At 46.6% G+C, this 267,761-nt stretch overlaps 6 protein-coding genes and 1 long non-coding RNA gene across 25 annotated transcripts; 3 read left to right on the top strand and 4 right to left on the bottom strand.

The window, feature by feature from the left end:
- The first annotated feature begins 370 nt into the window (after positions 1-370).
- On the top strand, positions 371-25,306 carry LOC310696693 (dynamin-1-like protein). Of its 3 annotated transcripts, none has more exons than XR_014520689.1 (17): positions 371-899; positions 2,406-2,556; positions 3,598-3,644; positions 7,050-7,121; positions 7,224-7,310; positions 10,523-10,685; positions 10,965-11,085; positions 11,301-11,432; positions 11,733-11,939; positions 12,047-12,167; positions 17,080-17,235; positions 22,179-22,268; positions 22,368-22,466; positions 22,559-22,749; positions 23,240-23,349; positions 23,902-24,061; positions 24,399-25,306. XR_014520689.1 is itself a non-coding variant. In XM_083482515.1 (17 exons), the coding sequence occupies exons 1-17, from the start codon at positions 798-800 to the stop codon at positions 24,453-24,455; spliced, it is 2,019 nt and encodes a 672-aa protein (XP_083338641.1). In that variant the 5' UTR covers positions 376-797; the 3' UTR covers positions 24,456-25,306. The 3 variants fall into 3 exon arrangements, 2 of the variants coding, with proteins under 2 accessions (XP_083338642.1, XP_083338641.1); XM_083482515.1 differs by having other exon boundaries at positions 376-899; positions 22,559-22,702; XM_083482516.1 differs by lacking the exon at positions 22,559-22,749 and having other exon boundaries at positions 372-899.
- Positions 25,307-25,775: 469 nt separating this feature from the next.
- IQSEC2 (IQ motif and Sec7 domain ArfGEF 2) lies at positions 25,776-187,612 on the bottom strand. 12 transcript variants are annotated; one of them, XM_083482414.1, is made up of 16 exons: positions 186,929-187,576; positions 159,469-159,498; positions 109,059-109,154; positions 53,070-53,364; positions 52,059-52,457; positions 49,461-50,335; positions 44,201-44,362; positions 43,782-43,904; positions 41,224-41,390; positions 39,123-39,262; positions 38,890-39,015; positions 38,114-38,213; positions 37,588-37,749; positions 32,845-33,018; positions 31,261-31,310; positions 25,776-30,805 (listed from the first exon to the last, which is right to left on the bottom strand). In XM_083482414.1, exons 1-16 carry the CDS (start codon positions 187,540-187,542, stop codon positions 29,741-29,743), a joined length of 4,578 nt encoding a protein of 1,525 aa, XP_083338540.1. In that variant the 5' UTR covers positions 187,543-187,576; the 3' UTR covers positions 25,776-29,740. The 12 variants fall into 12 exon arrangements, with proteins under 12 accessions (XP_083338540.1, XP_083338541.1, XP_083338544.1 ...); XM_083482415.1 differs by having other exon boundaries at positions 25,776-29,565; positions 186,929-187,571; XM_083482418.1 differs by lacking the exon at positions 109,059-109,154 and having other exon boundaries at positions 186,929-187,575.
- Positions 146,574-151,740, top strand: LOC310696757. The gene is made up of 3 exons (XR_014520714.1): positions 146,574-147,688; positions 147,747-148,001; positions 151,508-151,740. It is a non-coding gene; the product is annotated as an uncharacterized lncRNA (long non-coding RNA).
- Positions 187,613-199,840: 12,228 nt separating the features above from the next.
- Positions 199,841-233,704, bottom strand: SMC1A (structural maintenance of chromosomes 1A). 2 transcript variants are annotated; one of them, XR_014520683.1, is made up of 25 exons: positions 233,404-233,681; positions 232,456-232,644; positions 231,884-231,996; positions 230,478-230,681; positions 228,976-229,214; positions 227,936-228,194; positions 226,078-226,218; positions 214,461-214,543; positions 214,047-214,254; positions 213,738-213,923; positions 213,142-213,321; positions 212,493-212,639; positions 210,229-210,366; positions 209,791-209,907; positions 207,863-207,969; positions 207,603-207,744; positions 207,324-207,469; positions 206,790-206,943; positions 205,916-206,698; positions 205,281-205,437; positions 205,015-205,169; positions 203,241-203,392; positions 202,966-203,035; positions 202,731-202,841; positions 199,841-200,425 (listed from the first exon to the last, which is right to left on the bottom strand). XR_014520683.1 is itself a non-coding variant. In XM_083482433.1 (25 exons), exons 1-25 carry the CDS (start codon positions 233,510-233,512, stop codon positions 200,342-200,344), a joined length of 3,693 nt encoding a protein of 1,230 aa, XP_083338559.1. In that variant the 5' UTR covers positions 233,513-233,704; the 3' UTR covers positions 199,841-200,341. The 2 variants fall into 2 exon arrangements, 1 of the variants encoding a protein (XP_083338559.1); XM_083482433.1 differs by having other exon boundaries at positions 205,281-205,428; positions 206,588-206,698; positions 233,404-233,704.
- Positions 233,705-233,834: 130 nt separating this feature from the next.
- Positions 233,835-242,508, top strand: RIBC1 (RIB43A domain with coiled-coils 1). Of its 4 annotated transcripts, XM_083482602.1 has the most exons (8): positions 233,835-233,891; positions 235,559-235,689; positions 237,154-237,235; positions 237,971-238,315; positions 240,156-240,274; positions 240,505-240,771; positions 241,648-241,814; positions 242,152-242,508. In XM_083482602.1, exons 2-8 carry the CDS (start codon positions 235,573-235,575, stop codon positions 242,231-242,233), a joined length of 1,179 nt encoding a protein of 392 aa, XP_083338728.1. In that variant the 5' UTR covers positions 233,835-233,891; positions 235,559-235,572; the 3' UTR covers positions 242,234-242,508. The 4 variants fall into 4 exon arrangements, with proteins under 4 accessions (XP_083338728.1, XP_083338729.1, XP_083338727.1 ...); XM_083482603.1 differs by lacking the exon at positions 233,835-233,891 and having other exon boundaries at positions 237,898-238,315; XM_083482601.1 differs by lacking the exon at positions 233,835-233,891 and having other exon boundaries at positions 240,505-240,732.
- A 1,191-nt stretch (positions 242,509-243,699) lies between these two features.
- On the bottom strand, positions 243,700-250,533 carry HSD17B10 (hydroxysteroid 17-beta dehydrogenase 10). Of its 2 annotated transcripts, none has more exons than XM_083482653.1 (6): positions 250,392-250,533; positions 249,835-249,999; positions 249,585-249,749; positions 247,310-247,438; positions 244,588-244,696; positions 243,700-244,094 (listed from the first exon to the last, which is right to left on the bottom strand). In XM_083482653.1, the coding sequence occupies exons 1-6, from the start codon at positions 250,416-250,418 to the stop codon at positions 243,904-243,906; spliced, it is 786 nt and encodes a 261-aa protein (XP_083338779.1). In that variant the 5' UTR covers positions 250,419-250,533; the 3' UTR covers positions 243,700-243,903. The 2 variants fall into 2 exon arrangements, with proteins under 2 accessions (XP_083338779.1, XP_083338780.1); XM_083482654.1 differs by having other exon boundaries at positions 243,848-244,094; positions 244,557-244,696; positions 250,392-250,476.
- Positions 250,534-252,774: 2,241 nt separating this feature from the next.
- Positions 252,775-257,829, bottom strand: TSPYL2 (TSPY like 2). The gene is made up of 7 exons (XM_083482568.1): positions 257,140-257,829; positions 256,234-256,311; positions 255,954-256,065; positions 255,721-255,860; positions 255,561-255,640; positions 254,231-254,337; positions 252,775-253,946 (listed from the first exon to the last, which is right to left on the bottom strand). Exons 1-7 carry the CDS (start codon positions 257,812-257,814, stop codon positions 253,834-253,836), a joined length of 1,305 nt encoding a protein of 434 aa, XP_083338694.1. The 5' UTR covers positions 257,815-257,829; the 3' UTR covers positions 252,775-253,833.
- Between the last annotated feature and the right edge of the window lie 9,932 nt (positions 257,830-267,761).

The raw sequence follows: 267,761 nt of genomic DNA on the forward strand, positions 1-267,761 counted from the left end.
GAAAGGGAAACTGAGAGGACCGAGGGGCTGGAGCGCATCTCCTGCGCATCGCAGGGCTTAAGACATGCCGGGACTTTTCGGTTTAGAAACGAGGTGAGAGCCGACGGGGCAGAAGCGAGAAGCGAGTGAAGAAAACGACGGAGAAAGGATTTTCTCTCCCACGTCATAGGACAGCTCAGGACCGTCTAAGGAAGCGGAACGTGGCCCGCCTCGGAGTTTGGCGGGCGCCTCTTCCCCCCCGCCTTGAGCTTCTGCGGGGAAAGGGGCTCGGGGAGAGGCGCCCCCCCCCCCCCCCGCGGCTCGGGCGGAGGGAATCCGCCACAGCAGCGGCTCCGCCGGGCGCGTTTCCGGGCGAGGCGTCGGGCCCCGCCTTCCGGAAGGTCCTCCTCCGGTTGCCGGAGGCCGGTCTGCCCCGCTGAAGCTTTCTCCATGGTCGGGCTTTTGAAAACCCCTCTCAGTCGATTGGTGCTCAAGCCGGCCAATGAAGCTGTAGTCCCGCCCCGCCGTCAATCTCGCCGCCAATGGAGCCGGCCTCTCGCTTGAGAGACACGTAGGTAGCCTGTAGAGAGAAGCGGTGCTAAGAATGCCGGCCAATCGAGGCAAAGGTCGGGCGACGCGGGGGCCGCGCTTCCTGGGGAAGAGGGAGGGGGGCCGCCGGGCGCAGAGGGTCTCCCCGCGGGGCGAGGGAGCGAGGGGCGCCCGGGAAGGAGCGGAGCTGGAGCCCTGCCTCCTGCGCGGGTCGGGTGGCGGGGAGTTCCGCCGGGGAGGAGCCCCTTTCCCTCGGCGCCTCCGTCGCCATGGAGACGCTCATCCCCGTCATCAACAAGCTGCAAGAGATCTTCAACACGGTGGGAGCCGAAGTCATCCAGCTGCCCCAGATCGCGGTAGTCGGTTCCCAGGTGAGAAGCCGCGCAGCCCCGCCGCCTCCTGACCCTGCTGCTGGGCTCTAATGGGCGGGGCAGGGAAAAGGGGGAGGCAATTATGGATGAAAAGTGTGGAGAATAACAAACAAATGTATTCTACCCCCCCCCCCCAAATCTGGCTGGGTTTCCCCAGTGAAATCAATAGGCAGTAGGAACAGATAAAAGAAAGCATTGCTTCATGGAATGCATAAGCCCTGTTACAAGGCAATGGTAAAGGCTCATTGTCATGATAGTCAAGCTCAACTTCCAGGCTCTGAGCCGTTCTGTCTTTGAGGACCCTGGAAGGGGTGGGTGGGGGGGTATTACATGTGTGACCAGCTAGTGGACTTGCTAGAAACACAGTTGACAGTGTTGGAAATCAAGCTACTGCATTATATGGATTTTTGGCAGGGCTGTTTTCATTCTTGATGCAGTGGCTTTCCCAGTGTAGTGTGGAAGCCTCCAGTTCTACTGACAGCAAATTAATCCCTAGGAATTTTTGTAGAGTGCGTGTCTGATGAAAATGGAAGGATCTGCTAATGATACCATTCCACATTTAACTCACTTGTGGGCTTTCTTAAAATGGGCGGATCCGCTAGGGCCAGCCCAAGGTGGAGAAATCTATTTGGCAATTTCCTCCCCTTCATCTCTCAGTAACAAAATGATAAGAATAACTAACTGATCATTTATTAATGTTTCCCAAACTGCCAACTCACTGTAAGGCTTGCCTTGTCAATCCTGGGAGAGAGGGATGGATAGATACAGAAAAGTACAGAGTTAAAAATAGCCTATCATTTCAGCAGTGTCATGAAAGCAGTGTCTCCTTCTATGGGATGTAATAGATGCAACTCGGTTGATCTCTATCTCAGTTTTCTTTATATTATCTCTTGATTTTGAAATAAAAAGCCACCCCATTATAGTGGTAGCTATACTACAAGCTAATATTGGTTTTATTATCCTTGTTTAATTGCCATGGCTTCTCTTAGAATTCTGGCAACTTTTGTTGGATGAAGAATTCTTCTAAGAATCTCAAATGTTCACCCTGCCGCAACTGCACTGTTTTCAGGGGTCCCAAGATAAGTGTTAATTAGGGTTACCATCTTACCTTAAAAAGTGGTCTGTCCTGTTCCTTTCACGGAATAAGTTGTTGTTTAAACTAGTAGGCTGGTGTTTTCAAGGGATGGAAACAAACATTTTTACCTGCTAATGTCTGTAGTTCAAGCTGCCATTCGGTACAAGAGCAAGAGCTGAAGAAAATGTTGGTTGGAACTGTGTCCCCTCCACCTGTTCTATTCATATAAGATGGATACAGTACCTTGAGGTGATCTATGTGGTAGCTTTCAAGAACACCAGGAATGCTTTATGTTATGCAGTACAGTCTTCTTTCTCTGTACCAGTACACAGGCTAGAACTCCCTAGAGTGAAACTGCTTCCCTCTTAGGACAACATTGCATCTTCTTACTACTTTGCACCCTCTGCTTCTAACACTGCCTGTCTCCACAGAGCAGTGGGAAGAGCTCTGTGCTGGAGAGCATTGTGGGCCGGGACTTCTTGCCTCGTGGCTCTGGCATTGTCACACGCCGGCCTCTCATCCTGCAACTGGTGCATGTCCCAACACTAGAGGAGAGAAGGCGGACAGCCAGTGGAGAAAGCGGTAAGACAAGAGCTGGGGATTTGGGTCCTCATCCCAGCAGGGGATTCCTGGGGCTTGGCTTTGGTTCTGAGAGGGGAGTGTTGGATCGTGCATGTGGCTAGTGGGTCCAGTCCTACTGAAAGTTATCCAAACTGTTATTTTCCTCCAGTCTAGAGGAGAACTTGTTCTTTTTCCTTGAAAACTATTGAAACTTAGGGATTCCACTAAAGGGTTGAGAAGGTCAGTTCCTGGCAATGCTGCAATGCTCGTCACTGCTTACACTTCATAGACTGTTTTCTGGGGATAGCTGCTGGAGATGTTGGCTTTTGCTAAAGGCAGGACGTCTAAGATGTGTGGATTGGGGGTGGTCTCTGACAGAGACCCAAACAAAGGCTCAATTTGAGCCATAGCTCAACTCCGTTGTGACTATTAGGAGTTGACCATGGCAAAAAATTAGTGGAAATTAAACAAAGCACATAACTGAGAAAGAGCAGGTTGCTATCCCCTCCCTGGGTAGCCCCAGCCATCAAGTCCACACCTGGGAGTTCGGGGGCAAGGCTTCTAAGTGGAGAGTTTTAGGCCAGAATGTCCTGAGTGGGAGAGAAGATGGATGCAAGAGGAACTGGGCATGAGTGCCCTATGTTTGAGACAACCATTTGCAAGATTGATCATTGGAATGGGAATTGGGAGAAGAACTAGGGTTGGTTTGGATTTGTTTCTTCTAGAAGGCAATGGCTTGTCTGTTTCACAAAGCCAGCATGCTGGGTGGAGTAGCCTGCCTTTGACTGTTGGGAAGCATTTTTGCAATGTAGTATTCCATCTCATGAGCATAGGAGCCAACTCCTAGGGGCTGAGGTCCCTTCACACCCCCAATAAAATATTTGAGCCCCCCTCGTTAATAGCCATTGCCATTCAAATGGTCTGTGTTTTCGCTGTCTTGTGATTATGTGGGGTGGGGCTTATATGCCCCCCATATTTTATTTCAGTTGGCATCCTTCCATGAGAGGGATGGATACCAAAGAGGTTCCCTGGCATATTTTTTCTGGTTTTCTTTGTTTGCAGGTGTCCAGGCTGATGAGTGGGCCACCTTCCTGCACTGCAAGCACAAGGTACAGCATGAGTGGTGTAAAGGGCTGCAGCGGTGGTCAGAGCAGGTCCAGTCCCCTAGGCAGGACAGACAGCTGCCTTGTGACAAAAGTGCAAATGCTTCAGGCTAACAGAGGACTCTCCTCCCAGGGGCAAACTCAATTGTTTCTCCCCTCCCCCAAATCACGGGGGAACAGGGTTTGAGGCATGGGGGCAATCACTGTGAAAAAGACACAGGTGATTTCTAATGGCAGGTCCTCTTCTCTCATGCTCTGCAAGTGAATGACACAAGACTCTTCATTCCATGAAGTGCAGACAAGATGCAGCAATTGGGACAACTCTCAAGGAGGAAGAGCAGTTCCTCCTGCAGCATGCCACAAGGAAAATGAACTTCCACCTGGAATGAAACATAGGGTGGGGAAGGAAAAGAGGATGTTGCAGCCCTTCAGACAGACTTGCCTTGCTCCACCACCTTGTTTCCTCCTTATTTTAAACCAGGGATGGGGAATTCCTGGCACTCCAGGTAGATGCAACTCCCTTCATCCCTGACCATTGGCCATGTGGACTGGGACTGATGGGAGTTGGAGTCCAGCAACATCTGGAGGGACATAGGTTCCTCATTCGTATTTTAAATGGAGCTGTAATGTCCCTGTTGAGGGAAAGAGGCAGCTTTGCCTACCAGCCTGTCAACTTTACTCATCCAGTGTTTCCTTCTCTGTTTTTTGTCCAAAGAGTTCAGGACTTCAGAGTGCCTCAAAAGGGAAAGGACTGGAGGCTGTTAAGCTGGAGACTGAGCTTGCAGCTAGTCTCTTAGAAATGGGAGAATTTAACACACACACACACACACACACACACACGATGTGTATTTTTTGTCTAAGTTTGAAGCAGTAAGGAATGGCAGGATCTTTCCATTTCTGACCTAGTTTAAAATCTTGTTTGTTAGTATTGACTTCCCTTTTTGCATGCAGTTCTTGAATGACTCTTCTACATGTTGCATCCTATTTTTTTTAAAAAAAAACCTTAATTTTTTTTATTTGCTATTCTTTCTCTTCCAGAGTAAATAATAATTTGTAAATAATAAACCACAATAAAGAATTCTAGAAATGATCTTAAGAAGGGCCATTTTCCGAATGTTGTGATTTTCTGCTCAGTGACGTATTGAGCAAAGAGCCCAATTTCTTCTTTTTCTTTTTCCTCTCCATTCTCACTTCCTTTCTGTTTTTTATATTTGTTTATTTGCTTTTCTGTTTTATCATATCATCAATGCGTAGTATTTTACAGCGAAACACATGATAGTAAGATGATAATTATTCTGCCCATATATCTAAATCTTTTATTAAATTTTTCCCCAGGTTTTCATATAGTTATTCTTATAGATGTTATGATGGTTTGTTGATACCCACACTCCTAAATACTTCACTTTTTATCTATTTTCCAGCCAGTAATTTCCTCTAATTTCATTTTAACTTGGTTATCCATGTTTTTAACTAACATTTTGGTTTTAAAACTCACCTATTTTCCAAATTCAGTTATCTCCTTTAATAATTCTAGTATAACTTCTAGAGGTTGTTCCAGGGTTGAGACAATATCATCCACAAAAGCTATTGTTTTGTCATTTTGTTTGCCCACTTCCATTCCCCTAATTTTATCATTACAGTGGAACCTCAATTTTTGAACGTAATCCGTTCTGGAGGTCCATTTGACTTCTGACACATTTGAAAACCGAGGATCAAAGGGCTGTTAGCAAGTTCAGTGGGGGAAATGGAGAAATGCAACTCAGAAGCCATTGGACTTCTGAGGCGCGTTCAAAAAGGGAAGCATTCACTTTTGGGTTTTCAGCGTTTGGCTTCCGAAATGTTTGGCAGCCAATACCTTCGAAAACTGAGGTTTGACTTTATTCCTAATATTTTACAATAAAATTTCAAAGGTAAGGATAAATAATAACGGAGAGAATGGACACCCTTGTCTTGGTCCTTTTTTGATGTTGCATTTCTCTGAGATGATATTGTTTATTATAATCTTTGCCCATCGTTCATTATATAATTCCTCTTAAGAAGGTGTCACCTTCCATTCTTTTTAAACACTTCTTTCATAAATGCCTAGGAGATACTGTCAAATGCTTTTCTGTGTTGAGGAAGATCAGGGAAGCCTGTTTTTCATTATGTACTTCCAAATATTCTATTATATTTCTAATGTTCCTTACGTTATTTTTCAATTGCCTATCTGGTGGAAATCCTGCTTGATCCTGGATCAACTCGCTCAACACTTTTGAAAGCCTATTTGCTAATATAGTCGTAAATAATTTATTGCTCCTCTCCATCTGTACCTGTCTTCTCTCCTTCGTCTACTTCCTTTTGTTGATGTTCTGCTAGTTCTCCAAAGTCTTTTTTATATTTTCTCATAAATGATTTGGCTTCCTGCGATGTTAACTTCTCCTTCCTGCAAGGACCCTCTTTACGCTTGTCCTGGGGGGGGGGTGTTTTTTCTGTGTCGTCATCTCACTTGCCTTTTCCTTCTTTCTATTAAGTCTACCGTAGCTTCATTATCCCCTGGTGTTAGTCACCAGTCACCTTTGATTTTTGTCTAAGTTGTTGTAGATTTTTACTCCTAACTTTCTCCTTAGGTGAAGTTTGGGGCACTCCAACATGAATAAAACCACCGTTTATTAGGATATTATTGTTCTTTTTAAAGTCCAGTTTGTAAATTATTTACTGTCCTCCCTTTCCCCCTGTTTTCCTGCTTGCATGCAAGTATTTTCCAGATTCTGTAATTCCCCCTTTATATATGAATGGAGAGGGGAGATAGGGGGTTGTCTTGCCCCTGAAAACACAGGGTAGCAAATAAATAATAAATATTAGGCCTTCTCTTCTTTTTTTAAAAAAAATACTGTTATATTTCCTCCTTGACACAAGTCTATCTTCTGAGTTTTGTGTGTCCTCTTTAGACATAAAAAACAGAAACATGCATAGGAGGGGAGAAGGTTCTAGCAGTTATCTTTCCTTTCTCCTATCTTTTTAAATATTTGTTACTCTTATTGCTGGATTTTCCACATTATTATAGGGGGTTGGGGGTGTCTTCTCTATCAGCCTTTTACTTGGAATTAATGATATTTAAGCCCCAGTTTCATTGCTGTTGTCTAGTATTATTTAGTACTGTCTGTCTCTGTTTTCTGCCCTCCCCCCTATTTTACACGTTCATAGCAGGCTCTTCGTTATTTTCCTTTGCCCTCCTCAGTCAGATTCCTCCCACTAGTTTTAACTAGTTCTGGAATGGATTCCCCTTTTTCACTCTGAAATTTGTAGCCAAATTTCCTTTTTACCAATGTTCCAGATTCTATCTTTTGGATTTGGCCTTGTTCTTTTTGTTGGAAGCTTACCGGGTTGAGACTGGCAACAGCCAACTCTCTTGGTCCCTGTCTTTCCCCCCAGACTTTCACTGACTTCAGCGAGATTCGGCAGGAGATTGAAATTGAGACGGAGCGGACCACTGGGACCAACAAGGTACTGGCATTTCTAAGCTCCTCCCCACTCTGGTGAGAACCCTGTTCTTTGAGCTGCCATATGATCTTTCTTTAACTGATTTTTTCCCCCTAATTCATGCAGGGAATCAGCCCAGAGCCCCTGTACTTGAAGATCTACTCCCCACATGTACTCAACTTGACACTAGTTGACCTTCCAGGAATCACCAAGGTGAGAGGCGTTGGAGAAAGTGGGCAATTGGCTTCCAGAGAAAGCGAGGAGGTGCTGGCCACTTCCTCAGCAACGCTAACAGTGGAAATTGCAATTGGCAGTGAGTGTGGCATTTCTCGCCTTAGAATCAAGTGTGCAGACTTGATGAGGCGGTTGCATCTGCAGGGAGAAATTTTGATAGGGTGCTTCCCCTTTACATCAGCCACTCCTTCCCCTTGCAACCCCTCTGCCCAGCCACTTGCTCCCAGTTGACTGACAAACAGCTGAGAGTGGGAGGGGAGAAGAGTGAGAGCAGGCCTGAGGCATTTTGACACCTGACACGAATTAGACAATTGCATCCTGAGAATTGTTGTACACACACGGAAGAGTCATCCCTATTTCTTATAGCAAAGACTCCTGCAGAAACTGCATTGCGGTTGTATATGGTATACAGTTCAAAACAATAAACAGGTCCGGAAGGGGAAAAGAGGTGAGGCTGGCTTCCCCAGCAATCTTAGTTTTCTGTGTTTTGAGCAGTAGTGGCAGCCTGCACAGAGGGGCTTTCTGCTCCCTGTACAAGCTACCACTTCTGGGCAAAACACAGAAAATTAAAGTGGTTGGGGAAAGGGGAGCAGCCAGCAATTGGCACAGTGAGCTGCGAACGCTCCACATCTGGGAAAGAAATACATGCTGCACTTGAAAGTAACTCAGTTGAAATGCAGGAGGTTTATTTACAAGTGAGAGGGGATCAAGAGCGGGAGAGAAGGGGGAAGCAGAAGACCAATGCAAGGAAATAGGTGAAAATGAAGGCTACAGTTGGTGCACACACTTAACTTCATAGAATCCACTGTTGAACAGCTCTTACTTTCAGAAAGTTCTTCCTGATGAATCCATTGGTTCGAGTCCTACCCTCCACAGCAGGAGAAAGCAAGCTTGCTCCAGCTTACTTGTGACAACCCTTTAGATATTGGAAGATGGCTATCATATCTCCTCTCAGTCTCCTTTTACCAAGCATACCCAATTCCCTCAACTGTTCTTCATAAGGCTTGGTTTCCAGGCCCTTGATCATCTTGGTTGCCCTCCTCCACACTAGTTCCCGCTTGTCAGTATCCTTAAACTGTGGTGTCCAGAACTGGATACAGGATTCCAGGTGTGATCTGACCAAGGCAGAATAGAGCAAGACTATGACTTCCCTTGAGCTGGACATTATACTTCTGTTAATGCAGCCCAGAATAGCATTCACTTTTCTTGCTACTGCATCACTCTGTTGACTCATGTATGGTCTATTAAGACCCCTAGATCCTTTTCACATGTACCACTGGCAAGCTAGGTCCCCCCCCCCAATCTTATATTTGTGCAGCTGGTTCTTTCTGTCTTGGTGCAGAACATGACAGTTGTGAAATTCATTGTGTTAGTTTGGGCCTAATTCTCCAACCTGTTAAGCTCATCTCAAATCCCAATTCTGTCTTCTGTGGCATTAGCTACCCCTCCCAGTTTCATGTTATCTACAAATTTGATTAGCACCCCCCTCACATGAGCTCCAAGATGGCGTCGTTAGTGGTAGCATCGACTTGAACTCCGCATCAGTTGATGTGGTTTTTATTATTTTTATCAGTCTTTTATCAGCTTTTATCAGCTGCAGTATTTTATCTCTGTCATTTGGCAGCTATTATATTCACAAGGGAAGGGGCATGGGTGGTGCTGTGGGTTAAACCACAGAGCCTAGGACTTGCTGAACAGAAGGTCGGCGGTTCGAATCCCCGCGATGGTGTGAGCTCCCGTTGCTCGGTCCCTGCTCCTGACAACCTAGCAGTTCGAAAACATGTCAAAATGCAAGTAGATAAATAGGTACCGCTCCGGCGGGAAGGTGAACGGCTTTTCCGTGCGCTGCTTTGGTTCGCCAGAAGCGGCTTAGTCATGCTGGCCACATGACCCGGAAGCTGTACGCCGGCTCCCTCGGCCAATAAAGCGAGATGAGCGCCGCAACCCCAGAGTCGGCCACGACTGGACCTAATGGTCAGGGGTCCCTTTAACTTTACCTATATTCACAAAGCTTGAGTTAAGGGCTTGAGTTAAAAGTCTTAGAGAAAGTCTTGGAGAAAGCCTTAATTAGCTCCAGCTCAACTGAATCTACCAGCTACTTATCAGCAGGATGGAGATTAAACACCCAACCGTGGGAGGACACCGACCCCTCAATTCTTTCGTCTCAAGTCATTTAAACAACAGGCCCAGGACAGAATGCTGTGGCAGCACCGCACTTGTCCATGTTTTCCAGGAACTAACTATTCATGAGCACTCTTTGGGTTTGGTCAGCTACAAATCTACCTAATGGTTATCTCATGCAGTCTACATTTCACCAGCTTCTGTGGAAGAATATAACGGGGGTCTTTGTCAAAAGCCTTACTGAAATTAAGACACACTAAGTTAGGGCTGCCACACGCCTGGATTTTCCTGGACGTTACTGGGATTTCAAAGGTGGAATTGATGTCTGGGGAGAATTTCCGAAATGTCATGCTTTGTCCTGTATCTTAGACAAGTCTATCAAAAATGATGTTTTTGGGGCTCAACAACTTTGGGTTTTTTTCTAAAAACAGCTCTTTTGGGGTGTCCTGGTTTTTACTTCTTGAAATATGGCAACCCTACGCTAAGTCCACAGCATTCCTTGATCCACCAAGCTTGTAATGCTTATGAAAATGTGAAATGAGATTTGTCTGGCATGTTGGACCATCTTTCTTGTTGGAATTGTTTGCATTTGGACCTTCAATATTTCACATTTAAGAAACTCTCATCCACCTTGGACTCCCTTCTCTTTGAGTATATTTGACCATGGGTTCTCATCCAGTGGCTCCTTAAGCTTTTTAAATTGGCTTTCTTAAAGTCAAGAGTACATGCCCAACTACATTCAGCTTTATGTTGCCTCTGTGTCATCATTTGTGTATGTAATTGTGAATGTAATGGGCTAGCTTCATGGGGCCATGGGTAGGTGAGCCCAGGCCTTCTTTCTCTGATTTCTTTCTCCTATGAGGCTTGGCTTCCTTTCTTCCAGTAAGAAATCTTTGATCTGGCTTTCCCTCTCTCAGGGTGGAAACACAGTTGGAGGCAACTGTGTAAACTTCACTCCAGTGCTTGTTGCATTATGATACCAAGCTGGAAAGAGAACCTGGAGTGTGACCTTTTGTGGGTGTCTTCCTTAGTCTTGTAGCAATTTCTAGTCTTTCCTTTGTATACTGCAGGTGCCCGTTGGGGATCAGCCCGACGATATTGAGGTTCAAGTACGGGACATGATCCTGTCCTACATCTCCAACCCAAACTGCTTGATCCTGGCTGTGACAGCTGCCAATACAGATATGGCCACGTCAGAGGCACTAAAGCTGGCACGTGATGTTGACCCTGACGGTATGGCATGTGTTGTCGTGTGCCTCAGTTTAATAGGAGCATGTTTTGGTGGTCAGGAGGTCAGTGCTTGGTCCCCATGAAGAGCAACAGGATGATGGAGCTAAGTTGCTGCACATGTTGGAATGGGGTGAGAGAACTGGGGCAGACCAATAGTGATGGAAACTGAGAGGCTGCATGTGTAGGGAAAGGAGGGGGGTGGAGCAAGGAATGTGCAGACTAGGGTGGGGCAGAGGGAATAAAGGAAGGAGCAAGCTTTCATCCTGTGCTGATCCTGTGCAGGGCGAAGGACACTGGCTGTGATCACCAAGCTGGACCTGATGGATGCTGGGACAGATGCCATGGATGTGCTAATGGGTCGGGTTATTCCTGTCAAGCTGGGCATCATTGGGGTGGTCAACAGGTCAGTAGTGCTGGATAACAGGGAATATGGGATCTGGCTCAGATTTGGAGTGTCTGATGGCAGAACCCCACTTCCAGTAGGGCAGGACATTCTTGAAGGATGTATTCTCTATTGTCTTGGGTGGCATGGTTGGGGGAATAGACGCTTGCTGCAAGACATCACTCCAACTTGTGTAGGTTAGTTTGTTGCCGTGATCTCCCTGCTTCCTCTCCTAGGAGTCAACATGATATCAACAGCAACAAGAGCATCAGTGAGTCCCTCCAAGATGAGCAGGGCTTCTTGCAGAAGAAGTACCCATCGCTTGCCAACCGAAATGGCACACGTCACCTGGCTAAGACTCTCAATAGGTGAGGGGGTGCCAAGGCACAGCGGTTATTGGTGAATAAAGGAGCTGGATGTTGGGAGGGACTGAGTGAGCAGGAAGGGGCTGGCCAGGATCTGGTGCAGGTATCTGGCTTATCTGTTTTGCGTACAGAAGGCTCCATGCTCTGAACACTGGAACCTTTTGTTGATGCATCTGGTGCTTCAGAAAGTCAGTTTCTACAACCTTGAGGTCTAGAAACCTTGAAAGTCTAGGCCAGACTGGTCATCCGTGTCAGCAACTACTGAGAACGCTGCTTTATTTCCTTCTCCTCCCTGCCTTCAAGGCTGCTGATGCACCATATTCGTGACTGCCTGCCTGAATTAAAGACCCGGGTGAATGTGCTGACAGCCCAGTACCAGTCTGTGCTACAGAGCTACGGGCAGCCCATTGAGGACAAGAACGCCACTTTGCTTCAGATCATCACCAAATTTGCCACCGAGTACTGCAACACAATTGAGGGCACAGCACGCAACATTGAGACATCCGAGTTGTGAGTGACCTCTCTTGGCAGGGCTGGGACTGGGGAGGAGCCTCACAGTGTGGATCAATAAGGGGGATTGTGCACTCTGAAGCTGACCTACTCTCCCTCCCTGTCAGGTGCGGAGGGGCCCGGATGTGCTACATTTTCCATGAGACGTTTGGTCGCACCCTGGAGTCCATTGATCCTCTGGCTGGACTTACAATGCTGGATATCTTGACAGCCATCCGAAATGCCACCGTAAGCCACCATTGTGGAGCTGGGATGCCTCTGAGGCCATTCACCCATTGGCCTCTGCTTTCAGCCTGTTCTCTCTCTCCCATCATCCTATGCCATCTAGAACTCCCAAAATAAATTGGGAGGCACGTTGCCTAAGAGAGCTTGCATTGCATAGTGGCCGAATGACAAACTGGGGGTCGGGAGAGGGCAGTCATTCTCATACTCTGCTTGTGGGGCTCCCAGCACAGGAATCTGGTTGGTCACAGAACAGGGTGCTGGAAAAGCTGGGCCTTTACTGGGATACACCAGGGCTCTTCTTATGTACTCGAGTTCATTTCAAATCTCACCTCTGCCGTTAACTTAGTAGGTGGCCTGAGGCAAGCCACTCTCTCAGCCTTGCTACACACATGCCCTCGGGCAGTCTCTAAGAAAGGGGTGATGATATCGGCCCAGGCTGCAGCCTTCTCAGGAGGAGTGAGGCACAGCAAGACTTTGCCTAAAGCGCTATGTGCATGCTACATGTCTGTGATTTGGGATGACTCCCCATTCGTGTGTAGAGGGGAAGGCAAAGAGACCCCCAGGCTCTCTTGCTAGTTTGATTTCGGGTGGGGGCAGTCTTGAGCCAGCCAAAATGTGTTGTCTAAGTATGCTGAGGGGGTGGAGGCGGCATCATCCTGTGGTAGATGTTCCTGATATTCCAGAGGTAAATGATGAGGTGTGTGTCTCAATTTGGCACTTCTGATACAGAGCTGGGATCCCAGAATAAAGCAACAGTTATGGGGGTTTTTTTTAATTCAACCCTTTTAGTCTAGCAATCTTGTTGCAATATGTCCATGCCATTCTTACTTCTACAGCATCTACTCTCTTCTTTGTGCTTCAGCTAAGGGATCCAGACTTGTAGAAAATCCCTCTTTTTCTTGTAGTCATTCATTTGCAGAGCAACCCCTCTTCCGTACTTGATAGTGCCATGACAAACCTGTCTTCCCAGAAGTTGCTGTAGTAACCGCCTGTCCAAATTGCAGAGTAACTCCTTGCTGTAATGATACGTATCCTCTCCAGACAATGCTGTAATGATACTTTGACCTGTTCGTGCAAGAACCTATGCTCTTTCTAAAGGTAAAGGTAAAGGGACCCCTGACAGTTAAGTCCAGTCGCAAATGACTCTGGGGTTGCGATGCTCATCTTGCTTTACAGGCCGAGGGAGCCAGCATTTGTCTGCTCCACAGTTTTTCTGGGTCATGTGGCCAGCATGACTAAGCCACTTCTGGTGCAATGGAACACCAACACCAGAGCAGTGCACGGAAACACCAGTTACCTTCCCGCTGGAGCGGTACCTATTAATCTACTTGCACTTTTGGGCATGCTTTTGAACTGCTAGGTTGGCAGGAACTGAGACAGAGCAATGGGAGCTCACCCCGTCGCAGGGATTCAAACCACCAACCTTCTGATCGGCAAGCCCAAGGCTCAGTGGTTTAGACCACAGCGCTACCCGCGTCCCTATGCTCTTTCTCCTACCCCCCAAATCTATAGTAATGTAATAACTGGAGCATTTCCTCTTTCTTTCGGCATGCCTATAAAAACCCAGTCTTTTGCCCATGTCAAGGTGGCCTTCTGCTCCTCCTGTTAACTCGGGTCATAAGTGTTGGTGGTTTTGCAGCCAAAATAGAGCCTCTGAGAAACAAGGGGGGGGTGTAACCACTTTCCTGAGGTTTGCATATATAGAGAAAGAGACACAGACATGAATATAAACTTTTTTAATAAAAAGAATGGGTGGTGAGGGCAGATGCCTGGAACGCTGAACAAGAGCACTTATATGGATACATGGCAACATTTTCTTACAATCCCCACTTATAGAATCATATAATTGTTGAGGTGGAAGGGACCCTGAGGGTCATCTAGTCCAACCCCTGCAATGCTGGAATCTTTTGCCCAAAGTGGAGCTCGAACCCACAACCCTGAGATTCCAAGTCTCATGCTCTACGGACTTGTATGATTCTAATAAATAAGGCTTTGTAAACCTGAATGTATACTTCTGGCTCCTACTGGAAGCCACGCCTCTTCTAACCAAAGCCTGATTTTTATGTTTGAGTGATCCATCACCCTTCCACTATTTATTTATTTCATAGGCCAAGCCCCCTTGGCTTCTGCCCATGGGCAATTCTAGGACTAGTGCCGTGTCCTGCAAATGGCTGCACTGATTGAGAGTTCATTTCTGGGCCCAATTCAAGTGCTCGTGTTAGTTCTTATAATGTTGAACAACTTAGGCCCCCAATACTTGAAAGACCGCCTCCTTCCTTACAGACCCTCTTCAGTGTCAAGATTGCTGGAGCATCTGTTTGACCCTGTTTCTCCTTCAGAAGGCAGAATGGGGGTGGTGCTGGGCGTGAGCCCGCTGCCAAAGAACAAGCCTCTGCTACCAACATGATTTTTGGAAAGATTCCTCCCTAATCTGGCTAATTGGACAAACTATGAAGCACTCTCTGTGCAAGATATGCAAATAAGCTGAGACTAAATCAGCCGCCTAAAAAAATGGAACATTTAAAGGTATTTGAATGGCATTTTGATGTTTTTGCAGAAGTTGTGAACGGAAAAGGAGGAGAGATGACTTCATGTTTTGTTACGATTTTTGCATCTGGCTCTCTCTGCCCTCTTCTGAATAATGAGAAAAAGAGGCATGTGATGTTTGATAAAAGACTGCATTGCAGAGGAAAACAGGAGAATTGGATAAAGTATTGGAAAAGGTATTGTCATGAGGAAGCCAATGGTCAGCTCACATGGTTAACTGCTGGGTGAAACCAGACACACAGGAAAGCTTCTTAGAATTTACAGAAGTATATGGAGATCATGGAATGTGCTCCCTCAAAGCTGAGCTCAGAGTGCCCGCTCCTCCCCCGGCAGCTACTATCTGCCCTGACTGGAAGCTTCCTGGGATGGGGGTCTCCACCACTCCTCCCTGACAGGTGCTCCTATGCCTGCCCCTCGTCTACCAAGGAGTGGCTGGGTGATATTGATGACCATCTTTTGACGGTGTTCGGTGTTGCAGGAGGAAGAAATGCAACTACTGCGATTTACAACTCTTTAGACTAAGAAAATTCACACCTGGCCTTGCTATGCTGGAAGGTATGGAGGCAACGAAGAGACTGAATCAAATGGGACGCAGCTTGACATAGTGGCACATATCATAATAGGTACATCTGTACAGAAAAAGAATATGTTTATATGGCATCGCAATATAGTGGTCCCTCAGTTTAAGAACAGTCTTATTTACGAACAATTCGGTTTACAAATTCCGCAAAACCAGAAGTAGTGTTCTGGTTTGCGAACTTTACCTTGGTCTACAAATGGAAACCAGATGGTGGAAGGGCACCAGTGGCGGGAGGCCTCATTAGGGAAAGCGCACCTCGATTTAAGAACGGTTTCGGTTTAAGAACAGACTTCTGGAACGGATTAAGTTTGTAAACCAAGGTACCACTGTATTGGAAATCAATGGCCAGGCTGCTTCCAGAACGTTTTTCTCAAGAGCTACTTCATGCTGCAGTTTGACTCTGTTATCTGTGCGAAGAAAACGTTTGACCTTCAGTGGTGTGAGCAGAGCCAGAGGAGCTGCAGTTAATCAGCTAAGCAGGGAAAGAACTGATTTGAACAAGGATGAGAGAAGATCCAAGCTGAAAAACCACACTGAAATCTGGAAATAAGAACTTACTGAAATACCACTCATGCCATTATTGAATATATATACACTAAGGTTTATTTGATCTATTTGCTGTTTGCAGGGTTGTAAAGGGGCAGCTGATGGAAAATATTATTGGCAGCTACGGAGTGATATCAACTAGAGATAGAGAACACAGCAATGGGGGTCTATCTTAGACATATTTTGTAAGGAGAGCGGGAAACTGGTTTTGGAAATAGTATTAAATTGAATCAATTTGGTAACGGTTTGTAATAATTTGGAAAACCAATAAAAACAATTGCCCCCCCCCAAAAAAATGATTGGTGGAACAGTTGGTAGTTAACAGCTTGTGTGTTTGTGGCCTGGGAGAGGGCCTTCTCTGTGGCAGCCCCTATGTTGTGGAACTCCCTGCCCCACAGAGGGCAGCATCTGGCATCTTCATTCTACAGCTGCTGGCAAATGCTGGAGATGGAGCTCTTTACCCTGGCATTTGACACCTGAACTGTATATTTTCAGGACCCACCCTTTTGTGATTGCATTCTTTTTTTGTAACTGTTAAGCTTTTAAACTGTTTTCAGTGTTGTATTTTAAATTGTTATAACACACCCTGGGACATTAGGGCGAAGGGAGAGATGGTGATGATGATGATGATGATAATGATAAAGTAAAACCAGCTTTATTAGTCCCGACCAAAAATCTTGAAGCAATGTGTAACCTTTTAAGTTGACCAGAGCTCTCTTCAGGCTGGATGTTAAGAAGAGGGAGGAAGAGAGACCAATGTTGCTGTGGATGCTGGAAGTCCCGTCTGCCATTTGTAATGTCTGAAAATGAAATGAAGGGGAGTTTTTGCAGAACTGAGCTGTGATTCTTCTGCAAATTTATTTTGGGCTGACCCCGCTTGAATGCAGTGAGAGTCGTTTCTGAGTAAAAGTTCTTGGGTTCTTGGTGCAAAAAAAGGTTTCTGGTTGCAGCAAGGCATGCTGGGACAAAGAAGCCAGTGATTACAATTCCTTTGGAAAATATAAATGCCAGGATTTATTCATATCTTGTCTCTGGTACTAACTGCAACTAGCAGAGCCCTTGTAAGGCAGAAATACCCTTCAGCTGAATATGACTTTTTGGGAGATGCTGCCTGTGGCAACCCATAACTAGGCATTGGTGGGCTCAAATCATGGCCCCTTCTAGCCTCTCGTGCCTTAGTTGGTCAGCTTCCTGCCGAACCTGGGTAGCAGCTTATACTGATGGGGTTTCTCCACCCTGCAGGGACCCCGCCCAGCCCTCTTTGTCCCGGAAGTCTCCTTTGAGCTACTTGTGAAGCGTCAGATCAAGCGCCTGGAGGAGCCAAGCCTTCGCTGTGTGGAGCTGGTGCATGAGGAGCTGCAGCGCATCATCCAGCACTGCTCCACCTACAACACGCAGGTATGGCTTTCCTGACACTAGGGCCATTCCCAGTAGCATGGGTGGGTAGAAGGGTTTCAGAACTCCATTTGTTTGGCCTTTTGAACCATCAGAGGTTTATTGCAGGCATTTGTGATTCTACAGATTAAAACAGGGCCTGTGCATGCATTACGTGAAAGTAAACACCATTAACTCCATGGGGCGTCTGTGTAAAACATTTGCTTCACAAAGGCTCTCCTGCCAACTGTAAGTGACCTTTGCATTTCCAAAGGGCTTGATGATCTCACAAAGAACTGTGCTCATTTCCAAATACTTTTGGCCTTCTAAAGCAGCACTGAAAAATTTCTAGCCAGCAGGTCCTAATTTTCCAGAGGCTGTCTTCCCCTAAACCACAGCCACCTGCCCCACGCCTCATGTGTGGACATCATGTGTGAGGCAGGTAATTACAACTGCAAAGGAACAACTGAGAACTCTAAAGTGCACTCCCTATTGCTGCTTGGCACGCAGTCATGACTGGCGCTTGCAGAAAGCCCCACTGGGATCAACTTCGAAGTTGGGTCACCTGGTGTCCTGATGATATCAGGTGATAGACAGGTAGCAGCCCCACCACCTGTCAAGATGTCCTACTGTGTAATAGTGGAGCAGTTCAGGAGCTGCCCTGTTGGCTAAATCTTGCTCTGCAGCTTTAAATTGCTGCACTTCAAACAGAAGAAACAGAGCCTTGCCCTACATGACTCGTTAGAATTGGAAATATTTTGCTCAATCCCATTCTGTAACTGGAATGGTTTGTATATATTGCAAAGAAAGAGAAAATTGCAGCCTGCATCTCCTTTCTCCACACCCTTCCTTACTCTGGAAGCCCTGCTGAGCTTCAGTTCAGAAAGATCATTGGCTGAGCCCACTCCCAGGTGCCCCTTTTGAGCAACTTGCCCCAATTTCCTTCCTCTACCTCCACACCTTAGGATTCCTGCTTTGTCTTTTATTACCCTGCTGACTGAGCTGAAGAGGAGGGAAGAGGTGCTTGCCAGAGCCAGGCCAGTTGCTATGGCAATCATTGCTTTTTTGTAGGTTGCTGCCTGGGTGGTAGTGCCCAAGGCCTAAGCAGCCTTCAGGAGTTGCCTTCCAGGAGAGGCCTTCGTAGCCTGCTGATGACCTTATTTCAACTGGTCAATTGTAGACAAATACAATGGTAGCTCTACTTACATTCACCTCCGGTTATGTATCCTTAGGGATACGTACGCGGCAAACCCAGAAGTATTTTTATGGGTTTTGCCATGCATGCATGTGCAGAAGCATTCTACTGCATCACATGCATGCGCAGAAGCGGTCCCTCTGGTTGTAGAAACCTCGGGATCCGACCGGAGCTCCGGAACAGATCCCATCTGCAACTGGAGGTACCACTGTACAATGAAGTGCATTAAGAAGGCGCCAGTAATAACATCTTAAGAAGAGGTGGGGGGGGGAAGCCTCTCATACTTTGAAATCTCTATGGGTACATGACTATCTCAAAATCACTTTGAGTCTTACCTCACAAGGAGAATAATACCCCCCCTTAAAATTATTATTATTATTATTATTATTATTATTATTATTATTATTATTATTATTAATACCCTGCCCATCTAGCTGGGTTTTCCCAGCCACGCTGGACAACTTCCAGCAAAATATTAAAAACACATCAGTCATTAAAAACTTCCCTAAACAGGGCTGCCTTCAGATGTCTTCTAAACATCAGATACAGTAGTTGTTTATTTCTTTGACATCCGATGGGAGGGCGTTCCACAGGGCGGGCGCCACAACCAAGAAGGCCCTCTGCCTGGTTCCCTGTAACTTCGCTTCTTGCAGTGAGGGAACCGCCAGAAGACCCTCGGAGCTGGACCTCAGTGTCCTGGCAGGTCGATGGGGGTGGAGACGCTCCTTCAGGTATACTGGGCTGCGGCTGTAAAAGTAAACACCTCCACCATCCCTAATATATTATCACTTTATGTGTGGATTGTAATCATGAGCAACTTTGGAGTGACAACTTTGGTTCAAAGGTACAGTATAAGTAAATCTTCTAATGATTTGTTTAGAAGTTTACCCAGAGTAATGCAGCAAGTCCTGCTTTGAACACACATTTTCAGACATGTGACTGGTAAGTGGCTCCCACTTGGTTACATTCCAGGTCTTAACAATATTTTGTGGGGTTTAGAGACCTTTAGCATTTTCATTCTTTGTAAATGCTCAAACTGGGTGCATATCAATCAACTTGGGAGGACTGGATCATGTCCTTATGGGTTTCACGATACAGAGGAAAGGAAAGCTAGGTGTAGTCAGACATGCACTCTGGACTTTAAGAAAACCAATTTCAAAAAACTGAAGGAACAATTGAGTGAGATTCCTTGGCCAGAAATACACAAAGAGAAGGGAGTCCAAGTTGCATGTGAGTTTCTAAATGGAGAGATGAGCTTGGGAGTTAAAAAGGCCATGTATAGGAAATGGAAGAAAGGGGAAATCACAAAGGAGAAGTATACATGAGTAGCCAACAGTTGCAGGGTGCAGGCCAGGCTGGCTAAAGCTCTGATGAACTCAGGCTTGCAAGAGAGGTTAAAAAATAATAAAGGTTTCTTTAGCTGTGTCTGAAGCAGAGGAAGAACAAGCAAGTGGAAGGTCCTCTACATGGAGTACCGAAGGCGGAGTAATGCTATTAGGTGACAAAGCGAAGGCAGAACTAACTATTTGACACCTACTCTGCCTCTGTCTTCACCCAAAAGGAAAGTGATGCCAAACCTGGTGTTAAGAGAATAAATAATGTAAGGGGAGGGCTATGGTCCAAGATAGGAAAAGAGGTAGCAAGTGAACACCTAGCTACTTTAAATGAATTTGAATCTCCAGGGCCTGATGAGCTGCATCCAAGGGTACTAAAGGAGCTCGTGGGTGTAATCTCAGAGCCTCAGAGAATTTGTGGAGAACAGGTGAGGTCCCTGCAGACTGGAGGTGGGCAAATGTTGTCCCCATCTTCAAAAGGGAAGAAAAGAAGACCTAGGTAACTACCAACTGGTGAGCTTGACATCAATACCAGGACAGGTCCTAGAACAGATAATTCAACATTTGGTCTGTGAGCACTTAGAAAAAGATGCTGTGATTACTAAGACCCAGCACGGATTTTTCAAAAAATAAGTCATGTCACAGTCAGACAAACCTCTTTTTTTTTTTTTTTTTTTTTGATGGAGTAAGCTTGGTCGATCAGAGGAATGTTATGGACACAGTGTATATTGATTTCAGTAAGACTTTTTACAAAGTTCCCCCATGATATTCTTGCAAGCAAGCTGGTAGAATGTGAAGTGAATGAGGTAACTGGTGGATTTGTAGCTGGTTGGCAGACCGAACCCAAAGAGTACTCATTAATGGTTCCTCTTCATCCTGGGGGGAAAAGACGAGTGGGGTGCCACAGGGTTCTGTCCTGGGCCCATCGTTGTTCTATATCTTTTTTAATGACTTGAGTGAAGGAATTGAGGGGACGCTTATCAAATCTTCAGATGACACCAAACTGGGAGAGGTAGCTAATTCTGTAGAAAACACAGTAAGAATTTAAGATGACCTTAACAGATTGGAGAACTCGGCCCAAGCTAACAATGAATTTCAACAGGGACAAATGTAAGGTTCTTCACTCACGCAGGAAGAACCAGCTACACAAATATAAGATAGGGGACACTTGGCTTGCCAGAAGTACATGTGAAAGGATCTATGGGTCTTGGTGGACCACAAGCTAACATGAGTCAACAGTGTGATGCAGCAGGGAAAAAAGCTAATGCTATTCTAGAACGCATCATAGAATGATAGAACTGTGGAGCTGGAAGGGACCCTTAGGGTCATCCAGTACAACTCTGCAATGTGGGAATATGCAGTTGTCTCATTTGGGGCTCAAACCTGCAACCTTGACATTATCAGCACCATGCTCTAACCAATTCCAGGCTGTATAGTGTCAATATCAAGGGAAGTAATAGTACTACTCTATTCTGCCTTAGTCAGACCACACCTGGAATTCTGTGTCCAATTCTGGGCACCACAATTTAAGGAGGATGTTGACAAGCTTCTTGGATGGCAACCAAGATGATCAAGGGTCTGGAAACCAAGCCTTATGAGGAACAGTTGAAGGAGCTGGGTATGTTTAGCCTGGAAAAGAAGAGACTGAGAGGAAATATGATAGCCATCTTCAAATAGCTTAAGGGCTGTCACATGGAAGAAGGAACAAGCTTGTTTTTTCCTGCTCTGGAAGGTAGGACTGGAACCACTGGCTTCAAGTTACTAGAAAGGAGATTCCGGCTAAACATAAGGAAGAACTTTGTGACAGCAAGAGCTGTTTGACGGTGGAACAGTCTCATTTGGGAGGTTGTGGACTCTCCTTCCTTGGTGGATGGCCGTCTGCCATGGATGCTTTAGCTGTGATTTCTGCATTGCAGGGGGTTGGACTAGATGACCCTTGGGTCCCTTCTGGCTCTATGATTCTGGATTATGCTGGAAATACTGAAATAAGTGAGAAGCTGGCCTCATAACATTGTCTTTCTTCCCATATTGTTGATGGTTTTGCCATAAAATCATTCTTTCAGCATACAATGATGCAAATAAGCAATGCAGTTTTTTAAAACTTTTCCTACAAGTTGTTGTTGGTTCATGTTGCTTCGCATAAGCTGATGGTGCAAAATAAACAAAAGTCAGGTTCCTGCCTTCCATAAGCTTACAGTCTGAATTCCAATGGCTGGGGAGCGAACAAAGTTTGACTATTTATGGAAAATGCTTTTTATAAAGATTTTTCCTTATTATATCCTGTGCTGTGCTTGTTTTTTTTTTAATGTATCTTTTGTGTGTATTAGCAGTACAATGGTATTTCAATTGGCAAACAAATTGTAGAGCCAAAAGGTAGGTCTTTAAAAAATAAATAATGTCCACATGCTTCTCTCAATTCCTCCTCACCCCTTTTTCAGGAGCTGTTGCGTTTCCCTAAGTTGCACGAGGCGATTGTGGAGGTGGTGACGGGAGTCCTTCGCAGGAGGCTGCCCATCACAAATGAGATGGTAATGATGGTTGTTTCTTCAGAGAATGGAGGAGTGGGAGCTGGTTCCTGTTCCACATTTGGGGCCAAATGTTCCAACAGCCAATGCCTTTTCTCCTAGGTGCACAATCTGGTTGCAATTGAACTGGCCTACATTAACACCAAGCACCCAGACTTCATTGACACAGCTCTCGTTTCTGCCTCAGTGAGCAGTTCTAAGGTATGACCCAACCACTACCACCCTTTCTACTGCCTTGACGCCTGCCCTAAGAATAACCCCATAGCCCACTCTCACATTTATTCCCTTCTCAGACTGAATCTGTTCCAGATGGTGCCCGGCGATGGAAAAGTGAAAAAGCGGAAGAACCTAGTGCAGATGACAGACCCAAGGGGTCCTCACAGACCTCAGTCTATTCCAGCCCTAGTCGGTCCCATGCAGTCAACCTGCTAGACACGGTCAGCTGTGCGGGAACCTGGAAGTACAGGGTTGGTGAGGTGGAGAGGTGGGTTGGTGACCTAGAGGCAAGAACATTAATTGAAAAGAGGACATTACTGGCTTGAGGACATCCTATTTGGGTTCTGGGGAGGGTCCAGTGGGGCCTTGTTGAGGTCGTCTGGCCTAACAGCTGATGTGTGGGGTAGCACAGCAGCTGCTTACCCGCATGTCAGCTAAGCAAGCCCCGCTGCCCCCCCAAGCTCTTGCGAACTGGAGGGACAGTGGGGCTTGTTGAGCAGCTCAGCTGCCCCCACTGCTCCTCCAGGGTGTTCCCAATATACACAGTTTCGGTTACATGCAGGGAGGCCTGTAATGTAACCCTCACATAATTTGGGAGTTGCCTGTACAGATTACCTGTTCTCTGCCCACCCCATGCAATATGCTATATCTTGTCTCACTGATCTTGGCCAAGTGCGTAGAAACTGTTCCACCAGCTCTGCTATCACCACCACGTCTGGCAATTTCCTCTCACAGTAGTCTTCCCTGACTTTCCCTAGCCCATGCCTGCTACACGCAAACTGAGCCAACGTGAACAGCGAGACTGCGAGGTCATCCGCCGTCTTATCAAGTCCTATTTCCTCATTGTGCGCAAAAGCATACAAGACAGGTAACTTCAAGTTGGCGAGGGATTTAGCATGGGCACATATGGGCCAGATGTGTCCAGTTGTGAGAGCATCTGGGTTTGGGATTCTTTTGTACAAAGTGAATGTTCCCTACTTGGGGGAGGGGGAAGATTCCTTAGGAGTTGAGAAAGGAGCATGTAAAGTACTGGGAGATAGCACAAGATGTCTGTGTCCTTCATATTATGTACACTGTAGATTTGGATTTCTTCATGATCTTTGTGTCTGTGGGTAAATTAAAGATTCCCATCCTCTTCGTTACTCAGAATTACTAAAATATTCCGACTTCTACAGAAGTGAATATTGCAACCAGTTCACAGCTCAATACTTTTTGAATAAGAAATGATGTAATTGGGTAAGTAGCAGCTGTTGGTCCAGGGTGTCACCTAAAGAGGTGATGGATCTACCTAGCCCTGTAGGGCCAGCAGGGGAGGTAAGGTTGGGGCAAGAAGGGAATTGTGGCCTCACAAGGTAAGCCTCGGGTGTCTGCAAGATCTCACAAGCTGTATAAGAAAATATATCTTCTTTCCCCCCTGTAGTGTCCCCAAAACAGTGATGCACTTCCTGGTGAACTACGTCAAAGACCACCTTCAGAGTGAACTCGTGGGCCAGCTGTACAAGCCACAGCTCCTCGACACGTTGCTGACAGAGTCCGAGGACATGGCTCAGCAGCGCAATGAGGCTGCCAATATGCTCAAGGTGAGGGGAGGAGGGCAAGGCTCCTTGGACAGACTTTAGGAGCTACTGACAGGAGATGGGGAAAGTTCTCTCTGGCTCAGCAGCAGTTTCTTACTTTTAGGTTTCCCAAATGCTGAAAGAACCGCACTGCTTCTCTGACTTTTGAAAACTTCTAAAAGCCTATATCCAGGATAACTGACTCTTCACAAATGAAACCCTGCGGCAAGTCCCCTTGCCTTCAGAGTCAGACTAGCGTCCATGCTCTGGCACCACTACCTTGAAAGCCCAGCCCGTTTGGTTGAAAGATGGCATTAGAACATCTATTAATCACTCAGCAAGGTCTTTTCTTCTCTTATAGGCATTGCAAAAAGCCAGCCAAACTATCTCAGAAATCCGTGAGACTCAGCTCTGGTGAGGGGAACCCACTGCTTCTGATGGCTCCAACCCACTGAGCACCATTCACCCAGAGCCACGCCAGCCTTCATTTCTGAGCCTTCTGGTGCTGTTTCCCAGTTGGAGCGGAGAGGTCTTGAGCCCTCTTTGGTTCTGGCCCAGAGCAAGAGCCTGTCTAGTTTAGCATTTGGCTGGTAACACTATGGAGCCAGCATCTCTGTGCTGAACTGAAGCCTGGTCCTCATCCACTGCCTCGTTGGTCATTCATGCATTTCCAGCCTTGCTAGTCCAGTCGGTATTAAATTACTGTTTTTGTCCACATTTTGAATTCCTTCTCTCCACAGCTGTATCCTTGAGTCATTGCTGGTTTGGCCAGTCGACATTCTTGGCAGCTTTTGTCCTAAGTGCAGGAGAGCTTTCTTCCATCCCCAAATGTTGGTGCATTTGCTAAAAATATGAAGTGAAGCAATTTGTTTATGTGTGTCTGCCTGAGCACTAAGCAGGCAGTGGTGTGTATGTGGATCTGCTGCTGAATGTCTTTATTCTTCATTACTGCCCTGAAAGTGGTTGGTGCTGGCTAGGCAGAGAAATGGGCACAGGTAGCTTTGAAGAAGCTCACAACTATAGAGGTGGGACATCAACTGTTGCAGAGCAGATGATAAGAGAGTTGCTGCTGGGGAGATCTAGCCTTACCTTTCCCCAGGAGTTGTGTGCAATAGTGCCACATATTTGGGGGCACTATCCCAGTCCTAGTTGGCAGGAAAGGGGAGGCACAACTTCTACACAACCCCAAGCTTGCATGCACCTCTGAGCCACGTAGGACCCAGGCTTCACCTGCTAGTTTCCTGGAATAAACTTGTGTACTGTTACAAATGTGCTGATGGTTTTTATTTGTATGTATGGTGTGCAAAGAGGCTGAGAAGAAAGAGCTTGATTAAAAATGAGTTCTAAATTAAGACAAAAGACTGAAAGTCTCAACACTCACATAGCTTATTTCTAGTCACAAGGATTAGAAAGGTTAAACAAAAGGTGACTTGCCCTCTAGCAGTAGTCAGTACTCTATGGCTACCTGTCATACTGAGTTTATGGTAAACGTACAGCTTTGGAGAAAGCCTGCTGTTTCTGTGGTGCTCCTGCTGCCCTGGCAGGCTCTTGTGAATTATGCACATCTCCTCTACACTCTGAAACGGCATACGCCAGGTGGGAAAACACTACCAGCTCCAGAGAGCACTAGGCTGCTTTATGGAACAAGGAGGAACTCTGCTGCAGGACCAACACTCTGTTTCCCATCCGTCCCCCCAAAGTGCCCAGTAATCTTAAAATAACACACAAGACATCTTCCTTCACACAGCAAGGACATTTGGTCAATTTATGAAGCATCAAATATACAGTTTCTTATGTACAAAGTGGACCAGAGGTGAGGGGGTGGGAGACAGCAAGAAACAAAAAGAAAAAAAATGCAGTCAGTTTGGAGTTTTCCAGCCATGAATTCTGGGAGAAAGGGCAGAGAGTGGCCCATGCTGCAGAAAATACATGGGCTGGAGCCCACCCACCCCCTCCTCTCTTAAGAGGTTGCTATTTATAATATATAGTATATACACAGGAATCTCTGTACAGCAACAAACCCAACACAGGAAGTGCAGTGCAGGGTAGGGATAAAGTGCATGCTGGGGGGAGGGCAAAGGGTGGGAAGATCTGATATGGAGAATGGGGGGAGGGAGGGAAGGAAGGAGAAGGGAGCCCAGACCCCGCAGGCTGGAACTGGGAGCAACCACAGCAGGGCGAAAACCACCACCACCTACTCGCGGTACAGGCAGGACTCCTGAGTTCCTTCAAGGCTGTGGAGTCAATTAGCGGAGGATGGAGAAGCTGAGGAATGGAGGCTGAGAGTCAGTGAGCCTCCTAAAACCCTCCATTAACTGGTCCTCTGATTATTTTCCCCCATCCTCCAAAGAGCTAGAGGCCAGAAATCCTGCCTGCTTTTGTTGAGCAGTTATTCCTAAAACTGGTTGATGTGACCCACTGGCATGACTTGAGGAAACTCACGTGTAGAGTGCAGCAACAATTAGGTTTATTAAATAATTCTGGTTCCTGTAAGGTTCCAGCTTTTGCTGCCTCTGAAGCCGGGTCCTTCTGCTCACACACTGCAGAAAGAAGAGCCTGCCTTCAGAGAGGGTCAGCCATTGCCCGTCACTACTCTGGCTGGGCCTCCACTTTTCTATTTAGAAAAATAGTGTGCTTCTACTATCAGAAGCACCACTTTAAAATGTAAAATAATTTCTTCCACCAACATTCATAGCATCTCCTTAAAAATATACAGACGAGGCACTGTAACTTTTGTTTTGAAATCATCCTCTGGCACCCTTGAGCCTCCCTCCATCTCCCTTTGCCCGGAGTCCTGTTTCCACACGGACTAGACTGGGGAGGGTAGTGGCTCAAGGTAATGTCTTTGGGGAAGGGAGAGTGAGAGGAAAGGTTAGGCATGAATGGGCACCATTAGCTTGGTTTGGGACAGGAAAAACCGGATCCCACCTTTTTCTAGAAGCAAAGGAATGAGGCAGTAGGGGGTTAAAGTGCATCTAAGCTCCCAAGGAACCAGTGTGTGGCAGGGGGTAGTCTCTCTCCCCTATTGGTAGGCAGAGAAACACTCTAGGATAAAAGAACAAACTGGGTGGGGGGAGACAATTACACCCCGCCCTCCACTCCTATATTCCTCTCTATGCAGTTCAGTGAGGGAATACATCCAGAGAATATATAACACCCCCCCACCCTTTTAAAATGTTTTCAGTGCAAACCCCTTGATAGGGGTGGGAAGGGAGTAAGAATAGCCCTTTGTGAATAAGAACTGAGAGGGCAAGACAGATTCCTTCCCAAGTTCCCCCAAAATACTGATGATCTGCCCTGCTCTACATATTATCTTCCTTCCTTCCTTCCTTCCTTCCTTCCTTCCTTCCTTCCTTCCTTCCTTCCTTCCTTGTAAACAGCAGAAACTCATAAACTCTGTGCAAACTAAAAAGGAGAGCCTCCTTTCTGCAAAATGCCAAGGAGCACCAAGCCCCCGTCTCCATTCCCTCCTACAGAACAAGCCAACAGGCAGAGAAGTGGAAAAAGCTACTTTATAAAACTATGAAAAGCTATCCTTCAGAAAGATAAAACCCCTGGCGACCACCACAGATGCCACCAAGCAGGGGTGGGGAGAAAGCATGCTGGAAGCACCCAGGCAGCAAAACATGGAAAGGCTTGGGGAGGGGGAGGGGGGAGAAGCAACCTGCAGGCCCCGTGCCAGGACACACTGGGCCACAGAGCGCAACGAGGCGCTTGCAGTGCCTTTCACTGGGAAGCAAGGGATCTGCCTGCAGCTGCCCTGCCTTGCTGACTCTTCTCTCCGCCCCCCACCCCCGCCGCTTGGTAGGCAGGGGGGACACAAACAGGAACACCTGGGCAAGGGAGACATTGCTCCCACCTGCAAAAAAAGAAAAAAGTGCCAGACCCTGTTGGCATAGAGTAAGGCTTCTCTTCCATGCAACTACTACATGCTTAAGTCAAGCCCAGGAGCCCACACAGCTCAAAAAAAGAGAGACTGGTAACTATTTTTGCCCCTCTTTGTATAGCTGAGTTACTACATTCCCATCTTCAATTGACTGGGGATGTTCAGGGCTGAGCCCAGAGAAACTAATGGAAATAGTGCTTTAGATGGACTGAACATTGCTTTTTAAAAAGTAAGTCATGCTAGAGACAGCTTTCAGAACTGCTGTTGGGGTAGAAGAACCATTGGCCTGGCTGCGTGTGTATGGCCCACCTAAGGGTGGTTGGGAGTAGCGCAGTAGCAGCTTCTCCAGCAGACTCATCATCACAATGCTTATCAGGGCAGCCTGAAAGAAGGGGCAGAGAAGCAGTTCCTAGGTTGTGTGAACTGGGCCTCAGCCAATCGAGAGTTCAATACAGTAGCAAAGCTTGCTTAGCCTTTTGTGGCATCAAATCCCACGTGGGGAATTGGCTGCAAACAGAACTGTTGGTCTAGAACAGGGTTTCCCAAACTTGGGTTGCCAGCCATTATTGGACTACAACTCCCATCATCCCTATTTTCTGGGCCTGCTAGCTAGGAATGATGGAAGTTGTGGTCCAACAACACCTGGAGACCCAAGTTTGGGAAACCCTGCTCTGGAACATACCCACCTTTAATTTGCTGCTCTGGCCATCTGCTGCCGCTCATTCACAGCTGCTATTAAAAACTGGAGCAGACAGATATTTCAAGTTAGGCGGAGAGTGGGGAGAGAGAGGCTCTCCTTCGGTCATCCTTCTGAGCTGAAAGCAATGCTCTTTGGGCAGGTCTGATAAATGGCCACCTGCTATGTAAACAAGACACACGGAAGGCAGCCATGGGGACTGCCTGCTACTTGGCTAACATTTCACTTGGTGCAGGTGGGCAAATGCTGGTGCACAGTCCAACGCCAGGAGCAAAAGAACTATCAATCATTCGAGAGAGTGGGATCGTGCAAAAGTGCAAGTTCCACTCTACAGCTTATTCGTATGCCTTCAAAACTGCCACACTGCACAAGTTGTTCCTGGCACTAGCATGTCTGACTTGCTTTGCACAAAAACAGCAGATGGTGCAATTAAACTGTTCCTGGACTGTTCCACTTTGAACTGCAAGGGGAAACTGCACTGTCAAATCCCCCCCCCCGCCCCCCTGCACACACAGCTAGCGTATCAGGGAAGAGAGGCTGGAATCCCCCCGGCACCTGGTTTTTTAGACCACCCAGAAACAGTTTTACTGCTTCGCATGCTGTTTGCATGAATGAGGTATACATACACCATACCATCTCCATCTGTAGCACATTTAGGGAAGAGTCCAAGGGGAAACACTCTGCGTGGCAACAGATCACAATGGCTGCACAAATGCAGAAGAGTTTTCCCCTCTCGCACCTCATGTTTTCCACGTCTCTGAAAAGTTGCCGCATAGTCCTCAGACACCCCATTTTCTGACCAGAAAGGGGGAGGGGTGACACGAAGGGAACAGAGAAGCCCAAATGCTAAGTGGCGCCACCCTCAGGCCGCAAGTGGGGTTGCAGATCCCAATTTCTTCCTTTCCGAGGCATTGGTTGGAAGGATGCCCTCTCTCAGTTCTGATCCTAGGAAAAAGAGGGAGGGGGTATGGAGTGGGGAGGAAGAAGGGGAATGGCCAAAAAGGTCTAGACACCCACTGGCCCCCACCCCTCCTGACCACTTCACAGCTGTGATGGGAGAAGCCCCGAGCTCCATTATTTATATATTTATAATCTATCAACTCCGTGGTGGTGGTGTTCCTCACACGACGGTGCTGATTCTGTTCACCGGCTTCTGTTTCGGGTTGGGGGGCCCTTGGGAGGGCATGGCTTGAGGGCCCCCCTGGTGCATGGAGATGTGCTGGGGCAGGGGGGAGGTAGGGGCAGCTGGAGAGTGGGGACTGAGGGGCGTGTGAGGGGACGGAGGCGGGAGGGGTGGGTAGGAAGGGTGTGGGGGGATGGGGGAATGGGGAGGGGGCATGGGAGGCTGGCCGTGGTGCTGCTGAGCCGGGTGCGCAGGGTGGCCGTGGTGTCCAGGGTAGGGCCCCATGCTGGGGGGCGGAGGCGGCCGCTGCATGAGCTGGGCAGGGTGGTGGCTGAAGATAAAGTGCTTTGGGGCCTGGGGCCTATGCAGGGTGTGCTGCCCACTGACCCCCGACTGATGCAGCTGCTGGGGGTAAGTGTGGGCCAGGGCATGCTGGGGGGCAGGGCTGTAAAGGGGCAGTGGCGAGGTGGGCTGGCGCCCATGGAGGAAAGGGGGGTGCTGGGAGGCGGCAGCAGCAGCAGCCATCTGGTGGGCGCGTTTCTGCTGGACGGGCCGGCCGAGGGTGTAGTGGTGGTGAGGCTGTGGGGTGGGGAAAGCGGGGACGGCCTGCTTCTGTGGTGGGGCGGAGAGCGGGGGCTGCTGGGAGTGGTGGTAGCGCTGGATGTGGGGAGGCAGGGGGTTGGAGGGCAGGGCTAGTGGGGGCGGGGGTGGGGGCGGCTGCTGGGGAGGAGGGGGCTGCTGGGGGTAGGGAGGAGGGGGCTGGGCCGAGGGGGGGCCGTGGCAGTACTGGGCGTGGAGCGCCTGCAGCTTGGACTGGCTGCCATCCGGGAGGGAGGGGTGGCTGTGATGAGGGTGGTGGTGGTGGGAGGAGGAGGCCGAGGAGGAGGAGGCGGAGGCCTGGCCAGGGGGCGTCTGAAAGGGGCCTTTCCCACGCTTGCTGCCGAAAAGGGAGCCCAGGAAAGACGAGGAGTTTGAGGGGGGCCGAGGCTGGGGCTTGTACTCCTCGGGAGGGGGAGGCGGTGGCACTCTCTGGTGGGGGCGTGGGCTGCTAATAATAGACCCCTGAAGGGATGTAGGTGGGTGGAGAAACAGGAAGAAAGAGGGAAAGGAAGGAGAAAGGAGAAAGAGAGACACACACACAGAGAGAAAGATGGGGTATTAGACAACTGGCTCCTATAATTCCCCCACACCTATGGGGCTAGGACTTGATACTCAAAGATGGCCATACTTTTCTGCCTGCCTGAAGAAGGGTTGGCTTTAACTAAAAGTAATTCAGACTGGGGCGAGTCCGCCAACTCTTCTGCACCAAAGAAATGACTTCCCACATCCCTTAAACCTCTGTGTCTTCCTCTGCTAAGAGTGGAAGTAAATGCGAAAGAGAGAGAGAAAGAGAGAACAGAGAGGCTGCAAGGCAGAGAGTGGGAAGGCTTGGGGAAACTCCACCTGTGTCCCTCCCCACCCTCAATCTCTGGCTCCCTTTCCTCCTCCTCCTCCTCCTCCTCCTTCAGCCCACTTACTTCAATTGTGCTGTCCAAGGATCCCACGCTGTTACGGCGGCCCCGCTTGCCTGCAACAGAGCAGGGGTTAGCGAGACCTGAACTCCACCCTGCCCCTCCCTTACAGCCAACACTCCCACTTTGGAGGGGAGGGAAAAAGGGGAGCCCAGGCCAAGAGCCCCCAGCCATCCCGCAACCCAATCCCACAAAGCACAGCAACAGAGCAGAGGAAGAGTTAGCAGAAGACAGGACCTAAAATACAGAGAGAGTCTCCTCCCCTCTCCCACTTCCGTCAGGTGCAGGGGGGCCACGGTCTTACGGCCCTATAGGAAGCAGGGGGCCTCTTCTGCTCTTGTGTCATTATCTGTGTCAAAGTATGCCCTCGGCAGTGTCCTGCCCCCTTTTTAAAACACACACACACACACACTGGGTTTCTTCAGGCACTTCCAAGCTGTTATTTTAGGTGGGATTCAGTCACAGACCACTGCATTTGAGCTGCGCGATTATGGCTGAGTGAGAGGTCTTATGTAACAAACCCATTTCCTGAAAAGTTCAGACTTTAGCAGTAAGGGAAGTGATAGGAAAATGTGTGGGGTAGCACTTTGCTTTGATGCAATGTCATCTAACCTCTCAAGATGGGATAGGCAGCATTAAGCAATAATCTCCCTGTGAACAAGTCAGAATGCTCAATAAGCACCCTTCCTCACAATCAGGTTGGCTCCAAAAAGCAAGAGAGACACACATCCATCCACCAAAAGCACTGAGTCACCAGCAAACAGCAGCCACCCAACCAACACTACGAATCCCAAATCCCAGGGCTCAATGTTTTTTAGTCAGATTTGTGGATTAGAATTAAAATCATGGTGGATGAAACATTATCCATACGTTACATGTTCTTTTTAGCCAGTAGAGGGAGCCACAATAGTTACATTCTAGAGATGGGCTGATTTCTGGAGTGGAACCAAAATCAAGCAAAGTTTGAGAAGAACTAAGCTTTTTAAAAAAAATCTGGATGCCACCAAAACATCCATGTGAAAGACAGTGAGTCTTCAGTGGCATCAAGTGTCAGAGGCTTTTCTGGCAACCCCCTGCTCCAGTGCACTGCAAGTGGCTCTGTGCGGTCGACATCAGCAAATAAAAACTAGCATGCCAAGGAGAAGGTTCAGCCCGGACTTCTCCACGGCCTGCCATTTTCCTGCATGTAGGGATTTTACTTCTTCATTCAAATAAGCAACTGCCACATCTAAACCCTGAAGTGGTAGTCTCGAAAAATGCCCTACCAGAAAACTGGTATGAAGTGGCCCAAAGTCTGGAATCTACAAAAAAGGAACCCAAAATGGCTCACGAAGCTTTACTAGAGGCATGCAAAGGCCTCTAACACTCTGGGGGGCGGGGGTCCCTCAAGGATGCCTGGCAAAGCCTGGCATGCTAGAAAAATCCCAAGACCTGTCACAAATTTAATTTCCTGTGGAATCTAGTGATGTTTCTTTTAAAGTTCTCATCAGCATAGACCCAGAAATTCCTTCCTTATCTTCATCCCAGCCTGAAGCCCGCTAGGCTCTCCCCTCCTGGAGCCATGGAAGGTCCTGACCCCCAGCCCCTCACCAGCGTCAGAGAGGTCCCGAAGGGAGCTGCTGAGGGCACTCCGCTTCAGCCCTTCTCCCACCGTGTAGGCATCCTCCAGGCTACTGCGAGTCAGGGTCCCATTCACTGCATCCTTGGGCCCAGATGAGGGGGAGGCATTGGGGCGCATCACTCCTTTTTGCTTCTCTAGCTCCGCTGTGTGTAGAAAAAAAAGAGAGAGGCAGTGAGATTTGGGGGCCATTCTGCTGGATGCTTCTCAGCCCTCCCCGACAAACAGGACTTGCTTCCAGTTTACACCAAAGGAGTTTACAAGTGATGCTTGGAAATAATAAACAAAAATCATGAAACATTTGCAGGGTTTTATCTGAAACAGGGGAAGAGAACCAGCAGCCCTTGAAATGTTGTTGAACTACAATACCCATCATCCCTGAACAGTGGGAGGCATCTAAAGAAACTGGTGTGGCTGCATAAGCAGCTTACAGATGGGCTGAGATGTAAGAAGAGCATGTATAAGAAATGGAAAATCACAAAGGTGGCGCCTTCCCTGTGGAAAACCCTCCCTTCAGATGTCAAGGAGATAAAGAACGATACAACTTTTAGAAGGCATCTGAAGGCAGCCCTGTATTGGGAGGTTTTTAATGTTTGATGCTTTTTATGTTTTATATATTCTGTAAGCTGCCCAGAGTGGCTGGGGAAAGCCAGCCAAATGGGTGGGGTATTAATTATTATTATTATTATTATTATTATTACCCATTTTCATATCCATTTCCATAGCAATGAGGACTAGAATCACTTAAGTATTGTGTAATGCACACAGTTCTGCTCTCAAACCCTCTTCTCACCCCCCCTTGGCTTATTAGAAACCTCAATTCAGGCTAGCCTAGCAGCCTCACAATTATTTGAGTCAGGGCTTCTTTTCAAAAAATGGAAAGTGGTGCTTCCCATGAATTTCTGTTTGAAGAATGGATTGAAGGGTATTCAGTGAGTAAGATGACTCTTTCCACTGGACTGGATAGGCAGGGCCTTTCAAATCTTTTGCCTCCTCTTCCAGGGGAGGAGCCATCCTGCCCCCCAGAACTAACTGGCAGAGTTGATAATGTCATCCCACCCCCCGCAAGATAAGCACAGCCATGGTGACGATGCCCAGCACAAAAACCTGTGCCAAAACACAGTTTGCATTTGGAAATTACATAGCACAACACTTATACTCTCATTCAAACCAAGACAGCAAAAATATGTGAATTCACACTCCAAAAGAGAATGAAGGGGATATAAGGAATGAAGCACCACTTCTTGGTTTCTCTGAAAATTTGAATTAAATTTGGACATGGAAAAAGAGTCTGGACATAACACAAATTATTGTGATGAAAAATGCTGAGCTGTGGATCAGAGAACAAGGCCCCCAACTCTGAAACCCAATGAGCCAAAGTAATGGCTACTAGGAAAACAATTTTCAATGTTAAAAAAATTGGATTAGGAACTAAGGGGTCAAAAGGCACACTCATGAAAGCTGTAAGAACCCAATTTAAATTCCAAGAAAGGAATCGATATATGACCAGGTTGCAGGACAAATAACCCCCCTGAGGAAACATTTAAACATCAGATGGGAAGACAACAGATCCCTATCCAGACAAGAAAAAAACACTGCTAAGGGAGGCCACTTGTCTTTTGATGGTGATGGTGCTAAGTCCCTTATTTATCCCTTCCTGAAGAAATGGAAGAAAATCATGAATGTCATGCGAGAGAGGACCCACCCCAGACCAGGAACACCAAGACAGGTAGTGCAGTAAATACATTTGCAAGCAGTCAGGTGGAAGAGGTCTGGGTGAGGATGGAACACTGGACCCTAACTGAGAAGATCCATGTACCAACAGATTCAGCAGATCTGGAAACCTTGGAGACCTGAGCTAAAATGGAGCTATAAAAATCACCTCTGCCCAAAAGGACTGAATCCTGATAAGAGGAGAAATAACTTGCCTAATATACACCAGTACATTCAGCTAACAATACTCCTGAATGTTTTAGTACCAGCTTCTCTAGCTAGATAAGCTTCTCAACCTCTGTACAGTGGCAGGATCCTGCCATGCCATGGGGGCCAATGCAATGCCAGCCATCCCCATACTTGAACTACCATTTGAAAGGATGTCATGGACTACTAGAAAGCTTGGGGGTTGCTGTTCCTCTTAATTAGGCAACAGAAGGAGGAAAGCATCTTCTTGTCCTTCATTCTATTTAAAAAATCTTCAAAACTCTCCAAAGGAACTAGCTGTCAAAGAAAGGAATGAGGAAAATTTATTTTGCATTAATAATGTACACTTTATTTAAGTGAACTGTCAACATGTAGGCAGAAAAAACAGACTAGCATATTGAGGTTGTATCTACCCTCATGCATAAGCCATAGCCAAGTTACACATACTGTACAGAAAACTACATGGAGTGTATTTCAGGGGTTGCTTAAGACAATGAGTTGAAAACTGTGAAAAGAGAGGCAACTATATATATTTAATAGTTTAGGAAGAAGCCTCTTGAAACTCGAAAAATGACAAGCTCATCTTGTCATTTCATCCAGCAGGGTAATTCCTCTAGGGAACTCCTAAATATCCTCATGAGGTAATTAAATAAATATCATCATTTCAGACTAGCTATTTAGAAGGACCAATTGTGCTTGTAAATGCCTCCACACAGAACAGGGGCCTCCCCTTCATTTTGTAAACTGCTTTGAGCTTTTTTGTTCTTACACTCAAGTCATACATAAATTTTACAAAACAAACAAGTTACCCAATTGGGGGGGGGGGGCTTTTGAATCTCATTAAAAAAAAACCTGAGGGAATGAAGTGATGAGGGGAATAATGAAAAGGAAAGCTAGAACAACTTACTGGGAAAATCCCACTCAGTCTTGCAAAACACAACTGAAGGCTTATAGAAAAAGCACTGTAGCTGTTTTGGCAGAAGGAAAAAATATTTAACACCCGTAGCCAGGGAGCAGGCTGAGGGTTCAACAGGCTGTTCCACAGTAAGCTGAAAAATCTGGCTGGCTTTTGCCAAGAAAAGGCTGTGAGTGGGGGGGGGGTTCAGGTGCAGATTCCAACTCCTTCTTTGACAGTTTTGGCAGAAGCAGCCTTGAGAAAAACTCCTGGAGGAGGATAAAAGAGGAGATAGGCTATTTGATGGTAATCTGTGGAATCTCCTCATTTTATGACTTTTAGATCTCCCTCCTGTGTTTGCTCTGAGGAAGGGAGTCTTTAATCCCTTTGTCAATGCAGGAGTGTACCCAGGAGAGGAAAAACCCCATGGCAGAAAACATGGGCTTTGAGACCTGTGAGATCTGCCCCCTTCATGTCTCTTAGGTAAGGACCCCTGACCATTAGGTCCAGTCGTGTTCGACTCTGGGGTTGCGGCACTCATCTCGCTTTATTGGCCAAGGGAGCCAGCGTACAGCTTCCGGGTCATGTGGCCAGCAGGACTAAGCCGCTTCTGGCGAACCAGAGCAGCACACGGAAATGCCGTTTACCTTCCCGCCGGAGTGGTACCTATTTATCTATTTGCACTTGGACGTGCTTTCGAACTGCTAGGTTGGCAGGAGCAGGGACCGAGGAACAGGAGCTCACCCCATTGCGGGGATTCGTACCGCCAACCTTCTGATCGGCAAGCCCTAGGCTCTGTGGTTTAACCCACAGCGCCACCCGCGTCCCTCTGTCTCTTAGGTAGGTGCTTGCATTTGTACTTATGTGTAGAATGCCTTCTAGATTGGGATCTGGTTCTCTTATGACCCCTAGACCTGTGTATAGAGCCTTTAATTTCCTTAGAAATATACTGTATTTTTTGCTCTATAAGACTCACTTTTCCGCCTCCTAAAAAGTAAGGGGAAATGTGTGTGCGTCTTATGGAGCGAATGCCGGCTGCGCAGCTATCACAGAAGCCAGAACATAGAATCATAGAATCATAGAGTTGGAATAGACCACAAGGGCCATCGAGTCCAACCCCCCTGCCAAGCAGAAAACACCATCAGAGCACTCCTTTCACCACACAGCGATCCCTCTTGCTGTTCTGGCCTCTGAGATTCAGAATATTTTTTTTCTTGTTTTCCTCCTCCAAAAACTAGGTGTGTCTTGTGGTCTGGTGCGTCTTATAGAGCGAAAAATACGGTATATTGTTATCCATGACATAAATTTAGGAAATTCCCTTTTCCTGGGGAAAACCTCAGAGAGGTGTGTGGACTGAGCACTGCTGAGGACCCCACTCATGACACCTGGAGAAGGCAATATGAAATATTCCCTGTGTCTGGGGACTTTCAAAAGAGAACCCTCAGGATCCTGCCCCTCACCCATAAGGGGCTGCAGTGGGAGTGGCAGAATATCAATGAAACGTGGCTCAGCAGCCATGACACCAAAAATAAAACAAAACAAAACCTGGTCTCAGCCAACTCCTACAGACAATAAACAACACAGAAGAAGCAAGAATTAAGGCAAAAGAGAAACAACAAAGGAATTGTTTTCCTCACAGAGAAAAAAAGAACCTGCTAACTTGACCAGAAGTAGGGAAGAACTGGAAGAGGCAAAAGACTCAAAAGGCCCTGCCTATCTAGCCCAGTGGGAGAAGTCACCCTATTCCCTGAATGTCTTCCAGTCCACTCTGGCAAACCTGGGCTGCTGGATGCTGCCCCAACGATGCCATCAGCAACCCTCATCCATTATCCCACCCGCTGCCTCCCTTCCTATCCATGTCCCCCCTCCTGTCCTTCAGCAATCCCCACCCATCACTCACATTCCACACGGTACTTCTCCATCTCTTGCACTTCAGCAATGGATTCCCGCAAGTCACTGGTGAAGCGCAACCGATCCTGCAGGCTGGGGGCATTGAAGATGATCAGGACTTTCCTCTCCCCACCAGGAACAGCTGAGAGCAGTTTAATCCCGAACTGGTAATCTGGGTGGCAAAGAGTGAGATGCTGGGTGACTGTGGGCCCCACTACTCACCCTCCCCTTCAATGCGGGTAACTGGCAACATAGAGCTGAGCCCAGACAAAGGGTTTGCTCCAAGATGGGGAACCAAAACGTCTCCAGCTACAGACAAAGGCATGAGGCATGAGGTCCACAATAGGTATGGGGCTGAAGGCACAACATCCATGTGGATCACTGAGAAGAGCTCAGGGGACTAATCACAGAGAGAATGGAGAAAAGATGCGGATCTGGGAGAGCAGATAGTATGTTGTGCTGGTTGAGCCTTGGGTTCGCGCAACAACCAGGCTTCTAGGCTCCTGTATCATGACCTCTGGTTAAGAGAAACTCACATGAATTCTGGAAGAGCTGCAACTGCATCTCAACAAGAGGGAAGCTCTGGCGGAAACTGTAGGTCACAAGGATCTTCTTCTTCTGGAATATCTTTGTCACCTAAATGGTGTGAGGAGATGCGGTGGGAAAGCAAAGGATCGATGAGGAGTAGAGAGAGCAGTGAGCTAACTGTTCACTAACCCAAGCACAGTGCTCAGAATTACAGTCACCCAATTGGCTGAAACCTGCTTCTTTCCTGAGTTGCAACAGTCTAACCTACAAGTTAAGAACTTATTTGCTCTTATTGTCTGTTCAACCCGTAAGGTATTTTCATCTATGGATGTTTTCAGAGCAGAGTGGGAGCTCAGAAGAAGCTTGGATGGAATGCGGCATGGATGTTTAAAACAGATTCATTAATTAAATTTATCCACAGAGTCCTTTTCTTTACTATGTGGTGCTACTGACAAAAACATTTTTTTTTAAATTAGTCAGTCTCCTGCATTGAGACAGCCTATTACCTCATGGCAATGGCCATGTGGCATCGCAAAAGCACTGCGGGAGAGAACCAGGAGGCAGCAGACAGACAGGCAAGTATATACAGCACAGCTCAGCAGTCATAGCTTCTTCCAAGAAATCTTGAAGATTTTTATGACAATGTCCACAAGGTCCAACTTCACCCAGGCATGTCAAGCAGGTGCATGGTGAGGCAGCCAAATCTGCTCAAAACAAGCAGCTCCATCATCTAACCCTCCCTCCACCACCAAAACCTGGCCTTAGCTCCCTGCCCTGACCTTACCACTAACAAATCGTTGAACAGGAAGACCTCCCGCTGGTGCAGCCCAAGCCTCTGGGGCCGGTTGGGATCAGGGACCTCATACAGCTGGCAGCAGCAGACCAGGCGCCTGTGGGGCAAAGAGAGAACCTGGGTGGGACAGACAGACAGAAAATGTTAGGAGTGGAGCTAAAAAGAGGGGCAGAAACCTTCAGTAAACCCAAATCCATCTCCTCAGACAGCCTCTTCCCACTCACCGGCTTTTTGCCTACAATCATTCGCTCCACTGCTTGGACCTGAGATACGTGGTCATCATTGGTGCGCAGCTCCCGACTCTGAATTCTCTGGTAAATCCCTACCAGCAGGTCACGGGGAATGTCCTCGCCGTTATCTACCCCTGGTGAAGCAACACCAAAAGAGCAAGTCCATAGGCTGCAGGGAAAGACTAGGCCAGATTCAGTCACTCTCAAAAGCAAAAGCAGCTCATAGGTTATTCCCATGAGTCTTTGCAACAAAGTAAGCTAATAATATTATTTCATTACTGAAGACAGAGGTTGGAGGAATGAATGACTTATCCAATGCTACTACTAGCCAGGCTTACATCTGCTGGTGCACACAGCCTGATCACTACTGCTTTGGTCTTTCATTTGCACAAGGGGCGTAAACAAACCAGGAAGGTTAGCATTATGACTGAATAAAGGATTGTGGTTTATTTCACCCTAACATGCCAGGTTTAATAAGCCAACAGCAAACCTTGGATCTCTTTTGAGTAAAAGCAATATGGAATGCTTGTGAAACACATATGATCTCTCCCAGAGGCTTCATATAGATGTTGAAAAGCATTAGGGCGAGGATGGAGCCCTGAAGCACCTTGCAAGCGACAGCCCAGGGGTCTGAACAGTCATCCCCCAACACCACTTTCTGGACATGGCCCCAGAGGATGGAATGAAACTACTGCATAATTGTGTCCCCAGCTCCCAAATCCCCTAGATGGTCCAGAAGGATACCATGGTCACTGGTATCAAAAGCTGCTAAGAGATCCAGCAGAACCAGGAAACAGCTTTCAGCTCTGTCCCTAGGCCACAGGAGATCATCGACCAGCAGGACCAAGGCAGTTTCAGTTCCATGATGGGGTCTGCTACTATTAATGATTTATTAATCGTTTTCTAAACCATATCATGGTAATGTACAATAAATGAAATTAAGAACAATTAAAAACACAAAAACAGCAAATACATTTAAAATGAAAACAAAACCATAGAAAGCTGACATCCATGGTAAAGACCCATTTATCCAGCTAAGGAAAGCACGTTAGAACAAAAGTCTCTTCAGTTGTTTTCAGAAAGTGCAGCTAACTGGGCCTTTGTTGTCTCTCAACAGGAATGCTCTTCCACAGAACAGGAACAGCCACACTAAAAACCCTGCTTTGAGTTACTGGGCACTATCACTTTTAGCCATAGAAACCACTTGAGACTTCAGTGACAAGGGCTGGATTCAGTTAAGTTGTTGCGCTAGCAGAAGCCAGCACAAGGACTCCCGCTAGTGCAATGGCACTTTGCCCCTCTCCTCCCTCCTCAGAGAACCCCCAGAACAGTGTGCAGGGGGAGTAGAGGGGAGACATTTTGCCTGGCAAGCAAACATCCTTGTGCTGGTGGAATGATCTCCTTAGCATGCTGCTGAATTCCACCTGAGGAGGACTCCCAGACTACGAACGTCTTCCTTTGTGGGAAGTGCAAGCCCTCCCAGTACAGATCATATACCTAATTCCTGGACATTTGCATCACAAGTAGCAATCCTTTCCAATTGCTTTCAGGACTCTGAAAAAACAATTATTTGTCTTCAGCCTTAATTAACGATCTTCCAGATCCTGGGTCCTTTCTGATATACTAATGAAGACTTTTTGTTACAATTATAAAGCTGATGAGTGGAATCAAGTGGGGGAACTGTGTTTACCTGAGACTAACATATTAGTAAAGAGTTTTCACTCATGAGGAAATGAATTGAATACCCAGATAACCAACATAATTAGGTCAGTATTGGCTTAGAAAGCCACAGGGCTTGTGAGGGTGCCCACCTGTCCCAAGCGTGGCCTACTCTACTGAAAATGAAGGGTAGAAATGGAATTATAGAAAACATCTATGCCATTATTTTTGTAGCCCATCACTGTCAGTCTAGGGAGAGAAGAGTCAGGAACAGCAGGTGCAGCGGATTGCAGAGTTCCCCTCCTGACAGTAGCATGAGGGGATGGATGGAGTCTGAGAGGGAAGGAGAGGGGTCAGCCCTCCTTCTCTTCTCCTGTGCATCTGGCCATGTGATCATGAGGAGCCAAGCGTAAGAGACAACGCTGTTCTTGCTTACCTCGCAAATTTTTGATGAAGTCATCCAGCTTCATCTTCCTCTCCGCCTTGACACTGGGGCTGTACATATCGGTATTAAGGAGGATGATGGCAAAAGCCAAGATGAAGATAGTGTCTGGATTCCGGAACTGGCGCACCAAGGGGGCATTGCACACACAGTAGCGCTGGCTGAAACGAAATGCGGTGGAAGTCAAGGCGAAAAGAAAGCAACCATCAGCACAAAAGGCCAGAGGAAGAGAAGAGTCAGAAGCAGCTCAAGAGATTTTGCTGCTGAAGGTGAGTGGTTTCCTCGGGGTTTACCGTCAATCCCTCTTCCCAGTGAACTCTGGAAACTGAGCTCTGTGAGGGATATGAAGGTCCCAGGAACCTACAAGGGGGGTTTTAGAGGACTGAAAGTAAAAGCCATTATCTAACCATTCTGGGTTCTAAATTAAAAATAGTACCCCCCCCCAAAATGTATAATTCATACTGAGGCAGGAAGTTCTAAAATTAAAGGGGTTCATTGGCTCTCTTATTCTATTTTCAAATTATAAATATGTATGAAAATTCCACATCCCATTATGGAAGAATACAACTCACTGCTACTACATTCATTTACAGGCAGCCTTCTAGTCATATAAATAGCAGGGTTGCACACTCAAAGCTGGATTAATCAACAGATTCATTACCAAAGGATTAAGCTGATTTACTGGTGGAGCCCAATTTTAAAATCGATGAAGCTGAAAATTAAAAGACATTCTTTCTTTTTTGAGGTTGTTTTGGTGCTGGTGCATATAATATGGATCAAAAAAAGAAAAATATGGTCTTTTCTTCTAACAATTAACAGTAGCTTTTCTTTATTAAAACACAAGTTCTCTCATATTCTCTTCAATATCACAATTCAAAAACTCATATTACAAATGTTTTGTAACAGGCTAATGTATGTAAGTATGAGCAGGTAATTCACTGATTAATCTATTTAGAGACATAGGTTGGATCCAGACTGAGTTAGTTGCACTTGGTTTCCAATGAAATAAATGGGGCTTAAGTCACAACTAATTTGTCCCATTTTTCAATGGGTACCAAATTCAATTACTTAGGGCTTATCCACGTTTCAGTTTGTGTTGTGATTACTAGGGACAGGTCCGTGATTTGCAAAGATGCTATTTCTATTTCAGGCAGTCCCTATAGTCAATGATACATGAAACTTTAAGGAATGGCAGGAAGATCTATCTAAGTTTATTTGGCAGGAGAGAAAAACATAAGATTATGATTGATAGCAAAGAGAGAGGTGGTTTCGCCCTCCCTGACTTACAATTGTATTTTGACACTTCATGTTTATGTTGGTTGAAATAATGGATTTTGCTAAAGGACAGTTATTTGCTGGGTCTGGAAGGGCATGGCCTAAAATTGGGAGGGCATGAGGAGTGCCTGTGGGACAGGAAGGCTAGAATATATAAGAGCTTCTCAAATCATATAATCAGAAAAAAATCTTTATAGGGTACGGGGAAAATACAAAAATCTATTAGAAAGAAAAACACCAGTGTGGTTGTCACCAATGGAAGCTCTGGCACGGGAAAAAATTAACACAGAGACAAATTGGAGTACATATAGAGACTTGCTAACTGTTACCAGGGAGGAATATAAATTGAAACAGTAAGGAGAGGTAAAAGATCAAGTGACAGATTGGTTAAGTTACCATCAGTTGGCATGCAACTTTTAAGTTAGACAAAAAATATGGATTTGCAGGACAGAGTTCCCAGTTTGAAAAGGTGGTATTAGGATCCAGGGTCAAGTCCTTAAATACTACTCAGTCAGATTTACAGCCTACCCACTTTGGCCAGTGCTCTGCCGTCTTAACAGACAATGGGGTGAAAGAGGGCACCTCCTGCTGGTGCCTGCCCACCACGCACTGCTTTGCCAGGCTCATAGACGCATGTACAGCCACACACATATTCCCTGTCCGCTCTTTCTTGCAGCAGATGGATGGAGTGGGTGGGATACATGCAAACGGAGATGTATGCGCATATATGACCAATCAAAACAACAGCTTTTAAACGCTGTAGAAAGGGATCTAATTAAGCTAGAAACTTACTCCAGCTCCACATAAGTCAAAATTTATACACCAGAGTCAGCACATAAACCTGCCCATTTAAGTGTTGAATGGTTTATTTAGCTATCCTTCAAACTCTAGTGTTTTTCCTCTTGCTCATAGTTTATTTCAACAAAAACAAATTCAGTGTTCCATCTAAATATATATAGGAATCGCTGCTAACAGTAAAAAAATTATTTACATGCCCCTTGGTCCAGGATAATTCAGGCACTATATGTTGTAGCATCACAGTACAACCTCACTCTTACTGCAGTGATTAACCAAAGATATTCTGGGACAGAACCACATGCTCCTCATTGCCCATAGCTCGATCCCTAGACCAGGCTTCCTCAACCTGGTGCTCACCAGGTGGGGTGTTGGACTCCCAGTAGCCAACATGGTGAGAGCCAAAGGATGATAGGGAGTTGTACTGCTCTAGACTAGGTCAAGAAGGAAACCTTGGAAAGATGGCAGCACCTCCAACTTACCTGAAGGCCTCAACGAGGCGCTCCACTTTCTGTGCCTCGCCTTGCACCCGAATGTGAGACTGGAACTTTCGCAAAGCATCATCCAAGTCCATGTTGGAGAAGTCCATCTCGTCTACCACACAACTGTAAGGCAAGAGAAGACAGACAGTGACACACAGCAACAAGGGGGGTGGGAGATATGCTGGCCTGACATGTGTCAATCCCCAGCATCTAGGGATTCCTGTCCCAAACCCTGGAGCACCATTGCTAGAGAGATGGCTTATGACTTTGTGTAAGGTAGCTTACGGTGTTTCTACTACTTCTCTCTCTTTTAAAAATGCAACAACAGTAAGTACTGTGAGCCTTGGGGAACAGGATGAGCTATAAAAGTTAAAACCGTGGGGAGGGGGAGGGGGAAGGAATCAAGCAGAACTCCTTACTCCAGTACGTCCCGGTTGAACTGCTTTTGCCGGTTGCCAAGAAATTCACCAATCATCTGCCGGCTCAGCCCTTTCCGCTCCAGGATAAAGCGCGCCACGCCAACCGGTGTGTCTGACAGGAAGCCTCTCTCAATCAAATACTGGATTCCCTTCTCTGGTTTCCTGCCGGTGGGATGAGAAGGAGCCTTTATGCACACCTGGAACCATTTTCACCTGGAGCCCACTTCCCCCAGCTCAGTTATACAGGGCAGAACACCTATTTCATCATCATCACCATCATAGTTTATATAGCGCCCTATACCTGAAGGTCTCAGGGCAGTTCACAGAAAATATCACAACATATATAATCAGACTAAAAGCAACAACCCAATACCCCCCCCCCCGAAAAGAGCCACATTTTAAAAAGGTATAGGATGTCAAACAGATCAACCAGAGGCCTGGTTAAAAAGGAACATTTTTGCCTGGTGCCTAAAGGTGTGTAATGAAGGAGCCAGGCGAACTTCCCTGGGGAGAGCATTCCACAGACGGGGAACCACTACAGAGCAGGCCCCGTTCTCATGTTGCCACCCTCTGGACCTCTTGAAGAAGAGGCACACAAAGGAGAGCCTCAGAAGAAGATATCCGGGTCCGGGTGGGGTGGGGGAGCTTTCCCAGGGGACCTAAACCCACATGTTCCAGGCAGAGGACAGGACTGCAGAAAGGACCCGGCCTGGTATGGTTTCTATAAGCGCTTATCTGGAGTGGGGTGAGGACAGAAACAGGTGAGGGAAGACGACTAAATTACCTAATGTGTCTGCTTTTAGTCAACGGCTTTTGCAGACTACTTCACGGCTCTTTTCTCCATTTGATTCCATTTCAGCCTTCACATTGCCATTTGGTTATGTGCACAAGCCCAAGGCTGGTATAAGTTAAACGATGGCTATTATAAATGACCCAGTAAATACCGTACATCTGCAAACTAGGCTGGCGCAAGCTGTTTCCTTGTTCCAAGAGACAGCACCACAAAATCTGAGAGATGCAGCCCAGGGTTCTTACTGATGTTGCAAAAAATCATGGGAAGCAACTCTCAGGTGGTCTTCTGCTTCACTAGCACTCTTAAATACATCTCGCCCTGCTCCCAAGGATAAGGACAGAATGCATGGTGTTAACTAGGTTTTATTCAGAGTAGACATATGGAAATTGACAGACCTAAATGAGTTATCTTCTTTAATTTCAGTGGGTCTATGCTGAATGAAACTTAGTTGAATACCAGGAAATGTGTTCTCGCTTAATTCAACAGCTGATACGCAAGTATCAGGGAAACCACATCGTGAAGACAATGGTTACATTTGCACTCCCTTGACAGGAGCTGTTTGTTCCAGGGTCAATGCAGGTAAGAAACATTTGCAGCAGCAGACACCCCAGATTGCTGGAAGAGGCTAACATCACATTCCTACAGCAAGTTGCCCCATGGCCAAGACATTCTAATGGATAATCACCGTGGGGACCACTTAGCTCAAACAGTGCAGCATGCAGCTTTGAACACCACTTGGCTTGGTGGAAAACTATGCCCCTTTTCCTTCCACCTTGCATAGACCAAGAGGCTCCAAGTTTGAGTCCTTGCTGATCCTGATAGCTGGGCTGCCATTTCTACAGACCATGGCTAACTCCTACCATGGAGTCACATAATGCTCCCCTTTTCCTTAATGAAAATGTTCAACCCAATCCCACACAGGGGAGGAAGGAGACTGAATGTAATTTAGTTGATTTGGGGCACTAACTTTGCCTCTGGCAGCAAAAGGGTGAAAAGGCTAAGGCCATGAATTTGCTGAACTAAATTTTTAAAAAAGGGATACAAAAAAGGGAGGCGTGAGGAAGTCAGGAAAATAAGTTAACTAAAGAGAAATTTAAAAAGAGGGAGTTTTGTTTTCTTTTTTATGTGCTTCTTTTTTTTCTTGTCTTTTTTGTGTTTAATGTTTGTATTTTTGTATTTTGTAACTTTGTATTTTTCTGTTTCTGTATTCTTTTGAATCTCCTTATTGATAAAACCTAATAAAATATTATAAAAAAAGAAAAGGCTAAGGCCAACTTTGGTGCAGGGGTGGGTGCAAATTAAGTAAGTCACAAAATTGGTCTTAAAAACTCTCAACTGGCTGGGACCTGGTCTACAGATGCAGCAGAATGAGGCGATAGACTAGACTGTACTACATACAGTCTTTAGGAGGTATATATAGGAGGTACCATTTTTGAATGTTTCCTCATGAAACACACATAATTTCTCTTTAAGTAAACAAGAACCATTTTCAGGGAGTTTTAACAGAGAATTGGATGTAGGCAATACTGTTCCCCATCAACCATGTCTCCCCACACCCCAATAAATATGGAAAAGAGGCAAAAAGAGGTCATGGGGCCTGTTTGTGTTTGTGTGTTGGGATACAACTTAACATCTGGGTCCCAAAGAGAAAAGTTTTTCTCAGCCTCATTTTGGTTTACCAGTATTTCCCAAATAGCATAAGCAATGAGGGAAGTGTTAATTATGAGGTATTGATACGGCACAAAAGTTGCTCTAGGTGTGCTGGAGAGCAGATGCCCCCGCTGGATGATATTGGACCACGGTGCAGATCTCTCCAGAAATGAGCACCTGCAATGGCAAGTCCCATGAAGCAAGCTCTGGCACTCATGCCAACGCAGCAAATTCTGAGCCATGATTAAAAGCCGCCAAGTGGGAGGCGGCAACTGGATTTGACTTGACAGGGCAGTCACATGAGAAGTTCCTGCTCATTACAATGGGGCTCCCAGCAGAGAACGCCCTGATGGACAGCAATCTACCTCGACTAATGGGGGAGGGGGTGTTACCGTTCTGGGTTTTCTGTTCCCAGTACCAAAACATATTGAGTGGGTCTCATTCTAATCCCTCTTCTGCCAGGCAAACCATCTGCAAATGAGCAGGGTTTGTCTCCCAGGGAGGGAGGGTACGCAGCTCCCTCAGCTTGGCACTTTGCCCCAAGGATTCAACGTGAGTCATGACTCCAGCTGGTTAATATGTTGTGATGGCTGCCTCCCAGCCCTCAAGAGCCTGCCTCCTGCCAGTGGAACAGATGCTGTCTTGCTCAGTAGCAATTAAATTACCAAGAGCAACAGGAAGCCAAGATCTGAGCCTTCCCCGCCCCCTTCCTTGGCCCAGAAGACCAGTGTGAACTGCAGGGAGTTATCAACCAGTTGGGATAGGTGGAAGGGAAGTGGGCTAGGACCAAGGGGGCCACAGGCAGGCTATTAGGCTGCCCCCTTGCTACTGGCTGTCTTACAAGTGCCTTTAATAACAGCCTGACATGCAGAAATTTAAGCATGTGGAAGTTTCCCCCATCACTTAGTTCCATGACAAGAGGTGGGGAAAGTTTCACCTGCTTTCATTTCTGCATGTCAGCCTGTTATTTGGTGCAGCACCTCTGCCCAGCACTGTGAGATCAACAGGAGGGGTCCCTGCTTGCAGCTCCACCACGGAGTGCAGTTCAGTGTGGAGACCTGCAGCAAGGCCTTCTCTATGGTGGCACCTCAGTTATGGAACTCCCTCCCAACCTTAGAAGCAACAATGGCTCCAGCCTTTCTTGTGCCTTTGAAGGCAATGTTTACTTTTATTCTTTCTTCCACATTAATTGTCATCATTTAATTACTGGTGTTTAAACTGCATTATTATGATGGGGCATTTTAAAAATATTGTTTTGTTAATAAATGGAAACCAATTTGTGAGGAAAACCAGTATATGAAAGCTTTAAGGTGAATAAATAAAGGCACAGAAACATGGCCAATAAAAAAGGAGGGTAATGCTAGGCAGAAATAGACAAAATGGAGCAAAAGCTGTAGCCTTCCTGAGGGATGAGGTGTCACGGGGAGGTGGCTCATAGTTACAATGTAAGATTTTTGCAAAACGGGAATTTCAACCGGATTTCAGCACCTGAACTTCCCAGTCTCTAAACTGACCCCAAATTTTCTGCCTGGGCCTCTCTACCAATATCCAAGCACCTGGCCTGGCAGTCCAAAAGTCAGCAGCAACTAATCAGTCTCTCTCCTCCTCCAACTGCCTGTCTCTGCCAAATATTGTTTGGGTTCAGCCTGTTAGCTGAGCCTGGAAGGAGAGGAGACAGCACACAAAGAGAAACCGTCCTCCGTTAGAGGAACTGTGCCATCTTGATGCTTGTACATTGTGGTTGCCCAGCAATTTCATCGAAGTTATTATTGTCAAGTCCATGCACACTGTTCTCCTCAAATTCTGCAAGCAGGAAACCCCAAACCACATGACCAATAGGAGTTATTCAGTGTGAGCCTATCTGTTCACATTTGCATCTTAAGTTTCTTCCGATTATTATTTTGGCAAAACACAAAAAGGGGAAGCCAGAGGGGAAGGGGTGGAACAAAAACCATGGCAACTAGGAAGTACTGAGAAATTGTTGATGCCCCACAGTAAATGATGTGCTTGAGCAACCCCACAACCCCCCCCCCCGGGTGAAACAGAATATCCAGAGATCTGGCCATTTCCCCTGCTGCCTGGCTGTATGCCCTGCTTGCTCAGGGGAAGAGATGCTCAGAGGGAAAGGGCTATCAATGGCTACTAGCCACGGTGGCTTTGTTCTACCTCAACTGTCAGAGGCAACAAGCCTCCGAATATCAGTTGCTGGGAATCACAAGTGGGGAGAAAGCACTGCTGACGACAGGTCCTGCTTGCAAGCTGACCACAGGCCACTTTGGGTACAGGCATCATCCCTCCACTTGCACGCATTCTACTCGTGTTTGACTGCATATACCTGCAGCACCGGGGGGGGGGGGGGATAAATAGAAAAATACCAGGAATGGCGGGAAAGAGCTGGAGAGTCCTCGTGGCTCATGAGGAGACCCTCCCAGGAGCCTGAAGAGGATGTCTGTGAAGGCAGAGGAAGCCCCAGAGAGACCGGAGGCACAGAAGGGTTTTGTTTAGGCTGCTCCGCCTGCCCGCCTAACAGCTGGCGTGCGGAGTAGTACCACCGCCGCCGCCGCCGCTTTCCCTCATGCTTTCTCTCATGTCCTCCAGCTGGCCTCAGACCTTCAACTCTAGTTGAAGAGAGAGTTGTGTGGAAAGAGTGTGGGAGACAGAGCTGTACAGCAGGGGGAAATAGGCCCAACAGAGCCTTCTCCATAATAAGCCCACTGCTTCCTTGTAAGGCCCAACGCTTCCCTCCAAAATGGCTACCCTTCTACTACTGAAACTTCCATGGGCAGCTCCCCATGACTCCGCCCAAGCATCTCATACTTGTTGAAGAGATTGAGGCCGATGCGGTATTGGCGACGCTGCACAACATCGTTGTTGAAGGCAGGAGAGTCCCAGCTGTGCCGCGTCTCCCGCTGGTAGGTCTGTTTGCAGGGCCCCCCGGGAGCCGAGGAGGCAGCTGGGGCTGGCGGGGGAGGGTCGCGCAGGCTGTCGCGGGAGGAGGAGCCCGAGCTGCAGTTGATGGTCTCATTGGAGTTGGTGGTGCTGTTGAGGCTGTCGTTGTCCCCATCAGAGTTGTCTGGCGGTGGAGGTGGGGGCAGGCGCCCAGGGACTTGAGGGGGCGGTATTGGCAGAGGTGGGGGTGGCTGGTTTTGTTCCGGGTGATAATGCCGGTGTGGGTGTGGGGAACGGGTGGGTCCACCAGCGTGCTTGAGGGTGCCATGGGGACTGCAACCATCTTGCTCAAATATGAGACCCCTATTGAGAGAACCTCGATCGGAGCGGTCGCTTAGATCCACTGAGCTGTCGCTGGGAGGCTCGATGGTCAGCAACGGGAGATGGGCCCCGCGTAGTCGATAGTCCCTGCATTCCATACAAGGCGTGCTGCGTCGGCTGCCACCGTTCTCGCGGCTGTCCTCTCGCTGTGGCCCACCCCAGTACTCTGGCCGTGGTGGTGGTGGGATTGGCACAGTGGTGGGCTCAGGTGGGTCAGTGCTGGGTGGGCGCTCCAGAGAGATGGGCGACGTGGGAGCTCCTTCATCCAGGTACAGCGTTACATCGCTGAACGAGGTGGCAGCACTGTCCCCCTGCTGCTCCTTGGACTCACTCTTTTCCAAGGAAGGTCCGCCAGCCCCTCCCTCCTGTCCCAGTGGATGGCAGTTCAACGCTTCGTCAATCGACTCTGCCAAAGACTTCACCTGTTGGAAGGCACAGAAGGAAGTTAGCCAGGAGGGATTATACTCAGGGCTTTGTAAGAAGAAAATGGGGAAGGGGAAGGAACGGAACCAAAAATTATTGCATCAAGGAAACCCACCTTCTGTGCACTATACAAATTAAGAATCTTTTCAAAAATCAAATCACACTTTGAATAATCTTTTACAAAGCATGCTACAATTGCAGGAGGCCAAGTGCAGTATTCTATCATCGCACGGGACATGTAGTATTGTAGAAAAATAGAAGTTTATCCATTTACCAAAATCAGTTAAAGACGACAAAGGAAACACAATACACAATTTCATATGCAGGCTGCAGTTTGGGGCTCTACCACGCCAGAACCTTTGAGCACGGTTGAGGGACTGCTTTCTATGCCATGGGAGGGAAAAGGAATTAAAATGTGAGTTCTACGGAAGTGTTTAATACAGCATCATATTATCCAGCAATGCTGGATAATGGCTTTGGCCATGAACCTACTATAATGTATAAAAGAAAAACAATATGAAAAGAAACCAATAATTAAAGTCCCTTCCCTTTTTCAGGGAACAGAAGCTAACTAACTAAGAGGAAATTCTTCGCTAATTCCCCCAGCTGTACTGAGATGCAAAAAGTGCAAGGAGGAGAGTTTTAATCGAAGGCAAATAGACCTGAACATCCTTAATAGTTCTGTTCCATAGTGAACAGGCAAATGGTTAAATCATCCTCCAATACCAACACCACACCGCAAATCAGATCTAAAAAAAAATGAAGGATATTGCAGAAAACATTGGGAAGCAACAGTATTACAGCAGAAAGAAAACACCAGCACAGAAAATGTAAGCGTTTAAATATGAGTTGCATCCTCTACCGATTTTGCATTGGGGTTTTTTCTTAGGATACCTTTTTGGAGTCAAAAGCAGGATAGAAGACTTCCTAATAAAATTAACCCAAACTAGCAAGCGACCAAAGCCTGCTTTCAGAGTTACAATCCAAGAGAACCCAAGAAGTTCAGAGCAGCTTCACTCCTTACACTCCCAGAATCCTCTTTTACCCCAAACATGCATTTGGGGACCCATTTCTTAATCTCTGCAGGGTGGCGGTTGTGACCAACCTTAGGTCAGGCCACGACACCTTAGTGGGTCCCGACCCAACAGTTGAAGACCAGTGGCTATACCACCTGCATGTCTTTCCTTGTATCTCTCTTTTTCCTTTCAGTGAAATCTGAGAAGAGCTTCGGCTATGCCCTGATAAAAAACAGGTACCCCCAGTGCTGGCACTCAGTGCGTTTGGAATTGTAGAGTTGGAAGGGACCCCAAGGGCCATCTAGTCCAGCCCCTGCAATGCAGGAAACTGAACTAAACCATCAATGGCCACCTCTGCACAAAAACCTCCAGTGAAGGAGAACCCACCACCTTCCAAGGGAGCCTGTCTCGCTGTCAAACAGAAAGTTTTCCCTGATGTTTAGTTAGAATCACCTTTCACGTAAATGGAAGCCACCAGATTTGTTTAAAACTTGCTATTATTGGATCCCGGGGAGCTGAATTCACAATGGTGGTAGGGCAACAGAGGGGATTTGTGAAGGGCTGAAGCAAGTCCATGGGGCAGGGAGGGGGGAGCTTGAGGTCATGACTAAGCAAAGGAACCAAGAGAACAGCCAAAGGGGTTGTTGAAAGGTCTTCGCTGGGCAAAGGAAAAGGCAAGGGTGGCGTACAGTTTGGCATAGCCTACCTGCTTGGAGAAGGAGTCCTCTAGCTCAGTGATGTCATTGCAAAAGCCTCCAGAAGAGGAATGCAGGGAGCTGCCATCCAAGCCAGCCCGACAGGAGCCACCATAGGGTAGGCCACGGTCCAGCAGATGAGGTCGAGCACCGGCCATGGTCCCCTCATCCAGTGAGGCTGGCTTGCCTTCAAAGTAAGGGGCATTCTGGGCCTTGTCGAACTCCTCAAAGGAGTACTGCATTCGCATGTTGGAGAGGATAATGCGCCGGGACATGCGGCTCTCAGACGCCGAGCTTCGCAGACGCTCAAACTTCTTGTTCATGCGATACTGGCGAAAGGCTGTTTGGATGGTGCGAGCTGCTCGTCGGCTCAGGAAATAGCCCCCATACTTCCGCTCCAGCATCTCCACCTGCAGTAGGCAACAGAAGAACAGTGGTGGTGGTGAGGGCAGGGATTTAGGCAAGGGAGTGGGGGAAATAATTTGGATTAAACAACGAGTTCTATGGAAAAGAGAGATGGGCAGCTTGGGAGAGACCTCATCAGCAAAGGAGGGGGCAGGATTCTAGCGGACTATGGGCAAGATGCCACAGCAAAGGACAGCGCTTTCACTTTCACCCCTGGAACATATGAATCAGCCTCCTGCTGAGTCAGACTACTGGGCCATCTCTTGTCTAGGGATGGGGAACCTGTGGCCCTCCAGATATTGTTGGACTCCAAATCCAGCTGGCCCCAGCCAGCATGCCAATGGCCAGGGATAATGGGCGATATATTCCAGCAACACCTGGAGGCCTACGAGAAGAGCAAAGGCTTGCAATGGCCTCAACTTTCCTGACTGCCCTGTGCCAAGTGAGAATGGCAGTAGAAGCTGGTCTAGTTGGCCTCAGTAGGCCTCTGGCTCTCATTTCTGAAATCATTGGCCCTAATCATGGAGACAAGTGGCACACATTAGATTGCCTTGGGCTTCTTGCTATAGATGGGGTTCCTGGCCTTATAAAATGTGCACGCTGAAGACACCGATTACCTTTTTGTCCTGGAGGTCTGTCGAGAGCTCATAGCTGTCTGACAGTGCCTTGGAACGCTTGCTCTCTTCCTCTTCCTGCTTTCTCAGCGCCACACTGGCTGGCTGCAGCCGAGCACGCTGAGCCCATGGAATGCCTGGTGATGGAGTGTGACAGACAGAGGAGGACGATGAAGAGGGTGCCAAATCGTAGTGCTCAATCTTGGTCACCTCAGGGGCACAACGATATGGAGGCTGACTGCCCAGGCTGTCCACTATAATAGTGCCTGCCTCACTTCCAGGCGGGTCTCCTTCCACGCTGAAGAAAAAAGGAAGAGAGATTCAACAAACACTGGGGAAGAAGAGAAGGGCCTAGGTAGGTTTCATCCGGGCCTCTGGATGCCTTGCTTTCTTCCTATATCCAAGGCCGACCTCACCAGGAGGCAGAGTGAGGCACCTGCTCAGACGGCAAATGCTGAGCCACCTAAGCTCGCTTGCTGCCTCCAGGTGAGGGAGAACGCTGCCCCACTGGCAGCATCCAAGTCAGATGCAATTGCTAGTCTGGTTTTCTTTATATGCAGTGGTTGTTGGAGGGCAGGCAGGGCAGGGATGCCGCCTTGTCTTTTGCCTCAGGCAGCCACATTTATCTGGCTGGCCCTGACCCATCTCTGAAATGGCGACCTCTGTGGTGCCAGCCTGCAGCCCCAGCACTGTCAGAGAGAAAGAGGGAAGGTGGCAGTAGGAGTCCTGGCTGGCAGCTAGCTGCCCATTTAAAAAGGGAGCAGAGGAAGCAGAAAGGGAACTGTGCCATGGAATCGTGTAATATAGTTCCTTTCCTATTTTGCCTCAGATCCTTTTTTAAAATGGCATTATTTAAATGCTGTTGGCCGATCTGGTCTCTTATCAAAACCACCAAGTTGGATTTTAAAATGCATTTCCCCCCCTCTGATTGCCCTTTAAAATCTGAACAGTAGCTCTGCACAGCAGTTTCACTGAGAGAGAGAGAGCCGGCAGCTCCAGGAGCCAACAAAGGCTCATCCCTGAGCTGCGGGGGGCGGGCGGGGGGGGCGGGGGGGGGGCTTGACACACCAAGGTCAAGACTTGGCAGCTCCACTGACAAAGATTGGGGGGAAACACACCATAGTCACTGCACCCCATCTGTGGTTCTTTTGTCCCATTATCCTAAACTAGCCAATTCAATCAGCTGCCAATATTATCACCACTGTAGAAGTGCTGGTGGTGAAAGGGATGAACCTTTGCCTGCCAGCCACACAGTCATGTAATTTCCCTGATTGACAGAAAACATGCACCACGAAGCTGCTATTATCTCTGCTGGGGCACCAGGCCTATATTCTTTTCCTAGTGGGGCTAACAGCAGCTTCAGGGTGATTTAGATCCAGGAAGCAACATAAGGGGAAAGGGTTAAACACCCGCAGCATCAAAGATCCAATCAAAGCTAGAGCCCCTCTACTACCCCAGGCTGCTTCTGACCTAAAGCGGGGGGGGGGGGGAATAGTCAGGTGATGCAATGTCTGATCTCCCATGTTGCATCTGTTCTGAGAAGCAGAAGTTGGCCATTTGGCTCCCAAGCAGTCTTCTTAAATGTTGGGATCCTGATATATAAACTTTTATGGGATGGGTGAGTTCCCATTCTGAATTCTCCTGACACTGACCTTCTGCAGGAACTTAATCATAGGCACTACCCACTAGGTGCCCATAATGACATTTGTACAATCACATTCTAATAAATTTTTAAAATAGCATTGTTACCTGTGTTGCGTTGCAATAATCAAGATGGGTTGCTAACTCTAGTTCTGGGGAAGCTCATGGACCCATCAGCTCACAATATAATCTTAGCTGTAGGCAAATGTTCCAATGTGCTGCCTTGCCTGCTATTTGGATGAAGGAGCTGGGATTTCCATAGACACCTGCATGTGTCTGTTCCATGCAGCACAGGCTGCCTTGAGTGTGCCATTTCCACAAGTGTGAAGCTCCACATGGGACGGGCCAAGTGCTCATGGCAGAGGCTTGACAACCATATGTCAGGAGTGCTCTGATGGTGTTTCCTGCTTGGCAGGGGGTTGGACTCGATGGCCCTTGTGGTCTCTTCCCACTCTATGATTCTATGATTCTATGATTCTATGGTACCTCTAATATACAAATGGTAGGCAAGGCCAGGAAAGGGTGAGCACAGCAAGGGTGCCTAGCTCAATTTGGATCTCCCATCAAATAGTGATTTTGATAAGGCCACCTGCAGAGAGTGTGAGTGTGTGTGTACACACACACACACACACACACACACACATTCACACAGTATATCTATATAGCCACAATGAGAAAACAAGTACAAATGCTTTGAGTACTTTTTTTAAAAAAAATAGTACTTTGAGTACTACTACTTTTTAAATCCTTCCATTCCTTTAAAAAGGACTTTAGTTGGGTTGTTTGTTTTACATTGCAGAGCTTACACACATATTCTGTTTTAGAAGCAGGCATCCGTCTGCTGAAACTGCTCCTGCTCTAACATTGCATCTGCATTTTTAATTAACAAAGACTTGGGTGGTAAGGCACACACATCTACATCCCGTTTAAGAAGCCATACCTGATCTAATAAAAAGCACACTTACTCAATTCTAAAACTCACGAACCACCAAACTGAGCACAGCCCATCAGCCACAAACAGTGACTTGTGAGGTTCTTATCAACTTATATGCGCTGCCATATAAGGCAATGGCTCACAGGTTATGTAGACCTCTCCAACACAGAGAAGATGCAAGAAGCATACTTGGTTCTTAGAAGATGCAGGAACATGTTGCAGTATCTTAGATGTGGCATCCTCTTCTGTGAGTAAGAAAGAAGGCGGAATGCCTCTTAACTTCGGCAAATGCAGAACTCTGTCGTGCTCTACGGCAATGATTTCAAACTTTTCACTGTTCAGGAACCCTGGAATCCTACTCCAGAATTCCAGCACACAGTAAAGGATTCTGGGAACAGCTATACCAATGGCTATACCAATACCCACACAAAGAAAGATGATGAGCATATCTCAGAAATCAAGCAAGCAATCTTTATTAAAAACCAGGTCAAAAACCAGACAGCAAAGTTAACAACAACAGCAGCAGCAGCATCATATACCACACTCACATGAAGAAGTGGATATAATTAACTATTCCCTATAAGCTTATTTACACTAAAAATAACACTCCTTCAGCTAAAATCTGTATTCCATAGATTAAAATCAGCACTCACTCGCCAGTCATGACTGCCACCGCAGCCTGTCTTGTCCTCGTTGCCATAAAACAGAATTTCGCAACAGGCCTAATGATATCCAGATATTTATCGACAAGAAGGTATTTAAGTTTCCTCTGAGCAGCCAGGTAATTTCCTTAACAATGGTAAAATTAGCTCTCTTCAGGTATCACAGTACAATGGGCAGTATAGAAGAACGTGAGAGCAAAACCAAAGTCACAAGAGATTTTGAGAGAAATAAAGTTATATCAAGTACAATATATGAAAATGATGAATCAGGAAATAGAATGGAAAATTAAACAGATGAGACAAAAGACATTTGAGTCGGCTAATAAATGTGGGAAATTGCTGGCCTGGCAAATGAAAAAAAGACAAAAACTCAACACTACTATAAATTTGGAAGTGGAAGGAAAGAATATACAGAACCCAGTGGAGATTAGAAATTGTTTCCAGAGGTATTTTAAACAACTATATACACAAGGATAACAGAAAGAAATTGAAATAGATTGATTCTTGAAAATAAATGGACTACAAAAAATCTCTCAAGAAAACAAGCTAATGCTGAATTATAAAATAACTGAACAGGAGGTAGAAGGTGCCATCCAGAATATGCAATTGGGTAAATCTCCAGGGCCGGACGGTTTAACTTCAAGATACTATAGATCCTTGAAAAATTGGATAATACAACCACTAAAGGAAGTTTGTAATGAAATTTTGGAAGGGAAAAAAGCACCAGAGTCGTGGAAAGAAGCTTACATTTCACTTATACCGAAAACTGAGTCTGAGAAGACACAGCTTAAGAATTACCGCCCCATATCTCTGCTTAATGTGGATTATAATTTTTTTTCAGATATTTTGGCTAAAAGATTAAAAAAAGTACTAGTGGAAGAGATACATAAAGATCAAGCAGGCTTTCTCCCGGGCAGACACTTGTCTGACAATACGAGAAATATAATTAATATTTTAGAAAAATTACAAGTGAACATTAATACTAAGGCAGTTTTGATATTTGTGGACGCGGAGAAAGCTTTTGACAATATTTCCTGGAGTTTTATGAAGAAGAACCTACAGGGGATGGGGGTTGGTCAAGGTTTTAGAAATGGTATAAGTGCAATATATTCTGAACAAAAGGCCAAACTAATTGCTAACAATGTGGTGACGGAAGAATTTAAGATAGAGAAAGGGACACGACAAGGTTGCCCAATTTCCCAATTGCTTTTTATATCGGTCCTGGAGGTCCTCTTAAATATGATTAGAAGGGACCAATTGGTTAAGAGTATACAAGTCGGAGCCAAACAGTACAAATTGAAAGCATTTGCAGATGACTTAGTATTGACATTACAGGAGCCAGAATCTAGTACTAAAAGAGTATTGGAACTGATTCAAGAATTTGGTCAGGTCGCAGGATTTAAGCTGAATAAGTCAAAAACCAAGGTTTTAGAGAAAAATCTAACAGTGATTGAGAGAGAGAGGTTTCAGAAGGAGACAGGTTTAACATTGGTTAAGAAAGTGAAATACCTGGGGGTTAATATGACAGCTAAGAATGTGAATTTATTTTAACTATGAAAAATGCTGGACGGAAGTGAAAAAAGATTTAGAAATATGGTCAAATTTGAAGCTTTCATTGCTAGGCCATATTCAGGAGAAAGGCCGTAAAAGGACAGTTTTCTTGTAATGCCCTTCCACTATTTTGCTCGATAGTCATCACCCAGCATCAAAGGGAGCAGCCCAGTTGGGGTCCTATTAAGTCCTAGCCATAAAGGGTGGGCAGCCCACAGCCGCTATGATAACTACCCTGGGACCTGAGGGGCCGCAAACTGGCACACACTCACCAAGCGCCCCTTTCACCCACAACTGCTTTCTGCCACACACAGGCATGACTATATCTGCCAGGTCTCCAGCTCATATGAGAATAATGGGTTAGCTGATTCCACAGAGAGAGGGAGAGAGAAAATACATAAGAAGAGGCCAAATTGCTCCCTGAGGTCTTCTTAAGTCTTGAGAGGCTAGAAAGCATAAAGAATATACGTGCCAGATGGGGGGTGGAGAAAAGCAGAGACGGAGAGATTACCAGAGAATGAATTTAGTCCAGCTTTTGCATTCACTAACTGAACCCTGGTGAATGAGGTGTGGATTGAGGAGAGAGAGAGAGAGATTCACAGGAAATATGCACAACTGTCATTGTGAAAACCCTGTGAAGCATGCAGTATGCTATCAGAAAGCTCAGCAGCAAGCATCATATGCAATAAATAATTATAAGCATGATGTGCCAGTATTATCAAGCAAAGCTTCCCTGGATACGCAACAGACTGGGGGGGGGGCGGGTTAGAGAAAGTGTTGCACAAGATTCATTGACCACTGTGAGGAAAAAGGACAATGAACATGTAGCACACTGTAGAAAATCACAAGAGTGTGGGTTAACAGTCCAATGTTGCTCAAAAGAAAAAAACCGTGTTCCTGTGGTTGGTGTGCTACACACAGTGGCACCTTGGTTCTCAAATGGCTTAGCTAATGAACAAATCGGCTCCTGAATGCCCAAAACCCAGAAGGAACAGCAGGTTTCGCTTGAGTGCAGGAAGCTTTTGCAGCCAATCAGAAGCTGTGCTTTGGTTTTCGAATGGTTTCAGGAGTCGAACCGACTTCCGGAATGGATTAAGTTCAAGAACTAAGGTTCCACTGTACATCATTTTGATAAGCACACACACAGAGAGAGAATGCTTTTAAAAACAAAATGATTTAAGTTTTGCAATATGAACAATATTACTTTGTTTCGTAAAAATAACGCACACATACTAAAAAAAAAAGCCCCACAAACTCCCAAGAAATCTAGAGGAATGATAGTGAGTGTCCAACAAAGAGAGTACTGTACAGAGCAAAATATACTACAGAGAAGCTAAAAACACATACCATCGTGGAAACCAAAGAAAATGGACAAGGTGCCAGCAGGCAATGTAACATCACAGCCTCCATCCTGACCCTCAAACAATGGTGAGTTTGGACTGTGCCAGAGACCAAGGAACAGAACAGAAAGCGGTAGAGACAAGGGCTCACAAACAGAAGCTTGGACCTCTGGTACGCTGGGCAGCTGCAAGTTCAAATCTCAGCAGAGCCCTTTTCTGTCTTCTCCAGGTCAAAGCCGGAGAAAGAAAAGACACTTCCTTGTCATCAGCACCAGGGTCCAGCACATCCTGCCTCAATACACCTTCACATTTCAACATATTCAAGCCACACTCTTTTCTACCAGATTTCCGGGCTGCATCCCAGCTAAAGGGATTTCCATTCTCCGGTCCTTTAAATGTGCTTCCTTTTCTCTCCCCGCCCCCGCCCCGCAAAGGTTCCCAACCAGTAACGGAACGTTCCTTTACTTCCTTGTCTTCAAATGTTATGGGGCTGAGAGACATCAGCTGCTGCAGCTGCCCACCCTGGAAGCGGCTGCATCTTGCTGAGAGTGGAAATTCCATATGGCTGGGCTCCAGGCATGACAATTCCCCTTGGAGATGAGATGGAATGCCATTTGTCAGGTCGACTTCCTTGTTCTATTGCTAAGGGATGCAGCGGAGGGAGGGGGGGCCCAGCATCTTGGCTCCCTTTGCTGCCCCTCCTTGAGCTTCCGATCACACCTGCTAATAGGGTGCCATGCTGGAATTTATAAACTCTTGCCAGTGCTGCCCTTCCCAAACCACATGGTCTCTCTTAGAGCCTTTCCAGACAGCAATAAAACCCCTATTTTATTTTGCCACCCCAAATCCAGAACCAACTTTACCCCAAATAGTGTATGGTTTGGGGGGGGGAGGCATACTTTTGATCAGTGGGACAACTGAATGTTTGCTGCTATTTGAAAACATGATAATGAAGAACTCTACCAAAATACGGGCCCCTCTGCTGCAGGGGCACAGCCAGAATTTCTGTGGGGAGGGGGCAGGACTTTTGTTGGAGGAGGTGGGACTTTTGCTAGGGGGGCAGAAGTGATGTGATTGGTCAGTTAGTTTAGTATTTCTATTGCTTTACTTGATCTAGTGGGGCAGCTGCCCCCTGCCCCCCCCCCCTGGCTACACCCATGCTCTGCTACAAGGCAGCCTTGTGGGGTTCACCTTTTTCGTTATATTGCATGAGATATCCATTATAAAACAGGAAACATTCAAACTTCCCAAGACTTTTAAAAATGATGTTGGGAAACAAAATGATGCAATAGGACATTGGGTCTTTAAGCAAAGTAATAAGAAATGCAAGGTGACATTTAAACAATCAAATTCCACATTGCATTCTACACCCGCTACAGGTGCATTTGCTGGGGATAGATAAAATTGCATTTCCCCAGAATTGTGGCTTGCATGCTGGGAAAAGGTGGTCTTCTTGCAACAGGTGTACTGTCAGTGGATGCCTGGATTGCATTCTGTAACTGTGAAACAGCTGCCTCAGACAAATAGAGTGAAAAACTAATGACCACAAAGACAACCTCCTCTCCTCTGAAGTCAGGCACAACTGCTGAAGAGGGGCAAAAGCGGAGCTAGGTTAAAACCGCTCAGAGGCTTTGCCAAAACAATTCCCCACTAGAGTTTTTATTTATTTTGCATATATAATCTCAATTTCCAATATTTTATTTGAATTTCTTGTAGAACACTAGGTTTATTTTTCATTTATTTAAAAATATAATTAAAAGAAACAAGCAAAGTTTGTTAGAAAGAAAGAAAGAAAGAAAGAAAGAAAGAAAGAAAGAAAGAAAGAAAGAAAGAAAGAGAGAGAGAGAAAAAAAGTTTGCCTTCCATCCGCTTTGGCTGGTGGCCCAGCTGTGCCCCTATCTGGGCAGGGAGAGCCTAACTTTTGTTGTCTATGCTCTGGTAACCTCTAGGCTGAATTACTGCAATGAATTAGACGTAGCTCAGTCCCCTGGAGATGATTTGGAAGCTTCAGCTGGTGCAGAATTCGGCGGTTAGGTTGCTCCCTGGGGGCAAAATGGTTTGAACATATTACACCAATCCTGGCCCAACTGCACTGGATATCAATTAGCTTGTGGGCCCAATTCAAAGTTCTGGTTATGACCTATAAATCAGCTTGGGGCTGCTATACCTCAACGACTGCCTCTCTCCATATGAACTGACCTGGACCTTGTGATCATTACCTGAGGCCCTTCTTGGTGTGCCTCCTCCATCCAGAGGGTGGCAACATGAGAACGGGGCCTTTTCTGCGGTGGCTCCCCATTCGTGGAAGGCTCTCCCCAGGGAGGCTCGTCTGGCGCCTTCATTACATATCTTTAGGCACCAGGAAAAACGTTTCTCTATAACCAGGCCTTTAGCTGTGATTAACATTCTATGGCTTTTAAAATGTGTTTCTAAGAGGGCAGTTATTTGGTTTGTTTTTGTTCGATTACATATTATGTATTTTGTGTTCTCATTTTGTATTTTTATGTTGAGATCTTAGGATGAAGGACAGTATACAAATTTAATAAATAATAATAATACTTATGAGAAGGGCTACACATATTCTTTGCCAATATAACTCAAACTCTTGAACATCAAAAGCTGAATTCTGTAATTTTACTGCTGTGTCTAAATTTATACTGTTTTTGCTAGGGGAGGGGCAAAGGACTATATAGGAGCTGTAATGTCACTCCTGGGATTTATATTCAACCACGCCTCTGGTTTCTGATTTCAGCAAGCACTGCCAACACGCTTTAAGGATGCCATTATTATTATTATTATTATTATTATTATTATTATTATTATTATTATTATTATTATACTGCCCTATACCTGCAGGTCTCAGGGAGGATCAAAATATAAAATTACAATATAAAAACACAAAATACATAGTCAAAATATAAACAGAAACTGCCAAATCTTCACAAACATGAGGACTAGATTGTTTTCCCACCCCCTTATGAAGCTTAGGATTCTTACGAAGCCACACCCAAACCCAAATCCTGATTTTCCCCACTGCATTTCTGCTAAATTTTGGCATACTTGTACATGCACTCTTCTTACAAGTATGACCACCACATTTGTCACCAGATTAAGGGTGGGGGGTTACACTGCAACCATGAGGAAAGTCTGTAGTCGGCAAAGTTCAGTCTTGTGGACAGGGACATTTTAAAATGTCCCCACTACTCAGTGCTTTTTTTCTACACAAAAGGGGTCTGGAACGCAACTCCCTCGGAAGGCCCACCCCAGAGCCCCAAGAGGGAACCAGAGGCCGCCTCTGTCGGGGGGCTGGTGGCACGCAGCTGCCCCCCACTTCAGCTGAGCAGTTTGCCCCTCTCAGGTGACCTGGAGCAACCAGGGGGCTTCCTCAGCGGAGGTGAGGCTCCCCTGCATGTCAGCTGTTAGCAGGGAGGCTGAAGAGCCTGAGCAAAGCCCTGCTGCCCCTCTCTGGAGCCCAGGGGGGTCTCCTCACCTGCCGGAGGGGCAGCTGGGCTTTGCTCAGGCTGGTCAGGTCCCTCCCCCAGTTCTGGGGCCCAGCAGAGAGATGCCAGATTGCAGTTCTGGCGAGTTCCACCTGAAATAAGCGCTGCCACTACTGGCTGCAAAATGGAAGGATTCACACCACCACATGGGCAGATGCCATGTTGAGTTTAGAAGCGGAAAGTTGTCTACAAGCAGAGACATGCCAAAATGTTATCCCTGTAAAGTAAGGGACCCAAATCCATGTTGGCGATTGTGCGTACAGAGGAAGGCACAGCTGTCATTCCAGATTAATTAATGCATAGTAAGAGGTTGTGACGGTAGGTGGTACCATGGCTGTGAAGGTGGGGGACTCAATTGGGACAAAGATGAAACCTATTTCATGACTGCTGTAGTGCCTTAGAATTTAACTTCTCCACCCAAATCTGTTTCTCCCTTCACGGTCCAAGCTGGGATCTCATCCAGGTGTGAGGTCTTCAAAAATTCTTCCTTATATCTTGGAACCCAGAGTGAGGACCAATTCGCTCATACAATTAATATTAGCTAACTAAAAGGAGGGAGGCCCACATCACAACCTCGCCTGAGCGCAAGCCCTGAAGGCCAAGCCCAGCAATGGAGCTAAAAAGAAAGGGATATTTGCAAAAGGCATTCAAAGACCTGACCTGTGGAGAGTTGGGGGACCGACTGATGTTCTTGTTATTACTTTTATACCCCACCTTTCCTCCAAGCAGCTCAAGGGGGCACAAGTGGTCCTCCCCCTCTTCATTTCATCTTCACAGTAGCCTTGTGAGGTAGGCTAGACTGAGAGGCAGCGTCTTGGCTCCAGACACACCCAGTGAACTTCATGCCTGGGTAAGGATTTGAACCCTAGCGCTCACTGTTTCCGCTGGGATTGCCAAGGCAGAAGGCAAGGAGAGGGATCCAGGAGCCAATTCAGTGTGGGTCTGTCCCCATCCACCCTCCTGCGGAGTTCGACCAGAGTGACACAGAGACCAAGGAAGGGGGGGAGCAACCAGGCCTGATGGCAGAGGGGCAGGCAGGTGGGGGCTGGCCAAGGTTGTGGGGCAGCCCCCCAGCAATAGTCTCAAGGTTCCTTTGTCTGCTCAGGAACCCAAGGGAAATCCGGAGGAAAGAAGGAAGGCTGTTCCAAACAGGTGATGGGCACAGCGGTGGGGGGGGGTCAGCCACTGAGTGCGGGGGGGGGGGGCAAGGGACATTCCTGCCCAAGGGGCATCTTTGGGGCGCGTGGCTCCAGGAGGGGATAAGGGGATTCCTGCAGAATAAATGGAGGGGGGATGGTAAGGAAACTACTCAGGAGAAATTATGTGGGAGACCCGTATGAGACATCAGAAAGGTTTCCTTCTAAGATAATTTAAGAAATTTTAAAATCTGACAAATTGTAAGGAGGGGGGGGGGGATGTGAGAGGCTACGAAAGGGGTATTTCCTGGATGGGGGGGCATCACCCAGGGGGGTCTCGGAGAAAACTCCCCCCCCCCGCGCGCGCAACATTTAATCCGCTGAAGGCAAAAGCAGATGGGGAGCGGGGAGTTCCCTGGCGAAGAGGACTGATATGGGGGGGGGGGAGGGAGGCGGCGGCATTTCTCTGCCGGCTGCAATATTCCCCGCGCTACTTCAGCACCCGCGCAGCCCGGGCGAGGCGGAGGCCGGGGGGCGGGGGGGGCGCACTCACCCGCGCAGGAGCTTGTGCTGCAGCTGCCCCGGGCGGCGCTCGGACGAGCATTGCAGGCACCACATGGCCGGGCCGGCGGGCGGGCGGGCGGGGAAGCGCCGCGGGGTCTCAGCCGCCGCCGCCGCGGTTCCTCGGAGCCCCCGAGCAGCGCCGCCACCGCCGCCGCCGCCCCTCCATCCCTGCCTGCCTGCCTGCCTGCGTGCGGCGCGCCAAGGCGAGGAGGAGCCTGCGCCGCCAGGCCCGCCCTCCTTGCCTCCCCGGACCCCCTTCCGCCCGGCGCGCCGGCTCCGCGCTGGGGGGCGAAGGAAGCCCCTTCAGCTCCGCGCTTCTCCGGCGGGGGGGGGGGGAGGGAGGAGCCAGGCTTCGGGATTTTGCTTCTCTCTCTCTTTCCTCGGGAAGAGGATTTCGGCGAGGACAAAGTTTCTAAGAAAGAATAAATGCCCGCCTGTCTAGCTGGGGGCTGCCAGGTCCCTGAACCCGCTATGCCACCCCTGCAGTTCTGGAAAGCTCTGGCTGGGGGATTATTATGATTAATTAATTAAATTTGTATACCGTCCTTCATCCATAGATCTCAGGGAGGTTCACAGCATAAAAGTACAAGATTAAAATGCACAAAATATATAACAAAAGCAAGAACAAAAACAAACCAATAACCCCACCCCCTCCCACAAGACATTTAAGGGGTACTGGATGTTAATCAGCCTGGTGGTTTAAAAATTCACTTTGCACATCCACAGGGACATCTTCCAGAAATATAGGCTTCTTCCCTGTAATAGCTTAAGAAAGCTGCACTGGATCAGACCAGCGGCCTTTCTAGCATAGATAGCATCCTGTTTACCACAATGGCTAACCAGTACCACAAGCCAGACAAGAGCCCACAGCACACTCTTCTGCTTCCCACCTCACCTGCATACTGCCGCTTTGTTACCAGAAATAATGCGTAGCCATCATACCTAGTAGCCACTGACAGCCTTATCCTTCAACAATGTGTCTAAATTCCTTCAAGGTCCTCACTACATCTTCTGGTAGCCAGTTGCACAGTTGTGCAATGGATGATGAGAAGAAGCACATCCTTTGGTCTCCCTAAATCTGGCAACAGCCAGTTCCACTGGATGACTCTAGTCTCTACTTTCTCCACTAGATTTAATATACTTCTATCATGCTTCCCTTTACTCAGCTTTCAAACTAAAATGCCCCTAAACCGCTTCCTTTGTATTGAGACAGAACAGGCACCAATATTATTAAGGAAGTCAGTATGTGAATTTGACATACATGTCTAATTTATTGATCTAGTCAGCTGTTTGTAACAACTGTCATTCAGCCCACCCTCTCTTCTCAAACCTGGAAATGGGTTGTCCCATCTTTTCAGTTTTTGAATGGCCCCTCTTTTGACAGAAGCTTAAAGCACAGAAAAGCAGCAGATTGATGTTTTCTCCTAGTGCAGGAAAAGCTCTGCATGCTAAATTTTTACCTGTCAGGCTGCTACAAAAGGGAGAAGCACAAAAAAGATGGCAATCTTACCAAGGAAAAGTATAGCCCAAGCATCCCAAACTGCAGCTCTCTTTAGCAGTCTTAAGCTTTGTTTTGTTACATCTTGTTTCATTGGGAGACACTGCACCTGCTGAATTTCTGTGGTATTCAGGCCTTAAACTGCTGTCCTATTGCCAACTGTAGAAAGCAAGTGGTGATGGGAGGGGGAAGGTACATGAGCAGCTAATTAGGGGGGAGATATGGTCAACAGCGGTCTCAGGGGGCAAATTTTGAGACCCCCAAAAAGCAGCAGGCAGATAGATCTGACCACGGGGCACATCCCCTGCAGGAAGCCCCTGACAGTGCATTTGCACAACACTTGTTCTTGTGCGGGGAAAATGGAGAATGCACTCCCTGTGAATGAGTGTGTGTTTGTGTGTGTGTGAAGGGGAAGTTGCCATTTAGGCTGTCTTCCTCAAGCACCAAAATGTCTGGGGTGAGGGAGCTCCCTCAGATAGGGCACGGTTTAATTCTCAAATCATGCTAACATTTTTGGCAAAATGGTAAGTTGGAGGTCATAGGTCATATACACTTCAACAGGTAACCTTCCAAGCCAAGCCAAAATGCTGAGCTCATTTTCCCTGGATTCATTTAAGGCCACCTTATTCACACCAGGGAGATGATGGGGGAGAGGGTTGAAAAGGTAGCCTGACAAGCTTCAATTTTGGGGTGGGGAAAAGAAATAATCTGGAACACTATACCAAGGAAACCATCCTGCAGAGAACAGCCTAGGCTAATCCAGACCACGGAGCCAACTGGACCAGCATCCTTGTTTTCAGCAGCAGCAGCAGCAGCCAGCCCATTTGCCTCTGCAGAAAGTCCACAAGCAGGAAATGAACAGGGTAACTGCCCTCCCCTGACTCACGGCTTCCAGCTGCTGAAATAACAAACATTCTGCTAACTGTGGTGGGGCTTAGAATCATAGAATCATAGAATCATAGAGTTGGAATAGACCACAAGGGCCATCGAGTCCAACCCCCTGCCAAGCAGGAAACACCATCAGAGCACTCCTGACATATGGTTGTCAAGCCTCTGCTTAAAGACCTCCAAAGGAGGAGACTCCACCACACTCCTTGGCAGCAAATTCCACTGTCAAACAGCTCTTACTGTCAGGAAGTTCTTCCTAATGTTTAGGTGGAATCTTCTTTCTTGTAGTTTGGATCCATTGCTCCGTGCCCGCTTCTCTGGAGCAGCAGAAAACAACCTTTCTCCCTCCTCTATGTGACATCCTTTTATATATTTGAACATGGCTATCATATCACCCCTTAACCTCCTCTTCTCCAGGCTAAACATGCCCAGCTCCCTTAGCCGTTCCTCATAAGGCATCGTTTCCAGGCCTTTGACCATTTTGGTTGCCCTCCTCTGGACACGTTCCAGTTTGTCAGTGTCCTTCTTGAATTGTGGTGCCCAGAACTGGACACAGTACTCCAGGTGAGGTCTGACCAGAGCAGAATACAGTGGCACTATTACTTCCCTTGATCTAGATGCTATACTCCTATTGATGCAGCCCAGAATTGCATTGGCTTTTTTAGCTGCCGCGTCACACTGTTGGCTCATGTCAAGTTTGTGGTCAACCAAGACTCCTAGATCCTTTTCACATGTACTGCTCTCAAGCCAGGTGTCACCCATCTTGTATTTGTGCCTCTCAATTTTTTTGCCCGAGTGCAATACTTTACATTTCTCCCTGTTAAAATTCATCTTGCTTGAGGAGGGTTGTGTCAGGGAGTGTTGTGTAGTGTAAACAGGCGGCAGAGCCCTACAGAAATGCTATCTAGTCATCTACAGTGCACAAATTTTATTGTTTTTATTTTCAAGGCTTAGATAAAGGGGGGGTGGCCATGCTCCTTCCTTCCTCAGCAACTGGCTCAAAAGCAAAATAAAATAAAAGTAAAATGTTCCATGACTAAAATGTCCCCACCCGCCCACCCGGTCAGGTGGCAAGTACACTTCATTTGTTTAACTCAACATGTAATATTAAATATTCCAGGATATTGGAGGTTCCATGTACCCTTCGTGGCTTATTGTCATTGACAGATCTAATCTCCATATATTCCCAAGACAGGCTGATAAGTCCTAGTGCTGCCCAATCATCACTCTCCTGCTGTAAGTTACATGAGGAATTGCAATCCCACATTTTATGGGGGTGTAACATTCTTTTACATTTCTACATCCTGTTATTGTCAATCCACCTAAGCAGACATGACATAGCTGCATAAGCAGGGAAGGGTCAAATCATCTGAACACATGTCTTTTAGGATCTTCTTAAAAAAATTAAAAATCCATTAAAATATGCACATACAGAGATTTACAATTTGATGTCAATGTTGCCCCGTAAGTGAATGAACAAAGTATAGCTATTACAGTGGGGAAGAAACATAAGCTACTAACCATCACCATGTCTTGTAACAATAATTTCCACAAGCTGGTTAAGTGTCACATGAAGAAATACTGTCCTCTGTTTGTCCTGAATAAACTGCCTAATCACACAGTTAACATGCACTTATTTATGTGGTTACATGAGATGAACTCAAAATACTGGGGGGAAATGAACAAACCTGATACTCTATGTATGTACTCTTTAGCTGTGTGGGTGCTAGTATAAAAGACACTCACATAGGTCCACTCCTGGCCCAAATCTTGTGTGCCTTTGTGAGCATGGAAACTTACCTCCCTACATACACAATGAGGAAGCAGCACGAAAACAACTCAGAAAACTCTCTAAGACTCACAAGCCTTCAATCATTCCCATGCACACACACAGAAGCATGAACACGAGCAAGACTGCATACTGTTCATACATGTGAGCAAAGAAACACTGGCAGGCAGCTACAAGTATCAGGGGTGGGTCAAATAGTTGGGTCAAATAGGGCCTATATAATTGTTTATGTACATACATATACAAAGTGATAAAAACATTCAGATCAATATTGCCTTTACCCATGTTTACAACACAAACACCTAAGCTATCACTCCTACAACCCTCAGACCATATTATTAATCATTGACAATATACAGTTTATCAGATGGAAGCTGCAATCCTATACATACTTACTTGGGAGCAAGTCCCATTGAGTTCAGTGGGACTTACTTCTCAGAAGACATAGATAGGATTGGGTTGTTGAAAAACATATTTTCCTGTTGTGAGCCCCTTTTGAGCATTGCCCCATCTATCCAGTCTTACAAGGCTATAAATAAATCCTGGAACGTGCAAGTGTGCCATAACACACATCCAACACACAAATTTCAAAAACAAAAACTGTAAAATAACCTGCAAAGATAAAATGTTCATGTACAAGCAATGCTCTCTCCATCTTATGCAAATATATAAACACTGGGCAGAGTTAACCCTCAAACTACTGCAATCCCCTCTGTCTTCACACACCCCTTGCACCCCATTTGCATGTAATACAGACAGACTATATCTTTCCTTCTTTTCTGTGGCTGAACTGGCTGAACTGCAACTGCCCTCCCACCTTGTTCCCCATCCTCAAACAACTGACAACAACAGCAACACAGCTAGGAAATTATTGATGAAGCAGAGCAGGCCTTGGATGTGGTTGCCATGGGGATGAGCGGAGGGGCTGAGATGCTAGGTTGCTATGGCTGCTGCAAGGAAGAGGATGGGTACCATCATCACCATAGTGATGTTATGGGAGTCGAGATGCTCAAAAGCTTTAAAAGGGAGGGTATGCAGCCTGGATTTGTGGAAGAGTGGCCCAGAAGTACAGAGACACCCCTCCCACTTGGGGCTGGACTATGGGAGGATAAGCATGTTTCTGTGAGCAAAGGGAGAGAATTCTCTCTGAACAAATGGAATTCTTCATTTATTTCTGCAATACAGATGAGGCTGTAGCTTCTCCATGAAATAGACACTTTATGTCTTACACCCCCCCCCCATTCCTGCACACACAAAGCAGTTGACATATGAGAAGGGAGGTTGGGAAACCCTGGATTTGCGGCCAGTGCAGAGGCTGCAGATTCAATTGCCCCTTGAGAAAAGCAGGAGGTGAAGGGAACTCCCACTCCCACCCACAGTTTCCCAGCATGTGTGAGCAGAAAGCAGTTGAGTGGAAACTGGGAGCCAAGACTCCTGCTTTTTATGCCTAAGCTCAAGGCCGACCACCTTAAGAAGGGGATCCTGGAGTCAAAACACAGGGGGGTGGTTTTTTTTTATTTCTCTGTTTTAGCAGACGTTACCTGGCTGTAGAGCCCCCTCCCAAATGTCACCCCTAAATAGAACAGCAATTTGGAGTCGCCATAATTGTTGCATGCCTGCCCATTGTCATGGCAACAGCTCCAAAATAGCTATCTCACAGAAAGGCTCCAGAAAAGAGAGGGGGGTGTTATGCTGCTCAATAAATAACATTTCAATGCCAATTAACTCTTCTTGCCATTCCAATTGCTGCTGGAGTCGAGATTATAATCACTACTCCTCTCAAGTCACATTGGCTATGGGAGTGAGCACATGTTGGGGATAGTCAGTCCTGGTGTGTCTAGGGATATTATCCTCACCCCCCAATACAAACACTGACACATGTTCACGAGCATAGGCAGGCACATGCCTTCTGACAGACACATGGTAACATTAAAAAAACGCACACATTGACTCAACCATCAGCAGAGTCTTACTAACAAACCACACACACAAATATCTAAAGCTGCATATTTCACTGATGCATCAACAATATGTGCAACAAAATATAAAAGTCACAAACTGTGCTATTGTCAGGAGAGTCAATGCAAAGACACCTCACTGAATGTACTCCACTGTATATTCCAATAAAGCATCAAAATCTATATCAGTGGTTCTCAAAGGATGTGGCACGTCACACTGGTGTGGTAGGAGAGGATGACAAGTGTGGCAGGAAGATTCAAGGACAAATTGTTTGTTTGTTTGTTTGTTTGTTTGTTTGTTTGTTTCTCTGTCACCCATCTGACTGAGTTGTCTCAACCATTCTGGGCAGCTTCCAACAAATTAAAACATTGAACACATAGTATCAAAATACATATTTTTTAGAATATGGATTTATATTTTTTTCAAAATGAGAGCAAAAGCATCAAGTGATACTGAGGACAATCCTAGTTGTGACCCAGAATCACCGTTTGAAGAGAGGGCTTTGTCTGTTCTTCTACAGTTCACCATGACATACTGTTGCAAACAGGAATTTTCAACTCTGACAAATATGAAAGATCAGAAAAGAAAAGGGCTTATTTGTGTTCATGAGGAGATGAGAGTTTGTTTGTCTCAAATTAGACCGAATATATTTACCCAGCAAAAGCAGAGTACCTCCAGAAAAAAGCACTGCTTAAGTAAGAGGCTCCTTTATACCTTTACCTTTACCTTATTATATACCTTTACCTTATTATGTGAATGATTCATGTTCTGACGTAGCTGCGTTGGTTTATACTTTCTAGATGTCCCATGATCATATAACAAAGTACGGTAGTTGTGTTCTATGTTATAAATCAAGCCCTGCCAGGAGTTTCCCAATGTATTTCCCTTATCAATAAAAAATGGTGTAATGCAAGCAAATTTTTATCCTGAAAGTGTGGCCAAGAGAAAACAGTTTGAGAACCACAGGCATATATTCAAGGTGCAGAACCAGAAACATAACCACTTGCAATTTATTAAATAATGCACAGATCTGACAGAAACATGGAATACATTTATGGCAGTTGGGCATATCAACCTCTACTAAATACAGAATACCCAACGCTTAAGGCAGTGCACCTCCAGGTTGCTGGGTGACAAACAATGAGAGAGAGATGCCTCCCTCGTGTCCTGTTTATGGACTTCCTAAAGGGATTGGGCTGGACATGTTAGAAAAAGGATTACTAGATGGACCTCTGGTTTGATCCAACAAGGGCTTTATGCTCTTCCATGCTGAGCTCTGTGACTTACCATTAATTTCACACTGATCAAATACTTTGAGAATTCAAAATGCTTTGCATATGCAGTACTGACCTGGTTCTCTCATCACATTAATGATAGTTTAATGGTTTGATGTGCTCAAAATGCTGCTCAAAAGTTATTCCGATTTCCGCCATGCCACAAATGAACAAGACAGAGTCTGGCTTGTTGTGTCACTGAACCTCAACTTATGCTTTTTTTCCTCTGTAAAGTCACATAGCTAAACCACAAGCAATAACTAATATTTTCATATACCAATAATCCTAGGGGACATCCTTACACTGAACTAAGACAGGCTAGAGAAGGACATTAATTTCTTCGCATCAAACTGCAGGTCAACTGAAATCCCACCAAAACCTTGGGATTAAGCCAAGTTGTTAAAGTCAATATAAACATGTGTGAAAAGAGAGGTAGACTCACTAGAGAGATAAGAACCGACCCCACCCCACCCCCCCCGGCAGGACCTGCCGCATCTTCCAAAAAGTCACTTTAAACCACCTTTGGTTGCAACTCTTAATTTATACCTCTCTTCCTGCCACCTTCAGCTTGGTGTGTTCAAAAGGAACTCCTTTTGCTTACCCAACAGAATCCTTGTGTTATAATCCACATAAGGCAGCAGCTACAGATCAGGTCACAAGGTTAGGGGGTGGTCCTTTTCCTCCTTGCTGATCAGGATACAGAACAGGAAGGGCTATTGGTCAGTAGCTGCAGGACATTCCTGCTTGAGCAGTTTGTGCTGGGGAAGGTTTGCTTCAGTCTAGCATCTTATTAGTTGGGTGAGCACTTGCTAAACTCATCTGACATGATTGAATAGGCTTAACCACTGGCCAAGGAGAACAGCCCCCAAAGAGTCACCCACAATCCAGAATTTCCACACCCAGCACGCAAAACACAAAGGCCATGTCATCTGTCACACCCACACTATAAATAGCCCAAAGTTTCTCTCTCTTACAAACACTGCATGCACAATTACTCTCACATTGGCACAGCCTAACAAACTCCTAGTATCTGTCTTAACTATGGAACAAACCCACAAGTTCTGGTCCCAAACCCCTCCCTTTGCTCTAAACTACTAGACCCTGTTTTTCTCCCACAAGAATGAATAGTGTTCATTTGATTTCACTACTGAAGTGACGATATGTTCTGCTTTATAGAGAACAGTCCTTAATTGGAAGGCATCCTCTTTTTGAAGGGCTATTTTAGAGATAAAGACCCATGCAACAGAGAGCACATGGGGGGCGGCAGCCTTAGCAGGCACGGAGGTTACCTGGCTGCAGTGGCCACAGTCTTCTCCAGCAGGGAGGGATGCATTGTGGGATGGCAGTTCTGTGAGAACAGAGGGCTGGACTAGATGGACCTTTGGTCTTATCCCACACTGCTACTCTTATGTTCTGATAGTAATTATTTTTACATTTGTATCTATACATAAATATTAGCATATTCATATTTTATTCACATCTGCGCTCTCTTTTCTCCTCTATCTGTGGTATCTTTTTGATAATGCAGAAGTGGCTGCCCTATTCACCATAAACTATGACAGACACAGCAAGCAACAGAAACCAGAGAGCTGGTTCAGACTCAGCTGGTAAACCTGGCCTGCTCCACTTTCGCTTGCAGGTGGGGGCTCCCATGACTGAGTGCCCCCGCATACCAAAACTCTCTCTCTCCCGGCAGCGCTGACTTGGGCCCCAGACTGTGGGTGCCCAGTGTGCACGTGCCATGCTGCAACGTCATTACGTCCCATCGCATTGTGCAGAGCAGCCTTTAACCTAGAGCCTTTTCCTGGAGTTGGGACAGCTGCCCAGGTACTAAAACCAGGTGTGCTCAGAGCAGAGCAGGCCAGCTGCAGCTCACAATAACTGCTCAATGTTTGTTGTGATTACAGACTTCAAGCTCTCCTTTGCTGCCAGGTGGTCCACTGCAAAGAAGATAAAGGTTCTGTATCTTGATCTTCAACAGTTCTATCTCCAGCTCTGAGAGCAGAAATAATGTATTAGGGAGTTGAGTTGCTATCTTTCCCCCCCTGTCAGAGCACCTCTGCCTTTAATGGTTACACAAGAGACAAATTTAGCATGTGAAATTCTTCCCAATATGCAGCTGTTGAAGACATAATGTGGGGGGCCTTCATAGCAGCCTGGCATACAAAAAATTATCAGGAGAAGCTTTTCTCCACCAGCAAAAACATCAAGCTGCTATACTTTTGAGTTTTAAAGGTAAAGGTAAAGGTAAAGGTAAAGGTAAAGGTAAAGGGACCCCTGACCATTAGGTCCAATCGTGCCCGACTCTGGGGTTGCGGCGCTCATCTCACTTTACTGGCTGAGGGAGCCGGCGTTTGTCTGCAGACAGTTTTTCCAGGTCATGTGGCCAGCATGACTAAGCTGCTTCTGGTGAACCAGAGCAGCGCACAAAAATGCCGTTTACCTTCCCACCGGAGTGGTACCTATTTATCTACTTGCACTTTGGCGTGCTTTCGAACTGCTAGGTTGGCAGGAGCAGGGACCGAGCAACGGGAGCTCACCCCGTCGCGGGGATTCGAACCGCCAACATTCTGATTGGCAAGCCCTAGGCTCTGTGGTTTAACTCACAGCGCCACCCGCGTCCCATTTTTGAATTTTAGGCTACTGTTAAAAAGCTGCAGAAACAAAGTCATTCTTTTAAAAAGTGGGAACCCATCCCCAAGTCTGGAAAAGGAATGGCAACTAAGAGGGATGGGGCAGCTGTTGAGCCTCTGCTTGGATGGGAGGCAACATAGTTCAGGAGCTGGCACCTCAGACGTGGAATTCCTGAATTCAAATCCCAGTTCAGTATGGTAGCCTTGGGCACATAGGAGCCAACTCATAGGGGCCGAGGTCCCTTCACCCCCTAATATAATATTTGAGGGAGCCAACCCTCCCCAAATTGATAGGCAGTGCCATTCAAATGTTTTTTTTAAAAAATTATTTATCAAATTTTTCAAAAGTGCCATTCAAATGTTGCGTGTGCACCACATCATGTGACTATGTGGGGCAGGACATACCTGGGTCCCCCCAATATTTTATTCAAGTTGGCATCCCTGCTTGGGCAAGTGGCCCCCTTTCTATCTCAGTTCCTCAAACTGTAAAATGGGAATAAGGGTGACCTCTCATGTTGGGAAAGTTGATGTTATCCACCCTGATAAGGCTGGCTATGGGGCTAGAGAAGCAACCCCCCCCCCCATGCCAGCTGCGCCTTCTCACTTGTACATATTTTGCTCAATAGGCAGGCTGCTTCAGAAAGGGGACTTTTCACTTCTCCAGTGTTTTAGACACATGCAATTGATCTTCTGGAGCACTGATGTCTTTGACCAGTTTGCAGGTTGTGCACTCTGAGTGACTACTGTTATACACAATTAAATAGTCCTGTGTGTTTGGTAAGCATTTGCTTTTAAAATGTGGTGCCTGCTTGTTTTGTCTTGATGATATTGTTATAGTTAAGAGATAAACAGAAGTAACCACAACCAATGCTCTTAAAATTCACTGTGCCACACACCCTTAGCCTCAGTTATAACTAAACATACCTTGGAACTTTGCCCCTCCCAATGAAATCTCGAATACAGCCAAATTGGTGGGCCAGTTTTGACAAAAGTGAACCCCCCACCCCCACTTGAAATTCGCTGGGAAATCCTCTGGCACAAGCCCTCCTGAAACTTCCTTTCCTGTTCCTTCTGTGAGAGAACTTACCAACTGACTGCATCTCATGGATCACAGCTGGCTACCTCTCACTCTGCTTGTCTTCAGGTATAACCTGAATCTACTGCCCAGGGACTCATGGTAAGGCTACCTTGGATCTGAGCAGCTGCAGCAAGACGCCCCACTTGACACCACACCACACCTTCCCCAACATCTGTTTCCCTCATTTGATTACTTAAATCTTCTTCCCACTGAAGCCAGGGCTCCCATCTCAGTGCTGACTTCATAAAAAGCAATCAATCAATCAAACAAACAAACAAACAAACAAACAAACAGAGACACTCCGTTTTTGAGAACAGTCACAGTGCAAAAAGATAAAACGTGAGGGACTCCCATTTTCAGCTTCCTGCAGCCCTAGCCTGCTGCACTGGAAACCTGTAAACATAAAACTGGCAGCAACCACCACCACAATCTTAGACCCAACCATCCATCCATCTCTTGCAGCTGTTATCCTTGTCAACTGAAACTACCAAGCCCTGGGCTGCCACAGCTGCAATCCTAAACACCTACAGCCAGGGTCCTGCTAGGAAGGAGTGGCCTGGCAGCGGCTTGAAATTACACCAGCGACTGTGTAGAAATATATAAAATAAATAAATAAATTGTCCAGAAGTACCTTAGGGACCAACTAAGTTTGTTCTTGGTGTGAGCTTTCGTGTGCATGCACGAAATATCTGGTATCTGAAGAAGTGTGCATGCACACCAAGAACAAACTTAGTTGGTCTCTAAGGTGCTACTGGACATTTTTTTTTTAAAAAAAAATTATATATATTTCTACTGCGTCAGACCAACACGGCTACCTCCCTGAAGCGACTGTGTATCTTCTTTTAAAGGGGAATGGTTGCCAAAGGGAGTGGGGGGTGAATGGGGGGGCATGCGGGATGGGTGTGTGTGCAGATGGGACGCAGCACAAGCCTGGAAATTACTTCCAACCCACCCAGTGCACACCCTCCAACATTTCTCTGGCGAAAATAGGGACGTCCCATTCCATCATGATATTTTTACTATTTATACCACACACATCTTTCTAGGTCCAGCACCGAGGGCCTTCTGGCGGTTCCCTCACTGCGAGAGGCCAAGTTACAGGGAACCAGGCAGAGGGCCTTCTTGGTAGTGGCGCCCGCCCTGTGGAACGCCCTCCCATCAGGTGTCAAAGTGATAAACAACTACCTGACATTCAGAAGACATCTGAAGGCAGCCCTGTTCAGGGAAGTTTTAAATATGTGACATTTTAGTGTATTTTTCATCTTTGTTGGAAGCCGCCCAGAGTGGCTGGGAAAACCCAGCCAGATGGGCGGGGTACAAATAATAAATTATTATTATTATTATTATTATTATTATTATTATTATTATTATTATTATCAGAGCTGCTTGAAGATCCTAGCTCACAGAGGATCACGCTAGCCAGCGATCATTAAGTAAAAGTCTTTATTGAGTTACAGTTTCCATTCTCACGCTGCTGCGCGCAACTCTACGTCTAGTAGCTAGATCGGCGAAGCTCCGTCTGAGTCTCCGTCCCGTGTGCACCAACTTAATATCCTAGCCCGGCTCCACCTTTTCCGCCTGACTGTCCTCCTCTGGGTCCCTCTACCCCCCGGGGTCTCTTCCTTCCGGGATTCTTCTGACGCTGACCCCCCGGACCCTCCTGTCTCCTTGCGCCGGGCTTTAGGACCTGGCTCCCTTTCCGGGCTGCTTACTGCGCCACCTTCCTCTGCATTTGAACTTGGCGCGCGCGCCCAACCTTCCACTTTCCGCTTAACCGTTTCTTCGCTCCCCGATGGAGGTGTGGCCACTCCTGACTCGTGCCCTCCCTCCTGTGGTGAGCTGCCAGCGCTTGCCCCCTGGCTCCTTTCCTCTTCCCTGCTCTCTGGCGGTGACGCTGGTCCCGATTTCCAACTGCTCTCCTCTGAGTCCCCTCTGGCTCTATCTTCCTGGGGTGCCCCCCTAGACTCCCCCCTTGCCCTGGCCACTGGTGCTCCTTTCTGTGAATCCTCTGATTCACTGGAAAGACTCGGAGATCTCGGGTCGTCGTCATCACTCATCTTTTCTTCTGCCTCCTCCCCTTCGCTCTCTGTTTCCTCCCTTGCCCTTGCCTCTGCTCCTAAACCCCTGACATCCATCCCCCCCTCGAAGCCCCCCATTCCCCCCTCCCCTCCTTCCGGTGCTGGAGCTGGGTGCTGCTGTTGCAAAGGGACGAACGTCGGATATCGTTCGCTTCCCGTGGCGGGTCTCCATCTGAAGTCTCCCGGGTCTTCCCCCCTGCTCTCGTCGACGACGGTCACCTCCGCTTCCATCTCTGTGCCGCCGTGCTCGAAACCAGGGTCGTCCCCGAAAATGTCCATGTCCGTCTCTCCCTCACTTCCTCCTGGCGGCGTTGCTCGTCCTGAGCATTCCAGCCACTTTCTGCGGAACTGCTCCTCTGGCCTATCGTCCCACCAATACGAGGGTTCTGATGCAGATCCCGAGGGTGACCCCTCCGGGGAACGGACGTCTCGTGTCGGGTCCTCGTCCGAGTCGAACCCCCGGAACGTGCTGGCCGAAAGCGTGGGCGTGAAAAGCCAGTCGTCGAAAAAGTCTGCTGGCGTAGGTCTATGTGGGAAGAGGGCATGAAACTCGTCTTTGAGCAGAGGTTCGTCCAAGGCGTAGCCCGGCACCCAGCTGTTCGCACTGGCCGGGGTGCCCTCCTTGGCGAGAAAGTATTCTACCCCCTCTTCCCCCCATCTGGAGTCCAAAATCTCCGTGACTTCGTTGATGCGCTCCTTCTGTGCCACTCCCGCGTGCCCTGTTCTGTCTCTGACCGGACTCGGCGCCGTTCCGGGTTCCTGGAACCTGTGCGGTGCCTTGTAGGGAGTGAGCACCGATCTGTGGAATACCGGATGCATTCTGGAACCCTCCGGAAGTGCCAGTCTGAAAGCTACCGGGTTGACCTGCTCTTCGACTTGGTAGGGCCCCAGTTGTTTATGCCCTAGTTTCTTCTTGGCCAACGACCTGGCCGGCACTGCGTGGGCTGCTAACCAGACCCAGTCTCCCACGTGGAGCTCTTCGCCAACCCTTCTGTGTTTGTCCGCTTGTACCTTGTATGCGTGCTTGGCCAGCTCCAGGTGGCGCCTCAGCTGATCGTGGACTTCCTGCAGCTCCGACGCGAACGCATCTGCTGTCTGCGGCTCCCCCTCCCCCATTCTTTCCAGTCCCGGGAAGGTTCTGGGGTGCCTCCCGTTGTTGGCGAAGAACGGCGTGACCCCCGTGGAGACGTGTTTCGTGTTGTTGTAGGCGAACTCGGCAAGCGGCAGGTAATCCACCCACGTCGCAGGCTGTTGATTTGCATAACATCTCAGGTACTGCTGCATGATGGCATTGACCCGCTCCGCTTGCCCGTTGGTCTGCGGGTGTCTCGCCGACGCCAGGTTGATCTTGACGTTCAGGAAGCCCATCAGCTTCTGCCAGAAATTCGAGATGAACTGCCGCCCCCGGTCGGACAGAATAGACCGTGGCAGACCGTGAACCTTGAACACGTGGTCTATGAACAGTTTGGTGGTTTGCTCCGCCGTGGCCACCTTAGCACACGGAATGAAATGTGCCATCTTGGAAAACAGGTCCACCACCACCAGCACTGCCGTCTTGCCCCTCGAGCTGGGCAGATCCGTGACAAAGTCCAGGGCCACCCTTTCCCAAGGTTCGACCGGAGTTTGCAGCGGTTCCAACAGTCCGGCCGGCGGTCTGTGCACTGGCTTGGCCCTCTGGCAGGTGTCACACCTCGCCACGTAGTCTGCGACCTCCCCTCTCATTCCAGGCCACCAGAAATCCCTGGCTACTAATTCCACCGTCTTCTCCTTGCCGAAGTGCCCGGCAGTGGGCGCGTCGTGCAGCTGCTGCAGCACCTTGGCGCGAAGGTCGTCTCCCGGCACGTAGATGGCCCCTTTACGGATGAGCAAACCATCTCGTAGCTGGAAACCGTCGGCCGCTGCCTTGCCCCTTTGCACCTCTGCCATCTTTGCTTGCGCGAAGGAGTCATCCTGCAACGCTCGTCGCACCGCCTCCAGGTCCACGGTTGCCGCGGCGCACGCCCACACTGTTGGTGCGAAGATGTGCATGGCGGCTGCTGGCGTTGCGTCCTCCAGATACTGCGGCTTACGGGAGAGAGCGTCCGCCATGATGTTGGTGTCCCCCGGGACATACTCTATGCGGAAGTCGAAGTTCGCAAAGAACTCAGCCCAACGTATCTGCCTCTGGTTTAGGAACTGTGCCGTGCGCCAGTGCTCCAGATTCTTGTGGTCCGTGCAAACCTGCACCGTGTGCTTGGCGCCGATCAGGAAGTGCCTCCACGCTTTGAACGCTGCATGAATGGCCAGCAACTCCCTGTCCCAGATGGTGTAGTTCTGCTCGGACTTGCTGAGCTTCCTGGAGTAAAACGCTCCCGGTCGCCACACCCCCTGCGGGTCCTTTTGCAGCAGGACCGCCCCCACGGCTCTGTCCGAGGCGTCTGTCTCCACCCTCATCGGCCTGCTGGGGTTGACGTGAAGCAGCTGCTCTTCCGACGCGAAGAGACGCTTGAGTGCCTGAAAGGACTGCTCCGCCTGCTCTGTCCAAACGAACTTCTTTTTCTTGGAGCTAAGCGTGTCTGTGATGGCCGCTGTCTGCATAGCGAAGCCCTTGATAAACTTGCGATAGAAGTTCGCAAAGCCGACAAACCGTTGGACCTCTTTCCGGTTGCGTGGACTCTTCCAATCCAATACCGCTCGAACCTTGGCGCTGTCCATGGCGAGCCCCTTGTCAGACAACTTGTAGCCCAGAAAATCCACCTCCGTCACGTCAAATTGGCACTTCTCCAGCTTGGCGTAGAGCCTATGTTGCTTTAGCCTGCTCAGCACTTCCTTGACGTGTCTGTCATGCTCCTGTTGCGATTCCGAAAAGATCAGGATGTCATCTAAGAAACAGACGCACGTCTTGTAGAGAAGTCCCGCCAACACGTGATGCATGAAAGCTTGAAAAACGTGGGAGCCATTTTGCAATCCAAAAGGCATAACTCTATATTCGTAGGTACCCAGTGGCGTGAACATGGCCGTCTTCCACTCATCTCCCTCCCGCATGCGAATGAGGTTGTACGCCCCTCGCAGGTCTAACTTGGTGAACACTTTTCCCTTCCGCACCTTCGCCAGGAGGTCGTCGATTCGGGGCATGGGGAAGTCCGATGGCTTGGTCCCATTGTTTAAAATGCGATAGTCCACTACCAGTCTTTTTTGGGGCGTGTCTCGCTTTTTAACAAAGAATACAGGACTGCCCCCCGCTGCCTTGGACTCTCGGATGAAACCGCGCTCCAAATTATGATCTATGAACTCTTTGAGTTCCTGCAGTTCGTCCTCTGACATGGAATACAGTTTCCCTTTAGGCAGCGCCGCCCCCGGCAGCAGGTCAATTTTGCAGTCATATGGTCTGTGAGGGGGTAGCCTGTCCGCCTCCTTCTCGCAGAAAACTTCCAAAAATTCTGCGTACTTGTGGGGAATCGCTTGCAGCGTGCCTAGCAGCAGCTGTGACTCCTCTTCCTCTCCTTCCCGCCGGGGCACGATGCAGTGTTCAGCACAAAAGGAAGAGCCGAAGATCAGCTGCCTCTGGTACCAAGCCAGCGTTGGGCTGTGCTTGTCCAGCCAACTCATTCCCAATACAATGGGCGTATCCGATAGTTGAGTGACATTGAAGCTGATGATTTCTTTGTGATTCCCAAGTCGCATCGCCATCGGTGGCGTCTGCTTCACCACTTGCCCCCCTAGCAACTCCCTGCCATCCACCGTGACAACCTGCAGGGGCAGTGAGGCCGGCAGCAACTGTATAGCGTGTTTGTCGACAAAGTCCTGCCCTATAAAGTCCGCATTGCTGCCCGAGTCAACTGTGATTGGCACGTCCATGGTGATTCCATTGGGCAGCTGGAGAGATGCGGTGAGCCTCACTACTGGTTTGGGCGGGAGGGGGTTCACGGGCTGTAAAATCTCTGGGGACTGCGTCACTAACACGTCTGGCTGGGCCCCAGGGCCTCTTCCTCCAGCCAGACTGCGTCGTTTCCCTGCTGTGGTCCTCCTTGCTGCGTTGCTGCAGTCACCATTGCTGAGGCTGCAGTGAGCTTGTGGAGCCTCTGGGGACACTCTTTCGCCATATGCCCTGGCTCCTCACAGACGTAACACTTCCTGTTCCCTCTAGGAGGCTTCGCTTTCACTGCTGCCGGTGCTAGGGCTCTGGTTGCTGACTGAGCCCTTGCACCTCCAACCTCCATAGGTTCCGCTCCTCCTCCTGGCGGAGGCGTGGATTGCGCACGCGCTGCTTCTCTGGGAAGGAAGGAGGAGCCCCTGGCTGGTTCGCGCCCTCCACGCCCTTCGTCCCTGCTCCACGGACGTTCTTCCAGCCGCACCCCCACTGCCAGTGCCCTCTGAACGACCTCCTGGGTGGTCCGGGGTCTCTCCCCCCTCGCGATCTCATCTTTAATCGAGCTGTGCAGCCCCTCCCAAAAGAGGTCTCTTACAGGGGCCGAATCTCTGTCCCATTCCAGGGCACTGACCAAAGCGAAAAAGCGGGCATGGTACTGCCTCACGCTGGCCCTCCCTTGCCTTAGTCCATGCACCTCCTTCCGGGCAAGATCCACGTCAATGCTTGATAAAAAACACCCATCCATCGCTTTAATAAAGGCATCCGCATCTTGGAGCGCCGGATCCTTATCTCTCCATAAATTGCGCAGCCATGCTTTAGCATCCCCATGCAAATGGGACATGATGAATCCCACTTTCTCTTGCTCATCTCTAAAGTCTTTATTCAGCAGTTGCAGTGCGCACAGTACGTCTGCTCTAAAGTTGGGATACTGTTGCAGGTTCCCATCGAAGTGAGAGACCAGACCGCCTGTTCGTCTCGCCAACCCAATTCCCTCCTGCCTGGGTGTCTGCTTTGTCAGCACGTCTAACCTGACCTGGAGATCCCTGCAGGCGGCAGCTGCCTCCTCCTCTCTCTTCCTGGATGCGAGAGCCTCGGCATTCAGTTGTGACACTGCTTTTCTGAGTTCCTCTATCTGCTGCTCAGCCGTCATGTCGTCTGCCGTTCGTGAGCTCGCTAGTAGGCACCTGCTTCTCTCCCCTCCTCGAGGCTGTAGATGCCCACAATTCGCAGACGGAGCTTACTGTCAGAGCTGCTTGAAGATCCTAGCTCACAGAGGATCACGCTAGCCAGCGATCATTAAGTAAAAGTCTTTATTGAGTTACAGTTTCCATTCTCACGCTGCTGCGCGCAACTCTACGTCTAGTAGCTAGATCGGCGAAGCTCCGTCTGAGTCTCCGCCCCGTGTGCACCAACTTAATATCCTAGCCCGGCTCCACCTTTTCTGCCTGACTGTCCTCCTCTGGGTCCCTCTACCCCCCGGGGTCTCTTCCTTCCGGGATTCTTCTGACGCTGACCCCCCGGACCCTCCTGTCTCCTTGCGCCGGGCTTTAGGACCTGGCTCCCTTTCCGGGCTGCTTACTGCGCCACCTTCCTCTGCATTTGAACTTGGCGCGCGCGCCCAACCTTCCATTTTCCGCTTAACCGTTTCTTCGCTCCCCGATGGAGGTGTGGCCACTCCTGACTCGTGCCCTCCCTCCTGTTGTGAGCTGCCAGCGCTTGCCCCCTGGCTCCTTTCCTCTTCCCTGCTCTCTGGCGGTGACGCTGGTCCCGATTTCCAACTGCTCTCCTCTGAGTCCCCTCTGGCTCTATCTTCCTGGGGTGCCCCCCTAGACTCCCCCCTTGCCCTGGCCACTGGTGCTCCTTTCTGTGAATCCTCTGATTCACTGGAAAGACTCGGAGATCTCGGGTCGTCGTCATCACTCATCTTTTCTTCTGCCTCCTCCCCTTCGCTCTCTGTTTCCTCCCTTGCCCTTGCCTCTGCTCCTAAACCCCTGACAATTATTATTATTATTATTATTATTATTAAGGTTGCCCCAGTCACTCTGGGCAGCTTCCAACATATATAAAAACACAATAAAACATTAAACATTTTTTAAAAAAACATTCCTTATACAGGTTTGCCTTCAGACGGCTTGCAGGTTGGATACTCCATACCCCCCAACATTTCTCTAATGAAAATAGGGACACCCTAAGGCATAGGGACACTTGGAGGGTCTGTGTGTGTGTGCAGATGGGACGCAGCACAAGCCTGTCTTTCATTGCTTCCAGCCCACCCCATGATATGCAGCATAACCCAGAAGTAACTGCGCTCAGGACCTGGGTGTGCAGGCGCTCCTCTCGCTCATGATTCATAGGGAATGGAAGCGGCCAGTTGCAAGGTGTGCACCAAAGTCTCACCTCCCCCTTCCAGCCTGGCAGGCCGCTCTTCTTTCCCAGGCTTTAGTCCCTTCCTTGCTAGAGCAGCCTCTCGGCCTGGGCCTGATCTTTAGGCCTGGAACAGCTGCTGTTGTAACTTCCCCCTGCTCTTGCTGGTCCTGGAAACTGCAGTTGCTTCCCAAACTTCTTTGTCTAACACCAACCAACACAGATATAGCAGGAAGTTACTTGCTAATCATTCATGGAGACTCATCCCAGCACAGCTGCTCCTCACTCTAATTCCACTGCCTTCGTCTCATCAAGGACATGGCTTTGTTGCAGTCTTCAGTTCTGCAAGTCCCTTGTAGTGGGGGAGGGGGGTTTCCAACTGAGACGCCCCACCCAAGTGTTCTGTTCCCATCTGGCAGCTTCCTCTTTCAATTTCCTCTTCAGTTCTCCCCCTGCCACCCAATTCCCTTGACTACAAAGTCGTTACACAGCCTAGTTCCTTATACATTCTTCCCAATCATCACCAGGAGTGCAACAGCTGGCTCATTTGACCAGCATCATGAGCCTCCAGCGCCAGCCCAGGACATTTTGGTACTGAGGCCTAAAATCTAAATGGCATCCCCTCTCGTGAACCTCAAGTCAAGCTGTCATGAAGTTCTCATCCATGGCTCCCATTAATTTCACTGGGGAACCTGCGGGATCAGCTCTGCCTTGTCTTCTAGCCCTTAATGACACCCCAGATCACCACCTCGCCTGGCCTCATGATGGGGCCACCTCTGCTTGGAGGCCAAGACACCTGAGAGGCACCCTAGGAGTGCCCCCTGCAGGGACTGGAGTAGCCTGTCAAACCAGTAGACACCAAGCATTGTGCCCTGCCAGTGTGCATTCCTGTCATAGCTGAAGAACAAACAGCTCATCCCCCAGGCAGTTCTTCTCTTCCTGAGTCACTGTGTCCTCCTTGGCAGGACCTGTTCTCAGGGTCTGGCTTGGCCTCCTTTCACACCCTTCAACCATAGGGGCCATAGTCACCACCTCTTGCCACAGAAAAGATGAGAGCCAGCGGCTTTCTCCATCAGTGCCGGCACCACCATCCCCTTATCACTGCCAGCTCTGAAGCTTGCAGAGGACCATTCCCTGGTGGGTTGTGCCTTCCAGAGGTTACACCTGCCTGCCTCTCTCTCTAACAGCTTTAATGCCATCCAGAATCTGCAGCCTGACAGACATTGATTTGAACTAATGGTAAGGCTGCCTTAGCCCAAGCAGAATCCAATGTGGAAGGGCAGCTGCCTCTGGAATGGGATGGGTGAGCAGCAGACACACAGCATAAACTTTGAGCAACCCCAGAGACCACTCTTCTGGTTGGGCCATGAGCCAGCCTCTAGCTCTCTAGTGCCAGCCCCTAATCTGCAAAACGGGAACAAGAGCAACCTCCTTCCTAGTGACATTGGGAAGATGAATGGGGTGCCAAGTGCTATTCCGTAGTCCCAGGAACAGAACAGGCTAGATAGGCAACAAACGAACCAAATAATGCATTTTAGGTTCCATCTGGGCAAAGCAGACAGAATGCAAGGTGTCCCCATATCTTCCAAACTAATCCCAGTGTCTGTTGCAGAGTTCCATTATGCTCACTCCCGCCCCCTCCTGATCGCATCGAAGCGAAGACCCACTTCGTTTCTTCTAGCCTGGTGCTGCCCTCTTTCCCCATGACTCATGCCAATATGCTGGGAAGGATAGATACCTCAGGGTGCGCACCGAGATGCAGTACCGCCACATCCAGCGTCAAGGACGGGGGCAGATGCCGAGTCACAGGGAGCAAACTACTTGTGGTGGCATGAGAGGAGTGAAGGTTGTCTTTTCTTGGCTGTGTCAGGATAAATCATTTGCATGCTGCCCACCCCCATTTAGGTCCCAGCAGGCACAATGCAACCAAGTTCCAGTCGTTCAGTCCACACCAACGCTCAGAGTCCTTGGCAGTAGAAATCCCCCCCCCCCTCAAATTCATTATGCAGAGCCCTTTGCTGCCGTGTTTGAGCTCTCTGGAGCCTCAGCTGTTCCCCCAGATTTCCAGCCCTGTTTGAGTGAGCAGCGACCAGAGACACCCCACAGCACCTGCTGTCCTGAATGGCGACTCCGCCAGCCGAGGGAGGGAGCTGTGTGCCCCCACCTCCCGCGCCAACACGTACACTCAATGAACGCTCACGCTGCAGCCAAACTCCCCAGGGTCCTGCAACACAGAGCAGACAGCTGGTTTCCAACTGGCTTTTCCTGAATTCCAGCCTTCCTGCAGCAGTTAACAGCATCCATCTTGTGTTCACCTCATACTGAACCAAAGCAAGAAGCCCAGCCAGACTGAACTCTGTAATGCCAACCCTTTTCTTCAGTCAGTGGCTTTAAAAAACAATAACTCAATTTAAATTTTACTAATTTGTGAACATATGATAGCATATGATAGATAACATAAACCAAGCTTTCTCCAACCTCGCTGCCACCCCTTTCCTTGGTCTTCTCTCCTCTCAATAATTGGCCCCCACATTGAGGAAACGGACATGGAGAGGGAGCCCTCAGTATACAAATCTTACACAAATTATCTCCTCTATTGAAAGTGGGATCAGCTAGGAGAAAAGTAATTGGGGGTGTAGGGTGCTATCCTGCTTCTAGACTCAGGGGCATTATAACTCTCCTGGAGAGAGGGAGAGAGAGAGAGAGAGAGAGAGAGAGAGAGAGAGAGAGAGAGAGACTCTTTATTTGTGTGAGCCACAAGCCACAGCAAAGGAATCATGCTCCTCAACATCAGTTGCTGGAGAACAAGCGCAGAAGAGGGGTATTGGCTGTGGACTTTCAATGGGCACCTGGCTAGCGCTGTGAGAAACAAGATCTGCTGGATAGATCTGCTTTTCGTCCGATTCAGCAGGGCTCTTATGTTCTTATGTCTCTGCTACAAAGTCACTACCTGCAGGATGGAGATGGCAATACTGATTGCTAAAGTGGTGCTCAAAGTTTATTAACAGAAGTATGTGAAACACTTTGTATGATTGATTATTTTTTTTACTATGAGGGGTGGGAAACCCCTGGCTCATGGACCAATCTTGTCTCATCATGGACATTTGTTAAATACCCCATCATCTGACATGACTCCAATGTGGGGCTGTTATAAGAATTCTAAGGTCTCACATATAGAAGAAATGTTCATATATGTACAATGCATCATCATCATCATCATTATTATTATTATTATTATTATTATTATTATTATTATTATTATTATTATTTCTATGGATCTTGCCATGCCTCTCACACCAATCCTTCATGCCTGAAATGACATGCAGCAAAGTTTTCTTCAATAGACTTGATTGCCTACACATGAACCTCTGAGGCTTTTGTTTCTCTCCCTCTTTTCTGGCTGCGAGCAATTTTGGTTGCTAAACATGCAAATAGGTCTGAAATGTGGGTGGTGGGTGGTTTAATGGTTTGCAGATGTCAAAAAGGTGCTGCTGCCTCTCTGAAAGGGGAAAAAGCTATTGCTATTTCCCCATGCAAAGAAAATGGGCACTTGGTAGGGTGGCCTTGTATCAGGTTCAAAAATACTTTCAAGAAGTGAGAGCAAAGGCCTTGACGTTGACCACTAATAGTTACCACCTGGACAGGAGACTGAGCAAGCAAATAAGCCACCTAGTCACAGTCTTCCCCGCTAAGATGCATTGTATTTCTATTTAAATAAAAATAGTTGTATTATACTAATTATAGTTGTGATATTTTAATGTGGCAGCACCTGTACTTTGTAACAACTCCCTGCTTATTGACATCAGGCAGGTGCCTTCCCTGTTCTCTTTTTGGTGCCTGCTTTAAACATACAATCATACACCATATACATTTTGTTAAACGAAAGAAACTTTTTACTATAATTTAAATGGAAAATAGAGATAGATATGTAGACTGGCAGAAATAATTACTACAATTCAAACAGCACTGCAGTGCATCTCTCCATGCTGGGGAAGACTAGGACCAGGCGTCCTGTTGTCTAGGGCGTTCAGTGTTGATGGGCAACTTCCATGGCCTGGCTCTCCCTTCATATGGATCTTTTTCTTTAAATTGCACAATGCTTCAAAAAGAAGATGTCTTCAACTACAGGACCAGTCCCTGTAATGCAGTTCACACTGCCAATGTGCGTCTTCCCCATCCTGAGACCCACCTGACCGTGGTGTAGAGACTGTGCAATACGGTATATCCATACAGATACCTTACTTACTCCTGAAGTTGTGGTTTGTCCTTTGGAAGAAAACAGCTGAGGAATAAACTCTCAGCAAAGCTGGATGCAAAACAGCACCTCTGGTTTACTGATTTGAACTGAATGAATGGTGATTATTTCACCTCAGGAACTCCTGGGAAGTGTAGCTTGGTGAAGGTTGTTAGAGTCTCACATGCAGAATTCTCAGCAACCTACAGTTCCCAGGATTCCTTGGAGGAAGTTGTGTCAGTTAAACTGTAGAAGACAGATACATATTTGTGGTGTAGGTATGCCAGCCATACACTCTTTCCCGCAGAGCTGAGAGTTTATGCTTTCCCTGCTTCCTTGTAAATGTTCCACTCTCTCAGCCTGGGGGCATGCCAGAATGAAAGTGAGCATGGTGTGGGAAATAGTCCACGTCCCACTTCTGTCATGGATGTGTTGTGGCAAGTCATTATCCCTGCCATTTGGAAAATGGGAGTTGAGATAGCTCAGTTGGTAGAGCATGAGGCTCTTGATCTCAGGGTCATGAGTTTGATCCCCACATTGGGTGAGAGTCCTGCCTTGCAGGGGGTTGGACTAGATGACCCTCGTGGACCCTTCCAATTCTATGAATCTATGAATCCCTGCTGCTAAAGCAATATGGATCAGGCCCTGTAAAATACAGGTACCCCACTAGTCTTTATACTTCAGCTTAAGTCCACGTAGAAGTAGTAGAAGAAGAAGAAGAAGAAGAAGAAGAAGAAGAGGAGGAGGAGTTTGGATTTGATATCCCGCCTTTCACTCCCCTTCAGGAGTCTCAAAGCGGCTAACAATCTCCTTTCCCTTCCTCCCCCACAACAAACACTCTGTGAGGTGAGTGGGGCTGAGAGACTTCACAGAAGTGTGACTGGCCCAAGGTCACCCAGCAGCTGCATGTGAAGGAGCGGAGACACGAACCCGGTTACCCAGATTACGAGACTACCGCTCTGAACCACTACACCACACTGGCTCTCGTAATAGAAATCACCACATATTTCCCCACTACTGATCCTTGCCTCCATTTCCTTCCTATGTCTGTTGTTTCCTGGGAAATATTTTAGAGTGCAACCCTCTTGTCATACCTGTTCTTTGTAAACTTCCATTTACATAGATATAATGATAGTAGTAGTAATCATAAAGATAGAAGCAAGCTGCTCGTGAGCTCCTTGGAGTAAGTGCAGAATCCAATCCCCCTGGTCTTTGACCCCGGAGATGTGTGTTTTCAAGACCTACTCTCTTCCTGTGACTGTCATTTGTTTTAACTTTTTAAACTCTGGGTTTTAATTTTTTAAAAAATAGTTATAACCTGCCCTGGAATCCATTGGTGAAGGATAAATTTAGCAACAAATAAATTTAGCAACAAATAACAATGATAAAAATATCCACTCAATTAGTCAATCAATCAAACATAGGCAACTGATTGGGCTTCTGTATTAAGCACATGCATATCAAAACTGTAGCTGAATATGCAGACGTGGAAGTCAGTGTTTGAACTGACTTTCTATTGCCTTCAGAGCTCCGCTGAAAGAGCTGGTGATGACCTCTAGAGGCCTAAAAGAGGGTGATGGACTGGGACCTGAGAGGCCTGGGTTCAAAGCCCCACTCAGCCATTTACCCCACCGGGTGACTTTGGGCCAGTTACTGCCTCTCAGATTAACTTAACTCACAGGGTTGCTGTGAGGAGGAAATGGGCTCTTTGGAGGAAAGGCGGGATATAGAAGTAGGAACAACAGAGCAACAAACAAACAAACAAACAAACAAACCAATCAATCAATCAATCAATCAATAATTGTGTGTGTCCAGCAGCATACATAAGAAATTACCTCCACTACTATGAAATAATTGTCTGGATTGTTTTAAACGGAATTTTTTTTTACTTTAATTTTAGATTTTAATGTTTTGATTGATTGATTTTATTATATATGCTGATATTTTAATTGTGCAGATCTGCAGAATCACCCTGGGATCCCTTTGGCAAAGGGCAGTTCAGAATTCATAGAAATTAATTAAATTGATTAATAAAGAATACCATCAATACATCTAAACTAAATCGGGAATATGCCCTTAAGCTTGCCTAGTCAAATCCATACGGTGAGCATTTTAAACACACCCCAAGCTATTGGGTCTGGGAAGGCTACAAATGTAAACAATTAAATTAAGGTGCAATTTAGACTGGACGTCTCTTTCATTTGGACCCAGTTATGAAATAAATGACTTAATTCAGCTGTAAATATCATGTATGTGTTTAAATACCCACTTTTCTTAGCAAAAGACACTGAAGCTGAGGCTTAATTCTTTGCAAAATGCCAAGTGTTTGATCAAGAAAAGCAATTATTTAACTGCATGGGTATTGTTGCCAGGTGCTACCAGGCAAGCATAATTTTGTACCTGGTTTCTGTATCCAAGTATAAAATGCCAAGGGAGAAGCAGCCCTCAAAGCAGTGCGGGGGCAGCTGCCTCCATATGTGCTGGCAAAGACTGGGCATGGGTGTCGGCAAGTCTAGCATTGCAAACCCACCTTCAAGTGGCATGGCTGCCCATACAGAAAGAAAGGCTCTGCCTGCCGGGGTCCCGTGCGCTGCCCCGCTCCCTCCAACCTCAGCAGGCAGGCAGGCAGAGGATCCCTGCAGACGCACAGGGCCGGCCGGCTGCTCCCTGCTGCAGTCACAGGGCAGCGTTGCTTGGCAACAGCAGAGCTGCATCCCCCCCCCCCCGGTCTTTTTATAACCAGGGCTGTGGGAAGTGGGTCAAAATGGGAGAGCCGAAGGGCAGCCCCTGAAATGCCAGCTGAGGAGTGGGGCTAGATCAGGGCACTCCCCCTCCCCCTTTCACCCTGCCCTGCGTCTGCCCACCTGCAGCATGGCATTTAAGAGCAGGACGCAGAAGCTGCTCCATTCAGATCTTCATTGCATTGTTACAGTATATTGTAACCTGTCACGGGAAGGCAAACTATAAATCCATTAAAATAAAAATAATAACAGAATTATCACTGTCTCACTGAGGGGTGAACGAGAATTGATGGTGCCACACACATTGGTAGAGGACCTGTGTCTGCTCCAGTCACAGCAGGAGCTGTGGGCACCTCCTTTAGACATCACAAAAACGAGGATAGCCCTCCCGATGTCCCCAGACAGCACGTGTGGTTTATTTCCTTCAAAGTAACCAATGTTTGTTCTTTGACTCACTTCTCATGTTTTGTTTTACGAAAACAAATCATGAGCCCAGGTTTAGATGACACAACAAGTCAGGCCATGGAGCAGCAACAGCACAGGAGCACTGAGGGAACTGTTGAGCTATGTGCAACAGCATGATGCTTATTCACATTAAAACCACTGTTTATTTCAAACTGAAATATCATGTGATGGGCAAATTAGGTGCTCACTAACGGTTCCTAATCTTCCTGGAAAAAGTGACAGTTGGGGCCTGGGGCCGTTGCTGTTCGTCTTTATAAATGACTTGGATGCAGGAATTGAGGGGATGGTCATCAAATTTGCTAATGACGCCAAACTGGGAGGGGTAGCGAATGCTACAAAATGCAGAATCGGGATTCCAGAGCTGATTGAAGAACTGGGCCCAAACTAACACAATGAATTTCAAGAGGGACAAATGTAAGGTTCTTCACATAGGCAGGAATAACCAGATGCACAAATATAAGATGGGGGGCACCTGGCTTGCCAGTAGTACATGTGAAAAGTTTGAGATTCCTGCACTGCAGGGGGCTGGACTAGATGACCCTGGGGGTCCTTTTCAACTCTACGATGCTATGATAATCACAGTTTATTTTAATCAGATTCCGTGTGATGTGTGAACTGGGTCTGTGTTTCAGGATGAAGAACACTAGAGCTGAAATCAATTTGCTCCCAACATTCCTCTATATATTATCCTCTGTGAATTTCAATCCTGCATATTCAAAGGATAGTCTCTGAATATTTGATTTGTGGACTTGGCTGTCTATGCTATTTTATTTCAATATTTAATATTTGACAGTTGATATTTTAATAAAATTTGTTAGCTGACATATAATAGTACTTTGTATCTGAGAAACGACAGCTGAAGAGATTTCATATTTGATGGCTACTGAAAACAAAACAATGTCAAGTGATGCCAAAAAGTATAAAGCATTTGATTTCAAATATTCTCAATTGAAATCAGAATGGCAAATTATTAATACCTGTGTATATTTGTATTTCCGCTCTCTCTCTGTGTGTGTATACCTATTTTGGGTCCAAAGTTCTGGGTTGCACAATTATTTAAACACAGTGATTTCCAACTCTGAGAGCAGCATAAGGGAGCACTGGCACAAGCTCCCCCCTCAACCAACTCTCTCTTCCAATTTCTAGAAGCAGAATTAGAGGGGCCAAACCTGCCACTTCTTTAGAATCAGTAACCCTCTGGGTGACGCACTTCAACTTGGTAGAAAAGGTAGGGGTTCAACTAGATGACCCACTGAGCAACATCCAACTGTGCGTTACTTTGAACTTAGTAAGAGCAAAATCCAACAGAGTGAATACACTGAATCCTGGGGCAGAGAGAAGAAGTCCTGAGTCTGTGTCTCCGTGATTGAACCACAAGCTCCCTGCCCAACATTGTGAACAAAAGCCAGGATTCAAAAGTCCAATTTCCAGCCCCACCCCACCCGAGAAAAAGCTCAGTCTCTGCTCACCCCAACCCCACTCCTTAGCATCTGCATTTGCCCATCTCTCCCTGAAACCACACTGGCCTTGCCTTAACCACTAGAGCAGGGCAGGGGCAAGGTGGACGGACCTGCAATTCCCAAAGTGCCCCCAAGTAGGAGGAAGGCAGATCAGAACTCAAATTTTGCTGCCATCTAGTGTTAAGCCTGCAAAGATGCAACCTGAATGCTGGGTAAGTTTAAGATACGTACAATTAAACAATAATAACAATGAACAGGCAGCTTGGTGTCTCATCCAGATGCAGTAGTGAGCAAATCTAAAGAAGAGAACACAGTCAGGTGTTAACACAGAATTTCCAGCGAGTTAAGTTCTCAAACAGTTGTGAGGAAATATTTACAAGAACTGGAGCAAAGCTGCCAGTTTTCATCTTCCCAGCAGGGCTGTTGCCTGTGCTGTTGCCAAGAGCTGCTCAACAGGCAGACATCTAATAGGTACAGCTTTGCCAGGCATATTGAGACAGTGGTGCAGAAAGTGGCAACTGTTAGAATTCAGGACGTCAAGCAGATCTTAAAGGCACAGAAGCCTGGCCACAAAAAGAAATATTGCAACCCCAGTTGCAGGCGTCACGAAGTCAGGTAAGCGGATGGGCCCCCGTCCCCTGACACACAAGAAGTGGAGCTGGAGTGGGTTGGGGTTGCCGGCTTCTCCAAGGGAACAGTCACATGTGTATGTGGTGCGGTATGCAGCTTTAGACCTGGGGAGAGACTTAAGAAAAAGAGATGCTGGAGGGTGTGTGTGTAGAATTCCTGCACCTTCCAACTTTCTGTAGAATCTCAGCTGGGGGAGGTTTTCTCCTGGCAAGCTGCATCTACGCCAACTCTGGTTCTGCGCCATTCCTGAAGCAAGACAGGAGCCCCGTCCTTACTGACATCTCTTCGTGGCTGGGACTGGAAGGAGCCTGGGTCGGGGGGTGGGGGCTGCAAGCACTTAAACATGCACAAATGGCAATTAAAAAGTAAAGGACAATGGTGTGGGAGAGAAGTGTTTCTCCACTGGAACTGGGTTGAGAGGCACGATGGAGGGCTGCCTGGCTGCAGCCCCATGACCACAGATGCTTCTGCGTAGGGTGGACTGCTAGGGAAGCCATGAATCCCGTCTCCCCAGTTTACTTCATCTCCTTCCAACCAATGTAAAATTGACTGGTGGGTAGTGAATGTCAAATGGGAGACAGCCCTTTCACAAACCTGCTTACCTCTCCCTTTCCTTTGATATCTGATCCCAGGAGATTTCTGCCAGCCAAACAATCCACCATCCAGACTTGCTTGGACAAAGTCTGAAAAATGTATCAGCTCCAAAAACTTACCATGTGCTTACCTACGGTAAACTGTGGAAGTGGCTCAGCAGCAAAGGACCCCTGGGTGGGAGGTAAGCACACACCCCTAGAGATATTTCGCTTTGCAAAGCTCCGGGCATCAACCATTTCTCTTCCACCCCACACACTGCCTCCTACAGAGCAAAGTGCATTTCAGGGCTCAACTGCTGGGAGAAGAAAAGCAACACAGGAACATACCAAGGGTGTGGGGCAATCCAGCTCCACCTTGCCCATGCAGCCGAATCTCTGCCTCACAGTAAAACCCAATTTCATACAAAGGCGTTTCATGGCATGAGATCCTGGCCTGGGACTGAACTCATAATTGGCTCTTTGGCATCAGCCTGTCATTCTTCTTCCAGAATGCTCCAATCTAAAATTCAGACAGATATGAATCCACCAATGAAGTTGGTCTGGAGGACCAAGAGTTCAGGACATGCTCTGTGGCCCTGGGAAATCTCTCTGAGGATTCAGAGCTGGTTCAGATGGGGATCCCACTTGCTCATCCAAGTGGCCTGTCTGAATGAGTGGCGTACAGCCCCTTGAGCATGCTCCCAGCTGCAGCTTCGGTGAGCAGGGGTTTCCATGTCCCTTGTGCACCCCACTCTCAAACCTGCTGCTGCTGTGTCCCTAAGGTAGCCCCCACCTGGTGCCCTATGGATGTTCCTAGATAGGGGTCTGCCGAGAGTGCAAACATTGCTAATTATAACTGTACAGAATGCAATCAATGAGATCCAGTAACAGCCATGTGAGGGAAGCCACCATAAGTAAGCAAGATGTATTAAACTTACACCTACCTTAGACCAATCTTTGGTGTATGAAGGTTTAATCTGCATTTAACATTCTGATATGACACATTAGTCTTTGCATCTCCCTGTCACATGCTATAGGCTGAGGATATGATAAGGATTACAATGAAATGGGCGGGGGGGGGCAGCACCCCCTGAACATATTTGGCTGTGTCCTGTTGTCAGCAGAATTTGCCATTGGAAAAGATATTTTACTGAATTATGGGTTTTAGATATGAGCTAGATAAGTCAACAGTTATTGGCCACTTGTCTTGATTGAAAGTTGCTCCCCGTTGCATGCTTTTTCTTATACTGAAATGGTGCAATATTTTTGGCCAGTTCTGAGGCTTCTCTCTTGTGGATGCAGTTCATATGGAACAGCCAACTCCTCTCCCCACATGCCCGCAACAAATGAGACATGAAAGTCACATTTATGTGGCAAAAAACTTATTGTGCAGAAAAGCCGTAAGGAAGTATTTTTGAATCCCTGGTCTAAATGAATGCAATGACTGTACCTTCCCAAAATGTACTGGGCATAAAAAGCTAACCCTCACCCAGCCCTCAAATGCTACCTCTAGAATAAAGCAGAATTTTTTATTGCCATCTGTCTCTCTCTGTCTACTGAGATCATGGGGTTAGAGGGACACACTGTGGTTACCAGTTTATATTTTATACACCTATAGTTCTGTGACAAAGTGGTCCAGGAGATGCCCCACAAATGCAGGTGAAGAGATCTGTTCAAAGCCCCAAAAGTGGCACTGGGGAGGGGAGAGAAATATGAAGAAGCTAACATTTGGACAGGAAGCTGCTACCCGCTCCCTAATAAGGGCAAAAATAAAAGCCTGTGGAAAAGTAGCTTTAGGACAGCAAAACAGAGGGAAGCCACCCGCTCCATTTCCCCCCTTTAGTACAGTCCCTACCTTCCGATCCTCCAGCTCCCCACCCACCAAATGTCTCAGAAGCAGCAGCCCAGCTCAGACTCAGCCTTGCAGAGAATGCGAGATTTGAGAGAAGAAGGGAGGAGAGGCAACAGCAGTCTGCAGGGTCCATTTAATTGTTCTTTTCTTTATTGTTTGGTTCAGAGAAGACAGAAGCCTTAGATTTATTGACTGAAATCATTTTTGTACACAAGAGTATTTGTTATAAAGCCTCTTTTGTTTCTTATTTACAGAAACAAGTTGGGGTGGGAAGACATGGAGCAATGGGCTTCTTCAAGCAGCACACGTCGATGTGGGGCAGCCTATACCTGGCAGGGAAACTGAGGAGCTGAGCAAAGGGGACCAAAACAGGTGGTGGGAGGGAATTGCCCCAGAGAGGGATCGGCATGTATTCCTGACATGCTCCACAGGCAGGTGGGGGCAGGGCAGGAGAGGAGCTTTCCTCCCCAGTCTCTCCCCCCAGCAGCACCCGTTTGCACAATATGTCCAAGCCCATTTTCATAACTGGCTGGCAAATGGCTATTCAGCTAGTGTGGGACCAAGCAACTGGTCAGTGTGTTAAAGTAATTATGGCCGCTTCATAAGACACAGCCTTCCCTTAGTGTGCAAGGCACGCTTGTTTTGCATGTAGGGGCAGTGCAAAGTCTCATACTGTGCACTCAAGATCCAACAGGGAGTAGGAAAACCCTCAGGGGCACGGGAGGGGAATGAGGACAAAGGCAGGTTAACATGAAGAAACCTCATTGCAGTACACACCCATTTTGCATACTTGTAAACTGGTGCGGCGCACACTGCACCTGAAATGGTGCAATTCATCAAGTTTGCTCCTGTTTTGCACAGCTGCTGTATGGCAGGTAGTGCTAGCTACATTCCTTATTCACACCAATGGTACAGGAGGGTGGGGAGGAGTTCAGTGCAGTTTCAACAATTTGAAGATTGCCATAGTTTTGTGGAAGGGGAAAGTGGTTTTTAAAATGTGCCAAGGCCCACAGTTATACAGCAGAACACGCTTTATGGCTTACCAGAATCCAATACTGGTGGAATCCTGAGAATCTGAGCTTTCGTTTAAAAAAATAAACAAGCAAGCATCTAGCCCTCATGCTTGTGGGCAGAGTGTGTGTGTGTGTGTGTGTGTGTGTGTGTGTGTGTAAAAACATATTGGTCAAGTGGGTAGAAATAAGGAGCATTTGAATGGAACTGCTTCTTTACCCAGCACAGAGCCCAATGCTTTTTTCTTCTGCCCCACCTCGTTAACGATTTTGTATGAGCAAGCAAACCTCTCTTTTAGCCTGCACCTTATAAGGAATGCTGTTGTAGATGAACATCTCCATCCATTGTGTCCCCTGTAATACTTCCAAGGGAGTGGGAATATTCAGTATGATGACATGTCCTGCTTCTTACTTAATGAATTTTTATTGTGGAGATGTAAAATTGCAGAAGCCATAAATTCCTCATAACATTTAGTTTTGAGTGTCAGTATGTGATAGAGAGCAGGGAAAGGGATACAGTGGTGCCTCGCAAGAGGAAATTAATTCGTTCCATGAGTTTTTTCGTCTAGCGAATTTTTTGTCTTGCGAAGCACGGTGTCGGAAAAGTTTTGGAAAAGCTTCAAAAATCACCAAAAACCTCAAAAAAGGCCACCACACCACGTTCTATGAGTTGCTCCTCGAAGTCAAGTCGCAACTGTATTAACGGTGTTAAGAAAAAGGAAACAAACTTGCAAGACGTTTTCGTCTTGCGAAGCAAGCCCATAGGGAAATTCGTCTTGCAAAGCAGCTCAAAAACCGCAAAACCCTTTGGTCTAGCGAGTTTTTCGTCTTGCGAGGCATTCGTCTTGCGGGGCACCACTGTATCATTCCTGATATCATGACTATTGGGAGATCAAGACTGGGCTCACACCCTTATCACAGCAGCATTAACCATGGATAATGCAAACCAGAGTTCCCATCTTAATCAGCATTTGAAACTAGTTGGCAAACTCTGTTTAAGGCAGAAACCCTAATTAGGGACAGCCATTTTTACAGTCAATGCAGAAATAACTATCAATAAGACGGCCAAATGAGGGGGATCAAGAACTGCAGGGTCCCATGACCTGATCTCGTTTACTGTACTTAACCATAGTTAATAGATTGGGGTTTTAGGGCAGCAAGAAAAAAGTAGATCTTGTTTTTTGTTTTGTTTTACAAAACCCAGCTAGGAAAAGGCACAAACACTGTACAGTCAACATATAGTAGAGCAAGCCAATTAAGATGCAAATGTACAGACTCTGTGTAGGGTCAGGAGTGCTTCAAACATGATGAATTCCAGAAAACAGAAATCAAGTCCATGCAGGAAATAACATGCAAGCCACATGTAAGAATATCCCACATGACCACAGGACACATGTATTTTGCCATAGCACAGCAAAATATAGACATGTGTTATCATCACACATTATTTCCTACACAGAACTGTCGTGTTCTGTGGGTGCTCAGCTGTAGCAGTTCTCTGGAGTCCAAAAGCATAATCTGAGCTTTCTGGTCACCTGATTCATATATTACGACGGTGACACAGTTGTCATCAAATAACGTGCTTCCATGTGGTTGAACTACCAAGATGGAGGTAAAGTGCTGGCATGGGAACTAACCATGACTGTACTTTCCCAGCTGTGCAGAAATGTAGATCCCTCCCCACCACACGCCAATTTTTGCGATGGTAAGCATGTTGCCATGGTAACACAGGAATCAGCACCTACTTTGCAAACAGCAGCTGTAATTCACACTGCCACACCAATGAGGATTAAACTACTACTGCTTACCTCTTTGCTTTGCCCCAGTAGCAGTATTGGATTAAAGTCGTGGCTTTCCCAGAGTCCTTTGCACTAAAGGAAAGGTGGCTGCTGCCTTTGAAAAAGCCGCTCTGCCCAACCATTGATGTGTAGGAGAACAGATGTATGCATGAACCTGGTTTGGTCAAACCAGTGGTCCATCAAGCAGCTCAGTCTACTCCAGGAATGGGAAACCCATAGACTCCTTGATGCTGCTGGACTACAGCTCCCATCAACCCTGACCACTGGCCATGCTGGCTGGAGCTGATGGGAGCAACGTCCAGCAGCACCTGGAAGCTCAAAGGCTCATCACTCAGGCAAAGGTATTTCACAGCCCTGCCCTGCCACCCAGGGGCTAGTGTGGGACCCCCGGGGGGGAACAGCCCCAGACACACAATTTTTAGGGGGTGCGAGCCAGGTGCCCCCATACAGGGATCCCCAGCCTGCCCTGCCTGACGCCCCAGAGCCCACCGCGTCCCCAGTCCCTTTGCTGAATCGGGGGAGATTTGCTCACCAAGGGCTGCGTTGGCCAATCGGGCTCCTCCTCCTTCAGCAGCCAGGGCTGAGCTGGAGTGTGAGCTCTCTGTGAACCTTCTGTGCCCTGTGCATGCGTGCCTGGCACCGCTGGCGGTGAAAGCCCTGCTTGCCCTGCCCATGCACACACATGCGCGTGTACCCTGGGCACCAAAAAAGGACGCAACGCCACAGTTGCCACCCAAATCCATTTAAATGGAAAGAACCTGGGACCTTTGGCAAGCAAAGCCTGGGCCTTGTCACTGACTTTCCCTAGATGTCTGCACCAGAGGCCACCCCTTGAAGACTCTTTCCCCCAGAAAAGCACACAGGGATTATTATCAGGCGGAATTCCATATGTCCCACCACCTCAGCCACCAGTTTGTCTAATCCACTGAACTGGAGAATGCATGTGCCATTAACACAGCTTTCTCTTGTGGCCACTCCAGGAACCACGAGTGGAACTTGCACACACGTGGCCCTGGCTCAGCCAACACTCCACCACTCGCACACTCATTTTTCACATTGACAAGATGGGGAAAGTCGGAAACATTTCTCACACTGAGTATCAAAATCACAGCAGTAGTAGAGCAGATTTGGCAAAACGTCTCCTTGTAGATAATACCCCGTGAGCTTTCTTCACCCGCCCTGCCTCCACCTAGCCATTTTTTTCTTCCAATGAAATCCACAGGTGGCCCAGATGGGAATACAAGATCTTATGCATGGTGCCAACGCAGGAGACAGCACAAGCAAAACAGAGAGTGCCCCCTCCCACAGCACAAGAACGCAGAGTCTGCACACTTCACAGCCTGCAAAATCCTCCAGTGTCCAGGATTCCCGGCCCACACCAGTGTCTGTGACGCCGGAAGAGTTTGCTTGATTAAGCAGAGAGCTGCTGCTTCCAAGGTGGCTCCCTGGGGGGTTGGCTAGCAGGTCCTGAAGCCCGGAAGGAGAAACAGAGAGAAAGGAAAAGAGAGATGGTCCCAAGGGCACATAGTCTTGCAGGGTAGAGGCTGGTGCCCAGTTTGGACAGAGTCCCACAGGGAACAAACAATCGAAGCTGATTCCAAAGAAGGTTTTCTTTTTGGTTGGTTTCCATGTTCTTTCGGGTAGCATCCTGAAATTGCAAGGAAGGCTGAGACGGAGCAGCGACAGGCAGGAAAAGTGCATGTAGGGGGACCCCTAGAGGCCAGTGCAAGAACTGCATTTAGAGTTGAGGGGCGCAGCAAAGGTTGTTTGGAAATGCTCTTCCCCATGGGGGTGGTGAAAAAGCAGAAAAGGGGGGGTAATATTTAAGGCTTATGCGTCTGCATAGAAAAATGTGTAAACTGAGATTGGAGCAAAAGGTTGGGGGAGGTTAGGGATATTTGGCAGAGTCCGTTCCAGAGACAAGACCAGGGGTGGGGCAGTCTCCCCATTATGTGGCAGTAAAAGTGTACAGTGTAGACTCAGCAGGAAGCCAGAGCCTCCCAGTAAGTGTGCCTGCCTGATGCAGCAGCTGTAACATTTGCTTTTCACAATTTTAAAATGTAATGTGTGAAGAGACTAGAAGACCACCACAGCCATGACGCAAGGACACACTGAAGAAAGTGACATTATGAGTTCAGAACCTGTCCCATCCCCCAAGTAAATGAGCACTTCCTTGAATGAATGAAGTGTGGTCAGGATTGGTGCCTGAACCATGTTTCTTACAGATCAAACAACCAACAGCAAATACTAAACATTAGAATACAGGTCAGCTTTTACAAAGGGCGTCAAAAATGACACAGGAGCTGAAAGGTCAACTCAAGATTTAGTTACAGGTTAAAGGTCAAATAAAATCCTATCCAGCTTCATTTTCAAAGCAAGACTCTGTCCTTCAAGTGTCAGCCTCCTATGCAGCCCCTTAAGTAGGATTTGTTCCTCTGAACCTGCAGACTGGCTTGAGAAGACTGCTCCTAGGACTGTGAAGGGCACCTTCCACACCAGTAAGACACAAGAGGGGCCAATGGCTCATCTAGTCCTGCCTTCTGTTCTCACACTGGCCAACGAGATGCATGTGGGAAACGAGCCCAAGGGCAACTCTCCCTTCCTGTGGACGCAGAGCAAAGCCACAGAGGCGAGTGGCCACTGACAGCCTTCTCCTCCTCCATGCATGTGTCCAATCCTCTTTTAAGGCCATCCAAGTTGGTGGCCATCGCTGCCTCCTCTGGGACCAAGCCCCTTAGCACAGCCAACTCCCTCACAAATCAGTAGGGCTGCCAGCTTTTGAAACAGCCCTGCTCCAGTGCCTTTTATGCCAGCCATAAATAGTAAGTGAAGCTTTTCCCATCTCCTTACCCCCACCAAGAAAAGTCTCACTAGCTTAACTTCTGCCTGCCAGCTGCTGTTAGAGGCAGAGGAGAAGGGGCACTGTAGAAACTGGCAACTCAACCATGTCTGGATTTAGGAAGCAAAGCAAGCATGGCCACTGGGAACCCTTGGCAGAAGGCAGCATATCCTCTTTTCTTTCTTTTTTTTAGCAATGTTACAACAGAACGGCAGAAGCAAGTTTGAGTGATAAAAGGAGATCTGAAGTCAAGATATAGACAGTAGAGATTAGCTACACCAAAACTTAAGAGGGTTAAAGATGAGCAGAAAGGGGGGGGGGCTAGAGTGAAACTGGGTTGCCACCTTTGTATCAGCCAGGCTCCTGCAAGCAGCCCCCACCAGAAAGAAATGTAGGAGTCCCTGGTATGTTTCTGCCTATCAGGTAGCTGTTTTAAGACAGGGTCAATTGTAGAAATGTTGGCAATCTGGGGTTTCAAAAAGCCAATTCAAAGCTCAAAACCAAAGTCTGGAACAGTGAGGGAGTGTCACTGACACAAAAGTAGAGGTCAAAGCAACACCCCCCCCCCCATTGTGGGGGAAGGTGGTTGATAGTCAAGTTCAAATGGAGAAGTACTTTTGTTGCCATTGTTTACAGCCCCTGCTCTTGTTGCAAATAAATTTTTTAAAGTGACATTTTCCCCCACCCTTTGTCATGGAGATGACAAATACTTCCCCTGCTAAATTTCTGTATGCTGGACTGATTATTAAGGGCATAGGCGCTAGTAAGAAAGCTCACACAACCGAAGAACCAAAATATCAAAATCCAAAAGGATGCAAAGAGCAAGAGAACAGAGACTGCAAAAGACCAAACTCAGAGATGACAAATGAGATGAACCTGCCTGCTTCAAAGCTGAGTAAAGGCAGGAACTGTTTGCCATGACCCCCTCCTTTGATCTATGCAGGAGGGAAAGGGTGTCTCTGGAACGGCCTCTGAGCCCATCCCTGGGGTGCCGGGGGGGGGCACGGCTTGAAGCTGGTGTAGTGAGGTCTCAGGGTCCAGGTTAGAAGTGCAAGAGGTGGAAGGGGGATGGTGGCACCCCCTCCAGGTTACCTAGAGGAGGGGCTGCTGCACTCAGAGGCAGGGCAACAAAACTGGTGGACGTCCTCAGCCTCGTCATCATCCCTAGAAAATGGGAAGGGGACAGACAGACAGACAGACAGACAGAGAAGGATTATAATCCTGCAGACAAACCCTCCATTGCTGGGGGGGCAGCAGGGTGATGGCTGGAGTGGAGATGGTGATGTGATGCATCTTTCAAGCTGGAAGGCAAGCAGGGAAATTTAACAAACCTTTGGCTTTTCATTTCTCCCCACAACCCATTTAAAGATTGCTAAGCCAAAACCCGGAAAAAGCCCCATTTCTTTAACAGAATTCTCCAAATCACAAGAGAGAATGCACCTACAATTTTTCCATCATTCTTCATCCTCCAAATGGTGTTATACTACAACTGTCATCATCCCTGGCCACTGACCAAGCTGGCTGCTGACTCCAGGTCACATCCTGGAACTCTGCATTGTACCTTTAATGCAACAGAGGAAATGGACGGGGGGGTGGACACAGCTGTGTTTTCTCCTGCCACTTCCCCCCTCAGTTCTCTTGCCCTCCCCCAATACTGTAATGAACCTAGCCTCCAAGTGTGTGACACAGGACAGGGAAAGGAACCGGTTGCCTTGCTTAAGGGGACAGCATGGATTTCTGGGTTGCAGCCTGACAACCCAAAGTAAATCCTCGTTTAACTATCCTGCCTGCCAACTTAATTCCACTTTTCTCTTACACGATTCATTCAAATACTACTGCACCATCACACTTTGTTTACAGAACAGATCACTGTCTTATTAATATTCATTATCATCCATCCATCCATCCATTTATTCATTCTCTCCTCTCCCCACTCCTCTCATTCGGTTCACAAGAGCAAAGGCAAGCAGGCCTGAGTCCTTCCACAGGGTTATTTCTGGGCATCAGTGCACATAGATCAGGCTGCCGTTTATTTTTTCCTCCTAGCAGCACAAGAAACAGAAATTCAGCAGGTGAATTTTTTATTGGCAGGCAGATGCAGTGATGGGAGAAAGCTTCACCTAATGAATGTCAGACAACACAGGAGTCCCTGCCAGAAAAATAAAGCTGGTGACTCTGTTCTGCACTATTCCTTTGGTACTGTTCTTTTAAAATTTTGTGTAAGACATTCTACTCAGAAAGTGAGTGAGGGAGAATCATATTCAAAACTCCACTACACAACCTTGTATGGTCAAGTCAGGGCAGTGATATCCCAGAGTTACCAGGCCCGGCATTTTCCTCATAATTTCTTTGCAATTTTTGTTCCAAATAGTAGCTGGAGCCAAATCAAGACAAAAGTTTGTGAATGCTCATAATGCTTGACTGTTTCTTGGATACATGAACTCTGTGGTTCTGTCTGCACCAAATATTACCATGCCCAGCGTGTCATCTTATACAAATTGATTATGGCTTTGGGACAAAAAAATGGACAAAAAAGTCTCAACCTTTACTCCACAATCCTGTGACAGACAAGACATTCAATAGCACCCCAGAGTCTCCCTGCACTGCAGCTCCCATAATCCCCTGTGTTATATATAAGTGTTTGTTCATAAAACGAAGGCTAAATGAATGGTAATTTAACTTGAAGGTTAAGATGAGAAAAGAGCTTTACAAAGCAGGATCAGCCCAAGCCACTTTGGCGTTGGAGCTGCCCCCACTCGATCCTGGGCATTCTCGTCCACATACTGACATGGGAACAATCTTTGGACACTTTCCTACCCAAGGGCTCTGCAGCCCTTAATGGAATTCATATAAGCATACGCAGCTGCCATACCGAGTCAGACTACTGGGTCCATCCAGCTTGGTGTGTTCTTCTCCAGTTCTCAGTGGCTTGCCAGTTCTTTCAAGCCTTGCAACTTGAGGTTGCTCAACTGGAGATGACAGGGTCTGAACCAGAGAACTTCTGCACTTGCTCTTCCTGCTGAGCTAGTGGCCCCTCCCACCTGAAGCAGCCGACTCACTTTGCCTCTCAGAAGGTCTGGTTCAACTCTCTATTCCTAAACCAAAAATGGGGAACCTGTGGCCCTCCAGGTGTACTTGGACTCCATCAGCCCCAGCCAGCCTGGCTAATGGTCAAGGAGTTGTAGTCCAAGAACATCTGGAGGGCCACAGACTTGCCTATGAGAATGCTATCCTCTGTCCACCATAAATGATTCATAGAATCATAGAATCATAGAGTTGGAAGAGACCACAAGGGCCATCGAGTCCAACCCCCTGCCAAGCAGGAAACCCCATCAGAGCACTCCTGACATATGGTTGTCAAGCCTCTGCTTAAAGACCTCCAAAGTAGGAGACTCCACCACACTCCTTGGCAGCAAATTCCATTCTCCAGGCTAAACATGCCCAGCTCCCTTAGCCGTTCCTCATAAGGCATCGTTTCCAGGCCTTTGACCATTTTGGTTGCCCTCCTCTGGACACGTTCGTTTGTCAGTGTCCTTCTTGAACTGTGGTGCCCAGAACTGGACACAATACTCCAGGTGAGGTCTGACCAGAGCAGAATACAGTGGCACTATTACTTCCCTTGATCTAGATGCTATACTCCTATTGATGCAGCCCAGAATTGCATTGGCTTTTTTAGCTGCCGCGTCACACTGTTGGCTCATGTCAAGTTTGTGGTCAACCAAGACTCCTAGATCCTTTTCACATGTACTGCTCTCAAGCCAGGTGTCACCCATCTTGTATTTGTGCCTCTCATTTTTTTTGCCCAAGTACAATACTTTACATTTCTCCCTGTTAAAATTCATCTTGTTTGTTTTTGCCCAGTTCTCTAATCTGTCAAGGTCGTTTTGAAGTGTGATCCTGTCCTCTGGGGTGTTAGCCACCCTCCCAGTTTGGTGTCATCTGCAAATTTGATCAGGATGCCCTTGAGTCCATCATCCAAGTCGTTGATAAAGATGTTGAATAAGACCGGGCCCAAGACAGAACCCTGTGGCACCCCACTAGTCACTCTTCTCCAGGATGAAGAGGAAGAAGATTCTTTCCTCTCTAGAACGCAGAGAGACCTGGGATATCTTCTGTGTAGCAGAAACGGAATACATAAAGCCGTATACATAACATAATTTGAACTGCATGGTTAAGCCAACTGCTTAAAAAATGCAGAAGCAATTAGCACTGCCTTGTCCACGTGAACACAAGCGAAATGAATTGTACAGTTGTGTTTGGCAATTGTAATTCATGTGCAGTACTGAATTTTTTACTTACTTTCCTGTACACCTGGAGTGGTTAACCTGTGGCCTTCTAGAAGTTGTTGAACTTGAGCTCCCATCAGCCTCAGCCAGCATAGCCAGTAAACAGAAATGACGGGAGCTGTAGCCTAGAGACATCTAGAGGGCCACAGATTCTCCATCACAAAACTTACAATCATGACCATATTTACACATGACATTAGGGTAGTTTTCACAAAACTTTTTTTGCCCCAAAACAAGCACTACTGCCTTTCCTGAGATAGACTATCTTGCAAAGAAACATGAAAAGTTGCTGCAATTACGGGAATTGTTACTAGTCATCTGTGCTGGTTCAGTCATTAAGTTTCTCTATCTTAGCTCATACTGGGGAGGTGAAGCACTATGAACAAGGACCAAAATACATGTATTACGTCCAAACCAGCCTACAATTTAGACCAGCTCTGCACAAAGTATGACTGAATGTGGACCACTTGGCATACATGGGGGCTCAAAAGACATTGTTTAGAGCCTCATAAGGATTATCAGCCATAGTGAGATATATGTAATAATAATGATGATGATGATAAAATTTGTACCCCGCCCATCTGACTGGGCTGCCCCAGCCACTCTGGGTTGTTTCCAACATATATAAAAACATAATAAAACATTAAAGATTAAAAAGCTTCCCTATACAGGGCTGCTTTCAGATGTCTTCTAAAGGTTGTATAATTATCTCCTTGACATCTGATGGGAGGTTGTTCCATAGGGCAGGCACCACTACCAAGAAGGCCCTTTGCCTGGTTCCCTGTAACTTCACTTCTTGCAGAGCAGGCACCACCAGAAGGCCCTTGGAGCTGGATCTCAGTGTCCGGGCTGAACAATGGGGGTGGAGATGCTCCTTCAAGTATATAGGACTGAGGCCGTTTAGGGCTTTAAAGGTCTGGCAAGACAGTCTGCGGGCAGGTAGGGTCTCAGCCAGTGTACCAGATGGAGCTAATAGACAGCTGCCCTGGACACAGAATTGACCTGCACCTCCATGGACAGCTGAGTCCAGAATGACTCCCAGGCTGCACACCTGGTCCTTCAGGGGCACAGTTACCCCATTCAGGGCCAGGGAGGCCTCCACACCTGCCCGCCCTCTGTCCCCCCAAAACAGTACTTCTGTCTTGTCAGGATTCAACCTCAATCTGTTAGCCGCCATCCATCCACCAACCACCTCCAGATACTCACACAGGTCCTTCACCGCCTTCACTAGTTCTGATTTAAAAGAGAGGTGGAGCTCTCATTAAAGGCTGTGATGGGCCACAAACTCTGCAGGTCTGGCAGATGTATGCACAGAGTCCGTCACAACCACTCGTTATGCACATGAGCTGTCTGTTTCTATTCCTCTATTACTTTTGCTTGCCCAGCTATTGTATAATTAATAGTTGTATGATAAACAGAAATTCAGCAGGTGAAGAAAGCTGAATCTCTCCTTTGTCACACAGCTGTTAAAAGCACCGGGGTGGGTGTGTGTTAGCAACCAGGAAAGCTCTGCTAGCTGTGATGTGTAAAAAGGAGGACATGGATCTTCTTCCCCCTTAAGGTTACGTGGAAAAGGCAGCTTTCCTATCAGCATGGCCAAAGGCCAGAGAAGAGGGGACCCTGGCACCCATCAGAGTTGTGTAGAAAAGGCAATTTCAGCACCTGCTGGAATCCCGTCTTCTAAACAGCGATAGCTGTAGGAGCCTGTCCTCTTTTGCATTTGGCTATGGCTATTTGCTACAGAGAGATTGTTACGAATGTAGGAAGTAGACTTGTTCAAGAGTTACACCTGCCCCCACAAAAAGTCATAATGCTGCCAATTTCTTTTCTGGCAGGGAACCTCTGCTTTTCACAGCAGTCTAACAGGTAGACATTAAGTGTGTGAAACATTCCTCCATCTACCCAGCCCCCAACTTATCTCTTTGTGGTTTGACTTTGAACTCCAGGATTTAGCAGGTGGCATTTCTCATGGCACAGAGATCCATGTTCCCACCTGCCATGCTAATTGCTGCAGATCAAGCCACAGCAAGAAGGGGAACAGTTCAGAAGCTGGCCGTCTCTTCTTATCTCCATACAAGGAAAAGTTACATCTACTTAATGTCTGTATATCAAACTGCTGTTGAAGATCAGCCAAAGAAAAAAAGACAGACAGAGAGACAGCAGCTCTGGGCAGGCTTGCTGAAACCCCTCAACACACTCGCTAAGGACCCTGTCATTTTATGATCACTCATTTGCACATTCAGTCTTGCTCACACAGCTTCTGTCTGACACACTTGCTCTGGGCTCTTGCAAACACTTGCATGCGTCCACACACACAGTCTCTGCGTGAGCTGAAGCCCCCTTGTCAAAACTAGCCCCAGAGCACAAAATGGGCCCACACCCCAGCTTCTTTATCTCCATGGCATAAACAGAGATGAGAGTGTCCTTATTTTGTAACCTGAGGCTGCAGCGTGGTGTGAGGGAGAAGGTAGTTTGTGTTAAGATGTTAACGGAGATCAGCAGGGTCTAGGGTGGAGTGAGCTGCGGCAGGGGTGCAGTGTTTCTCAAACTTGGGTCGTCAGCTGTTGTCGAACTACAACTTCCACCATCCCTGACCACTAGTCCTGCTTGCTAGGGATGATGGGAGTTGTAGTCCAACAACAGCTGGGGCCCCAAGTTTGAGAAACATGGGTAAGGCAAATGCAAAGGGATGTTGCAAGCATGGAGGAAATGAAATCCAGTATTTCCTTTTACGGGGACAAAAGCCCCACAGGTTCACAAGGCCAACACCAGTTGTCTTGCTGGGCGCCTGCTAACTCCCTGTGGGCCCAGCCTCCAGAGCCCCCTGGCAGCAGTGACAGCAGCGCAGAAGAGGGGAACTACCAAAGGCATCTCGCCCAAGGGCCTGCCAAACCCTTCGCCGCAGCTGAAGTAACTATCTACAGCTGACAGCAGTACCCCCATAATCTTGGCTCTTTTCCCACTTGGTGACCAGACCATTCTGCTATTGCTGGGGAAAGACCCCAGAAACCCAGCCCATTCCGTCTGATGTTAAGAACAAAGGAAGCAGCCTTGCACTGAGCAACAGCATTGGCCCATCAAGCTCAGGATTGTCTAAAGTGGCCAGGAGGTTGGCATTTCCAGCCCCACCTGGAAATGCCAGGGCCTGGGAGCTGCTGCATACCAAGCAGGGGCTCCACCACTGTGCTATGACCCCCCCCCCAGCCTTCTGCATCCTAGGGAGCTACAAGCAACCCAACCCTCAGGGCTGTCATGGGAACCAGGAAGTCTAGGAAATGCTGGATTTTGTGGATAAGCATAGCATGTTGAGACATGGGAATGGCTTGGAGTGAGCAAGTTGCGGGTAGTGGGTGTGAGTGGCTTACCTGCAGCCTGTGTGCCTGGCAGGGGAAGCTAGCTGCGAGTGGAGAAGCGACTGAGCAGAACAGCAGTACTGGTGCAGAGTGGGACACGTGGACGACCTATAGAAGGCAGCAGAGAGACGGAGCAACAGAGAGAGAGAAAGACAGAAAGAGAGGGAGAAAGAGAGGAAGGGAGATGTGTGTAGGGAAATAAATGAAGGAAGAGATATGTGTGGACACAGATGGAAGGAATGTGCCAGAAGGAGTGGGTGGATGGATGGGCAGAGAGAGGGGAAGGAAGAGAAGAAAAAACACAAAGTCAAGAAAAAGAAGGACAGCACTGAACAAACAGAAAAAAACATAGCAACACCCCCTGGCCAAACGAAGAGACTCAGCCACACACTGGGCCACGGAAAGGGGGGAAGAGGGAGGGAAAGAGAAAGAGAAACAGAGAGCAGCAGTTCCCTGGGGACAAGGATTAGAGGCCACAGCAGCTACAGGTGCAGGAAGAGATAGGCAGCAGAACATTTGGCGGGTCACAGAACTGAGGGCCACCTGGCATGAAAGAGCAAGAAAGCACTTGGGTGGGGAGGTATTCAGGGATCAAGGAGGCAAAAGCTACAGTAGGTGAGACAGAAAAAGCAGGGGACTAGCCTAGAGAGAGCCAACACTGCTGACAACAAGCTGAGGTACTTGTTCCTCAGGAGGAGTGGAGCAGAGGGATCCTGGTCCGAAGTGCAGGGCACCAGGGCTGAGGGTGAAGCGTCAGCAGGGCTAGGCTGCAATACACATGGAGTGATGTTTCGAAGGGGTCCTTCACCCTCCAGGAAAACTGGTGTGCAGGTCTTTGGTTGACTACAGCTGCATGTGCAACATGGCATGGAACTCTCTTGGCAGCCTTGTGGGTCTCTGCCAATCCCACGCCTCTCTTAGCCAGCAGTTTGCCCCTTCCTCTGAGATGACAGCTGCAGGAGGGGAAGCTTCTGGGGCAAAAGCAAGTCTCACTTGAAAGGCTCCGAAGGTGAGCACTTGGGGGTGTACCTGATGGGAGGCAGGGAAGCCTGGAGAGTGTGTACATGTTGGTAAGCATGCACACTGAGCTGCCTGGGTCACATAAGGTCAGAAGGAAGGATCTGCTAGGGAAGCTGCACAGGAGGAGCAGGAAGGAGCATTGGGACTGCAGAGAGAGACAACCCAGGGGGATCGGGATGAAAGCAGCAAGTTTCTGCCTCTCCCAACCACCCTCCCCTATGCGACTCAAGAGAGTGACACTGAAGAGAATGAGAAACCCAGGTCCACATTTCTTCCTATAATAGCCCCTTCTCCCTCCCCTCAAAAGCCCTGTTGTTTTCTCATCAAAACATAAAGGAGGCAACCAACTTGGAGAAAGGGGTGAAGATTAACACCCCCACCCCACCCCAAATGAGGAAGCAGGTAAAGGAGAAACATTGGAAGGGAAGGGCAGCTGCCACCAGAGCTCAAGGCGGGTCCATTTCAACATGTTTTGTGCTGTTTCATCCTAATCAAGACTTTGCCTCATATCCTGTTTTCAGCCCTGGAATATCTGCCTAATTGTCTAAAAGCCACTTTCTGGGCTCTCTATTGCATTCCAGTGCAACCCCTCCCTCCAAAACTTGGAACTCCAGAGTGGCTATGATTAAGCATGTAAAAGGGTGGGTGATCAGGATAGCTTTGGTTCTCAGTGGCTCCCACTAAAGTCCCCAGATACAAAATAAAAGGGTATACAACTGGCAAAGGCTATGAGCAGAAGGCACAGCGACCCCTTTCCCCAGCACACCTTTACTTTCTCCCAGATAAGAAATGGCTGCTCTTGACGCCTATAGGAAATGCTGCAACAGGATGCAAAAGTTACCCCACCCTGACCCTGGAGGGAAGATGCAGTCCAACTTCCACGCCTCCCCCTTTGGAGCAGGCAGGCTTTGGCCCTCCTATTGAGTCATCTCAATGAGTGGCTTGCAGGGCAAAAGTAACATATGTGCCATTGAGCATGTCCAGACTGTCTTCGCCTCAACACTCAGTAACCCCAACCAGTCCTGACCCAGTGCAGATTACAAAGCAAAGCCCAAGATGTGAGACTTCAAGGCAGGCCTGAGGGCCCAGTCACTGACAGGAGAAGTAAAGGGACTTAGAGGTCCTCAGCACTTTCTTTCTGAACAAGACCCGGGCCTGTCCTAGGCTTGTCCTCTTTTTCCAGGACACGTCCTCTTTTTCAGGGGTAAAATTTGAGACAAATTGCATTTATTTGCTTTGAATGGCTGTCATAGCATCCTCATTTTGCTCTTCAAAATATGGCAACCCTATGACTAACCTGCTGCTCTTGATTCCAAGTGTGGCTCAGCGGCGTAGTGGGAGGGGGGCTAGGGGCCGGTGGCCCCGGGCACAAAATTATGAGACGGGTGCAACCAGGCGCCTCCACAGCAGGCTCCCTGCTGAGCTCCTGCCGTCTTCCGGAGCCACCCCAGCTGCCCAGTCCCCGGGGGGCACAACAATTGCCCTGCCCTGGACACCAGCAACCCATGCTATGCCACTGCTCCTGCTGCTTGCAAACAAAAACTCGAAAGGATGGGTCTTCCGTTCTTTGTCCAGAGGCAGGCTGCTTCTGCACAAAACCAGTGCCTGCTCCTGCTCCAGTCACTTTCTTTCCCAACCCGTCTTCTCTTTTCTCTTTCTACCACTACTTCCTCCACAGGCACAGTTAAGAACATCCGGGACAAACAACATAGATAAGTTTTGCTTCCTGTGTACATATTTTACTGCACATTATAAAACACTGAAGAACTCAAGTGAGGGAATAAGAAGGATGGGGAAATAGGTGGGGGTGGGGGGGTGGGGGTTCTGTACATGGCTCTCAACAGGAATTCAAGAAAAAGGCCTGCCATGGGACACTTGAATCAGCCATGAATAAGAAAGAGGGAGGGGTTGCGATTCCAGCAGGCCGGGCCAACAAGCCCCATTTTAGCCCACAGCCCCAGAAGAGAAAGTCCTCAGCTTAGCAGACGGCTGCAATATGCGTGATGCTCCCCAGCTAACTGCCTTGAGACAGAGGTTTAGCAGTTCATTAATAAAGTAATTGTCTTATTATTCCTGCCTTGCTTTCCTGTTTCGTGTTTGGGCTTTGAAAGAGTTCCATGGATCCGCCCTTTCCCCGCTCCCAGGTTCTCCATGGCGCTGGCAGGGGGGGGGGGAATGGTTTCTGCGAGCAAGAAGCGCCGCATTTCTCGGCAAAGTACCAAGCCAGCGCATCAGGCACGCTCGGGGGGGGCACTACCCCCTGCCAGCCCCCCGGAAAGTGGCCGGCCCCCGAGCAGCCTCGCCCGCTCCTTTCTCCGGGCAGTCCCGGCCCCGTTTTGCAGGTATTCCGGGGCAGTCCCCGCCCCCCCCCAGCTCCACTCACACGTCGCGCTCCATCTCCGCCTCTTTCTCTCCTCTTCCCGCAAACTGCTCTCCTTCCACGCGCAACACACCCACTTCTTCCAGCGGGGGGGGGGCGGTGATCTCCCCCCCCCAAGCGAGGCGTCGCTCTTCCTTTTCTCCCCCTCCGTCAGCTGATCGCCTTCCGCGGAAATCCCGGGCTGGGCAGGGGAGGGGGAGGGAGAGCATTGGAGTTAACATGTTAAATGCTGGTTTTTTGTTGGCAAGATCTTTGAGAGCTGGTGCGGGCGGAGGGGGAAGAGACGCAAAGGGATCCAGACGGCGCTTCCCTCTAAAGGAACTATTCAATCTCATTAGACTATTTTAGAAAATCATTTTTCAGCTTATATCAATTTTGTTTGAAATGAACAGACTCATCAAAAGAGCAAAGTACATAAAATAATACGAGAAGTGTAATGCTTGACCCAGCAACAAATCGCTAGGTAAAGGTAAAGGGACCCCTGACCATTAGGTCCAGTCGTGACCGACTCTGGGGTTGCAGCGCTCATCTCGCTTTACTGGCTGAGGGAGCCGGCATACAGCTTCCGGGTCATGTGACCAGCAGGACTAAGCTGCTTCTGGCGAACCAGAGCAGTGCACGGAAATGCCGTTTACCTTCCCACCGGAGTGGTACCTATTTATCTATTTGCATTTGGACGTGCTTTCGAACTGCTAGGTTGGCAGAAGCAGGAACCGAGCAACAGGAGCTCACCCCATCATGGGGATTCGAACCGCCGACCTTCTGATCAGCAAGCCCTAGGCTCTGTGGTTTAACCCACAGCACCACTCGCAAATCACTACAATTTAGCAAAACAGCAGGAGAAACCAAACAAGAATGAAAGGACTTGGAACCTGCTATTTGCCTGCCCCCATTGCAATGGGCATAGGAGCCAACTCCTAGGGGCCAAGGGGTATTTGCCCCCCCCATAAAATATTTGAGGGGATTGGGCCCTCCCAAAGGGCATCGACAGTTCACTTCCAGTCCAGTCCAGTACTGTGTCCAGTTCTGGGCACCACAATTCAAGAAGGACACTGACAAACTGGAACGTGTCCAGAGGAGGGCAACCAAAATGGTCAAAGGCCTGGAAACGATGCCTTATGAGGAACGGCTAAGGGAGCTGGGCATGTTTAGCCTGGAGAAGAGGAGGTTAAGGGGTGATGTGATAGCCATGTTCAAATATATAAAAGGATGTCACATAGAGGAGGGAGAAAGGTTGTTTTCTGCTGCTCCCGAGAAGCGGACACGGAGCAATGGATCCAAACTACAAGAAAGAAGATTCCACGTAAACATTAGGAAGAACTTCCTGACAGTAAGAGCTGTTTGACAGTGGAATTTGCTGCCAAGGAGTGTGGTGGAGTCTCCTACTTTGGAGGTCTTTAAGCAGAGGCTTGACAACCGTATGTCAGGAGTGCTCTGATGATGTTTCCTGCTTGGCAGGGGGTTGGACTCGATGGCCCTTGTGGTCTCTTCCAACTCTATGATTCTATGATTCTATGACATGCAAATGGTGTGCATACACCACATCATGTGATCAGTTATCCAGGGCTGGGCTTACCTGCCCCCCCAAAAAAATATTTTGTTCAAGTTGGCACCTTGGCAATGGGTGTTAGTGAATGCAGCCACAGCCCATCAAAGAGTCCAAACATCCCTGTACCTTCCCAGCTTACAGTAATTCATACTGTGGCCATTTGCATAGAAAAGAAACACCCCCAAATACATCAACTGACACATGCCACTCATTTGTCAGTTTCTCTTACTAGGTTCTATCACTGTTTGAACTTGCTCAGAAAACCTACCCACAACCTGTGGCAGGAAGGGAACCAAGAAAGGCACAGAAATAAGAACTTCTGTCTTCTCCAGCTCAGCATTGCCAACACAAAAATCTGGCTTGCTTGATCCGCAGAAATCAACAAGAGAACTTTTTTGCAGTATGCGGATGCGCAAATTTAGTGTGCAAATTTAGTGACTAGGTTTAGTGACTGTTAAAGGTACAGCAGCAGAGGCAGATTGAAAAGCTGGCAACCCTACCCCTCATCAGTTAAAACTGATTCCTATTCCAGAAAGTGGGGGGGGGGGGAGTAATATAGGCCAGTGGGGTAATGGAATCAGAATGGGGGACAGAGTGCAGCTCCATGACTTTTAAGAACAGGAAGGTTATCTGCCTGAGCACCAAAGTATCGAAGTCTTCTTTTCTGGCAAGTGAATGAGGTGATAAGGAGGCTTTCAAGTGTATTTGTTTTTTGATTTAACAGCTTAGAATAGAGGAAGTCAAAGAATGAGGGAGGAAATCTAGCAGAGGCTGACACTACTTTCATTTCCTTTTGTAATTAAAAGCTAAAGATTGCATTTCAGCTGGCTGAAGAATTTTTCCTAATGCCCACCATGTTTTACAAGCTGAACGTCAGCTGCCTGCACTCTTTGCCTCTTCTTGGAGCCACGGCTATGAGGGCTGTCCTATTGAGCTCCTGCACTTCATAATTTACCATCATACCTCTCATCCTAGCTCTCCACTATTACCCAATCTAGATAAACTTAAGGACAGAATTCATCTTTGCTAGATTCTTTGCAAGTATTGACATCACCAATTGCTTCGTGCACATAGCATAACTAATGGCAAGTAACGTACTCCTCCCCCCTCTGCCCATGTGATCCGAGAGTTATAGCATTCCCTCCCACTTAACTGTTATTTTTACCTGATGCATCTACTCTGTTGTTTTGTTTACAAGGACCAAAGTCGTAAATAGGCAAATCTGTGTATGCACATGCACACATACACAGTATACAACCATCCCACCCACTCAGTAATAAGGTTTCCCAATCCTATCCATTGTGAGAGGCGGAGGTTTTGCTTTACTAGCTTGTATCAAGCCACTCATAGTAAAATATGGGGGTCTCTTTTGGTCAGCAGGAAAGATCCCAATTACATCTCAAAGTGTTTTAATGTACACCAGTTATTCAGTTCCAAATATTTTAACATCTAGGGCAGTGGTTCTCCAAGGGTGTGGCGCATTATATTATTCTAGCTGCTAGCAGGAGCGGATGGTAAGTGTGGTGGGAAGATTCAAGGACAATCATTATTATATTTTGGGAATGATTCATGTTCTTAGGTAGCTGCATTTTTTAACACTTTCTGGATGTCCCCTGATCATATTATAAAGTAGTTGTGTTCTAGGTTGTATATCAAGCACTGCTAAGAGTTGTTTCTTTTTGTTTTCCAAAGTACTTATTATCAATTAAAAAATCAGTGTGGCACAAGCAAATTTTTAATCTGGCCCAGAGAAAAAAGTTTGAGAACTTCTGATCTAAGGGGTGAGATGGCATGCAATTAGAAAGTATGTGTATTTGTTCTATGTACCTGTACAAAGCTGCTTCCTGGCTCATAGGGAAGAATTTGTGTCTTGATAACTATCAGTTTCAATTTCTTTTGTCAGGGTGTAACAGACCACAGAGCAATGACAGTTCATTTGGCATTTTCATACCATGAATTCACTGAGCACAACTTGAACATACCTGGTGTTTTCTTTGCCTCTACATTGGAGGTTAGGGGATGGAAGGAAGATGTTTGAGAAATTCAGTCTACATGAATTCCAATACAAACCAATCTGATCTGCATGTCCCAAATAAATGCACAGATCAGGACATATCATATTGGCTTGAATATAAGCCGCACCTGCAAATAAGTCGCACCTGTAAAATTCAAAGGGGGGGGGGAGGAAAAAAGGACAATCCCAGAATATAAGCCGCTCCCTTAAAATTGGGTTACAGGCTGAAAATCGCTGAGGTTGGTAGAATTGTAACTCTGAGCCAATTTAAGCCTTTGAACTTGCAAGCAAAAGTTACCGTACAATCGCTAAAATCACAAATTGCTATTCAGTTGCTACAATTCTGCAGACACTCACACCCATAAATGGCTAATAAACAGCCTCAAGCTCGCAATTCAGCAATGAAACATTTTTTTGTTCTGTTTTACTGTATGTCTGTTTCAGCAGCGATATCATAAAAGCCCATTTTTGTAAGGTTGCGAATTTAAGCCGCACTTTTAACTATTCACCGTTGGAATTTGGAGGGAAAGTGAGGCTTATATTCAGGCCAATTCTGACCCAGTTCACAGTTCAAAAACATATACAAATATGTATTTTAAAAACTGAGTGAAATGCTACAAACCACATATATTATTTTGCTAGGAAAAGAAGATATAGAGCAGTCTTTGTCAATCTGGTGCTCCCCCGTTGTTTGTTTGACTACAATTCCTACCAGCACAGAAACACCCCATGATGGTGTGTTGGCTGGAGCTGATGGAAATTGCAGTCCAACAACATCTTGGAGAGCACCAGATTGGCGAGGGCTGGTGTAGAGGTGGTGAGGACCCACCTTTGGGAAGGAAGTGGTGTCTTGTCCTTTGCACTGGGAGGCAGGACTCTCTGTTTAGGAATGCTCAGTGCCCTTTGATCCCAAAGGGGGGAAAGCAAATGACCACCTTGCTTCATTCAGCACAGCGTTCACATCCTTTGAGGGAAATCCTTCGACTAACGGGAGAATACGCACTAGAGGGCAGTGTTTACTGCACAGAAACACCCCGTCCACTAGACTCTTGCTGTTCACATTTCCTTGGCTTCACCTAGGCAGCTGCAGCTTTGGGCCTCTTCTGCCTTGGAGCTCCTCTAGTTCTAACCCCAGCTGATTTTGCTTAGCAGCAACAGGCACTCTGTACACTCTTGAAAGTACTCACTACTTTACCTAACCCAGGGTTGAGCATCAAGACTGAGGCAACTCCCAGGAATGAGCCCTCAGTCCGCTGTAAGTGTGAACTCTGGTCATTCATCCCACAAGGGCTGGCTCTCCTTGTGTCAAAGACAGGGAACCTGTGCCCTTCCGATGTCCTGAGGCACCAGCTCCCATCAGCCCCAGGCAGCATGCCTGATTGTCCAGGGTGATGGAGTGCAGCTGAAGGCCATAGCTCCCCCAGCCAAGGGGAAACCAAGGGTGCAACCAGGAAGAAGCAGATCCAGACTAAGGAGGCAGGTGGGGAGCACATTCATGCAGCTGTTCTAGGAATATAATACTTTGATTCACTTTTCTTCCGCTTCCACACGTGCAAGCAACAATTTTCTTCAGAGAACAAGTCCTTCTACTTGGCATAGCTACAGTCACAAGACACCCCCCCCCCCTTGCAAGCATAAAATTACAGAGGTGAGATTCCAACAGGGAACTTTGGGACTTGCAGCTCACGGTTTTGGTCATCACATCATCTCTTATTTGTCTCCTGACCTTCTCCTATCCCCTTCCGGAGCATGTGGCTCAAACCTTGGCCTCTCCCCCATGCACAGGGATTGCATAACATGTATGTTTTGTGCAGCACCCAGCATGCATCTGGCACCCATAAATGCCCAGCAAACGCTCAGTATGAGCCAAGGACGGTGTTATCTCAATGCTGATTTGTTTACGAAGGTAGTCAGAGTAGAGCAACAAGAGATACTGTACATTTACAGAGCAATGCTATGCATATTGCTCAGAAGTAAGCCCTGTTGTGCTTGGTGGGGCCTACCACTCTCAGATAACTGGGTTTAGGGTTAGGCCATTTAGATCAATAGACTGAAGCCTGGCTTATTCGCTGTTGGACTCTTGGTGCTTTCAGACAGGTCTTTACTGTGGGATCAGGGCTCCTCTTGCATGCAAGGGTTTTTGTTGTTGTTTTTGCGCAACCACATAATGCTGTTGGCACCAAAATGCCAGCCTGTATTTCTTCCAAGTGTTGCCAACATCCTGTTGCCCTCTGTGTAGCATTAATCTTGGTTTATGTGAGCAGAGGCTGCTCTGCAGTTGCCGTCACCTCCCCCCACCCCCACCCCCACTGTAACACCACAGATCAGGACATGCCACCAGCACCAATAGTCCCATGTCTGTCGCATTTTGATACACTTATGCAAAGTATTAAGGTGATACGTTCATTAACATAAGAATGTTAACACAGACACACTATAATTACATTTGCCTCCTGCCCTTCCTAAATTTAGCCTCACAACAGTCTCCCAAAGGAGACACATGCTCATTAATATGCCAGAAGCAGGTACAGAAAAATTATGTTTGCCCTGAAGAGACAGGCACAGCACCCTCCTCACTGCATCTGCACCTATCCTAAGACGTAGTTGTGTGGATCTGAGGCACTAAGAAAAGAGTGCTGTGGAGCATCCTCCAGACTGACTCTGCAATACCAGGTCTGGATTTGCAGTCTTAGTTTTTACAAGATGCCTTACGATTATTGATCTGCTTCAGTTTATCACTTATAAATAGAAGCAGAGTTGTCGCACCTAGTCCTGCAGGATGCTCCCTTTAATAATTGCAGCATCACACAGAGAGATTTGGTAGCTGCTTCGTCTTCTTTTACTGCAGCCGTGTAAAGAATGAGAGAATCCGCCTCTGCCTGCAATCCAGCTCTTAAAAGCATAGGAGCTCAATTTGGAGCAGCATCTGGCAACCTTAATTATGAGAGTCACGGCAACAGAGAGCCAGCTGGCACGGCTTCCGTGCCCTAGCAAGACTTTACAATTGAGTTACAGGGTTCAATATGCTGGAGGCAGCAGGAGCCATATGGTCAGGTCGACTGTGTACCGCAGGTTTGTCCTCCGTGATGTTGGAAGTGAGCCCAGAGCCCAGGAGTGGCTCTTTTTAGGGACTGAGGAAGCATTGGCTCTAAAAGATCCTGAATTGTCACAGAGCCATTGGCTGCAGGAGCATTCAGGTGGTTTCAGAGGTGTGTGTGGAGGTTGATGGTATGCAAGGGCACAGAGCCAACCCCTCCTCAAGTTGCTAAGACCAGGAAAGACATACTTTGAAAGTCAACTAGAAGCAGAACACAGTGAAGACTGTTGTACCTTATATTACATCGGCTGACCCCCCCCCCCCCAAATCAAACACAATTGATGTTACTTGTTAGGCATGAATGGCAGGGTTGCCTGCAATGCTTCTGAATATTCCGCACAAGCAACTATATACAGAAAAGTAAAAAACCAAAAGTGAGCTACTGAAATGAACCCATGCTTCTCCACCAGCCACAAAAATATAGCCTGATATTTAAACACACACACACACACACACACACCACCTCTTGAGCTGCTTTTGGTAATTCTCATGAATTCTCATGCTTGGAAAAACCTCTATAGGAAGGGAGAAATTTCCAGGGGGCCATTTCTGCATTTCTCAGTGTCCAGGTGCACCAGAGAGTGACAGGATTCCTGAAACTTCTAGAGTTAGGTAGAATGGAGGTAGCTCCCACACCACAGATGTACAGTTGGGGTATGTGCATCTTCTGCCACCACCAGCCAAAATTAAAAAGAAAACTCTGGGGGGTTTTTTCTCAAGAAAGTGTGAAATATTAGTGCAAGCATAGGGTGCCAGAGACTGGTTATTTATTTATTTATTCACTACACTTATTCCCCACCTTCTCCAAGGTACTCAGGGTCATGGATAAAGGTCTCTCCCCTCCCATCTAATTTTCTTTTTTTAAAAAAAGTAATTTTTTTATTGTTTTCCTTACATATTCTTTTCCAACAAACCATAATAAAACCATACATTCCCTTTGACTCTGCCAAGTCACGACTCACCTCCCTCCCTCCCTCCCTCCCTACAATTGGTATATTTAACCCCTTTCTATCGCGCACATCATTCTCATCATAATACACTCCCATCTAATTTTTATCTCACAACAACCCTGTGAGACAGGTAAGGCCCAGAGAAAGTGATAAGCTTGAAGTCACCCAGTAAGTGTCATGACTGGAGACCCAGGTCTCTCTGGCCCTAGTCCAACCCTCTACCTTGTACACCAGAGGTTTTCAACCTTTTTGAGTCCACAGCTCCCTTGACCAACTACACTCTTTCTGTGGCACCCCTGTGGGGCTCAGGAGCCCAGTTGTGTCACCCGTTGCCTACAGAGCCAGCAGCCCCTCAACACTTTTTGTTGTTGTTTTTTAAATAATATTTATTACTTTTTCAATAATTTAAACACTAGACAAAAAGAAAAGAACAATAAAAAGGAACAATACAATACAATACAATACACAAACACTACACAACACAACACTCACACATTAAACTGACAAAACAAAACAAAAACAATTTTAAAACACATCAAACAATTTCAATATCTTATTTTTCATTCACTTATTTCAACGACCTCCTCACACCTCCCTTTTTGTATTCCACTTCTATTAATTGTTTCAGCAATTCCTTTCCATCTTCCTCTGTTTTCTATCCTATAATTATCTTAACACATTCTAACCGTATTTTTTCCTTTAATAATCTATTAATCTATTTATACTTAATTCCTTATAACATTTCTACTAAAGCCATATAACTTCATTCCAACATTCTTCTAGCATTCATTAATTTTACAGTATTTCTATAAATAGTCTTTAAACTTTTTCCAGTCTTCTTCCACCGACTCTTCTCCCTGGTCTCGGATTTCTGCCAGTCATTTCCGCCAGTTCCATATAGTCCATCAACTTCATCTGCCATTCTTCCCGGGTGGGTAAATCTTGTGTCTTCCAATACTTCACGATGAGTATTCTTGCTGCTATTGTTGCATACGTAAAAAAAGTTCTATCCTTCTTTGGCACCAATTGGCCGACCATGCCCAGGAGAAAGGCCTCTGGTTTCTTTAAAAGGGTATATTTAAATACCTTTTTCATTTCGTTATAAATCATCTCCCAGAGTGTCTTAATCCTTGGGCATGTCCACCAAAGGTGAACTCTAATCCTCAGATTCGTCTGTTTTTCTTTAAGTTCAATCATAGCAAGCGTCAACTTATGTTCATCAAATTGCCTCTGTAGGGCTGGGACTCTCTCTCTCTCCAGTTGTGTTACTTTACATTCAGCAGGAACGGCTTTTTCCCTGGCTTCCTCCGCAGTTTGCCGTATCAAAGTAGATTCCTGTATCAATTTCTGGGTGGTTTCTGTATTGGTATTATTTATACTTTCTGTATTTAAGTTGATTTTAGTAGTTGAAACATTCACTTTCGCATTTATCGCGTCCATTTTCTTGTTAAGCTGTTCCAGTGAATCATTTATCTTATATAATGCAGCCACTAAGGCCTCTTCTGTCAACATTCCTCTTGGTTTTGAGTGTACTGGTACAAAGGCAGCAGAAGAAGAAGCAGGGGGGCCTGATGATGATGAACCTCTCCTGAGTTGTTGCCAAGTCCTCCCAGACCTTAATGTTTTGTCAGCAGTTGACTGGTCTGTTTTTCCCCTTCCATTTGCCATAGCACTTAAAAGATTCAAGGTCAGTCCCAGAGTCTCACAGTTTTTTATCTTGCAGCTGGAAATTCCCCTAGCCCAGCTCTTATAAAGCAACCAGTTTCAAAGGCTTCCACTAGGGGGAAACAGTTTCTATTTGTAATAGTCAATAGTGTCCTCTTTTAAACACAATTCAAACAATCCAAAGTTAGTTTCAATTTTCAGTTACTTTTACTCCTTTTAAAAGCAGCCGGAGACAGTAGAAACAATGTATTTCTCTTATTTAACTAGCTGTCAATGAACGTTCTAAACGCTGTCAATGAACATTCCAAAAAAACCCGTCAGTCCTGCTAGCAGCCCGTTTCCAGGGTCAGAGCGGCGGTATTTTAACTCTCTTCACTCTCTCCCACAGGCATACTCAGTCCACAACTCCCCCCCCCTCTTCTCCTGCCTCCAAGGGGGGGTTTAATGTTATTTGCCGATGGAAATTTAGTCTTATACAAAAGGGTTTCCAGGACTCCAGCTTACAACCTCATTGCCTCAGTCTATTTACAAAAGGGGAAGGCGGACTTCCTGTATTGAACCTCCCCGTTACGATACCAAATTAAACGTTTAGAAATCCAATTCTTCCACTTCAGCTCTACTCACGGGTAATTACTTTAAAGTCAAATTGTCCACAGGAAAAGGTCAGCGCTCTCCGGCAACAGCTATGTGGCTTCGCTCCATGGAAGAAGCAGACAATTCGAAGCACCGACCCCCAAAACCGGGTTCCCCCGCGAGTAGGGGAGGCGCAAAAGTTGCCCACCAAATCCCACGCTCACAGGCTTCTCCCGCCTGTGATTTTAATGGGTCTCCGCCTTCGCCGTGGCGGTCAGACCCAGATTCCCACGGAGCAAATTCCTCCTGATCAGAGGAATTCCGCCATTACCGGAGGCACCTCCCCGGAAGTCCCAGCCCCTCAACACATTATGAACACCCTCCCATGTGGAGTGTTCCCTCAGCCTCCTCTCCTTGAGAGTCCTCCGGGCAGCTGCAGCTGCTGCCTCTGGTCTCTGAACTTTCCTCCCCCTGCTGCCCAAAGAGAGGTGCCTCCTCACACTGCCCCACAAGAGCCTGGGAAGAGGATGCCCCCAGCCTCGGCCCAATGGAGACTGGCCAAAGGTGAAAGTGAGGCCAGCACGTTACATTGGGAAGTGGCAGCATTTCACAATTTAGGTAAAAATGAAGTATAAGCAGATGGGTTCAGAGAAGAAACAGAAAGTGGGGCCACCAGAAAGTGAGGTGATGTTTTGTATACTAGCATCAAACTCATTCAGAAGAACATAAGAAGAGCCCGCCTGGATCAGGCCAATGGCCCACTACAGGCCAGCATCCTGTTCTCAGTGGCCAACCAGATGCCTATGGAAAGCCCGCAGGGAGGATCTGAGTGTAACAGGGCTCTCGCTACTTGAGACTCCCAGCAACTGCATTCAGAGGAACGCTGCTTTCAGGGTAAAGCACAGCCACCATGGCTGGTATTCTGAGAGAGTGGATCCCCAGGCAGCTGACAAGGGCATCATCTACACGCAAGAGGGTGGTATCAGCAGAGTGAGGGAACCCAAAAGTTTGTGGAAGTATAAAAAAGTCTTGTGAGGGTGGGGATTCAGAGAGGAGAACCTAAAAACTGCTCAGTGAGGACCAAGTATGCTCAGAGGCATGAATGCTGGACGATGGTTGGGTTGGGGGCAGAAAATATGTGTGTGTGTAATGAAGCAAGTGAAGATGCACAGATATCTCAGAATTTTATTCCAGAGCAACTCAGGTTGGTCAAACCATCACACAAGTGCTATAAAGCAGGCAAAGTGTACCTCTTCAGCAGCAGCTCACTTTTATTTTCAGAAAGGTAACCAATTTATACTAGCTGCTATTCAAAGTTTTCAAGCTAAAGTGACATCCCAGCTACTTTTTGGGATCCCAATATGGATACAAGCATATAATAGTGATTTAGATAAGATACACTCAAGTTTCTTGAGGCGTATGGAATTGAGACAGTGGAATTTGCTGCCAAGGAGTGTGGTGGAGTCTCCTTCTTTGGAGGTCTTTAAGCAGAGGCTTGACAACCATATGTCAGGAGTGCTCTGATGGTGTTTCCTGCTTGGCAGGGGGTTGGACTCGATGGCCCTTGTGGTCTCTTCCAACTCTATGATTCTATGATTCTATATATCTGCTTAGCTTAATTTAACTTAACTTTGTATCCTGGGACTCTCAAGTTCAATCAAGTATGAGACGATGTGTGCGGAACTAGGTATACACACGATGGAATATTGGGTGTGGGCCAGCACTGGAAAACACTGCTTGCATTGCCATTCTCATTGCCAGCCCTTGAGTCTGCTTTCTGACTTACTTAAGGACTCTTATAAATCCAAATGGTTCCAATGCTTACATAGCAAAATCAGATCTATGATAGTGACTTGGAACTCTTGTAGAATTCAAGTTAGCAATACATTTATCGTACTATTCAAACCAGATTGACATTTGAAAAACAAAACATCAAATCAGCTGTAAATAAAATTTGCTCCCCCAAGTTTAATGGTATAAATACAACAGATAACAGGGTCACTTATATTTCAAAATAAATAATTCCAGTCCAACACAAGGCCTTTATGTTAGCTCAACTGAACGTTTTCGCCTCAGCTTTTGTCAAGGGCAGATATTTAAACATCCCCAGAAACGATAAACATTGCAGATGTTTTTTGAATGTGCTGGATACAGTAGAACATATTCTTTTCTACTGACCGCTGCACAAAGAGCTACGCAAACGCATACTATCCCATTTTTGGGTAGTCTAACATCACGGCTTAAAATCACACATGCTTAAAATTCTACAAGGAAGGCTCAAGCAGTATGTGGACCGAGAACTCCCAGAAGTGCAAGCTGGATTTAGAAGAGGCAGAGGAACCAGAGACCAAATTGCAAACATGCGCTGGATTATGGAGAAAGCTAGAGAGTTCCAGAAAGACATCTACTTCTGCTTCATTGACTATGCAAAAGCCTTTGACTGTGTCGACCACAGCAAACTATGGCAAGTTCTTAAAGAAATGGGAGTGCCTGATCACCTCATCTGTCTCCTGAGAAATCTCTATGTGGGACAAGAAGCTACAGTTAGAACTGGATATGGAACAACTGATTGGTTCAAAATTGGGAAAGGAGTACGACAAGGCTGCATATTGTCTCCCTGCTTATTTAACTTATATGCAGAATTCATCATGCGAAAGGCTGGGCCGGAAGAAATATCAACAACTTCAGATATGCAGATGACACAACCTTGATGGCAGAAAGTGAAGAGGAATTAAAGAACCTTTTATTGAGGGTGAAAGAGGAGAGCGCAAAATATGGTCTGAAGCTCAACATCAAAAAAAACAAAGATCATGGCCACTGGTCCCATCACCTCCTGGCAAATAGAAGGGGAAGAAATGGAGGCAGTGAGAGATTTTACTTTCTTGGGCTCCATGATCACTGCAGATGGTGACAGCAACCACGAAATTAAAAGACGCCTGCTTCTTGGGAGAAAAGCAATGACAAACCTAGACAGCATCTTAAAAAGTAGAGACATCACCTTGCCAACAAAGGTCCGTATAGTAAAAGCTATGGTTTTCCCAGTAGTGATGTATGGAAATGAGAGCTGGACCATAAAGAAGGCTGATCGCCGAAGAATTGATGCTTTTGAATTATGGTGCTGGAGGAGACTCTTGAGAGTCCCATGGACAGCAAGAAGATCAAATGTATCCATTCTGAAGGAAATCAGCCCTGAGTGCTCACTGGAAGGACAGATTGTGAAGCTGAGGCTCCAATACTTTGGCCACCTCATGAGAAGAGAGGACTCCCTGGAAAAGACCCTGATGTTGGGAAAGATGGAGGGCACAAGGAGAAGGGGATGACAGAGGACGAGATGGTTGGTTAGTGTTCTCGAAGCTACCAGCATGAGTCTGACCAAACTGTGGGAGGCAGTGGAAGACAGGAGTGCCTGGAGTGCTCTGGTCCAGGGGGTCACGAAGAGTCGGACACGACTAAACGACTAAACAACAGCAACAAACATCACGGCACAATGAAAACATCAGGTTCTATCTGTCTGACATTAACCCGGTAGTAACTGAATGGGTGGCTGAGTTTTTATCAATAGTAGTTCTCAGAGTGGTGAATGGCACTATTTAGCGGGAAGAAACTCTAATGAATTCCTCATTACTACATATTTTTACATGGCTGTTTATTTGTATATATTTTAAAAAAATTATATATAGATGTTTTATGATGGCCTATATTTGTAATGCCTAATAAATGTTTGGCAAAGTAAGTAAGTGTGGAATTAAATAATCCTGGAAGAGGACATGTCTGACTGGCTGGAATCCTGCACTGCAACATTTTGTTGTAGGTCCCACTTACATAATTTTTACAGCATGGCACCTTCATAAAAATGGACAGTCATTGCAAGCTGACGGCTGATTTCATCTTTTTTAAAAAAATATAAAGCTGCAGATGGACCCTGGGGCTGGCTGGTGGTTTTAGATGCCAGCCTGTAGTTGCTCCCTGTTCACGTCTGAGTGCTGGCGGCTCATGATGCAGTCCAGATTCCAGCCCCTATTCCAGCTGAGTGGGCAGGGGGAGCTGCAAATGGACTCTTTGGTGGTCAGATGCCAGTCCATAGGAGAAATCCTTCAAATTACAGCATTTGGAAGTTTTTTAGCTCTAGAGAAAAGGTGAACAAGAGGCGTCATGAGAGAAGTGCATAAAAATGTGCATGGCATAGAGAAAATGGATAGAGATTTTTCTTCTCTCCTCACTCATAATACTAGAACTCTTGGATAGTCAAAGAAGCTGAACGTTAGAAGAATCAGGACAGGCAAAAGGAAGTCCTTCTTCACACAGTGCAAAGTTAAACTATGGAATTCACTTCCAGAAGAAGCAACCTGGAGAGATCTAAAAGGGGGTTAGACGAATTCATGGACAGGAAGGCTATCAGTGTTCACTTTCACTAGCCATGATAGCTACAATCTGCCTCTACAGTCAGAGGCAATACTTGCTGGAACCCACAGGATGGGAGAGGCCCTTGTGGTGCTCCCCAGAGGGAGGCTGGCGGGCTTCCCAGGGGCATCTGGTTGGCCACTGTGAGAACAAGATGCTGGATTACATGCGCCACTGGCCCGATGCAGAGGCTCTATTCTTATGTAAGTCAATAGACACGTCGGGACAAGCAGGCTAGGAAATATTTCTGTGGGAAATTAACTTTTGCAAGCTTATTTGCAAGGCTGTCGCAAAATTTAAACCGGCTTTGAATACAGGCACACCCACTATTGCACAAGTAGAATTTTCATTATATAACCGGAATACTCACATCATGGAATCCACAGCTATTTTTGCTCTTGCGGGCAGCCAATTTTAGAACGAACATTGGATAATGCTTAAACACAAACATAGTTTATACTGAGCATCTCTTAAATACTTTGCTTTATACTGTTTGCTGGTACATATGCTTTTTTTAAAAGCACAATATATTTTGCAGCATTTATTTACCTGTATATGTTACATTTGTGCTTTTAATGATTTTAAATGCTTTCCTTACTGTTCTTTAAAAAAAAAGTTACAGCATATGATAGTCTCAGGGTTGCTTTTTTAAAGCTAACATACTGTCATTAATTGATTTACTTAAATATCATTTGAATACCCAGAGGCAATTGATAGAGAAAGTATACAAGCAAACATATTGGACCAGATCCAATGCTTTTGCCCAGAATCCTGTCCTTGAGGGCTGCTTCACACAAGATTAATTTTCTACATGAAATTTACAGCAAATGGCTTCCATGTACCCCCACATGCACACCATCCCTTCTGGAGAAAAATGGGATACAAGTAAGTTTTTCTCCCTCTCTCAGAATGCTAGAAGTTGGGGCATCCAATGTCGCTGAATGGGGGAAGAATCAGGACACGCAAAAGAAAAACTACTCTTTCATACAGCATATAGTTGAACTATGGAATTCATTCCCACAAAGTCTAGTGATGGCCACCAATTTGGATTGCTTTAAAGTGGGGAGTGGACAAATTAATGAAGGATACCACTATCAATGGTTACTAGCCATGGCACCAAAATGCTGTCTCCAGTAGAAAATGCTTTTGTGTCCTCATAGCCTGCTAGCAGGCTTCCCAGAGAACCTGCTTGGTCACTGTGGGAACAGAATGCTGGACCAGACAGGCCCTTGGTCAGTTCCAAGAAGGCTCTCCTGGTGATCACACAAATGTCTGCTTTGCCATGTGTATACACTATAGGAAGGGTGAATCACGGGTTAAAGCAAGTGGAACAACCGTCAGCAACACCCATGTCAGGGGTGCCGACCTTTCCTCTTGAGAAGTGAGTTTGAGGGAAAGGCAACGGGCAGAGCAAAGATTCAGCTGGTTCCCAGAAGCAGTGTTGGCTCCAGGTTTGGGAGGGTTTTGGGAAGACACCTTCTGTTTGGCCCTCCTTTTCCATGAGTCTACCTCATCACTGGGGGCTCTTGCCAGTGGGCCCTCAGCAGATGCCCTGCCATGCCAATCTCAATGCCAACCCTTGCTTAGAGCTTTCCAAGTTGGGCCACACTCATTCCCAACAGACTCCCTCCTTCAGTCAGCTGCTTCAGCGGGGGGGGGGGGGGACGGGACAAAACAAGGCAAATTCTCTTCCTTCTCTGCTGCCCTCTTGTAAAATGCAATGTTCTCCCATTTGCCTGTGTTTTGGTGCTGAGGTGAGTAATAAGGGAAGGGTTGTTCAAAAGCCTATGTTGCTTTTTACAGTGAATAGAGCAGGCATAGGCAAACTCTGCCCCCCCCCGATGTTTGGAACTACAATTCCCATCATCCCTGACCACTGGTCCTGTTGGCTAGGAATGATGGGAATTGTAGTCCCAAACATCAGGGGGGGGGCGGAGTTTGCCTATGCCTGTATTGGAGGGACATGGGAGGTGATTAAAGTACTTGTTCATGGTTCAGCTCCCCATATGAAGGGTAGCAGTAGGTGGAGCCCTTGCTCATTTTCAGATACAGCCAAATATTTTCAGACAAGTGTCAGTTCTTATAGCACATGAGTAAAATTGCCCAGTTCCCATGAAAGATCAAATGTGAATGACAGGCTGCAAGAGGTTTGTGGCTGAAAAACACAGGAGTTCCATATTTACTTAGGCCAACATCTCACTGTCACCAGATAAACTTGCACATGTGCCTTTTCACCTCAGTCTGCTGGCAGGGGATTCACATGACTGCCTATTTCTCCATACTAAAATATTACCCACTGATAGGACGCTGGTGTGCCAGGAAGAAGGCTAGGCTAGAATCTGCCTCTCTGACATCAGGTTTTCTATGTGGAAGGGCTTGGGGTGGTGTTTATTGGATAGGATACTTCACCTGCTGCCTGCAGTGGTACAATCCAGACACAGGTTTACCACTTCCATGACAACCAGGTCCAAGACAGGAAAACCCACCATAACCTCTGAACCTTGACTTCCAAAGCAAGACAGCTCTTCCTGGCTACCACACTGCACTTCCAGTGGACTGGAAATGTAGGAAAGCCTGCCAGCCCTGCCCCATCTTGCTATGTCTCCCCTTCTTCTTTCCCACAGGCTGGTTGTGGGAAGACCCCATATCCAGCTAAAATACTTTAGCTGTGCCACTGGTGGCCTGGAGTTGGCTCAGATCTCAAAGTTCCCTATTCTTTCACAGTGTCCTGCTGCTTTGTCTGAAGGAAAAGAAGTGGAGAATTAATAGTACAAGATTTGAGTGCCCATGAAGCAATAAATAGGTTCACCCTTCCATTGGAAAACCTGAGTTAGTCTTCACATACCCTCCAACATTTCTCTGATGAAAATAGAGACATCCTAAGGAAAAGCGGGACATTCTGGGATCAAATCAGAATCTGGGACGGCTTCTCCAAATCAGAGTTGTCCCTGGAAAGTAGGGACACTTGGAGAGTCTGTCCTTAAGGCCCAGGTCTCTAACTGTAGATCAGTGCTTACTGAAACACTTTGATGGTGGTGGTCATGAGTGCTGAGACCTTAGAAATGATCTGCCATTCTAGTAAACAAGCAGTATCCTGAGGACAGGTGGTCTCTCTCTCTCTTTCAGGTAGGCTCTGCTGCATCACAAGACAGTGGGCTTCGAAGGTGCAGAGAAGGGAACAGCAGCTCTTCCACATAAATCATTATCTCATATGCCAGGGCAGTCCAACTTTCCATACTAAGCAGACCACAAGAGTATTTTGACACAGAACCCTCAGGCCACACACTGCCTTGCCATTCTGGTGGGATTTGACACCCACACAGCTCTTATGCTGCCTTCCCATAGACAGATAAATGAGGCATTGGGCTTTAGGAAGGATGTACAAGGCTCTGGCCAGGTCCTAGAGCCCTCCCCCTTCTTCCCAAAGCAGGAGAAATGCTAACTAGGCTTTAGAAAGGAGGCTGAAGGACTCTAGGGCCCTGTTAGAGCTCCCCCCCCACACACACCTCCATCCCAAAGCCCAGCACCTTTCTTACCCAGTTTTGGGAAGGCAGCACAGGGGCTTGTGGGGAAGTGTCAAATGTTGCCGATAACAGCCCTTGGGCTGGGTGTCATATGCTATATTCTGATTATGTTATTTGAGTGCTGTTGTTTATGCAGTGAAAACAGCAACAGACATGCACAAGAAACAGATACTGGGGTAATCCTGAGGTTTGCAAAATACAGTTTTTCTTTGTAACAGACGCATAGATCAAAGAAGTAAAGCGAGAACCATGCCACCATCTGGATAGGTCCTTTCCTGGTTTACACTAAGGGATGGAACTGAGAGTGGTTCAATGAGGACTGAGCATGCTCAGTTACTACAGAATGCTAGCCGTTGGGACAGGGAAAACTGTAAACAGTAGGGGTGCAAACACTTTTCCATGAGCAAATCCTTGGGTTGGCAAAATGCATAAAATGGAAGTCCAAGATTTGCAGAAAGAAATAAAAATATTTACGAAACTAATTCTAAGTAGTGACCCCAAAAGCAGCCCAATGAGGACTAGGTGTACTCAGTAGACAGGGAATGCTGACTGACAAAGGGAAGGGGAAACGGAACCCTGAGCAGCAGCCCTCCCCATGCCAACATTTCGTTAACAGTCCCACTTGTCATGTTTATTGTCCATTTGCCCCGATACACAGATTCTCATGTGCAACAACAGAAGAAGTGCGTATGCTGCTGCATCCAGAAATCTATTCATTTGCCCACCGGATGATTAGTGTGAGGTTGGGCGTGTGTATATGTGTATCCCAACACCCTGGGGATGTGTAGAATTGGGGGGCCAGTCTAAAAAGAAAAAGAAAAGAAAAGTGAAAAACTTGTCGTATGGGCAGGAAACAGCCGCTTCAAAAGCTATGGCACTGTGTATGGTTGGTGACTTCAAAGTCAAGTTCAATTCATCTGGAATTTGCTGATATTTTTGACAACTAGATACTGGTTTTTTTTGCAGAAAGCAGTTTATTTACTGACTGACTACATTTATTAGTCACTTCTCCACAAATAATTGAAGCAATGTAGAACCACAATAAAATTACGAATTACAAAACAACAATCATCATAATAAAACAATTCAAAGAACCAATTCTATCCCCCGCCCAAGTTAAGAGCAACAACACTCAAACCTTCTCAAGACACATCAAATCCCAGGCGGAACAGGTGAGTTTTATCTAACATTCTCAAAGCAAGGAAAGGACTCAATATGAAGCTCTCTAAGGAGAGCATTCCCTAGCTGTGATGCCAGCACAGATAGGGCCTCCTTCTGTACTCTCCTTCTCATGACCCCTCGCAGAGATAAGACTTGAAGCAAAATCTCACTTGACCATATTAACAACTAAGAAGGATTATAGAGGGGAAAATATTCCCTAATACTGTGGTTCTCAATTAGGGGTCCAGGGACCCCTGGGGGTCCAAGGAATGCAGCCAGGGAGCCTGAGGCCCCATCCCTTGCCTCCCCCCCCCCATTTTTTTGTCATTTTCCATGGTAATGTCACACATTTTATGTTCTGTTTTAGCGCTGTGCAATTTTTCAATATATTGGGCAAAACTGGTTTTGAAATCACACCGCAATAACAATTTTGACCTGACAATACACAGCAATATATCACTCTTCGCACAAGGGAGAGCAGGGCAACCAATTCCAAGGCGCCGCTGATATCGCACAATGATCTCAACCGATAACGCTGCTGATCTGAGCTGCCTTCTCTCACGCTGAGGGAGACCAGGGCATCTGATTGCCCTCACTTCCCCTGGCACTGGGGCAGAGCAGCTTTTCTCAGTCAGCAGGAAAGCAGCAGCGGCCACAGTGGATGTGCATCTTTGCTGGCTGCCACTGCTGGCTGCCCCACTGATGGTGGGTTGATGCACCCCAGTCCCCTCCCACTCAAACCATGTGGTGGAGGTGACTCCACTTCCTCTCCCCCACCCATCCGATCTCTGTGGCTGCTCCTTCCCGCATCCCCATGCCTGATTTCAGACATTGTGATATATTGCAGTGTTTAAAAGGTAAAGGTAAAGGACCCCTGACAGTTAAGACCAGTCGTGAACGACTCTGGGGTTGTGGCGCTCATCTCGCTTTACTGGCCGAGGGAGCTGACATTAATCCACAGACAGTTTTTCCAGGTCATGTGGCCAGCATGACTAAGCCGCTTCTGGCGAAACCAGAGCAGCGCACGGAAGCACCGTTTACCTTCCTGCCATAGTGGTACCTATTTATCTACTTGAACTGGCATGCTTTCGAACTGCTAGGTTGGCAGGAGCTGGGACCGAGCAACGGGAGCTCACCCCGTTGCGGGGATTCAAACCGCCAACCTTCCAATCGACAAGCCCTAGCCTCAGTGGTTTAGACCACAGTGCTGCCCGCGTCCCTACATTGCAATGTTTAGCTGCTGATATATCACAATGTTAAAAACCAGATACTGCTCAGCCCTAGTCTGTTTTTTTAGTATACCTAAAATCTTTTACTTATTAGGAGCTACCTAACATTATGTTTAAAAAAATGCTTTGCAGAGGTAACTACCATAGAGTTATCAAAAATTTCAAAAGTAGGGGGGGTCTGTGGCTTGCTTTTGAAAAATAGGGGGTCCTCAGTAATTAGCTAATTGGGAACCACTGCTCTAATACATCCTGAAACTTGTAAGCCTTTTAGGATAGGGTACCTTTCCCTGGTAATTTAACACTTCAAAATAACTAGGGCTACGGGTGTGGAACACATGTTACTAGATTAAAATATATATTTCTAATGTCTACCAAACCATTTTGAACCAGGGGACAATATGAAAAGGAGACAAGTATGCTGCATAGCCCAAACCTCACAATTTTGAACATTAATCAGTAAAATCACACACCATTCTGATCAAATATTCTCAACAGAAACAATTAGGTTAACTTGTTTTTGCAAAGGTAACTTTAGACCAATGAACAGGAAGGTGCACAAGTCCACAGAATAATACTGAAGCAAAAATTGTATGTATCCAAATCTCAGGAAGTAGCTCAAAGTTGGGCTCAGGTAAGATCTCCTTTGAAGAACAGTGTTCATTTCTCAGCATCACAATTCAAAAGGGATGCTGATCAACTGGAAAGGATTCAGAGAAGAGCTGTGAGGATGACAAATGTCTAGAAGACAAATCGCAGGAGGAAAGGCTGGAGGAAACTGGCACGTTTAGCCCAGAGGACAGATTAAAGGGGGATCTGTTGAGAGTTTTTGAATATTTGGAAGAACATCAGGCAGAAGAGGAAGGACTGCTCTCACGGGATCCACTAAGAACAGGACACAAAACAAGAGGCTTAAGTGTGCCCAGCGGATGCTGAATCTTGTGAGCCCGACTGCTATGGCCTTTATGTACGGCCGTGGGCAAGTCACTCTCTGCCAGACTCAGTTCCCCATCTGTAAAATGAGAACAGCAATGATCTTGGTGTGAGGGTAAATACAAAGATGGTCAAGCGTTTTGCAAAATAGCTCTATACAACCTCTATAATAGCCAGTTCCCAACATTGTCCCTTTTGTCATACTCTGAGCTGTTGTGCACTGAACATTTCAAAGATGAATAATGCTACTGCACGGAGATGAGGTGGGAGTGAAGACAACAGAATGTGGGTGCTGACAGCGTGAGTGGATGATGGACGGGGAAGGGGCAGGTAGGCAGGAAGGGTTAAGGACAGGAGAAAGGCAATGCAAGAGCTGGAACCACCCCCACCCCACCCCCCTCTTCACAACCACGCTTTCCTTTGCATTCCTAGTGCATGTAACAATTGCCATTCAGTTTGTAGAACCGGCAAGTTTGCCAGATACATGTATAGTTGCTTCTAAAGAATCGTCAGATGTAATAAGAAACTCAGGCCTGCTCCTGGCTCTTTCTAAATGGCATGTCCGAAGGGGGCACTTTATATTTCTTGTACAAAATGGCCATCCAGGCAAAGTATTTGCTATGTTGGAATGTTGTGCTTCCTTGCTTTGGAAAAGGGTTTTTTAAAACGTGTTTTTAAGATAGGCAACGCAAGGTTTAGAATGTCCTCAGCTATTAATTCCCTCACTTTTAAAGTACATGAAGCTTTGTAAGCGAGCAGCAAACTATAACATTGTTACTAAGCAACCTGAGCTGGCTTTTGAAATGGAGCTGTTGGTGAATAAATAGCTTGGCATTCAAATGCATGTCTGCACATGTGTGTACAAAAATAAGCATGTGTAGATTCCATGAGAGGGGCACCTAGGCATGTCTTGGAGACCCTGTTGCATACAGTCTACTGGGAAGTTCTCATGCATAAAGCAGCATTGCAAATGAACAAGAGCTGCACAGAAAGATGTCCATGATGGATGCACCCATTATGCAAGAACATAAAGTGTGCGTTTTGGAGATGGAGAAATGAGTGAAGTATGGCATTTATAGTCTATTATGCAGATGATGTCTGTGGGCGTAAAACTGAATACAGTGAGAATGGCATGATAATGTTACTAGTATTGAAAATTATGTCCAAAAAAAAGTTGCTAGCCTATGGACATTTTTTACTAGCCTGCCTAGCCAAACATGCCTGTGCAAATTATATTTGATGGCCAGAAAGAAAAAGACAGAGATAAGCAGAACCACTTTTCTTACAAGTATCAAAATCTTTTCTGAAAGGTCACCTGCAGGTAACTCTAATTTGCCACAAGGATCAGATTGGGATCTTCTGACAAGATTGACTTTGCAAATGTATTGCAGACACTGAGCCCAGGCAATTGCTTTAGTTCCCTTTTTGCACTTCAGAAGTCAATCTTTCTTTCTTTCTTTCTTTCTTTCTTTCTTTCTTTCTTTCTTTCTTTCTTTCTTTCTCTCTCTCTCTCTCTCTCTCATCATTTAGGTGATTGATACAGATGACACTTGGAGGCAGCTTGGTTGTCTGACTTGGCTTTTTGTACTGGAGCAACACAAGCCACCTAAAGGAGCCATTTCCAGAACAGCAGCTTTTCTGGGCAGTGTGCTATTAAAAATGATGAAGGACCTGGTACAATCCCATGATCTGTCAATGTTTACCACACTCAGTCTTCCCCATGCACAAAAGCTTGCACCTTGTTAAAGAGCTTTTGGTCTTTCGGTAATTGGTCTCAATATCCCACTTCCTCCTTTGTTGGAGCCTTTCATTCCTGTTTTGCTTAGCTATTTTCAACAGTCATTTTACACCATTGCACTAACCAACTTATTTGCATGGACACAAGAACAGGAGGTCCCAAACAGTCTCTCAACTGAGCCCCAGCTAGGTGTGCTGCCCTGTAGCCAGCCACCACTGATCATGTGGAACGCTCTCTTAATAACCCTGCTCTCTGTCACTAAAGAAATCCTTATTTTCACAATTGCTCCCCTAAGCAAATACAAATTCTCTAGCGCAAAAGGCATGAGGTTGCACTACAAGACGTTTCAGATTATGCTACTGAGTAGTGTACAGGCTCAGTTACAAACAGACATGTTTTAATTGTTAAAGCTACCAATTAGTATGCATGTTTTTTTCAGGAAACATGCATACCCTCCAACATTTCTCCAAGGAAAATAGGGACATCCTATTCAATAATAATACACAACAACAGCAATAATTTTATTATTTATACTCTGCCCATCTGACTGGGCTGCCCCAGCCACTCTGGGCAGCTTCCAACATTAAAAACATAATAAAGCATTAAACATTAAAAAAATTCCCTATACAGGGCTGCCTTCAGATGCCTTCTAAAGGATGTATAATTATCTCCTTGGTTTGGGGGTTGCACAATGGCAAAAAGAAATACAATATGAAAATCCAAGCGGTGTGGTGATCAAAGGAAAGGAGCAAAGCTTTTAGGGGGGGAGTGGGGTGCCAAGTGCCTCAGCCATTTCCTCTATTTCCTCCCACTTTCTTTGCGAGGGATTCTTCAGCCTGCTAAGATTTCAAGATGGATAAACGGGACACACCCAGAGGCGTAGATAGGGCGGGCAGGGAGCATTGGGCGCCACACTGCAGGGGCGGCGTGCCCCAGCCACGCGTCTCTCTTGGGAGTGGCGTGGCGCTTTGGGCACCTGCAAGCTCCGCACTGCCCGCGCACACACACACGCACCCCAAAATGGAGAGGGGTTTTCCCCATGACCTTGCTCAAGAGCAGTGTATTTTAATTTACATTCTAAGGTACCCATTTGGTTAATCTCCACAGTAGCTCTCCAAATGCCCATTGGCCGTAGACAAAGAACTTTTAATTAGGACTGAGAGAGCTTAGGGGATCCTTTTTATTAGCTAGCTCTTTCTTTTCTTAGATCTTTCTAATATTGCAAAATAAAGTCCGCTTAATTGCAATCAATGGATAATACACTTGGGTGGGGTGAGGATCCTAGCACTGAGGTATGCAGAGTATATGGCAGACCCTAAAGCCGGGAAGGGGAGAGGGAGAGAGAGACCCGCTAAGGAAGTCCCAGCAGAAATCCCCTCAGGGAGTATTACCCACCTGCTCATGGGCAGCTTACTGGGCACCAGCCTGGCCAACAGCTTGGAGAAGTCCAGGTAGCAGCCTCTGTGGTGGATGATGAGCGCCATGCAGGCACCTCATAGAGAGAGGAAAAGGTGCATGCTTCCTGGTTCTGCTTGCAAAAAAATATATGTTTGTGCCAGTTGCCACCAGTGGCTAAGTGGGGGAAAGCGGGACATTCACAGAGCCAATCAGAAATTGGGGTGGGCTTCTGAAATGTGTGATGTCCCGCTAAAATAAGGTCTGAATATGTGAAGTCTGAAGTTGGAATTAAATCACTGATCAAATCAGCCGTTATTACCTTGCTGATTTAAAATCACCCCACTCTGCAGGGTCCTGCACATCCAATTTGTACCCATCTGGTGGATTTCTGCCTACTTGGATGGGGGTGGATAGAGAGGAAGGTAAGGCTCAATGGAAGAGAGGTTCAGGAGAATGCTTGTGGGGATCCCTACTAGCAGGGAGCAGTTGGTTTATGCCCACGCTTTATTTTATCCACTAGATATTTTTATATATTTATTTTGCAGGAACTAATCCAGAGCACATCAGCCCATCTTATAGCTCTCCCTACCATTTTGCATTTTGCATTCAGAATCAGTATTATTAGGCCATTTGTACGGGAGCAATTTATGAAAATTCAGAGCCTTACCTGTGGCTCAAGTGTTGCCAATGTATTACTATATGAATGCATGAACAGGGAGAATTCATGTGCATGATATTAATCTTCCCCCTCTTCCTTTTCAGCATAGTTCAAAGCTTGATATCTAGCTGTGCAGTAGTTTAGGTCAGAGAGACCCAGATGCGTCAACTGCTCTGGGATGGTGTCCAACATTGCATTCAACATAGATCAAGAACAAAACAGACCTCACCAGTAAGAATGTCATTGGGGTTTCCATTGCATAGTTTGTTCAGCAAACCCATTGCCATCCTGCATCTTTAGCATATTTTAAGAAAAGTTTAGGAAATTTTGCAATAAAGAGGTTAGCAATAAAGTTATGTTTTGGAGCATGGGTAGGCAAACTAAGGCCCAGGGGCCGGATCCGGCCCACAGACAGTCCGGGAATCAGTGTGTTTTTACATGAGTAGAATGTGTCCTTTTACAGTATTTAAAATGCATCTCTGGGTTATTTGTGGGGCATAGGAATTCATTCATCCCCCCCCCCACAAAAGAATATAGTCTGGCCCCCCACAAGGTCTGAGGGAGAGTGGACCGTCCCCCTGCTGAAAAAGTTTGCTAACCCCTGTTTTGGAGTCTACAAGTGAATTGCATGGAAATTTTTCTCTATGATGAATCATATGCAGCCATCAAGGGTGCATTCCATTCAATAAGCTGCACGTTCCTGGGACAGGTCCAAAGTTCTTGTGTTGTATTATTGTATGTTTTTTCTTTTTTGGTTTTTTGTAGTGTTGTGTTCAGTTTGTTGGAAAACGAATAAATATAATTATTAAAAAAACAACAAAGTTCTTGTGTTACTATGCAAAGCCCTGAAGAACTTGGGTCCATGTTATCTTAAGGACTGCTTGAGCCCTTGGATGCCAGCTCAACCACTGAGATCTTCCGAACCCTGTTAGTTGTCCCCCTGTTTCAGAAGCCCAAATGACTTCAGCTGCCCACTGGCACCATGCAGTAGAATGCTTTTCTAGCAGAGGCATCAGGCACTCTCACTTCTAACCTTCGGGAGACTCCTGAAGCCTTCTTCATGTTGACAGGCCTATTCAATGGCTTCAGATCTTAGGACATGCCAATCATTTTTATGATCACTCTGTATTGTTTCTAATGGTATTTTATCTGTTTTGTAAATTTTGTTGCATGCAACCCCGATATTTTGTATAAGGGGTGGTCTATTCATATTTTTTATATAAATGAATAAAAAAATATTAATGACCATCCATGTATTTCTATGTCAGAATATTTTTGTTCCCTATTATAGCACAGGTGCAAAAGCCAAATTTCTCTCTTTCTTCCCAAGGATGTATCTTAAGGAATTATTAAATGGGTCCTGTATGTGGTAGAGATTTCCACTCAACTCTGTATCCTGTAAGTTATTTTAATGTAAAAGCTGCATCCTGTATAATCACATGGCTGTTTCATTGGGTGTCTCATTCACGTGTCTCATTCATTGGCTGATGGCACAGTATGGTACTGGCAAAAAAAACCCCAAACCAGTAACAGCTTTTGACAGCCAACATCTTTGCTATCACAACTAACCATTTGGCTGTTGGTAACAAAACTTGAGTTTCTACAGCCTAGAAATAGGAAGCTCTTTTTCATGAGATGTGCACAAAGATTATTATACCTGAGCAATGAGTGATAAAAGTGAAAAATGAGAAAAGAGCTGATTTAGATGCAACTTGAGAGAGAAAAGCCTAATGCAGTGGTACCTCGGGTTACATACGCTTCAGGTTACAGACTCCACTAACCCAGAAATATTACCTCGGGTTAAGAACTTTGCTTCAGGATGAGAACAGAAATCATGCAGCAGCGGCACAGAGGAGTCCCCATTAGCTAAAGTGGTGCTTCAGGTTAAGAACAGTTTCAGGTTAAGAACAGACCTCCAGAATGAATTAAGTTTTTAATGCGAGGTACCACTGTACTGCAACTTGCCCCAGCTATTTGTATCTTATTTGCAAAGTTTGTCCATATGGACACACTGAACAGTCATTCCTCCCATCCCCCTGGAAGTCACTGCTGCTATTTTTCTTAAATAGCTCCTCTCATATTAATGCTTAGTATGCAAGCATGCTGCTCATTGTCCACAACCATTTATGTAGACTAGCCCTGAAAAGTAAGGTCTCAACCGACTCACATAGGGGAATGCTCAGATTTTCACAAACCCCAGCATTACAGAGGAATTAGGATAGCAGAGAAAATGTGGAGATGGGAGAAACCTCTCTTAATGTTAAAGAAAAAAACTGCCATTAGCACCTGCTTTCTTGTGTTCGTCAACTACAGCAGTCCCCCTTCCTCTCCTGCCACCACAAGGGTCCATTAATCCACTCACGTTTCCCCAATGGAGTTGGGTTTCATTATTTGCTCTTGCTCAACATAATACTGCATACCATTTGTTAGTGTAGAGCCAGGCTGAAGCTTGTGCACAGCTATACCTCAATCCGGACCCAGAGAGCGTGTCCTCCAACCCAGGGCCCTGAGGTCAACAGCTGGAAATGGGCTGAAATGCAGCAGGTAAAATATACTACTCTTGACTGGGCAAGGGCAGAAGACCAGGCTTCCTGTACTTGTACCATGCCTGGCTGACCAAGAATCTTTATATACTGCCTGCCAGTCATGGGTTCTGGTGTTGTGTATCCCTCTGTATCTAAAGCAGACTCTGAGCAAACAAAAGTTCCAGATCAGTCCATGAAGTCCCAGACTCAAGCCCTTGTGTAGTCAACAGGAGCAAGCTAATGCAGCTATCCCTGATGATTCCTGCCAAGGCGTGAGGTTATGCATGGGCATATTTGCAAGAAATCTTGAAGTGTCAGAAATGACACAGTTTTACCATAACTGGCAGTCCTTCTGCAAACATAGAGCCAGTTCATAGGATTTAACCTGATGACTTAATATGTGTTTAAAATGTACAGCAACTTTTCTCCAGGTCCATTTTGCCATCCCTATAGAGAAACCTGATCCACCCATTTCCCCAGAGATGTTGTAGTGAGGAGGTTCACTGGTGAATTCTGAGCACGCCTGCGCAAAAACACCCACCTCAGGCAAGCAAGCCAATACAGAATATGACACATTTAAAAATACACAAAATATGTCATAACACATACACATATAATATAATCAAAGATACACACTTTCACACACGCCAACAGCCACATTCTTACACAAGTCTAGGCAAAATCATGCTCACTAAAGACTGCTGTGAATATTGTGAAGCTACACAACTTAAGATGCATAAATAAACACCACTTTAAAAAGATTATAGGTACATCAGCTGTATTAGGAAGATGCACATGTAATTTATCTGGCATTTGCAAAATGTACATCTTCATACTGAGTCAATTACCCAGCTCAGTATTATCTTCTTCGGCAGGTGGGTTTCCAGACTCTGCCCTGCTCACTAAAATCCTTCAAGACAGGGATGTCAAAGATTGAACCTGGGCCTGTTGGCAGCCTGTGCTCAGCTACTGAATTATGTACCTTCAGAGTGAAATGTGGTCCTCACACGAAGGACAACAGCCATGACAAGCTGGACAGAGCCTCCAAGATCATGTGCTGCAGAAAGCAAATAACAACATGTGGCAATCATCTCATGTCCCAACTGGAAACTAAGCCAAGGGAAAACTGAGTGTAGTCAGATATGCACTTTGGACTTTAAGAAGGCTGATTTCAAAAAGCTTAAAGAACTACAGTGGTGCCTCGCAAGACGAAAAGAATCCGTTCTGTGATTCTCTTCGTCTAGCGGTTTTTTCGTCTTGCGAAGCAAGCCCATTGACGGATTAGAGGATTAGCGCTATTAGCGGCTTTTAGCGGCTTTTAGCGGCTTATCAACTTTTCGGATCAGCTGATAAGCGGCTTAGCGGCTTAGAAAAAGGGGGGGAAGGAAAAAAACCCCGCAGGAACTCGCAAGACATTTTCGTCTTGCGAAGCAAGCCCATAGGAGATTCGTTTTGCGAAGCACCTCCAAAATGGAAAACTCTTTCGTCTAGCGAGTTTTCCGTCTTGTGAGGCGTTCGTCTTGCGGGGGGGCACCACTGTACTAAGTAAGATCCCATAGTCATACCTACTCAAAGAGAAGGGAGTCCAAGATGGATGGAAGTTTCAGAAAGGTGAAATATTGAAGGCTCAAAGGCAGACAATTTCAACAAGAAAGAAAAGTAAGATAAGGAGCTTACAGATGATCTGAGAGTTAAGAAGGCTATGTATAATAAATGGAAGAAAGGGAAAATCACGAAAGAGGAGTATACATGAGTAGCCAACAGCTGCAGGGTGAAGGTCTGGCAGGCCAAAGGTTCAAAAGAACAAAAAGCTTTCTTTGGCTATGTTCAAAGCAAGAGGAAGAGCAAGCAAGTAACAGGTCTTCTGCATGGAGAAGATGGAGAAATGCTTTGAGCAACAGACAGAAGGAGTAACGGATCAAACCTACTTTGCCTCTGTCTTCATCCAAAAGAAAAGCAGTTCCCAACCTGGTGATAACAGAATAAATGATATAAGGAGGGAGCTACAGCCCAAGATAGGAGAAGAGGTGGAAAGGGGAACACCTAGCTACTTTAAATGAATTCAAATTTCCAGAGCTTGATGAGCTGCTTCCAAGGGTACTAAAGGAGCTTCAGAGAATTTGTGGAGAACAGGTGAGGTCCCAGCAGCCTGGAAGTTGGCAAATATTGTCCTCATATTCAAAAAGAGGGACAAAGAAGACCCAGGTAAATACAGACTGGTCAGCTTGCTTTCAAGACCACAAAAGGTCCTAGAACAGATAATTCAACAGTTGGCTTGTGAGCACTTAGAAAAGGATTCTGTGATCACCAAGACCCAGCATGGGTTTCTTCAAAACAAATCATGCTAGTCAAATCTCATTTATTTTTTTGATAAGTTACAAGCTTGGTGGATCAGTAGAATGCTGTGGACTTAGTGTATCTTGATTTCAGTAAGGCTGGTAAAATGTGGACTGGACGAGGTAACTGTTGTTTTTTTTAAAAAAAAAAATTTATTAGTTTACAACAAAAACACACAACAATTTCACATCCAATTTTTCACAAATTATCTCTTTTCTGGACTTCCTTCAGCTTTTCCGTAAATCATCCATAGTCATTATTTAAATTACGCATTCCTTAGGTTTGTATTGTCATTATTTAAACCTTTCTTTTTCTATTCCCTTTTAACAATACTTCTCAGATTTCACAGTGCTTCTTTAAATCCCTCTAGCGTTATCTGTCCCTCACTTATACTTTTCAGATATTCCACAAATTTTCCCCAGTCCTCGATGAACTTTTGGTCTCTTAGATATCTAATTTTCCCAGTCAATTTATCCAACTCAGCATAGTCTAACAGCTTCATTCTCCATTCTTCCATCATCAGTATTTCCTGTTGTTTCCATTTCTGAGCCAGTAATACTCTTGCAGCTGTCACAGTCCTTTCTCTTTATCTCATTTCCTAAAATTCCTAACAGAAAGGCCTCTGGTTTCTTTACAAATGTGTATTTTAATATCTTCTTCAATTCATTATATATCATTTCCCAGAAGCCTTTCACTTTCTTACATTCCCACCACATATGGTAAAAAGAGCCTTCTTTAGCTTTACATTTCCAACACTTATTACATGTCTTATACATTTTCGCTAATTTTACCGGTGTTATGTACCATCTATAAAACATTTTCATAACATTTTCTTTTAGTGTCATACATGCTGTAAATTTTAAATTTTCTTTCCATAATCTTTCCCAGTCTTCTAATTGTATGTTGTAACCAAAATCTCTGGCCCAATGTATCATTACCGATTTAACTTCCTCGTCCTTCAAATTCCATTCTAGCAACAACTTATACATTTTGGATAAAATTTTAAAATCATTATTTATTATTTCTATCTGAAATTTTGAATCCTTGTCTGTGTAATCACGTTCTTTAATATCCTTCCTAAACATTTCGTTTATTTGAAAATAATGCAACCAGTCATATACATGTTCTTTAACCTGTTCATATGGTTTTATTTTCCATTTTCCTCCTTCTTTAAATAACAATTGGCCATATGTGATCCAACTGCCTCTCATATTAATTTTCCTTACACTCATAACTTCTAATGGAGATAACCAGTGTGGTACTCTAGGTTCTAATAGGTTTTTATACCTATCCCAAACTTCAATCAAAGGACCTCGGAAGATGTGGTTCTCAAAACCTTTATGGATTTTCTTCTTCTCACACCATAGGTACCATAGGTACGCATGCCATCCAAATCTGTTATCAAACCCCTCTAGGTCTAATTCCTTATTTTCTAATTTTATCCATTCTTTCAACCAGCAAAGGCATGATGCCTCATAGTATAATTTCAAATCAGGCAGGGCAAAGCCTCCTCTTTCTCTCACATCTGTTAGTAACTTAAATTGAATTCTCGGCTTTTTGCCCTGCCAAATATATCGTGAAATCGCTCTTTGCCACTCTTTAAAAATCCTGTTCCCCTTAACTGTTAGATGGATTTGTAGCTAACTCAAAGAGTGCTCACAAACGGTTCCTCATCATCCTGGAAGAAAGAGACAAGTGGGGTCGTGCCTCAGAGTTCTGTCCTGGGCTCATTGTTGTTCAACATATTTATAAATGAATTAGATGAATGAATTTGAGGGGCTGCTAATCAAATTTGCAGGTGACACCAAACTGGGAGTGGTAGCTAATACCGCAGAAGACAAAATCCGGATTCAATATGACCGTAACAGGTTGGAAAACTGGGCCCAAGATAACACAATGAATTTCAATAGGGACACATTGAACAACCAGCTGCACAAATATAAGATGAGGGACACCTGGCTTTCCAGTAGTACATGTGGAAAGTGCCTAGGGATCTTAGTGGACCACAGACTTAGCATGAGGCAACAGTGTGATGCAGCATCAAAAAAAGCTAATGCTATTCTAGGCTGCATCAACAGAAGTCTAGTGTCCAGGTCAAGGGAAATAATAGTACCACTCCATTTTACCTTGATCAGACCACACCTGGTATACTGTGTCCAGTTCTGGGCACCACAATTTAAGAAAGATATTCACAATCTGAGAGATGTATGGAGGAGAGCAACCAAGATGATCAAGGATCTGTAAACCAAGCCTTATAAGGAACAGTTGAGGGAGCTGGGTATGTTTAGCCTAGAAAAGAGGAGACAGATGAGATACGAAAGTCACCTTCAACTATCAAATGGGCTCTCACATGGAAGATGGACCAAGCTTGTTTTCTCCTGCTCCAGAGGGTAGGACCTGAAGCAATGGCTTCAAGTTAGAAGAAATGAGATTTTGACTAAACATCAGGAAGAACTTTCTGACAGTAAGAGCTGCTGAACAATGGAACAGACTCCCTTGGGAGGCAGCGAACTCTCCTTCGTTGGAGCTTTTAAAGCAGAGGTTGGATGGCCATCTGCCAATGATCTTTCAGTTGATATTCTTGCATTGCAGGGCTTGGACTTGGGGTCCCTTCCAACTCTACAATTCTATGATTCTATGAAAGACAATAGCAACCTTTTTCTCTCTCCCCTGCATGTACTACACTCTCATCCCCCCAGAGGTCCATGCACATGGGTGTAGCCAGAAGTTTTGTTAGGGGAGGGCAGGCTTTTGCTGGGGGTCAGGCTCTCAGATTTGTATTGACTTGTACTGATTTTGATTGATTTAGGATGGAAACTGTCCCCCTGTCCATTCTGGGCTACACCCACGTGCACGCATGCACCACACTCACACGCTTTCCATATTCCACCACGACATTGGCTTGATGTCGGATGTCGCACCCACTTGCACACCCCCTCACGTACTCAGGCTCTGTGTGAGGAGGGAGCGCCCCAGACCCATTGTCTCCCCTGATTACACCCTTTCCCTCCAGTTCTCTGTGACTCACACACTAGCTACTAATTAAAACCAGGAAACAGGCTGGGGGGAGTGGGGAGCAGGCAGGATTATTTTAGAAATGATGCTGACTTTGGAGGGCACCAGCCTCTCATCTCCATAGAAACCAGGGCTCCAAAAAACCCAACCCCCAACCCCAACCAATATCCCCTCCTCTTGTCTGCATTTCCCTATCCAGATTTGTTCCTCCCAGGGTACCCCAATCTCACTCTTGAAAAACTCACCTTCTGCTAGTCCTATACAAATATTTATACCTTTACTTTTCACTAAGAAGCCCTGCAAGCAGGGGATATGGCAATAGTTATTCCACAACCCTCAAATTATGTAATTTAAATGAATGAATTATGCAAATTCAGACCTTCTCTGGACATTTAACCTGATTTAGCTACCGTGGGCATTTTGAAGTAATGTTGTGTATAGAGCAATCCTGAGCACTCCCAACTAAGTAGTGGATGTGCCTGTGCACACACACATGTGCACACACAGCTTGTACAAAGATGCTCGTGCGCACTTATTTTATTCCGGAGAGATATCCCAGTGTTCAATGTACAACTCTCAAATACAGTGGTACCTCGCAAGACGAATGCCTCGCAAGACAAAAAACTCGCAAGACGAAAGGGTTTTTGGTTTTTTGAGTTGCTTCGCAAGACGATTTTCCCTATGGGCTTGCTTCGCAAGACGGAAACGTCTTGCAAGTTTGTTTCCTTTTTCTTAACACCGTTAATACAGTTGTGACTTGACTTCGAGGAGCAACTCATAGAACGTGGTGTGGTAGCCTTTTTTGAGGTTTTTAAAGACTTTGGTGATTTTTGAAGCTTTTCCAAAACTTTCCCGACACCGTGCTTCGCAAGACGAAAAAAATCGCAAGACGATAAAACTCGCGGAACGAATTAATTTCGTCTTGCGAGGCACCACTGTATTCAGTTGAATTATTTAACTGGGTTGTGATGAATCAGATTTTGGAACATTTGAGGGAAAATGAGAAGATACTATCATTAAAAAGATTCTAGGAAGAGGCCATCACCCTGATTTTGGCACACACACAAATTCTGCTGTCCTTCAGAGACTCCCACAGCAGTGGCATAGCGTGGGTTGTCAGCACCCGGGGCAAGGCAAGTAATTTGCGCCCCCTAACCCTAACCCCCAGATGTTGCGCCCGGTGCGGCCGGCCCCCCCTGCACCCCCCACACTACGCCACTGTCCCACAGCCCACCTGGAGACTCCCAATCCTTCCTGGACCAACAGCTGGATAGTGGAGTGAGCTCAACCTGTAGACTACCTGGCATCTGAGGTAAAGTCTGACTCCGTGTGTGTTACTACAGTTCTGTGGAAACCAAGGGCCTTCTTGGGCCTAAGCAGCTCAATGGCTCCTTAGCTGCTTCTATTCCTCACCTTCCTGCACCTATATAAATTTTCCTTTCTTGTCAAAACACAGGGGTGCCATCTCTGCAGGTCTGTGGGGGCCAAGGCCCCCCAGCATTTTCACTGAAGGGGCTGGACCCCCCAAAAAAGGTATGTGGTGGCATGTGCGCATCACATGGGGCATAGTGATGTCATATGGCCCTGGGCCCCGCAATCATGGGGCAAAGCAGTGGAAGTCACCCTGAGGGTCATCTAGTCCAACCCCCTGAAACACATGGTCCCTCATCCAATTTGAAACCATACTAGACCCTACTTAGCTTTGCAAATATGCCAGCAGTTTTATTGCTGCACCACTATATGTTCCACTATACAATCAATCAATCAACCAAACAAACACTCAGTCCCCTTAACAGAGAAAACCAGTGCGTCACATGCAGGGTACATTGTTCCGCAGAGAAGAATTCCATCATGTTAGCCTCCTCCACCTGCAGTTTTTAATGGTACAGTCCAGAAATAGCTTTTATTACCTCAGTGAAAACTAGGCTTCTGTTCAACGAAGACACACACGTTTCATTGCTCATGGCTCTTCCATCTTTTTCTGTTATATGCTTCCTCTGAGTTTGGCCCCACTTGTACCCACTTCTGTTAGCTAACCCGCCTTGCTAACCAGTTTGGCCCCCGCCTTTGGATGATTTGATGCTTCTGCCGAACCCGAGGCAAAGGGGGCACAGGGCTCTTCCACCAGGTGACAGTTGGAGTGGATGGCTTCCTGCAGCTCATCTTTTCTCGTCTGGACCACTTCACTGCGATACTCCTTGAATGGAACAGGCACCTCTGGCATGGGACACCTTGTTTATGTAACCGCTCTCTGACTGTGGCTTACTAGAATTTGCTTAACATGGGATATTCTGCGGCAAAACCTCAGTTTGCCTGCCTTCCACCTTAAGAGAATTCCCTGCTGCCAGCTCCATTTGTATCTAAGAATCCATTACTGTAGGGTCTCCATGGCTTTACTCAGCTTGGCACCCATTCAAACACCTGCTTCCTACCTGTCCTTTTTAGGAAACGTCATTGCTGCTGCTGCTATCTCTTGATGTGTAACCAGGCAGGTGAAAGTTTGGGAGCCGGGGAAGAGGAGAGGAGAGGAGAGGAGAGGAGAGGAGAGAAGAGAAGAGAAGAGAAGAGAAGAGAAGAGAAGAGAAGAGAAGAGAAGAGAAGAGAAGAGAAGAGAAGACCAAGCAGCAGCAGGAAGTGAAGCAGAGCTTAGGCAGGAGCCAAGAGCAGGCATCTCCCCAGCAGTCTAGCTATCCTGGAAGAGCCATGCCCTTTCAGATGCCAGCATGGAGTCTTCTGCCACCCTGCTGGGCAGCTGGCAACCCACAATCAGTGCTAATTGGCCTCTGCACAGGTACCTTAGATTCAGTCTTGCCTTCCTATTTATGGAGCGGGGGGGGGGGGGGGAGGCCGTAGGATAGGCAGGCTCAGCTGAAAAGCTTTGGGTACAGAGTGGGAACTCCCAGAGAAGCTAAGCACCTGGAACAGAGCAAACATGGCAAGCTCCCTTCCCCAATATGGGGCAACTTCTTGTTTTGCTTTTTTGAACAGCCCAGAGACAGGGAGGCCTTCCATTTCTGTGATATGTGTACTTATTTTAGATCTAACTTAACAGAAGTCGGCCCTTGGGGAGGGAGGGGGGAGCGATGGAGCAGGGAAATGGCAACACCAAGCAGAGAGGGCAATCTGTCTCCAGGGGGTGGAACACCCTTTGCCTTGCTCAGATCATGCTTATTCAAAAGCTTGCTGTTTTTCCCCCAACAGCTGTTGAGAGGGAAAAGGTGCCTCACCTGCCATAAAGCCCTGCTCAGGCTTCTCTGAATCTCTTGCAGTTCTTGGTCATAATTGCAGGATTAAGTTTGGCATTCCAAATAGTCACATTCAACAGTCATGTGCTCCTCCCCAGAAACAGGTGCATCTTGGCACTGGCTGAGGGCGTCCTGTAACATCAGTTGCCCCCACACCAGGGTGGAGTGGGGCTGATCTTTGCCACCGGAGGCAGAAATATGGTCCTTACCATGGAAACAGCTGTTGGGAAGTTGGTGCTGTGTATGCTTCTGGTTGCTGTGGCAACACTTCCTGGCAGCGGCCCTGCACGCTGTCACTCCCCCTCCTCCGAACTGTCATCTCCCAACACCCCCTCCCCTCCACCCTGAATATATCCTAGCAACCTGCCGCTACATTAGCCTTGCGGTTGGCATGCCAAAGAGCTCGCTTAGCAACACCAGCCGCGCTTCTGACTGAGGGTGCAATCCAGGGAGTCCTGGCTCCCAGCTCTCAATCCCCCCCAACTATGACAAGATGGGCCCCTGAGTTTGGAGTAATGACATTTTTTTAAAATGGGGGGCGGGAGGAGAGGTCCCTATTTGGAGTGAAGTGTGTGGCTGGTGGCAAGACCCCACTTCTTTCCTAAACAACCAAGAGCTTCTTGTCTCCCCAGTCAGTCGCAGCCACCAGTTCTGCCACGGAGACAGTGGCATGTGAAGGCGGCTCCTTGGGGCTCTGCATTCCTGACAGCAGGTGGGGGGGGGACGGTGATAGCAAGGTGCTGGAAACAGCTCCCTCCCCTCCCCCAGCAAGCGTCACAGGAATGGTATGTCCTTGGGAGAAACTTCAGCACTTCCCCACCACCACCTCTCACACACTAATACAGTGGTACCTCAGGTTACATACGCTTCAGGTTACACACTCCGCTAACCCAGAAATAGTGCTTCAGGTTAAGAACTTTGCTTCAGATTGAGAAGAGAAATTGTGCTCCAGCGGCGCGGTGACAGCAGGAGGTCCCATTAGCTAAAGTGGTGCTTCAGAGCAGTTTCAGGTTAAGTACGGACCTTCGGAACGAATTAAGTACTTAACCCGAGGTACCACTGTATATACAAAATATGGGGTGCTGGAGAGAGCAAGGAGCTGAGGGCATGCCAAGGAGGAGGAAGGCACAAAGAAGAATGAAGGGGAGAATGGGGTGAGGGCTGTGTTTTGCCCTCCTCCATCAGGAGCAACACCCGGAGTGTCGGCTCTGCATGTCAAAGCACTGGTCCTGCCCGCAAAGCATGCCACTGATACAGTCCCACAAGAGTTCATTCAGGGCTCGGAAGGGCTGCAGCTTAAGGGCAGGCAGGGCATCTGCTCTGCATGCAGAAGGTCCCAGGCTCAAGCCCAGCATCTCCAGGCAGGGCTGGGAAGGTCCCCTGCCTGAAACCCTGGGGCCCTGCTGCCAGTTAGTGTGGACAGTACTAAGACAGATGGCAGTCTCTGTGACCCAATGCCCCACTTCTCCTTGCTCATCTTCCGGAGGGATGGGAAAGCAGTCAGTATGGGCAGATGAGGGTATCCAGTAAGGCCTAAGGACTTACCACTAGGCTGGAGCCGTTTATTGGCCTTGCTGGATTTTGCCACCATCCGCGCACCTTTGGGAAGCTCCATCTCTGGTCCCAGCTATCCAGAGACACTGCCTTCGACCCCTTCAGGGATGTGGTCTGCCAAACTCCTGCTAAACTTTGGCAAAGCTCCCAGCAAGGACAGGCTTTTAGCTAATGAAGCCGGCCTGGGCGTGTTGGCAGCCCATTAAACTGCTGTTCAAACATGTTCTGCTGGCACTCAGTGGGTGCTGGTGCAGCAACAGCCAAGACAAACTGATTCCTTTCTCCTCCTGCCTCAGTGTACTGGGCTCAATCCTTTGAGCACCAACACCAGGAATCACCCCAGAACTTCCTGCTCTGCAGTAAAGTCACATTGTACAGCAGTGTTCTCACCAAACACCATCACAGCACAAAATGCTTTCCCCGGCTTTCCCACAAATTCATCGGAAAGAACATCAGGCCAAACAAGTCATATCACACCGTTCCAGAGTAGTCACCATATTACCCTACTGCTGCCATGATACAACAGCCCTATAGAAAAGCTTGTCTTCCACTGTGCTATTGGAGAGATCAGAAGGGTTGTTCTTGCTTAGCAGTGATGCCCAGTCATAATCAAAAGCAGGTCTGTTATGAGCCAAAGGTGAGGCAGCAGACTATGTGTTCCACCAAGGGTGGCGGTATGGGAAACATAACCCATAAGGCACACTCCACCCATAAGGGGAGTTCATCAGCACAAACCCTTTTGTGCCAGAGCTGTGGATTGTGAACAGGAGCTGTGCGGAGGCATTGCAGTGCGCTGTGGTTTCTCAATGCAGAATTTTGGGCTCTGAGGTGGCTGTTGCTCCTTTAGAGTAACATTTCAATTTGTGGAATTGCTCCCATAAAATACCTAGCAAAACAGACCAACTACAGAAATCATAGAATCATAGAATGTTTTTCATTTCTTTAATGAGGTATGATCTGCATAAGATTTACCTTTTTAGAAAGCAGCATGCCAAACAATGGCACATTATGGGATGTGGCGTGGACAGCACAGCATTCTCACACAATTTTCTGCAGCAGATAAGCATGAAAAACCTGCCTTTTCTTTAGCACACCCTATGAAAATATGGTCCTGCCACACTGCAGTTTTCCCACAATGCTCTGCCACATCACCTGAACTTTTCTTCCAGTGAGATGTAGCAATGTGTCAATCCATTCATGCTCGCCTGCTGTTGCATTGGGACATGGGCTGACTGCAGCATTGCAATAAAGCAACCAAAGGTGGAAACAGCTCAGTGGACCAATGCAGCACGAGGGGAGCAATTTGTAATCCTGCTGTCAATAAAACATTACAGAGCAAGATGTGAAGGGAAACCTCCCCTGCCAAAACTGCAGTCCCAACAACTTTTGCCACATTCCCTACAAGAAAGGAGACAGAGATGGAAAAGAGGGTTAGATGGTATTTTAATGGCATGTCTGAATCTTATGCTTGGGATTCCCTATGTCTTTTTCTTTACAGAAAGTAGCCATAAGGGATCCAGATTAGAAGAATGGTGTCCACCATTTTCCCTGATGAAAATCACTAGAGACAGACTGACAATGTTTGGTTGTTGCTGGTCATGTGACAAACAGAAGAGAGTGCACAGTGGCAACCCATTCACCAAGTTGCATGACGGGCACAGTAGTGACTAGTGGAAGGTGGCTTAAGTGGGGGGACAGACAAAGCACTCATTACATCTTTACTTTCTTTTACATCCTCTGCGTTTTTCGTGGGTTGCCTGAAATTCTTTGGCAAGCCACAAGTGGCCCACGGGCCAAATGTTGTGCAGACCTGTTCTAGACCGTCTGACGCTTTGCCCATTTTAAAAATGCTCTTCAATCCTCCCACCTTATTGACTCCACACGGGCCCCCTTTGACACTTCCAGTCCCCCCCCCAGCTGCCCTCAAACCTCCCCCCTTTTTAAATCAGCAGAAGTTAGTTGCACTATGACTTCAGGGCATCTGGCTCTCCCTATATAACTCTGCTTATGTGTAAACTTGTTGTTTAAGGAAGAAAAAGAGACACACACAAATATAAAAAGCAAGAGGTGGAGAGAGATCCTGACTTTTAGGGCAGGGAATACAATCAGGAATCGGGTCGCCTACTCACCACCAACAGCTGCCACCAAAAATTTAAGACGGCGGAGGATGTCTCTCTTTACTCCTGATGCCACTGGTGCCTCTTGCTCCTTCAGGAGTCACCCTCCCCTTTCTTGCTGGTCCTCTTCCCTCCCTTTACCCCACAGTTGGCCAAAGATGTATTTGCAGGCCCAAGAGCGAATGCAGAAGGAAAGGGGGAAATAACCACTGTCCTCCCTTACTCCTTACTCAACTCACGTACATGCATGAACCTACTTCCTCCACCACCAGCCAGCTCCACCAAAGGCCAGTCAGTCCAGTAGCAAGAGAGAGAGAGAGCCGGCTCTCCCAGCAGCACTGTTCCATGGCGCCTAAGGGCAAACTTCTCTCCCCACTTTTCTAAAGTATAAAGATATGCTAAGCCTTTGCTCATTTCCACCAAATTACACCAACATGGGAGTGGCTACAACACCAAGAAGCAGTGCTATTTTCTATAAAAAGTGGTGCCAGAACTCACCAGGAACACCTCCCTTGTTCTCTCATAATGGCAATGACTCCCACCTGAGAGGTGCCAGAACTCAGTTCCAGCAAGTTCCAGCTGAAAAAAGCCCTGTCAAGAAGTAAATTTAAGCTGGCACACTGCCAGGACACCCTAGCACTGCAGCACAAAGAAAAGGGGATTTAAATAAAACGCTGGAACATTTGGATCTGAAAAATTACAGGGGGGGTTGGGGGGGGGAGCTACAAACTACATATGGATTGCAACAGTTGCCATTTGACCATCCAGAAAGTTTTAAGGGTGCCTAAAAGACAACAGAGACAGAGCTTGTCTAATGTTCAAGGAGAGGGAATTCCAAAGGGCAGGTGCCACAACACTAAAGGCCTGATTCCTACATTGTGCACAATGGACCTCCTGATAACATGGTACCTGCAGGAGGCCCTCACCTGAAGAGCACAGCGATGGCCTGGACATATGCAGGATGAGATTCTCTTTCAGGTATCCTGGTTCTGCGTATGGCTGTAAATCATAATGCCCTGTGGACTGTCCTTCTGAAAATTGGCTGCCCAGATAAATTTGCGAACATCATTCAGCTCCTCCATGATAATATGACCACAACAATTGCAGATAACAATCGCAGATAACCATTCACAGTGGGATCAGGTGCCCCAACTCTGTTCATTATTTTCATTGCCATGATCCTACACTTTGTCGAAGGGAAACTCCCCACTGGAGTAGATATCATATATCGAACAGATGGAAAGAAAGCTCTTCAATCTGAGCAGGCTGAAAGCAAAGAGTAAGGTTACCGTAACTTCCGTCATAGAGCTTCAGTATGCTGATGACAACGTAGTGTGCGCACGCTCAGAGGATGATTTCCAAACCATCCTAAATATCTTTACAGAAGCTGAAGAAAAGCTTGGCCTATCACTCAACATCCAAAAAACCAAAGCGCTGCACCAGCAAACATTGGAAAATGTCGATCACTTCTCCTACCTAGGCAGTTATCTTTCCACAAGGGCCAACATTGATGCCGAAATCCAGCATCGCCTGAGCTCTGCAAGTGCAGCTTTCTCCCGATTGAAGTGCAGAGTGTTTCAGGACTGGAATATTTGCAGGGAAACCAAAATGCTTGTTTACAAAGCTATTGTACTACCAACCTTACTATATGCTTGTGAAACATGGACCACTTATAAATGCCATCTCCAGCTCCTTGAAAGATTCCATTAACAGTGTCTCTGAAAAAATGTACACATCACTTGGGAAGACAGGCGAACTAATATCAGTGTACTGATGTACCAGTGTTGAAGCAATGATTCTTCAACAGCCAACTTCGTTGGACTGGTCATGTTATTCAAATGCCTAATGATCGTCTTCCAAAGCAACTACTCTATTACGAACTTAAAAATGGAAAGCGTAATGCTGGTGGTCAACAAAAGGGGTTCAAAGACTGTCTCAAGACAAATCTAAAAAAATGTAGTATAAACACTGACAACTGGGAAACACTGGCCTGCGAGCGCTCCAGTTGGAGAACAGCCTTTACCAAAGGTGCAATGGGCTTTGAAGACACTCAAACTCAGGACGCAAGGGAGAAACGTGCTAAAAGGGAGGCACGTTGGGCAAATCCACACTGGGATCAACTCCAGCCCGGAAACCAATGTCCCCACTGTGGAAGGACGTGTGAATCCAGAACTGGCCCCCACAGTCACTTATGGACCCATTGTCAAAACTGTGTTTATGGAAGTCAATCTTACTCGGCTACAAGTGATCGCTAAAGAAGAAGAAGTATACACCAAAACCAGCACCTTGAATTTATCCCAGTAGGTAACTGGCAACCAGAGGAAGTCGTTCAATAGTGGGGCAACATGTTGGCGATATTCTGCCTTTATTAGGAGGCTAGACTTCAACCTGAGTTTATTTAGCCATGAAAGGTGTAGCTTTGGGCAAGTTCTCTACTGTCAGGGCTGCATTATCTCTCACCTCCCACATAGAAATTTTGTACCAGCCTTGTATTTAAGCACTTGTCCAGTTGCCACAGGTGATAAAGAACTTCATGCAGGTGACTCCACTGAGTTCTATGGGAGGGGTGGCTAACACCCCAGAGGACAGGATCACACTTCAAAATGACCTTGACAGATTAGAGAACTGGGCCAAAACAAACAAGATGAACTTTAACAGGGAGAAATGTAAAGTATTGCACTTGGGCAAAAAAAATGAGAGGCACAAATACAAGATGGGGGACACCTGGCTTGAGAGCAGTACATGTGAAAAGGATCTAGGAGTCTTGGTTGACCACAAACTTGACATGAGCCAACAGTGTGACGCGGCAGCTAAAAAAGCCAACGCAATTCTGGGCTGCATCAATAGGAGTATAGCATCTAGATCAAGGGAAGTAATAGTGCCACTGTATTCTGCTCTGGTCAGACCTCACCTGGAGTACTGTGTCCAGTTCTGGGCACCACAATTCAAGAAGGACACTGACAAACTGGAACGTGTCCAGAGGAGGGCAACCAAAATGGTCAAAGGCCTGGAAACAATGCCTTATGAGGAACGGCTAAGGGAGCTGGGCATGTTTAGCCTGGAGAAGAGGAGGTTAAGGGGTGATATGATAGCCATGTTCAAATATATAAAAGGATGTCATATAGAGGAGGGAGAAAGGTTGTTTTCTGCTGCTCCAGAGAAGCGGACACGGAGCAATGGATTCAAACTACAAGAAAGAAGATTCCACCTAAACATTAGGAAGAACTTCCTGACAGTAAGAGCTGTTTGACAGTGGAATTTGCTGCCAAGGCGTGTGGTGGAGTCTCCTACTTTGGAGGTCTTTAAGCAGAGGCTTGACAACCATATGTCAGGAGTGCTCTGATGGTGTTTCCTGCTTGGCAGGGGGTTGGACTCGATGGCCCTTGTGGTCTCTTCCAACTCTATGATTCTATGATTCTATTATTCTATACGACTTTTAGCAGTCATGGCCTACTCCCAAAAAATCCTGGGAACTGGAATTTGGTAAAGGAGCTGGGGATTCTGTCAGAGTTGTCTAGCATAGCCCCATCCATCCCTGCCCTCTCCCCCCAGTTGCAATTCCCCCAGTTCTTGGGAATGACTATTAAGCCAGATTTAAAGTATGTGGTGTAGATAAACTCATACAATGTAAGTGTATTCCCAGAATATGCTGTGTGTACATATGCACATGCTTTGGTGTATGGGAGATGTGTGTGTGAAGGTACCAGCTTTTGGTGGCCATGTTCACAACTGGCATGGAGTCCCCGGGGCCAAAAAGCTTAGACACCCATGCCTTACAACTGCTTCTGAAGCCCTCTATTCCTAGCAGCTGCTGGAAAATCTGGAAATCTGGCTTCCTCAACTTACCAGGCACCATTCCCAATGGCCAGAAATTAAAATACATAATCCTAATTCTTACCAGGAGCAATTCCTAAACGTTAATCACAGTAAGCCTCCCCAAGGGAAGAGCATTATATTTGAGCACACCCTAAATATAAGTAAAGAAAAACCAGGGAGGTTTCCTAGCTGCTAACTCTTACCCATGAAGTGCTTTAGGACTCTGAAGTGGAAAACTCTGGGGACAGAACAGTCGTCATTTTACTCCCTAAAGAAAGCAGTCTCAAGTCATCTTGGCTTTACTTCCCACACACAACTTTGCCCCACCCCTACCCAGCTGCTCATCCAACTTCATGGAGGAAATAGGAGCACAACTCAGGCACATCCTAAAAGTTGACAACAGAAGCCAAGCGCTCAAGCAGTAACTTCCCTGCCCTTGCTCCAATCCATAGGATTTAATTCCCTTGACTAAGCTTGGAATAGAAAGAAATATTTTCCCTAGTTAAACCAGAAAGTAATTACTGCTCGTGTCCATGCATAAACACAACACACACATTTTAGTGTGGATATAGTTGATTTTATCTGTATCACTATCTGTATATACCTTGGCACTAGACTTTCCAGGTGTATTTTGCTTTTACAAGAGAACAGTTGAAAGCTTACCAGTTTATTCATTAATACAATTCGTCGTTCAACTACTTGGGAGAGCCTCGCCAATCAGGGACCTCAGATACTGTGGGAGAAGTGACACAAGATACACAACGAAGCACAGTCTTTGCCCCAAAGAACTGACAGTCTCGATATATAGAGACTCCCACACTCCCAAAGTGCAGATATAGTCTTAGAGTGATGAAGTTATCCGCATGACTAAGTCAGCAGCAAAGTGAAGAATCTGATCTTGGTGTTTTGAGAACAGGAAGACCATTTTGCTTCCATGCTAAGGGCTCAAAAGGTTGTCCACAGTATTTTGAGAGACCCACAACTGAAATTGCCACTGTTGTACAGAAATCCACCTGTAGCCCTACCCTCAGGGAATCGCCTCTTTTGTCAGCAAAATAGCCAACACAAAATAGCTCTTACAAGGCCAATCTGCAGCTGGGAAAATATAGACATAATCTGAAAACCATGGGGATAATGTTACTTTGCCAAGAAAAGCTCAACAACTTTTGTGTCTGGATTTTCACTTTTTGAAATATGGCAACCCCACCTTTATGGTACAAACGAAGTCCATGTCACTGGAAGTGCAAACAACAGTGAGAGACTGTGGGATGCCCACAGACCACAGCATTCCTATTCTGCATATTGTGCTTCCCCTCTTCCTCTCCCCTCTGCCATCTTGGTCTCTAGTACCCGGGAGTTGGAGTCAGCATTCCTAATATTTTTGCTACAGGAGTAGCCAACACAGATCCCAGGACCAATGCTACTTTCCTGGCAATTCCAATTTGCAACTGAATGTGACCATATCAGCGGTGACCAAGCCCAGGCAAAAAGGGTTTGCCCTTAACGATGCAAAGGTCAAGCGGCCCAACGTGGCAGAGGGGTGTAGCAGTTAGAGGTCCCGGCTTCAGCCCACCAATTAGCCACAGAGTTCTTGGGGTGGCTTCCCCAAGGGCTATTTTTCAGTCTTATCTATTTCATAGGGGTGTTGTGAGGACAATATGAGGAAGCTGCAGGAAATCTATGTAGGCCAATTCCACATTACTTAGACGGGGTAGAAATGTAATAAATGAAACAAAATTTAAAAAAGCTCTTGTGACCCAATGGCAGCTTTTGAATGGGAACAAGAGGTAAAGGCTACATGTTATAATCTTTTCTTGGCTCTGTCGTAGTCACTAACTCCTTCCCACTCACCTGGACTACAGCTGGGACTAGAGCAGATGACACATGTCAGAGCCCCAAGTTGCTTCGTTCCATGTCATTTTTTAACTGGACTAGATTGCACTGAATAGAAAATTTCCCACTGCCTATGCCAGAGATAGAGCCATGCCACTCTACCCTCCACCCAAGAGATGGTCCAAGCCCACACAACATGTGGCCCACAAAGCTGAACACAGTCCATCCGCCATACAAAGCTCAGCTTCGTTGGTTAGCATAGTGGAGCATCTGGCTGGGCCCATGCGCTGACCAGAGGGCCTATGGCCAGCCAGAGCTCCCAACACAAACCACTGATACCCTGCATCTCTCAGGACCCTGTTGATGCCACAGTATCCCTTGGGCACGATTTCCTCTTACACACAGTACATGCCCTGGTGGCCTGGCAGTCACAGGGGGGAAATCAGCCAAATAGAACTGAGCAACATCCCAAGAAGGAGACAGAGCATGTGGCAGAGACAGGCTGGCAGTGGCAGGGAGGAAAAGCAACAGTTCCTTCTCTACAGAGTTGGGCCAGCCTAGGCCTCCCTTTTTATTTTCTGTACTTATTTTCTGCACTCCCCTCCCCAAGACTGTGGCAGTGGCGGCAATCCCCGAGAGTGCTGGGAAAGGAGCAGTGAATCCCAGGCTGACCAGTCCAGCACTGCAGCAACCATCCTCTTGCCGCCCATACCAGGCTTCTCATAGACATGTGTATTGGGGGGAAGGGGCACTGTAGCTCTCTTGCCCAGGCCTTGCCAAAACCACAGGGGCCTCCCAGGGCCTCACTGAATTTACTGTGTTTCTTGATTTGCCTAGGAAAGTATAAAAACAGCAATTGTCAAGCACCTGATTGAGCACCTAATATATGGGTGGCAGCTTATGTTTGGCTTGCTGGATTACAAACTGTACTCCCTGCCAGGACTATCTCCTTGATCTCTGCATTGGGAGGTTTTTAACGCTTTTAACGTTTTTAACGTTTTTAGATATGCTTTAAGCCACCCAGAGTGGCTGGGGAAACCCAGCCAGATGGGTGGGGTATAATAATAATAATAATAATAATAATAATAATATTCTCTTATCCCTCCTTCATTTTCCATGCATCATGTCTGCTTTAATTCCTAAGCCAGTGGGCAGAGATCAAGGTTATTTACTTGTTCAATGAAAAGCAATAGGTGCTTGATGAGTATTTATATGTTTTACTAATAATGTGTATATTATTATCAATAGCATTGTTTTCATTATTATTAACCTTACTCAAGAAGTAATACATCAATGCCTGATATTTTAAGACTACAGGAATCTGATTTAAATCAAAGCATGCTTCCTTAGCCATTCCACATCCTGCTGTATGCCATTCTGTCTGTGATCTAAGGAAATACCACCCCTCTCCCGTGGGCAAGGACGCCTTTCTCTGCCCTAGCCATTGGTTCCCACAGGTGTGTGTTCAGTCCAAGCCACATCCAGGTATTAACTCTTTCTCCATGGAGGAAAAGATCCAAACTCAGAAATTTATCCAGGGAGACCACACATAAGAAACCACGCAGGTCTCTGGGTGGGATGGGAGCAATCAGGGTGGGTGGGTGGGTGGACATAACGGGAAGAGAGGGAAAGGTGGGGGAGGGGAGATAGGGAATGTGTTTTTCTTTTTCTTAAAAGAAACAGTGCAACTGACCTGACAGTTCTTGAATTTTCCCCATCCGACCTGCAAAACAAAGAGACAAAAAATGGTCAGTGCAAGATTATGATTCAGGTCACCGTGAAGGTAAAGTGTTGTGTTGTGGGTGAGGGTTCAGAAGAGAAGAGTTTTGTATTAGAGGACTTCCGGGGTGGCGCCATCGTCAATGGCGGACTCCCTCTGAACTGGAGGGACTAGCTCTGCGTGAAACGGGTCTTTTCCGCTACGGCGAAGCGGGGACCCTGCTAAAAATCACAGGTGGATGAAGCTTGTGACCATGGGACTCGGCGGGCACCCTTAGCGCCCCCCCCAAACCGCAAAGGAACCCACTAACGGGCTCCGAAGTGAAGAGGGGGAAGTGGCGCGGTGCTGTGAGTCAACTGCTATTTACGTGGAGCGAAGCCACACAGCCATTGCCGGAGAGCGCTGCCTTTTTCCTGGGACAATTTGGCTTCTAAAATAAGCACCCGTGAGTACTTAAACTTTGAACAATTGGACTTTAAATAAGGACTTGCGAGATGAAAGGAATTGGACTTAAAAATTTATTTTAATTTGGTACTGAAACGGGAAGGTCTAAACAGGAAGTCAGCCTTCCATTTCTTTGTAGACAGAGTAAAGCAAAGACAACGTAAACTAGAGCTCAGAAAATCGCTTCTAAAGGATTGGCTTTCATCATTTAAAATTGTTGAACCCCCCCTTCGGTAGCAGGAGAAGAAGAGGGATCTTTTTTGGACTGTTTAAACCTGCAGAAGTGAGTTTAAAGTAAAGTAACTTTCCACCGTCCTGATCCTGGAGCGGGGTGTCAGGACTGACGTTTTGAAGCTCATTGACCAGAGACAAACGTTTCTGACAGATAGTTAAAGGAAGGGAAACATAGTGATTCCATTGTTTCCTTTCACACTTTAAAGGAACAAATATTGACAAAATATCTCAAAAAAGATACTTTGTTGCAAGAGCAAATAGAAGTTCTCCCCCTAGAGGGAGACTGTGAAACTGTAACCAATTCCAGGGAGCTTGCAGCTGTTTCAGATTACAATCGTGGGAATGGACTTGTGACCTTGAAGGACAATGTATTCAGAGGCTCTGTTGTATGCTCTCTGTAAAACAAGTGCCCTACTGGAACAGTTAAGTGAGAAGATGGATTTGATGACTAATGTGGCCAGAATTTTTGAACAGGCAGTGGGAAACTATGTGGAGCCCACCCAGGAATTAGATCAGGAGTGTGTCCTGACAGAGCAAATGAGAGAAGAGGATGTTGCTGAATCTTGGGCGCCAGAGATGGAGGGAGCTGCGGCCTTGCAGGAACAAGAGCTTTTGGATTTGACAAATGAACTTGGAAAAAGCCAGATTTGGAAAGATAAAGTTTGGACTGGTCTGGAAATGGGGGGTTGGATAGACCCCCCTATGCAGGGATGTTTGGACTTTCCGAGTCTGGCAATGGGCCGTGAGATGTTTGGAGCTGTGGGGGCTCTCAATTTCGGAGGGATTCTGAAACATCTTCTTAAATACCACATGGAGTTGAGTTTGGACTATGGAAAAGGGGCTGATTTGTTGAAAAGGGTCAAAAACATCACCAAGCTGGAGTTCCCACGAGTGAAAGGAGAATATGAAGAGTTGCGGAAGGGACATGGAAGAGATTTAAGGGCCTCGGATATAAGGTTGCCAGGTTAATGCGCTAGATCGATGGGATAAAAAGGACTGACAAAACCCGGGACCAGGAGGAAGGGATGCTGGATGAAGATTGGACTTTTTATTTCTCTTTTTATTATCAGGATTGTTTTATAAAATTGATGAATGTTAGAAAAACGTTGGAATGAAATTATTTGGCTCTAGTAAAAATGTTTAAAGAATTAGGTAAGAATATTATGGTTGTGAGAAGTCGGTAAAAATAAGATTTAAGTTTTAAGTTTTTAAGGTTCTTTATAAGATAAGATGAAAATAGATTAAGGTAACGTAATGACAGAATACTATGAAATATGGAAAGGATTTGCTGCACAATTTTCAACCAGGATACAAAAAAAGGGGGGAGGAGGAGGTCAAAGAAAGAAGGTAATGAGAGTTGAGGATTTGAGAATGATGGATTTATTTTTTGTTTGTTTGCGGTGTATTTTTGTTTTTTGAATTTGTATTGTTTGAGGTGGTTTGTTTTTTCTTTGTTTTTTCTATTTTCTTTTTCTGATCTTGTAATGGGAATTGGGGGTTGCTCGTGCGTAAGTTGCCGCCACTCTCAGCGAGGTTGCCTGGATAAACCTTTCCCTGGCTGGACAGTCCTGATTCCGCGTCTGTCTCAGTCACTGGCAGAATCCGTCAGTGGGCGTTTCCTGAACTTCTTCCAACATAAAAGTTCCTTGACGGATAGTCTCCGCCTAGCCTCCCTGCGCGGAAGTCTTCTGCGCAGGGTGGGTGTGGGCAGTGGAGGACCAATGCTCTCCCCGCTGGTCTCTGGCGAAGAGTCCTGGAGCTATCCCTCCGAAACCCGCCTCTGCCCACCTTTCTCCCTGGTGTAACACTGATTTCCTTCCCCTGTCACTGAGTCCCCTCTTTTCCTGCTGGGACCTTCTCCGGCATCGCTCGGGAGCCCTTCCACCACTCCTGACTGCGATGGCAGTTCCCTGACAGATCTGTTTTTTCTTTGTAATTTCAAAATTTTCAATAAATTGAAGAAAAAAAAGAGTTTTGTATTAGAAAATGGTCACACCCAGACTTCAAGGAGACACACAATGACAAAGATGGATTTGCTGGGGTGGGAGTGGGTCTGTTTTCCTTTAGTATTAAAATTGGAGTCCATCTGGCAAATAAATTTTGGGGAATGGTTTATGAGAAATTTAAAAAAATATTTACTCACTTTTCTTAAGAAGCCAGAAGCCTTCCTTTTAGCAATAATAGGGGAAGAGATTCCAAAGAACATTTAAAATCTATTTTGTTAGCGACCACAAGAATAGTTTATGCAAAGTACTGGAAGGAGGAGGCAACTCCGACAAAGAACCAATGGTTGCATAAACTAATAGAATGTGTGGAATTAGCAGGTTTAATGGCCAAAATAAGAAACTGGGACAAGGAAAAAATAAGGAGTGAGTAGGATTGTTTTGGAAAATGTTTTGAAAGTTAGTTTCCAGGTGGGATGAACTTAGGACCAGCAACGGACAAGATACTGTAAATGAATAGAGAGGAAGAAAAAGGGTGGAAAGTCCATTGGGGATGCAGAAATCCAAAGAATATGAACTAGAATGTCACTGAAGGATAGACTGGGGAGCCCATACAGACTGGATACATAAATCCATGTATATAAATGTGTGCAACTTTAAATTTGAAAATGCATAAATATAACTACTATTATTTAAATAATAAAATTGGAGTCCTTTTGGAACAGATTAGGGGTGAATAATGGGGATAGCCAACTTCTGTAGCTTCCCCTCAGAGCCCACCAGTAATGAGCTGAAAAAAGTTGGTTGTGGTTTTCTTAGCAGCAGCATAGCATGTGCTACTGGCGCCTGGGGCAGGCACACTGGGGTGCAGAGCACCGGGGCACATTGGTATGTGGAGGGAGCCCTGCCCTCGTCACTGACACCGCGGCTTCAGATCAGGCTGATGGGGCTGAGCTGAAAGGCACCCACGCTGCCTGGCAGCCCGGCCTGGCTCCGAGAGGTGCCGGATTTGCGTAGAAGCTAAACAAGCCATAGCTTAGGGCCCCACTCTCTTGTGACCCCCCCCCCCAATTCACTATTAATATACTTCTTCTTAATTGTATTTCAGTTCAACAATTACTTTGATAAAATACATGTTTGGTTATGTGCAAATGGCTTTAGGTCCATAAATTACCATATAGCATATACTCAACACAAAAAACAGCGACAAAGGACAGCTGGACACATAAAGGGGCCCATTACCTTCAGGAGCTCCTTAGGGCCTCATCAAACCTCAATCTGGCCCTGGGTTGGACTGTCGGATCCCAGCCTGGCAAAGCGGCAGGGGGGCGCACGCCTGAGCCTAGCGGAGGAGGGGGGCAGTGATGCTGCCACAGGCTCCCCCCCCCCCACTTCTGCCCCTGGGAGATGCCCTCTTCCTCCCTCCTTGGTGGCTGGTGGGGGCAGCACCCTTCCCCTCCCTCCTGGCCGGCCCAGGGGTGGGGCCCACGCAGGTGCCCCTTCGCTGGCCATAAGGAGAGGGAGGCATCACTGCCCCCCCGCCCGGAAGGCTGCAACCTCTCTCTCTCTGGCTCCAGCTTCAATGATGGAGCCTGTTGTGGGGACACCTGATTGTGCCCCCTCAAAAAAGCGTGCCGGGGGGGCATGGCTTCCCCAGCCCCCCCACGCTAGGCCACTGTTTCTGTGAAACCACACACACACAAACGCCGCACACACACAGGGCCTTGTTTGGTACACAGAGGCAAACATTTCGCCTCCTTCAAAAAGGCAACTGTTAAGGGGGGGGGGGAGGATTACAATTTCACAGTAGAAGGTAATCTCCACGCCAAAAAATAATGACATTTTGGGGGGAAATGTCATGTCCTCCCCACACCTCAAGAAACAGTTTTTAAAAATAGCTCCATGGAAATTTTGCTACATAACTGAACTTGAAATTTTGGCACAGCCTCATTCTCTACACCCAATCCCAGTCCGTAGCTGCTTTAATTCCATGGTTCCTTCGCCTCAAAATCCTAATGTGTGATCCCTCTGCTGCCTGGACTTCTGGCCTACCTGAGGACTCCAGCAGCCATTAAGAGGTGTAAGAGGAGTATATTTTTACCAGCAAACCAAACACATTTGGGTCAATAGAGTATCTTTATAGAACTGGCAAAGTGATAAATGTTATATGGGAATTAGGAGTCAGTGGCATAGGAGAGGTACCATATTATGGTACATAACCTTTTCACTCTCCTCTTGAATGGGCCTGCACCCAGTGGCGGAGCTTCATGCTCCAGCACCAGGGGGCGGAGAGCAGGCGGGGGCAGGGCTGGCGCGTGTCCTGGGGGCGGGGCATGCCGCCTGCAGGGCATGACGCCCAGCACGGGCAGGGGGCAGCCGCGATGGCACCCCACTGGGATTGTGCTGCCAGGGGCAGTGCGCTCCCCCCCCCACACTCCTCTTCCTCCACCAGTGCCTGTACCTAGGGACACGGGTGGCGCTGTGGTCTAAACTACTGAACCTCATGGGCTTGCTGATCAGAAAGTTGGCAATTCAAATCTGTGTGACGGAGTGAGCTCCTGTTGCTCTGTCCCAGCTTCTGCCAACCTAGCAATTCGAAAGCTCACCAGCGCAAGTAGATAAATAGGTACCACTGCTGCAGGAAGGTACTAAATGGCATTTCTTGGCACTCTGGCACTCATCATGGTGTCCTGTTGCGCGAGAAGCAGTTTAGTCCTGCTGGCCACATGACCCAGAATGCTGTCTGTGGACAAACGCCGGCTCCCTCAGCCTGAAGCAAAATGAGTGCCGCACCCCATAGTTGCCTTTGACTGGACTTAACCGTCCAGGGGTCCTTTACCTCTACCTTAAGGGACTACGGACTAAAGCTACTCATGTAATAAGTGGGGGTCAGATTTTAGCCAATGTGGAAAGGAAAAGCTAGTGATGTCATTAGTTGGTTCAGGAAATTTGCCCAACTTGGAGCACTGCTCTATATCAGCATTTCCAGCTCCAAATTTCTGATTCTGTGTGGTCAACATTCAGCAAAGCAGGCACCCATGGGCAAATGTGCATATCCTACCACCCATAATGAAACCCTCACTTGGTTGCATTCAATACTTTGAGCAGGACCCACTGAAATTAACGGACATGAATAACGGAAGTTCCTCGATTTCAGTGGCTGTACTCTGGGTTTGACTTGTTGCATACAGCTACTCAAGCTCCAAAGCCAGTTGATTTGCAGGCACACATTCAGAGTAAATAATAATTATTTAATAATAACTGCTTACTGTCAATGAAACGCAAGTTGATTGCTGTGAATCAACTGTGTCACAGACTACCCAATCAAGCAGCCTTCCACTGTTGTGCTCAATCAAGTGTCTTGATTATTTCTTGCAAATTCAGCATATACAGTCAGTGTCTCATCCCGCCCAGATCTCAACCCAGGGAATTTGTGGCCAGTGCTATTTTTCTAGGGGGGGAAATAAGTGTTGGAGCTCACTATGAGCTCACCCTTGTGCTCTTATAACGGCAGTGGAGGTGCCAAAACTGAGTTCCAGCGAGTTTCAGCTGGGAAAAAAAGCCTTACTTGTGGCCCTCCAGATATTGTTGAATTCCAGCTCCCATTAGCCTCAGACAATGTAGTCAATGTGCTCAGAGATGATGGGAGTTGTAATCCAGCAACATCTAAAGGGCCACAGGTTCCCCACCTCTCTTGTTCTTGCATGTATTTGGCATTGGGGCAGGGCTGGGGCAAGGGGTTGAATTTCCAAGTGCTCTTCACAATGGCTGGTACTATGGGCTGGAGGCAGGGCAGGTGAAAGCAATACCCGGAGGACAATACAATACAGTGGTTCCTTGGGTTAAGTACTTAATTCATTCCGGAGATCCGTTCTTAACCTGAAACTGTTCTTAACCTGAAGCACCACTTTAGCTAATGGGGCCTCCTGCTGCTGCTGCGCCGCCGGAGCCCAATTTCTGTTCTTATCCTGAAGCAAAGTTCTTAACCTGAAGCACTATTTCTGGGTTAGTGGAGTGTGTAACCTGAAGCATATGTAACCTGAAGCATTATAATCTGGGAAAGAACTCTCTGAAAAAAGACAAGTGTTTTCAGAATGCTCAAATAAAGCTCACAAATACCAAACTGCTTTCAAATCAAGCTCTGAGAAGCTCAGCTATCATTATTAAAAGCCTAAATACAAGTAGCCTTGTACTTTTACATAGTTATAATTTTAACAAAATAAAGACAAATGCCATATCAACCTTCCCAGTACATCTGCACTAACTGGTAGAAAACTGAAAGGTGGGAGCAAGCTTACTTCATACTTCAACGGAGGACTGCCTGCCCATTTCCCCCCAACTGCACCCAAAAGGGCTGGTGTCTAATAGATCCTCCAAGTGTCCCTACTTTCCAGGGACAATCCCAGATTTACAGAAGCCGTCCCAGTTTCTGATTTGATCCCAGAATGTCCCGTTTTTCCTCAGAACATCCATCAGAGAAATGTTGAAGTGTATGGTAGGACATCCCTATTTTCATCTGCAGGTATGGGAGTTATGCGATAATACAATCTGAAGGCAACCCTGTACAGTGGTGCCTCGCAAGACTAAATTAATTCGTTCCGCGAGTTTTTCCGTCTAGCGAATTTTTCGTCTTGCGAAGCACGGTGTCGGAAAAGTTTTGGAAAAGCTTCAAAAATCACCAAAAACCTCAAAAAAAGCTGCCACATCGCGTTCTATGAGTTGCTCCTCGAAGTCAAGTCGCAACTGTATTAACGATGTTAAGAAAAAGGAAACAAACTTGCAAAAAACGCAAGACGTTTACGTCTTGCAAGGCAAGCCCATAGGGAAATTCGTCTTGCGAAGCAGCTCAAAAACCGCAAAACCCTTTCGTCTAGTGAGTTTTTCATCTTGCGAGGCATTCGTCTTGCAGGGCACCACTGTATAGGGAAGTTTTAAAATATTTTATTATGTTTTTATATATATTGGAAGCTGCCTGGGGCAACCAAGTCAGATAGGCACGGTATAAATAAAATTAATAATAATAATAATAATAATAATAATAATAATAATAATAATAGAATAGGACATCCCTATTTTCACTGGAGAAATGTTAAGAGAGTATGGACTAAGGGCCAAACTCAATAACATCCAGGAGTGGATCTGCCATCTCTTTTACTTTTTTTAAAGCAGCTTCTAAGGAGGCAGAACAGATCAAGGCTATAATGTTGAGGGCTATTAACTCTTTCCACTGCTACACCATTTCCCCAGCGTTTCTCCTATGAAGCCAAGGGAACCTGGGCATGATTTACACTGGGGAAATAATGTAGTAGAAGAGCCTTTCCCTAATACTGAAGTCCTGATCCAATTCACCTCTCCTCACCCACCTGCTTTTTTAAAAAATGGGAGATCACAGGCCTTTAACATCTCATCCCATTAGGGTGTTTCTCTTTCTTAATGAAAACTCTGGTAACCTTTAGGTTGGATTACTGCAATGTGTTATACGCAGGGCTGTCTCTGTAGACAGTTTGGAAGCTTCAAGCTAGTGCAGAGTTCGGTGGCCAGGTTGCTCATTGGGACAAGACTGATTGGGTATATTATACTGATCCTGGTCCAACTGGACTGGCTGCCAGTTAGTTTCCGGGTGCAATTCAAAGTGCTGGTTTTGACCTCTGAAGGCTTAAATAGCTCAGGAACGCAATACCTCCAGGATGCCTTCCCCCATCCTGGACCCTGCAAGCATCACCTGAGGCCCTTCGTCATGTGCCTCCTCCACGAGAGGTTCAGAGGGTGAAGTTTTTTAATCCCTGCACTGTTAGGGGAAGACATGCATACCGATTTGCCAAAAACAAGAAACCCAAGTATATTAGAGCTCTTAAAAGGTCAGGGAACATTTGTTTCTAGTTTCATCATATATTTTTTATTATTTAAAAAATCAGCCTCTCAAAAGCCAAGCCATGAAAATTAAAGAGCTAATTATTCCAGCTTTGAACAAAGGTAAGAATTTAAGCTGAGTCAGGACTCACTAGAGCATAGCATTAGAACCTATGTCTAGTGCCTGTGGAAATGGGAAGTAGTAACCTCTGGCTGTGCGCAGAGCATTTATCGCCATCAAGTAATCACAATCAGCTTCTAGATGCATGCGCTTAGAGACATTTTCACCACAGTGGGGCAGGGTGTGGCAGTGTGTCTGATTGAGAGCCTGCAGTTTTCCTTTTAGAAATTCGCTGGCCAAGTCACCCTCAAAGAGACCCAGAGGTTAACCAGGCAGTGCAACACTAAATTGCAATGCCAGTGTAGCACCACAGAGAAGTCACAACCCGCCTTGTTGTCGATGAGAAAGAGAACTGCACCCCTATGCAAGTCTCATGCCACCCCACTCCGACCACAAAAAAATCATCTGAAGAGACACTTTTTTCCCTTTACATAAAAAGTGAAACTCACTGCAGGCTGATATCATCCCCCCTCCTCAATTTTCTTATCCCAGTAACATCCACCATATGGAAAATGATCTGAAAACGTTTCCTTCAGAGAGAGGTTACTGAGTAGCTGGTTACTCAGAAGCACCAGACGCTCAGGCAGGCTAAGACATCACCTGGAGCTAGGCCATGGGATATCTGAACAAACAACGCACAGGGCAGGGATATAGTAGCACAAGGCAAAGAGCCTTTCAGGGTGGAGCAGTAGCACCTCACAATATAAACTTTCACTCCTGTCCGCCAAAGGCCTGCCGCAAGCAGCAGTACTAAATCTGTTCTCCAGGCGACTTTCAGCTATTGAAATTGAAGTATTGAACTTGGGCTTCTTGTTTGTCCCCACCCCCCAATATAATTCTTTTCAGATGTGAGTGAATTTATATAAACTTTTAAGTTTAATAAAGCGTAAGGCATATTTTGGGAATGAATCTTCTCACACCGTCAGCCATTTTCAACTGAAGTCCCATTTCACACCACCAGTACTGGACCCCACTATCCAGACTTTTCAAAACATCATTTTGCAGGAGATTTCTCAATTAAAGGAATTCTTAACAATATGTCTAAGGCACAGAAAACAGCTTTGAGGAGTTTATCACAGGATGGGATAATCATTAAACTGGCTGAAAAATCTACAGGATTTACAAATTGAGGCACCAAGAATGTGATCTATTTCAGTGTTTCCCAACCCGTGTTCCGCGGCACACTAGTGTGCCGCGAGACGTTGCCTGGTGTGCCGTGGGAGGGAGGCGGGCGAGTCGGGCGGCGAGAGGCGGGGCGGCGGCGGCGAGGAGAGGCCGCCCAGCGCGGGGCTCTCGCAGTCTGCCTGCCTGGCTGCGTGCGTGGCGCTGACGTCACGGGGCTGTAACGTGCCCCACATAGGCACACGCGGGGCGGCGAGCGAGCTCCCTCCCACATCCCATCGCCGCTCGCTTCGGCCGGCCTACTGGGCTGTCGCAGGCGGAAGGCCTGCGCATGCGCGAGGTTTTCGCGCCTTCGGGATTCCCTTCACGCCTTCCTCCTCCCGGGTCCTTGAGAGCGCGGGAAGCGGCAGCGCGAGACCGGCGTTGAGCCTGGTAGGTATTGCGCTTGCCAAGGCAGTCATTTGGGAAATGAAAACTTGCAAAGCAAGCAACCAGTTCAATCTGAAGTACGTGTATGCTTAATATCCTGTATCTGAAACCTGTTCTGCCCCCTCCCCCACACTTGATGCCATTTTCATCTACACATGCAGCAGAGTAAGTTGACCCAGAATAGTACCAATTCAGATGGCAGATGGGAGAATGACAGTGCTGAATGCTTTCCCATGTAGAACAGTCCCTGCAAATAAAAACCTAGCATATTTGGAAGAGGGATGCTAGCCTAACCATTACCTTCTATGCTGTTACTATTTTTTTATTATTATTTTTTACATAAGTAAAAAGTGACCTTTCCCCATCTGGCATGGTGGTGTGCCTCGAGATTTTTTTCATGAAACAAGTGTGCCTTTGCCCAAAAAAGGTTGGGAAACACTGATCTATTTGATAGAATGTTTGTCATTTGGTATATATTGGTGCCATGTCTCGCCAGCTGAAAACCTGCATCTTATAACATCATTCTCACATCCGAGGTAAAATTAAAAAGCCCCATTAGTGGAACATTTTATTCAACATACATGTGATGATTTTGGGGGTTTTTGTAATAAAACAGATTTGCTAGACGCAGTTGACTGGGAGTAACATCACCAGACGACTTGCCCAAATGGAATCCAAGTATATTTACACATTTACATTAGCTCCACAGAGTTTGAATTCATCCATAGAGTTTCCAGGATTTGTTTGATTGATTTCAGCTGAGCTTGTGGGCAGTTCTCTACTTCACTTTTAAATATGTGAGCCTGGTCAGCATTGCCCAAGGAAGGGTAACAAATAGAAGGCTGAAGAACCTCTTTCTGTTCTTCCCTTGGGAGATACGCCTGTAGGGACAGGGATGTTCTCCTGGTTTTCCATACAAGTGATGGTGGCTGGTATTAGTTCTACATACCTTTTATGATTAAATTAGTAATTTTATCGTTTTGTTCTATCTTTACAGATTTGCTCATTTTTCTAAACTATTGATTGTATGTTGTTTAGATTCATTGTAGAGGTAATCTGTTGTTTTTGTCCATGGAGTTTTCTTGGCAGGGATACTGGAGTGGCTTGCCGGTTCCTGCTCTAGGTGGATCACATGGAACTAAAGAACCTCTTAATGAGGGTGAAAGAGGAGAGCGCAAAATATGGTGTGAAGCTCAACATCAAAAAAACGAAGATCATGGCCACTGGTCCCATCACCTCCTGGCCCAAGAAAGTAATTTACAATACTTTCTTGGGCTCCATGATCACTGCAGATGGTGACAGCAACCACAAAATTAAAAGACGCCTGCTTCTTGGGAGAAAAGCAATGACAAACCTAGACAGCATCTTAAAAAGTAGAGACATCACCTTGCCAACAAAGGTCCGTATAGTAAAAGCTATGGTTTTCCCAGTAGTGATGTATGGAAGTGAGAGCTGGACTATAAAGAAGGCTGACTGCTGAAGAATTGATGCTTTTGAATTCTGGTGCTGGAGGAGACTCTTGAGAGTCCCATGGACTGCAAGAAGATCAAACCGATCCATTCTTAAGGAAATCAGCCCTGAGTGCTCCCTGGAAGGACAGATCGTGAAGCTGAGGCTCCAATACTTTGGCCACCTCATAAGAAGAGAAGACTCCCTGGAAAAGACCCTGATGTTGGGAAATATTGAGGGCACAAGGAGAACGAGATGGTGGGACAGTGTTCTCGAAGCTACCAGCATGAGTTTGACCGAACTGCGGGAGGCGGTGGAAGACAGAAGTGCCTGGCGTGCTCTGGTCCAGGGGGTCACGAAGAGTCGGACATGACTAAACGACTAAACAGCAACAGGTAATCTATCATGAATGCATTCTCACCGAAATTCAACCATTCCGTATGGCAATAGAGATTGACTGTAATTCTGTTTTATCTTATCAGCTCAATGATTAAGCCCCTTTGTGGGAAGAAACGCTGATTGTAGCAGAACAGCATCTGGGTGTTGACTCACGAGTTGATGTTGCTTCTACCAAATACAGGAGTGACTGTAAAGAAAAAGACTACTACTGGAATTTATTTGTTTGCTTGTTTATACTCCTTATTGTGGAGCAGTTGCCCTTGGTGATGTATTTTTGTGTGACATGGGATAACTCAGGCAGTCTCCTCTTTCTTTGGGATGCAGCTAGACAATGCCCCCATCCACTCTGCCCCTGCCAAGCCAGTTCCTCTGGGCAGATGAAGGACAGTTTTCTTTCAGCCCCAGAGGCTTCCTTGAGGCTTGCTTCACACAAGAGAAGCAGGAGGAAGCAGGAGGAAGAGCTAGCAGGCAGCCCGTCAGCAGCTGAGATTCTCACTCGCAGTCCTGGGCTAATGCAAAACAGCTCCACCAAACAAGACTTTGCTGGCTGCACTGCAAAGTGAGGCGCTTGCTTACCACCTAACTTGCTCCTTTCCCTCTGTCTGACTGCAGGTTTGAGTTTGAACCAAAGATTCATTTGAAGAACCAAAACAAGTCACGTGACATAGTTGTCTCTGTCTGTCTTTCTCCACCCCCAGTCCTTTGATTGGAGAATATTCTGCTCTTGGCCTAAGGCGCAAGAGCTTCTACTGGCAAGCAGAAGAACAGCCCTGTTCCAGGGGGCCCTTCCTGCTCCCTTAGGTCTTTCACCACACTTACTATGGAGTTCCCGACAAATTACTTGCACACACAAAAATTGTTTGATTAATCAACGTGCAAGCCACAGAAGTTTAAAACAGCACATTAACTATTTTCTTTCCCCCTTGGCTTATTTTGAGCCCACAGAACAGGCTGGTGCAGCTCTTGAGAGAGGACGGCACATCAGATGGCGCAGAGGAGGGGCAGCGTGTCTGAAAGCTCATCCCTCATATATAACACAGAGAAATGAGCAGGTCAGAGAGATGGTTTTCAGTCTAAGAACAATTGTGGCAGTTTCTTTTGGGAACAGAATAATTTCTAAGACAACAACTGAATAGCAGGGGCTTTCCTCCTGGATTTGGAGCAAATTAATGGACACTTTGAGTCCCAAAGCAGGAAATCAGCAAGTGGTACCAAGCCTTCCTCTTGCTCCTTATCCACACACAGATCTAGTTTATGGAAAGAGCCACTAAGCTGCTCCTGCTGAGTCTCTGGACCCAACTGACGGGGTTACAGGAGGCTGATTTCCTAGGAACAGGTGCTGGAGTGGCAGGGGAAGAAGCTCTCGCTGCACCCCTCAACTACCCAGCAAAGGCCTGCTGTCCTGACACATACCAGCAGCACCATCTGCTTCTGGCTTCCAGCCCCCACGAGGACGCAAAAAGAGCTCGCCAACTTGTTAACCAACGGGAACTCAACTGCAGCTCCTTACCCAGATCTGCCTTGGGAGCAGCTGCGTAGGAAATGTCATTAAGGAACAAGGGGGTGCTGGCAGGGAAGCCAGTGATCCGGCCTGGCACTGCAATGATCTGCTGGATGCTGCAGCAGTGCCAAAAAGGGCACGCGAGGCTACAGCCTGCCTTATCTGTTCCCCAAGGGCCATGTTCACTTCCACTCCACAGGCTGATTATGCAGCCAGACACCGATCTCTGCTAGGGGCTCTGTCAGGGAGAAAATTGACAAAGTGTGCCCTGCGTAGGAAGCGGGGGAGGAAAACAAAACACAGCATTGCCAGTTATGGGCTCTAAAAATAAAGGCTCACCTGCCCCCCTGCAAATATAGGCTCCTGTTCTTCCTTCCTTTCCCTGGGACGCCGCTGCTTCCTTCATGCTTAAGCTTCCCAGCTCTAGAACAGGGAGGATTGCAACACCCCAGGTAGACAAAATAAGGCATTAAGACCTGCACCAGCAATTGGTACTTCCAGGAAGCTGGGGAAGAGACTGACCACCTTTGCCACCCTCACCATTTGCCTTTTGCTGCTGTCAGCCTCCTCTGGAGTAAGGATATGGGAGCCAGCTGTATGTATTTAAGCCAGGCTCCATGGAATGCAAGAACACTACCAGGAACTTGATTGCCAGTTAACTCTTGCTTAGCTTTGTACATATGTACTTAAACTTAGATTGTTTTGTGTGTGTGCAATATTGAATTTGTGCTGTTTGTTAAATTGCTGCTTTTTGTCATTTTAAAATTTACCGACATGCTCTGTATATGGCATATTTGTCTTCCAATGTTTTGCATGTTTGCTGTAAGCCACTTTGGGCATAGCTAATTGTGGAAAAGCAGCATATAGGTAAACTCAAATCAACAGATCAAAATGTTTTTGCTCCTGAAAGTGGCAGATGAGGACTCTGGTGTGATAACAGTCCTCTTCTCTCAAAGCTCTCATTGCAGGATGAGGAATATCTCGCAGTTGGGGGCAGGGGGGAGAGACAAATATAGATGTAATATGCAAGGGCTAAATTAACCCTCTGTGCTAGTTAGAGCCAGCAGGCTTTCTGGCTTTGGCTGCCCGCAAACAACGAATACGCACATACATAAATGTACAGGCTGTTGGAGCTGCACTCATCAGGCTGGTCAGAACTGATGACATTTCACACAGCCCCAGGGAGCAAGCAGCAGCATCTTGGTGTCAGCAAACTGGGGTTTCCTGGCAACCCTCCAAACTCTGTCACGGAGGGGGACTGGCTGCTTAAAAATAATAATAGAGTAGATTAAAAAAAAAATAGTGCCCAGAGCCAGTCAACCAGCTGCCCAATCTGGAGCTCTGTTCAATAGTCAAACCCTCCCTATAAAGTCACAGCCTTATTCACTGTCCCCAAGGCTGCCAGTCTGTGCACCAACTGAGTCAGGGTTGGACCCAGCACCTCCTAAATGAGAAAAGTCACCTGAATAGGTTGCTCCCAATCCAGCTGACCCCCTAAATCAGGATTAACACTGGATCCCAGTAACACATCCTTAAGAACATGCCCTGTGAAGTGGCTACTCCTTCACACCTTTGATGCTCAAAGTATCTACTTGCAAATAATTTGTAATTCAATATCTGTTGAGATGATATTCCCAAACTGCTGCAATTGTTTCAGGATATTTAGCCAATATTTTTAAAGCAATTTTAAAACTTCTTAATTGTACTTAATAGTGGCTGCAGAGTCTTCTATATGTTTTATGTGCTTAAAATGTCTGCATTACCAATGTTTTGTGGATGGGTTTTCCCCCCCTCTTTTATGATTTCCTTGTCTCAGTTATGCCAATAAAGCCTGAATGAATCGGGGTGCATGAAGGATAGATCTCCAGTCTTCTGAGTGAGAAACTGATCCTGGCAGTGTAAACAGCAAGCTCAGCCCAGGAACAAGTATGAAAGCTGTAGACCTTATAAGTGCAGCATGACAGTGAGGTTGTGTATATAAATGACAAAGGCAACTCCCATCAGCCACAGCCAGGTTGTCTTCTTCTTGGAAAAGGTGGGCTTCCCCCATATCCTCAGTGTGTATTTGGTATGAAAACAGGGGTCTAACTTGTATAAGTGGTTGCATGTATGGGAGCCAAGGGGTGCCAGCTGATGCTATTATAAGGTTGCTCATGTCAGTCTTGATTGCTCTCTGTATACACCAGGGGCTCCGCCAACCGCATCGCAGCCCCATCCCGCTGCGGCCCAGCACTCCCCTGCTGCAAATCAAACCTTACTGTCCCCATCGCAGCCAGTCATCCAGCTGCAACAGAGATACACTCTGATTGAAAATGACAGGGAGAATTCAAAAGCTACCACACAGCAGCAGCAAGGGAGGGGAATGGGATACAGCAGTTGGCCAGCAACAGCTACAAAAGCACACACACACTCCACCCTGGATAGTGCATGAATTGGAAGGATGAGGAACCTGTGGCCCTCCAGATGAAGCTGGACCACAGCTCCCACCACCCCTGAGGACTGAGCATGCTGGCTGAGGCTGCTGTGAGTTTGAGAGCAACAACATCTGGAAGGCCACCAGTTCCCCATCCTAGTGGGCAGACACGGAGGAAGCCCAAGCAGTCTGCCTGCATCGTTTCCCATGTAAGGAGTGCCTTCAAACCAAGAAGCCACCCTTGACAATGTCACATGTGGCATACAGGAAACTGCCAACAAATCCTACCACATTTTCCCTCAGAAGTCAGGGTTTGGAATGCTATGCTGACCTCAACAAAACCGGACATTGCAATCTAGTATGACTGCTTCCTTCCACCTCATTCCCATACACCTGTTGTTTTCATCACCAGCCAGCTCCTTAGTCTTAGTTTCATTACATTACTATATATGGAAATATTTTTTAAAAAATATGGAAATGTTTGTGGGTTTTTTTAAAAAAAAACATGCACTCTTCAGACATTTCCCACCCACACAGATGCATACACTCAAAATGTGGCAGCGGAACCAGGCTCACTGATCTTGCCGCTGACGTTGGTGCATCTGCTACCTCCAATCCCTGAACTCCATTATCTTCAGCATAAAAGGCCCTGCAACACATCTATGCACAATCAGACTTTCTGAGTGTGTGGAAGATGCACCCCAGTGATGGGAAGTCTGTCGCCTTCCAGGTGTTGCTGGATCTCAGCTCCCATCATCCCATCAGCACTGGCCACACTGGCTGAAGCTGACAGGCACTGAAGTCCAATGGTGGCTGGAGGGTCACAGGTTTCCCTACACGCAGGCTCTGTACACATACAGTTGTATACACAAATAGGCTCTCTTTATACATTCCACAACCCACTTAACACACGGAGATCAGGGAACAGTGGCAGTGGGTGTGACAAACTCAGCAGTGGGATCAGCAGCCATGGTCCTCTTCCATAGGGCCAGGTGATATCTGGTTTCCAAGATCGTGATATACTGTATCACCAGCTAAACATTGTGATATATCGATATATCACAATGTCTGAAATAAGGATGGAACTGACCACATCCATTGCAGGCTAACTCTTCTACAAACAGGAACCCAAACTTTGGCTTTAGCAAAGGCATTTGAGGCCAAGGTAAGTTTACCACTTACAAATACAATTGAATTTAAGATAAGCTAGCTGTCAGTGAGGTGCAGTGTAGTGGCTTAGGGTGTCGGTATAGGTCTGGAGAGACCAAGGTTTAAATCTTCATTTAGCTGTGATGCTCACTGGGTGATGTTGGCTGAACATACAACATACATTCAAAGCACATTATTGAGAGTGCTGGGAATTGTAGCTCTGAGGTAAACCGGTTCCCAGGATTCTTTGGAGTACGTCATGTGCTTTAAATGTTGGTGTATAGGCAACTAATCCTCTACCTACCTCACAAAGTTGTGAGGATGAAATGGGGGGCAGGGAAGCATATGCACTGCCTTGGTTTCCTTCAAGGAAAATATAAATGTGATAAATTTGTTGCATATTATTTTCTGTGTCTAATTCTATGCCTACTTAGTTTACTTACGCTTTATTAACAAAACATATAATTTCATGTTTGCCTTTGGTGATGAGGCAAAGTCTGCGCTTTCCTTGGAGTGTTGTGGGGGGATTCTTCCAAGGGAAGATCCTGTAATCAGGGCTGGCAAGAGACCTTGGCCTGGAGAAAGAGCAGCAGGTGTTGCAGAGGCAATTGGCCATCCCACTAAGTGAGCCTCCAGCTGCAGTCTGAAGTGGTCCAGCACAGACACAGATTTACCACCTCAGCGAGAACGAGGCCAGCGAGGTTCCAGCAGCCCAGATTATTCACCCTGTCCATAACTCCAGTAGTCACTCAAATTCTGGCTTAGTGGCAATGCAATATGTTGTTGTTGTTGTTGTTGTTGTTGTTGTTGTTGTTGTTGTTGTTGTTGTAATCCACTCTTCATTTGTAGTACTCAGGGCAGTTCACAGCATAAAAGCAGAGATCGATTTAGATTACAATCCTATACCCATGTGCCTGATGCAAGCCCCACTTACTCAATGGAATTTAGACCATGTCAACCTCTTTAACCTTATTTATAACTAAGGGCTGATACCCAGTTTGTGTCTGAGGACTCATCAAGACTTCCTTTTGCACATGCTTTCCAGGCATAAGTTCGCACTTTAAAGCTCCATGTCCCAGCATGTGGTTTTGTTTTTGTCCCAGAGCTTTCCCCCTGGGAAAACTCATGTTTTACTGCTGAATCAGAGCAAACAGCAATTGGGTTTTCCATGAATTGCTGTTTGCTCCAATTCAGTGGTAAAAGACAGGTTTTCCCGGGGAAAGTGCCAGGTTGGGGGGGGGGCTCCAACATAGAGCTTAAAAAGGCCAGACCTGTGCTTAGAAATGTAGCACAAAAGGAAGTCTTGATAAGCTCTGAAAGGTACAAGAAGAGAACTTGCCATTAGCACTGGGATGTTGCCTCGATGAAACACTCTGGGAATGGATTTCAGGGCTGATGGGGCAAAGAAATAAAATCCTTAAAAGTAACTTTTACACACACAGTTACAGATAGGTAGCCGTGTTGGTCTGCCATAGTCAAAATAAAAAAATTCCTTCCAGTAGCACCTTAAAGACCAACTAAGTTAGTTCTTGGTATGAGCTTTCGTGTGCATGTGTATCTGAAGAAGTGTGCATGCACACGAAAGCTCATACCAAGAACTAACTTAGTTGGTCTTTAAGGTGCTACTGGAAGGAATTTTTTTATTTTTACATACACATATTAACTAACACCAGAACCTATACACTTGGCTGCACTTCAAGTCCTACTGATGACTTCTGAGAAAACACACTTAGGATCATATTGTAAACCTCATCAATGCTAAGGCAATTACTCTTGTCCCTTTTAACGGATGGCTCATGAATGAACCTCACCTGATGAGCAGAAAAAATATGGTCAACCCCCCTGGACTAGTTGTGGACCCTCTTGCAAATGACCCATGTTACAAATCCTGTACGAAGTGTAAAAATAACTTACACAAGAGTAGTTTTTTCTATTAAATACATGTATATATTGTTAAGCTTTCAGTGAAAGCACCTTTCTGAATGTCTGAAGAAAGAAGAGGACTGTTGCCTGAAATGAAATATGAAATCTTACAATTTAATGAACATCCTTACTGCTATGTGTTGGAGAGAGTTAAGCTTAGGAGTGGTAAATCAATGTCTGGGCTGTACCACTTTGGACTGCTGAACTGGACTCATAAAATGCTGCTCCATATTTATTTGTCGTTTTTGAAAAATCCCTCCACGTAGAAAACAGGCATGTCAAAGCGAAAGCTAGCTTAGAAGCCTTCTCCTTGACAGATTTATTTTATAAATAGAATTTCTGTGTGGGTCATTCCATCATGCAAGTCCACACCAACAGTCTGAATGAGACAGTCCCTATAGGTTCACCACCTCAATGAGAACTAGGCCTTGTAATTTACGTTACTCAGGACATAAGAACTTCTAGTGCTAGCAGTTGCCCCAACTGGAGAGTACCAAATCTTTCCCCTCAAGGGTCTTCCCATTGGGGCTGTACAAAGAGAGCCATTAGTAATTGATGGGATGATGGCAGTTGCCATCCAAATCATCTGAACGGCACCCAATTTGCAAAGACTGCCCTGTTGCTGAAAACAGTTCGGCTGCGGGCCCTGACTCAAATGAAGATCCTGCGTACAACTTAAAAGCCCCAAACCCTCATCATCACACAGTAATCCTCCTCTTTGCCTGCCACACAGCTTCAATCTCAGACTTTTCTTCTCCCTGCTTCCCCCTCTTGGAATAATTTCAAGTGTTAAAAAAAGAGGCCCAAATTTGAGACAACCCACATTTCTTCTCCAGTCTTCCTAAACAGCTCCTTAGGGCTGGTTTTCTCTTTCAGATGATTTCCAATGCATGCTTCGCTTCCTTACTCAGGAGTAAACCAGTAGGACTTATTTCCAGGTAAACCTACAGACAAGTTTTTAAAAGAAGAAGGCACTCTCTCCAAGTGGTTTGGGAAAGGTTGGGGCTGTTTGCAAAGAGATGTATTGTTTTATTAAGATGCAGAAAGCAGCTGCTTGCTGGAGAGACAGCTGGGGGAACAGCTGCTGAGCAAGCTCCCAAGAGTGTGCAACACTGCTTTCATGCACAGAGCTGCAGCACAGGGTGAAATGACCTACACTGCAACCCGACACTAATGCCCTAGAGGAAGCTTTGATGTGCAGCTACTGGAGTCTGTGTTTGTGAGACAAGTGGCAATAAGCACATTGGGGAAATGTATGTGAAGCACTATCCTGCCACAGTTCTGCAACAAGTGATGGCAGTGATAACTCCCCAAGAGCCAAGAGAAAGTTCCTACACCCCAGCAAGATCCTACCAACTAAAAAGCACACTCATATCTGCAACTATGAGCCAGCAGGCTCCAGAGACAAGCACTATGCTTAAGGTAATTCCAAGGTGAGAGGACAGCTCTTTCTGTGGGTCTGGTCTGTGCTTACTCATTCATGCAAAGCATCACTTGATGCTCCAGTCATCTCTGGGTGAACATGCATGTGTGAAATAGCCCCTAGGTCTGCTGCTAGTTAGGACCCTTGTGCAGATAACTAAGAAAGGCCACAGAATTTACATGCTGAGGAGTATAGTCATGGGGACACTCAGCAACATTCACCTGTTTTCTTCCTCCTTGATCTAGGAAACTGAACTGGCACAGAACCTTTATTGAGAGCCAGGGTGGTATAGTGGTTAGAACTAGGACCTGGGAAAGACAAGGCTTCAAATCCCCCCCAACCATGAAGTTCACTGGGTGACCTTGGGCCAGTCACTGTATCTCAGCCTCCCCTACCTCACAGGGTTGTTGTGGGGATTAAATGAGGAGGGGGAGAACCATCTACACCACTTTGAGCTCCCTGGAGAAAAAAGTGGGATAGAAATGCAATCAATGATGGTGATGGCTGGGGAAGGGGGACAGAGGAAGGAGGAAAGGGGGCATTCTGTAAGGTCTTCTTGGCCTGGCAAACACCGCTGAAGCCTCTCCTGGATCCCTCAGAACACAGGGCTGCTAGGCCTGGGAGGGTTGTTAATGTTCCCTGTGGTATCCATATTTCCATGGATGCAGACCGGGCTGACTCTGTCTCTCAGGAAGAACAGACAGAACATCATTCTGACAGAGGACACTAGAGCAGTAGCGTTCAAGCAGTGCTCTCCAGAAGCTGCACAAAAGTGCAGTTTTTTACACTGCTTCTGATATATGTGGCTCCCTGCATGAAGTGAGAGTACAATCTAGATTCCTCCCTAATGTTACAATTGGTTTCTGGGACATGATCTCACCTAAGGCCACATTAGATATTATGCCACATGTGTGACTGCTGCCAAAAGCAGCCACTACACATCCACTTTTTCTACGATTTAGCACTTACTCATGTCTATGATATCCCTGTTTCTTCCTCCCTTCAGTGTCATAGTTTGCTATCGGCAAGAGCTGGGGAAATACAGAACATAATGTTGTCAGGAGACGGGTAAGTTCCCCTGGATACAGTACAGAGGGATTTCTGGTGCCTATCTGCCTTAATGGAGGCAGCCCCCCACGACACCGCAGGGATCAAAGGCGAAGGAAAACAAGAATGATAGAGGGTAAATCGTTTTTGGACATTCCTCCCAGGGAAGGGTGGAGCAGGCTGCACTCACAGTCTCAGTACCTGGCTCTTGTTCTGGCATGTAATGCAGGGGGCAGGGAGGTACTGAGAGCAAAAAGCACTTTGCCTACGCCGGCATTAAGAAGCAGAGGTTCTCCTGATAATTGCATTTCTAATTGGCTTTAAAGTCAGGCACACTCCAAGAGAAGATGTTGTCATCAGAACTGCAGAATTATCCAGCTGCATTGATCTGAGCTTTGGAACTGAGAAAAGATTTTATTCGGTGTGGGCGGTGGATGGCGGAGAGGGGAGCCTCTGGTTTCCTGTTTACTTTGAGCTTCTTTATTAATTATTTGGCAAACTTCTCCAGACGCAAAATTTTAAAGATGTAAAATGAGGTTGGTTTGCAGTATAGAATAAAACTTGTGATTAAAAGAACAGATAGCTGTGTGTGGTTTAAAGAGATGGGAGGAAGGGAGAGCTCTAATGCTGGAATGGATTATCTTGGGAAATTAGAGTGGATACCTTCTCTACCTCCCCCCTTAAAAACAACAGAGAAGAGATATAACTCAAGCGAACTTTGGCCAAAATGCAGTCGTAAAGATGAAAGGAATTTGGGGCCGCAAACACGTGATGCACAGAGACATTGGTGGTTATTAATTAAAATGAAGTACTCCAAGATCCCCTGTGGCAGAAGTTGGATCCCTCTTTCTCAGGCTGTAGAAACTTCGAGACTGAGTAGTGAGAAAGGTGGACTGTTGGAGTATGTTGCTGTCCGAAAACACCGAGCAAGATGAGAGCACAATGAGAGGGAGCTAGTGAAATATTTTGAGAATTCTCCAGGATTATAGCCGCACCCCAGTTAAGATGAGAGACAACAGCAGTTGGAGGGCAGCAAAGGCCAAGGACTTCATAACTGGACATATTGAGGCTGACACACGCAGAGAAAAGGAAAATAATTAGAGCACCTCATTTGAAATCCTATGAAAAGTTAGATAATAACATGAATAGTAATCGTTAAAAATGCAGCCATTATCTTAATGATTAATATACCAACTGAAATGTAATTAGAAGTTAATGAAAAATATGAACTGCAGCAATATAAGAACTGGACAAAAACATTGATCAAGGAGTGCGGGAAACCACTTCGATTAAATTGTATAAATTTTGAATTACTTGAATTATTTTGATTCAAATCTGTATAATTGGCAAAAGTGTGGTAATATTGGGTAAATATTGGAAATCTAATAAAAATTATTATTATTATTTTTAAAAGATGCAGTACAGAGGAGAGAGGGCCTTAGATGAACGGCTGCCACTCTTGGCAACAGGAATACATTTAGTGCAATATGAAACTTGTCCCTTTGCTTAGCAACCTGCAGCTGGTCCTACACACCAGCCTGTTGTTGAGACTTAAATATGTCTGGCTGGCCACATGGTGGTCCTCGCAGGAACGGCAATCATGTGACAACCAGTTCCTAACCTTGATTTGTAGGAATCCTGCGAGTCAGGGTGCCACCTTGATTACATTAGTTGCAATCCTAATATCAATGAATGATCTTGTCTGCATCACAACACTGTCTTCTCACCTAGAGGGACAGAAGGAAGGGAACAAGGGAGATGCGCAAGGAAGAGCATCAACCTGCTACCAACATCCACTTTTGGCTATAAGCCCGTTGCACCTGTGGTTGGGAGTGCAGAGCAGATCCCACAGACTGACGCAGATCAACATAGCTGCAAAACTAACCAGAACTGTAGGCTCCTTGCCTGAGATCTGGCCAGAGTCTCCCAGAAAATCTGGCCTTAAATCATTCCTAACTCTCCCTGCCTCTCTCACAGCACTGACTCTGGGGCTGGTGGTTCTGCAGCTCACCAGAATTACGTAATGCAAACATACTCTTCAGCATTCCCCAGAAATATCTGATGAGCCATGCACACAATTGGGAGGGGCCACTGGGCAGGCTAGCTATTGCTCCCTTCTCGCTTTTACTCACATGCCTAGACATTTCTGTCTCACAGTATGAGACAAACGGCTTTTGTAGCTCTGCTTATGCACCTATGCTAAGAAACAAGCAGGGCAGACTTTATATCGAGAACAGTTAGTTCCCTGGCTTCCCAAGCACAGACTTACAATTGCCTCCAGAGTGGACCGCAACCATTTTTCCAATTGATGGCTGGCAGTGGAGTGAGAAAAATCAATCCCAGAGAAGCTTTCAACAACCACATGTTTTCATCCCATGCAGCAAACCGCGATAGACTGATGGGAAAATACATTCCCTTCCAATCTCCCTCAGGTGGAAGAGGTGAAAAAATTGGCTGGGCTACCACCATCTTCTGGGGCTGACAAATGGGCGACACTGGAAGACCACTGCTCTCTTCCAAGTGCCGGGAAAGAAGTATATTCCCATACTGCTTTGTTGAGTGATCAAAGCATTTGCACACCACCTCTCACTACTCTGTACAACAACCTTGTTAAGGTAGGCCAGTGTTAATATCATCCCCGTATTACAGATGGAGGGCTGAGGTGTGACAGTTTGTTTAAGACCACTCAGCGATGAGAACTGAATTAAAGGCTTTTGGATACACAGATCACACATCCTACTCAGCCACTATGCTGCACCAGCTCCAGCTACTAGCGACCTTAGAGGCAGGGGCGTGAAGGGAGCGGTGCTCAGTTTCCAGCTCAAATGCAAAAAACAGAGTAAAGGCTGTAGGCCAGAGCAGGTGCCTCTAGCCACTTCTGGTTTTTCTACCAGCAAGGAGAAGAGGCTCAGAGAACCCACCCCCCTCTCCAGGCTCTCAAAAACCGCCTCCCTGGTGTCGGTAGCGAGTGGGTGGGAATGGCAAGACACATTTGTGCTGGTTTTAAGTCATTTGCAGCATCAAACCACTTTGCTAATTTCTATCCAGGAGAAGAAGGCGGGGATGAGGAGGGAGAGAGAAAGAACACACGGCTGGATTCGTCAATTCCCACCCCACACAGCCTCTCCTGCTGCCATTTCCAAAGCAGATCCCAAAGCTTTCAGGGCTAACTGCATCCTAATCTCTTCAGCCAAAACTCGTGGGCAACTAGAACATATCCTGTCCTGGAGATCAACTTCCCAGGTACAGTGATTTAGTTCAAACACCCCCATATCCCCCCAAACGGAAGGCATCAGCATCAAAGCAGGGAGTGCTGTTGGAGGAGATCAGATGCACTAGTAACAATGTGGGGAGGGGGAGCCTTAGCAAAGAGGACATGGGCCTGAGGGCTGAAATAAACAGGTGTGCCTCTTCAAACAGAAGGCTTCAGAACAACTCCTGCACCAATGTTAAAAGGGTGGGCAAATGCCGGCTCCAAATCTCGCCTGTTTTGCAGGCACCTTAGGAAAGTCAGTTCTCTCAATCTCCCCTCCCCCCAAGTCTTCAGTACATGCAAAATACTTCTGACCTACCTTACATGGCAATTGTAAGGACTGTTGACGAGAAAGAGTCTTATAACACCATACAGAGTATCAAATATATTACGACGTGCATTTTCGTAACCTAACGTAGGAAACTGTCATTGGTCTATCCAGCTCAGACCCCGACTAGCTGCAGCCCCCTGGGGGTTTCCACCAAAGGGTCTTTCCCAGCCTGAGCTGGACCTGCCAAAGGTTGTACCTGGGGTCCTCTGACTGCACACAAAGAATGTGCTTTACCACTGAGGAGCAGATGGAAACTTTTAAGGCCCAGGTGCCAGGTGTACCATTATTTCAACATGGTTCTTACCAAGTGCCTCTGGAACAGTGATGGGCAATCTGTGGCTCGCCATAGATTTTTTTGACTGCAGCCCCCATCATTCCTGACAATTGGCCATGCTGGCTGGGGAGGGGAGTTGAACTCCAGTAACACAGAGAGAACCACCAGCTCCCTATTCTTGGAGCAAGAAGGTGATGTGAGCCAAGGGGGCAGGGGGACACGAATCCTGTTCTCTTCCAGAGTTGATGTACCAGGAATCCAGCAGTCCTGGTTCCTATATTTGTCACTCCAAGTCATTTAATCCTACTCTTTCTCCCCATGGCACTTAGAAGGCATGGGTCCTACACACTCCACACATCAGCAGGTACCTCATCCCCCCAATATTCTTTTCTCAGTCCCTGAACTCAATACTGGACAACCCATGCGAAATCATTTCACACCCACACATGCACATCCCTCAAGCATCAGTCCAGACCCTCACTGCTCATCATAGCAATGGTTCACTCGGTAGCAACACTACTTTTTGGGATGTAACCCTTAAGCCACATTTCAGCAAGTTCTGGGGGCCGGGAGGATCCAGTCCCTGTCCTAAGCAGTAGCTCTTTCCTGTCAAGCACCCCACTAGTGAAAACTATGCCAATGGGCTGGTTCTTGGGGATTACTCAGAGGGAGGGGGGCTTTTATACATGTGTGTGTGTCAGGGATGGGGAAACTGTGCCCCCCAGATGTGGCGAGACTCCAACTTCCACCAATTCTGAACTCTGGCATGGGGGCTGGGCATCTCAAGGGTTACAGGTTCCCCATCCCTAGTGTATGTACAGCACATACACATCCCTATGAAGCAGAAGCAAAAGGCCCTGCCTAACATCACGCCAAGCCAAATAGCTGGAAGGAAACACTAAGGGGACCCTCTGTTAGAGACTGGCTATTGGGATTAACAGAAAAATCCTGTCACTTTCAGAGGCAGCTCTTTTCCCTTACACAGGACAGAGAAAATTCACCTTAGGATTCAGAAGGTTGCTGGGGGGGCGGATTACGCAAATAAATATAAGTAGCACTTTAGCCCTGGATTTGTGTTTGCAATGGTGGGAGTCCTGAAATATGTGGAGGGAAGCATCTAGGAGCACTAATACAAAAGAACCAGTTTTTCAAGGCGATTAAGTTAGGATCCACTGCACAGTTAAATCCCCCAAAAGTGGGGTGGGGAGAGCCATTTGGTATATTACAGAGTGAGAAAGATGCAGGACTGGCAGGAGAGCACATTCAGCAGTCCATTGCAGTTATAAGACCGCCCCCCCTCCCCCTCCCCGTGCAGAGCAACTGGAAAGCAATTCTCCTAAAGGATGGTGGAAGGAAAAGGACCCAGGGTGGCAGGTGAGAGTAACACAGCATATCTACTGGCAGTAGCACAGAGCAGTATTGCTCTGCACAGAGAGGTGAATTCTGGAATAAGGAAAAGCTGGCAAGGAGCAAAGAAATTGAGACTGGTGTAAAACAGGAAGGGGAGAAACCCAGCTCAAGGATAGGGTCAGCAGGTTCTAGTCACGGGCGTAGCTAGGATTTTTCTTACAGGGCAGGCTTTTGTTTGGGGGAGCAGAACCCCAAGCTGCCCTTGGCTACACCCATGGTTCTGGCTGGAATGCACTGATGGGTATTCCAGACAGGCTAAGCAGGGCTTTGCAGGGGAGAGCGATCCCAGACAGAGTCCAGGGCACACAATAGGGAATGAGGGTTCAAGAAGGAGGATGGATGAGACCTGACTCTAAGGATGGACACTGCCAGGCTAGCAAGGGATGGGTGCAGATTGGGATGCATGTGGCGGTGTTGGGAAACAACTGTGACTGCAAGAAGACTCAAGAGGCCTAGATCAGAGGCAGCAGAGAAATGCAGAGCGGTTTCAGGAGGGCAGTCCCAGGACATATCTATGCTCCCCAAACCACCACACTTCACAATCCTAAAAAGCAAAGCTGCACCCCAGGAGCCCCTGCCATGCAAGAAAGGGAGCCGGCCTCCATGACTCTGCTTGCCCGGCACCCACCAATTCCTATGGCCTCCCCAGCGACTGCTTGTGCAAGGAGAGTGGCCCTGGGGGCCGGCGGGGCTGCCGGGGGCCGGAGCAGCGCCTTACTTTCTCTGCAGCGTGGTGGCCGGGCTGGTGCTGGCGCTGGTGCTGTGGCCCCCTCCGGCTCCCGGGCTGGAGCTCCGCGACGCCCCCCGGCTCAGCTGCCCCCGCTCCCGCTCCCGGGGCGGCCGGGGGTACTCGTGCTCCTTCTCGCGCGCCGGGTGGCACTGCGGGGGCCGCTCTCGGTGCAGCTGGCAGGCTTCCCGGTAGTGGCTCTCCCGGCTCGGGTACTGCCCGCCGTCCCGGTTTCCATAGTGCTGCAGCTCGCGCTCCTTGTCCCGGCTCGGATAGGGGTTCTGCCCTTCCCGCTCCGCTCGGCTTGGGTACTGGCCGTCCCGCTCGGCGCGGTTCTGGTAGTGGCTCTCTCTCTCCTTGTGGTGGTACTGCCCGTCCCGCTCGGCGCGGTGCCGCTCCCGGTCCCTCTCGCCGTCGCGCAGGTCCCGGTTCTCCTGGCTCAGCTGCTCCAGCTGCCCCTCCAGCTCCTCGATCCGGCGCCGCTGCGTCTCCAGCAGCTTCTGCTGGTTCTCGATGATGTTGTTGAGCTCCAGCAGGTACTCCACGGCCCGGTTGGGGCTCTCGGCGCCGGGCGCCCCCGGGCCGCCCCCCGCTCCCCCGTCCATGGAGAGCGAGAGGAAGAGGGGCGCGCGGGCGCTTGGCGCGGCGCCCGGCGCCCGCCGCCTCCGGCTCCCGATCGCGGCAGAGGGCACCACCCCGCACCAGCTACGGACCCGCCCCGCCGCCCGCCGAGGGCTGCCGGGCTACGGACACCATCCTCCTGCGGGAGCCCCGCCGAAAGAGCGCGACCACGAGCCGCCGCCGCCGCCGCTGCAGAGGCACTGCGCACTGCCAGCCAGCCAGCGAGAGAGCGAGAGCGAGAGAGAGAGAGAGCGAGCGCGCCGCCCGGCGAGCCCAGGGCGAGCTCCAGCCCCGCGGGAGGGGCGAAGCCGGAGGGCGGCCGCCGCGCGTCCCGGCCTGGCCGACCCCAGCCCGGCCCGCCGCCGCCGCCGCCGCCGCAGGAGGCCCAAGCGCCCGGGAAGGGCTCCCGCTGCCCCCGCTCCCTTGCGCGGAGTTCGGCCGGGGCGCTCCCGGGGCAAGCAAGTTTCCCAGGCCCCTTCCGCCCCGCCCCGCGCGCGGTGCCTCCAGCCGGGAGCCAAGCGAGCAGCTCAGGGATGTGGTTCTTTGCCGCGGGGCTGGGGGCCTGTGAGGCTCCGCATTCTTAGATGATCGTGCAGTTTTAGACCTGCCCCTATAAATGGACGCCCCCAGTGTTGAAACGCAGCCCTGGTGCAATAGGAGCCCCTCGCTTCCAGCAGGACGTCAGTTGCAAAGGCACAGCTATAGACCCCCTTTATTTGGGAAGAAGCGCCCCTGAAAGCAACGGCGCTTACTCACGAATAGACATATATAGGTTTGCATTGCCCGTCGCAATGCACTTCAGCTGGAACAGGGCCATAATCCGTGAAGGCTTTTTCAGCCCCAGTTTATGTGTGCACCAGGTAAAAAGGTAGAGGCCCCTGGACGGTGAAGTCCAGTCAAAGGCGACTGTGGCGCTTGGCCACCATTTGGATGCAGTACTGAACACAGTTAAGTATGGAGGAAAGGAGGCAGTCTGTAAAAATGGGGCGGAGGTGGATGTGAGCCACATTAGTCCCTTTCGCACAAGGCAGGGCAGCAACACCCATATGATAGATGCAGAACTAAAGGCCAATAAATAATTTTCAGACAATGCTGAGATGTATAACACCTTTATTGCAGACTTAAAGGAGTAGGCAGATAAATTCATAACTTAGCATTTATACAGCAACTTTTAGGTGTCCAAAGTTCTTCACATACATTTGTCACAGTCATCCTCTCCAACATACTTGTAACAAAGATGGAAACTCAAGTCTGAGAGAATCATTGTTTACCTCACAGGACCTAGTTAGCTTGCAGCTGAAGTGAGGTATGAGCTTCCTGGCACCAACTGTCTATAACTGTCCTGTGTGCATGCACACAAATATAGGTAACACTAGCCCAAGAAGTCTTTAAAACAGAGAGAGAGAAGAAAAGCTGCTTCCTGGGAGTATCAGCAAGAGCTGAGCAGCAAAGAGCAAGAATGCATTGTTTCAGCTCTTCTCCCCAGCCTAAATCCTCCTCTGCCCCTGCACAGCTTTCTTCTCCAGGGGCTTTTCAAGGGTATGTTTGCCATTGCACTCGGTGGGGCGGGTGGGAAGAGCATGAGGCTTCCTCCACCACTGATCAGATGTATGATATGGTAGGAAGGGCAGTGCTGTTTTATGTCTTTGGGCCAATGCAAAATAGGCAGGAGAATTGTCAGTTAGGGGGTTTGTCTCCCTCAGATAGCAGGCTTCCCTTGGTCACAGCTTAGTGGCAGTGCATGCAGAATGCCCCAGGTTCGACCTGAGACACCTTCAGGTATGGCTGGGAAAGACTTCCATCGGAACCTCTGGAGAGCTACTACCGGTCAGTGTAGAGGTTCTCAGGCTGGTCCACAGACCATTGGTGGTCCATGAGTTTCATTCAGGTGGTCTGTGGTTTGCCTGTAAAAATACATTTAAAAAGCATGCAGCATCTAGCACAGTACAATACATTTGCTGCAGCAGGAAGAAAAATCACAAAGAGGTTTGTCAGAATCCTCATAAATTTTCAAGTGGTTTGTGGGGGAAAGAGTTTAGGAATTGTTGGCATAAACAATATTGTGTTAGAAGGGCCAGTGGTCTGCTGTAATATAAGACAGCTCCCTATTAACTTCTAATATAATAATATTGCGTGCGTGCGCGCGCACACACACACACACACACGCAGAGAAATTACATTTATGTAGCTTTTATAGCATAAGAAAAATATAGGCTCCTGTCCCATGAAGCCTTCAAAACTAAAATTCAGTTCAAGGAAGGAAGGTTAAAGAGGGGAACAATATAAATAGGATTAGCAACCCACCCCCATACCATATTAACATTTAAATGAATGGAGGTTTGCATATATCAAGTTCTACTTTGGAAATAATTCAATAGCAGGATAACAGAATAAGCCAGCTAACACATGAATTCTGCAAGGATGCCAACCAACACAGAAAATATGGTTTTTGAAATGCATGTGGGATTGGGGGGAGGGCTGGCAGTCTTTGTCTCACCCACAGGGGAGCCCCCACCCCCACTGGTGAGCTGATCTGATGAAGTGCACAGACACAGTGGAACCAGGTTAGGAATTGCAATCTTTATTAGAACTAACATAGTTTTGCTAGAATCAAAGACTTCGGGTTCCTTTGCTATCAAATAAGGTAGGCAAGAAGAGAAACCATTTGAAGCTGCCTGTTTGATCCCCCAGATTTGTCAATGCAGCCAGACAGATATTCCCCTCCATCCCCAAGGGAGACAGCAGGATCAAAGCCCACTCAGCGTTACCTGCTTTCGTGCTGCAGCACCAAGAAGCATCAGGAAAAACGTGATCTCCCAGACAAATGCAGACCTGAATGACAAGCTGAACCAGCTTTTTTTAGTGCATCGCTAAGGCAGAGCATGCTAAGAGAGCCAGTGAGAGTCTTCTGCCTTTGTAGTTCACACTACTGGAAGAACTGGAAAATTTATCCAGCTCCTTCATACAGTTTGCCCTGCATCCCCAGAGGGATGTGCACATAGGGCAGGAGCTTCACCAACAGAGATAACTGAAGCAAGACTCGCATTCTCCAGGGCCTGTTGGCAAAAAGAAGGTGGCTTTGCCATGCTGAGGCGTCCCTGGGCATGCTTAATGAATGAGCTCAGCTTAAAAATAACAATTTAAAAGAGCTATAGTTTATTTTTGCACAGCATTTGACATCACTGGATACTCTGCAGAATACAGTATGGTTTTGGAGAGTCACTGAAAATGAATACACAGCTCTAAACTGCAAGCAATTTGGGCTATGGCACGAGACATTTTGCTGCTTGAGATGGGAAATCCAAATGGCAATCACTAATTCACATAGATCACCATCACCCAGGGGTGGAGTGGGGGTACAAGTGCCCAGCTCCAATTCACTGAAATGCAGTAGAAGTTCACCAATAACCCTCCTGTTCTCAATGGTGCCTGCAAGCTCAGGGCCACTTATCTTAGGGCCCCTTCTCAGAGGCAGGCTTGCGCAAACCACCGGCAGCACACCAACTGAACTGGCCTCACAGCCTGCAACTCAGAGCAAGCAAAGTGCAGCAAGTCACACCAATACACCTCAGGGCTTTGGTTTTTTAAAATAATCCTGCAAATCAGTTTACCAGTTACAAATAATCCTCTAAGAATCATGAAAGTGTAGAGTTGGAAGGGACCCCCAGGGTCATCTAGTCCAGCCCCCTGCAATACAGGAATCTTAACTGAAGCATCCATGACAGATGACCATCCAACCTCTGCTTAAAAACCTCCAAGTTCTTCCTGCTGTTTAGTCAGAATCTCCTTTCTTGTAACTCAAATCCATTGGTTTGGGTCCCACCCTCCAGAGCAGGAGAAAACATCTTCTGTGTGATAGCCCTTTTGATATTTGAAGATGGCTATCATATCTCCTCTTTTCAATATACGATATATTATATCTTTATTGTCATTGTCCCATACAGAACAATGAAATTGAAAAACTACATAAAACATTCAAAAAACCCTAAAAACTCTGAAACCCCATTTTAAAATACACTATACTATACTATACTATACTATACTATACTATACTATACTATACTATACTGTACTATAAAAACCCCTAAAAACTCTGAAACCCAGGCTAAACATACCCAACTCCTTTGACCATTCTGCATAAGGCTTGGTTTCCAGACCCTTGATCATTTTGCAACATAATAATAATAATAATAATAATAATAATAATAATAATAATTTAAAAACTCTGCCTCACAGTATTTTGAAGATCCATGGGCCCAATAATCACTATGGCTTGGTTTTCACCATGTACTTTGGTGTGGAGTGCAGCAATTCAGATTGCAGGGGGTCATATATTGAATACTATATATAAATTATTATTTATGGTAGGGATGCGGGTGGTGCTGTGGTCTAAACCACTGAGCCCCTTGGGCTTGCTGATCAGAAGGTTGGCGGTTCGAATCCCTGCGACGGGGTGAGCTCCCATTGCTCTGTCCCAGCTCCTGCCAACCCAGCAGTACAAAAGCATGCCAGTGCAAGTAGATAAATAGCGGTGGGAAGGTAAACGGCATTTCCATGTGCTCTGGCACTTGTCACGGTGTCCTGTTGCACCAGAAGCGGTTTAGTCCTGCTGGCCCCATGACCCAGAAAGCTCCCTCAGCCTGAAAGTGAGATGAGCGCCACAACCCCATAGTCATCTTTGACTGGACTTAACTGTCCAGGGGTCCTTTACCTTTTTACCTTACCCCTTTATCCATCCAGATTCCTTCCACATAGAAAACTAGAATGTTTTAGCCTTCTCCCCAACATTCTAGTTGTCTCTGTACTGGCACCGCCATCTCCGTCCTCCATCCAGAAGGATTCATCCATGTGATTGAGGGAGGGAGCCTGGTGGAGCTCAGGTTACAATCCTATACACACTTAGCTGGGGTTCTCCTTTAACTCAATGGCACTGACTTCTGAGTGAATATGCATAGTATTGCACTGTTAAGGGACTAATACCCAACTCCATGCCACACAACTCACAGCCTCTCACTGTTTTGCAAAAGGAACTTTTGAACAGCTGCAACAGGAGTTAACAACTTCCCCCATAGCTTTCTCTCAGTGGTAGCTCAGGCACAACCTCTGCATAAGTTTATATATTTCCAGTGTTTCTTTAGCAAGGCTGCATTTCTTTCTAGCAAGAGGGGAGAAGATAAAAAATTAGATGTTCCAGAATATGTGGGGTTCTAAAGTGCAACATGTAAATGACACTGACAGCCTGCATATTATACATTCAAAGCGTATAACCCTCCCCCCCCCCAAGAAACAAAGAAAAATCTGGTGAACAATAGTTTCTTAAGGGTGCTGGGAATTGTAGCTCTGTGATGGGTATACAACAGTTCCCAGGATTCAGGGTGTTTGTGTGCTTTAAATGGGTACACAGCAACATGTGGAGTAATCTATCAGAAAGTTCTCACACAAAAATTGTGTCTAGCTACCTGTTGGACTTTGCCCCAGGAGTCAGATGTAGCTGCATTCCACTGCCTTTTTAATGAAGCCCAAGATCTGCCTCTCCCCACCCTTTTCTTAAACAATGTGCACACACATACACACATACCAATCACGGTTAAACAGTAAAAAAATGGCAAGAGAGGAAAACAGAGCTGAGAGGGAGCCAAATTCCCAGGCTAGGGAGGTGAGTGGGGTTTTGCAATGACTCAGGGCCTAGCTAACCCATAATCAGTACCAGGAGGCACACTCACAGTGCACCAAGATTGGAGCCCCTTGCTATAAATCGGTGAGTAATGGAGACAGAGTCTGGTGGAGGATTCTGGTGGGCTTTGATGCCAAATGCCCTTAAAGAGAAGGAGGTTTTTAAAAATAATAATGTATGTGTTGCTTAATGTTAAAAAAAGGCAGACAAGCCATTTACAAAGTGTAAAAACCCATGACACAGACATTAAAAGATGGTGTCTACGATGAGCCAAGGCAGCATCTTAGGTGACATGAAGTCTAGCTGGCTGACCGAAAGACTGCCTTGAGGGGCCTAATCCACCAAAAACTCTTGCTTGCACCAAATCTTGTGACACTTTAAATATGAACAAGTATTATTATGGCATAGCTTTATTGAACTGGAGTCCAATAAACTTTTGCTATAATAAATTTGTTCATCTTTAAGGTGACACAAGACTCTGAAGTTATTTTTGCTGCAACAGACTCACACAGTTATCCCCCCCCCCCCGTACTAGAAGCTCTCCTGAAAAGGCCCCAAGACTGAAATTAATTGAGCTGCAGGAAGCGTTCTCATTCACTTCAGTTGAGATTTTGCAGGAGAATTCGCTGGTGACTTGGGCCAGTGCTAACTTACTGAAGAGGAGGTTGCTCTTTGGCTCATCTACCTTAGTTACCCAAATCCCTTGACCACGACATCCTGAAGACGGTACCAGAACTACTTTGTGCCTTGCCTCTGATTGTGTCCAAAGGTCAAATTCCCTCACACACCCCACCCCCCTTCTTTGGGGAATGAGCCCACTTAGTAGCAGAGCAGTTTTGTTGTTATGGAAACAAGACATGTGGAGATTTTTAAAAATATCAGCTGTGCGAAAATAGAAGGGTGGGAGGCCACAAGACAATCAAGTCCCACCCAAAATAAGAGAGAGAAAGAGAGTAGATTGAGGCCGAGAGGACTTCTATTTGAGCCCACTGGGTTTTAAAAGTCACCTTTCTTCTTCTTGAATGCTACTACCAGCCACCGCCTTTCTGTGGTTGATTCCCAGCACCAAGCAGGCCCAGAGCAAGGGCAGCAGCTTCCTCTTGCTGCCTTTATTGGGGGGGGGGGCAGGCTGAGCTCCTCCATGAAAGAAGCGGCATCAAGTCGCCTCATTCCAAACCTTAGAGAACTACAAGCTTCCTGTAGAAAACTGCAGCAAGAAATTTCCAGGGCAACCTGGACTACGAGCAGCTCCTTGCCATGCCCTCTGAGTGCTGTGAGGGAACAGAGTTCGTGCCCAGCTAAGTGTCAACAGGCAGACTTCTCCCTCTTCTCACTACCCAGCTCTTATTTTAAATAATCCCACCTCATTTCCTTCATAGGAGCAAGTAGTTCCTGCCTCCCAGGCTCTCCTTGTGGTTCAGTAAAAAATATTTATGAGTTGGCTACACGGGCAAAAGTGCTGTTGTCTCAGTTCAAAAACTCTGAAGCCATAAAGCAAAGGGATTAAATTAAGAAGGCAAGAAAATGGGGAGGAGGGGTTCTATAAATATCCTGCAGCTGACTGGGGTTCAGGTCTCATTGAGGAGGTCAGTCGACATGTGGGCTGTTGCAGCCTGGCCTCCTCTCCACTCTGCTAGTTACTGAGGTTTTTTAAGGAACAAGGACTTTTTAAAAATGCAGCATTAAATCACCTGCAGTCCAGTGCTGTGCAGTCTGCAGGCCGGTTTCCCACCTGGGTAAGAACCAGACCAGACGCACTGGGCTTCTGGCACCCCCTGTCAGCCACACACCAGAATTCCCCCATGACAAGGATTCAGAGGGTGGGTGGGTAGAAGAAGGTCTCTGTATACTAAGCAGAGAAACCCATAGCTCCTCACTCCCATCTCTCCCATCTGCCAAGGGTGCCAACTTGAATAAAATATTGTGGGGGGCCAGGTAAGCCCTGCCCTGCTTAATCCATCACATGACTCAGTGCATGCACACCATTTGAATGGGAATGCCCATCAACTTGGGGGGAGGGGTGGCCCTCTCAAATATTTTATTATGGGTTAGGGTTAGGGTTCAAGCGCCCAAGGCTCCTAGGAGCTGGCTCCTATGCCACCTGCCCACCCCCAGGGTTCATTTCCACTCCCACTGCAGAGCCACAAAGCCAGAGGTCTGAGCAGAGATAAGACAGCAGAATATGTTCTGCCTCTGTATCGCTGTCAACCCAGCCAGGAGTGGGGAAATGACCGCCGTGGCTTCATTTCATGCTGCTGAAGGGGGTGGGAGTGGAGGTGCTTTGCCCATCCGGGGCTCTGACTGCAGCCCTTGATGGGAAACGGCAACCCTTGACAGAACAAAATGTCCTCCAAGCCTGTGAGAAGCAAATGACTCCTGGTTTTCTGTGGGATGTAGGAGAATCTGCAGTGCATAGAGCAAGCCAGCTTTGCCCTCACCTGTCATCTTCCTGACAGAAAACCCCAACATTTAATCACGGGATTGACATCAGTGGTTTCTATGGCATCGAAGTGTGCTCCACTGGTGCTAAGAGTAAGCAGGCTGCCAAGTGCCCATAGTGTCACTGATCCTCAGGACCTGTTTCTGTTATCACAGTCAACACCAGCAAACTCTTCTTGAGGCAATCCATTGCTCCTGCAAAGGAGCCTTACTTCCTAGCTGCCCTGTGTCGTAGGTAGAGATCTCACCTCACATTGCCTCCCATGTGTTATCTTCCAAGACTCACCAAATTGCTTTGAAGACCATCCTTTGACCTGTTCCCAGGAACATTTGACAGGGTCATAACTACACCCACAAAGTAAGGCCTTGTGAGCAATTATCTATTCAGTTAGAATGTGTTGGCTTCAGTCCCTACGGTCTCCAGGCTTAGTTGCCACTGGAAAACAGAACCTAGCCTTGGCTTGGAGAGTACCCTAGCAGTATAAAGGCAATCTAATGGCATATAGGACCCATATTTTCAGTGGAAATTGGGCACCAAGTCCACCCAAATTCTTCAACCAGCCTAGGGCTAAGCCAAGATAATGGGATTGTGTGATTTGTCCTTTCTGTACTCCGTTTCTCACGCTCATGTATAGTCTTCCCCAACCTGGTGCCCTTCAGACGTTTTGGGCTACAACCCCCCCCCCCCCAGTCCCAACCAGCATAGGCAATGGTCAGGGATGATAGTGAGATAATCCGTTAACATTTTCTGAACCATTCCTGGCCCCATTTTCCATTTATTGTTGTTGCTTTTATTGTCTTTTGATCCCATTGGCTATAACAATCTACGATTCTGTTGATGTCACAATACTATAAGCCGACATGATGTCATGAACTTCCATAACAAACCCACAGACAGCTGGATTGAGCAGCAGCAGCAGCAGTGTGGGCAAATGAGGCAGACAATTGTGCAAAGCAGCCACCGCCACCACGGGAACGTATCACCATTGAAAGAATGTTGTTTGGTCGCATCAGATATTCAAATTTCAGGACAAATATTGAAATAGCAGAATATTAATTACATCGTGTGTGTTTTTTCTGGGGGAACCCAAGGATATGCAATGCTGGCGCCTTTTTTCTAGAAGAAAAGCACTGATTAGATCTTTGCTTTCATTTAGGGAAAGGGGAGGAGCAAGGGAAACGACTGAAGCCCCCTTCCTTGCCCACCAGGATCCAACTCAGCTGCCCTTCTGGCTTCTCAGATGTCACCAAGCATTGTCTACGAGTTTCCATGCTCAGCCCCTCGGCCTTGAAACTTGATTCTTTCCATATTAACTAAGTGAGGAATTTTTAAAATATAAGCCTATCCAAGTGCCTACTTTTTGTGTGACTATAGATCAGAAATAGGAAACCCATGGCTTCTCCAGGGTTGCTGGACTACAACTCTGACCATTGGCCATGCTGGCTGGAGCTGATGGAAACTGGAGTCCAATATCTGGAGGGCCACAGGCTCCCCACCCCCTGCTCTAGATCAGTAGCTCCCTCAAAATGTGACTTCAAAGTGGTTTTTAGACCAAAGGAGGAAATAGGGCAACTACAATTTTGTAGTTCTCCAACTGATGATGTTCGACTCTAGCACCCGTCAGCTCCAGCCCACCTGGCCAACAAGAGTTGCGGTCCAAAGCATCTGGAAGGCACCAAGTTGGAGTAGAATCATAGCATTGCAGAGGAAGCCCAAGGGTCATCTAGTCCAACCCCCTACAACACAGGAATCTCAACTAAAGCATCCAAGAGTAGGTTGGTGAGCAATACCCAGAAGTATGTGTATGCCATGACTTTACAGAAGCACACACAATGGTACCAAGAGCAAAATTCAGCTAAGGATTTCAATGTTTATTCATTTTTTAAAAGAGCATCTTCTATTCTCTATGACTAGATAGATGCAAGTGAAGAATGTGCCACTCATAAAAGCCACAGCATTCCAGTGGTGCAAAGCAAGGCGTATGCCACAAAGTCCCATAACTTCCCATCATCAGCAAAGTCAGGATAAATGAAGCTAAATAGGTAGCTAATGTTGCAGAAGACAGAATCAGAATTCAAAATGACCTTGACAGATTGGAGAACTGAGCCCAGACAAACAAACAAAAATTCAAAAGGGACAAATGTCAGGTTCTACACTTGGGCAAGAAGAATCAGCTGCACAAATATAAGATGGGGGACACTTGGCTTGCCAGAAGTACATGTGAAAAGGATCTAGGGGTCTTGGTGAACCACAAGCTTAACATGTGTCAACAGTGTGATGCAGCAGGGAAAAAAGCTAATGCTATTCTAGGTTGCATCAACAGGTCAAGGTCAGCTCAAGGGAAATAGTCTGCCTTGATCAGACCACACCTGGAATACTGTGTCCAGTTGTGGGTGTCACAATTTAAGGATATTGACAACTGGAACATGTGCAAAGGAGGGAGATCACAATGATCAAGGGTCTGCAAACCAAGCCTTATGAGGAGCGGTTGAAGGAGCTGGGCATCTTTAGCCTGGAAAAGTGGCGACCGAGAGGAGATATATTTTTAAATATCTTAAAGGCTGTCACATGGAAGAGGGAACAAACTTGTTTTCTCCTGTTGTGGAGGGCAGGACACAAACCAATGGCTTCAAGTACTCACCTGGAGTACTGTGTCCAGTTCTGGGCACCACAGTTCAAGAAGGACACTGACAAACTGGAACGTGTCCAGAGGAGGGCAACTAAAATGGTCAAAGGCCTGGAAACGATGCCTTATGAGGAACGGCTAAGGGAGCTGGGCATGTTTAGCCTGGAGAAGAGGAGGTTAAGGGGTGATATGATAGCCATGTTCAAATATATAAAAGGATGTCACATAGAGGAGGGAGAAAGGTTGTTTTCTGCTGCTCCAGAGAAGCGGACACGGAGCAATGGATCCAAACTACAAGAAAGAAGATTCCACCTAAACATTAGGAAGAACTTCCTGACAGTAAGAGCTGTTTGACAGTGGAATTTGCTGCCAAGGAGTGTGGTGGAGTCTCCTTCTTTGGAGGTCTTTAAGCAAAGGCTTGACAACCATATGTCAGGAGTGCTCTGATGGTGTTTCCTGCTTGGTAGGGGGTTGGACTCGATGGCCCTTGTGGTCTCTTCCAACTCTATGATTCTATGATTCTATGAAAGGAAATTCCGACTAAACATCAGGAAGAACTTTCCAGCAGTAAGAGCTGTTTGACAGTGGAACAGACTCCCACAGGAGGTTGACTCCCCTTCCTTGGAGGTTTCTAAGCAGAGGCTGCATGACCATCCAACATGGATACTTTAGTTGAGATTCCTGCATTGCAGGGCGTTGGGACTAGATCAGTGCTTTCCAAACTGTGTCGTGACACATTAGTGTATCGGCTGCAGTGTGTAGCTGTGTCACACGAATGCTCCCTGTGCTCCACCTGGGACTAGAAAGGGGTTAGTTGAACCTCCAGTTTGCTAGTAAAACTGAATCACTGTGTCACGAAATGACGCTTGTCTAAAAGGTGTATCACCAACATGAAAAGTTTGGAAAGCTCTGGACAAAATGATACTTGGGGTTCTTTCCAACTCTACAATTCTATGAAGAACTATCCAGAATCATGTAAAAATAGATATACGCAGCTCAAACTATATATACTGTAGAATTCAGCTTTCATTGGTAGAGAATTTGCTTGATTGGGCACAGAATTTTAAGATTTGGTTTTTTAAAGAAATGACATATACATGGTTTTTATTATAATCCCTTGAATTAACAGGTCCATCAAGGCCAGCAACGGCTCTAGGTCAAATCAGAACATCTGGAGTGTCATTATAACAGTTTGACTGCCCCTTGCAAAATTACAATGCAATTCAGTTGCTAGCAAACAACAAATTGGTATCAGATATGTCTTTGCCTTGGAAAAAACCAAACACCTTCCCCTGAACTGTATGCATAAGGACCCTGTTAGTAAATTGCATCCATCCCTGACATATTTGTCAGCACTCATGCAAGCTCCAGGATTTATGGGGTGGGGATGTGTGTGTAGAATAATGTTCAAGAGGCTTGGTGACACTGGCCCAACCTTGGCACACCTTGGCAGAAGGAATTCATGTGCCTTCTCCCACCACCGTCCCCACCTCACCAACCTTCCCCTCCCACATGATCTGCTACAAGAATACTACTAGAGGATGGAAGTAACATATTTTAATTTCAATCACACACAAACACATATACACATGATATCAGGCTAGAAAAAAGCAAGATCTGAAGCCACACCTTAACAGGTGAGAGCTTGGCACAGGAGGAATCCTCCTGAACCCACCATGATTTTGGTCCTATAAAGAGTTTTAAAAGCAAATTAAGGTACAAGGGAGGAACAACATTCCTCCTTTTTTCTTCCCATCCCCAGCAATAAGAGATGCTGACTTCTTATTTTAAAAACAGGGCGCTGTTGCTCTACAGCTACAGTTGGAGGAACAATCTGCTATTAAGCACACAAAAATGCTATCCTACCGTCATCAGTAATACCCCAGTCCCTCAACCCTTACCCTTCCCAAACCCGCTAAACATTCTGTAGGATAAATAAAGGGCAGACAACAGTTAAGGCCTTTGGAGGACAGAAAGGGGAGCAACGGAGGAAGGTTTTGAAAAAAACAGTGAGCCTTGGTGTCCAGCTTCTTTCTTCTGCTTTTACTGCTCATTAGGGTTTGGATTGGCATCCGGATACTTGGTGAGGTCAAAGGTCAGGACTTTGCTGATGACACAGTCTCCTTGCTGTGGGAAGAAAGGGAAAGTCATGTGACAGCTGCTCCTTTACTCTCATAGATCACCCCAACAGAGCAGCCCTCCTGAGGGCAAACAGGCTCCCATGAGTCACTCTTGTCCTTGGACAAGAAGGGAGCAGGATTTTTAGGAGAAGGGGAGTGGGGAAACCAACTGTACGGCAGGTTATCTTAGTCTTCTAATCCCACCCTTCTTTATTTTCAGAGGAGTATCTAGGGGTTGGTGAAACCATCCCCTGCTGGGGGCACAGGCCCAGACGGACCCCCTGCAAAAATCACCTATCAGACTATGAAGCACATGATTTTATGTGTGCAGCAACGTGCTGCTGCTATCATGGCAAAACCAAACACGGGAGAAGCTTTCTGCCCGTCTCACACTGCAGCACAAAGGTGTGTGAATTCTTTCACCCTTCCTCCTTGCCTCGTCCTCACTCTGGAAGCTTTGAGTACTTGGGTTGTGTAAAATGTAGTAATTTCTAATGTGACTATTGCAGTAAAGTGGTTTTTATTGGAACGGCCTCCCCATCCGACCACAGCCCCCTTGCCAAGGGTGCAAGGGATCCTAGGTACGCCTCTGTTTCTTTTTAAACTTTGTAATATTTCCAAACATTCATTTGGTTATCACCCCCTCCATTTTTTGGTCATCTCTCCTCTGAAACAAAAAACTAAAGCAGATATGAGGTAATAAAAAACCAGCACCTCTGAGCACGTAAAAAGAGCGACCTTTCACTTGTCACTGAGCAACTGCAACCTAACTGTCCCCACAGACTTATGCCTGAAGTCTTCCCTCGAGGGCTTCTATGCAGACTAGCATCCCCAGGCCCTGAAAGGAGGCGCCTGCCAGAGAATTTCCCCAAAAAGTGTTTGCCTCCTAAGCTGCTGCCTTTAATGGTGCCCCAACACCCCCTTCTCTGGGCTAGAGCTGGGCGATTTTGCAACTTATTGTCTGAAACTGATACTACGTTCAGATTGCAATACCGGTTTCAGAGTTTTTGAGTTGGCAACACATCGCAGTCCCCCAGCCACTGCTAGAACATTTCACTCCTGTCCGCCTGTCTCTGCTGTGCTGGCAGCGGTGGTCAGGAGTAAGAGAGCGGCCGGTTGCTCGTGTGGAGGCAAACATGCAGACAGATGGACTTACTCAGCTGGGAGGCAGGAACCTTTCTGCTCCGACCTGAGCAGTTTAAAGGAGCCCGAGACCCTCCAGCTTGCATGAGCCAGAGCAGTACTGGGCCTTGCTCAGCTGGGGGGTGAGAGCCTTCCCACCTCCCAGCTGAGCAGTTTAAGGAAGCCCCTGTGACCCTACCCTCCAGCTTGCGTGGAGCCAGAGTGGTACATTAAGGGGCTTGCTCAGCTGAAAGCCTGGATGATGTGTCTGACTGCTTCTTCCTCCCCTAAGGTGGGGAAGAAGAAGCGACCAGCTACATTTCAGACATTGTGATACACAGTCGTACCTCAGTAGCTGAACGCCTTGCAAGACAAACGTTTTGGCTCCCAAACGCCGCAAACCCAGAAGTGAATGTTCCGGTTTGCGAACGTTCTCCAGAACCCGAACATCCAACGCAGGTTCCGTGGGTTCCAATTGGCTGCAGGAAGCTGCACCTTGGTTTCCAAATGTTTTGGAAGTCAAATGGACTTCCGGAATGGATTCTGTTCCGACTTCCGAGGTACAACTGTATCAGTATACCACAGAATTAAAAAAGGTAAAGGTAAAGGGACCCCTGACCATTAGGTCCAGTCATGGACAACTCTGGGGTTGCAGCGCTCATCTCGCTTTACTGGCCGAGGGAGCCGCCATACAGCTTCCGGGTCATGTGGCCAGCATGACTAAGCCGCTTCTGGTGAAACAGAGCAGTGCATGGAAATGCCATTTACCTTCCCGCTGGAGAGGTACCTATTTATCTACTTGCACTCTGACGTACTTTCGAACTGCTAGGTTGGCAGGAGCTGGGACTGAGCAACGGGAGCTCACCCCGTCATGGGGATTCGAATCGCCAACCTTCTGATCGGCAAGCCCTAGCCTCTGTGGTTTAACCCACAGCGCCACCTGCATCCCTACCGCAGAATTTAGCTGCTGATATATCCCAATCTGAAATCCATACATCGCCCAACCCTATTTCACCTTCCTTCATGGCAAGGTCACCTCATTTTGAGGCCTTCATCTCTCTAGATTGTACAAGGTTTAAAAAGGAATGGATGTCAGAGGGGGATACAAACACATTACTGTCATTAATACAGGCAGGCAGTGGACAGGTGTCAGCAGCACTGAAATATAATTCTCTGTTACACTTCCATACCTCAGGGTAGACACCAATGAGACTCTCGGCCTTGGTGTAGAATTCCTCCTTCAAGGAAATAACAATGGCCTGGAAGTTGCACGTAGATTGCTCCTTGATGTAATTGGCCACCTGTGGGGATGTCAGAGGGAGAAGGGTGAAAAGGAGAACTGATCAGCCCAACCCTTCCTTTGCTTTTCTTCAAATCTGATCCAGTAATGTCCAGCTGCCCCATCTGATTTAGCCTCCTACCAACCTTCCCAATGTTGGTGTTGTCCAAAGCAGCATCGATCTCATCCAAGACAAAAAATGGAGCAGGTTTGTAGCTGTGGATAAAGAGAGAGAGCCAGCAATATGAAGCCACCTTGTACAGAGATGGACCACTGGTCCACCAAGACCAGCAGCTCTTCAGCATCTCTGGCAGAGGCCTTTCCTACCCATCCGCTGCAGATGCTGGAGAGAACACGAGACTGTGAACCTTTGCAGTGTGCAATGTCCCTCCCTCCCCCCTTAGTAAAAGGCTGACCTTACCTGTGGATGGCAAAAAGTAGAGCTAAGGCTGCCACTGTCTTCTCCCCACCAGACAGGTTGTCCATGGGCCGGAAGCGCTTGCCAGGGGCTACACAATTGTAGTTTATGCCATCCAAGTAAGGCTCCTCTGGGTTCTCGGGGCCTAGGAAGGCCTAGAGAAAAAGGGATGAAGGGAGACAATCAGAAATCTTCACACCAGTGGTCAATACCTCAGAACCATCTTTAATGGGGAAGGCCAGAGCTCAGGGGGTAGCGCACATGTTTTGCATTGAAAAACTCCCAGGTCAACCCCTGGCATCTCCAGGCAGGGCTGGGGAAAATTCCAGGCTTTCTGGAATCAGAGAGCCGCTGCCAGTCAGCGCTGACAGTGATGGATGGGCTAAGTGGACTGATGATCTAATGTGCTGTAAGACAGCTGCTTAGATCAATTTCACAGTATGATGAAACAGAGCCAGACCCTATGAAAATAAATTTCTGTAAGGGAAGATGGAAAGATGGATGTATTAGGGCTTTGCTAGTCCAATACACCCAAGAGGGGTGGGTTGACAGCTACCTCAGAGGCTTCTGGGCAACAACAGTATTGTGGAATTCAAACTAATTTGGATACTTATAATATAACTCAGCAAGCCAAGAAACGTGGCACATTATTAAAAATAATCAAATATAGTGGCAAAAAGCCACCCCTGAGGAGCTGGCTGACAACAGAGTCCATCATCTATTTAGGGGTAATGAGGGCTTGATTAGGTCCCCCACTCCTCAGAAAGCAAGCAAGCAAGCAAAAAAGTGTGCTCCTGCAGCTGCTTTGACTGAGGCAGCATGCACAGTTCCCCCTGCAGCATGGAATACGCACACAGGAGCTTGACTCCGCAAAGCATGGCACTAGAAGGCTCAAGCGAATGCCAGTTGGTACAATTTGTCTGATGACAATATGGGACAGCATTTCAAAGCCCAACACATGAATAAATAGCATATTTTGCATATGAATAAAAAGAACAGTAGCTAGGCTGTAATCAGTCTTCTGGGGTTTAGACTGATGTTTTAGAAGACAATTCTGTTTGCAACTAGAAAGCAAATTTGCATGAACACAATTTCTATAATCTGTTGGTAGTGAACTCTCAAAATCTGATTCCCATGGTTAATGGAATTTTGATTTTCAGTTTGTAGTAAATTGGCTTCCATTTACAATAAAACAACCTTTGGTTGATCATGGGAGGAAAACACAAACACTCTTTATAGGGTTCATCCAATTTTAAAGAAATGGCACCCATAATAATCCCTAAAATATCTGAACATCATAGTATTTGTCTGTATGTATGGTACAATTCCGTGGAGATACATAAAAAGCGCTGAATGCGGCTCTAGGTGTTGAATTTGACTTCCTGAAAATCTCTGCTCTATTTAAAATTGTTTGAAAAATGAGAAAAGATAGGACAGCAAGTTGCTAGCTCCCATGGGTCAGGAGGTATGCTTTGATGTAAGTGGGTGCTGCCTGCTGAGATCTCTGAAAGCAGGGGAACAGCTTATTGCCTCTCCACGTGAATAAAAAGCACAGAATAAATGATGCTAAAGAGTAAATATTAGCAGGAAGGACACTATAAAATAAGACACTGTGCAAATTTCCTCCATTTATCCGATTCATACCGGACGCAGAATTCAGCTTTGCTCAACTCAGAATTTAGGTTCCCTGGCTTTAATGTTTGTCAAAACATGGGTCACACACAAGAACCGTTTATAACATTGTTAGCTGTCCATGGTAGGCCAGGGGTGTCCTCACCTGGGCACTGCTATTTCGTGACAGGGCTTTGTAGATCTCATCGATGTTGGTGGCCACTGACTCAAAGCAGGAGTTGAAGCGGTCAAAGCGCTCCTTTTTTATCTGTTCAAATGCCTGCTTGGCTTTCTTGGCACGTTTCCGGGCAGCCTCGAATTCTACCAGAGCAAAGGAAGAAGTGTGAGCACGGGTCTTCCCAGCCCTCCAGCAGAAGCCCTCGGCCCAGGTCCCCAGCACTCTAAAGAGAGGTCAGGAGGGGGATCCAGTACCATCAGAGGTCTCCTGGAACTTGTCCCGCACACTCTCCAGCTTCTCCATTGCCTTCATATTAGGAGCAGCAATCCGCTGCAAAATGCTCTGCTGCTCATTCAGCTTCTGTTGCAGCTGGTTCATCTCCTGCTTGATCTCATCTTCAGCCTGGGAATCCTGTAGGCGGGAATGATGGGAGGCGGTTCAGGCAGCCAGAGACTCTAATAGTCATCATCCCCACCCCACCCCCCACAAACCCAGAAATTTCCAGAGAACCCAGATGCATCTGCCTTAGTGACGCGCCTATGCCACTACCCTCTCTAGCCAACCGAAGTCTGGGGTGAGAATCCTCAGGACCTTTGGGGCTAATTATATGGGAGAGAAAGGCCCTTCTAGCAAACTCTCTGCCATCACCGCTGGGGCACAGTCCAAGCAGGATCCCTTTCCCCTGCCCATTAACTCAATCTGTGGCATGGACAATTGTTATGGCATATGCAGGAGCGATCCTTGAGAGGTCAGAGTACACAATCAACTCCAGATTCCAATTTTCTTAAAGACTTCTTTAAGAACAAAAGGGTCAGGTAAAGAGAAAGTCAGGTTGCAAAGTTAAAAGATAATAAAAACATTTTTTTCTAAACAGAAGTTCCAAACTTACGTATATGAGGCACGCGGATCATCCATGGTTCAGCGGAGACAAAAGGGATGATGACATGTGGATGACAAAGAACATAGGGAAGACAGCCCCATTTTATCCCTGAAGAATCAGGGGAAGATTGACAAGTGGAGGAGAACCCTCTATAAAGCAGAATCAGGAATGTAAAGGCCTACGTGAACCAGCCCATTCACTCAGATGCAACTTTGAAGATGCTGCTTTGAATTCCCCCATTACCAGTGCTGCCGGTGTTATTTATGTGCACCTAGAATCTGGAATTCCTTCCTGAGAGCAACTCCCCAGGCTTCCTCATTAAGGGACTTGTGGAAGTACTTTAAAGCTTTTGGTTTATGTTTTTGTAGGGATTGGGGGAAGCTAACAAATAAACAATGTTCCAGCATTTTCTTACTCATTTTTAATTTATTACTGTTCATTCTGCCTTGCAGTTCTGTTATTATGCTGGTTTTAAATGCAGCTTTTATTTTGGATTGAAGCCACCTCGTAGATCATTTGACAGAATGACAGGGCATAAATATTTTAAATAAGTAAAAGAATATATAAGTGACCTGAACACATGTACATTTTTGCTTTGTGGACTTGCCACTGGGGACAAAAGGCCACCTCCCCCCTCCCCCAGCTATTCCCCAGGAAGAGCAGACCCAAGGGGAAGCTCACCTTCAGGTCCTCAGAGAGGTCACTGTAGTCAATCTCAATGAGAGCTTCTCGCGCATACATGTTGGAAGTCCTCTGTGAGCTGCTGGCTGCCTCCTCCCCCTGGGAGCCACCCTGCACCCAAATCAAAACAAAAGAGAACCATCTCACTCTCCTGCTTGGGCCTCATACCCACCCTCTGCTATACGTGGGACACTCTGCTTACCTCCTCCTGACTGATATCATCCATGGTGCCTTTAGAGAGGGGCAGTTTGATGTCCTGCATCTTGCAGGCTTGCAGCAGATTGTGGCGGTCACTGCGCTTCTGCTCCAGCTTGGTCTCAATGGCTGTCACTTCCTTCTGCAAGTGAGTCATCTCCCTGAGAGCCAAAGTCAATATTGATAATATTTAGTATAAATATTAAATTGAATCAAATAAAAAAAGAAGAGAAATATAGAGACATGTTTGCCATCAACAGCTATCAACTACAAGAGTTAAACAGAACCTTCCTGTCCAGAGGAAGTGAACCTCCAAGGACTAGATGCTAGGGACAACCCCTAGGGGAGTTGTCCCAGAGGCTTCTGGCTGGCTGCCCCTAGAAGGAGGACGCTACTGCATTTGGTCAGATCCAGCACAGGATTCACCTCCAGCCATTTTACAAACTTCCCACCTTAGAGAAAGGGGAAAGGTTATCAAGCATCCCTCCACAGCCTCCCTTCCTACATTCCCTACCCTCTGCCTCCAGAAGCCAAGACTCACTTGTTGGCCCCGCCCAGCTTCTTCCGAATCTCCTCCATCTCATGGTTCTTGTCGTTCACCTCAGATTTCTTGGCCAAGTGCTGGTTCTTCAGGTCCTGCAGCTGTGCCATGGTCTCATCAATGATCTTCATGTGCCGCTGTTCCTCCTTAAGTGGGGGGCAGAGAGAAACAGAGAGACTATGAGCTCGACCATAGACTCTACTGCCTTCTTCCCCACCTTCAAGCCACCTGTAACTGCTGGACCAAACCCTCCTAGCCACCATCGGCCCACCCTGGCACCTTCTTGAGTTTCTCTATCTCAGCTTCATCTTTCTTGACCGTCTGCTCCCACATGTGCACTTTGTCCTGATCCTCCTTCAGCTGGTTCTTCTCAAAGTCCAGCTGGATGCCCAGACGGGTCTTCTGGTTTTCAAACTCCAACCTGCAGAGGGACAGGGGTTAAATTTGGGTCTCAGATCCAAACCCATCCATGCATTCACCCAGCTTCCATATTCTTCAACCTGGGAGACTTCATGAGGGCACAAAGTTGGGCTGGTTACCTTTTCTTGGCAATCTCGTTCTGGCGTTTCACCTTCTCCTCCTCAAACTCCCTGATGTTCCTTACCCCAATCTCCCGGCAGAACTCCTCAAATACCTCATCTTCTACCTGGCAAGGATGGGAAGAAACTAAAGTGAGAGGAGCAGGATGAGATGGAGCAGAGTAGTTCCGAGTGGGTTTTTTAACACCAAATTTCCACTTTCAGGAAACTTTTCCCACATTGATTGGAATGCCACACAGCCTGTGTGTGATGATTCTGGGGCACACAGTCAAGGCAGCCTGTGCTGGAAAGGCTGACTGGGCTCCAATACCAGCAGCCTGCCTTATCCTAGGTCAGACTATTTGTTCATATTAGCCCACTACTGCCTATTCTGGCTGGCTGTGGCTTACTAGTGGCTCTGCAGGGTCTGAGAGCCTACACAGCATTTGATACCTGGTCCTTTTGACTGAAGAGACCAGAGATTGAACCTGGAACCTCCTGTAGGCAACGCATGTGGTCTACTACAGAGTTATGGCCAATCCCCACATTAGCGAACAGTGCGCCCTAAAACACATCTGAACGCCACTGCCCAGTTTGTGCTTTGCAAAAGATCTGTATTGGTGGGCAGCCTAGCTTTTTGTCATCCATGAATAAGGAATCCAGATAAATTTCTAAGACCCAGAGTTTTTTATTACTAGGCATACCTGTGTTCCACTTTCTGAGTTCCTGGAACACAGCTTCAAAGCCACCAGAACAGAAGATGAATGTCCAGACCAGGTCACCTACATCACTCTTTTCCCAACACCTGCCATTGCTGTAGCCTTCTGATAACCCCCCTTTCTCAGACTTTTCTGTCCTGCCCCTTCCAGGCTAGTTCCCATTCTGGAACCTCCCTTTCAGCTAGCTCAGCCTAGTATAGGAGTAGGAGTAGTACAACAACTCATGCAACACGTTGGCAACTAATATACACACAATAATTACCAAAGTAATTATACATTCTATATCAATCTTCTAAGAAAAATACAAAACCTTGTGCAAAGCCACAGATACTTGCGAACTACTCAATCTAAGATGAACTTCTAATGTTTGATTTCAATGGATTTTTCAAATGCTTAACTCAGTCTTTTGTTGATATGTATACTGATATTCAATTTCATAGAGAATACTATTTCTTGACTTAAGCTTAAGAGTCTGATTTGGGAGTGTTAACTAGTGACTCCTGTAATGCACTCCAAATGGAGCTCCCCTTAAAAATGGTCTGGAAGCTGCAGCTGATGTAAAATGTGGCTCTCAGCCTTTTAAGCAGGGCAGTAAGGTGAGACTCTGTCATTGGTCGTAAAAGCAACACTCACCACTTTTGAGCCAACAAGCCCATTTCAAGGTATTGCCCTATAAGTCTTGAAGTCCAAGCACTGTGCTTTAAGATATGCAGGAAGCCCCTGCTGGTGGCATCTCAAATGAGTACAGCTCATGGGACAGTGACCCAAAACAGAGCATTCTCTGTGGACACCGCCTCCCTCAGATAAGGGCATTTGTCCCCCATGTTGTATTTAGGCATGAGCTGAAGATTTTTTCTTTGCTGAGGCATTTGGAAACTGGATGTTGTTTGAGATTCAGCAGCTTCTTGTGGAGATGATTTTTATATTGCTTAGATATGTAGTTGTTCAGCAGACATTATTGACCTTGTGCTCCCCAGATATTTTGGGACTACAAATCTTATCAGTACAGCCTGCAGGTGCACTATGTTGACAAAGACCGCTGCAGATACATTAGTCATTGTATAGATTTTCCTTAAGAAGTTACACAACCACCTTAGGCTCTTTTGGGATTGAGGGTAGGATAGAAATATATAGTAATAATTTATAATAAAAGTAATAGTAGTAATAATAATAAATAAAAGTAACAAGCATTAACAACAGGGTCTAGCCCTTTGTCTTGATCCATCGTACCTGGTTCATCTTCTCCTTGAGCTCCTTCATCTCACGCTCCCTCCCCTGGATGATGCGTTTGATGTCATTGATGCGGGGCCCGAAGTTGGCCAATTCACTTTCCAGCTTGGACTTTTCCTGTTGGGTAGAGCATTCTATTAGGGATATAATTCAGAAGGAACTGAGGGACTGATGGTAGGAATCTCTCTCAAGCAAATTGATCATGGCAAGACTGGGGCTTCAGAGTTTATATCCAGTACAGGGGTGAACTTGCATGCCCAACCTTGGTAGTCTTTGATGGTTGCACAGGACAGCCCTCCAAATGAACACCCCCAAGCATCTTCTGCTGCACCTACTGCTGTAGCTCTAAGGCAAGAGGTAGCATCCCCTACAAAACTCAGAGAGCTACCTTGGAAGTTGGAGGCCTGAAGGATGCATGGTCCCAGCAAGCCGTCATACCTGGAGATTGAGAGCAAGATGACGGGTCTTGGTTTGCTCCAAGTCACTTTGGGAGTATTTCAGACGCATCTGCAAGCCATGGGCCTGGGACTGGACTTGGCGCAGCTCTGCCTCCTTCCGCTTGGCTTTCATTTGCTCCTGGAAATGAGAAAAGGAGATGTAGGGGGAGTGGGGTGCAAAAAGAATAATGGAATGAGAAAACAATTTTGTTGTTATGCTGCAGCCAATGTGAAGCAGCTAAATTCCAGGAATAAATTCATAAGGCGTAAAGGAGGAGCCCCAATGCTGTCTCAGAAAGCTGAAAACAACTCCCCGACAGGTAGCTAGACCCAGTCCCCTGAAAAGATACATTTATGTACTATTAAGGATTACAGAACTTTTCTTGCAGGAATATAAATCAGTAAATGTTTTAATACGAATACTAAATGTTTTAATACAAATGTTAAAAACATTGTAGCTGTGGGTAAGGGATTGTGATTAAGATTGAATGGAATTGGATTAAACAAACTTTTGGAAGCAGAATGAAAACAAAAATGCCGTACCCTGAAATCTAGCACGCAGGAGTAAAAACAATATGTTTATGTAATTGGCTGTTTAATTATATTTGAATTGGAATTGTGAATTGGCACTGATACAATGTGGCATATATTGGATTTTTTGTAATTGAAAATTAATAAAATTTATTTAACTGAACACACACAATTGCGAAGATCTAGTGGCCCAGTTTGCGTGCAATGCTAAAACGTAGTTTCATGTTATGTAGATGAGTTACAGCTCAAGTGCTTCCACCTCTCCTACTCCAATACGGCCAAACGGAGAATGGAAGCTTCCACTTTTGTTTTAGATTAACCATAGTTTGTACCATTACTTTGAACTCCTAAGCTGCAGTTAATCTTAACTTTGTAAATTGGTTTTGAAATTGGCTTGTTTCCACTTGGTTGGATGAGACTAACCATACTTTCCCCAGATTTGGACGTCAAGATAAGCAGTGGTTAATGTAAAAGAAGCAAAAGCTTCTGAACTCCTTGCAGTCATAACGGGGACGGCAGCAGGGAGAGCTCACTGTGACTTGTCCTTGTAATGCTAAAGGTTATATCACATGCAAATGCAGCCAGTGATGCACATGCAGTATAATCCTAAGCCTGTTTTCACAGAAGTCCCCAGTGGGACTTACTTTTTAGGAAGGGTATTGAGGAAGACAGCCTAAGAGGTGGTAATCATCTGCCTGCGTTGCACCACTTCAAACTACAACTGGGAATTTATACAACTGAATACTTTTACAGACAGAAAACAACCATCCATAGCCTAGACTTCACTTTTATGTGCTAGGTTACAAATTCAGGGAGCCATTTTTGTAGAGAGGAACATTCAATCATTTTTAATTCCTGTCTGAAAGTCTCTTTCCAAACCATAAACTCTTGTCAGGCTCTGAGAGAAAGTAAGGAACAAGGAAGTACTCACTGCCTTGACTGTCACTTCTCCCAGTCTTGAAAATTACTGCTTTTAAAGTGCTCAGTGGTTTGATGTATCTCCATGAAAAGTTAACAAGTATTTTAACTGGAATTTTAGCTTACACTGTATACTTTAACTGTTGATTTTATTTGTACTTTGATTTTCTTGAAACTTGATTTTAACTTTGCTTTTTGCTGACAATTTTAATATGTATTTTGTATTCTTTGTAAACAGCTTAGAGGTCTTATTTACAATTAAGTGGTATATAAATCCTGTTAAAAATATAAACAAAGTTAAATACTGCCAGATTATCCACATTTGGGGAGAGGCATTCATGGAAAGCCAGTAAATCCGACAAAACCAGAAACAAGAAGGAGCTTTAGGAAGAAGGATTTCTGGTGAGCAACATAAGGAAAGCTTGTGTTAAGCCCACCCCTTCAGCCAAAATGACGCCTCTTGTCTTGTTCTCCTCAATATCCCACTCTTGCCTGGCAAAACACCCCATTACTTCTCTCACCTTGTTCTTCCATCAGTCTGCTCAATCTCTATCTGAACTGCTATGAGTTCTGATGGAGACCAAATCCCTGAGATTGGATAGGCACCCTGTAATTATGTCTGTAGGACTGTAGTGTCCCCTTTTTTTGGTGTTGTGCTCCCTATCCCTGTTAGACCCCCTGAGCATCCCAAATGAGCCCTGGCGCATTTTTAGCTTGGGACCTTCAATGATGCCCCAAATTCTTCTCAGTCAACATTTCTCTATTGATGCTATCAAGAGCTTGTAGCAGAACTTGGCAACTAAAAGCCATTCCAACCTTTAGCTCCTCTGTCAGCCTCTCTTTCTTCTCTTTTAGCTTGTCCACAGCCTTTTCATCCCAGCGCCTGGCCTTGGCTTTCAGGTCACTGGCACCTCCTGAGATCACCCCAGACTTCTGGAAGAGGGTCCCATCCAGGGCTACAGTCTGGAAAAGGATGAAGAAGGGAACACAGCAAGTCACGCCAAGAAGCAGCAGCCACCTCAGGTCTTGGCTATCAGTCACCCACAGCTAGTGATGACTACAGTAACAATATGCAGAAGGAAGCAGCACTTTTTGAGTTACAGCAAAGACAGGGCCAAGGGTGTTCTGCAGTTCTGTGCAAACACCAAACTGGGAACTGAGTGCACAATTTAGCATCCTGAAAAATCTCATCTTTAAATTTTCATTAAAAGTGTCTAGCCCTCCTGGCTGTAAAGACCAGAGGAAGCTTTTCATTAACAAGAAGCTGGGGCTTTGGTGTCCTTTTAGAAAAAGCAGAAACCAAATAAAGGAAATACCAGCACATTTTCTTAGTCTGTAATACATCTATGCAGTGAACAGAAATTCAAGGTTCCTTGCTGTAGAATCTTGACTGGGACTGTGTTTGTAGTTCTGGAGGAGGCTGAGAGGCAAGAAACTTAAGAGTGGCTCGCAAGATTTCTCAGACCTTGTGACGCTGGTGCCCTCCAAAGGCAATGCGACGGGCATCCTCCACATTGTCACACACAAGGGCATTCCCGCAAGCGTACTGCAGGGCCTTCTTGATGTGAGGCGGCTCGTAGCGAATCACGTCAATCACCAACTTGGCTCCCTTCAGCTCCCGGAGCTTCTCATCTGTCGGTTTCACCTGCAATATATAGGCGTTTTGGCTCAGGGGTAAGGCAGAGATGCAAAGTGACAAGCTTATGTCAGTCTGCAGATCACTCAAAGTTACTCCAGCCGCTGAAGTGGAGGCAGTCCATCCCCATCACCTTTATAACTTTACATGTATACCTTTGTTTTAAAAGCAGCTTATCGTTGAAGCGAGGTGGCTACATGGGAAGGAGCAAAAGGGGGAAAACTGAGTCCCTTGGGCAGGAGCTCTGTGCAAATCCTACCTCAGAATCAGTCTGAGGGAGCTACCTATAGAAAGTGCTGGGAGCTGAACAGGTGGCGGGGTAGGGAAAAAGATACCACCTGATCATCGGCAGGCTAGCACAAACATGGAGATTTATCTATCTCTGTAGTAATCCACCACCATGCCTAGGCCTTGTTAGGCCTCACCTCAAGGTAGTCAAGGGGCAGGAAGGTCTCAGGCTCTCCTCGCTGCTCCTTAATGTACTGGATACAGTCCCGGCCAGTCTTCTCTGAATCAACGATGATGGCATCCATGTTCTTGCCCAGGACCTTGGTGACAGCGATCTGGTATTTCTTCTGGGTCGGCTGGCAGAGGTCAATTAGGCGCCCGTACTGTGGGAAACAAGGAAATGGAATGAGGCAAGGAGGGGCCCTGGCCTCCAATTCTACCCCACCCACCCTCTGCCTTATACGCTCGGCTCTGCCTTGAGCTTGCTATTGTTCTTCTACACTTACCACAGAGCCAGGGTAGAGGCGCTTGATGCTTTCCATGATCTCAGCCTTGCGCTGCTGCCGGCTGTTCTCCTGCCGGTCAATGCGAGCATCCCCCAGCTGCTCCATCACCTGGTTCAGCTCCTTGTTAATCTCATCGATCCGGCGCTTGGCCAGCTCTACCTCCTCCGTCAGCTCCCCCTCCAGCTTCTTTTGCTCCTCCAAGGACTGCCTAAAGAATGAGCAGTAGAACTCCCTGATCACTCCATGCCTGCATCAGGCTTGGTTGCACTGTGCTGGGAGGGACTAATATGATGACTTGTAGAGTGGGCCTCCTAAGCAATCCCAAAACAGAGCCCAACTTCCTTATCCTTTCCCCACCAGAGTCTGCCTAAGGCACACATCCCCAATATTATGTGGCCCCTTCCTTGCCCTTACTTGCTAGTAGCAATATACTCCTCCAGCTTCTCAATACGTTTTTGGTTTTCTTCAATCTCCCGCAATTTCTGCTTTATCTTGGCCTACAAAACAAAATGAATAAGCCAAATGTGAGCAAGCACCAGTGGAGCTTAGCTCAAAGCCAGGGCCCTCTTCAACCAATGCCAAAGACCAGGCTCTGACCCCCTTGAATGAGAACCACCTTAACAAGCAACATTACCAACTGACAAGGTCACTTAATCTATTGGTCTTACATGATCAAGGTGTCTCCCCTGCCAGGTAAGTATCTTACTTCCGGGGTGGCGCCATCGGTAATGGCGGACTCCCTCTGATCCGGAGGGACCAGCTCTATGGGAATCGGGTCTGTTCCGTTGCGGCGAAGCGGAGACCCTTGAAAAAATCACAGGCACCTTTTGCGCCCCCCAACTTGCGAAGGAGCCCGATTACGGGTTCCGGAGCGGAGCGGGGAAGCGGCGCGGTGCTGTGAGTCAACTGCTTCTTCCGTGGAGCAAAGCCGCACAGCCGTTACCGGAGAGCGCTGCCTTTTTCCTGTGACAATTTGGCTACAAAACAACTATCCGTGAGTAGGCTAATTTGGGAAACAAAGGAACAAAGAAGTAATTTGATACCGAAGCGGAGAGGCATAAACAGGAAGTCTGCCTTCCGTTCTTTGTAAACAGAGTAAAGCAATGAACTTGTAAGCGAAAACCTTGAAAGACGTTTGAAAAAGACTATAATTCTAACATCAAACAAGCGATTTCCCCCCTTGATTGCAGGAGAGGAGGGGGGAAAGGTCTGAACTGTATTTTCCTGCAAAACGAGAGAAAAGGAAGCTAAAATCCACCGCTTAAACCTGGGAACGGGATGCCAGTGAACAATGAGAATGCCGTACTGTGAAATGCGCTGTTGGTGAAAGTACTCTTTGACAGCTAACTCTGCAAGTGAGATACAAGTGAGATACAATATTTCTGGCTGGCTTCTCCTGGTTTTAAAGTAACTGGAAAACAACTGAAATTGAAACTGTCGTCTTTTTTGTGAATTGGGGGATTAAAAGAAAAAAGGTTAATTATTTTAAAGCAACAACTCTTGACTGCTACTGTGTCCCCCTAGAGGAAGTTTGAAATTGTTACAATAACAGCCGGGCCAGGGGAATTTTCCACTTCAAAACAAATTCTGATCGTGGGATCGACCTTGGGCCTTATCTAGAGTGTTATGGCAGATGGAAAGGAGAAAATAGATTTGCTTCAGGAAAAAACAATGAGGTCTGGTAGATCATTTCGTCCAGACGTTGGGCTGCAGCAAAGAGCATCAACATCTGGTCCTTCTGGATTACCAACAGGAGCCGCATTGGTACAATCTAAACCCAAAGGAATGGCATCTGAAGATGTTTTGGCTCAGGCATTAGGTAAAATTAATGAATCTTTGGAAAGAATAAGTAAACAAGTAGCTGAAGCATCAGTTAAAATTGATCAAAACACCACAAGTATTAACAATTTGGGACAGAAGGTAAATACTAACACAGAAACTATTGAGAAATTACTACAGGAATCTACCTTGACCCGAAAGACAGCTGAAGAAGCAAAGGAAATAGCAACTGCTGTAGAAGAGAAGATACCACCGATACATAAACAACTTGAAGACCGCAGGTCAATATTGTCTATGATTGAATTGAAAGAGAAGCAAACGAATTTGAGGATCAGGGCCGTACCTGAACTTGAGAAAGACAATCTGACTGACCTTCTTACGCAGGAATTTGCAGACTTTTGGAACCCAGATTTGGAAAAGGAAAACTTTAAGATAGTGAGTGCTTTTAGGCTTGGAAGAGGAGGGAAGAAGAACAGGGTGAGAGACTGTTTGATTACCCTCCGAACAAAAGAGGAGAGAGATAAAATCTTGAGTCTGCACTTTCAGAAGACTTTGGAAATACATCAGTCAAGAATGGAGATATTTAAGGACATTCCCAAATATCTTCTGGACCTTAGGTCCAATTATAGAGATTTGGTCGCCCTGCTGAGAAGCAACGGAATCATCTTTAGGTGGGAATTCCCCCAAGGCCTATCCTTTAGCTAGAAAGGGAGAAAGATAAAAATAAGATCAGAGGACGACAAAGAAAGATTTTTGAGAGACCACGGAGAAGACCTGCAGAAAGAAGCTGGAGAAGAGTTAAGAGCACTAGAAAGAGGAATTTTAGACATACCAAGATTACCTCCTGAATTAAAAGACTGCCTGGAGAAGGTGATACCACTGACAGAACAGGAACAGGCACTTGGTGCAGTTGGAGGAGAAGTAAAGTAACTACATCATGGCTCTGCAACTATTAAGTTGGAATTGTAATGGTCTCAACTCCCCTCAGAAAAGGAAAACTGTGTTTCATTTATTAAAAAAGGAACAATTGGACTTGATTTGTTTACAGGAAACACATGTAACAAGGCTACACAGGAAAGTATTGATCAACAAAAGACTGGGCCAGGAGTTTATTTCTTCGGACAAGGTAAAAAAAAGAGGGGTAGTGATTTATGCAAAGGAGAGACTATTACCAAAATTTATCTTCAAAGATGACCAAGGAAGATTTGTGGCAATTGAAATTCAAACACAAGGAGAGAAAATTTTGATAGTAGGAGTTTATGCACCAAACGAGGGGAAATCTGAATTCTTTAAAAAGTTGCATGAGACCTTGATGGACTATTTGGATTATAATGTGATTTTGATGGGAGACATGAACGGAGTGGTATCTACGCATATGGACAAGGCACAAAGACAGGTAGTCACTAAGGACGGCAGACTACCGAAAACCTTTTTTGAGATGAGACAACTTGGACTTAGTTGATATCTGGAGGACAAAGAATCCCTTGGCCAGAGAGGGAATCATAGAAGAATCATAGAATCAGAGTTGGAAGAGACCACAAGGGCCATCGAGTCCAACCCCCTGCCAAGCAGGAAACACCATCAGAGCACTCCTGACATATGGTTGTCAAGCCTCTGCTTAAAGACCTCCAAATTAGGAGACTCCACCACACTCCTTGGCAGCAAATTCCACTGTCGAACAGCTCTTACTGTCAGGAAGTTCTTCCTAATGTTTAGGTGGAACCTTCTTCTCTGAAGCCAAACTGACATGGACAAGAATTGGCCAAATATGGGTAACTAGAGGAATGGCACCAAAGACAAGAAAAGTGGAAATCTGCCCAAAAACCTGCTCTGACCACAATGCTGTGAGGATGGAGATGAAACTAATATCAACTGGTTCCTTCAGATGGAGGATGAATGACACCTTATTCAGAGATGAAGAAGTGATTAAGAAGGCCCAAAAAACCTTGAGAGATTATTTTGAGATAAATATGAATACCAATGTGGAAAAAAGAGTAATCTGGGACGCAAGCAAAGCTGTTATGAGAGGGTTCTTGATACAACAGAACGTATTAAAGAAGAGAATCCAAAATGAGAAGAAGGATAAAATATTGGAGAAAATAAAAGAAACTGAAAAGAAATTGAGAGCAAAACCAAAGTCGCAAGAGATTTTGAGAGAATTAAAGTTACATCAAGTACAATACATGAAAATGATGAATCAGGAGATAGAATGGAAAATCAAACAAATGAGACAAAAGACATTTGAGTCGGCTAATAAATGTGGGAAATTGTTGGCTTGGCAAATGAAAAAAAGACAAAAATTAAATACGGTTACCAATTTAGAAGTGGAAGGAAGGAACATACAGAACCCAGCTGAGATTAGAAACTGTTTCCAGAGGTACTTTAAACAACTATATACACAAGGACCACAGAAAGAAATTGATTTAGATCAATTTTTGAAAACAAATGAATTACAAAAAATCTCTCAGGAAAATAAATTAATGCTGAACTATAAAATAACTGAACAGGATGTAGAAGGTGCCATTCAGAATATGCAACTAGGTAAATCTCCAGGACCGGATGGACTGACTTCTAAATACTACAGATCCTTAAAAGAATGGTTAGTACAACCTTTGAAGGAAGTCTGTAACGAAATAATGGGTGGGGAAAGGGCACCAGAGTCGTGGAAAGAAGCGTATATTACACTTGTACCGAAAACAGAGACTGGAAAGACGCAGCTTAAGAACTACCGCCCCATATCATTGCTCAATGTGGATTACAAAATCTTTGCAGACATTTTGGCTAAAAGACTAAAAGTGTTAATGGAAGAGATTCATAAAGACCAAGCTGGCTTTCTCCCGGGTAGACATTTGTCTGATAATGTGAGAAATATAATTAATATTTTAGAAAAATTACAAGTGAACATAAATACTAAGGCAGTTTTGATATTTGTGGACGCGGAGAAAGCTTTTGACAACATTTCTTGGAGTTTTATAAAGAAGAACCTACAGGGGATGGAGGTAGGCCAAGGCTTTGAAAACGGTATAAGTGCAATTTATTCAGAACAAAAGGCTAAATTAATTGTAAATAACGTGGTGACGGAAGAATTTAAGATAGAAAAAGGGACACGTCAAGGTTGCCCAATCTCCCCATTGCTTTTTATATCGGTCCTGGAGGTCCTGCTGAATATGATTAGAAGGGACCAATTGGTTAAAGGGGTACAAGTTGGGGCTAAACAGTACAAGTTGAGAGCATTTGCAGATGACTTAGTATTGACGTTACAGGAGCCAGAATCTAGTACTAAAAGGGTTTTGGAACTGATTCAAGAATTTGGTCAGGCTGCAGGATTCAAACTGAATAAGTTAAAAACTAAGGTCTTAGAGAAAAATTTAACATTGATTGAGAGAGAGAGGTTTCAGAATGAGACAGGTTTAACAGTGGTTAAGAAAGTGAAATACCTGGGGATTAACATGACAGCAAAAAATGGGAATCTATTCAAAGACAATTACGAAAAATGCTGGGCTGAAGTGAAAAAAGACTTAGAAATTTGGTCAAATTTGAAGCTTTCACTGCTAGGCCGTATTTTGATTGTTGTTAGCCGCCCTGAGCCCAGCTTCGGCTGGGGAGGGCGGGATATAAATAACATTTATTATTATTATTATTATTATTATTATTATTATTATTATTGCGATAAAAATGAATGTATTGCCTAGAATGTTGTTTCTGTTCCAAACACTGCAAATTTTGGACAAAATGGACTGTTTCAAGAAGTGGCAGAGAGATATCTCTAGATTCGTCTGGCAGGGCAAGAAGCCTAGAATAAAATTTAAAATACTAACGGATGCAAAGGAAAGAGGTGGATTTGCCCTGCCAGACCTTAAACTTTATTATGAATCAGCAGCTTTTTGCTGGTTGATAGAATGGCTGCTTCTTGAAAACACAGACATTTTGGATTTAGAAGGTTTTAATAATGTATTTGGATGGCATGCATATTTGTGGTATGATAAGGTCAAAGCACATAAAGCATTTAAAAACCATATTGTCAGGAAAGCATTGTTTAATGTCTGGATAAGATATAAGGATCTACTGGAAAACAAAACCCCAAGGTGGCTGTCACCGATGGAAGCAAAAGCTCAGAAAAAGCTCAATATGGAGGTCAAATGGCCAAAATATTGGGAAATTTTGGAACAAGAGGGATATAAGACTGAAATTGCAGAGTTTTGAGAAATTAAAAAACAAAGTGCGAGACTGGCTTCATTATTATCAGATAATGGAGGCATACAATTTGGACAAGAAAATTGGCTTCCAGGTGGAAAAATCAAAACTAGAAACAGAACTGCTAGAACCCAAAACTAAGATTTTGTCAAAGATGTATAACTTGCTGTTGAAATGGAATACACAGGATGAAACAGTGAAATCTGCTATGATTAAATGGGCACAAGATGTTGGACATAACATAATGATGGCTGACTGGGAACAGTTATGGACCACAGGTATGATGTTTACGGCATGTAATGCCTTAAGAGAGAATATTATGAAAATGATATACAGGTGGTACATAACACCAGTAAAGCTTGCAAAAATCTATCATTTGCCCGATAATAAATGTTGGAAATGTAAAGAGACTGAAGGTACATTCTTTCACCTTTGGTGGATGTGCCCAAGGATTAAGGCTTTCTGGGAGATGATTTATAATGAAATGAAAAGGGTATTTAAATATACCTTTCTGAAGAAACCAGAGGCCTTTCTCCTGGGCATGGTCGGCCAAATGGTGCTAAAGAAGGACAGAACTTTCTTTATGTATGCCACAACAGCAGCAAGAATACTTATTGCAAAGTATTGGAAGACACAAGATCTACACACTCTGGAAGAATGGCAGATGAAGGTGATGGACTACATGGAATTGGCGGAAATGACTGGCAGAATCCGAGACCAGGGAGAAGAGTCGGTGGAAGAAGATTGGAAGAAATTTAAAGATTATTTACAGAAATATTGCAAAATTAATGAATGTTAGAATGATGTCAGAATGAAGTTAAGTGGTTTAAGCAGCAATGTTATAAAGGTGTATGTAAAAATGGATTATTAATAGGTGAGAATCCAAAGTTATAATATATTAAGTTAAGGGATTAAGATAAAAACAAAGAGGGAAAGAAATTGCTGAATTAACTAACTGAATTGGAATACAAAAAAGGGAGGTGTGAGGAGGTCAGGGAAGCAAGGAAATGAATGTAAGGTGGAAAGATTGATGTATTCTTTTTAAGTGTTTTTTATCTTTTTTTGAATTTTGTATTTTTCTTTTATTCTTATTTCTGTCTTGTTTTCTTTTTTTATTTATGTAATTTTTTTCTTTGAAACCTTAATAAATATCATTTTTTAAAAAAAATAATCTATTGGTCTTAAATTAGTCAGCCGCAAACACTTACTTAAGCTAGATCACCTAAGAGGCATTGAAGTCCTCTTCTAGGGAAATAAAGAGACTGACAGACAGAGAGCAAAGGGGAGAGAAGGTAAAAAAGCTGTGGGAGGATCAAACTACTCTGGTTATATGAAGAGGAAAACATAAAAAGCATATCCTGCATTCCAAGTAAGAGTGAAAGATTGATCTTGGGTATGGAAAGGCTGTACGTCTCTGGAATCCACTTGTTTCATGGAAGCAGGAAATACAAACCTTCAAGCTCCCCTTACAGCAGGTGTGGGGAACTTTTGGCCCTCCAGAACTGCATCAGCCCCAACAAAAAAAGGTGATGAGAGTTGTAGTTCAGCAACAGCTGGAGGGTAAAACATCCCCCAAGACCTGACATACCTCTTTTCTGGGAACTTGCTCAACCAATTAATTCCCAAGAGAGTTCAGAATATTTTCTGACAGCAGTCTTCCCTGACCTAGTGCGTTCCAAATTCCCATCAGCGGGAGGAGGATTGGGGCTCCCTCAGCTGGGGAGCAGGAGCACTTTAAAGGAGCTCCCACCCCGCTGCTAACTTGTGTCAGCCAGGGGAAGGTCAGGGGCTCCATAAAACGGCAACGGCAGCAGAATGCTCCTCAGCCAAGCAGTTTAAACAAGCAGAGGGAGGAACAAGCTGTATTGCACCTCACCGATGAAGTATGCAGGCAGAGTGCAATGGCGGCTTCACTCAGTGGTATATCGGTGGTGAAACTGTCGCCACTCCTGAGTCCCTCTACCTCCAGCACCCAGCTAAAGCTTGTTTTTCACTCAGGGCAGAGGGACTCAGGAGCAGCAGTGGCTTCACATGCAATATACCGAGTGAAGCCGCCATCAGTCTGCCCCTCATACCAGTCCTGGGTGATATATCGATACATCATCTGGCGTCAGCCCACATGAAGGGAGAACAATCCTGCTTAGCACTGGGTTCCAAAAGCACTGCTTTCAGCAGCTCATGTGATTTTCCTGCAAGCAGGCAGTTGGCCGGTGGTGAAGTGTTTTCTTTCCCACTGCTGTTGCCACTTGCCCGCGGGAGAACAACATGAGCTGCTTCAAAAGGGGCTTTTGAGCAGGATTTGATCTCATGGAGATTAAACCCTACTGCCTTGACTGCACAATCCTGTTCCCTGCCAAGACAGGAATAAACCATGTCTCCCTGCCCATCAGCTGACATCACCAATGATGTCAGTTGATGGCTGAGTGGGTGTAATTTGGAGGAAATGGCCCGAGATTGGCCTGTGGGCTGGAGGTTTCCCACACTGTCATGGAGTAAGCTATTCAAACTCCTTTACCTGGAGATGGGGGACACTTGGCTTGCCACAAGTACATGTGAAAAGGATCTTGGAGTCTTGGTAGACCACAATCTTAACATGAGTCAACAGTGTGATGCAGCAGCAAAAAAAAAAAACCTAATTCTTTTCTAGGCTGCCTCAAGAGAAGCCTAGTGTCCAGAACAATGGAAGTACCGTATTTACTTGAGTCTAAAGTGCACCTTTTTTGCCAAATTAGGCTGTGAAAAATTGGATGCACATTGAATTCGATGGTGCATTAGACTTGAGTAAATACGCACTTCGCTGCCAGCTTGCGCTAGCTGGCATCAGGATGCGGGCTCCATCCCATCTCTCCATTGAGGAGTGTTCAGCTGTGCATGTTCAGTTTCTGTTAATTGGTTCTCGTGGGAAACTTGCAGATTCTAGCTTCGCACAATTAACTCAAGCTGGTGTCAATTTACTCTTGGCAGAAAGCCCAGGTCTGCTTGACCTAGAAACTACCCACTCTGATTGGTTAACGAGCAGCACTCTACTCTGTTATCTAGGATTGCTAGCACAGTTTGGTGTGAGGTGTGTTAGGAGTTAGAAGTGCTGTGTATGGTTTTGAGAGAGAGAAAGAGAGGATTTATTTTGCTTCTATTTGTATGCAGAAACTCTGCTGGTTTTATTTTTTCCTTTTAATAAATCCTGTAAATAGTTATTCTGAGTCTAGCTGACTAGTCATTACCACCTCAACTAGCTTCTTCGCTGTGCAGGAAAACTCTGCTACGTTTGGGCTAAAGCCAGTAGGGCTATGCCTGACACTTCAAAGTTCCATGAGTGCACCCCTCAATGGAGCAGTTTAAAGGACCTTGCACCTAGCCACTGGCTAGTGCGAGCCAGAGGCAAGGTGTGGGGTCCTTTAAAATGCTCCATTGAGGGGCGCACAGCTGTGCCCCCCTCAAGAAGCTACTGCAGGTGGTGGAGGAGGAGAGGGCAGCTCCCTGTCATCTGCACAGCCCTGCCACCTCGCTTGGCTCCTCTCCGCTTCCAGACCTGCAGCACCTCAAAACTTTCAGCTTGTCTGTTGTAAAGAGTGCACCTCTTGTCTACACGCATTACATTCGCCAGCAAATACTTTTTTTTTGGTTTCAAGGTTCTGCCAACTGAGGTGTGCACTAGATTCGATGGCACATTAGACTCGAGTAAATGCGGTAATGGTCCCGCTCTATTTTGCCTTGATCAGACCATACCTGGAATACTGTGTCCAGTTCTGGGCACCACAATTTAAGAAGGAAACAGTGGTGCCCCGCAAGACGAATGCCTCACAAGACGGAAAACTCGCTAGACGAAAGAGTTTTCCATTTTGGAGGTGCTTCGCAAAACAAATTTCCTATGGGCTTGCTTCGCAAGACGACAATGTCTTGCGAGTTCCTGCTGGTTTTTTCCCCTCTCCCCATCTTTTTCTAAGCCGCTAAGCCGCTTATCAGCTGATCCGATCAGCAGATAAGCCGCTAATAGCGCTAATCTGCTAATGGGCTTGCTTCGCAAGACGAAAAAACCGCTAGACGAAGAGAATCACAGAACGGATTCTTTTCGTCTTGCGAGGCACCACTGTATTGACAATCTGGAACTTTCTGACAGTAAGAGCTGTTCAACAGTGGAATGGTCTCCCTGGGGAGGTTGTGGACTCTCCTTCCTTGGAGGTTTTTAAGCAGAGGCTGGATGGCTATTATCATGGATGCAGTGCAGGGGATTGGACTAGAGTACCCTTGGGGTCCCTTCCAACTCTATGATTAACAGTTATCCCACCCCTTTCCCTGCAGTCCCTGCAGGGTGATGCAGTCCACAGGCTGAACTTCCCTGCCCATCACCAACTGGAATAGCAGTTCTTTCCTCCCTCTTGCAGCACAACAATCAATACATTTCACCTTGTATCTGTCTCCCAGCCATTCCTGTGCAAACCATTCACTTTGTAGGCACTGCCTGCTTTGGCTGGTTCCACTGCCCAACAGTCTAAGCGACGGCTGTGCCAGTGACACTCTTGCTGCCGGACTCAGTCAGTCAGTGGCTGACACTGGGTCCACTCCCCCTTCTGCCACTGGAGCACATGAAAAAAGCCAGGGCTTCTCCCTGAAGGAAGGCAGGACGGAGAATGGTGCTTGCGGGAGATGGGAGAACCCAGTGGAGCTGGCCTTGCTGCTGCCATCTTGGAGAGGGCTGCACTTACGTTAGGGCTGGACAATATTTGGTTTTCAACATCGTGATATATCACCAGCTAAACATCATGATATGATGTTTTGAGAGTTAATTTTATTGTGTACTATTCTAATAGATTAATTTAGTATTATTTACTTTTACTAATAGATTACAATCTAATGGATTGAATTTTACTTTTTGGATATAAGTTGTTCCATTTTAAAGTTATGTTTTATTACAACTTTTTGTATTGGATCAGATTATTATAAGGTGTGCATTCTTTGTTGCATATTTTGTTGCTGTAAACTGCCTTGTGTATAGCAATATAGAAAGCTGGTATTCAAATAAAAAGTGAAATAAAATGAAATACCGATATATCATGATGCCTGAAATAAGGATGGAGCTACGCAGAGGCATTGGCTGGCTTCACGGATTTTCTCACATTGTGATTTTTTGCCGGCGCCTGCTCTTGCGATTCGCTGCCCCCTGCAGGAGGCAGAAGAGAGCTGAGCCAGCAGTTAACGGGCGGCAGGAATCAAGAGAAGCCTTGGCTGGCTTCACGGTTTTTCCCACATGGTGATTTTTTGCATAGCACCCACCCACCCACCCACCCCATGATTCGCAATATAATTCCAGGTGAAAAACTATGAAACTGATATCACAATATGGACTTGAAACTGGTTTTGGACAATTCATCGATTTATCGCCCAGCCCTAGCTTGTGCACCCTTCTCCACTACTGGCTCCTTCCAAAGGCTCAAGGCCAGTTTGATCTGTACTACGGAACTGGATCAGATCCAGCTGTATAAAGCCTTGGGGAATCAGGAATACAGTGTCACCAGTTTCAAGGAATATATGATGCCTATCTATATACAAGCTGCTGTTATGGCTCCTCACACATTTTGTGCTTAAAGTCCTCTCTCTTCTTTGACACGGCTTTTGGCGATGGGACAATAAAAAGGCAGGGGATGGGGGAGTCTGAGATGACTGATGAGAAGGGAAGGAAAGGACGGGAAAAGTGATGGGGAGAATGGGAAGGAATGTAGGAGAACTCATTTACGCAAAAATTTGAGAGGGACTAGGTGCAATTCTGTGGGGGTGCATAAAAAAGCGACAGCACATAACACAGAAGCAGAGCAAACCGAAGCTGATCAGTAAAAGATAAATGAAAAGTAAGAGAGGAGTTAAGCAACTTCACTCAGTTTGTCTAACTGGTATAAACATGCAGATTCAGGACAAAATCTAGTTATTCTAGGTGCAGGTGAGTTTCTGTTTTTTCCTTAAAAGGATGGGGCAACGCACATCCTGAGTGGAGGGCAATGCAGGCCAAGTCCTGGAAATAGGAGGAAAATGGGGAAGGCCTGCTCCAACAGGGTAAACAACTCACCTCAGTTTCTACTTTCTTCCTCTCCTCCAGATCAAGGCGGTCCTGATCTGCCTTCTGGTCACGGTTGAATTTCTCCAGCTCCTGGGCCAGGGTGGCTGCTCGCTTGCTGGCCTCTTCCTTCAGCCGGTGGTATTTCTTCACCTGTTTGATAAAAGTAGGAAGCAAAGAGAGCAGAACATTTTGGAGACAGTTGCCCAGGACACAGAGGTGGTTGCCTTTGAGAGAGCTTCCCCTAGAATAGCTACCTGGGATTGTAAGTTGGGCCACAATCCTTTTACAGTGGTACTCAGCTTAATTCGTTCCGGAGGTCCATTCTTAATCTGAAACTGTTCTTAACCTGAAGCACCGCTTTAGCTAATCCTGCTGCCGCTGCGCTGCCAGAGAACGATTTCTGTTCTCATCCTGAAGCAAAGTTCTTAACCCGAGGTACTATTTCTGGGTTAGCGGAGTCTGTAACCTGAAGCGTATGTAACCTGAAGCATATGTAACCCGAGGTACCACTGTATATGCTTCCAAAGGCCAATGCTTCCTACTCAGACCAGCCTGGGCATTGAGGCACATCAAAAGCTGAGAACATCCTTCTTTGCCCATGTGTGAACACACCTGATGCTTCTGCGCTGAACAGCCCCAAATTTTGAAAATGTTGAAAGAGGCCATCAATATCCAGCAGAAGAACATAGCATTAGTAGATTTATAAATCACAAGATTAGTGACTGGCATCTCAAATGGAACCACCTCTTCCTGTAAAAACCCACCTGGGAACTTTCTCTCTCAGCTTCCCCCAAGAGGAATGCCTGGCCCCTTCATTGCCCTCTTTTAGGTGCACTTTAAATTAAGGTTACTAGATTTTTTTCACTGAATTCGGGGACACTTTTCAACTTCCTACTGAATAGATGGATTTTGTCAGGGGACTAATTTGTAAATCTGGGAAACAGGGACGTCTGGTAACCTTACTTTAAATGCTATTTTTATTTCAGCAGGAATTGAGGGTGGGAGCTATGACTTCCTGTGCTTTAAAAAAACCTGCTGCTTTTAAATCACTTCTAACTTACTGATACAATTTATTTTATTTGACTGTATTGCATTTTAGACACCATGAGTATTTCTTGCTATAGCAGGGTGGAACATAAATTGCATAAATATTTTAAAAATTGCTTAGGGCAGGAGTTCAGTATAAGGTAGCTCCTTCTATCTTCCAAAGTCACATGAAGTCTCTGACATGAATACTACTCATATTGATCCAGAGCAGACTCCAACATATAGTTAGCAGAGTAAAAACTTAAACACATTGCAGGATTCCCCAAAAATAGATGAGAGGCAATTAATACTTCATCCAGCAAAGCTTTACTGCTACTGAAGGCAAATGGGCATAATGGTCACAAATCCAATACATTCAGGGTTGGCACTGTCTATAAAGAATCCAGTTGCAGTAGACTTACAATAACTTATAATAAGACTAAAACCTTAACACTGAGCATACTATATACAGAACACCAGACCAGAAGAAGAGATAGAAAGTGAAACCCAAGCTCCTTCTGGCCTCTGATTATAGGCAGCATGACCTTGCCAGAAAGAGATAACAGGACCAGTTTAAGCCAGCTGTACTCAGCTTCTCTGAAGGAATAACCCAAACATCATGAATAGAATAGACACTTATGTGTCAGCTAGAAACTTCCACCTTGCACCAGTTTCTTTCACACAGAGAAGCTTCCAGAACCCTCTTGAATTAATTAGAATAGGAAAGACCTCTACACATCAGATCAATACTTTCTGCACCAAGAAAGGCAAACTAACAGTCTCCTCCTTCCAACACTGTTAGGAGCCACAGATCCCATCTCAGCTACTCCCTTGACCATACCTGGTTCTCCTCCAGTGTGAGGTCCCGGCCTTGGCTCTGGCTCTCTTCTTCCATGCGTTCCTCAAACTCCTGCCGGGCCTTCTCCACAGATAGCATCTCCTTCTCCAGTTCATCCATATCACCCTTGCGCTTTTTATACTGCTTCTGGGCATTCTGCAAGGACTTCTTGGCAGCTTCCAGCTTTTTTATCTTGTGGGACGTATTTTCCTTGGCCTTGATGTACTGTGGGCGCTTCTGGTTCAGCTCAGAATCCTTTTCCCTGCAAAACACCATGCTTTTGTTATGTATGGCAATTGCATACCCAGTTTCTATGAAAGCCCAAGACAAACTCCCGTTCTAGATCAGCATGCTATAAAGTCAAGATGGGGAACTTGTGGCCCTCCAGATGTTCCTGGACTACAACTCCCATCAGCCCAAGAAAGCACAGCAAATGGTAAGGGTGATCAAAGTTCAAGTCCAGCAGCATCTGAAGGCCACAGTCTCTCCACCCCTGTTGTAGAAGTAGATAAGACAGTTCTATAATTTGGGGATAATGCGTGCAGCATTAATGCTCTTCTTATCAAGGCGCTCCTGATAAGCTTCCAAGGAAGCCCTAAGTTTCTCCCCAGACACTGTCTGAAGATCTCTGGAGTAGATTAATTGTAGTATCACTAAAATTATCTTGCTTGAGATAGTCTTTCTATCTATTGTTGTACATACATTTTAAAATTTTGACAACACTCTAAATCAATTTGCTTTAGGACAGGGATATCAAGGAAAGATTTTATTTGGGATTAGTTAGCCCTGGCCTTAGCCTCAAAGTCCCCACACGCAAAACCACATTGTTAACTAAGCAACTATTGACCAGTTGTCTGGTACAATTTTAGGGTTTGTTGGTACACCTGATTTGTGTTAACACAGATCCTGTATATGCAGGAGACCTCATGGTGATTGGATCTGGGTTGGTAGAACCAAATCTCCAGGTTTTGCTTTTATAGTAGAGCCCAGAATTCTGAATGTTGATTCTTTGCTTCCCACTATACTAAAACCTATCAACTTACTTGATCTCCTTCTCGATTTGCTGCTGCTCTCTCATCACTTTGCCCAGCTCCTTCTTCTTGTCCTTGAGCTCATCCTCCACTTTGTCCATCCGCTTCTTATCCTTATCAATCTCTTTGTTTTTGGAGCCCAGCTCCTTGTTCAGTTTTTCTATTTCAGCTTCATTGTGATACAACTTGAAGAGTTGCAGCTGGACTTGAGCTCGCACAACCTCGTCTTTCAGGCGCTGGTACCGATCTGCCTGTCCCCCAAAAAAGGAGAACATAAGGCATAAGCTGTGGCAACAGATGCTGCAAGCCTAAAAGACTTCTAATCCCAAGCACTGACCAGAGTCTCAAACTAAACCCGCTTTACCTTAACAGCAACATCACCACACTTTTTGGGCTTCATTTTATCTCTACTTAACCAGGCAGTAAGCCTCATTGAATTCAACAGGACTTACTTCTCAACAGACATAGTTAGGATTGCACTGTTAGGCTGCAATCCTATCTTTACTTACCTGGGACTATGTCCCACTAAACGCAGTCCCTCTCAGGGAATCTAGGAATTCAGAAGTACTGTACTTTTAAAAAGTACTTAAAAGGAGAGCAAGGAGGGCAAAATATGAGTGTAATAAGGCAGGGCACCCTGAAGCCAAAGGAGGTGAGGGGAAGATGAAGACAGCTGTAAGGCCAATTTTATATTTAAGTAGAAAAAAAATGTCACAGAAGGACAAAAAGAATGAGGCAGCAAACAAAGAGAAGAGCTAAGGAGGGGAGGAGAATGAAGATGCTTGAAAATAAAAGATCAATTCCTCAGAGCGGCTGGGTATAAAGAATAAAATTATTATTATTTAAACTAGAATTTTAATCAGGAAAAGGAAGTGAGTATAAGGTCATATTTATGGGCAAAAAAATTGTTTAGATAACAAAACAGGGAACTGAGGGTTAAGGATTCATAACAGAAAGAGGAAGACATAGCAAGAAGGGCATGCCAAGTCCTATGCATTCTCAAAAGAAATGCCAGACCTCACCTAGAGCTAGAAAGGGGAAATCCCAGACACTTAAACTGTTGTGCTGGTGCCAGAACACACGGAAGGCACAACCATGCCACCAATCACAGCAATACAGTACCTAAGAGGCAACTCCCACCCAACTGAGGACCAATAAGCAGCTTCACCCAGATAGGGGGAAAGAGATGGTGTTGATATTATCATTGATATTAACTGGCCCACTTTGACCATGACATTTAATGAGCCCAGGAGACTGAGGAGTAGGAGGAGTGATTTTGTTCTTTGGAACTGGATTTTGTTTAAAAATCAGCAGAAGTTGAGGGCAGTGTTGGTGGCTGAGGAGATGAAACGAGGAAGAATAAGGACGTGGAAAAGGTGGTCGAAAACAGATTGGATTTCCACTCAAACTGCAGAAAAATAAATTGTTTCCACGACTGAAGTGCCAACGGATAGTGTGACAACATTCTGGACCCATAAGGAAAGCACAGTCCAATGGCAGCTTTCAGTTTTTACCTCTTCTTTCTCCTGTTTAGCCTCCTTACGCTCTGCTGCAATGTTCTTTTTCCGATGGTAATTGAACTGAGTATCTTCTTCTGCCTTGACCATCTCCTTCTTGCGCTTGTCATACTCCTGAGCCAGCTCCCCCGAACGACTGATCTCCTCAAAGAGTGCTGTGCGCTCCTTGGGGTTCTTCATGGCAATAGACTCCACCGCACCCTGGGGCAGTGAAAACAGGCAGCATCAGAACAAGCCAAGAGATTCATCTTATCTAGTCACCTCCATTCTTCTGGCATGGATTGACTAATATGTGACAAATCAGAGACACAGGTGCCACCAATGACACAAGCAGTGGGAGTCTGTGGCACAGCTAGACCCTGTAGGTCTGATTTTTTTATCTGTCTTTTCAGAACCACACTGCTGCCAGCTTCCCAGCTCAATAGGCTAGAGGCAATGGAGTCTGCATTTGTACTTTAGGGTAGCACTAGAATGGCACTATTAGAAGCAGGAATAGAGGAAGATAAGAAGCAGCCTTGGACAGAGTCAACCACTGTTTACACCGACTAGTAGTGGCTCTCCAGGGTTTCAAACAGGAGTCCTTCCCAGTCATACCTTGAGATGCTGTGAACTGAACAGGAACCTGTTGGTTAGAGAGCTGAACTAGAACCTGGGAGGCCAGGTTCTCCACTCGGCCATGAAGTTCACTGGGAGACAGGGGCCTGTCACTCACTCTCAGCCTAACTTACCTCACAGGTAAGTTAGGCTGTTGTGAAAATAAAATGGGAAAGAGGAGAAGTACGTATGCCACCTTGACCTCCTTGGAGAAAAGGTGGTATATAAATGTAACTAACAAACCAACAAGTATGTACTGCTCCACTGCAGAGCTAGAGCCCTTCCTCACAGCAGAAAGGTTTGTTAAAATAATTATTTGTTAAATTAAAGGTTAGTCATCACTGGATCCTATTAGCTTGAATCTCACATCTCTGCTCTCCTCCTAGTAGGATTACATGAGCCCATCCCAGAATCCATGTGGAGCCCATACCATATCCCACAAAGCACAACCACTAGCCATGATGGCTGTATACTACCTGCTGAAGGTAGTGTAACATTGAATACCAGCTGCTGGAAATCCCAATGAAGTGTACTGTTGCACCTAATTCCTGCTTGTGGGCTTCCCAAAGATATTTGATTGGCCACTGTGAGAGCAAGACACTGTGTCAGTTAGACCACTGGCCTGATCTTACAGGTCTTATGTTCTTAAATGAACCTTTGCTCAAGTGTCAGCAACTCTGGAAGTGTTACGAGAAAGTCTGCTCATGTTTGGCTGTCAACGTGGACTCTGGGTGGGAAAATGCCAATAAATTTATGTTCTACTATAGCATGTCTATTTGGGGAGATTATAAAGGGGGAGGAGGGCTTACCTGGAAGACTAGAAAGTTCCTAGCTTTGATTAGAATGCCCAGTTTCTCCAGCTCCTCACTGTATTCGCTCAGCTGTACCACTTTATTGTTTATTTTGTACTCTGATGAGCTTCCTAGAAGACAGACATCTCATTCAGTCAACACTAGAAACCCAAGACTTCCAAGTTCCAGAAGCTCCTCACCCTACTCCCCAATTCTGAAGATAATAATAGGGTTGGAAGAATGTATTACAAAGGACTTCCACAGAAAACAAGTAAATGTGAAACGCAGGATGGGATTTCTTTGGAAGAATGCACTAGCAGATTTAGGCCCGATAGGAGATTCAGAAATAAGTTCTATAGGGGCTTACTTTCATGTAAGCATGTAAAGGCTGCACTATTATTCACACTTTCAAGGAAATAAGCCCCACTGAACACAATGGGACTCACTTCAGGACCTCCCCCCACATGACCCCTTTCAGAGTACCCCAGTCTTCTTTGCTCAAGCCACCCAGCAACATTGCTTACCAGAGACTCCAATACTACAGCATGACACACACCCAACCATTTCCTCACCCTGCCCCCAAAGCTCACCTACTATGACCCTTGCAAAGGTACGATCTTCAGCACCATCTTCAGAGTAAACCATGCTGACAAATGCCCGATTGGCAGCTGGTTTCCCTACAGGGGCTCCATGGATCAGGTCTCGCAACGTCTTTACTCTCAGATTGCTGGTTTTCTCGCCAAGCACAAAGCTGATGGCATCCATGAGGTTTGACTTGCCTGGATGGAGGACAACAAAATAAACCATGATGCATTTTAGCAAAAGTGCCATATGACTTTCCCTCAGGGTGTCATTTGAGCTTTCACTTCCTGGGCCCTAAAACCATTGTAGCACGTGCCACAACCCTGTAACCTGTGAAGATTGCCTCTGAGCATATACAAATTTATTTCTTGCTTTGAATGCCTCTTCTGATCTGGGATGGGCACCCCATGATTTGAACCTCTCTAAAAAAAAATAAGCACCCCCCCCTTTCCTGACAAATATCACCACTAAGAATGTCCTCAGCCCTGCCGCTTAACGCTGCCCCTTCTCACATTTCACACAGTTTGGGGGAAGTGCCTCCCCCCTTTGCCGCAGTAGGGTGCCTCCGCCAACTATTTAAACCCCAAGCTGCCATAACCAAGTTGCTTCTCATTAATGCCTTCCCTCTACCTGCACCAGTATTTTGAAGAGAAACCCCCAGCTGGTCGGGTTTGTCCTCTCAGCAACTGAATGACGGGGGGGGGTCTGCAGGTGCGCCTGTCAGCGGGCCACACCTGGTTCCAAACAGACCAACGAAAAAGCGCCCCCCCCAACATTTCGCCCCAAATGTGGAAAACTCTCTCAAAGAGGCTAGTCCTTCACGGCTGACAGAAACGCGCGAACCAAGTTGGCGCCCTCAGGGCGGAGGCATCCCTCCCAGGACGGCGACTCGCCAGGCCTTCCCCTCGCGGGACGGAAGCGCGCCGCCCCAGCCCCGCCGCCGCCGCCCCGCGCACCGGATCCGTTGGGCCCGATGATGGCCGTGAAGCGCCGGAAGGGCCCGATGATTTGCCGCCCCTTGTACGATTTGAAATTCTCGATCTCGATCAGCTTGAGGAAGCCCATTTCGGCTGCGGGAGACGCGGGGCGGGACGCGAGGGAACTCCGGGCCCGGCAGGGACACGGCCAAGGCCGCCCCGGCCACAACCTCCAGGCCCGCGCCGGACACGCCAGGCCCCTCGGCCGCCACCAGAACGCGAGCGCGGAAACCTCGCGAGGACTCGGCGCGCGGCCTGCTCCAAACCCGCGGGCCCCACCTCCTCCGGAAAGCCGACAGCTGATAGGGCGCTAGGGCCCGTCGGGGTTTGCATACGGGGCTCCGCCCTCTTCCCTTCCTGCCCAGCCGCCCCCGCCCTGCCGCCCTTGCCTCCGCTTCGCAATTTGCATAAACAGGCGGGCTTGTCGGCATAGCAACCAGCAGGCCGCAAACTCCTGGAGGGAGAAGGTGAGAGCGGGACGGCGGGTGGGGGTCCAGGGCGCTAACTAAGATGATATGATAGGCGCCCACACGCCGCATACCCTCCAGCCCTTCACGGGTGAAACTAGGGACATTCTGGGGTCAAATCAGAAAGCAGGGCAGCTTCTCTAAATCGGGGAGGTCCCTGGAAAATAGGGACTGCTTTTTCCCCTGACAGGGACTCAAGGCTAAAACAAGAACTGCTAAAAACATGCGGGGAAACAGTAGTTGAAAAACAATAGAACATTGATAAAATTAAAACTGTATATAAAATCTATTGAAACCATACAAATAACTACAATAAAACAGCACAGCACCAGGCGGGGTCAGCCCAAAACATTCTGGTGCCTAGAGGTAAAAAAGGTAAAGCACCCCTGACAGTTAAGTCCAGTCGCGAATGACTCTGGGGTTGCGGCGCTCATCTCACTTTACTGGCCGAGGGAGCTGACATTAATCCACAGACAGTTTTTCCAGGTCATGTGGCCAGCAGGACTAAGCCGCTTCCGGCGAACCAGAGCAGCGCACAGAAACGCCATTTACCTTCCCACCGGAGCGGTACCTATTTCTCTACTCACACTTTGATGTGCTTTCATAGAGTCATAGAATCATAGAATCATGGAGTTGGAAGAGACCACAAGGGCCATCGAGTCCAACCCCCTGCCAAGCAGGAAACACCATCAGAGCACTCCTGACATATGGTTGTCAAGCCTCTGCTTAAAGACCTCCAAAGTAGGAGACTCCACCACACTCCTTGGCAGCAAATTCCACTGTCAAACAGTTCTTACTGTCAGGAAGTTCTTCCTAATGTTTAGGTGTTCTATTAATGTTTCAAACTGCTACGTGGGCAGGAGCTGGGACCGAACAATGGGAGCTCACCCCATCACAGGGATTCGAACCGCCGACCTTCCAATCAGTAAGCCCTAGGCTTAGTGGTTTAGACCACACTGCCACCTGCATCCCTTATTGGTACCTAAAGTGCACCCCAAATAGTGCCTCCATTCCCCACCAGGGAGGAAAGGGAAAGTGAACTGTTTTCAACATTTTGCTTTGTTGGGGGATTGAAATAAAGGCAGTCTTGTGTTAGAACACTGGAGAAGACAGCAATCAGTAGCTCACGGTTAGGAAACCTCTGGCTTATAAGGTTGTTTCCTCCAAACCACAAAATGTGGAAAGGAGAGATGTGGTCTTTCATGGGGAGCTTCATCATGCAGGCAATCCCTGCCACAATCAGCTTTGCCAGTCATATGCTCAATGCTTGAGAAGCACTGAGCAGAGGCCTTGCAAAGTGCTTCGCACTGAAGTTTCAACGCAACTAGCTGGCTGCCATGCACTTGGGAAACGCTTCCCAAGAACTTTGACAGGTGGACAGAGCAACCCACCTGTCAAGCTTGGTCCATGGGGTGGGGACAGATAAGAATCTGGCCCTCCTGGCTGAAAGGGTTTCCCAATGCTGAACTAGGCAGATCTGATGTTGGAGAAAAGCTTATTCCATGCTTACCCAAGACCTATCTGCAAATTGTTCCAGAATAGATAGAGAGACAGGCCTAGGTATCTGTTCCCACCACTCAGATAAGATTAGTTAGCAATGGGATGGAGCTGGGTCTGCTTTAAAAACTTGAATCTCTCTTCCTCTGACAAGAAAACATAACCCTCAGTTACAGGTGCAAAGATGTATAAAGTGGACATCCAGCCAGATATAAAAGAGGCAGCTGCCATTGAAGCCCGCAGGAACCGGGAGAAGCAACGACAGAGCCGCATCTTTAATGCTCGCTATCGCACGATGGGGGTGAGACATGGAGGGCTTATAGAGCCATGTTTTCGGAGGAGGATTGCGTTGATTTTGAAGTTGTGGGAAAGACTCCTTAACTATCCCTCAGAACTGAGGTACCTGTAGGAAGTAATCCCTGTGCACAGACATCTTAACCTGAACACTCCTTTCTAAATTTACTCAGCTTTCAGCTTGTCAGCTTGTTCAGTGAGACACAGCAAGAGGTCATTTATTGGGGATGTGGGCTAGGCTTTGGGCAGTTAACATGCTTCCTTCTAGATATTTTGAACTTCAACTCCCTTATTCCCTGACTAATTGCTATGCTGGCTGGAGATAATGGGAGTTGTAGTCCAAAAATCTTAAGGGCATCATGTTGGCCAAAAATCTTAACGGCATCTGGACTATACATTAATCACTTTGAGAGAGCCAGTGTGGTATAGTGGTTAGTGTCAGACTAGGAACTGGTTCAAATCCCCACTTGGCCATGAAGCTCACCTAGGGACCTTGGCTACTCACTGCCTCTTAGCCTAACTTAACTCACAGGTTTGTTGTGGGGCTTAGTTGAGATGGGGGAGACCCATGAACCACCTTGAGCTCCTTAGAGTAAAAGGTGGGATATAAATGCAATAAATAATTGATTCATAGGAAGTGATTCATAAATACAAGAATAAACTCTTGTGAATCTTGTGAATAAGGTTCCAACTTCAGGGGTTGAAGTATTATGAGTGAAAGCAAGGACTGTTCATTTGCTGTAATTCCATTATTACAGGCATCATTTACAGATGACAATAGTTCATCTCAGTGTTTCACGTAATAGATTACTCCTGATCACCTATATTTCATGGTCTAGATGCTCAGTGGTCGTATATTCTATATATGCAGGCCAAAAGCTTAAACCTTAAGCCTTAAAAGCATCGGATCTGTTAGAAAGATAGGATAATTGATAGCAAAGGGGACAGAGGCACTTAAGGCAGCTTACAGCAAAAAATAAAGCAAGTAAAAATATTGAAGCATAACCACACACAAAAAGCCAGGATAGCAGATAAAAAATAACCAAAAGCAGCAGGAAATTAGGTAAAACCAGACCCTATTCTATTGCATCAGTTGGTGGTAGGACATGTAGCAGGTCCTACCAGAGGAGCTGTGAGAACAGGCAGACTAATGTGGTAGCAGGGGGTCCTTCTTTATCCTAAGCCATTTGGGGCTTTAAATATAAAAACAGCATTTTGACTTGAGTCCAGTAATGAACCAGAAATCAGCAAAGCTGGCACAGAAAGATAGGAGCCAAATAGCTCTGGTCAGCAGCTTCAAAGCTATATTCTAAACTAGCTGACATGAAATAGGAGAGCTTATGCCATTGCATCTTTCAGGTTCCTGCATGTTCTTTGTTGTCTTTATTTGGGAGGGCAGCATGCAAAATCCTGCATTCTGTTTGCTTCTGAAACAGCCATGCAGCAATTAACTTGTAATGTCACTTTTAAGGTGGATGTGGAAGGTTTAAAGACCCAGGTGGAAGAGCGAAAACTCAGAGAAATTGCAGAGAAACGACGTGATGAAGCTTTCGGTAAGTGTTTCTGCTCCATTTCTCTGTGAGGTCATTTATCTCACTTGTCTCCAGGCACTGGTCTGGGGCCTGAGCAAGTCAGTTTCCCCAACAGTTAAATTCAAATGAAAGAAAGTGCCGGAGGTCAGGCAGAATGAAATGCATCAACCTCAGCAGGGTTTGCATTTTTAAAATTATATCCACTCTTTTGACCATATCAAACAGGCAGCTTCATAGTTTAATTTTAAATCTGGCAGCTTGAATCTACGTCTTTAAGATCTGTTAATATTTTAAATTTAATCCTTGGTTTTTTCCCCGCCAGATAAATTTTGATAACCCTCTTTGCCATTATTTGAAGTACCTCACATTACCAATAATCGGTATACAGTGGTACCTCGGGTTAAGTACTTAATTCATTCTGGAGGTCCGTTCTTAACCTGAAGCAGCCCAGGAGCATGAGGCAAGGGCGCGCAGCTTGCCTGCCACTCCCAAGCCTCCCCCTGGTGCCGGCTTTCGGAGGTAGTGCTAGGAGGCGGTAATGCCGGGAGGCAGGCTGCATCTGCAAACAAGCCTTGAATTTTAAAGGTGTGTCTCATTTGCGGGTGCATCTAATATTTGGGCCAATACGGTAAACAATAATGGTGATAATGGACATCCTTGCCTTGTTCCCTTTACGTCTCCAGGTTTGTCAGTCAGTTCTTTTTCATGAGGCAGACAGAGCAACGACTAACAGCATCCTGTGCTCTTCTTATGCAGATGCAGATCGGGTGCAGTGTGACAAGATTGCACAAATGCTGGAAGAAGAGGAGCGCCAACGGAAAAAACAGCTTCACCAGGCTGTCTTGGATTTTCGCGAGCGGGAGCAACAGCCCTCCATGCGCCGGGAGTGGGACATCCATGACCCAGAGGCGGCACGCAAAGGCCACCCAGCCCGCGTGAGTGACGATGACCCTCGCTGTGGCCCTTCTAGCATGCAGCGCTTTGCTGGTGAGGACCTGAATGCGAACGCTCGGCAAAAACTTCTAAAGGAGCAGAACAAACGCATCCTGGAGGAGCAGAGAAGTGAACGGGAGAAGGACCTTGCTGACCGTAAATATGCTGGTATGTTCAGGATGGGGTGTGTGAAATGCCCTCGAGATCCTTTGCTTGGGGACACAGGAGTGCGAAGCTGGGGTTGTGTGGGAGGAGGCCTTGCAGCTGCTGTGGTTGACAAAGGAATGTGGAGAATAACATCCAGCTGGTCCCAGCATTGGCCCTGCCCAAGACACTCAAGTGCCTCAGGTGGAGTAGTAAATCATTCTGCACAGCCAGTTTCTCTGCAACGTACTTGGCCTCAGTTCTGGGTGAAAATGTAGAACTGCAAGCTTTATTTGTTTCCCTTGAGCTCTGCTGAATAGCTATCCTCTTCTTAAGACCGTTTGTATTACTCAGAAGTTGGAGATGAAGGAATTCTCCTGCATTTTCTACAAGCATTTCCATGCTTTACTTTGCTATATATATTTTTTGACTTTAAATCTCTGCTGGGGTTCTCTCACCAGAGTACTTGCCCCAAAACTGAGTCTTTGCATTCAGGAATTCTTCCATTTATATTTTTGGCACCAACAAGATTCACCCAACTGGAATACTGGTTTCGCTCTTAAGGAATGATATGTAGCTGCATAACAGAGCTGGAAGTCCTTTTATTTTCTTCTTCTTTATCTTTCTTTAGGTTTCTTTTCCTTTTCTCACATTTTCTCATTTTTTAAGTTTCTCCTTTCCTTGTCTTTCTTCTGACTTTGTTCTTTTAGACTAAGTAGCTGTTTTATCTCAGTATATCATAGAAATATACTTTGTAATGGGTGTAAATTTTTGTATAAGTATCAATATTTTTTATTTTTTTAAAAAAAGTTTTACCCAACTGGACTGATAAGTTGGAGGTGAATCTTTAAGAGCAGTGTTTCCCAAAGTGGGTGATACCACCCCTGGGGGGCTCTGGAATGATTCAGAGGGGTGATAGTAGCCTCAGGTGCAATTGGGGGGGCACTGAATAAAAATAAGGGCACTGTGGGTATGTAATGATACTTACCGCCAGTTGGGTGCTGTTGCGTGATGGCAACAATGCCTCCATTGGACCCAGTGGTCCTGCTGGAGGTGGGGGTTTTCCCAGGCTTGGGTGAACACTTTTCAGCTTCACCCAGTCCTGGGAAACTTGCTTGCCTATTTACAACATCTATATTTACTATGTTGTAGGGTGTAGGTAGAAATCAACACACACACACAATTTATTTCATTGCATTGGAAACATTTTATTTCTTATCTTTATTGTGCCTGACACAGACCCCCCTGATGCCAATCCATGGATCCCATGTTAAGAACCCCTGCTCTAGATAGAGGCATAGTAGCCAACTAACTCTCTGGTGTATGTTTCTTGGCCAGGTGTGTGCTAGTACTGTTCAAAAGTGAGCACAGACCAGCACAATCTGCACATGCACGACCACGGATCCCCGTGCCATTTTTGGCACCACAAGGAGGCAGGGCAGGCTGGTGCATGCAGTATCTTGGAATGCAACCCCTTCGTAAATTGGGAATTGCCTGTCCTACTATAGGGCTGATCACCTGCTTTGACATGGCCTTCTCATGTTCTGCTGTTAGCTCAGTGGTACGCTGTTAAGTTAGAGCACTGGCTTGTCTAGTCAACAACAGGTGCTGATGCAAGCAGTGACCATGTTTCTCCTTGACCAGTCTTCCACCGTTGGAACTGGAGAAGGAAGTAATAACTTACTACCAGCATCACAAGCCCTACTGAAACAGTTAGGAGCTGCAAAGCAACACAGATGTGTCTGTCTCCCATTCTGCTACTCTTATGCCATTCCAAATCTACTGCCTCACTTTGCCTTATGGGAGGATCGGGTGTGTGTGTACATAGCTTGACTGCATGCCAGAACACCTGTTTTCCTTGTAGACAGCCTGGAGGACAAAAAGAGGATAGAGCTGGACCTACGAGCCCTGGAACTGGCACGTTTGGAGGAAGAGTGTCGCAAGGCTAAAGCCATGGCAATAGCTGACTTTAATCGAGCCCAGGTACCATCTTCCTATATTCATTAGCTATTCATCTGCATCGTTCTTCAACCTCCAGATGTTTTGGACTCCCAACTTCCATCATCCCTGATCACTGGGCATGCTGACCAGGGCTAGTGGAAGTTGTAGTGCACACATGTGGAGAGTACCAAGTTGGGAAAGGCTGGGCTAGAAAGACATGAGCACAAGGCTTTAGATGCAACAGCATCCCATCTACTCCTTTCCCAAACCAGGCTGCAGAGGTTGCTGAGCAGCAACGTCTGGCCCAGCAGCGTGAGCAGGACAATAACTATGCAGAAATCTACAACCACCTGACGGGTGACCTCCTGACAGAAAACCCTGACATCGCCAAAAGCCTTGTGGGCCCACACCGCGTGATCACGGACCGCTGGAAGGGGATGACCTCTGCAGAAGTGGAGGCTGTGCGGAAAGCACAGGAGGAGCAGTGTAAGGAGAAGCAGGCAAGTGGCGGCATAGCTGATGCTGCAGCAAGAAAGCTTGTGAGTTACACAAGTTCCTTCGTAACAAATTCAACTAAGAGGATGTCCAGAAAATGGTGGGAATGTGCTGACATGGGCAATACAGATGAGTAGGTAGGTCTTTGCATAATATGCAAGGTGTGTGTACACTAGGTGGCAATCCATTACCTGTCCAGAGTACAGTGGAGCTAAGTAACATGGAATGCTTTCCCTTGTAAGCTCAAGAATGGTCCATTATGTAGGAGAGAAGAGAGCAGCAGGTACATTGGCCTGAGCACAGCCCTTATCTATGCATTTTAAGAGCATTTTCCTTATTGTGGGATTCAACTAAGTTACTGCATGCATGGAATGAGGGCCGCACATGCGGTGGGACCCCATCACCCCCTAAATCTGCTCTGGAGAGTTGGAGGAACCCCCAAAGTAGGTTTAGGGGGCACACAGGGGAAGGAGATGGGAAGTCCTGTTGCGCAAGCAGACCTTGTTCTGTGCACACCCACCCCACTTGGTGCTATGTTGAATTCCTCTGTTATGCTGGGGGGGGGGGTTGGATGGTGTTTCTTTCCCAGATGAAAGATCAGTCTTTATATTTCCATCCTGGAATGTTACAAAGGTTCTGTTTCCCTCTCTCTATATATATAAAATATAAATCACAGTTCAAAATACAAAATATAAATCACAGTTCAGCTTTTACATTGATTAACTCAAAAACACCTTACAACAGCCCTGTAAGGGAGAACAGTACCAACTCCATATTAACTTTTTTGGGGGTTAGGTAACAGTTGAGAGAACAGTGGCTTGTGAGTTTGTAGCAAGAGTAGAGATTTTACCCAGGGGTGAAAGAGTTTTCACTTCTATCAGCCGCATTATGCCTGAGCCTATTCTCTCCCACTCTGTTAGAGGCTGCGGGAAGAAGAGCAGCAGAGGGAGGCTGAGTGGGACCGGCAGCGGGAGTTGGCTGGCCGTGCCGCCATGGAGATGGAGCAGCAGGAGCAGAATTTCCGCCAGCAGCTGAGGAAGAGCCTGGATGCCTACAACCAGGATTTGGCGGATGCACAGAAGTCAAAGTGAGTGGGCCAAGGATGAAAGGTTCCTCCCTGCCCCCGGGAGGTGGAAATGAGGCAGCCTCCTCAGGTAGAGAATTGCAGGTACCCTGAAGGACAGGCTGAGCTTTGTCTAGAAGCACCACCACCTGCGCTCAGTGCCTTTCTTCCCCCTAATCCTTACTACTCTTTGTGGTGATCCAGAGGTGAGGGAGATGCATTAGGCACATATTCAGAGGCATTTTCATCTTTTCTTCCTAGGTTATGTCTTGCTACTGAAAACAGACGCCAAGGCTGACTCTTGGCACTAATGAAGTGACAAACATTTCCACTGAACATACTTCTGTTCTTTGTTTTACAGTTTACAGTATATGGAGAAAGAGGTCTACTCCAATGTACCCACAGCCCAGTACCACTTGCAGTTTAACACTAGCAGCCGCTGACTGAAGTATACCAACCCAGTTCCAAATCTGGTTAGAACGAAGGCTTTGCGTTCAGTAAAGTATTTTTTGTGCAGTATTTACAAAGGGAGTCATCTGCTGGTTGTAATGTAGAATTACAAGGACAAAGCAACTGATGTTTGTTAGACCATAGTTTCCATGTTATTGCCTGAAGACCACTCCACAATCACTCCACGTGGATGTCTATACCAGTGTAAAATGTTGCTCAACCACATGGCAAGCTACTTTGCATAACTGTCTTACCATATGATTGTTAAGTGCCGTGTAGAGTGAATTGGCTTCCCTAATGTGTGAATGCGTCCTCGGAGAAGAGAATTAGAGTAAGGGGCTAGGGTGGTTTGTTTTGCACACACATCACAGAACAGAGTGCCTTAAGAACAGAATATGGAACTCCAAGGGAACATCTCTATACAGCTTTTCCTCAGGATCAGGTGCTAGTATTTCTGGGATCTGTAGGTGGTTTAGCTCAGAATGGTTTGCTTATCCACAACAGCCAAGAAATACAAGATCAAAGCCATCAGGGCAAACTGCATGGTCAGCTTCTTGCTCTCAACAGGGACTAAACATTATTTTAAGAATTCATAAATACTTAATATAAAATATCTAAGCAGTGAACAAGTGTATATAAAATACATTATGTTCTGCACAGGCTTGTGATCTTTGGATGAAGGATGGTATACAAACATACACTTCATCATCATTGCCATACAATATAAAGTATAATAAAACCCCTTTATTGTATGTTAATGCCTGCAAGCTAAAAACAAATTCAGCAGGGCCTGTCCATACTTGCTGGTGCTTGCAGTTATGCAGTAGCAAGACTAAGACTGGAGTCCAGAAAGCCACTCTGCCCCCATAAGCTGCGATTCTCAGCTTTCATGTGCAGCAACACAATCTGATACACAACTTTTCCTGGCTACAGAAGTCTGGTATCCGAGTTTTATAATTCAAAAACCAGATAACAGGCAGTATAAACTGGCCGTGGTCATAGCCAGGGTATAGGACTTCACTGCCCCACACTAACATACTCCCCTCTAACTACCACTCTTCCTTTCATACTTCCTGACTTGCTTTGCTACTCCACACTACTATTACTATTTCCCCCCCAAGAGCTCTAAATAATTTGAAAGCTTTAGAAATAAGTTGCCTACTTTATTTGCACAATTTGATTTAGTAAGACTTTGCTTTCCTTCACTCTCAGATTTGTGTGTGTGTGTGTTGCACATGCATGTTATCCTCATCATAGACTGAGTAAAAGAGACAAAGAAGATCAACATCAAACAGAATCACAGGTGTCTTTGGTAGTAAAACAGAGACAGGGCTCCTGGATTGCATTGCAAATTTGGAACAGGGACTTATTAGTGGGTTAGAAGACTAGAGCATAGGGTTTTCTAGATTGTCCCACTAGCAAGGGATGAGAAGACTCATACAGCAAGAGAAGAGGAGCATACAATTAATTCATTTATTATAGTCCAGATGTTAATCATTTGCTTTTGCTAACCTAGATTCCAGTTGAGGAAGCATAGCAGAGGCAGCTATAATCATCAGCAGATTCAAAAGTACCATGATTATGGTCCAGTGGGCAGAGAAACAATCCCTGACTTGTGATGGGGAAGCAAACCCTCTCGCTCTTCCAGGGCCAAGCTTACAGTTCAGGGCTGCATTCGGATAGCCCCATCAAGCCGGATCACCTCTCCATTGAGCATGGGGTTCTCCACTATGCATTGCACCAGGTGGGCATACTCCTCTGGAGCACCAAGACGACTTGGGAAGGGCACCTGCCGTGCCAGGAATGTCCTCACTTTCTCAGGAAGTGATGCCAGAAGAGGTGTTGCAAAGAGACCTGCAAAAAACAAAAGCACACTCAGGGTTGCCCCAGTCTCTGTTCTTTACACTTCTACAATGCCTATTAAGCAGAGCATTGTGTGAGTGTGCCACAATTATTGGAGCACAGAATGCATTGCGGGGTGCAGAATTTAGCTTCCTAAGAAGCTTAGTTTTTGTTTTAAAATGAGTTTCTAGGACTTACAGCTGCAAAGATAGGTTCAAAAGTGCATGGTCAGCACCTGCTGAAATCAGAAATGTGACAGGTGGTTCAATAAGGATTCCAGAAGTTCAGTGCCACATACAGCCCTATGCCTATGACTAAATATGCAAGATATTCTGGATAGGACATGGAAAAGGCAAATTTGCATAAATGTATGCAGATAGCACTACCCCCACTAATGAATTCTGTACCAAGTTCTGTGGAGTATACAATCCTGCCATTACAGCCTCGAGCACCCTCCAAGAGCACCTTCCTTACCCAAAGCCCAGATTCAAGGAAGGAGTGCTACCTGGTGCAATGGTAACTACTCGGATCCCCAAAGGTGCAAGATCCCGAGCGATGGGCAGTGTCATTCCCACAATGCCTCCTTTGGAAGCGGAATAGGCAGCCTGGCCAACCTGGGGAGGGAAAAAAAACAATGGCGCTCTAAACCCTTATTAAAGTCACAAGTGTTCTCTGAAATGCGTATGTGGAGGGTGTGGAGATTGCGTAGCACTGCAACAAGCCTGCCAGAGGTATAGGAAGCCTGAGCAGGGCAGGGCAGTAATCTGAAGTCACTCTTAATTGGGGCAGGGTGAGGGGGTAGAAAGCAAGTCACTGGAAGCCCTTAAACAGGTTTGGGGGGAAATTTCCTCCCAGCCCTCCATCCAAACTCCTTTAAGCAAGTGTGGGGAAACCGGCTCTCCAGATATTGCTGAATTACAGCTCCTATCAGCCTCACCCAGAATGCACAGCCAATGGCCAGGGATGATGGGGGTTATGGTTCAGCAACATCCAGGAGCAGACATTGGCCATTGTTAGGTTACCTTTAATAAAGCTGTGGGGAAACTCTGAAGGTAACATAACAATGGCCAATGTCTTTGGTACAAGACAATCCTTACTCTATTCCTTGCTGAAGAACATATACAGCCCCTTGCCTCAGGCTTGGTACACCTTTAGTCTGCAGACCAGTGTGGTATAGGAGAACAGGGCAGAACACAAGCCTGGCCGAGTATCACAGGCAAACCTGTAAGTCTCTCACTCTCTCTACTGCTGGGTAGAAGTTTTCTGAATCACTGGCTGCCTCAAAGCCAGAGGCTGGTCATCTTTGAGTTAATTCAGCTTTGATGCCTAAACCCTGCCTCTCAATACAAAGTCTCTTGTCATCTTGGGAACCAAGAGCAAACCTGTGATTTTTTTTTTAACCTTATGAAATGAATATTCCATTTTACTGTACTCCCCTGCCATTACACATTCAGAACGGGCACATATGTACACACAACCCAAGTAAGGCAACAGTGCTCCCAGAAATGCCAGCAAAGCATTGTGGTCTGTCAGGTGCATCCCTTGTACAGTGCAGTAGAAGCTGGGGCACACATAGTGGGAGTACCTGGTGCTAATCCTGTCAATACAACATCTGCCCAACTTGGAGTATGGGTGGCATAGAATTATTATTAATTTTAATATGTTGATGATCTGTTTTATTGAGCTTGAGATACAAGATGTTTCCCTCTGCTCAGTAACTTACAGTCTCCACGTTTCCGGGACAAAGCAGAGCAATAATTAACCCTAGACCAGGGGTCTGCAACCTGCGGCTCCGGAGCCGCATGTGGCTCTTTTACACCTTTGCCGCGGCTCCGGGGCGGATACCAGCGAGGGGAGGAGGCGCATTGTGCGCCCCGACACTCCCCACTGTGGCGGGCGCTGTACTGGCTGTGACGTCGCATGGGGGCCCATGCAAGGGGCATGTACGCTGGTCACTGCATTGAAAGGGGGCATGTACGCTGGTCACTGTTTTGAAGGGGAGTGAACACACACACAAAAAAAGGAAACTTGTTAATTTAACTTTTATTTCTATGAGGAGTAATTCTGAGGGGTCAAACAAAGAAATAATAAAAAAGTGACAAAAAAGTTATTTTTATAATGACGAGTTTTGCGGCTCCCAGTTTGTTTGTTTTTTCGGAAACGGGTCCAAGTGGCTTTTTGTCTTAAAGGTTGCAGACCCCTGCCCTAGACTATTCTACTGATAAGGGACGCGGGTGGCGCTGTGGGTAAAACCCCAGTGCCTAGGACTTGCCGATCGTATGGTCGGCGGTTCGAATCCCCGTGGCGGGGTGAGCTCCCGTCGTTCGGTCCCAGCTCCTGCCCACCTAGCAGTTCGAAAGCACTCTTAAGTGCAAGTAGATAAATAGGGACCGCTTTATAGCGGGAAGGTAAACGGCGTTTCCGTGTGCTGCGCTGGTGCTGGCTCGCCAGAGCAGCTTCGTCACGCTGGCCACGTGACCCGAAAGTGTCTTCGGACGGCGCCGGCTCACGGCCTCTAGAGCAAGATGAGCACGCAACCCTAGAGTCGGACACGACTGGCCCGTACGGGCAGGGGTACCTTTATTCTACTGATGTTGTACAGAAGAAATGGGGAACTTCAGGTCTTCCAGACATAATCCCTGACCACTGCCCATACTGGCTGGGGCTGGTGGGAGTTGCAACCCAACAAAGACCTTTATGGTCCTGCTCTTCTGTAAGAATGCCACTAAGCATAGGGCACCTGTGTGTATACTGCTTTAAGGTAGTGTCATTTGGGTGTTGCCAACCAGGCCAGCTGGCAGTGGATGTGATCAACAAAAGGCAACATGTGGGCTAATACGTGCAAGAAGTCATGAACTAACAGAAGTCAAATAAATATTCCATCAACATGCTTAGAATGGTATGTAACCACAAAGAAACCCTGAAGTTGAGGCAGAAAGCCTTTCCACAGTTCATATCTATATCAAAGTTTGGTTGAGAATGAACGAGCCGGGTGGTGCTGTAAGCACAGCAACAACAAACAGCAAACAGAACAGTTCTTCCTGTGACTTCTTGCACGTATTATATGGCTTTTGTTTATGAATTAAGAAACAATTGATAGTGTTTAATAAATATTGCCAATACATTATTAGCCCACGTGTTGCCTTTTGTTGATCAGATTCTTTTGTGTTGTAACACAGGGGATTCCCTTTGTCTCATACAGCTGGCAGGGGAGGCTTCAGACTTACCTGCCCCTCAAAGGCAGCCACACTGGCAGTGTTGATGATTACCCCTCTGTGCCCATCTGAGTCGGGCTCATTTCGCCCCATCTCACCTGCAGTCAGACGGATTACGTTGAATGTTCCAGCAATATTCACCTGAGGAACACAGGCAAGTGGAAGTTATGCACCCCAAAGCTTGGCCCTTCCTTACCCTTTTCAAACCAATAGTGAAAGACATCACCTTTACTTCATCACATTAGAACTCTGGGTCTAGCAAACACCTGTTGTCACTCAAAATCATTCAGTCAAATATTAATATTAAACTCAATCGTTCCTTCTGATGGGGGTACAAACAATACTGCCCAACACAGCCTTTGACATACAGCAAGCGACTATTATAATCTGGGCAGGAATCTGAAGGGCCTTGGAGCACAGGTGGTTTTTCCATCACTCCCTGTTGAATGTCATGGCCCAGGAAAAGAGGGAAATACTGGAAGGAAAACAGTGGCTTGTACGCATGGTGTTGTCAGGAAAGGTCTCTGCTTCTTTGAGAAAGGACTTCAGGCAAGAAATGGGTGGCACCTCATAGCGGTTGGCAAGAAGGTCTTTGTTCAAGAGTCTCATGAAGCTGATCAGGAAAGCTTTAATCCAAATCCTGAGGGGCAGGAAGACAGTTGAAAGGAGAACCCCCGATAATAGCTTCATTCACGCACAGGAAACTGAGGTCCTGCAACAGAAACCTGCTAAAGGGCAGGAAACTACAAGAAGGAAGTAGCTGGAAGGAATGACTTGTTCTGCTTGTCTCTATACCAAAGTACAGAGTATGGGAAACAAGCAAGATGAATTTGAGTTCTTAATACAATATAGTGGACATTACTGAAACCTGGTGGGGTCGGACTCATGACTAGAACGTGGAAATTGAGGGGTACAACTTGTTTAAAAGGAATAGACCAAACAGGAAGGGATGAATAGTGTTATATGTAAAAGATTATATGAGTAAAAACTGTAGGAGAGGGAAACACCAGTAACCTTATTGTGGGTGTGCTATAGACCTCCAAGCGAGACTGAAGATTTGCACGATTCCTTCCTAGAGCAGATTACCAAACATTCAAAAAAGAAAGAGATAATAGTCATAGAAGACTTCAATTACCTCAATATCTGTTGGATATCCAAGCTCTGCCAAGAATGTAACAAATTCCTCCACTGCCTCACTAACAATTTCATTTCCCAGAAGGTAGAAGAAGCAACAAGAGGATCATCTATCTTGGACCTTGTCCTCACCAACAGGGAGTAACTGACTGATGAAATGGAAGTACTAGGAAACTTGGGAGGAAGCAATCATTTACTTGGTTTCATGATACAAAGGCAAGGGAAAGCTGAGTGCAGTCAGACATGTGCACTTTGGACTTTAAGAAGGCTGATTTCAAAAACACCATGAGATCACATGGTCAGAAATACTCAAATAGCAGGGAGTCTGAATGGTTGGAAGTTTCTTAAAGGTAAACTATAGGCACAAATGCTAACAATTCCAACAAAAACGAATATTGGGAGGCACCAAAAGAAACCAGTGTGGCTGCAAAAGGAGCTTACAGAGGAGCTGAGATGTAAGAAGGGAATGCAGCAGCAAAAAAGCTAATGCTATTATAGGCTGCATCAACAGTAGTGTCCAGATCAAGGGCAGTAATAGTACCACTCTGTTCTGCTTTGGTCAGACCACACCTAGAGTCTTGTGTCCAGTTCTGGGCACCACAATTTAAGAATACTGGGTGCAAAGAAGGGTGACCAAGATTATTAAGGGTCTGCAAACCAAACCTTATGAGAAATAGTTGAGGGAGTAGTGGGTGGGGGGAGAGTTGAAATGGAAATGGAAAAAGGAGGATGAAAAGGAGTACAGTGGTACCTCGGGTTAAGTACTTGATTCGTTCCGGAGGTCCGTTCTTAACCTGAAGCACCACTTTAGCTAATGGGGACCGCCGGAGCACGATTTCTGTTCTCATCCTGAAGCAAAGATCTTAACCTGAAGCACTATTTCTGGGTTAGCGGAGTCTGTAACCTGAAGCATATGTAACCTAAAGCGTATGTAACCTGAGGTACCACTGTAACTTGAAAAGGAGCAGAGTATGGCACCTTGAAGAGGAACACTCCACACGACAACATTTTGTTACAGATCCCACTTGCTCAGTAAGGTATCTCGATTTTTTTACTGTTTTGTGAGGCAAGAATTGTTAGGGAAATGGTTGGAGCAAGAACACTTGATGGCAAACCAATAACAAGAATGGACTAAGGTTTTCTTAATGCTCACATTAATAACTCTCTGGAAGTCTTCCAAGTTGTGAGGAAGGTCCTTCTTAATATTATAGGTCTTGACAGCCACTGCAATCCCAGCACAGTTCACTGCCACATCCACACGGCCAAACTTTTCCCGTGCCAGTGCTAGGGCAGCCTTCACATCTGACTCTGATGTCACCTGGGAAAGGAGAGGAAACACTTAGCTCAGCTGCTCCTCTAGGGGTACAACCTCTTTATCAAACCCCCCTTTGAAAAATCCCTACATCAGCCGGAGCAAAGACGCATCTCTCTCCCAGCGATTTGGCCACGCTCTCCCCATCGGACTTGGGCAGATCCACAAGCACAGCGCTGCCTCCCTGTTGCACCAGCCGCTCTGCCGTGGCCCGGCCTAGGCCTGAAGCCCCGCCGGTCACCAGGCCGACCATGCCCTGGAAGTCAAGAGAATCAAGAGAAAATTATCCTTCAGGTCAAGCGGGAGTGCCAGGAGGTGCTCAAGGGTTAAATGCCTTCCGGGCTCAGTCACACCCGGAGGCTGCCCGGGGTTTGAAAAAGGCGCCAGCAGCGCCCATCATTCCCTCCCCCCGGCCGAGTTCCCGTGCTTCACGGGGGGGGGGGCGCCTGTCATAAAGCTCTTGGAAGCAAAGGGAAGACAGACCACGAGGGCGCCTCCCCAGACCCGCGCCTTCCTCGCTTCCCCAGCATATCGGGAAAGGCGTCGCCCTCGGCTTCTCTCACGGCCCTCGGGAGCGCCGGCCTCTCCGGCCCCGGCCTCGCTCTCCGGGTTGGGCGCCAGCCCCTCCCCGCCCCGCCGCCTCCTCACCTTCACGCTCCTCAGCGCCGCCGCCATGTTTCTCCCCGGAGGCCCCGCCCCCTTCGCCGGGGAGGGGCCTCCGGGAGGGCGGGGCCGCGCGCGGCTTCCGCCCTTCGAGGAGTCGCCTGTTTCCGCCGGGACGGAGCCGCGCCGGTCCTGCAAAGAGGCGCCGCCTCGGCGTGGCGCGAGCGAGGGAAGCTGCGGCTGAGAAAGGCCGGGTGTCCGCCGGGAGAAGGTAAGGAGGGGGCCGAGAGAGGATTGTTTCTGAATACCAAAGTTAACATTTCTGAACTACCAGTCATCTCGTATTTTTTCCAGAAAATATCCCGTCGCTCAAGTTGCTGCCTTGTAGCCAAGCCATTGTTCTCCAACAAGAATGAACTCAAGCATTCTAAAAAAGAAACAAAGGCAGGAGCCCTCCTTCCTGCACGGAGTCCCTTCGGAGTGCAAAAGGAGGCGGCTGCATAGTTGAACGCTCCCCACCTCGAAGATGTCTTGCGTCTTAAGAAGTAGCATGGCTAGTCTAAAGTAACTCAGCCTGATGGGCTGACTTTATATGGTTTCAAACTCCCCCTGAACAAGCGGGTTTAGGATCTGGGCAGGAGGTCGGGGGAGGGCGCTGTTCCTGGATCCATCTCTGGGGCTAGAGGGCCAGGTGACCTCTGTGACCCAACCTTGGCAAGACAGCTGCTGGCCCTGGCCACTGTCTGTCGTCCATGCACTATCCAGATTGGACTACTGCAATGTGCTCTATGTGGAGCTGCCCTTGAGTTTGACCTGGAAGGTGCCACTAGTGCAAAATGTGATGGCTCAACTGCAGAGTTGGGCAGAATATCACCATAATATTATGCCACTACTGAAAGCATTGCACTGGCTGCATTAGCTACTGAGCTAAGTTCAAGGAATTGGTGCTGGTATACCAAATGTCCATACAGTTTGGGACCAGGTTACCCAAAACATTGTTTACCCCTTATACATCCGGCTGATCACTACATTCTGCAGAAGAAAATCTGCAGATATCATCCTATCAGGAGTTCCATTCTGCATGATGTCGGAACCAGGCCTTTGGAACTACTTCCCTTTGCTTATCAGATAGGATAGACACTGCCTGTTGCATTTTTGGCACCTGCTGAAGACTTTCCTCATTCAACTGAACCTTCTAAATGAAGATTTTTTTCCAAGTCGGTATCTGAATTAGATTTTTTAAAGTCTTTTATGTATGCAAGTTTTGTACATGGTTTGTACTGCAGTGAGAAATCACGCTGAGATGCTTTATTGGATGCAATTTAAAAAGCAACAAGCAAAAAAGCCTCCCTCCCCCCCCATCAATGCACTCTTAATAAACCAAAACATGATTCCACTACTGACAGGCTTTAACAAGTGCCAGTGTTGCTGGTATTTGGCAGTTCAATGTTTGTACATCTTAGTTTAGTTGTTGAGAAATAGCCATCATGCTTGTAACTCGGAAACAGAAAAGAGATTCATCGGGCATGTCTTGTTTTCAGAAACCATGCTGGCTCTTAGTGATTACAGCATCCTTTTCCAAGTGCTCCCCTGTTCAAGGACCTTTCCTGGTATCAAAGTCAAGCTTGACTGGTCAGTAGTTACCAGGATCTTTCTTCCACTTTTTGCCTGCCTCACCTGCTCTGCAAGAATTCTCAATTACAAAAGCTCTGTAAGCTCCTTTCGTACCCTTGGGTGCAGCTCATCAGGCTCCCTTACCACCTCTTTTTCTTTTTAAGGCTGCAGCTCCCTCCTTTATTTATTCTATCATTTATTCTGCTATTACCAGGTTGGGCACTGCCTTCCTTTTGGGTGAAGACTGAGGGCAAAGTAGGTGTTGAGCAGTTCTGCCTAATGTTATCCAATAGGATTTCTCAGTCTTCTCCATACAGAGGATCTATGACTTGCTTGTTCTTTCTCTTGCTTCAAACACATCCAAAGAAACATTTTTATCTTATATTTAACCTCTCTTGTAAGCCAGAGTATTTCATTGCACACTGGCAACATTTCCCTATTAAAGTTCTTAAATCAAAGTCCCATGTGTGGGGAGGGGGCTCTTTAGGGACTTATTCTGAAAATATTGTGGCTGGACATGCTGAACCTGCACTCATCACCCCTTTGAGGTGCAGCTTTTACAACCAATACCTTATCAGCCCATTTTTCAAATTTCAGCAATTACCTTCCCACACTTATTCACTCTCCTACTGCTCAACACTACTCCTCTTTTCAATAAAGTACTGCAAAGAACTCTAATGTAACTTCAGTGCAGACTGAAGTATGTAGATGGAACATGCCTATTTGCATAACTGTGTTCTACACATTTTCTGCGAATAGCTGTGGCTGTGGACCTCCAACAAGCATTGGTGGAAGAAAGAAGCCGCACACCAAGTTGGAAAGCTCTCTGTATATTAAGTGCTTTTTTGTAGTAAAAAAAAACAAACGTACAAAGTCCTGATACGAAATATACAAAAAACTCAGCCAAGGAAAACAGTTGCCTTTCTACAAATATCAGTAGCATTGCATAGAGCAGCCTCCATGGGGATAAGGATAAGGAAGGGGTCCAACCAGGTATGATGCTTTAGAAACATTGCTAGGAAACTATGCATAAATACATAGTTAAAGGGTGGGGTGACATCACATACATGTCTATAGTGCCATGCTGCTGCAAGAAATATTCCCACACCACCACAGTACCCCAGAACATTTGGGAAATCCCTGGGCACAAAAGCAGAGCACTTCAGTCCTCCTCCCAGCCAGCCATTCTTTTCCCTCATACACAACAACCCCAAGCAGAACATTGTGCAACTAGGGAGCTGTTATTGCTTCCGCAAAGCCTCCAGGTGCAAGGCCTGCATCTGAATCAGCAGGGACCATTTTAAACCCATTGAGAATTGGCAGAGTACTATTGTCAGAAGACTTCCAAAAATGTTGGGCCTTACTCTTTGGGGAGGAAGCAGGGTAAGGGCTATGTTTCAACTGCAGGAGGCACTAACTGGCCTATAGAGGGCATTCTAAAGCTGAAGTGTTTACAGGATGAGTAGAATCCTCACAGGGAGAAGTGCAGGGAAGGTGTGAAAGTCAGCAGCTTAATAATGCTGAATGGAAGAAAGGAACCCTGAGCTGTTTTGAAAAGGCCACTGGGCAGGCTATACCCTGAGTAGCCAACAGGGGACAGGGCAAGTATGCATATAGCCCCCATGCAGGCAGGTAGGAAGAGATGCTAAGCATCAGACAATGGGGATGGGGGAGTGCTGGTGTGTGGCAACATACACACCCCCAGGGCAGGGAGGAAAATGCAGTCGCTGCAATAAATAAAGGTACAAAATAACCAATGTGACTGCTCCTGAAACTTCCCACCACCATATCCTGCCATGTCCAAGTGCAATTGGTCAAAGTGCCACTGAGGTCACCATGAGGAAGTCCAACCAGACAGTCTTTCCATAATGATCTAGCCATCATCTTCTGCCTCAGAATCTTTCCCATCTGGCTCCTCACGGAGAGAGGAGCTGGGACCGGTAACACCCTCTTCTTGGCCACTCAGGACCTCTTCCACAGCTTCACCTGTATCAGCAAAGTGGGATACATCAAGATACTTCTGATCCTAGCCTACCAACCAGAACTGCCCTTTCCTTCCCGTTTCTGATTTTCCATTGTTCCTCAATCCCATTCCCTGGCTTCTGAGGTGAGCTAGCCATCTATTCCCTTCTGGATCAACATCTCCCTCCTCCCTGCCCCGAGCCCTGACTTGCCAGGACGATTTTTCATTTAGCATACTCTCTTTGATGTCCAGAAGCTGCCACAATTTTTTTTTGGGGGGGGGGCAGCCCTATTCCATCACTACTTACCTCGCCCACCCTCCTCCTCATCCATGATCTCATGCACATCCGTCGCATCCTCTTCTTCACCATCATCATCTACAATCACCACAAAGTCATCACCATTCTCTGTCTCACTAAACATCAAGGGAAGGAGGGAATGTGTCACCATTTATCCATCATTTTCAGCTGGCCTCCCAGCTACAAATTACAAATCCCTCTCTTCATAAGTCAGCCTCCCTGCGACTTCATGCAGTTTCTGCTGCCACAAAACTTGACAGAGTTCACATACACACACAACAGCAGCTTTGTATTCTTGCCCACAGTGTCACTCCTACCACAACCCAATAGACCCAGTGGCCCAGACCGCATGTCATGGTAAAACATAATTAAATGGTTTATCATTCATGAGCCATGTAACCAACCTCTTCTACCTTACTCCTCTGTACTAGCACAGAAGTGAAACAAACTACAATCCCTGGCTTAGCACTATGTCCCAACGTGAGATCATGGTTTGTTTCACTCAAACAAAGTATGAGCAGTTTGGAGTAAAATAAACCCATGATACCTGGTTCTGATGTAAAAGCCAGGGATCATGACTTGTTTCTGCCATATGCTAGCAAGGAAGACTAAAGGAGGTAGGACTGGTGCATTCACAGGAAACCATTATCAGTACTTTACTTTTCTGTTTCATATGTAAATGTAAATTATACTTTTCTGTTTCATATGTAAATGTAAATTATAAATGGATGCAAAAAAATATTAGGCCACCTTGGCAGTTTCCAAGTTTTCATTTCTGTTTACTAAACAAAATAAAAACACTACAGTGTTGTCAACTGTACGAATTATTTGGGTTACGTGCTCCGCTAACCTGGAAGTAGATGCCCCTTGTTGCAAACTTTGACCCAGGATCCGAGTGCAAATCACACTCCGGCAGCGCAGCAGCAGCGGGAGGCGCCATTAGCGGAAGCGTGCCTCATGTTACGAGTGGTTTCCGGTTACGAACGGACCTCAAGAATGGATTAAGTTCATAACCGGAGGTACCACTGTAAATTAGATTCTGTGTGGAGTCCCCAATCTATGTGTGCATCTGCATTTTATTCTGATAGTTCAGGAAGTGGCTGTTTTTTTTATATAGTTATACAGATATTTCTTTCCATGATAGTGTTTGTATGGTTTGTCATGGCCTTTGGCTAGTACAATAAACCTTGCTTACTTACTAAATTAGATCACTCAGGCATCAGACAATTTTAGATGCTAATTACCCTTATTTGCATAGGAATCTTTTTCCAATTCATTTCCCCCCTGGAAAACACAGTGGGAATAAGGCCAGCAAAACAACCAACCAAATCATCCTCACCTGTCGTCTTCACCATTTTCACCACCTTCCCCCATCAAGTAGTACTGCAGCGGATTAGGCCAGAGGTCCTCTTTAATTATCTATAAGAAAGCAGAAAAGAGTTTAAAGAGTGTGGATATAAGGATGCAAGGAGCAATTTAGGACAGGGTATACTATCCACCTCGGCAATACGGTCCCCTGCTGGGAAGCTGTGGTCACAGAACCAAGTGAAGAAACTGCGGCCAAAATTCTTCCGGCCATGTGCTATTGGATCCTGGCTACGCCACCAGCGGATAGGTGTAGAGTGGGACACTAGTCTTCCTGGAAAGGATGGAGACACAAATGGAGAAGATGTGAGCAACAGCACATCATATCTGGGGTTCTGTTCCCATAAATATTGTCCCTACTGCATACCAGATGAACCACACTGGAACTCCTTCACAATGACCTCATTCTGGAAGTAGGGGTTGCTGTTGAAGTAGAACTTGATCTTGCAGCCTGATTTTGCATGGGTGAAATCCTCAACCTGGCATATCAAAGAATGTCAGAATCATAAGGCTAGCATGAAACCTTTGACCCACGGCACTGTCCTTCAAACAGAAAGAGCCCAGGTTTCCAGGCTGCAATTGGATTCCTTCCCTCCATAACTTGACTATCTATCAATGCCCCCATGCACCAGCTTTGCTGAAGTCACCTGCAGATTGGTCATATAGCTCAGGGTGTCTTCATCCCGGTCATTGATCATGGCTGAAAGTTGGGGATGGTTGAGAAACTGTAAAATTAAAGTTAAGGAAGGAAACCGACATACTGCAGTCCAAGATTCTGGTAGGAAAGGGTATATACAAATATAGTTAATAAATAGCAGGAAAATCTGAGACTGCACTTCTCACATCCATAGTATGGAAGAGATAACTACCGTATTTTTCGCTCTATAACACGCACCTGACCATAACACGCACATAGTTTTTAGAGGAGGAAAATCTGTAGGCATGCCACCCGTAGGCATTCCCTCCATAACACGCACAGACATTTCCCCTTACTTTTTAGGAGGAAAAAAGTGAGTGTTATGGTGCAAAAAATACGGTATATATTTTTGAGGAACTCTCTTCCTCAAGGGTCTTGCCAGATCAAGAAAACGAACTCCACTCAACTACTTTCCTGAAAATTTGCATATAAAAATTGCAATTCCTAGTAGTCTGCTAAAGCTTGTCATTTCCTGCCAAGGCAGAAGGACAAGAGGAAATCCAGAAAGGCAGGAATACCATATTGAAGCCTCTGGAAGCAATTTGCTTCTTGCTGGCCAAGATAAGATCCAGCGCTCATAATAGCCCAACAAGAGAGAACTGCTTTCCCAAGGCTCTGGGACAGCGATACAGAGGGCCTTGACTTTCAAAACCTCGGAGAAGCCTCGGCAGTCCTCTTGGGGCTGGACAGAGCAGTCACCCTACTAAGCGTAGGGCAGCTTCAAACGCGTCCGTGTCCCCTTCGGCCCAGCCCCCATTTCTCCCGCTCCTGCCCACCCGACCCAGTACAAACAGCACAATCCTCATTTTGCTTTTTATTTGATTCAAACCCCGCTTTCTTCCCGGCGGCAGGATACGGCCGTGACCCAGAAGCCGGGGATATTTCGGATGATGAGGTTTCTCCGCTCCAGGTGCGGGCGGCGCATGTGGCCGAACTTGGCCTTGAGCTGGGCGAAGGCGCGACCGGCCTGCTGGTTCACCGCCTCCAGCTCCAGCTGCACGGCCTCCAGCGCTTCCAGGTACTGCTCCGTTTTGCGCGGCGGCGGCGGCCTCCCGTCGGGCTCGCCTTCCTCGTCCTCCTCCTCCTCCTCCTCCTCGTCGTCGTCCTCCCCCACCGAGATGATGGAGCACTCCTCCTCCGCCTCGACGGGCCTCCGCCTCTCGCGGGCCTCCTTCCTCTTCCTCCTGCTCTCGCGGCCGTCGCCCGCCCCGGGGCTGCCCTTGGCCTCGTCGCCGGCGGCTCCCGGGGTCCCTTCCGCGCCCGAGTCCCCGGCGGGGGAGCTCGGGAGGAGGGCGGCGGCGGCGGCGGCGGCAGCTTCGCGCGCCTCCTGCTGGCCGGCCGCATCCTCCGGCGCGGCCGCCTCGCGCGCCTCCTGCCGGCCGGCGCCGCCGCCCAGGCTCCCGCCGCCGCTCCAGGCCGTCATGTCGGCCAGCGCCTGGGCGGCCTCGGTCTCCTTCTGCGACTGGCGCGCCGGGTCCAGACGCCGCTGCTTGGCGGCCGCCGGGTCCCAGGCCCCGCCCTCGCCGCTCATGGCCGGCTCCGCTCGCTCGCTCGCTCCCTCGGCGTCGCCGGAGGCCGCGCGCCCAACCGCCGGGACCGCGGGAAGGGGGGGGAGGGGCGCCCCACCAACGGGCCTCGCCAACGGCCCGAGCGCGAGAAGCTGCGCAGCCGCCCCTGGTTGGTCCCCGGCCAGCGGGGGCGGGCCAGTGACGACAGAGCTTTCTCCCTCCCCGAGCTGACTGGCTGGCTGGGCTCCCACCTCCCGCCTGCCCCACCCGGGAGGCAGGCGGACACTGATAGGTCGACGAGTCTTTCGCTCGCCCAATCCCTGGCGAGGTCTTTTCTACGGGCCGCGTTTCGGCGACGTACGAAGCATCTCGGTTCTCGCCTCTGTCGGGGGGAGCTCTGGGAGAGGCGCATGCGCACCAGGGCTAATCGGGCGCAGGCGCCGAGGGACGCGAGAGAAGCGGCGGGAAAGCAAGGGCGCGCCTTCGGCCGCTGCGGGCGGAGGGCGGGGAATCCGAGCTCCGGTGTCCCTCCGCCTCACAGAAGCCCCGCGCGAGGGAGGCGCCTGTTCCCCGCCGGGCTCGCCCAGGACTCGGAGGGAAGCGGCCCCGGGTGGCCTGGGAAGGTTTTGTCGTGGGGCGCCCTGAGCTAGACAGGGCAGGATACAGGTTTAATTAATAAAAATATAATAATAAGGTGCGAAGAGTTCGGGAAGGACCTCTCCAGGATGCGTGAGAGGACATTCAAAGGGCAACTCTAACTCCGTGTAAAGTGATGGAAGGGCGAGCATGGCGTCACGTACCTGGGCAGAGGGGAAAGGGACGAGCTGCCTTTCCAGTTGGGAGGACAGAAGGGAGGCAGTTTCTGGACATTTCGATGCCTGATGCAGAAAACACCTGGCAGAAACCCTGGCAGAATGTTGCAGTTCCTTCCAGACTTGGGAATAAAAGGGAGAAGACATAAGAAGCAAACAAAAGACAGTAAAGGAGGCTTGTATCCAGGACAGAAAGTTACATGAAGAGGCTGCACTGGGACTCAGCAGAGTGCAAACACATTTCTTTCAGGAACAGCCTTGGCTCTTTGGCGGAGCCCATCCATGGAAAGCGCTTCTGCACAGAATCTGGAAGAACCATTGTTAGAATAAACTACATTGATACTTGTCTGATTCGGTCTAAAGCATGGGTCACAGACAAATACCCATGCAGTTGAGTGATCATAGAGTGATCATAGAATTGTAAAGTTGGAAGGGAACCGGAGGATTCTGGTCCAACCCTCTCCAATGCAAGAATATGCAGCTGTCCCATATGGAGAATTAACCTGCAACTTTGAGGCGTCTCACAGTAGTTCTCCCAGATCATATGCAGAGGTGTTCACCATCTATGCCAGGGGTCAGCAACCTCTTTCAGCCATGGGCCGGTCCACCATCCCTCAGACCATGTGGTGGGCTGGACTATATTTTGCGGGGGAAAGATAAACGAATTCCTATGCCCCACAAATAACCCAGAGATGCCTTTTAAATAAAAGGACACATTCTACTCATGTAAAAACACGCTGATTCCTGGACCAAAGCGGACCAGATTGAGAAGGCGATTGGGCCGCATCCGGCCCATGGGCCTTAAGTTGCCTACCCCTGATCTATGCCCTTGCTGGAATTTGTAGAATACTTGGACTGAGTGGGAGTGACCGTAAAATGAGGCTGAAATTTCTTCCAGTTCCTCACTGCTGTTTATTCTCTGGGTCAGTAGACAGAACACAAAAGCAGTGCATGGCATGCTCTCGGCTGCATCTGTATGTACTATATATAATACACTAGAATGGCAGCATTATCTCATAATTCTGAACATTCCTGGTGCAAGTATATATACCGGTGTCATTCTTTTAAGAAAGAAATTACAAAATAATACAAAGGAGTGATCCCTTTTTACTCATAACTAAGGCGCTGTGGTCTAAATCACAGAGCCTAGAGCTTGCCGATCAGAAGGTTGGCGGTTCGAATCCCCACAACGGGGTGAGCTCCCGTTGTTCGGTCCCAGCTCCTGCCCACATAGCAGTTTGAAAGCACGTCAAAGTGTGAGTAGATAAATAGGTACCGCTCCGGTGGGAAGGTAAACGGCGTTTCTGTGCGCTGCTCTGGTTCACCAGAAGCAGCTTAGTCATGCTGTCCACATCACCCGGAAGCTGTATGCAGATAAACGCTGGCTCCCTCGGCCTATAGAGCGAGATGAGCACGCAACCCCAGAGTTGTCCGTGACTGGACTTAACGGTCAGGGATACCTTTACCTTTAAGTACCAATCAATTCAATGGTGCTTACTCCCAGGTAAGTAGGGTTAGGGTCATAGCATTAAATCTCCATCGACTCCAGATAAAAGGATCTTAGGCAGCAGTGAGATAGTTTTTCCTGAGGACCGGGAGAGCTACTGCTGACAGAAGGAGACAGTACCTGGCATCTGTCTCAATGCAAGAAAAATCTGTCCTGATGAGGCAACTTGATGAAGAGGATCAAGAGGCATTTTTGGAATAGCCCTTCATTTTTTACCTGGGCTTAGAAATAAAAAATAAATGTAGTATAATAAGGCGCCTGTTGAGGAAGCTGAAAATATCCTATGTGGCAAAGAGTTTCCCCCTAAGAGTGCATGTATGGTGTAGTCTTACAGTGATGTTTGTGTAGAAAAGGAATGAAGAGAGTTTGTTGCAGCTGGAGTGGCATAATAGGAAAAGGAAGGCTTCTGTGGGAGCAGGTTCCACAAGGTGGCAATGTGAGCACAGGCTATGGAAGCAGGTTTTCATTTTATAGTGTGCCTGTTGGGGGTGCTGGACCTGTAGAGAAGAAGATGGAAGCAATTTTCTCTTAGAGATTGCTTCTAGTGGTAAAGGAAGTATTATGTTGCAAAGAACAAGGACAAGAAGAGCAGGAGTGAGTTCACCACATTTAAAATGTCCCTTCTGACTTCCCCAGAGCCCTCAGATTTTATCGTGGTGTCTCCAAGGAGTTACTGAGGTAATATGCAAAGCACTTGGGACACTCAAAAATGTCATTCTGTACATGCAAATAATAATATGTTAAACAGAGAACTTGATTATGGCCTTTTCAGCTACATACACCTGAGAATAAGTTACTTTTTAATGTAGATTACATTTTCAACGATTAGGGTTATCTTTGAAATCCAAATACTGATAGTAATTTCACGTGAACCTTTTTACACCTTAACTCATTTTAGGATTTGCCCACAATTTCTATGTAGAGATTTGTTTTTCATCTAGCTTAGAAGTAAGTACTGGCTACTCCATTATGGTGAATGAAGAACATTGTCTGACAATACTTAAATGTGTTAAAAATAATAGACTCCTGTACCTCATTTGCATCTCAGCCCCTCACAGAAACTGGCACAGTACAACTTTGGCCTTTTAAGCTAAATGTTGGGGGAAGACAGAATTGTAGGGCAGTATAAAGAGAGCTTCCACTAAAAAAACCAGGGACTAGTGATAGTATCTAGGGGTGTCAGTGTTCCTTCTGAATCATAGGTGACTGTTTGGTAGGTAGGTGAGTGCCTTGGCAGCTTGAGTTTGTGCCATACCTGGATAGGAGCAGGACGTCAACAGGCTTGGCTTGTGGTCTAGAGACAGGTCTCCATTCCTGCTTCACTCTCACACAACATTCCTGACCTGCTTCCAGGTAATGCCATCCAAAAACTTGCGAGGCTGTGGCATATTTGCTGTATGGCACCCTTGAATGGCACTTTTACAATTTAGACCTGTGATCTACTTGCCAGGGCCATGAGGCAGAAGTCCCTAAGGTGGTGCCCTGTGGGGCCTCTGGCACTGGCAGAGAAGCAGCACTGGCACCAGCCCTGATTTCTGGCAAGATCTTGGTGAACTCACAAGATTTATGTGGCATCTCATGAGATTTCTGCAACGTCTTGCAGGAAATTAGCTCAAATGTTAGGTTCTTCAGGAAGAACCAGATGCACAAATAAAGGATGGAGGATACCTGTTTTACTAGCAGTGCATGTGAAAAGGATCCAGGGGTCTTAGTGCACCACAAGCTTAACATCAGTCAACAGGGTGATGCAGTAGCCAAAAAAGCTAATGCTCTTCTGGGCTGCATCAACAGAAGTCTAGTGTCCAGGGGATGGGACTTGAACCAAGGGATTCAAGTTACAAGAAAGGATATTCCAGCTAAACATTCAGAAAAACTTTCTGACAGTAAGAGCTGTTCAGCAGTGGAACAGCCTCCCACGAGAGGTTGGGGACTTTGTTAAGCAGAGGTTGGGTGGCTATCGGCCATGGGTGCGTTGCAGTATGACCCCTGGGTCCCTTTCAACTCTACAATTCTATGATCCAGCTTTTGGAAGCAAGGATTCTTCTCCCAGGGTTGATTTGTGGAAAGCCAAAGAAGCAGTTGGATGATAGGGAGGTTGTGCAACCAAAGCTTTGTCCTTGTCAACTGGGATTCCTCAAGACTGAAGCCCAGGCAGCTCTGAAATAGAAGTGTTCTGTACAGGCTCTAAATTAATTGTCAGCTATCCTGGTGGTTGGTAGTTTTCATTTACATATGCTAATTGCCCTAAAGATAAGTCATTGTGATATTGATCACTGCCTGAAACAAATGTTCACATTAAAATGGGGGGGGGGGGGTTGCCTAGGGAACACAGGAAAATGGTTAAGGCAGTTTAAAGCCAAGTGGGTGACTGCCAAGCCAATAGGATACCAGATGGTATAGGCCTCAGATTAGCCTTCCCCCATAGGGACTAGAATTTCATCTCTTGTTCCTCAGGCTCCCTTCCTGTGAAAGGGAGCTCCAAGATCCTGCAAGCTTCCACTCCAAACCAGATGCAAGGAATTCATTCAGCTCTGCAGTCTCCTTTTCTTCCTTTAGCACACCATTGTCCAAATAGCCTCTCCTGCTGATAATGTTTTTTATAAAGATCTTTTTGTCTTTGCTAAAACGTGGCTTACATTGGCATGTTTTCTCCTATGATGAACACACACCCCCCCCAAGTTGCACCTTGACATCAAGCAAGTGCCTTGGCTGTACTGTTTGGGGCATCTGCCCAAAAAAACCTGTTTCAGCAGGCTGACCTGCATTTAAATACATAATTTTAAAAAATAATGAATATTTTAAGCTACTGGTTTTATTTATACCTTGAGGGGTTTTTCAAGGTTAGAAGAAATAAAAACCAAGTTTCCTGTGCTAAATTACATTTATGTCCTACCTTCCTTCTCAAGAATGGGAAGTGGCGTATCCCTCTCACCAATGCAGCAGTTCTGAAATGCCACACAGTTAAGAGCATTGTAGCTTTTCCCTGGTCACCTCAAAATGCAGCAGAGGATGGCAAGGTCCCTACAGTTGTGGGGAAACCTGTTACATTTATAGTGCAGCACCAACACATTTTGGTAAACTGCTTGGAGGTTTCTTTACTATCAAATTGTATATACATTTTGATTGATTGATTGATTGATTGAGAAATAAATAAATATTAAGAATGCCTGCAGTCTCTCTAAATTCCGTGTCAACTTTTCTTTGTTTTGTGTCAGGTTTGCCAGCTTCTTATTTCAAGATAGGTGCTGTGGATGGAGCCAGGTTGGCAGACAGAGAAAATCTGGTGGAATGTGAGCAGAGCATGTTAGGATGGAGTCCAGCAGCTCTGGAGACCAGACAAAAGCAATACACCTTTTCTGGGACTGGCTTAACTGGCTATCTGCCAGAGCATGTGTTTCCTGATGGGGTTGGTAAAACAAAGTACAGTACAGCAAAGCAACTCTAGCTTTCAGAGCTGGGGCTTAAGTGCCAGAAGAAACATGGCTGCCTCTGTTTGAGTAAAGATATTAAGGAGATCACGGGATGTGAGACACCCTTGTTCCCTCAGCTATAGGTTGTCGCTCTTCTGTGTACCTTCTGTTTGTGAGGTGGACATTCATCCCCATTTGTTTGTGGGGCAGCCAAATTTGACATTACACCAAGCGTTATCCTGCTCATCCTAGGGCATTTCCCCATCAACTTAACACAAAATGTCCAATCTTTTGGGGGAGTGGACTTGCTGCATAAGATTCCCTACTCAACTGTAATTGCATATTTAGAATTTGCTGGCATGTGATCAAAAATAGCAGTATGGAAGTGCCCATATAGAATAGCTTTTCTAGAGAAGACCATATTTATACACTAGGGATAGGCAATCACAAGTCATGGGCCAAACGCCTTTATAACAATACCACCCTGGTCCTATGGCTTTTCTCCCTGTCACACAGCTAGCCACCTCTTGTGCATTTGGACCAGCAAGAGAGGCTTGGCCCTGCCTCTTTATTACACCCTTCCGCCACTTGCTGCCAAGCAGGAGACACAGACAAATAGTAGTGAGTGGCTGAGGAGCCTGAGGGAAGGGCTCAGCCAAAGCCTCTTCCTGGGGTAGAAGAGAGACTAGCCACCCCTATGACTAGGGTTGGGCTGTGCTAGTGGTGGAGCCCCTGTTGCTGGGCCCGTTAAGAAATCATTGCCAGCCAGGTTTAGATGGCTTCTGCCAGGTGATCAAGACCTTTTTATTTACAAAAGCTTTTCAAATGTTCAGTTTTTGCTGCCTTTGTCATCATGGGTTTATTATTTTTTATTATTTGAGAGTTGGGGCTCAGGCCTTCCTAGTGGTAATTTTGTGTTGCATCCAGAATCATAAAGGCTAGATTGGAGGTATGGGAAAAGTAAGAGAGAGAGACATCTTCTGTCTCACTGGCCAGTGCATCTACATGCAAATGCGTTAATATCATTTGCCTCTATATTGGGGCCCTAACACTGAAAGTGGGCTCCCATGTGCAAAGTTGTTTATTGCATTAAATCCCATCTGGGATTACAGCTGAGAATTCCCATTAGGATTGTCAATTTGTCAACATTTCATCCTGGCCATTTGCCAGAAGAGGAGTCTGCAAAGTGACAACAAATTGTGGGGTTGGTGATTCCATTATTTCCCCACGGCTGAAGGGGACATGCTGCTTATACTCCAAGGCATTCTGTCTACGTTTTAAAGTGCTTCCCATCACAGAGGAAAGGCACTCTGCACAAAAGAAGACTTTCACTTTGCAGTCTTGAACTTTCACTGTTGGAAAAGGCATTCTGCTGTCAAAAGCACCTTCTGAACACAGTAAAGGTGGCAACTGTAATCCTTGTGCTCTTTAACTTTCCATTGGTCAAAATTGAAGTTTCCAAGAACTCTGATAATATTTTCCAGGTTCAGCTCACATGACATAATTGGGGCCACAGCACAGGGAGAGAGGAATTAAGCATTTTTCTTGTGCAGGTCCCTCCCCTGGGGGAAATTGCACCCACCCGCCCCCCACCAGTTGTTAGAAGCAGGGGAAGGGAGGGCAAGTACCCACAACATACCTGTCTTTTCTCCCTCCATACCTAATAGTTCCGGGGGGGGGGGCAATTTCTATCAAATAAGTAGTGCAGTGCAGGGGAAAGTATAACACATGCAGGGCTGCTTTAAGCCTAAAAACACTGCTGGGAATTCTGACCGTGGATCTTCCATGTCATGTTAGCCCTCAGCGGAATGTTTGTATTCCCTTTTTTTTTTTTTTTTTTTGCTTCTGACTCAAAAAGAATCACCCAGGAATTTTGCATTTCATTCCATGTTTTTTATATATTTATATAAAAAAACAAAGGAAAGGAAAAGAAAATGAGAAAATCCCCAGAAAAAGGAGGGAATGGAAACAAATTTGACACAAAAAGGGGGTGGTGGGGCAGGATAGAACAGAGTCCCCACCCCAAAAATCAATTTCCACCCCTCAATCCAGTCATTCCCTCCCCACCCCCTCAAGCTGCCCCCATCTGAAAGAAGTTCAGAAGCGTATGTTGCAGGGGACACACATCCATCCATCTGTCCTGTGCCCCCCACCCAACCCTCCCTCTCCCACTAAAGTTGCAATTTCTTTATTCGATTTCCTTTTTAAAAACAAAAACATCTCAACTTCTTTCAAGTCTCTTTCCAGAAGAAGCATCCTGGAAATAATCTGTGTTCATCTCCCATATTTTTCCAAATAGAGTTTTCTGCAGGGTGGCCACAATGCTGGCCAGTGATTTAAGGCCATTCAGTGGGTGCAGGACTGGAGGAGAAGACGATCAGTCTTGTCTTCAGAGGCAAAAGTCAGCATCTGGGTCCTTTGAAGGGGAACAAGTGGGAGACAGCCCCAATCCCTGCATCCCCACCTGGTTCGCGATGTCCCCACCCTCCCATCCCTACTCCCACCTCCCAAACTGTGCTCTGCTCCTAATACTTTCCCTGACTTATCCCTCCACTCATCCTCCTCCATTTTTCTCTGACGTTACTCCCAGCAGTGCTTCTTCTAGGCCTCATTTCTCAACCACCTCTTTCCTCCTGAATCCTCTCTCCCCTCCCCACCCCATGAGGAGCACCTCAGCATTAACAATAGTCCCATTGAATTAGGATGTCCCATGTCTCCCCACCTTCACTCCTCAAGCAATATGTCTGGTAATTCATTTTCTTGGATTTTGGGAGTACCTGCCTGAGGGGTAAAGCCAAAATGGGACCGATGGGTATCACAACTAAGGGTGAACCCAGCAAGCTCAGGACTCCCAGATTCTCTAAACTTCAGGCCCCATTCATCTGTTCAGATGAAAAAAGAACCAGGAGTTCCAACCCCCACATTTCCCTTTCTCTTTAATAAATAGATAAATAAATAAGCCAACCACTGCAACCCAGAACTGGAGTCCTCTCTCCCACTCACTCTGCCCAGTGTACCCCTCTTCTCTCACTTCCTCCCACACCCCCTTTTTCGAGGCTTGACTCCCTTCTTAGAGACACTAGAACAACTGGGCCTTTTTCTGAGCCATAGGGCTATTTGCCCTCTTTCTGTCAGTGACCCAAAGCACAGACAACTTGTCCACTGGAATAAACCCAGAGGTACGAGACAGCAGCTCTGGGAAGGGTGAGCTTTCCATACATGATCTGGTATTGTCTCCCAAGAACAGTGCAAACAGTTCTATGATGTGACATGGCAAGGGGGAAGCAATGTGCAGTGTGATCTGAATGTGTGAGAATAAACGGGTGGCGGGAGCATAGTGGCACATATGCCTTGCAACAGTAGTGTTTTTGCTTTCCATTTTAGCAGGGCATGTGCCATATTGACATCATTGCACATGATTCTCCTGTGGTTACCCTACACTTTCTGCAGCCTTGGATGCTCTCCACTGTCTGCCTTGCATGTTGATGTCTCTGCCTTCTCCCACTCTTCAGGGAATGCGTTAGGAGGATTTCTTGGTGGCTTCCTCCTCCCCCACACCCCACCCGCATCTTCCTGCTTGCATTGTTCCAGGGTGACATGGTCTGCAGGGCCTTGGATTGGTTGCTGCCATGGCAACTGAGGTGGGGTTTCCAAGGCTCCCTGGTTACAGCTTCTGACTGACAAGGAGCCAAGTCAAGGCTAGCTCCATGGCATTCCCTTAAACAGCTGCGTCTACTGCCTCCTTTCCTCCCCCGCCCCTCTATCCTTCCTTTCCCTGTGGGGCCCCCCTCAACTTAGCCTCAGACTCTGAGACCATGTGGAATTGATTTAATTGATGGACTGAATAACTGAATGGGAGAGTTAATCTTCTACAGAAGCAGATTCCATCATCAGAGACCTGCTTCCATCAACACCCTCCAGCTGTAAAGCCAAATCAGCCCTGCTGAGCATGAAGTGGTTCTGCTCCAGTGAGTGGGACGGCTTTGGCTTCACTCTGGGAGATCCAAATACAGTGGTGCCTCGCAAGACGAAATTAATTCGTTCCGCAATTCTCTTCGTCTTGCGGTTTTTTCGTCTTGCGATGCACGGTTTCCCATAGGAATGCATTGAAAATCAATTAATGCGTTCCTAGGGAAACCGACTTCAGACCAGGTCCGGGGACAGTCTGTCCCCGGACCTCTTCTGAAGGCTGGGGGGGGGGGACAAGGGCTTTTCTTCCCACCCCCAGCATTTTAAAAAAC

This window comes from Podarcis liolepis, assembly GCF_965112155.1.
Source record: "Podarcis liolepis genome assembly, chromosome: 17".
NCBI lineage: Eukaryota > Metazoa > Chordata > Lepidosauria > Squamata > Lacertidae > Podarcis > Podarcis liolepis.

Coding starts and splice junctions, on each gene's coding strand:
- LOC310696693 (XM_083482515.1), top strand. CDS start 798: ATGGAGACGCTCATCCCCGTCATCAACAAGCTGCAAGAGATCTTCAAC. Junction 22,269..22,367: donor TGCCCATCACAAATGAGATG/GTAATGATGGTT, acceptor CTTTTCTCCTAG/GTGCACAATCTGGTTGCAAT. Junction 24,062..24,398: donor AGGCTGCCAATATGCTCAAG/GTGAGGGGAGGA, acceptor CTTCTCTTATAG/GCATTGCAAAAAGCCAGCCA.
- IQSEC2 (XM_083482414.1), bottom strand. CDS start 187,542: ATGGACGGGGGAGCGGGGGGCGGCCCGGGGGCGCCCGGCGCCGAGAGC. Junction 37,750..38,113: donor GCAGCTCTTCCAGAATTCAT/GTGAGTTTCTCT, acceptor TTTGCCACCCAG/ATTACCAGTTCGGGATTAAA. Junction 33,019..37,587: donor GGAGAAGTACCGTGTGGAAT/GTGAGTGATGGG, acceptor TTCTACACACAG/CGGAGCTAGAGAAGCAAAAA.
- SMC1A (XM_083482433.1), bottom strand. CDS start 233,512: ATGGGCTTCCTCAAGCTGATCGAGATCGAGAATTTCAAATCGTACAAG. Junction 207,745..207,862: donor AACGAGATTGCCAAGAAAAG/GTAACCAGCCCA, acceptor GTCCCTCTGCAG/GTTGGAGTTTGAAAACCAGA. Junction 206,944..207,323: donor AAGCTGGGCGGGGCCAACAA/GTGAGTCTTGGC, acceptor TTTGGCTCTCAG/GGAGATGACTCACTTGCAGA.
- RIBC1 (XM_083482602.1), top strand. CDS start 235,573: ATGTATAAAGTGGACATCCAGCCAGATATAAAAGAGGCAGCTGCCATT. Junction 237,236..237,970: donor ACGACGTGATGAAGCTTTCG/GTAAGTGTTTCT, acceptor CTTCTTATGCAG/ATGCAGATCGGGTGCAGTGT. Junction 240,275..240,504: donor CTGACTTTAATCGAGCCCAG/GTACCATCTTCC, acceptor TTCCCAAACCAG/GCTGCAGAGGTTGCTGAGCA.
- HSD17B10 (XM_083482653.1), bottom strand. CDS start 250,418: ATGGCGGCGGCGCTGAGGAGCGTGAAG. Junction 249,750..249,834: donor GCGTCTTTGCTCCGGCTGAT/GTAGGGATTTTT, acceptor CTCCTTTCCCAG/GTGACATCAGAGTCAGATGT. Junction 244,697..247,309: donor TGGCTGCCTTTGAGGGGCAG/GTAAGTCTGAAG, acceptor TTCCCTCCCCAG/GTTGGCCAGGCTGCCTATTC.
- TSPYL2 (XM_083482568.1), bottom strand. CDS start 257,814: ATGAGCGGCGAGGGCGGGGCCTGGGACCCGGCGGCCGCCAAGCAGCGG. Junction 256,066..256,233: donor GCTATATGACCAATCTGCAG/GTGACTTCAGCA, acceptor TTGATATGCCAG/GTTGAGGATTTCACCCATGC. Junction 255,861..255,953: donor GTTCCAGTGTGGTTCATCTG/GTATGCAGTAGG, acceptor CATCCTTTCCAG/GAAGACTAGTGTCCCACTCT.